The sequence below is a fragment of the Emydura macquarii genome, unplaced genomic scaffold (genome assembly GCF_026122565.2).
Source record: "Emydura macquarii macquarii isolate MOO-44397 ecotype Brisbane River unplaced genomic scaffold, CSIRO-AGI_Emac_v2 contig_2369, whole genome shotgun sequence".
NCBI lineage: Eukaryota > Metazoa > Chordata > Testudines > Chelidae > Emydura > Emydura macquarii.
The window spans coordinates 3,868,739-4,152,681 of record NW_027132506.1 but is presented as its reverse complement, the minus strand read 5'-3'; the positions used below and the strand labels follow the sequence as shown (position 1 = coordinate 4,152,681).

General features: G+C 52.8%; 4 protein-coding genes and 1 long non-coding RNA gene across 7 annotated transcripts; 3 read left to right on the top strand and 2 right to left on the bottom strand.

Moving 5' to 3' along the window:
- Positions 1-76,327: 76,327 nt before the first annotated feature.
- Positions 76,328-96,343, bottom strand: RBM5 (RNA binding motif protein 5). 2 transcript variants are annotated; one of them, XM_067561277.1, is made up of 25 exons: positions 96,254-96,338; positions 95,838-95,915; positions 94,518-94,803; positions 93,589-93,756; positions 91,181-91,250; positions 90,607-90,680; positions 88,036-88,119; positions 86,074-86,134; positions 85,834-85,899; positions 85,213-85,373; positions 84,391-84,488; positions 83,784-83,871; positions 83,448-83,525; positions 83,271-83,343; positions 82,493-82,578; positions 82,218-82,296; positions 81,855-81,946; positions 81,129-81,287; positions 80,486-80,632; positions 80,332-80,403; positions 79,571-79,750; positions 79,256-79,330; positions 78,053-78,150; positions 77,840-77,969; positions 76,328-76,967 (listed from the first exon to the last, which is right to left on the bottom strand). In XM_067561277.1, exons 2-25 carry the CDS (start codon positions 95,852-95,854, stop codon positions 76,842-76,844), a joined length of 2,568 nt encoding a protein of 855 aa, XP_067417378.1. In that variant the 5' UTR covers positions 95,855-95,915; positions 96,254-96,338; the 3' UTR covers positions 76,328-76,841. The 2 variants fall into 2 exon arrangements, with proteins under 2 accessions (XP_067417378.1, XP_067417379.1); XM_067561278.1 differs by lacking the exon at positions 79,256-79,330 and having other exon boundaries at positions 96,254-96,343.
- Positions 96,344-97,014: 671 nt separating this feature from the next.
- LOC137161790 (uncharacterized) lies at positions 97,015-99,353 on the top strand. The gene is made up of 2 exons (XR_010922171.1): positions 97,015-97,330; positions 97,953-99,353. It is a non-coding gene; the product is annotated as an uncharacterized lncRNA (long non-coding RNA).
- Positions 99,354-99,755: 402 nt separating this feature from the next.
- Positions 99,756-209,019, bottom strand: RBM6 (RNA binding motif protein 6). 2 transcript variants are annotated; one of them, XM_067561276.1, is made up of 22 exons: positions 208,922-209,019; positions 196,985-197,096; positions 193,583-194,921; positions 192,815-192,904; positions 191,532-191,601; positions 169,213-169,286; positions 130,390-130,464; positions 128,384-128,444; positions 126,896-126,964; positions 124,814-125,062; positions 123,508-123,668; positions 122,585-122,682; positions 121,933-121,975; positions 112,351-112,411; positions 111,241-111,332; positions 110,252-110,404; positions 108,130-108,219; positions 107,103-107,354; positions 105,590-105,664; positions 103,108-103,205; positions 101,872-102,001; positions 99,756-100,012 (listed from the first exon to the last, which is right to left on the bottom strand). In XM_067561276.1, the coding sequence occupies exons 2-22, from the start codon at positions 197,026-197,028 to the stop codon at positions 99,887-99,889; spliced, it is 3,450 nt and encodes a 1,149-aa protein (XP_067417377.1). In that variant the 5' UTR covers positions 197,029-197,096; positions 208,922-209,019; the 3' UTR covers positions 99,756-99,886. The 2 variants fall into 2 exon arrangements, with proteins under 2 accessions (XP_067417377.1, XP_067417376.1); XM_067561275.1 differs by lacking the exon at positions 208,922-209,019 and having other exon boundaries at positions 196,985-197,276.
- A 1,433-nt stretch (positions 209,020-210,452) lies between these two features.
- Positions 210,453-229,134, top strand: MON1A (MON1 homolog A, secretory trafficking associated). The gene is made up of 6 exons (XM_067561148.1): positions 210,453-210,828; positions 219,474-219,621; positions 221,727-222,194; positions 222,983-223,748; positions 225,267-225,414; positions 227,996-229,134. Exons 2-6 carry the CDS (start codon positions 219,495-219,497, stop codon positions 228,134-228,136), a joined length of 1,650 nt encoding a protein of 549 aa, XP_067417249.1. The 5' UTR covers positions 210,453-210,828; positions 219,474-219,494; the 3' UTR covers positions 228,137-229,134.
- Positions 229,135-238,984: 9,850 nt separating this feature from the next.
- Positions 238,985-268,698, top strand: MST1R (macrophage stimulating 1 receptor). The gene is made up of 20 exons (XM_067561274.1): positions 238,985-240,205; positions 252,678-252,866; positions 253,131-253,256; positions 253,916-254,086; positions 254,905-255,080; positions 257,051-257,228; positions 257,701-257,846; positions 258,175-258,336; positions 258,789-258,882; positions 259,311-259,532; positions 260,033-260,179; positions 260,894-261,044; positions 261,353-261,445; positions 261,793-261,993; positions 262,542-262,622; positions 262,991-263,172; positions 265,327-265,436; positions 266,048-266,213; positions 266,729-266,865; positions 267,637-268,698. The coding sequence occupies exons 1-20, from the start codon at positions 238,985-238,987 to the stop codon at positions 267,866-267,868; spliced, it is 4,185 nt and encodes a 1,394-aa protein (XP_067417375.1). The 3' UTR covers positions 267,869-268,698.
- The last annotated feature ends 15,245 nt before the right edge of the window (positions 268,699-283,943 follow it).

Below are 283,943 nucleotides of genomic sequence, written 5' to 3'. Positions count from 1 at the left end.
ATAGGCAGTATGACGGGGATGGAGGCTTGGACATCCGCCCGCTAGGCGGTGGCTGATGCCGCCAGTTTTGATGCCAGCAAAAGGGAGATATAAATGAGCGGCATTGTCTGAGCCTACGGAAATAACCAAAGCACCAAAGCCCAGCCCGCTGGCCGGGTGAATGGCAGGTGACTCGGAGAGAAGGGCACCAAAGGGACTTAGAAAATTAACTCTCATTCCATCTGATGTAGCTCCCTGGATACTACTGCCTGAGTCCATCTCTTCGGGTCAGAAGAGCATAGGAAATGCCAGACTGGATCAGAACCAAGGTCCATCTCACCTAGTGCCCTGGCGCTGACTGTGACCGGTATCAGATGCTGCAGAGGAAGGTGCATAAACCCCCTAGTCTGTGGGATAATCTGCCCCCCCCAGAAAGTCTCCTCCTAAACCAGAGATTGGTTTAAGTGCTGCTCATCCTCTCAGCAGAAATGACTGGATCTGGTCTGGCGAAGTTTATCTGTAGTTTCTTTCTGACGTGAGAGATGGTCTTAGAGGGGCCAGAAAATCCCCCCCGCCACCATCTCTCCATCAGTCTGGTGGTGGGATGTCAGTCCCAGCCCTCCTTCATCAGAGATAAGGTCTGGACTGGAAGAGCATCAGGGACTCCATTCCTGGACCGCCTTCTCCATGTCAGGCACAGACAGGAGGAGATTGGGGAGGGGGGGGTCTTGGCTTCCAGATGTGCAAAGCAGCAGCAGATGGGCACATCTGCAGATGGGCAACATGTCCAGCCAGGACTAAAGGCCCCTTTACTCACCGTGTGTAGCCAGGCTCAGAGCAGGTCATGATGGCAGAGCTGAGCTTTCAGTAATTCAGGAGGTGACCATCGATTTTGGGGGGTCCGACCTGAGGCCCCTGGGTAGATTTGGCTGCAGGTGAATAACGCATTGTTAATAACTGGCCGTCTTTCCAGGTAGGGACCGCTAGCAAACACCATTTCAAAGGCCCTTCTTTCCCGGCGCCACGACAGGTCTTCATTCGTGTCGGCCATTCGCCCCCAGGCCACGCGTGCCTCACGTCAGGGCTGGCGAGCGAGGCTCACTGACGCAGTATTGTCCTGGCTCCACGGGGCGAGGGGAAGGCGCCACAGCAGCGACTCAACCTGCCTGCCCAAGGAGTCGGCCTTTCTGCCACTCGACGTGTTCCGCGAGACGGTCGTGGCGGGATGTGGCGGGGCAGAGCCACACCGCAAGCGACCGCGGACTGGGATCTGCTTGGCTGGGCCCCGGGCTCCATCTCTGCATGCCGACCGATGCACAGGCTGGAGTTTAAACTGGACTCGATGTCCTCAGCAGCGGCCATCGAGGCAGTGTCATGCCGTCCCTTCCCAGCGCATCTACGTGTGGCCCTTGCAAGCTGCCGTGACATTGATATTTACAAGAATCCTGTTCCCAAAGGGGAAAATAGTTCATTTAAGGGAGAGTTTGGCCAAAAAAAAAAATAAGGATCCTTTGATCCACACCCCCTTCCCCTTCGCCTCAACCTAGATCCCAACTATCCTGGACTTGGGTTAGCAAACCAATGAACCAATGAGCTTTTGCCAAACTAACACCCAACCCTGCCTGCCAAATTAGCACCCGCTCCTGCAAAGAGAGCAGCGTAAGAGCCCTCACTCCATTGGCTTGGGTGGGTGGAGAGAGGGCCACGCCGGCGGATCCGTTTGGACGGCCGGACGACCTCCCCGGGCATCTTCTCAGGACACAGCCAGCGCTTCCTGCTGCTAACCGGGCAGGAAGCACTCCGGGAAAAGGCTGCACGGGTTAGTCACCCCAGCTCACTCCCGCGTCTGATGCCCGTCCCTTGGTCTAAGTGAAATGACCCCGGTTGGCCTGAGTCACATTTGTAGGGGACAGATGACCACGTTGCAAAAGCCACCACTTCAACCCTCCTTCTTCTGGATCCAAGGAATGAAAGGACCGTGGCAGACAAAGCCCCCTCAGGGCCGTACAGGTGTGGGTCAGGGTGGAAGCACAGGGACGCAGCGTGGCAAGGGAGCCTGCACACACCGCTGTTTGTGATGCACTCACTGGGTAAGACACAGAAGGCACCAGTCTCCGGGGCTGTCAGTCCAGGAACAGCAGAGCAGCATGAAACCCGTTAATTTAAAGACAAAACCCCCTTCCTTGCAGCCTTCTCAGCCCCTGTAATTAATCTCACTCAGCATCCCAGATCGACTCCCCCTGCTCCGAGGTAAATTATTCAAGCACATCTCCACCTGTCCAAATAAACCTCCTTCAAAGGCTGCGCTGCGCGCGCTTCCTGCAGCTCAGTGCTGACAGGAGCAGTTTAGCTCTATCAGTATCACCCAGCGATCAGCAGAGTGGGGAGAAATTGGTGGGGAGAAAGTCTTTCCTCCCCCCCCCCCACCATCCAAGCTGCAGTCAGATCAGGTGTTTTCCAGAGATACCAATTCCCCGTGGACACGGACGCCCCGATAACGACTTGCTACAAAGCCTTCGCGTTTCTGTTCCCCAGTGCAATCAGTGGTAGGTCAGCGTTCAATACATTCCACGTGGCTCCTATCAGTCGCTGGCAGGAATTTGTCGGGATTGAAATATTTTACATTTTTTAATTCTGCTTTCTCCAAAAGTGTGTGGGTGGGTGGGTGGCGGGGGGGTGTTTGCGATTGGCAAAGTCAAGATTTCCAAAGGCTCCCAAGACGGGGCATTGGAGAGCACGGTACTTTGGCCGGCTTAATTCTCCCCGGATGTTTTACCAATACCCAGTTAATTAGAGAAGGTAATGAATAATTCTTTTTCATAACGCAGCCTCCTGCAGCAGATTCTGTCGGAGCGAAAAGCACAACGGAGCCGCTCCTATTAGGTTCTCAGCAGAGTTATTTATACATTGGGACATTTTTCAAAGCGCCGCTTTGATGTTCTTCCACCGGCTCGGGAAAAAAGTAGTCCATCCCAAAATAAACTCAAGTAAAAGTAGCAGCACTTCATTATCAGCATTATTCAACCAGGGGGATTCTGAGGCAGGGAAGAGAACAAAAGTCTTCACATTCAGCCCATCAAATCCTCGTCTTTTAAGTGTATTTCAAGTCAGTTCAAAATGAAGATCCTGGGTAGAGAAATGAGAAAAATGCATCACCCTTTAAATGCAGCACTCTCAAAAGAGAATAAGCATCATTATCCCTGGTTTAGAGAGGGAAACTGAGGAACAAAGAGGCCACCCACCCCACCCCTGTTGTCAGCTGTGGCCTCTGATTTGGAGTGACTCCATTTTTAAGGAGGCACGCAAAACCAGCAGCCAGTTTGGGCTAAATGACTTTGCCCACGTCCCACAGTAAGTCAGGAGCAGAGCTGAGATCAGAACGCAGGTTTTTGGGTTCCCCGTCTTCTCCAGGGTCCGATTCTGACCTCGCCACAGCAACATTGCTGGGCTGTCCTTCCCCATGCGTCTCAATAAGTCAGCAACCTCGTGTTATCTCTGAGGCCCGCTGTAGAACAAGACGATACAGCTGGTTCGGAGGAAAAATACCAAAAACACCAATTGCTTTTCTAGGGACTAGTATTTGTTTTTAAAAAATATCTTTTTTTTTTAAGTTTTTGTTGACGTTTCTTTTTTAGGTCTAAAAATCAACCCCCCAATGTTCGGTTTTTGAAAACGGTTTTCAGTTAGAAATCAAAAACCTTGTTGAAAAACCAAACATTTGTAGGGAAAAGTGAAAGCTTCTAAACGAAAAAAGTTTGCTTTTTATTCAAAAGAAACCAACCAAAACAAAACCCAAACCACGTCTCGCAGTCGACACACATTTTCGTTTTGGCCAAAAAGCCGGTTGTCGCCTACTTTCCTTTTGACACAAAGAGCTTTGAGCCGCCCTGGGGGACCCGGCTGGCTGGGATCGTTTGCCCTAGCGCCACGTTAACCTGCTAGAAAGGCCAGCCAGCTATTGGGCCATACAGCTCCAAGGGCCCTGGTGACATCTGGCGTCTCGGCCAGGTTGCATCTGTTTGGGGACAGACTGCCGTGGGGCTCCCGACACTGGCGGTTCTTTAACTCCCTGATGGCCCCCATCGTGGATTCAGGGCCTGGTTTGCATCACGATCTGCCCCTTGATGCTCGCTGGCTCATGTCCAGCCTCCCATGGAGCGCCAGCCCAGAGGTTTGCCCAACCAAGGGGGCTACAGGCACCAGTTCCAAAAAGAACGAGATAAGTTCCTGGCAGATAGGCCCATCAATGGCCAGGAAGACCAGGGATGCAGCCCCGGGCTCTCGGTGTCCCTAAATCTCCGACCGCCAGAAGCCGGGAGGGGAAGATGGGGTGGATCTCTCCACATTGCTTTGTTTTGTTCACGCCCCCACCCTCCCGAAACTCTGTTACTGGCGCTGTAGGAGACAGGACACTGGGCCAGATGGACCCACAATGGTTGCTCTTACGTCCTGAGTAACGAGGTGGGGCCAGCAGACACAGTAGCCCGGCGGTGTGCGTCCAGTGAGTGGTGCCCACCAGCTGGGACATGTGACATCTGTGGGCCGGGCTGCCCAGCACTGTGGGCTGGAGGGTGAGGGGCCGCAGACCATGTGGGAGACCCCTGACTAACGCCTCTTGCTTCCTGCAAGCCTCTGTGTGTGCCGGCCGCTGAGCCGTCCCGCCAGCCATTACCGGGCAGTGCGGGCGAATGGATCCCTGCCCCGGGTGCCATCACAGCCAGACAGCTGTGGCCATCCCGGCTGGTCCCCCTCTGTTCCTGCCTCAATTTCCTTCATCTCAGAGAGAATTTCTCTTCGGTGGGGGTTCCGGCATCCAAGTTTTGGTTAGAGGCCGGTCGCAGCTGGCTGGGAAATCCCTTGGATAGTAAAACCCGGGTCCGAGTTCAGGCCTGGCTCTGCCACAGATACCCTGCATGACCCAGGACAAGTCATGTGACATGGCTGTGCCTCAGTTTCCCCATTTGTAAAATGGCAAAACCAAGCCTTCCTGCATCCGTCTTGGCTATTTCGCTTGTGAGCTCTAGGGCGGGGGCTGCCTCTTGCACTGGGCACGTACAGCACCTGGCGCAACAGGTTCCTGATCTCGGTGGGGTCTCTGGGCACTACAGTATGGCAGATAAATAACATTTCAGGAGCACTTCTCATCCCATGAGATCCCAAAGCCAGGCGTGTACAGTACACATGGCCACAACCTCCCCTGCTGAAACAGCCACCTCTGGGGTGGAGCATGACAGCTACACAGACCCAGGAACTGAAAACGAGGGGGCTGGAGCTCACACTCACCCTGCTACCGGGGGCCCCATCTCGAGCTGTAATGGAGCCAAATCAAAGCGCAGCCCATACGCTTGGGCGGGAGCTTCAGACTCTCTAGCCCTGTGTTTCTCATATGCGGCCACAGTAGCCATATGTGGCCACCAGGGACTTTTCTTGCAGCCACAGACTCCTGGGCCGTGACAGGGGACGGCCAAAGCAGTAGCCCCTCCCTCTCCCAGTAGCTCCTGGGTTGCTGGGGCTGGCAGAAACCTGAGGCACAACGTTGGAAGAGCAGGCCGCTAGTGAGTTCCCCACCAGCCTGGGATGGCAGGGCAGCAGGCTCCGGCCATGGGGCTTCAGTTCCCGTCCCCTGGTCTTTGGGCTCTGCCCCCGCCCTACCCCCCATCCAGGCTTAATTTGCCCCATGGCTTGCCGGGGCTGAGTACGTCTGCTGGGAAAAGCGATGCTGGTATGTTTGTTAATATCGCTCTCCCCAGCAGACTCACTCGCTTTTTGCCGTGATTCGGCCATGCTGATCTGCAGTTATTTGGTGTTTTTCCTAAAGCGAATTAAGGATTTTAGGGCAAAGTGTGAGAGCGGCTACCAGGAAGAATTTGTCCTGAGAATCCCTGCTCGAGCCAGGAACCGCCCAGGCTCTGGAAACTGTCAGTTGTGATTTTTTTCCCCCAACAATCGCAGGGGGGAAGTTTGCAGGGACTGGAGCCGACGTGCGCCCGGGCAATGCCGCCCTCTGCTGGAGGGAAGCCGCACTGCCGTGCCACGTGTCATAGCCCCCATGCTACCCATGGCGCATCAGAGCCTGGGGAAGGCGCCGCAGAAAGCCAGGTACAGCCGCAGTCGGCAGGGTCTAATGGGACAGGCGGTGAAGCCAGGCAGAAGAGGAAAGCGGAACGACCCAGGCTCAGCGGGGACCTCGCTGAGCCGTGCCCCCCAGAGCGTCAGTCCTGGCCCTTGTGTCAGGGTCGGCCACAGGACTGTGGTCCTCTCCTGTGCCTCCCCCACCCGTCTTCCGCCTCATCCCACGGGAGCCTTCCTACACGTGATGGCAGCGCTCTTCCGGCCAGCCCCCTTCTGCTGGAGACGTCCTCTCTCTAGTGCACAGCTGGGCTTCATCTTTACATGCACTCAGGGCTAAATGAGCCCTTTCACCGCCTGGCTGGGGTAGGCATCCCCAGCACAGCCTGTTACCGTGGAAAGGAGCTGGCTGGCTAGGGGGGCAGGATAAAAGGCTATAAAATACTGGCTGGTCTAGAGAAGGGAGCTGGGGGGGGTCCGATCTCCTTGTCTGTGAACACAAGGCCAAGGGGTGAGACCATGAACTGACACGGCGGGAAATTCAAACCTGATCCAAGGAAATATTTTTCCATAGAATGTGGAACTAGCCTGTGGAACCCACTGCCACAGGAAATTGTCGAGGCCAAGAACGTGACACGATTCAAAGAGGACTTGGGCATGGGTGTGGACAACAAGAATGTCCAGAGACAAGGTGAGGCAGGTAATAACTTTTATTGGACCAACATCCATTGGCAAGAGAAATGTGCTTCCGAGCACCACAGAGCACTTCTTCTGCTCTGTAAGCTGGAAAGCGTGTCTCTTTCACCCACAGAAGCTGGCCCAGTAAAAGTGATGACACCACCCCTCTCCCGTTGCTGTAATATCCTGGAACCAGCAGGCTACTACAACACGGCCCACAAGAATATCCAGCGTTATGATGATTACACCCGTTCCGGCAGGAGGATTGACCCTCACCATTCAGGGTTTAAGCCTACCGCTGACTGGGAGAGACCAGATGTGTGGTGTGGCCGTGAGAGCAGATTAGCCCACATCTGCTACTGTGAGGGTCTGACACCTTCCTCTAGCATCTGCGAGAGACGGGATGTCATGCTCGATGGCCCTCATCTCTGAGGCAGTCTGGCAGCTCCTATTTTCTCTCACTTGTCTCCCCCGGGGAAAAGCAAAAGGGATTGCGGGGGGCTGAAACAGGAAATGGAATTTTGCATCATAAAACAAAAAAGAAAGTCCTGAAAATTGTCCAAAATTGATCATTTTTTTTCGCATGTTAGCAGACAATTTCCCTTTGCTCAGCCAACACCGGCAGGGAGCCGGGCACATCAGGTGTCCCCAGAGCGTCCAGCACCTCCCAGTCGCTGCTGGCCATATCCTGACGCGGCCCTGGCACGTGGGCAGGCCTGTTACAGCAGGGCAGGTGCTGCGCCCAGAGCGACGCGGGTCCCATCTACACTACAGCGTAAAGCCAGTGTAAGTGGACTGGGGGCTTCTGAGCCCGGGCTTGAGTGTCCGCTCTGCATCATAACTGTGGGTTTGCAACCCCTGGGTCCAGGTCTTAGCCGTGCTACCGTGCCCACACTGCGCTACTCAACCCCTCTGCCGCGGAGCTGCGGCTTGAGCTGTGTCCACACTGCAAAACGATGGGGCTTGGACCAGTGTCAGCGGGACTCGGACCCCCCTTCCTCCCAGCAGGATCCTAGGCTCCTCCAAGCTCCAGGCCCCACCTCTAGCCAGGGCTCCTACCCTGCTTCCCGCAGCGCCCCCTGTTGGCAGAGGCTGGGCTGGCATAGTTGGGAGCTCCCCCCACAGCGGTCCTGCTGGGAGAGGCTGCTCCATGCACCCCCAGCCCCTGGGACAGCCCCCCAGCGGCAGGCAGGGACGCAGCTGGAGCCCGATGGCCCCCATCCGTGGGGGTGTCACGGGCTCCCCAGGGATGAGTGAGGTCAGGGGACATGATGGCCTCTCCAGCGACATGTGCAGTGGCTCTGAGCCAGCCATGTCTCCTGGAGACACAGGTTCGAGTCCCGGTAGAGAGCTGATACAGGGCTGGGCATCACATGCTGCTCTCCGGGTGCCATCAGAGACCCTCTGCAGAAGCCAAGAACCAACATATGGGGAAGGTTTCCTGAAGTCCCATTTCATAGTAGAGGGGTCAGCTCAAACACTGAGCACCCCCTCTTCCTGCCCAGCTGCAAGAGCAGAGATCCCTCCGGCTGTGCACCAGCCGAGCGGCCCATAGGAGCAAGCAAACCGAAGCGCCCGGCAGAGAAAGCTGCCCCTAGCCTGACCAGCCAGCAGAGTCGTCATCCCCAGCCCCTGGGCCCAGAACCATTCTGTGTCTTGCCCACGCCCGGCCACCCCGCGAATCAGGCCCTCCGGCCACCAGCCCGTTTGCTCATCCCGTGCGGACGGCTCCATTAAGGCCGAGCTGGTGGGATGGTGTTAGGTGGGGGGGGGGCTCCCGGGTGCAGGTGAGAGAGGGGCGTGGAGGGTCCTGGTCCCAGGGCGCAGGGTGTCCCAAAGCGCTGGAGCTGAGGAAATCACGAGACTGGCTTAAAAATCATGAGATGTTATTAAGAACGAAGACACCCGGGTTCTGCTTCGCTGCCTCCGAGGGAGGGCCGGGAATCGGGGCGGCAGGGAAGGGAACTTAACGCAAGAGCCCGGCGCTCCCTGCCTGGGATTGCCACCCGTGAGAGATCAGCAGGTCGCCTGTGGTTAGCGTGACTAAATAAACGCCTCTGTGCCCACGTGGGGGTCACAGCTCCAGCTAAGCCCCTGCTGCAGGCTCCCCAAACTGCCCAGACGTCCGGACCCCCTTCCAGCTCCTCTGCCCCAAACCCTGGTCTCCATAGAATCATAGAATATTAGAGTTGGAAGGGACCTCAGGAGGTATCTAGTCCAACCCCCTGCTCAAAGCAGGACTAACCTCAGCTATATCACCCCAGCCAGGGCTTTGTCAAGCCTCAGCTTAAAAACCTCTAAGGATGGAGATTCCACCACCTCCCTAGGTAACCCATTCCAGTGCTTCACCACCCTCCTAGTAAAAAACTTTTTCCTAATGTCCAACCTAGACCTCCCCAGCTGCAACTTGAGACCGTTGCTCCTTGTTCTGTCATCTGCCACCACCGAGAACAGCCTAGCCCCATCCTCCCTGGAACCCCCTTTCAGGTAGTTAAAGGCTGCTATCAAATCCCCCCTCACTCTTCTCTTCTGCAGACTAAACAAGCCCAGTTCCCTCAGCCTCTCCTCATAAGGCATTTGCTCCAGCCCCCTAATCATTTTTGCTGCCCTCCGCTGGACTCTCTCCAACTTGTCCACATCCTTTTTGTAGTGGGGGGCCCAAAACTGGACACAATATTCTAAATGCGGCCTCACCAACGCCGAATAGAGGGGAATAATCACTTCCCGCGACCCTCTGGCAATGCCCCTCCTAATGCAGCCCAATATGCTATTAGCCTTCTTGACAACCAGGGCACACTGCTGACTCATATCCAGCTTTTTATCCACTGTTACCCCCAGGTCCTTTTCTGCAGAACTGCTGCCCAGCTCGTCGGTCCCCAGTCTATAGCTGTGCATGGGATTCTTCCATCCTAAGTGGAGGACTCTGCACTTTTCTTTGTTGAACCTCATTAGATTTCTTTTGGCCCAATCCTCCAGTTTGTTTAGGTCACTCTGTATCCTATCCCTACCTTGCAGGGTATCTACCACTCCCCCCACCGGCACCGCTGATGTCACTCGTGGGGCCCAGCCCGGGGGCAGGAGGAAGTGAGGCTGATCCGTGGGGCAGGAGTGGGGGGGAAGGTGCTGTGTTCCCCGCCGAGGCAGCAACCCGGCTCAGGCCCAGAGCCGTAAGCTCACCCGCCGAGGCTGGATCCCACGCTGGACGCACGGCCCCCGTCAGAGACAAAACCCCGGCTGCGCCCTCTGCTCTCGGGGGGCTGGGTTTTGCACGGATACCACCTGGCGTGTCCGGCGCTGCAGATCCGGGGAGGTGGGAGCCAGGGATCATTGGCCTGGAAGCCGGGTCACCTCGCCCACCTAGAAGTGATCCAGGCTTCTGCTGCTGGCCTTAGAGGTGTGAGTCAGCGGCCCCCACCCCAGGGCCAGCAGGCAGAATGGTTCCCCCCCCCGGGCTGGCATGGGGGTGACGGCACTTGGGGCTCTCCAGAGCAGCTCGTTGCACTGGGCCCCTGGCACCTCAGCTCCCGGCACCACACCCTGCCACACGCCCTTTTAACGAATTTAACGATCCCTCTAAATCAAGCCGAGCGAGGGGGCTAGTGAATGGGCGGCGCCAGGCCGCCCGTGGGGCGCTTGCTCTCTGAAAAGAGCCAGGCTCCAGCGTGGGGAAAGCTGGCACGGGGGGCCAGTGCCAGCCCCCTGCCGCCCGCTGGCTTTTCTCCACAGACCAGTCGCCGCCCACCTCCGCTGCAGAGACTGAAGCCTGGCGTGAATATCTGACACCCGCCCACGGTGGCCCTTTCGTTCAGGGCTTTGATTGATCGTCCCAGGCTGCGGCTTCCTTCCCCTTTGTCCTGGCCTCCCTTCCCGCCCACGGCACCTGGCAGCTGAGAGCTTCTTTCCATGGGAGGAAAACCTCGTTGCCGGGGATGCCCGCTCCCCGCTGACCCGGGGCGGGGCCCTTTGCGATGGCCAGGCGCCCGCCGGCCAGGGCTCTGGCGAGAAAGCTGACTGCCCTGCAGAACAATGCGGAGGCAGGGGGAGAACTGGTGGCACATCCCAGGCCACACCACCTCCCCACCCGGCAAGGTGGCGTCTCTGTAATGTACAGCGCTGAGCACCCGGGCCCTGCAGGGGACAGCGCGAGGGCAAGCAGCCGGGGGGGAAGCGGGCACCGGGCGTGACCAAAGGAGACCATCGTGTATGTGCAGCTGGAGCTCCCACGATTCCCCCCCTGGTCCGGCTCATGTTCCCTCCAGCTCTGCCTCCCTCCCCCGCCATGACCCATATTTCAGGGCCTCTTCAAGCCAAATGCAGGGCAACGCCCCAGCCCTCCCGGGTTGACCCACAGCCCGGCGGGTGACAAGGGAGATTCGCTCCCTCCTGGCTCAGCTGGCTGAGCCCCATGCACGGAGCAGAGCAAGTGCCCATGCGGGTGGAGATTCCTCCCCATTTGCCATGGCAGTCCCCCCCACCGCCCCCCGATTCTCAGGCCGAGCGCGGCTCTCAGCGTGCAAAGCCCCTGGTGCCAGGATAGGCTGCGTAAAAGCAACAGACACAGAGGGCTGGGCAGGGAGCCCGGTGGTAGGGGCCGAGCCGGGGAAGGGAGGGCTTGCACCAAAGCACTCTGCATTACGGGGCAGATCAGGTGAGTTGGCATAGCTTTCTCCAGGGCCACCGCCACCAAGAATCTGCATGGCACAAAGCCTCCCACGCCCCGGCCTGTGCCTTGGGCACCACATCTCTCTGCCCAGCACTAGTCCCTGCCAGCCGTGGTTCATGCCCTGCTGGGCTGTGGGAACCGAGTTGCTGTTTTCACCCCCATTGCCCACAGAGCAGCTGTGTATGCGGGGGGGTAAGGCGGGGTCTCCTGTGGGCAGCGGCTATACATACATATTACATACATTAGGGGCTATACATTATCAGACCCCGCGCCCATCTGACCCCTCCTGGGCTAAGGTTGCCGACTGCCCCTAAATTTGCAGCACTGGCACCCTATTAACGCAAGAGGAAAACGTAAGCGGCTGTAGAAAGAAATCTATACCCTGGGCTGTAAATTAGCAGCAGTTTAAGCCACCCGCATATTTTTTTTTTAAGCATTCCTGCACGGTGATGCCACAAATCCGTCTGCCTTTGTGGTTTCAATCACGCTGCGAGAGACTCCCCCTCCCCTCCCTTTTAATCAATTGGTTAAAGCAAAAAAGGCTGCATCCCAGGTTCCGGTTGCTGCTTTAAGGCGAGTTACACGCGTGCAATTAGCCGAGTGCTTTAATGGCAGCTGAGTGGACAGGAAAACACAGGGAGAAACCTGCTCCAGAGGGGAACGTGGAGAGTTTGCCCCCGTGATGAGCAGCCTGGGGACGTGTCAACAAAAGGCTGCCAGTTTTTTGGTTTAGTTTTTTTTTAAAAAAGAGCAGGTTGTGGATAATTGTGGAGAGGGGCTGGACGGTCTAACGTGCTGCAGAAACAGACACACCTGGGGTTGCAGGTCCACGAGCCCCCACTTTCGTGGCTACACCAGCTCTTTGCAATGGCAGCTGTCCCCCCTCACTCACTCATACAGAGGCCGACAGCAGCGAGGGAGCAAACAGTCCGCCCTGCTGCCCAAAACGCCACAGCGGGGATCGAACCTGAAAAGCCATCACGAGTCAGCCGCAACGTCCAAGCCCACAGCCGGCCCCCAAATCATTTTGGGGCCCAGCCGCCACTAGAGGGTGACAAAGCAACTTGCGGTGGTGACAGGGGAGGTGTTACACGAACGCCGCCGCTCATCCCTCGAGGCCCAAGAGAAACAGCAGAGCTTCGGTTGGCCCCCGTTTCGTCAGGCCACCTGGTGGTGCCAGGTTCCTCGCCGAGCCCCTGGCCTGTTGCTTTGATCAAAAGCAGGTTCTGCATGAAGAACAGGGACGTTCACCCTCTGGCATGTTTTGGGGGCCCCAGAGCCTCCAAACTATGTAGGGGCCTGACTCTCGCTGATTTCACAGCGGCCTAAATAGCTTTGAAGATCGGGGTCTTAATCAAAACTGCAGGGTGGCAGGGGTGCAAAACGCATGACCTAAACCTGCAAGTATTTTGGGATCTGACTCTGCCAAGCAGAAGCGATGAACTTCTGCCCCGCGTAGCCCAGTTCTCCCGGCCCTTCACGCACCCGGCTTTGGGCTGCCCCACTTTTAAAGCCGCAGCGGCACGCCTCCTAGAGCGTATCGGAGGATCTCGAAGCACGTCGCGGAGTGGCATTCGATTTACAGATGGGGAAACTGAGGCCGAGGACGGGGCACGACCCAAAGCCGCACAATCCCGTGGCCCAATTCCCAGTCACTTTGGGGGCAGAGTTTGGCCCCACTGCCCTGGCTAGGATCCAATCAGGGCCATCTCCTTCTACTTTCCTAAATCCCCCCAGCAGTCAGTCGGGCAGGGGGTTCTCTGGTTAAACAGCTGCTACGTTCCAGGCAGGGTCGCCGGGTCCTCCCCTCACACGCCAGGTACCCGGTTAGATGCTGGGGTCTGCCCGGACACGCCAGCCGGCGCTCACCGCACATGCTCCCGCGGCCCTGCCGCTCCACAATCCGCCCCGGGCCGCACTCGACATTCCTTTCCCATGAAGCGGTGCTCAGCAATTCTACAGCCATCAGCCCCCCCCTCCCCGCCCCCCCACAGGTGACTGGCAGCTTCCCAGGAGGTGGGGGCGTGGAGGGAGCCGTCAAGACACGTCTCCTTGGAAGAAGCAGCGCTGCGAGGAGACGGCGGGAGCAGCCCTGCCTCGGTGTGGGGGCGCGCGGGTGGGATAACTGGCGCCGCCGTGGGGAGAACCGGGCAGGCTGGGGTGCTGCCCCGTGAGGAGAGGCTCTATCGGGGGCGCCGGAACAGGGCGGGCCAGTGGCCACGGGCATAGATTGGGGTCAGTGGCCCCACCCCGGCCCTTCTTCTCCCCCCCCAAGGCCCCACCCTCTTGCCAGGCCAGAAGCCAGAGCCAAGCTGTGATAAGAGCTGCCCCGAGAGCCCGGGCTGCTGTGGGGAACCCCGGACCCTCCACCTGTCCCGGGGGGGCCTGCCCTAAGGGTGGGGACACAGGCCAGGGGATGTTCTTGGGCCCCCTGCTCCCCCTACCCAGGGCAGATGGAGGGTCCAGGGCTCCCCACAACACCCCGGGCTCCCAGCCTGGTCAGGGGGAAGAGGAGGAGAAAGGGGTGGAGTCATGGAGGGGGGAGGGTCACAGAGGGCGTGGCCTCATGGGCCTCCCACTTCTGCCAAGGTTCCAGCACTCCTGCCCCCTGTACCAAGCCTGGGGAGAGATGGGAGCCTTAGAATGGGGCCCACAAGAGCCGGCATGCCAGTGGGTGGTGCCAATGAGAGGGGTGTGTCCTAAGCACCATGAGGGGAGGGGCTTAAGTCCAGGCTGCAGGGAGGTACCTCGTCCCCAGTTCAAGTCCCGCCTCTGCCGGACGAGTGGCTCTTTGAACAGGGCTCTCCCACCGCTCAGATGAGGGCCCCAACGGCTGAGCGAGAGCGTGAGAATCACGCCTTCTCTGGCCCCCTTAACGGGGACGGAAAGTGGAACGGCTCCAGCCAGAGAGACTCGGCTGGGGCAGCGCCGCTTCTGTAGCACACCTCTTAAAAGATGGACGTGCCCCTCCCCAGAGCTGGCTGCATTTCAGTAGTGAAGAAACCCTCCCCTTCCCACCTGAACGCAAAAGCCCCCATTAGCGCAACACCAAGGCTGCACGTTTAAATATTGAAAAGGCCAGGAAACGCACAAGGCAGCCTCCTCCAAGCGACAGACACTGTCTGCATTGCTCATGCTGCATCTGCAGGTGCACATTTGGTGGCCCGGCTACATACGTAATACGAGGGAGCTAACGTTAAGCACCAACAATTGCCTCGTGGCACGCTTAAAATCGCAGCCAGGCAGGATGTTGCAGTCCATTTACCTGGTTTGTTTTAAGGAACACAAATCAGAGCCGTAAACTCACCCAGCCCTGCCGGCTGTCTGGAATCGCGCAGTTCTCTTGGGCGCATCAACCTGCTTAGAAACCGCCGCGTGCAAGCATGCGCCCAGACCCCCCCACCTCGGGGAGCAGGCGGTCTGCCACTGTGGTTTTATGTGCATCGTTATTTACATCCCTCCCTCATTCGCCGGCTGTAAAAGGCACCACTTCCCGAACGTTTCGCTGCCACCCAGAGCGCTCCCCCAGCACGGCACTGGAAAGCTCCCAGCTGGCAGTGGGCGGAGGCGCTGAGCAAGGCAGCCATACAATGAGGGTGATGCCTGGCTGGAGAGCTGAGGCTAGGGGAGGAAAGTGCCATGGTGCAGAGGTTCCAGCCACTGAACGGCCGTTGAAACAAAAACCCAGGACGTTTCAGGGTCTCAAAACCAACTTCCTGGGATGCCAGGATCTCATATGAAAAGAAAATATCAGGACTTTCCCACTAAGACCACTTCAGCCAGCTCCTGCTCTCAGATACTCAGCCAGTCCCCAATGATTTCAACAGGGGCTGCATGCATGTATCCATGGAAAGGATCTGGCTACTATCTAGACTTCCTGGGCAGGACTGATCTCCCAAAGGTTCAGGCAGGGAGATCTGCCATCAGAAGGGGAAAACAGCAAGCACCAAAATGCAGCTAAGAGGTACCCAGGGCTGGCTGCAGAGCAGACAATGCTCATGATCACTCCTCAACCAGGCAAGCTCCGCTCGGATCCAGCCTCAGAGAAACATTAGGCTACTCTTCCATAGTCTGCCTTCTCTGCAGCCCATCCTCAAGATGCAGCCGCCCTCCGAGAGCGCTGAGTGCACACAGCGCCTTGGAGAGTCAGCCCCTCTTCGGCCTGGAGCCAGAGACGTCTCCTTCATTAGTGCAAGAAAAGCCTCGACCGGGTCGAGTGGCCTTTGCCATTTTGAGATCTTGGGCGAACGCTGGTTATCTCTAGACCTGGCAGCATTCCATTTGTATTGCTTTATCCTTTGGAAGAATAATATAACTGTTTAGCTTTACGCTTTGTCTTCAATTTTTATCTATTGAAATGTTAATGGTCCGGCCAAATTAGGAGGTTTAAGCTTTTTAAATCTATTTAAATTTTCAAAATTGGAGGAAATTGGGGGGGGGGGTCAGAAAACAGGGGGGCTCAGAGAATCGTTTAATAGACATAGATGTAACAGTTATAAAGCTTTAACTTTTGATTCACAAATTATCAATATCACGTCAAAATATAAATGTCCTTAAATCAAACTCTAATGCGCTCTCAAGCAGCATTTTCTGTGCTTCGCTTATGGGTACAGTTCAGTTATTGTGGATGGAAACCCTTTGGTTGGATTGTGTGCGCACGCAATGAAATTGACGTGTACCAATAAAAATCTCATCCTTCCAAGCTTCCCCATATCACAGGGTGGCAATCCAGTTGCCTAGGTCTTCCCCAAGGGGGTGCAGACACAAGCTACTAGCTTAGAGAAGGGATGACCTCACTCTGCATATTGTCTCTGTGTAGGACTGCATGGCCGTCTCAGAGGGAGGCCGCGCCCCCCTCACTGTCACATACCTGTGACGGCAATCTGAATGGGGGGTAAGGGGACACGGGCCCATCCGATTCCACCATCTCCCAGCCCAGGGCCCTAGCAGTGGCAGAGGGTCAGCAGGGTCCCCTCTGAACACACTGACGGAGCATCAGGCCACAACACAACCAGACTGCTGTCCGCTTTTCCTGGGCTACTTCCTACCGCCTCACCAGAGGGTACTGGGTTATCGGGGTCGTCATCGGTCTCCCTGGGGTAGATGGCTACTGGCAGCTCCTTGGTGTCCCAGGAGGCAGGCAGCTCCACCCGGGTCTCAATGCTGTAGCCACTGGTGTTCCAGCAGTGGCAGGGAGACATCCTTCTCCTCCAGCAGCTCCAGCCCAAGTGAGCTGCTGCTGGGCTCTCCCTTTATACTTCTTGTCCCGCCCCCTCTGCTTCCAGGCGTGGCTGTTCTGGCTCCGCCCCCCAAGGGGTGGGCAGGGTGCTCTCCCTGTCCATCTCAGAGGGTGGCCACGCCCCTTTGCTACACTGGCTGTGGGACCTCAGGGCAAGGAGAGTGGCCAAAGCCGGTCAGCCCTATAGACCTGTCCTGTGCGCAGATCATGTCCTTCTGCATCCCGCCACGTGGACGTGGCACTTGGGGCATCGTCTACCCAGCCAGTAAAGACCTACAAACTCCAGGAACCTACTCACGCTCTCCACCGCTTCCTGCTGGGTTGTCCCTATACTCCTCCGTGATCCAACTCCCCTCCTGGTCTGTCCCTCAAGATTCTACCTCAGCTCCCTGCTTATTTCTTAAGCTCATCCCGGAGGGGAGGTCTGAGCTGCTGATTCCACGGGTGGAATGAACACCCTGCTCAGAAAGGAGCCGAGCCCAGTCTTGCAACTCATCCCAGCTGACACCTCATCACAGGTGCTTTCTGACTCATCCCAGGATGGCCTAACCGTGCTGGGAAGGAAATAGGGGCCCAGGATTCAGCTTCTCAAGCACACAGGTCTAGCTCCACCCAAATCAAGTGCTGTTCCTGGGGCACGGGGCTCAGCTGTCCGGCAAGGTGGGTCAGGAAGGATCAGGGGCCACTTGGAAGAACAGGTTTGCCCCGAGGTTCCCTTGCTGGCTCTCCACTTAGTGAGTCACCCCCCCAGACTCCATTAGGTGCTGGCTGGTGGCACGCACTGGAAGAACACAGGCCCTTGTTATCTGGGTTAGAGGCTGGGAAAGCCTGACCCAGAGGGAGGGCTAACAGGCCAGGCCTTCCCACCTGCGAGTGTGGACAGAGCGCTGTTCCCGTCATTGCTTTGCTGCGCCTTTCCCAGGCTTTGAGGACACCCAGAGTCCGTAGCGGAGGTGGGAATAAAAGCAAGGTTTGGATGCCAGCCGGGTGCAGTAGCCAGTGGGTCACGCTGCCTCCTTCAGACATTATTCAGCCACAGATTAACCCACCTTCTGCCCCAGAGCAAGATCTGCCTCAGGAGCCCTAGCTGGCATCCCGGCCAGGGCTTACCCCCGCCCTGGCAACCCCAGGTCGGGCCTGGAGAATTGCTTTCAGCCTCTCCTCTCCCAAAGGGCCCTGGGGAAGGATACTGCAGAGCATCCACACATAGACGCGTCACCCTCCACAGGTGTGGGGTGTCCATAGCAGGAATAGCCCCGGTGAGGATGAATAGCCCCGGAGGGGAGGGGGCAGTTCCTCACCTAGGGTGAATCACCACCAGTGGCGCTACCCCAATTTACAGCAGGAGGCAGATTTTCAGGGTCATTGCAGACAAGTGGGTTGGGAGCCTGTGACACAGCCATGATGAGTGCCCCACTGAAGTGCACCTCCATGCCTCAGTTTCCCCTGCTGGACCACAGAGGTTCCCACACACAAGTCATGCCAAACTAGACTGGAACAAAAGGTTGGCGACCCTCTTCCCCTGGTCTCAGGCTCCCCCACCCATGCAAATTGCCCCTGCTAAAGGAAGCACAAGCTGCTGCTTATATAGGCCCCACAGAGAGTCACCTGATCCCTTCAGGCAGGTGTTTCAGCCCAGGTGGTAGAACTACACTACCCAGAATTCCATCATTTAAAGGGCCAAGAGCTGTAACCGATGCACTGGGATCCATGCACGCGCCACAGGCCCCTGCACCCTGGTACCGAACCCAGCTTCCTGCTCCCAGAAGAGTCCCTGGTTTCTAGCCGGGGCCACCAGCAAGTTAACCCTTCGCCTGCCAGTTCAGGTACAGAGAAAACACCTTGGGGAGGCAGAGGCACCAGGGTATAAGCACTGCTGCTCCAGTGTCCCCAGTGCGGGGCAGAGGAGCGTGAGGTATGGGACATGGCACAAGAGGGAGCAGCATGCAGTGGGGGGGGTGGGCAGCATGCAGTGGGGGGGGTGGGCAGCATGCAGTGGGGGGGGTGGGCGTGGTGAACTGGGGCATCTGGTAGGATGGAGTGATGCAGAAACACAATTAGAGTCTAAGAACCGGACCGGTCTGACCCTGCTGGCACATTGCCCGGCCCTCACTGCCCATCTAGAGCCATCTTGCAGCATGCCGGGCACCGCCGGCACCGCGCCGTACCTGGCGCTAGCCCTGCCCCGGATCCCAACGCTCACCTGGCAGGCAGGACACTGGACTAAAGGAGACGCAAGCCAGACACCCGGTATCACGCCTGCGTGCCACCATCCACCGCCCTGCCTCTGATGCCATGCGTGCTTCCCGCACATCCGGGGACAGCCGTGCACACTCGCCGAGCGGTATTCCAAAGGGCGTGCCAACGGCTGGGATGCATTAGCCCATCCCAGGTCCTTCAGCTTTTGCAGACCTCTTCTCCCCCAGCTGGTTTGGGTTTCCTAAAGAGCTTCAGAGCCCTTCCCCGCACCCCAGTAAATTAAACCCAGGTTTATTTTCATGGTAATTCAATTAAAAACCAGATTTTTTCCTCCGACGGGGGAACCTGGGCTGTGCGAGCAACGAAGGATGAAAGGGAAGCTGGGTCCACATTCCACCGCAGCTCTCCAGGAACAGAAGACCTGAGCAGAGCGGCTGTTCAAAGTCAGGAGCTTATCAGCTGCAGGCCCTCAACGTACGCCCAATGTGCTGAGCATCCCAGGAACGACGGGCGCGCCGTTACATGCTCGTACGGGCGGAGAGGAACTCACAGCACGCACGGCCCCGCACGGCCCACGCAGGGGGCAAGCAGAGCTAGCTGGAGAATTTGCGACGAATCGTTTTTGTCATTGAAAACTTCAGGCCCCTTGAAACCAAAACTGGTCAGAAAGGGGGGAAGAGGGGGTCGGTGATTCTCCCGCCTCCAAAAAATGGCAAGAATAAAAGTTTGGAAAGTGCTGAAAGGTTGAACTGTTTCATCTTTACTTTTTTTTTTTTAAATAAAAAAACCTGCTTTTTCTTTCGGGTTCATGGCAACTTTTTGTTTCGAGACTGACGCTGACGAGGCTGACCCAAACGTTTCACCGCGGGTCGGCTTGGCAACAAAATGGTCGGCACTGAAACGAAATGGCTCGTTTGATCCAAAATTTTGATTCGTGAATATCTGCAAGATTTCGACTTCTTGGCCTGACTCAACACAGGGGGGAAGAAATCAGACTCTCAGAAATATTTGCAAGGTGGGACACCTGCGGGGGGTGAGTTTGTTACGGCCCCTCGCTACAGATCCAGGCTCTTTGGTGATGTCTACCCAGGCGCTGGAGCTGGGATTTCTACCTTGGGTGGCCAAGTTGGAATTTACGAAATAGATACGTCCCTTCCCTCAAGCTGTGGCGACTTCTGTGTGCATCTCTGGAATTCCCTGCTCGCCCGTGGTCACGCAAGTCCTGGCTGCCTTCACCTCTGCGTGCCCACTGGCTGGTCTGGATTTCTCCATCCTGTGTGCGCCAGCCAACAACCCCCTAGTGTGCCGAGCGCCCCTCTCCAATTTACCAACCTGCTCGAATTGTGGGCACGGAACTGGAGCCAGGATTCCTGCAGCAGGCGGGGCCCTGAGCCAGGCTGTGGCCTTCCCGGTCCATTGCCGTGCAAAGAAGAATCCCCAGCGACGAGTCCGTTGCAGAACCAGAACCAAGCCCCCAGCTTCGCCCCGGAGCACCTCGCCCGCACAGCCAGGCCCCGCCCCACGGCACCTGCAGACCCCGCCCACCCTGCCGGGCGCTCGCTGGCGTGCAGCTGCCCTGGCGCAGTGGAAAACAGGAGCGGGGCTCAATGCACCTGCTCGGGGGGAGGGGGGGGGGAGAGCCAGGGCAGGCCTGGCCATAGCCAGCACCCCCCAGACGAAGAGGAGGCACTGGTCCTGCAGCGCCTCTCCTGGCGGCTCCCGCACAAGGATTTGGTGGCAGCGGCTGCAGGAAAGTCAGGCTGAGAACCTAGCACTCGACCCCAAAGACAGGGAGGCCCTGGAGAGGGAGCGGGGGCGGGGGGGGGAGCTGTAAGCACTCGGCCGGGAAAACCAGGGGCCCTGCAGTGAGCTCTGGGGGCAGGCTCATTGCCGTGTGGTGGACAAGGGGGCCCAGGAAGTCCTAATGCTAGCCAGCACAGGGGCCAGGCACTGGCCCGGAGGCTGGTATAGGAGGGGGCGTGGTGGGGCTGTTGCTGGGCTGGCTCCTGGCCCATCCCAGGGTCTCTCTCAGCCAGAGGCTGGCGTGGGGGTGGGCAGGAGCTGGGCCTGCCGGCCGCATTAGCCCTGCCACGGCAGCGTGCCAGGAGGCCCTCGGGCTGCCCGCGGCCCTGGGCCTGCCCACGGGCCCTATTTGGAGATTGTTTCCAATGGTTTGCCTGCCCCTCCCCTCCCGGGGGGGTTGACCCCACTTCCCAGGGCAGGGCCAGGGCCCTGGGCACAGGAAAACACACCCCATCTGCGGGACCTGAGGGGTAAATGACACGGTGCAATGCAGCCAGCTCTGCCGGGGCCCCTCAGTCCCGACCCGCAACCCCCTGCTGGCCCAGCCCTGTGCTCCCCGCACACACAGCTTTGGGGGGAGGGGGGCCTTTCACTCCCGGCCCACAGCTCCCCTCTTTGCCTCCCACCCCGCTGTTCTAGTCATTGACTCCTCCAGCGCAAAGAGCCGAGCTAATTTATGGGGCAGAAAAGCAGCCCAGAGGCGCGTTGGGAGCCAGGTCTCCAGCGAGAAGAGCTGCGGGAGCTGCAGTTCCCGGGCTCCCTTCCAAAGGGCTTCTTGATCCTCAGGTATAAATAGAGCCGCCCCCTTCGCAGCTCGGCTCTGCCCTGAATTCCTCACTGCACAGGTCACGCTTACTGCGAATAGCATCTGTCAGCGGGCCAGGGCTGGGGGAGCCAAGCCCCCCCCCCCTCCTAGCCCGGGGAGACACAGCCACATCTGATTGCCACATTGCTCAGGCCGCGTTCCCACGCAGGGAGTCAGGGCAGCGGCACGGAGAGGCTCCGGCTGCGGCCCGTGGGCCAGAGGCTGCCAGAGGAAGGGTCGTTATCCCCCTTTTACAACCCAGGGAGGCTGCAGCAGAGCTGGGGATTGAACCCTGGGCTCCTACGCTACGCCATGCTCAGCACACACACTCTCCCGCCCCCAGGACTCCAGTCACAGCCTGTGGGAGCCTGCCCCAGGATCCGCCTTGTTCCCACCCCTCTGCGGCCAGTGAGACTTTCCCATCCCCAGCACTGTGATCAGGGCCCTGCTCCCATGGGGGGCAGGGAATGAGCGCCAGGAGCCCCGCCCCCTTGGGGATAAGCCACACCCACCCAGTGCTTTCGCCTGCAACATGGGCAGAAGCCAGGGGGCGCTGCAGGCCGGCCTAGAACCAGGGAGGATCCCTCTGGGGTCCCGGGCCTGCACCAAAGCTGCTGTGGATGTGGGCAGCAATTTGCCAGCGAGAACGTCAGGCCAAGGTCCGGACGCGCCCTGGGAAACGGGGCAGAGAGGAACGGCAGAAGCGACAGGTGTTCTAGGATGCTCAGCTCATTGGCCCCTTGGGCACATGCAAACTTGGGGCCCAATCCTGCCCCCGTTGACCCCCCACCCCCCCATGGGAACAAGGTGCAGCCCGGCATTATAGCTGCTGTCAGTCCCGGTTGGAGCTGGGGCAGGAGCGGGTTTCCCGTCCTGTCAGTGTTTCCAGATTCCCCTTGTCCCCAAATGAGACGAAAAGTCAAAAATCTGGAAAATGGCACAAACCGATAAGCCAGGAGAGGGGGGAACGTGGGCTGGGTTGAGCAGAACTTTTTGTTTTGATCATTTCACAAGGTTTTGTTCTGGCTTCAACCTGTTAGCAAAGGAAGTCACCTTGTCCCCGTGTGAATTAATGAACGGTTCAAAGCAGAAAGTCCCGTTGAAGGGGAAAATGACACTTCATTTTTAAAAGGTCAAAAACGAGACGTTCTGACAGTTTCTGCATGTTTCAGATATTGGGAGATTTGTTGAAACTGACTCCTGGCCCCTGAGCCAGCAGCCTGAAGACGTCTCTGTTCAGGCCTGCCTGCAGAGCCATGGGAGAATCCCCATCAGCTGGGAGCAGTACAGGGCCAAAGAGACACAGCCAGCATCCCCATCCCACCCAGCAGAGGGCGTGGCACCCCAGCATGCTAGCCAGTTCATGGCAATGTACATATGGAGAAGCCAGAAGGAGCGCTCTTGGACTCACCTCTCCCATCTGAAGGCTTCCCAGACACCTTCCTATACTCTGAAGTCGTGCAGGACTGTTAGTGGCAGGTCCTCATCTCGCCGGAGAAAACACTGGCTGGGGTAGTCTTTGCTTGACCCCAGCTACTCGGGATTGGGCTTCAGTCCAGGGCTGGGGGAGACCAGTGGGCGAGGGAAGCCCCGGCCACACACTGACAGCGGTGTGCAAATAGGTTCTGCTCTGACAGCGGCTTCTCTCCCACCCCCCTGGGTGCCTCACACACATCAGACAGGCAGGGAACCCCTGAGGGTTTTTCCCATCCTTCAAGGAGTCCCTGTCATCTCAGATCTCCAAGTGCTCTCCTGATCCGGTTCTGTGCTAGATTAGATTATCTGATTATCCACTGTGATTCCATCCATCCATCCATTTGCCTCCTCGCCAGAGTTCAGAACAAATGAAGAGGAGAGAGCAACCAGCCATCCAGCCTCCAGTGGCCCAGCGCTCCCAGTTGCACCCAGCAAGGTGAAGTTGGCACGGTTCTAACCCTTTACTGAGCTCGCCACGGGGGTGTGAAGAGAAGCTGTGACCCTCAGCAGTGTCTTGCCAGCGTCGCACTGCTGCGGCTGGGAAAGAGCTGAGCAGCCGTGGAGACCCCCCACACTGGCCTGCCTGCAGACTCAGGAAGATGACGCTGCATCACTTTGCCGGAGGGAGGCTTTCTCGGTGGCTGCGGCTCTGCGAGGGGGCTCCTGACAGCGAGCATGACGAGAAGCAGCAGGCCTGGGTGTGACGGAGGGGGAGCTGGTGGTAAGTGGGACGAGGAGCTGCCGGCAGGGCCAGGAGGAACAAATCCGGCAGGCGGGGGCAGGACTCGGCCCAGCTGCTGATCAGACAGGCTAGTGCTGCAGGGCCATCACTCATCCACCCTGGTCGCAGAGCCAGGAAGCGACTGGCTCCTTCTTAGCAGGGCTGGAGAAAGACCGGCAACCCAGTGGAAACGGCCTGGCCTGAAAGCCCTGGCTCCGCACCAGCCCCTGACTCCTGGCAATTCTCCTCTCGCCACGTAGACCAGAAATGTTGCTAGAATCACCCTGGATGGAGGGTGGGAGGGGGGACGGCCCGCGGGGCACTCTCTTTCCTCCTCACCGGCCACAAGCAACGGCCCAGGGCCTCATGACCCAGCTGGATCCTTTGCCAAAACCTGGCTCCCAAGTGCCCCGTTGCTATTCCTAGGATCCAGCTTCCACTTAACCTAGGGGGTCCCGCCTGGCCCCAGCTGGAAGGAACTATGGGAAAGGGGAAATCTTTAAATAAAAGAACGGTTCCCTCTGCACCGCCCTAGCCCCACTTTCTGGCTGGAGCACGTGTGCAAGGAGGGAGTGGATCTTGGCTCGGGGGTAGCCCCCCACCCCAGATTACCACACCCCCCCCCCAGCAGTCAGACAGGGCACCTCTGGGAATATGATGGGTCTAAGAGGCTAGCAGAGGGCATGGGGGGATGCTGGCTCTTCCAAGGGGGATGAGAACTGGCCCAGTGTTCCCCCCCTCTGGTCTGGGACACGGCAGCATGCCGGGTGGCTGGGTATGTAATACACTGGTGAGGTGTGGGCCACTAGAAGATAACAGCCTACTACTTCTGACGGAGCTATTCACTTAGCTCTTGTCGGCGAGGCCTGCGCGGCGCTGCTAACAATGTGGGGTGGAGCCGGCTGGAAAACCAGGCTATACTAGGCACACGCAAACTGCCTTTTAAAATTTTCCAGGTCAGCAATATTGGGGACAAATCAAACTTGCGGGAAGCTGGGTTCCCCCCCCACACACGCTTTTTTACTGTTCGCTGCTTCCCCGCTCTGTTGGCAAATAGAAAGCGGAGGAAAACCCCGCCATGCCAACCCCAACATTGCCGAATATTTGGGGGCTTTTCCCCGAAACGTTCCCTTTGGAAAAAATCTCCAAGCACGACCAGCGCTGCCCAAACCGAAATCGCACCGTGCCGCTGTTTGTTTTCATCCAAGCCCGAGTGGCCCCTGAAAACACCGGTTGTCGGAGCATTTCCGATCAAGCCGAGCCCCCTGCGAGGGTGTCCAGTGGGCGTCCAGCTGCTGGGACCCATCCTCACAAGCTCCTTAGAGCACTGAGGAACTAAGGCCCAGAGCACCAAAGGTATTTAGGCACCTAATCGATGGGACCTGGGCACCTAAATATCTTCGAGGATCTGGGCCGTAGAGAGGCAGGCGAAGTCCCGCAGGCAGTGAGGGGCTTGAATCTCGTTCTCCAGAGCCTCTAACTGCAAGACCACGCTTGCTGCATCTGCGAGCGGGCTAAATGCCCCAGCCCTGCGCCAGGGAGAACCCACCCGCGCCTCAGCCACACGTCCCCGCCCCCCCCGGCTCTCTCCCCGTTGCGATCCACAGCTCCGCCAGCATCCCCTGAGCGGCCCACCCAGCAACGGTCTGCCATGGGGCAAGGCTCCCAGCTGTCGTTCAACGCGCCGTCCGTTCCGCCGGGAATCCCCGTTCCCAGCGAGGGCATGGCCCACACCTCGCTCGAACCCCCGGGCTGGAGGCGGCTCCCGCAGCGGGGGCGACCCCGCTGGGACCCTCCGACTCCAACGAATCAGTCTCTGCAACGCTGGTGCCCTGCCAGCCCAGGGGAAGCACCCAGCCCTGGTCGCAGGCTGCATTCCTGCCTAATTACCGTCTGTGCGCAGCCTTTCCCCGCACCACTGGTGGGCGAACACTGCTCTTTTCTTCCTCTCCTTCCCTCCTCCTCCTCGCCCGGCTGACGGGCTTCCAAAGACCAGGGCAGCCAACATCTCGCTGGGGCCAGCGGCCAAGTGGAGCAGATCGGTGTGAACAGGCAATGGGGCGAGAACAACGCCAGGGCAGACGGCATGGAGAGGGGCATGGGGGCCAGGGGAGGGCACAGGGGGCACTTCGGGGGCATGGAGAGGGGGCCAGGGAGGGAAGCGGTCAACTCAGCAGATTGCATCCTCCCACGGCAGGACGGTAATTGGTGTTCCTGGCGGTGGCCTCTTGTAGGCATCTGTAGGCAAGTTGCCAGGGGCTGTGTTGGCTCCCAGGGGCACCTCTCCTGCCCGGTCCCATTAGTGCTAATGAGGCTTGCCTGGGGGCATCAGGGGTCAAGCGGGTCCCAGAGCTGGCCTGTCTGGCAGCCGCGGTGAAGGCTCTGGGCTGGATTTCCTGCCTGCAGCCATTGCTCTGTCTCGCTCATGGACAACGAGCCCTGCCCAGCGGGGCTCTCCCTGGAACATGAACGGGAGGGAGTCGTGCCAGGCCTGCCAGCCTCGCCGTGCATTCATCCTCGCCCCTGGCCCAGCTCCAGCCGCTCACTTGCGGGGCGGGATGGAAAGAACAATGTTGGCTGGAGACCAAGGAAAGCCAGGGCCTTCGGGGAGCGGGGAGGGGCGGGGGGACTCAGGAGTGGGGACGCTCTCCTGGCTGGCAGGGCTGGCCCAGCTGGCACAGGGGGGCACCACGCTGTGGACTTCCCTCATCTCCATATCACTGGGGTCCCTGGCTCTGGACTCACGGCCCTAACAAGGGCTGAATTCCTATGTTCTCAAATCCATGCACTCCAGTGCACCCCCAGACCTCCCCCGTCAAGCTGGCATGGGAGCTGCAGGCCAGCCGCTTCAAAATCACAGGTGGCTGCCGCTCCTCTGGATAAAGGAGATCTCCCTTGACTAGCGCTGTACTAGGTCCCTTCGCTGCTCTGTGAATCGGCCACTAGGGGGCACCAGCATGCCCACTGCCAGAGTCCACCCCGTCTGCAGTTCCAGCGGCGATACAGCGCTGCCCTCCTGTGGCCAAAACAGGAATTTCGGGGCGCCTCCCTCAGGAGATTTCCAGGCAACCCCAGTTGCCAGCCCTCCAGGATTGTCCTGGCGGTTCCAGGAATGAAAGATGAATCTTTCATTCAGATTAAGTCATGTGATGAAGCCTCCAGCAGTACGTCCAGCCACACCCAGCACCCCCCTCCCCCACACACACACACGCTTTTTTTAGGTGCCCACCCACAGAGGACATCTGGCCCCATCGGACTCCACCCTTCCCCTGCACGGGCCTTGGCCAAGGAATTTGGGGGGGGGGCGAGCCTCTGCCCCACCCTGGCAGCCAACCCTGCCCCTCCCCCGATACTCATTAAGGAGGATTGGCCCATCATCTTGGATCCTGATGAATCCCGGCTGCTTTCCCTGCAGCGCCTGGCCCATGTTCGCAGACAGACCTGCTCATGCGACACACTCAGGCCCTGAAAAGCGAGGCTCTATGTGAATGGCAGGGCCTGCTCTGCCCGCCTGTGAAAAGCAGCCGCTTTGGCGTCTCCTGCAGCCCTGGCAACTCTGGGCTGGGACTTCTGCATGGAAACCAGACCGCTGCTTCCTGGGCGCGCCCCCATTTCTGCTTCTGCTCCCTCCCACCTGAAACCAGCCCCCTGCCACAGAACCCCTGTCCTCCGAGGAAGTCAAAGTGCTTCCACAAGACTTCCTTCATCCAGCCTCTTACCCCGGGCCACGGGCACAGCTCATGAAGGCCTTTAAAAGTCCCCCTTGAGAGCCAGTCCATTATCCCCATCTTACTGCTGGGGAAACTGAGGCACCACGTGGGGAAGAGATTTGCCGAGGTCACACAGTGATGCTGGCTCAGCGCATAGATGATGCACGCAACCATCCTTCTGCCTCCTGAGCATCCGGACTCCTGGGTTCTATCTCCCGTCTCAGCCAGTGACGTACAAAGGATCTTGCGTCACTTCCGCTCTCTGTATATTGCCCCCGCTGTAAAAGGGGGCTCAGGCTCTCTGTGCACCATGGGGGGGGCCTCATGGGGCTTCATGACGTGTTGGCTAAAGTGCTTTGAGAGCAGCAGGTGAACGAAGGGCCAAGCAGTTTTCAGACACCCCCACGGGGGGAGCCAGAGGGAACAGGGGCCTGGAAGTGCTACCACAACCCAGCAGAGCGGGAAGATTTACAAGTCGGTCGATCCCATAGGTACAGCGCCCCATCCTGCTGTGGCTCTGCGGCATGTCTGCCAGGCACACGGCGCCAGCGAGGAGCTGTGATTTCCGTGCCATGCTGCGTCAGAGCGCAGGGGGTGACCCAGACTACGCTGCCGCCCGCAGGATGTGCCACGGGGCAGAGGGGTAGTGTTGCCCATGGCTCAGTGACCCTGGGATCATGAGTCTCCTCTGCATCGCTGAGGTGTGAGCTCAAATTTACATGCGGGATTCAAGGCCAGGGCCACTTCCGGCTTGTGCCAGGAGCCTGCCAGCTAATCCTGCCAGGCAGGAGCTGGAAGAAGAGACATAGGCAGTAGCGAGCAGGGCTGGCACCCCTGTGAATTGATGTGCCGCTGTGGGGCTGGGCGCGCTCGCAATGCAGGAGGAGCATTTGGACAGGGTGGCCCGGCTGGCGGGGTGGCCAGTTCGGACAGGGAGATGTGGAGGCAGGAGCTGAGGACCGGGGCCGGAGTGGGGTGCACCCCACGGGATGGGGCAGGCAGTGAGCAGGACCCCGAACACCACGCGCTGCCTTGTCTCCACCCGGGCTGCTCTCATTTCAGGAGTGTCCTGCAGGAGGCTGCAGCCGGGGGGCGCCAGGAAGAGGGAGTGAGGGCCACAGAGCAGCAGCAGAGGGGCCCCGTCTCCCTGGAACTGCCCTGCAGAGCCCCACTGATCTGCCAAGCGCTTCACAGCTCGCACAGCCCTGGCATCCAGCAGGGAGCCCCTGCAGCAATTCCTCCCAGCCCCTGGGGGTGCTGTGGCACCTACCCCAGCCTCAGGCAGCTCTCCTGTTGTAGCCCAGCTGAGAAGGAGCTGGGGGAAGGGGGAGGGGGCGGACACAAGCCTGCAGGGTGGGGCGGACACAAGCCTGGCTCCAGGCTCCCCCTCCCCCAGCTGCACCAGCCACCCCATCACCAGCCTTCCCCTTCACTGCCCAGCCCCCCACACACACACACTGCAGCAGCAGGACACCTGCCTATGGCTCCAGTAGATCTGCCTGGCACATGCTGAGTCTTGGGCAGGGATGGGGTTGGCAGGAATCTTCAGGGCAGTGCCTTGGACATAACGCCACAGCGGCATTACCGGCAGATCCCCCTCGCTCAGCAATGGACTCAGGCTCTCTGCAAACTCAGACAGCATCACTACATCGTCACGCTCAGGCCATCTCTCCCCTGTTTGTCAGTACTGCAGAGCACCAGTGGAAGTCGTCTGGGGCGGGGGGGGGGGAGGGAAGAGTCCCGGCCTCCTTCCCAAGCAGCCAGGACTCTGTTCACAGGTGTGATGTGCTCGACTCCCCTCCTGCAGGGCCTTCACATCAGAGACTGGCATGGGGAACAAATCCATGAACGCAGCCAGCTCGGTCTGCTTCCCCATCCCTTAAACAATAAATTTAGCAACAGGAATATACTAGCACCATGACCAGGATAGTGATTGCAACATGCTCTGGGAGATTAGCGTGGTTACAAAGGTAGAAAACTCAACAATAATGGGGGATTTCAGCTATCAGTCAGCATATTGACTAGGTACATATCAGCTCAGGAAGGGATGTGGAGATAAAATGTCTAGACACATCACATTACATGACTGCTTCTTGGAGAAGCTGCTGCTAGAACCTACAAGGGGAGAGGCGGTTCTTGATTTAGCCCTTGGTGGCGCACAGGATATTTGTCTAAGAGGTGAAGATAGCTGAATCACTCAGTAATAGTGACCATAATGTAATTAAATTTAACATCCTTGTAGGGGGAAAAATGCTAAAGAAACCTACCACAGTAGCATTTAACTTCAAAAATGGGGAACGACACAAAAATGAGGAAGCTAATTAAACAGAAATTAAAAGGAACAGTCACACGGGTAAAATGCCTGCAAACTGCAAGGAGATTATTTAAAAACACCATAATAGAGGCTCAAACTAAATGTATATCCCCAATCAAAAACAAAAAAAATAGGATGACGACCAAAAAAATGCCAGAATGGCTAAAACAGCAGAGTAAAAGAGGTGGTGAGAGGTGGAAAGGCATGCTTTAAATATTGGAAGTCAAATCCTACTGTGGAAAATAGAAAGGAACATTTACCCTTGACTTGCCAGAGTTTAAGTATAATAAGGGAGGCCAAAAAAGAATTTGAAGTGCAACTAAGGACACAAAAAACCAACCATTTTTTTAAAGCACATCAGAAGCAGGAAGTCTGCCAAAGTTGCAGTGGGACCACGGGGCAATCAAAGTGCTAAAGGAGCACTCAAGGAAGACAAGGCCATTGCAGAGAAACTAAATGAATTCTTTGAATCCATCTTCACTGCAGAGGATGTGGGGGAAATCTCCACACCTCAGCCATTCTTTTTAGGTGAGAAATCTGAGGAACTGTCCCAGACTGAGGTGTCAATCGGGGAAGTTTTGGAATAAATTGATAAATTAAATAGTAATAAGTCACCAGGGCCAGATGGTATCCACTCAAGAGCTCCAAAAGGAACTCAGATATGAAATTGCAGAACTACTAACTGTGGTATGTAACCTGTCACTTAAATCAGCTTCTGTATCAGATGACTGGAGAGTAGCTAATATGCCTATTTTTAAAAAAAAAGGCTCCACAGGTGATCTTGGCAATTACAGGCTGGAAAGCATAACTTCAGTACCAGGCAAACTGGTTGAAACATAGTAAAGAACAAAATTATCAGACACAGATAAACGTGGTATGTTGGGGAAAAGTCAACATGACTGTCGTAAAAGAAAAATCATGTCTCACCGATCTATTAGAATTCTTTGAGTGCTTCAACAAGCATCTGGAGAAGCATGATCCAGTCGACTAGTTAAGAATTATTTAGACAAATTAGATGTCTTCAAGTCAGCAGGGCCTGATGGAATATATCCTAGAGTACTTAAGGAATGGGCTGAAGAGATCTCTGAGCCATTAGTGACTATCTGTGAGAACTCTTGCAGGACCGAGAGATACCAGAGGACTGGAAAAGCGCAAATATAATACCTACCTATAAAAGGGGAAGAAGGGCAACCCAGGGAATTATTGACCAGCCAGCTTATCATCGTATCCAGAAAGATAAGGGAGCAAATAATCTAACAATCAATTTGCAAACACCTAAAAGATAATAAAGTAACAGTCAGCACAAATCATGTCAAAACCAACCTAATATCCTTCTTTGACAAGGTAACAAGTCTTGTGACTAGGAGGGAAGCAGTAGTTAGGATATAGCTCTACTTTAGTAAGGCTTTTGATATTGCCTCATATGACAGTCTCATAAGCTAACTAGGGAAATAGAACCTAAACAAGAAGCTACTAGAAGGCAGGTGCAGAACTGGTTGGAAAACTGTACTCACAGAGTAGTTATCAATGGTTCACAGTCAAGCTGGAAGGGCATATTAAGTGGGGTCCTGCAGTGATCAGTTCTGGGTCCGGTTCTGTTCAATATCTTCATCAATGATTTAGATAACAGCAAAGACAGTACACTTATAAAGTTTGCAGATGATACCAAGCTGGGAGGGGTTGCAAGTGCTTTGGAGGACAGGATTAGAATTCAAAATGATCTTGAAAAACTGGAGAAATGGTCTGACGTAAATAGGATGAAACTGAACAAGAACTAATGCAAAGTCCTCCACTTCGGAAGGAATAATCAATTGCACACATACAAAATGGGAAATACAAAGCCTAGGAAGGAGTACTGCGGAAAGGGATCTGGGGTGTCATAGTGGATCACAAACTATATATGAATCAACAGTGTAACGCTGTTGCAAAAAAAGCAGACATCCTTCTGAGAGGTATTAGGAGGAGTGTTGTAAGCAAGACAGAAATAGTAATTCTTCTGCTCTACTCTGTGCTGATAAGGCCGCAGCTGCATCCCACATTTCAGGAAAAAATGTGGCACAAATTGAAGAAAGTCTAAAGAGAGCAACAAAAATGAATAAAGGTCTAGAAAACATGAGCTATGAGGAAAGATTGAAAAAATTGGGTGTGTTTAGACAGAAGAGAAGACTGAAGGGGGACATATCAGTCTTCAAGCATGTGAAAGGTTGTTACGATCAGGAGGGTGATAAATCCATGGACGAGAAGTAATGGCCTTACCGTGCAGCAAGGAGGATTTAGGTGGGACATTAACCTCCTAACTGTCAGGGTGGTTAAGCACTGGAACAAATTACCTAGGATGATTGTGGAATCTCTGGTGACTGGAGATTTTTAAGCCCAAGTTAGACAAACACCTGTCAGGGATGGATGAGATAATGCAGGGCTAGGTATCACTGCAGTGGACTGGACTAGATTACCGACCGAGGTCCCTTTCAGTTTCCAGGATATCGTGTACTTGGACTTTCAGAAAGCCTTTGAGAAGGTCTCTCACCAAAGGCTCTTAAGCAACGGAAGCGGTCATGGGTAAGAGGGAAGGTCCTCTCCTGGATCGGTAACTGGTTAAAAGATAGAAAACAAAGGTTAAGAATAAATGGTCAGTTTTCACACTGGAGAGAGGAAATGAGCAGGGTCCCTCAAGAATCTGGGCTGGCACCCGTGGTGTTCAAAATCTTCATAAATGGTTTGGAAAAAGGGGTAAATAGTGAGGTGACAAAATCGGCAGAGGATACAGAATTACTCAAGATAGTTAAGTGCGAAGCGTTACAAAGGGACCTCACAAAGCTGGGTGGTAGAAAGGGCAGATGAAATGCAATGCACATTGGAAAACAATCCCAACTATGCATAAAAAGTGATGGGGTCAATTAGCTGTTACCACTCAAGGAAGAGATCTTGGAGTCAGTGTGGCTACTGCCCTGAAAACATCCAGTCAATGTTGCAGCCACAGTCAAAACAGCCACCAGAAATGTTAGCAATCATTAAGAAAGGGCTAGCTGCTAAAACAGAAAATATCACCACAATGTCACTCTATAAATCCATGCTAAGCCCACACCTCAAATACTGCATGCAGTGCTGGGCACCTCGTTTCAGAAAAGCTATGTTGGAATTGGAAAAGGTACAAAGAAGGGCAACAAAAATGATTAGGGGGATGGAACAGCTTCCGTCTGCGGAGAGATTAATAAGACTGTGACCGTATGGCTTGGAAAAGAGACGACGAAGGGGGGATGTGACAGAGGTCTATGAAATCTTGACTGGTGCGGAGAAAGTGAATAATTAAGTGTTATTTCTCTCTTCTGATAACACAAGAACCAGGGGTCAGCCAGTGAAATGAATAGGCAGGCAATGAATAGGTATGACCCTCTATGGCTGTCTTGTGTCCCACAAACTTGCATGTAAGTTATGAACTGGTAGACCCAGCTCTGCCTGTACGCTCCAGTCCCAACCCCCGCCTGCCCAGCTGTTCCAGTCCTCGGCTCCCCATCCCCCACTCAGCCCTGCCTGTGCCCCTCACTCCCAGCCCGCAGCCCCCAGCTAACCCAGTCCTGGCCCCCCCGTTAGCAGTCCTGTGGGATGGCTTTGCATCATGGGAACTCAGACAAGATGGGCCGACTCCTTTGGCTGGTGAACTAGGACAGGTTTTGAATGGGCCGACAGGTGGCCCTCGCCCCCTCCATCACGCCTTGTCTGATCTCTGAAGGTAACGGCAACACTGGGAGTGGGGGGGGGGGGGTGCCTGCAGTGACCCACTTTGCATTGCAAGTGGCTCTGTTTTGGCTACCGCACATCCACGTTTGCCCCGCTCATCCTCGCTGGTCCCACCCGAAGACAGACTACGCGGATGCCAGCCCAGGCTTGCAGACAGTGCTGGTTCCTCCGCTGGGGCTATCCGCTGGACCAAGCAGGGAACAACTTCTGAACCAGAGGTGACCAGCGAATGGTGAAAGCTGCCTGGCAGCTTAGCTAAAAGCCGGCTGATGCTCTACCAACCGCAAGGAAACACTCGGTGTGAGCGATCAGCAGGACGGTGCATGGCCCGGGCAGGACGCTTCCTCTGGAAAAGCGTCTCCCTGAGTTAGTGCTGGCTTCCCCAGGTTACCCTCCCTTCTACCTCGTCTTCAGGAGAGATCCCAGGGCGACGCTGGACATCCTGAGGAAAGACGGCCCCGAGGCAGAAGATGTGCCCGACGTGGATGACTGGATCAAGGGTCACCATGAAAATGGCTCTCAGCAGCGCCCAGGAGGTAGCCCGAAGCAGAGGAAGGACGTGTGATCAGACGTCCATGGGGCCTCTCACCAGGTGACCACGTATTGGTACGTGACCCAGAGGACTGTGGGCGTAATAAAATATAGAACAAGTGGGACTCAAGTCCCTATACGGCCGTTGCTCACAGGAACCCAGTTTATACTGTTTGCCCGGAGAAAGGAGGTCGTGGAGGGGCAGTGCGTGGCAACATTGTGCCATTAGCCCAGCCACAGAGCATAGGAGACCCCAGGCACAATGTCAGGAGGAAGTGGGGACAGACAGGAGGACGGCTGTGATCCCCTGGACTAGGTATCTAAGAAAACCAGCTGGGATAGACCCAAACCCTAAGACGACCGATCAGATCCCTCAGATTGACCCTACATTGCCCAAGGACAAGGAAAGAGATGGACCTCGGAGAACAGAAAGGGTGGGAAGGAACTCACCGTAAGGAGCAGGCCGCGGAGCCCCGGGCGGGAGCACTGCTGCCTGGCTTCGAGAGGACGGTTACCGGTTACGTGCGCTGTTCGGCTAAGCGCTACCACGTGGCTGGGAACACGCACACGACGCCCGCTGCCTTTGGGGGCCGCTATGCGCTGCTCACGCGTTTGCAATGTGTCCTGGGGGCTGGAATTCCTTCTGCTCAGGCACAGGACTGGCTGTGCGGGTGCAAACGTCCTTGCTGCTTGCTGAAATTCTGCCGCTGCCATGTACGGGGAGCAGCCGTCCCTAGAGACATGCCCCAGGCCGGGGTGGGGGGAGGGGGGGAGGCCTGGGCCCGGGCCTCTGCTGGAGGGGCCACAGAAGAGCTCCAGGCTGGCCGGGGAGGAAGACAGACAGCTGGCTTCCCCGGTTGGTGACGGGGGCAGGACATCCTGCGTGGGCGTCTAGCCCTCCTCTCACCTTGTTCCAACCCTGCTCTCAATTCCTGAGTCCGGCTCCCGCCCTTGACTCTGACCGGCCTCGCCTCGGTTTCTGGCAGCAGCTTCTCCTCGGGACAGCCCATCCGCCCCCGGCCGGGTGGGGCAGCCAGGCCAGGCCAGGCAGGCAGCCGCGTGGGAAGCGGGGCTGCCGAGTGCTGGCCGGGGGACGGGGGCGTGAACCGGCGGCACGACAGGGCACTGGGGCAGTGTTGAAGCACTAGTGGCGGGGGGAGTGGCTGGGTATGCTGGTCTAGGGAGAGACGGGCTCCTTCCCAATGCAGCAAGCGAGGGCGTCAAGTGCCAGGCCCAGAGGAAGAGGTGGCTGGGCCGGGGACCAGAACCGCAGGTGGCGAACAGCTTCAGTGGCACAGATCCCAAACCATCCTGGGCTGTGCTAGCCTACCAGCCTAGCGGCAGCACCTCCAAGGCCGGGAAGCAGACAACGGACGCGGCCATTCGTTGTAGCTGTGAGGTTTATTGCACGGCTGAGACTGGGACGCGGCCCCTCACCCTGCTGGTTCCTCGCCAGCTGCCGCTGCTTTCGCCCCCGAAGACGCGGTTTCGGTGCAAATCCACTGCGGGAACGTGTGCGCACGAGTGAGGCCGGGATAAAAGGGTGAGACGTGAGTGCAGCGTAGCGTGGCACCCTCGTGCCTGCCCAGAGCTGCCCGTGGAGAGATGGAGGCAAATCGCCGTGGACCCCCCAGGCTCTGTCCTGGTGTGAGGCCGGCTCACAGAGGGGCCAGGTGGGAACCTCCAAGTGGGCAGGTATCAGGGTGAAGTGGATCTGGGGCGGAGGCACTCGGTTAACCGGGGTCCCAGGCCCAGAGAGAAACTGCCCCACCTGGGCGGGACAAGTCGCCCTCTTACAGCGCGGCGTCCCGGGCTGCCCGGGGCAGCGAAACAGACACCCAAGCAGGCATCACTTCAGAGGCGCCAAATCTGAAACCAAATGCATCGCCCAGCTCGACTGTAACCCCGCAAGGAGCCAGGCTTCCCCAGCGGGCATCACGGCTCATTTCCAGGCCAGGGCAGCGGGCACAGACCTTTCTTCCTCATCCCCCAGTCTCTCCCTGCCCCTTTCTGCTCCTTCCCCCCAGCAATCACCACGCCATCCCTCCTCTGCACCCTGCCCCCCAGTCAGGGTTTCCCCTCGGGGCACAGGAAAGGCCTCTGCCCCCAGCACACGCCCCGCCCCACAGAGGTGCCCTCCCTGCTCTGACCCAGGACAGCGGGCACGGGGCGCATGGACATGTGCCGGGTGCATTGACAATGCCCTGGCCCTGGGCCAGAGGGGACCCAGTATCTCCAGCCCCAGCCTGTAGCTTAGAGCGACTGCAGAGCTGTAGCAGCCTGGGTGCGCCGTTGGGTGGGGTGAGGAGCCAGCACCCCAGGCTGGGCCAGGCGAAGGGGCCGGGGCCGCTCGGCTGGCGGTGACGGCCAAACCGATCAGCTGTTAGGGCTTCAGGTAGGAAATAGCCCGGGCTGAATCCCTGCCAAGTGCTCCATTTCCCCCCCATCTCTTTCCGGGCAGATCCGGGCATTATCCTTCCCTGTGTGGGGGAACTGGCGGCATTCTCCCCTGCAGCCGGACCACAGCCCCCTTCCCGCCCGTTCCCCGGGCTAGTTCCCAGAGGCAGAAATTGCTGCCAGATTACCCGGGAGCGTTAACGGGGAGGTTGATGAGTGGAATTCCAGCACACTGGACAGCCGGGGCAGCAGGTCAGGCTGGAGGGGCCTGGGGCCGTGGGTCGGGATTGGGTGGAATCAGCAGAGCCGGGGGGTGTGGAACTGCGGGGGCTGCGGGTTGGGATCAACGCGCACTGGCAGGGCCACGTGAGAGAAGAAAAGTCCCTTTGTGTAAAGGCTACCCATGCCTGGAGAACCTGCCCCTGGGTCTGACACATGGGCCGGGCTGCTACAGCCAGAATCTGGGCTACAATTGCGTCAGGACAGAGGTAAATAAGGGTTTCTCTAGCACAGCACAGCTGCTCACCGACCACAGGACAACTACGCCCTATTTAAAGTCTCCTGGTTGACAAGAGCAGGTCAGAGAACAAAGGGGAGCCCCGCTTGCCCGCTCGATTTTCTTCCGGCTTCTGAATAAATTCACTTTCACAATGCACCCTTGTTCCCTCAGAGCTGGGATTGCAGAGTGTGGTGGTGCAGGTGAGCCGTCGAACATGGGGGGGTAGAAAGAGACTGTGTGAGAAGTCAGGAGACGGCTAGATGTGCATGGGGAAAGAAAGACGGGTCGATCGACCGACTGAGGACAAGAGGATTAGGATCCCAGGGTGAAAAGGCTTTGATGAAGGAGACGCTGTAGCGGTGGGGGCGGCCTGTGTCCTGTGATGAGCATCTCCCTGGCTGTTCCCCACCCCGGCGTGTTGATTTCACTCTGCGTCTCTCCTCAGCAGGGCTGGTCAGAGAAATGTTCTGACAAATCGCTGGCGGCGCCGGTCGGCTCAGCCCAGCCTCTCCCACGCTTTGGAAGGAGGAAGCCGTCAGCTAAACAGAAACCAGAATCTGCAAGTTACTCCGGCGGACTGGCTTGGAGGCAGCGATGGGCCCTGACGTCTTCTGGGGAAGCCTGTGCCCCGACCCGTTGAAGTCTCTAAGGCTGTAACAGACTCGCCAACCTCGGACATGGGGCAGCCAGCGGAGGGGGACAAAACCCCACCCAAGGGGGTTAGCGGGCATCTTGGTCCCTGCAGCTAGACCCCCTGATCTCCTTCTCCTGCCCGAGGGGCTGGCCCGGCGGTGGCTACATGCCCCGGCCTTGCTCACGGCGATCGCCTCGCCACTCGGGAGTGCTGTGAGGGCCGCAGCCCCTCTCACTCAGCAGTGCACCAGGAGTGGGGCAAACAGGCAGGAGGCGCATTTGAAACCAGAAGCGCTAAGCTGCGGTCCTGGCCCCCCGTGGCTGCACCGTTCCGTGGCACCGTTCACAAGAGCAGAGCTGTTAGATGCCCCCCGCCCCGCAGCAGCAAAGAGGCAGGGGTTGCTTCTTCACTCCCTGTCCTAGAGGCCCGAGCAGCTCTGCAGAGTGCTAGCCGCGGCTGCCACGTGCCACCCCAGAGGTGGCTGCATTTCCATGGTGGGTGACAATTGCTGGCATGGTTCACAAAGAGCTTTAGGATCACAGCCATGCCTGGACCACTGGGGGATTCTCCAGCCCTGAGACAAACCCTCGGGCGGCCCCATTTAACCGTTCCTTGGATCTGACCACACAGCTCATTCCTTCCCCTCCAAGTTGGAGGCTGGCCCTGCCCCCAGGGATGCAGGGGGGAGCTGGCTATGTGGCCCACCACCCAAAGTGGACTTTGTTACCGTGGCTGCTGGACCCAGACAGACCCTGTGGTGCTCGCTGGCTCCCGTCCTGTCCTGCCTGGTGTCACCGCAAGGGCTCGCCCTCAGTCGGGGCCGAGGAGTCACTCGTGAGAAGGGGGGCACAGAGTTGTGGAGCGGGCAGCCGGAGTTTGGAGTGGCCGAGGGATTATTTTTTAGGTGCTAAACAACCCGGGGTGGGGCAGGGATTGGCTTCCACCATGGAGGCACGTTGCAGTCAGTCGTTCCAGCAACGAAAAGGTTAATAGTCTCTTTGTCTATGTAAGTCCCACTGAGGCGCATGTGGGTCTGTGTCGCACTCTAGGGGCTGGTCCGTTTAAGAAGAGACGTCTACTACAGCGGGCAGCGAGAGGAGTTCTGCTTTAGATCATGCAATATAGGCTTAACATCCAGGTGACAACCCAGAAAGGCGTGGGGGTCGTTAGAGATGCAAATAGGCTCAGCTTGAGTCTGTGTGAGTGCCTGTGTCCCTCTGAATGGGAAATCAAAAGTAAACCGTGAGAACAGTTAAAAAAAAAAGGGGGGGATGTCTGACATTGTTGCAACTGATGTTCTAGCCAGAACCTGGGTTTAAACTGCCAGAGCTGTGCCAGAGAGCAGCTTGAGACCTCCTGGGGGGGAGCCTGTGGGCTTTGTAGCTGGGTAGATTCCAAGCAGGCAACTCGTAATGCACCAAACACACATCCCAGCCACCCAAACGCTCTCGGCTGGGCTCTACCAGCCCTTGCGTTGTGCACCGCAGTCCCTGAGCGCCCTTTCAAGTGTTCCCCCGTAGGTCCTGGCCCTAGCACTGGGCACCCTCAGAAGTTCCCAGGGTGGCTATGCCCAGCGGGACAGCGCCTACACAGGTTGGTTTGACTCATCTCAGAGTCAGCTCCCGTGTAACATCACAGCACCGAGACAGATTTATAGTGAAAACACGCAGGAGTTTGTCATCCAAGATTCCCGCTGGTGAGCTAGTGAGGAAGGATAGCGAAAACAGAACGGCTCCCCGGAGAACCAAATCCTCCAACACCAGCCTCAGTGATCACTGTTCCTATTTAGCGGCGTAGATCTTCCCCCGCAGAATTCAGGCTGGGGCAGAGCCAGCTGGTGTTCAACCAAACCAGGAACCAAGCAGCCACGAGCACCCTCCCACCCCCCGCTGACTCTTCAAGGGGTTTCCTTAGTGTAGGGTGACCTGATGTCCTGATTTTATAGGGACAGCCCCCATATTCGGGGCTTTTTCTGACATCGGTGCCTATTCCCCCTCCGCCGCTGCTCCTGATTTGTCACACTTGCTATCTGGTCACCCCACACCCACTGCCTTCTCTTTGTATTTCCCCACACTCCTTGTTTTGGCCCCAGCGTGGGGCTGTCCCCTCCTGTCATTCCCTGCCTGGGGTGTTGGCTCTACAGTGTTGTCGCATCCGTGTGTCCACTCTCTGCAAGCCGACGTGCGGGGCGGCACCTACATCTGATCTGCGCCAGGTGAGTTGCCACCCCTTTGTCTAGCAACCCTTCTTTGGCCACCCAGCCCGGGGCCCAGATCTTCAGTGCATACACACAACCGCTTACATGGCATCCGTCTCCAGAGAGCCGGGAGGACGGAAGCATTTATTAAATGCCACAGACGGCCGGCGGCAGAAATCCCCTGACAGCAGGGTATTACGTGCACTGAGTTGATCGGGCCTGCTCCGTGTTTCTGCCCCAGCTGGGGCCCATGGGCCTGCGTGTCACAGGACATGATTCGCAACACGCTGGGGCAAAGCCCGGCCCACAGAAATCCCTTCGCTCCTGGCCTGGTGTGAAATTCATGAAAGAAATAGGGGAGGGTGCGGGGGGGGGGAGGGACGGGCCTTTTGGAGACTTGACATGGTGACAGCTGAAATTGCAGGTAATGGCTGGCATTGAAATGAGTAATCAGGGGGCGATTTCAGAGGCTGTCATCTCCCGCGCCGTCACCCAAATAAACCAACAAAGGCAAGCGGGGAAGAAAAGGCGCTTTCAGGCCCCAGCTGCGCTGTACTTGCCGGCAAAGAACTCGCCACGGCTCGCGCAGGCTGGCACCCGCCTCGCCAGCGGGGCCAAGCTGCAGGGCAGACGCCGAGCTCCCCTGCCTGGCTCTCCGGGGCCACGCCTGCGAGATGGAAAGCGGGTGTGGGAGCGTTTTCCAGGGGGCAGGCAGGCCTGGCCCGCGGCCGAAGGATCGTGCTATGAGTCACGGCCTCGGGGCTGGGCTGGGAAGCCGAGACTCCCTCTGCACTGGGCAGGGGCCGGCGTGGGCGGCAAGCGCTGGGCAGGAGGTTCCGTCCTGCGCCCACCCACGGCGCAGGCCTATGGGGAAGAGGCTGGGAGCGTGGCCACCCAGGCGTGGGCACGGGCCGCAGCCGTGGCCTTGTTAACCCTTAAGCGATCAGCCCTGCATTAGAAAATCCGCCTGGGGCTGGCACACTGCTGGGGCGGCTTTCCCACTGCCAACTGGAGCCCCAGGGCGGCGGGGGAAGCGTGCGGACAGGACACCCACCTAATGCCCACCCCGCTCTAGCCCACTGGCGCGTCCCACTTCGGCCAGCCCAAACTCCTGGAGCTCAGTATTTCTTCAGCCGTCCCAGCACGCATGGGGCAGGCGTCAGCCGCAGGCATGGGGCAGGTCCCCTCCCCCAGGTGAGACAGGGAGGTTGGTGCCTGTGAGTTCACCCTGCCCCTGTTCTGGGGAGAAATACATCTCTCCCTCATCCCCCCACTCCCACCGGGGCCAATTTCTGCTCTGGGTCCCACCGCTGCAAATCTGGAGTGGGTAGAGTGGCTGCAGGTTTACACCAGGGTAAGTGAGAGCAGAATCCAGCGCCGCGGGTGGAGCGGCCCACACCGGCGGCGTGGGCTTCCTTCGGCATCCGTCACCCGGCACTTCCCATTGACCACCACCCCTTCCGCTAGTGCTGTGCCACTGTCATTTCTCCAGCGCTGCCGACGTGCCGGGTGCTGTACACCCCAAAGAGAGACCATCTCCATAGAGCTTGGAATTGCAAAAACAGACCTAGCCTGCGATCTTCTAGGGACCCAGCAAGCTGCCCTATTTTTATTATCTGCTCACTTGATTGTATTCCCACTTACCAGACACATCCCTGAATCGGTCTCTAGCCACGGGCAGCCCTATTTTATCTCCACTTATCTTTTTCGTTCTGTCACTCCCCTTTCATCCAGGGCCTGCCGTTCTGTGGATCACATTCCCAGTTTGCTATTCTAAGACACAGCTCTCAGCCTAGCACCATGCACAAGCCTTTATCGAGCTCGCTGTTCCTCAATGACCAGTCTGTAGACCAGCGCCAGCCCCGAACCCCGTTTAGCAAGGCAACGAGCATCCCTGCTATCAACAAGGTTGAGAAAGCTTGCTCTAGCGAACAGCACACCAGATACTCTGTAAAAACCTCTTGAGGGTAAGGCTTGCGTTCGCAGGGCGTGGGAACAGCTCAGATTCCACAAGCTCAGCATATCACTTGAAGCCACCCAATTTCTAGGACAATAGCCGGATTAGAAGCCATCAGCAGCTATCAGTCCCTTCGCTGCCTGGTTCGGTCTCTTTGGCTCAGGCTACCGGAGCACTGACCCAGAGTCCCTAACATAACCCCGCATAACATCTGAATACATTTGGTATGCACAAACGGAAGAAAGTCCAAACCAGTACTATAGATACTTGGTGCTGAAAACAATTATGAACCATATCTGTTGGGAGAAAGAGTTTAAACAGGAAAATATGAATGATAATTGGGAACGGTTGAAGAACATTTTACTAGATGCCCCCAAAAGCCACAATCCCATAATTGAAAAAGAAGGGTACATTGGTTAAAAAGTTATACTGGCTTACAGAGAAAGTGAAAGCAGCTATTGTATACGTACACAGAGATTATCTATAAAATACATATAATGAATGAAAGATGGGAAATTGACAGTAATCGATATAAATCAGAAGCTAGGAATTGTAGAAAATTGATAAGGGAAGCAGAGGGACATAGAGAAATCAATGGACAAGAGGGGTAAGGACAGTAAGGACTTTTTCAAGTATATCCTAACAATGGTATTGGTCCATTACTAGATGGAAATGGTTGAATCATCAATAACAATGCAGAAAAGGCAGAAGCATTCAATAAACAATTCTAGTCTATATCTGAGGAAAAGCACCAGATGACAGTCACTTCAGAGGACGATGAAACACTTTCTATGCCAACAGTAACTCAGGAGACTACTACTAAAGTGAAGTATTTTTAAATTAGCAGGTTCAGATTACTTGTATTCAGAACTTTTAAAAGAGCTGGCTGAGGAGCCGTCTGGCCAATGAGTGTTGAACTCTGGGAAAGGTCCAGAGGATTGAAGGAAAGCTAAAGTTGTGCCTGTGTTTAAAAAGGATAAATTGGACACCCCGGCCGGTTATAGGCCTGTCAGACACTGACTGTGGGCAAGATGATGGAGCAGCTGACACGGGACTGACTCAATAAAGGATAGTTAACGTTTGACTCACGGCTCTGGTGCCTCTTGCCGACGCGCTGGGGAATCAGCACTCAGCCGGGCAGATGCTCCCTCTCTGCAGCATCTCACCCTCCATGTCTGTGCTGGACCCTCCTTCTCAAGACGCCAGAGAGCCGAGTCACACTCTGTCCATTCCAGCCACTTCCCGCTGCGGCCACTGCAGTCCTACCATCACTCCTACAGCAATTGGGGGGCGGGGTCCACGCCTGCCCCCTACTCTGGATCCCAGCCCAGGGCTCCTGTGCACAGCAGCCTTTCACGGCACTTCCCTGGGCCACGTCCCCACAGCCCCAGCAGCTTTTCCACCCTCGCTTCAGGGCATTCGGCTCTGCTGAGCCCCAGCCAGCCCCGTCCCAGGTGCAGACCATCCTCCCTCTTCAAGCACCTGGGGGTCACTCTCCTGCTCTGCCCTGCAGCTCCCTTTTATACTGGCCTTCTGGGCCCCAATTGGCTGCCACGCCGCCCCTTCCTATTGGCTACCTTTTGCGCAGCCTCGCCAAGGGCCCTCTTAACCCTTTCCTGGACAGTGCCCCGCCACACACCTTCCCCCTCAAGCCTGCAACCCTCGGGCGTAGGGATGCCTCATGCTCTGCGCTACCCAGAGATGGCCTCTGAGGGTCTCTCGCTGCTTCTCAGCATCCTTTCAGCACAGACCCTCCTCCACCTTCTCCTTCACCGTGATCCGCAGCCCTTGCTCTGTAGCTACCACGCTCACTCCCACCCTGTTCTCTTCACAGGTGGGCTTCCTCCTGGGACTTCCTTTCTGTCCCACTTTCCGGGAGAGGCTTCCAGCTCCCCCCTTGGCTGGGGTAGCCTCGCAATGGAGACCATCAAGCGCATGATCCTCTGCACCCCACCTTCCCCTGCTGGTGCCCTCAGGTTCCGGGGCAGGTGAAGGGGGGCCAGAGATTGCTCCACAAGGCCGATAAATTGCAGACTGCGCTCCCACCACGCTTTGCAGCGGCCAGCCCATCAAGAGCAGCCACCGGAGGCATTCACGTGCTCTCCGTTTAATAAGCGTGTTTCCTTGGGGAGAAGGGCAAGAAAACGAAAAGCTCCCCGAGGAAAAGCAGCGTAAGGAAAGCTGCCAACAGAAACAGCGGCCGCGTCCGCAGCCCGGCCGGGGGACGCGCCCGCTAAGGGAAGGCGGGAGCAGCACCTGTGTCAGGAAACGGCTGCGCGCCGTGCCAGCCGAGGCGTTAACAGAGACGTGAGCGAATGGGGGCCTGCAGCTGGGAGACGCTGAACAATGCAGCGAGATACAGGGCCTGGCTTGGAGCAGAGCACAGGCCAACACACGCTACACACACACACCCCGCCTCCACACCCACAGCCCCCACTCGCACACCACGCACGCAACCCTACACGTGCACCCACAACCCAGCTTGCACACAAACGGCTGGACCCCCGCAGGCCCACGTCCCTTGAGCCACGCACGGCGCGCCCCCTCTGCGCGCCACGCCCTTCTCCCACGAGCAGCCAGAGCGGCACACATCCAGCACAGCTCCTGCAGCGTGTCCAGCACGGGCGGGTGAAATCCTGCAAGGCTAGTGCTGGAGAAGCCCTTTAACGGGGGGCCTAGAGGCTGAAATCCCGCCCCCCCCACCCGCTCCCCATTGCTGCATGCAGGCTCTGGAATGCAGGGGCTAAGCCGGGGTGCCCCCTCTACAGTGGCCATGGGGCTGCTTGTGGCTCTCAAGGGCGCCTGGTGCACTGTCTCCTCCCCCGCCCACCAGCGCCTGGAGCAGCGAGGCTGGGGCCAGGAATGCGCAGAGCAGCAGCTGTTCATTCCTGGCGCTGCAGCGCCCCTGCTGGTTGCCCATTGCATTGCAAGGGAGGGAGGAGAGCTGCCCCCTGGCTGGGGTGGGGATGCTCAGTCTCACCCCAAGCGAGTACAGGCCTGAACCAGACCCTTGCACACCCCCACCCCACACCAGAAACTTGAGCTTGGAAAGGGAACCCGCCCCCAGATCAGGCCAGAAGTGTAAACGCTGAAGGCCAAAACCAGCCCCTGGCGCCAATCATCTGGGGAGGTCAGTAAATTGACCAGAGACCTGTGGGGAGAGCAGAGGTTTTTCCATGGGAACTGAGGCTTAGACCCTCAGTTAGGCGCCCAACTCTCCTTGGCATTGAAACCAATGGGAGTTAGACTCGATTCTGCGGGAAGGTTTCCCAGCCGGGAGCCCGGCGCAGAGCAAAGGCAGGAGGGGAAACAAAGGCAGCGATGCTAACATGAGGCTTCCCAGCACTGGGCTGCGGGGGGATCGCCCTCCCTAGTCACGCACAGCCAGAGCAAGCCAAGAGGCGTGCCGAGCCCCGAACCCGGGGAGGGGGGAGGAAGCGTGCTGGAGCAAGCCGAGGAAATGGCCCTTCTCACCGGGCAATAAAGTTCCACCAGAAAAATCCACCTGGTTAATTGCGCTGGCTCAGCGAGCGCGGCCCCGGGGACCCCGGCAGGTGGGTAGCCTTGGCAACCGTGCGTTTCTGGGTCTCTGCGCTCCGGGTGAAGTGGGTGGGAGAGTTGCACGGCCTCCCCTCTGCCCGTGGGGGGGGGGCGGGGGCTGAGGGGAAAAGCAGAGCCAGGGAACCCCAGTGGGAAGGTTTCCATTCGAGGCAGCGCCGGGACAGGAGGGCTGAGATCTCCAGCAGAACGGGGGCCGTGCGCGATACTTGGGGCGTGCGGGTCCTCGTCGAGAGGCAAGGGGAGAGTCGGTGAGGTGCAGCGAGTGTGCCAGGGCTGAGGCCGGTGCATGGGCAGTATGAGCCGCACGGCAGGACGCCTGCGGTGAGTGCAAGGTGCCGACCAGCCACAGAGCCAGGGGATTCCAGGGCGCCAGCTGGGCCCCCGCCCCCCGCGCCTGCAGAAATGGGTTTCTGTGCTCGGCATTATAAAGGGGCGAGATGTAGGCAGAGGGGGCTCACAGTGATCGAGACATTTGGTGGGGGCCAGCTGTGGACAGCACTGTTTATGTTCCAGTAGCCCTGAGAGGCCGGAGCCGAGATCAGGGCCCCCACCGTGCTAGGTGCTGTACAAACATGCAGTGCGAGAGCGTCCCTGCCTTTGAGGAGCTGGGCCCAAGTGACTCACCCATGGTCATCCAGCGAGTCAGTGGCAGGGCTGGGAACAGAACCCAAGTCTCCTGCGGTTCTTCTGAGGGAAATGCCAGCTGGTTCTGCCAAGTCTGCCCCCTTGGCATCCCCCCTGCCACTCATCAGCAACGCTGCAACAGCCTGTGTGACCAACCAGCCTCTCTCTGTCAGCCAGACCCACGCTCCCGGGAAGGAGTTAAATATCCAATCCCTTTGCCTGTAACCCCGAGTCGAGTCGCAAAGTAAGAAACACCTGTTCTCGCCGCGCACGGGGTTTTAATGCATCTGATAAAAAAATATACGAGCTTGCAGGGACTTGAAGGCAAACAGATTTGGCAGCGTTTCTGCCTGTGCGACAGGCTCGGCACCTGGGCCTGGCTCTCCCTCGCAGTACATTCTTGGTTCTCTGCGTCAGGATCTTTACGAGGGGATCAGCATGCGATAAGGTGATTATGATGGCTCTTGGTTAAGCTATAGATATTTCTCTGTGCAGCCCTCCCCCCCGACCCCGGGGTATCTCTGTGCTCTCCAGCACCATCTGCTGACAGTTTTAGAGCATCGCTGAGCCCCCAAGCACTGCTGAATGGGTCTCAAATGTTTAGCGGTGGGTATTGAAAGTATAGTAACCATAGGTACAATTTCTGAAACCATCTAAGTGACTTAGGAGCCTGAGTCCCACTGAAAGTAATTAAGAACTGGGGGTCTCATGGGTTGTTTCCATCAGGAGGAGAAACTGATGTTAATTTACAGAGCATGTTTCCCTGAACACAGCAGGAATCAAACAACAGGAGGCAGTTTCTTTGCTCGTAGTTCCTAGCCTATCTCCAGCCAGCACTCTGCCCAAAAAGCTCCCTCTCGCGTGTTCTCCCAGGGCCAGGTTACCAGTGCTTTTCTTGCTTCTTTCCATCTGCCGCTGCACATTTCTGACACACACAGCTCCCAGCAGCATTTGCACGCTGCCCCCAGCGAAACCCCTCTGCCCACATTGCTCAGCTCCTGACTAGCCTGGCATGTGACCTGCGTGCTGGGCAATGCCTCCTATTGTTTATCTGACACAAAAAGAAGCATAACTGCTTAGCATGATTTATTATTTGTATTGCCGTAGAAACAGGCTGAGATTTTCATTTGGACAGGAGACAGGTCTGGAGCAGAGAGAGATCGGTGAGTCACCAGCATAATAACGGCAGTTGAATTTGTGTCTGCAGGTGAAATTATCCAGAGATAAGGTGTAGAGGGAGAAAAGAAGGGGACCACGAACCCCACCAGAACTCGGGAGATGAGGAGAAGCCTCTGAAGAACATGCTGAAGGAGCAATTAGAGAGGTAGGTCATCCGAGAGTTTGCGAGCGTCATTTCAGTGACATGCAAGGGACAGAAGCTAGTCTCGAAAGGAACTGGAGGAGCTGCAGACCGAGATTGCAGACAATCATTGCTCAGGGAGGCTAGACACAGAGAGAGGGCACCCTACATTTACCCAGAACAAAAGGCCACCAGCTCCAGTGAGACTTGTGACTGCCTCTTCTAGACCAGACGCGCCTGCTGCTAGTCCCCAGCACCCTGGCTATAACGGGACTTTGGGAAATTTTGCCTCTGGAACACTCGCGATTCTAGGACTGTGTGTTGGAAAGTGTTTTCTCACCCCAAATCTGAAAGCGTTTCAGCGAAGTAGCACTATCCCCATTTTACAGCAAGGGGAAACTGAGGCATGGGGGAAGGACCAGCGACATCAGGTGATCACAAAAGACAGAAAACTGTGCAACTGAGAGGGGAAGGGCTTTTAGGCAGACTGTTTGAAACTGTGTTTTTGGTTTGTGTTTATTAATTCCAGTGACCAATGAACACTTGGGAAAAAGGAAGTTTGTAGTAAATACTCGGCGTCCTTCACTTAAACACTGAACCTCTGAGATCTTCCAGCAAAGCCATGGAAGACCAGACTTGATATTCTTGAGATTACTAAGGCAAAAACAAGCCAAAAAAATTCAAAAAGCCCCTATAAAAATATAACATTCAGTCCTTTTATTTTGCACCTTAAATTAAATAGAAAGGCAGGAGCCCAGGTTAGCATCCGCTGCAGGTCACCGCTAACCAAAGACACAGCGTGGCCTGACTACAGGTCTGGGCATCTGGAATCCCAAATTCTAATCCTGGCAGTGGCTGTATGTGTTGTCGGGCGAGTCACTTCAGGCACACCCGGCTTAGCTACCTGATCTGCAGAATGGGGATAACAATGGTAGCAGATCTCAACCTAGCTGAGTGACTCGAACACAGACCCCACGGAGGTAGGGAACAGAGAGGGAAACTGAGGCACAGGACAGTTAGATTTTCAGACACGTACGCGCGTCAGTCGGTCCCCTCTGCACCGGCGCGTATCTCAGCTGCATGTGCGAATGGGCAGCTCGGCCCAGCCAAGGGAGTTTGGCCGTGGGTGTGCCGCCACTGACATGGGGTGTGTAATTCTGAAACTCCGCCTCCCCGTGACACGCTCATGGTCAAACGGCAAGTCTGTGGCAGATCCATGACTAGAAACCAGGCGTTCTGATCCGCAAGCCTGTGTCACGGGCGCAGGAACTTGCCTGGCAGCACTCTCGGAGCTCACGCGGGTTGGGGCGGGCGGGAACTAGTGGATACCTGCAAAAAGTGTCTTGACTGTGAAACGCGTGATGTAAATCCTAGAGATCCTTCCGAGGGCTCGGGGGGACACCGGGCATTGTCAGGCCACGCGTTTCCTGTGTCTCAGCTTGGAGGAGATAAGACCGTTTGATTGTCTGGTTCTGTGCACAGGTGCTGAGAGGAGTTGGTGGTCTGAGATACACCGTAAATCAGACTAGATACTCTGATGGGCCTTTCTGGCCACAAACTCTATGACCGTAAGACAAGAAAACCTGGTTTTATTCAGATCAAATGTCTTCAGCCCTCAGCTGTCCTCTGTGTGTGTGTGTGTGTGTGTGTGTGTGTGTGTGGGGTGTGTGTGGGGGGGGGGGGGGGGCATTCTTGGATTGTGCCAATTGTTTAAAGAACTGCTGGAAAGGCAGAAAGACTTCAGGTCTGATGTGAGTTATTTCATACTTCGCGATCAAGTCCAAAGTGGCGTCTTGCTCCGTGCGGTGTGGGTAGCATCCGCCAGGGCCATCCCTAGATCAAATGGCAGCTAAGTGAGATGTGTCTTCAGCCTCTCACTCCTCCCTTTAGTAAACTTTTGAATACCTTATTTTTTATTGCATTTGTAGCCCATTTCACAACGTCGATGAACGATTTGCATGCGTGATTTATCCCGGTCATACAAGACGGTAAATTTCCACGCGAGGGTCTGTAACTCTGCATTCATTCAGGCCATATGTAAGCAAATCAAAAAAAAAAAAAGTTTCCTCTAAGCATATAGAAACTTTTTAACGTTAAGAATAACTGAAAGATGCTAACGTCAGGAAATTGAACTGTGCACCAGTATTAAATACAGTTGACCAGTATTAAATAGTGTTACAGTAGGGGACAGCACCCCAAGCCCAGTGCCCCACAAGTCCAGCACCCCAGGTGGTCATCTGGGTCATCTGCCCCTAAATCTTCCCCTGACATCCGCATCCCACCACCCTTCCCACTTTCCATGCCACGTGCTGGGCATTCTCCTGGCTTTCTCCGATAGACTCACGGAGCAGCCTGGACCCCTCTAAAACAGTAAGACAAAACCCTACACACCAGCCCCTGGGAAGGGAAGGAGAAAGGGGGTTTGGTGAGCACTGAGGATATCACAGAAGAGTTGGTGGTAGGAAATATCTTGGCTAGAGTGATCATGAGCTGATTCGGTTTAAATTAAACGGAAGGTGAATCAAAACCAAGTCATCAACTGAAGTTTTGTATTTCAAAAGGGAAGATTGCGTGAAAGGAAGGGAATTAACTCAAGAGGTCAACTGGACTGATGGGCTCAAGACTTAAATGTGGAGGAGCCTTCACGTCTCTTTAAATCAGCTGTACAAAAACTGTCTGCAACTTGCATCCCAAGCAAAGGGGGGGAAAAGGGGCAGGGAAAGACTTCAGAACTAGCTGGATGAATAACCACCTGCAAAACAAGCAAGCAGAGAACTTATAGGGTATGGACGAGGGGCTGATCAGCAGAGAAAGCTACGCCATGAGGCTAATAAATGTAAGAATAAACACAAACCCCTGAGTGAGAACTGCTAAAGGTCAAGCTGAATGAGCTCATGCTGAGAAAATTAAAAAGAAAGACATTTTTTAGTTACATACATAAAAAGAGACGAAGGAAGGTTGAGGCTGGGCTGCTCTGCTGGTGGAAATCAGCTGGTGGAAATGCCCACATCTGGGATAGAAGAGCAACGTCAAGCACTTAATGCGTTCAAATTGAGGGAAACTTGATCATTTCCATCCCAGGACACTGGAAAAACTGGCACGTGTGATTGCGAGTCCAATCACAAGGGTTGCTCATCAGTCTATCCGGGAGTCGTACTATATGACTGGAGAACAGTTAATGTCATAGCTTAGGAAGGAAGAATCCCATGCACAGCTACAGACTGGGGACCGACGAGCTAGGCAGCAGCTCTGCAGAAAAGGACCTGGGGGTAACAGTGGATAAAAAGCTGGATATGAGTCAGCAGTGTGCCCTGGTTGTCCAGAAGGCTAATAGCATATTGGGCTGCATTAGGAGGAGCATTGCCAGCAGGTCGCGGGAAGTGATTATTCCCCTCTATTCGGCATTGGTGTGGCCGCATTTAGAATATTGTGTCCAGTTTTGGGCCCCCCACTACAAAAAGGATGTGGACAAGTTGGAGAGAGTCCAGCGGAGGGCAACAAAAATGATTAGGGGGCTGGAGCACAGGACTTATGAGGAGAGGCTGAGGGAACTGCGCTTGTTTAGTCTGCAAAAGAGAAGAATGAGGGGGGATTTGATAGCGGCCTTTAACTACCTGAAAGGGGGTTCCCGGGAGGATGGGGCTAGGCTGTTCTCGGTGGTGGCAGATGACAGAACAAGGAGCAACGGTCTCAAGTTGCAGGGGGGAGGTCTAGGTTGGACATTAGGAAAAAGTTTTTCCCTAGGAGGGTGGTGAAACACTGGAATGGGTTACCTAGGGAGGTGGTGGAGTCTCCATCTTTAGAGGTTTTCAAGCTGAGGCTTGACAAAGCCCTGGCTGGGATGATATAGCTGAGGTTAGTCCTGCTTTGAGCAGGGGGTTGGACTAGATACCTCCTGAGGTCCCTTCCAACTCTAATATTCTATGATTCTGTGATTTAAGAAAGTGGGGGAAAGTGATCGGGGCAATTACAAGCCTGTTAGTCTAACCTCAGTAGCTGCAAGACTTTAGAACAAATTGTGAAGGAAAGGATCATTCAATTCATGGAGATAAATGATAAAGGGAGGTAATACAACAGGGCAGATCCTGCCAGACTAAGCTGATTTCTGTCTTTGAGAAAATAACCGATGTTTTAGGTACGGGAAGTGCAGTAGATGCAACATACTCAGACTTCAGTAAAGCATTTGACACGGTACCACATGGAAAATTATGAGTTGAATTCGGGAAGATAAGGATCAGTACAACCACTGTAAGGTGGATGAGGAACTGGCTAAAGGGGAGAAGGCAATGGGTTGTGCTGAAAGGTGAATTATTGGATGGAAGGAGGTTACTAGCAGAGCTCCTCAAGGATTGGTCTTGGGACCAGTCTCATGTGGTACTTTTTCTTAGTGGCCTTGGCACCACCATGTTAATGAAATCTGGAGCTGGTACAAAGTTGGGATGACTATTGTCGGCCTGACAACAACTTTAAGCCACCAGTGTGATGCGGCTGTGAAAAAGGCAAATGCGATCCTAGGATGTATCAGGTGAGCCATTTCTAGCAAAGACAGAGAAGCATTAATGCCATGTACAAAGTACTGGGAAGAGCCCATGGGGAACACAGTGCGCAATTCTGCTTAGCCACGCTCAACAAAGCAGATGAATTCAAACTGGAACAGGTGCAGAGAAGAGCTGCTGGGCTGATCAGGCCTGTCTTATGAGAAGAGACCGACCAGTTCAGTCTAGCAAAAAGAAGGCTGAGGAGGGGGGAGGTGATCATGCTCTATAAATACATCAGGGGGTAAATGCCAGAGAGGGTGGAGAACTATTTAAGTTGTAGCCTTTAATTAATCTAGCATGCAAAACTACGTAGGTCACTGATACCAGCTTCTTTACTCAGGTGGCTACTTAAGATTCTTATTCAAACTGAGCTTGTGTGACCTCACCAGAGACAAGACGACTTTATTCATTGTACCAGGGTCCCTAACTGCACTTACAGAAAAGGAAGATGACAAGGATGGTGAAAGGACCCCCTGACTGCACCGACTTACAGTCTGATGGAGACCTGTAGCCAGGCGCTGTGGCCTTCCTCGGAGCCTGGGCCCGAGGACGGGTTGCGATGCCCCTGCTGGGCAGAACAGGGCCCTGCAGGCCAAATACCCTGGGAGCAGAGGGGCGGGGCCAGGACAGGAAGGGGCAGTATAAAAGGCCGGCCTAGCAGCTCAGTCAGGGGGAAGCTGCTGTTGTTGGAGAAGGATGTGCCTTTCCCCAGGCTGCAGTCTGGGCCTGCGCAGGGCAAACACCCCGTCGACTGGGGACTCCAATGATGGGGAAGAGCTACCAGAAGCAGCTGACTGGGAGAAACCCCCCGAGGCCGGCCCTGACCTAGAGTTGCTGCCCATCACCAGGGACCTGCCTGATCTGATCTAGAAACCCCCCGAGGCTGGCCCTGATCTAGAGTTGCTGCCCATCACCAGGGACCTGCCTGATCCTGGTGTGCCGGAGGACCCACTGGGACCCTGTGACCTGGAGGAGCTGCCATCCGCTGACGGCCCCGAGGAGTTCCCAGGCCGGCCGCCGGCGAGGGACTGGTGGCATCCCACTGGCTGTCTACCCCAGCGACTCGGAGGAAGGCCCCTGGGTCCAGGTACCCGGGTCAGGCAGGAGGAAGTAGCCCAGGGCAGCTGACTACAGTCCAGCTGAGCTTGTGCTCGCACCAGTGTCAGCGCGTTGTGGCTGGAGCCCCTTTGCCACCACTAGGGCCCTGGACTGGGACGCAGTGGACGTGCGTCCCCCTCCCCTCTTCCCTAGCTGCCCCGGGAGTGTTTGTCTCCTCTGGGCCTGTAGCCGCAGAGGCTAGAGACTCCTTACCAGCCCCGCCCCACCTGGGGGTCGGGGGCTAAAGACTCACAACCCGCCAGCTTCTTGTTTTGCCTTAGAACAAGGCGCTGTGGCCTTCCTCGGAGCCTGGGCCCGAGGAAGGGCCATGACGCCCCTGCTGGGCCGAGTCGCCAGCCTACAAGACCATGGAAGTGAAGGAGGAGACCACAGTAAGTGGAGACCATCGTCAGTGGGAAGTGACAATCCAGTTTGCACCATCCTGTCATCTGTGATGTGCCCAGCTGGGAGTTGGTCCTATACCCTTGTTAATACACTTTCCCCATACGCCCACATGTCTGGTGACCATACTGGGCTGCACCCCAGCACCCCCCCCCTTTCCCTCTGGTCCCAGGGCGGTGTTCTGGGGAACCAAAATTGGGGTTCTGAATGCCAGCGTAAGCAATTTTCCTAGGGACACTGCCCAGTGCTTTCAACGCACAGGTGACATTAGCTCCCCGGTGACGCATCCGGAAAAGCCCCTCGAAATCCATGATTTCAAGCCCAAATGGTTCTTTCGTTATTTATTATGTGCTGCATACTGCAAAAGACCTTCAGAGCCTCATCCAACACGCCGGCTCACGTACGCTACCTGCCAGCCCTCGCTAGGCCAATTTCCAAAAACTTTACAGTGTATTTTCCCCTACTTGCACGATAGCATCTCCGGAAGCAGCTCGGCTGATCCAAGATATGACCGACAACACCAGACACCCCCACCAAGGGTTTACAAGATGAGGTCAGGGGTCAAAGGTCACTAAAGCCAAAGGCCAACGTTGGCCCAGGAGCAAACGGATACACGCTGGCCATGAACAAACTGCGGCTGGGAACGAGCAGGTTTTAACCAGCAGAGGCGTGAGCGACGGGGACGCTGCTCCAGAACGAGTTGTGGGAGCCAGCCTTTTTAATTAGTTTTGCGAGAGAGCTGGACAAAATTTATGAGAGCAATTGTACGCCGGGCTTTGCGTGATGGTGGAAAGCAGGACTCAGCAGCCCTGGGGCTCACTTCTGATTTATGTCCTTAAAAGCTCCTACTCCAGGCGTTCAGCCGCCACCTGCAGGGAGCAGGCAGGGAATTCTCCCTCCCACAAAACCTATTCTGGACTGGCTTTTTATTTCCTCCCTCTGAAGCACCAGGGACAGCCCCGGCTGCAGATGGGACGCGGGACACGCAGTCGCTCTGGTGCGTGGTTTTGGCTCACAAGCTCAGGGTTGAACTGATCACTGAATGTGGGGTCGGGAAGGCATTTTCCCCCACGTCAGATTGGCAGGGTTTTTTTCACCTTCCTGTGCAGCGTGTGGATGCGGGTCACTTGCTAGGATTATCTGAGTAGCGGGGCGCTCCCCGGGGCGCCTCACATCACCGGCCCTTTGCATGAAGCAGACTTGTCCGCACCTGCCGTGGAAACCCACCAGCCCTGCCTTCCAGGCCCCTGCAGGCCTTGTACCCTCTGCACAGCTATCTCGAGACACGCACCAAGCCCCAAGTCCTGGGCACGTGTCCTGCCCGTCCAGCCCCTTCTCCACGGGGCACTCACTGAAGTACCAGGCCGTGCTTTTTGAGACTCAACCTTGTCCCAGGCGCTGCCTGGCTCGTGCAAATGATTTCACAGTCACAAACACACGCCGGGTTGTTTCTCTTACCCCAAGCTGTGTATTTTTTCCCCTCTCACATAGCAATACTCTGCAATCCCGGCTTACAGCCAAGGTTGGCTTCCTGGCAGCCCGCTTCCCAGCCCAGGCTTCCTCCTGAACTGCCCCCGGCTTCTTTTTCCTATTCTCCCCATTTACCTCGTTAGCCCTGTGATTGTCATTCCGGTGCTCGCAACCCCGCACCAGATGGGGCTCCACCAGGCAGTGATCAAGGTGCTGCTGGTCACACATAGAGGCCCCTCCTGTTCCCACACAGGCGAACTTTCTTCTAATGAGTGTCCTCCACTCAGGCTCCATCTCCCCCATTTGCAGCCGAAGTGACTGACTGGGCCCCCCCCCCCGGCCTAATTCATCTCTCTCAGGGCTGGAGTGGGGAGCGCACCCCGTCCTACCATCCAAAGGGTAACCCCCCAGGCGCTGGCTCTGCCTCCAACTCCAGGCTGTCTTAAAGGAAATGGGAGCTCGTTGGCCACATCCAGAAAGTGAAGGAAAGCCCAGAGAGGAATGTGAACTCCGCGAGAACAACCCCTCTGGAACATCGAGCAAAGCTCTGAACTTTGCAGCAGAGTCTCAGGTCAGGGAGATGAAACCCTCCCGCTTTTTGCTTTGCTCCTCTTTTCCCTTCCCCATTCAGGACCCGATTCTGCTCAGACCACGCTTCTCCCGGTGCGGAGCTGGGCTACACAGACATCCCAGGTACGTTCCCGGGTTTTAAAAACAAGGGCAAAGATACACGCTATTAATGAAAGGGCTTTGTGAGGGGCCCTCCCATCCCACAGCTCTCAAAGGGCTGGGTGTGCTTAGCCCAGCTGGAGAGCTGCATAAAACGGCCGCTTTGTCCCCTCACGCCATCGGGAGGCAAGGTGGTCACGCAGACAGCTCCTTGAACGCTGGAAATGGGGGTTCTGTTCCCAGCTCGGCGCCAGCCCTGTTGGGTGACCTTGGGCAAATCACATCCCCCCCCGTGCCTCACTTTCCACATCTGTAAAATGGAGCTAATGATACTGACCTCCTCGGTAAAGTGCTTTGAGATCTACTGATAAGAAGAGTCTGGTATTAGTATTAGTCCAGGATTCCCCGTACTCCAGGCAGGATGCGCCTGTCAGGGCGGATCTCTTCATTTCTATACGAAATACACTTTGTCTTCCTCCTGTGACCCTTCTGCCAGACAGAGCTGGTGGCAGCCAAGGACCGGGTTCTCTATCTAGGGCAGACAGAGAAGCTGAGTGGCAGCAAACTTAGGCTCTGCAGGGTTAAAACTCCAGGTTAAGAAACACTGATCTAGGGGTTCCTGTCAATGATACAACACCAAACTGGCTCGACCCCCACCCAGTCACCTGGGCAATCACACACTGTCCCCTGAGCGCCCCAAAAGGCAATACTTCCCCTCTCGCAAGCACCGAGTCTGAGTGTAGAAAGTACAGCTTTTAATAAAAGGAAGGAAGTCACACAGCACTGGTCTGGGAAAACAGTGCAAACAGAATTCATGAACACGATGAGCCGAACCCACCAGAGTACGTGGGGCGCGTCCTTTGCTTTCCCCTTCTCACTTTCCCCTGCCTGTCATAGTTGCAGTGGCCACCGCCCAGTTGGGGGGGGCTCAGCCAGTCCCCTCCTGCCATCTGCAGGCCCTGACTCCTGCTAGCTCCCACTGCCTGGAGCCCCCCCTCCACCGCTGTCTCCTGCCCCCTCCAGGCCCTGCCGGGTCTCTCCGCGGGCGGTCAGTCCAGGTTTCCCAGTTCCCTTAGTGATTTCAGCTCTTAGTGCATTTCAGCTCATGGTAAAACCTGCTGCTGACACAGGAGCAATGTCCCTGCTTTTAACGAAACAAACGACTCCAAAAGGAATCATTCACTCTATCTGTGAACAGTGGGAGGAGCTAGTCACTCCGTGCGGGAGGGCAGCCCTTTGCCAGGACTAGTGCAGCCTCAGCAGGCAATCCCCCAACTCCTCCATTCTCGCTCTCACAATGCTCGAGTGTCCACACGCTGCCGTGTTGGGCTCTGTTTAGATGAGTGCATTTCTCATCAGACCCGACTAACCACAGATCGGCTGCCGTTTGTTCACACGATCAAAGGACAACATTGCAATAGCCCTGCCGTTAACACAAAACCAGCCAGACTGACCATCACGCGCAGCACCCAGGTGTGCTCATGCAGACACAGTGCGATCATCCTGAGTACTTCATTGTACTCATGCCGCTACGAAGCCCATGCAAATACAGTGCCCCCCTTTCCACTGCCGAGCAGGGGAAGTGCCACTCAGACCTGGCTTACAGTCCCGAAAAGCAAGGCCAGGGGTCTCCAGTATTCTTCCTAGGGCAGATCCTACTTCCATAAAAGAGTGTCTCCGACGCGGGCCTTTTCCCCTCCCATTCGTGATCCCATGACATCCCTGTGGCTGACATGGGCAAGCCCCGTTAGCCATGTGTTCGAGAACATCGGCATTGTAAAAGCATCGGGGGTTGTGTTCTTTCAGCTCTTCATTGCAACCTTCCCCTAGCCCGCCGGCTCCATGCCTCTCACACCCCCTGCTTCCACACACCCCCTCCTGGCTACCTCCCTTCATCGCACCCGGCAGCAACAGTCCCACTGATGGCTCTGGCCCCTGACAGCGGATCCCTCGCCTCCTCCGTAGCAGCAGCTCCTAGTGACAGCTGAGTTTACAGGCCGGGTGGTTCTTCTTTGCCAGGAAGAGCTGGGGTGTCTGTAGATACACTGGGAAGGAGAGAGGGAGAAGCCAGCAGCACGTGACCAGCCAGCTGTCCCCAGAGAGCTCTCCATAGACCCCTGTAGGAGAGGCACAGGGTGAGGCAATCACGCACACCGCGGTGATGGTGGGATCTCCTGACACTCTAGCACCATCCCCGCGCCTGGCTCACACGGCACAGCTTTCGCCACTAACACACCGTGGGGTTTTGCCCTACGTGGATGTTGCACTCCAGACCTGCAGGTCAATTCTTTCAAACTTTGACACATTTCCATGCTTTTTTTCCTTGCAAACATACCCTGATTTGGGCCAGCCGGGGGGTGGAGGGAGAGGGGACGCTCCTTTCACAGCTCAGGAGGAATCCATCAAGAACATTCTTCGTTCCCAGGGAACACAACAAAAATATGTGTTTGTGATTTCGCGTGGATTGTTTCCCATCGCTCATAGGGAGGAATAAAGATTGGATATTTAAATGTACTCAAAAATGGCTCATGATGTCCCATTTGGGACCCTTGCGCTCTACCAATTAATATTAACCAATTCATATTCTTAATTCTTATTAGCCTCATCTAATGACAAGAGAACCTGACAAATCCTCACAGTTCTGGTAAGTGCCCTGCAGCCTGCGTGCCTCTTTCTAGCTTAGCCAGTGAAGACCAAGGCTGCAAAATTGCCCTGGGAATGCCACAGGAGCCTTTCTCCTGGTTTTTTGGTGCTGGTCCGGCGGCTCTGTAGTAAATTCATCTCGGCTACGCCAGCACAATGCTACTGCCTTCAACTTCCATCAGCTTCAACTCCCTGTGACTCTGTGATAATGGAGCAGGGGTCTGAGCAGTTTTCTTTTGCAAAAGTTTCTCGTTTTGTTTGAGAGCTGCTTTAGGAAGCTAGCTCTTCTCCGGCCCAGGGCGAGGGATCAGGCGATGCTCTTCTCCGTGCTAAGCAGAGTTCCACTGAAGTCCATGGGCAAATATCAGCAGCCAGGCTTAGCGTCATGAAATCAGCCCTGACACAACACGATAAGGGGCCTAGCTGACGCACCTAAACTCTCTTCCGACCCAGCGGAGCCTAGGAATGTGTCTGGGATTTGCTCAGAAGCGTTATCGCTCCGAGATCTGTATTTAACAGTCCTCAGTGGATTAACGCTTAATACCTATTCTTCTACCCTTTGACGCCTCAAAAACACTAGTGAAATTTAACCCAGGAAGCACTACTGTGTGTGCGGGTCCAGGAGGCATACGTCTCCCAAGGAAACTACAGAACATAAGAATGGCCATACTGGGTCAGACCAGCAGTGGTCCATCTAGCCCAGTATCCTGTCTCAGACCAGAGCCAGAGCCAGCTGCTGCTGAGGGAGTGAACAGAACAGGGCAATTTCAAGTAATCCATCACCTGTCGGTCAGTCCCAGATTATGGCTTAGGGACACCTGGACCATGAGGTGGCATCTCTGACCCTCTTGGCCAAACAATTGATGGACCCATCCTCCATGCGCTTATCTAATTCTTTTTTTAATCCAGATACATTTTTGGCCTCCATCCCACCCCCTGGCAGGGAGTTCCACAGGCCACCTGTCCTTATAGAAGAACAGAATCCCAGAAGAGGAGAGTTGGAAGGGACCTCAGGAGGTATCTAGTCCAACCCTGCTCAGAGCAGGACTAACCTCAGCTAAATCATCCCAGCCAGGGCTTTGTCAAGCCTGGCCTTAAAAACCTCTAAGGATGGAGATTCCACCACCTCCCTAGGTAACCCATTCCAGTGCTTCACCACCCTCCTAGTGAAAAAGTTTGTCCTAATGTCCAACCTAGACCTCCCCCACTGCAACTTGAGACCATTGCTCCTTGTTCTGTCACCTGCCACCACTGAGAACAGCCTAGCCCCATCCTCCCTGGAACCCACTTTCGGGTAGTTAAAGGCTGCTATCAAATCCCCCCTCAATCTTCTCTTCTCCAGACTAAACAAGCCCAGTTCCCTCAGCCTCTCCTCATAAGTCCTGTGCTCCAGCCCCCTAATCATTTTCATTGCCCTCCACTGGACTCTCTCCAACTTGTCCACATCCTTTTTGTAGTGGGGGGCCCGAAACTGGACACAATACTCCAGATGTGGCCTCACCAATGCCGAATAGAGGGGAATAATCACTTCCCGTGATCTGCTGGCAATGCTCCTACTAATGCAGCCCAATATGCTGTTAGCCTTCTTGGCAACCAGGGCACACTGCTGACATATCCAGCTTCTTGTCCACTGTAACCCCCAGGTCCTTTTCTGCAGAACTGCTGCCTAGCCCGTCGGTCCCCCGTCTATAGCTGTGCTTTGGATTCTTCCGTCCTGAGTGCAGGACTCTGCACTTGTCCTTGTTGAACCTCATCAGATTTCTTTTGGCCCAATCCTCCAATTTGTCTAGGTCCCTCCGTATCCTATTGCTATACAAAGAACCTGAAGTGGTTCTTGGTTTTTTGTTTTGTTTTAATTTCATGACTTATACAGCCAACCTCATGATTTTGGGGGTTGTACTGATGATTTTGGACCACCTGGCCTTGGCCGTGCTGCTATCAGAGACTCCTAAGCACCAGTGAATCCAGCCTGCTGAACGTCAGTCATCGTGTGGCCAGCAAATGTCAGTGCTGGTCTAATAACAAATAATCGCCTGGGTTTCTGTGTGGCTGGGGGGAATGGATCCCAGTCTACGCTGTGAACGATCTGCAAACGTGCTGAGATTTTCAAGATTTAGACTGGATCCTCAAAAGTATTTAGGCACCATGGGAGTTAGGCACCTAAGTACCTGGGGGGATCTGGGCCTTAGATGCTAAACATTTCTTGACATACAGTTGACACGATGAAATTTTAGCCCATGGTTCATATACAAAATGATTGTGTGTGTGTGTGTGTGTGTGTGTGTGTGTGTGGCCGGGGGTGGGGAGAATTGGGGGAGGGGGAGGGAATTGCAGTGGGGGTGAGAGAGAGAGAACAAAGGGGGAAGTGTGGTGACTGCAATCACACAATTGGGTGACTGGAGTCCTTTCACGGTCCCGTTATCTGTGATTATTTGGTGCAGTTTGCTGAGTCGAGCGTGTGAGCAAGAACAGGCGTTTTTCCGACTGGCTGCCTCAGGGCGTCTGGTGCAATTGTTCTCCTGAACTCAGGCTGCGTGTGCTTCTGGTGAACGTTCTTGCAAACAAAATCTTGCTGCCCTGAATGTTCCGGAAGAAAGGGTTTTGTGTTGTTGCCATCGAGGCGAGTCCCTGGGTCTTACAAGAATACACACAAGTACTTTTTGCTGTGTTCAGTGAGTGGTAACAGCTCCATTGTACGCATGGGGAAACTGAGGCGCAGCGTGATCAGGTGACTTGGCCAAGGTCACATAGGAAGCATGTAGCAGAACCAGGAGTGTGACCCAAGTTGAATGGCACTACGTAGGATGGGTGATGCTATTCAGCCTGCATGAGGGCACCAGGATCTAGCTCTGTGTGCAGAGCAGACAGCTGAAAACGTTCTCGTTTGACGTCACAACGTTGTTCTGCAAGTACCAGCTTTTCATCACTGCTCAGAGACCCTGCAGGAGGGCTGTCAGGCTGATGATGCATCATCTCTGGACCCGGGACTCGCTCTTCATGGGAACTAACTGCCAGTCGCCTTCAGAAGAAAGAGCCGAGTCCTCGTGAGGTCTACAAGCTCCAGGAACTTAAGGGCTTCAAGATGGCCCAGTATTTCCTTGTCGATTTCTTTTTTTTTAGTAACATCCTGGGACTCTGGGGAATCCCCAGAAAAGCCTCCGCTCATCTGCAATCCCTTTTGTGGGCAAAATTCCCCGGCCCCTATTGTTAAAGCACTTTGGCTGCTACATCTCTGGAGCCTGCCTTTCTATGGAGACGCACGTGAAGAGCTTCTCGTTTGCAGCTGTTGAAACGCATTAAATGACTGCTCGGCTGAGTTCTCTGGCTAACGCTCCTTCCGCTGGCCACTTAAGCGAACGTCTGACCTAGAACAAGCTCTGCAGATGGTGCCGCCAGGGACCCACACACCTGAAGACAATTCCACACACTAGAAAGTACTTTAATGATTGTGTTCTAGTCTGGGTTTTCCATCTTCCCGTTCTGAGCCCGCCCCGGCTGCGAGCCAGAAAGCGGGTTATGGACGAGGGCAAATGACGAATCAGCAAGTGGGCGAGATGTTATGGGAAGCAAGGGGCAACCTGAGAAGACGTTTCTCATATGGAAAGGAGCTTCTCTTCCATCCAAGGAGAGGCAGAACTTTCCCAGATTTAGGGATTGGAAAATGGGCCTTTGGGATTCTGTTTTGAGCCTGGAAATCCTGCGCCCAATGCCTGAATCGCTCCAGTTCGGCAATATCCTTTGCTCTCTGGCAACAGTCGGCCACCTGAGATGTTCCTCTTCTTTTCAAAAGGACGAACAAGGTGCTGGCGGCTGATCTCTGTTTCCTCTGGCCTTTCGGGACAAGACAGCTATGGAACCATCTCAGCCGCAGTTTGGGGTGAATTTCTCCGAGGCCGCCCTGGGGAAGGCAGCCGACAGCTCTGGTATGACGTGACTTTTTTGGATCCAAAGCTCCATTCCATGGAATGGTTCATCTTGCCTCTTCTAGCAGACAAAGACGGGGAAAAATAAACCGCCTTCGGCCAGGCTTCAATGTGAGCAGTGCAGCGTGAGAGAAAAACCACTGAACCAGCAACATCGCTGTCAGCCACGGCAGACACCAGGAAGCGTTCTCATGTCAAAAGAGTTTGGGATTAAATATTCATTCTGCCCTCCCCGCCCCCCAAGAGGCTTGTTGGCCACGGTCGATCAAATGACTGAGTGTTGTTGTCAGCGTCTCTTTGTGTTATTATGGTCGGGCCAAGGGGTCCCACTCATGGATCAGGCGCCGTTGTGCGAAAGCCTCTGCGGACGACTCACCTTCGTTACCTCTAAATTCTTACCTAGCCCCCACCACTGGAGTATCTGGGCACCCTGCAAATCCTTAACATGTTTATCCCCTCACACCACTGGGAGGTCGGGCAGTGCAGTTTTCCCCACTGTACAGGTGGGGAAACTGAGGCATGCAAGGGCTGGATGGCTTGCTTCAGTGTCACACAGGCAGTCCATATCAGAGCAGGGATTTGAACCCAGGTTTCGAGCTACAGCCTGCACCACGGGTCATCCGAACAAAGAGGCAAGTACTGCCCCAGAGAGTTTACAATTTACTGCTGGGCTTGGCCTCTCGGCCCAGGCAGTTCTGGGTGATGAGCAAGGCCGGGGCCGGAGTTCTGCTTCTCAGGGCCTGCAGGATTTTACTGAGAGAAGCGGAGATCTCGCAAAGGTTCAGGAACGCAAGAGGCAAGCTCACCGCTGCTAGAAATCAGAGATTCACCCCCCAGCCCGCCCGGGGAAACCTGTGTTGGCTTGGCTAGGCCGGACTGGGGGTGATATTGTCATGCTGCACATGCCATGCTCACTGTCTCCAAGACGCTGGGCCCCCGTCTAGGTAACCTCCCTAGGGAACCCATTCCAGCGCTTCCCCACCCTCGGAGGGGAAAAGCTTTTCCTAATATCCAACCTAGACCCTCCCCCCCCCCGCCACACACTGCAACTTGAGACCGTTGCTCCTAGTTCTGTCATCTGCCACCACCGAGAACAGCCTAGCTCCATCCTCCCTGGGCCCCCCTTTCAGGTAGTTAAAGGCCACTATCAAATCCCCCCTCACTCTTCTCTTCTGCAGGCTAAATACATCCAGTTCCCTCAGCCTCTCCTCGTAAGTCTTGTGCTCCAGCCCCCTCATCATTTTCGTTGCCCTCCGCTGGACTCTCTCCAATTTGTCACATCCTTCCTGTAGTGGGGGGCCCAAAACTGGACACAACACTCCAAATGTGCTGGTGCCGAATAGAGGGGAATAATCACTTCCCGCGATCTGCTGGCAATGCTCCTCCTAATGCAGCCCAATATGCTGTTAGCCTTCTTGGCAACCAGGGCACACTGCTGACTCATATCCAGCTTCTTATCCACTGTTACCCCCAGGTCCTTTTCTGCAGAACTGCTGCCTAGCCCGTCGGTCCCCAGTCTGTAGCTGTGCATGGGATTCTTCTGTCCTGAGTGCAGGACTCTGCACTTGTCCTTGTTGAACCTCATCAGATTTCTTTTGGCCCAATCCTCCAGTTTGTCTAGGTCACTCTGTATCCTATCCCTGCCCTCCAGCGTATCTACCACTCCCCCCAGCTTAGTGCAATGGGCTCCCACCACACCCCAGACACTTGGCCCAACACTTAGTGCAGCCTGGTCTCTTCCAAAGGCAAAATGTTGCTTTTCAAGTGCATCCCCTCTTTCAGTGACGGGCAAGTAACGTCCAGAGAGGGGGCAACACCCAGAGAAGCAGGTAAATTATCCCGACCCTCCTACAACTTTTAACAAAGGGTTCCTGGGATCCCCACTCCCTGTCACTGCATGGAAGATGCTACTGGACAAAGGAATAACACAGCAGGGGATAGCCAAGAATTATTACACCAGCTTCAAAAGTGTACCCTTTATTAGCTGTTTTTCAGCTGCCCCCCTCATTCATCGCCACGTGTACCTATTTTAGGCCTTTTGTGGATAACAGAGCACTTCACAATCTCTAGTCCATTGACCCTGTACAGGTGTGGCACAGAACGGTTAAGCAACTTGCCCAAGGTTACTCAGGAAGTCTGTGTCAGAGCAGGGATTTGACACTTTAACCACTGGACCGTCCTTCCTTTTCAAGGGAACATCTAGGTGCACGGGGCAGTAAATACCAACACAATCACAGGTGCTGCTAGCGACAGACTGGATCAAAAACTCCCTCGTTTCCCCCCCCCCCAGACTCGCTGAGGACCGGAGCCAGTAGATCAGCTCTAATCTGGGGTCTCAACCACAGACACAGGGGAAGCAAGCCCAGCGAGCGGGACTCTTACTGGGACAGAGGCACAGAAGCATTGTCAGAGCCACGGCCCAGCGGTGGGCAGGCTACACCACGGCTTTCACCGTTCCTAGCAGTGGGAGAGAAAGGCCCCCCCCTGGATTTTGCAGAAGCACTGGATCCCTTTAATGCATGTTCTAGACTTAAAGATACTAAGGGAGAATTTCCACCCCACCTGGACGTTCTGGGGCTGGTTCCAGATCCTGGGTGTTGCAGAGGTCTTTGTCATGCACTCTGTGGGTTGGAGCGAGTGGTAGAAGCCGCAGGGGTGTGGGGGAGGGAATTTCCTCCTCCTTTTGGGCCTCTGCCATTGCCCTGTCCCACCAAGCCAGCAAGCTGGGACAATATGTCCTTTTCAGGACAGCAAGCGGCAGCGGACGCATACCACGCGGCGGCCTGGATCTCCCCTCGAGGGCTCTGCCGCGGCGTGAAAGGAACCAAACGGTCGTGGCATTTGGAGTCACCCCAGCTCCGCGCTGTCTTCGGGGAACTGGCAGGCTTGGCCCGGAAAAAGGAGGCGGACAAGCCAAAACAAACAGCGGGTTGCAGCGACGAGCCCCAGAAGAGGGAGACGAGCCCCTGGCAGCCCGGCGTCCGTGGGAAACTCGTGCACTTTCCAACCTCGGGGACCGAGGCCTGAGGGCGTCAGCTCCTGCAAGGAGCGCTTCTGGCTCAACGGCCGACCGCCCCTTCCCACCCAGCGTAGCCCATGGCACCAGGCCGCCACGGGGCACATCCCAGCGTGCTATGGCTTCGTCTCCCGTTCTACCAGTGGCTGATCTCCCTCTAGACCTCAGGCAGAGTGGAGCACCCCCCGGGAAGCACTCAGCGCCTCGTCAGCCCAGGACTCTGGTTGCCCACACCCAGCTGGCGTGGCGTGCTCCAGTGGTGGCTGGGCCTGACCCAGGCTGGGATCTCTTAGGTTAGGAATGATTGCGGGGCCCTCCTATGGGCTGTGTTACCCAGACTAGCCGCTTCTGGCTCTGCAATCTGGGAACCAGCAGCCGCAGGTGCAGTCCCCGAGGCGGGTAACCCACCTGGCGGCGCTGGCACCAGGTCTCTTCCCAGCACAGCAGCTTCTCCTCCTTTTGCACTGCAGGTAATTGCACCAAGAGGGAACCCAGCACCTCTGCAAATCAGGGGCCTATTTACTGAGTTTGCCACCAGCTGAACTAAGATTTTAGGCGCTTCCAGTTGAAAACGTTGGCATCTCTGTTCATGTCATGCCTTGGAATTGGCACCAGGCCGGCTGTTGCAGAGGGGTGCTCGGCTTCGTTGATCACGGGCTGGAGGGTGGTTTGGTGCTTCGCGGGGGGGTGGCCCGAGACTCGTGCGCAGCATTCGATTGCTGCCTCTGCTGCAAACTTCCTGGGCGCATCTCTCTGCGTCTCTGGCTCTCATCTGCAAATTGGGGAGAGTAATAATTATTCATTTCGCCCACCCTGCCTTGTCTATTTTGGCTGGAATCTCTGTGGAGAAGGAACCATCTCACGCTGTGTGTTCATACAGCGCCTGGCACAATGGGGCTCTGAACTGGGGTAACAAAGTGCTTTGAGATCCTCAGCTGGAAGTTGCTGGACAGGCAGAGTGTTTTGCTATAGGTGATGCTAGCACATTGTCTCCGAGCTGGCCCCGCACCGGCTGACCACAAGACCAGCCTTCCTCTGATGCTTAAAGACACATCCTTCTGCTCCATCCACCCGCACAGACCCTCACCATGGGCACTAGAGGAGAATCACCATTTGCTCTCAGCCATATAGGGCCCATGACACCCAGCCAAGCAGTTCTGACTCCATCCTGCAGAAGGCAGAGGAGACACACTGACACATGCCAAGAAAGTCACAGCAGCACCTGGCTTCCTTCCCCTTCCTCTCTGTCAGCAGCTGGGTATTATTAAATCCTCCAAACCCAGGCACAGCTCTAACCAGACTGGTACTGAGTAACCATTTGCAGCGGTTAGGTTGTAAATTGCAGGCGCTGCCCCGAGTTAAATGACAGAAGAACTTACAACCCAACTCGATCTACCAAGAGAAAAACCCTCCGAGGTCACTGGCAAAATAGAGCTCCAAAAAATAATATTTTTGGAATGATTTTAGTGGTCATGGTAACACCGTGTAGCTGGGGCTTTACCCCGGTGACATCAGGCGTTGGCTTGGGTTCCTGGAGCCGGAGAAGGGGAAAGTGCAATGGAGCAACGGAATGGCATTTCCCGAAGCCTCCCGCGAATGGCTCCATTGTTTGGCTCTGGCCTGGCGCGCTCTCCAGGAGTGGGGGGCAAACGCAGGACCCGCCCGTCCGTCGGGGGCTGCGCAGGGAGCGTGCTGCTCCAAAACACCCAGCGCTTGTGTCTGGCCACATAAAACAGAGCCCCTGCTCCTGTCTCTCTGCAAGATTGCACTCAGGAAATCAGAATGGATGGAGGTGTCAGAATCCAGCCACGCCGGGGCACGGAGTTTGATCCCAGTTTTGTTACTTAGAGAAAAGCTTAAATTCCGCCCGAAGATGCTCTCCTTTTCCCAAGCAGGGAGCAGGGGCATTGCAGAGCTCCCAGCTACTCCTGTTCCAGCCTCTGCCAGCCAGGGGCGCTGTGGGGAGCAGGGCAGGGGCACGGGCTGTGCAGGGAGCTCCCAGCAGAAGCCGCAATACGCTGGCAAGGCCCGGAGAGGGAAGGTGGGAGCTGCGTGGAGGAATGGAGGCGAGGGAAATCACTGAGCCCTGCTTCTCCGTCTCCCACGAGCGGCTTTGGGGGGCAGGAACTGGATCCTGCCATGCACATGCAGTGCCAGCTGCAGCTCCCAGGCACCAGGGCAATGGAGACTGGAGGGGGCAGAGAAGCGGCCCCAGGGGCCACCAGCCCCAACACCCTTCGCTGGGGACGTGCGGGATGCTCGGCAAAGAACTGGACCCAGTCAGACCCAAGATCGAGACTGCTGCCGGGCCAGGGCGTCCCCTGCACTCCAGCCCAAGGGCAGGCGTTTACATCTCCGGCATGAATCCCAGGGGGGCAGCATTGGGCCCGCCCAGGGGGACAGCGCCAGCTCATCTCTCCTGCCACCCGCAGCGTGTTTCACCCGACATCCCCTCTCCTGCACCGGACTGGGTTTATATAGGGCAGGGAACCAATCAGGAACCAGGAGGCTGCTGCCGCTCAGACCCCTGGAGGTGGGACTTCCTGGGTCTCTGTCCATAACAGGTCATGAGCTGGGTGGCAGCATGGAGTTACCCACTGCCTAGCAGTGTTGTAGGCCTGGGTTCTAGACCGGGGGCCTGGCAGAAACCACCTCCGAGAGCCCCTCTGTGCCCAGCCCCGTGTCAGGAAATATTGCCAATGGCTCGAGCTGGGACACGGGCTGAGTTACTAGAGAATTCTTTCCCGGGGGCCCTGCCGTCAGGAACTAGCTGATCTCTATATTCAGGGTCAGGAAGGCATTTTCCCCAGTTCAGAAGAGCAGAGAGCCTGGGGGTTTTTCACCTTCCTCTGCAGTGTGGGGCATGGGTCACTTGCTGGTTTAAACTAGTGTCCATGGTGGGTTGGTCTGTCCCTTGAAGTCTTTAAATCCTGATTTGAGGATGTCAGTAACTCAGCCAGAGGTTAGGGTCTAGTACAGGAGTGGGGGAAGGGAGAGGTGCGGGGGCTCTGACTTGATGATCAGGATTGTTCCTTCTACCCTTAGCGGCTATGAGTCTGTTACTGGAGTTCTTTGACAGGGTAACCGGCCTCGGCAAGGGGAGAAAGCAGTAGACATGACAGATCTTGATTTTAAGAAGGCTGCTGACACTGTCGCCCGTGAGGTTCTCACAAGCAAAGGAGAGAAATGTGGTCTGGCTGAAATGACTATAAAGTGGTGCACAGCTGGTTGAAAGATCCAACTCAAAGAGGAGTTTCTCAGTGGTTCGCTGTCAGGCTGGAAGGCCATATATAGTGGGGTCCTGTGCGGATCAATCCTGCCCCTGGTACTAGTCAATATTTTCATTTATGACTTGGATAATGAAGTGCGGATTATGCTTATAAAATGTGCAGGTGACCCCACGCTGGGAGGGGTCGCAAACACTTTGGAGGACAGGATTAGCATTCAAAATGACCTGGACAAAGTGGAGAACTGGTCTGAAATCAGCAAGCTGAAATTCAGTGAAGACACGCACAAAGTACTTCAAGGAAAAATCAAATCCTACAAATGGGGAGCAGAAGTTAGTCCTGCTGAGCAGGATCTGGGGGTTAGAGTGGACCACGAATTGAATCTGAGTTCACAATGTGATGCAGCTGCAAAAAAGGCAATAGCATGCGGGGGTGTATTAACAGGAGTGTCGTATGTAAGAGACGGGAGGTATTTGTCCATCTTTACTCTGCACTGGTGATGAAATTAATAGGCAGCAGGTTTAAAACGAAGAAAAGGAAGTATTTCTTCACACAACGCCCAGTCAACCTGTGGAACTCCTTGCCAGAGGATGCTGTGAATGACAAGACTATAACAGGGAGGGGGATCAAAAAAGAACTAGATAAGTTCATGGAGGATAGCTCCATCAACGGCCATTAGCCAGGATGGGCAGGGATGCAACCCCATGACCTCACCTGGAGCACAGCTTCGGGGCGCCGCACGTTAGGGCTGATGTGGACAAACTGGAGAGAGTCCAGAGGAGACCAACACAAACAATCAAAGGTTTAGAAAGCCTGACCTACGGGGAAAGGTAAAAAACTGGGCATGTTTAGTCTTGAGCAAAGAACAGTGAGCAGGGGCTGGGCACTGGGAACCAGGAGCCCTGGGTTGTATCCCCAGCGCCGGCAGGGCGTGGTTAGAGGCGGGAGTTAGGCCTAGCCTCGAATCACCCAGAAGGGCTGGAGCCGGAGTGGGGGGGAGCCGGCCAGCCTCCAAACAGATGCCAGGGCCTGGGGTCGCAGCCCTCAGGATGGAGTTGCTGTGGCCAGAGGGGTCGTGCCTGACAGAGCCGGTGTTGCAGGTGCAGGGGCTGCACCAGGAGTGTGCGTTGAGCCCCAAAGCCGGTCCTAGGCTCTGATGGCTAGAGTGGGGCTATCACATGGCACGGGCAGTGCTGCTTCTGCCCTTCCCCCACCCCACCTGGCTTCCCCTCCGTGCTGAGATGTATGGTCTCGGACAAGCTCAATTCTTCAGTGCCCGGGGCCGAGGGAAGGGACTGGGAACACACGGGGCCAAACCGCTAAGAGGGTCACTGAGTAATAGCAGGCCCAGCACAGAGGCTGGATTAGAGGGAGTATGGTCTAGGAGTTAGAGCAGGGGGCTGGGAGCCAAGACTCCTGGGTTCTGTCCCCAGCTCTGACACTGGCTGGCTGTGGGTCCTGGGGTGAGTCACGCCCACTGGGCCTCAGTTTACCCACCTGTAAACTGGACTAGTGTCACTGCCCCACTAGGCCAAGAGACCACGAGGTGTGGTGCTACCCAGGGCTGGAGCAGACGAGAATGCTGCCATTGCTTCTGACCTGACAGCGCCCCCCCCCAGGAAACCTTCTTGCTAGCATTTCCTCCCCCCAGCGGTGCCCCTCCTGACTGGCAAAGGGCCAGGCCCCGCAGCAAAGTGCTTTGATCGTTTGGGTGACGGTTTCCAACTGGAAGGGAAAGAATTTCCCAGCACGGAGATTCAGCTGGTCAATAAAATGCATTTCCTCGTCTCTCCACCCTCAAAGTCTATCGATCTCCCGCACAAAGAGCCTGCTGGCAAAGGGGATGAATCAGACCTTGAGCCTCCCTCCCTGGCCCCGCTTCCAGAAAGGAAGGGCGGGTCTGGGGGGGACCCAGCTGAAAACAGGCAAAACCCCGCTCCTGGCTGGGTGCTGATGCCCGCCTGGGCTGGGGGAGGTGGGGCAAGCACAGCCCTGGGAGGGCCAGCTGGGAGCCTGCCCCAGCCATGCACCGCATCGCATGGCCCTCAGGCCACTGATCAGGCCTGGCCCAGCTGCCCCAGCTCTGGGGGTTGGCGGGCCTGCCCAGCTGCCCCAGGAGAGCTGGACCGGGGCCTGGGGGCACAACTGGGCTGTGGAGCTGCCGCCCGCGGGGGGGCTGGTTGCAATCCTGCTCTGGCTGATGCTGCCTGTTGGGGCCACAGTGGGCAGAGCCCGGCTCCATACCTGGCATGGCAACAGCAGCGCCAAGGGCTGGGTAGGGCCAGGAGAATGGGTTCCCCCAGGGGGAGGCACGGGGGCAGGGGGCAGAGAAGGGGGTCCCCGCTGCCCAGCCCTGCTCTGCAGCCTCCCAGGAAGGCGAGATCCCCCCCGTGTGGACACGGGAGCTCCTGGCACAAGCTCCCTGCGGGCTGCGATGGCGCTGGGCTGCTGTGATTCACACGCACATGGCAGGAGCATCCTCCCGGCAGGGATCCCAGCCCCGGGGCCGGGCCCAGCCCCCTGCAACCAGGCACTGGTTCCATGGCCAAGCCCCAGAAGGAGGCAAGCAAGGCACGCCCCATATGTCCAGGCCAGCAGAGGGGTGAGGTTTTCCCACACAAAGGGCAACTCCCCACACCCCCGTGTCTGAGAATCCCAGCTCAGCATCCCCAGGCCTGAAGGGCTCCAGCCTGAGAGAGGGGGAAACTGAGGCACCAAGCAGGGATGTACCTTCACGAAGCCACAAAGGGAGCCAGGTACAGAACCCAGGCGTCCAGCTTCCACTCCACTCCACTCCCCTCCTGGAGCGGCTCCCAGGGGATTGGGGGGCACTGCCAGGGGAGGGCCTCACGTCCCAGCCCCTGCACAGCGACCCTGCAGCGAAGTCTCCAGTGCTCAAATTGCACCTGGCATCCACCGCTCAGCTGATCTGAGCAGCCACCCTGACTGCCACCCACGCCCACCCCCAGCCCATGAGGCAGGCCTGGCACCCACCTCGGCACAGCCAGAGCCCGGAGTGGGGTCCAGGCAGAGCAAGGCACCAACACAGCCTCCACCAGCTGCTGTAAGGCGAGAGGCTGCAGCCCTGGGTCCCAGGGCCCAGCTCTGGCCTCATCCCAGGCTGTGATTCAACCCCCAGGGGCAGCGCAGGCAGAGCAACCCCCCACACCTCCGGGATCCAGGCCCTCTCCCCCCATTCCCAGCTCCACAGCAGTCAGGAACATCCAGGGAGCCCCGTGAAACGGCCCTGATCCAAGGCCTTGGCAGGGCCACGTGCTGTGTGCCCTGTGTGGCGGGAGCTTGACGCAGCCCCACAGCCGGCCCCACGGCTGCCCATGGCCAGCGGGCCTCACCCCGACGCCCTGGAGTTGGGAGCTGATCCACGACACCCCTGCTGGGGCCGGAGGGATCACGGCCCAACCGGGAGCTGTGGCTGCTCTCCCCATTTCCACGTCCCCGGCTGGTTTCTGCTGCCTGGTGTTCGTGGCAGCGAGGGAGCCACGTACAGACGACAGAGTCAAAGGCCGGCTCAAACCCGCGTCCTGTAGCCGAGTGTATCAGGTGCATCCCGGCTGGTCACCTACTAAGCCGGCGTGCCCCCTGCCCAGGGCCCTAAAGCCCTCTGCCTGGCCAGCTGGGCGTCGGCTGGGCGGGAGGGGAGCAGGCAGGAGCACAGGGTGCAGCAAAGTCACGCCGGGTGCCAGGGCCAAAACCCAACTCACAGCACCCGCCGAGCCCTGGGCAAGGCAGGGGCAGGCACGGCCGCCATCTAGTGGCCGTCGTGCACCACCACAGCCCCTTCCACACCAGAACCTGAGGTAGGGGTTTACAGTCACACAGCTGCAGCCCAGCTGTGGGACAGCAGAGGTTCCCGCCCCCCCCACTTCCCATATTCTGCCCCAGCGGCATCAGAGATTTTGCAAGGTCTGGGAGGAGCCTCACCCCTGTTCTTGGTGCCTTTTCCCACGTGGGACTCCCCGTTGGCTGGCAGACACGGGGAACGCAAAGGACCAGCCTCAGGGATCAGGGCTCTGCTTGGATCTGCAGCACCGCATACAGGCCGCACCTGCCGGGGGGTAACTGTCCTGAGGACTGGAAGCAGGACCAGCCCCTGGGCAGATCCCTAGATCCCAAGGGCGAAGGGCCCATGGTGATCATCTAGGCTCACCCCTGTGGAGCACAGGCCAGGGACCGGCCCCACAGCAATGCCTGGAGTAGGTCTGTTCGCAAAACAGCCCCGTGTGATTTAAAATGGCCACTGCTGGCAAATCCCCCACACGCCTGGCTAAACGGTTCCCAGGTTAATGACGCTCCTGGTTAAAAATGTGAGCCTCGTTTCCCCATCCAAATGGGTCCAGCATCAACTCCCAGCCACTGGCTGGGGTCAGCTCTGTCTCTGCTAGACAGAAAAGCCCACTGTTAAATATTTGTCCCCCCGTAGGTACTTCCAGATGGCGCTCGTCGCCCCTTCATCTTCTCTTCGATAAGATAAATAGATTGAGCTCCTTACGTCTGCCACTCGCAGGCAGATTTCCAAACCCTTTCGTCTTTCTAATTTATCAACCTCCTCCTTGAACTGGGGAGACCAGAACCAGACCCAGTGCCAAATCCAGCGGTAAAATCACCTCTCTGCTCATACTCGAGATTCCTGTTCATGGGTCACATTTAATCCCGGGTGGGAAGACCAGTGCTCACCTCCGTGGGAGCTGTGATATCCTGGCATTTCCCGCCCCTCCCAGTATTGCTATGGTCAATGCCATTGTTACTGGGCTGCTTCTAACTGCATACAGGAATAAACTACACCAGGCCAGAGCTCCTTTAGCTGGGCAGAGCTGCGTCCACACTAGAGCTTGCATTGCTTTAACTATGCAGGGGCGGGGGGGAAGGAAAATCACACTCAACTGCCATGGACAGCAACAACCAAGGTGTAGACCAGGCCTCAGGAGAGAACACGGCCCAGCAGTGCCTGGGGAACACCCGCGGTGACTGTCCAATCCATAGAACCCAGCCCCCAGAGGAGGGTCCACGGGGAAGGAGCAGAGACGCAAGGGGGAGCTCTGCAAAGGACACAAACGCACAGGTAGGTTTTTACCCCGAGACAGCCGCATGGACACACATGCACTGGCAGTCACCCTCACTACACACTCATTAACACAAACCACCCAGCACTGGCCAGATTTCCCTGTTCCATGCGATTTGTCACTGGCTGACTTGAAAGCTGCCTGAACGTTCTTTCCCACCAGTGATGCTAGGAAAGGTCAAAGTGACCCACTCATCAGCCCAGAAAAGGATCAAATGCAAAGATGCAGCCACTTCTTTAGGACCAAAATACCAATGGCTGCAGAATCCCTGCCGCCCTCCCCCTTCAGCGGCCTCCAATGCATTACAAACATTTGAGAAACGGGAGGCTACAAACAATTTTGAAAGCGGGGCAGAGGGGCAGCAGAAGCTGCAAAGATGGCAGGATAAGAAATGATAGATCTATGCACTTGTCAGCTCGTCACACAGCTGGGGAAACGGGGCAAGCCTCCAGCTCTGCCCACAAGACTAGCTTCACCATCCATATCATCAGGCGAGTCCACTTACACTAGATTGTGTGTGCTTTCAGAATGCACCCACACTCTCCTTTGTTGCAAGCAGTGAACTAGTTAACAATGACACCTATACAGCCAACATTAGGCTTCAGAGTGAACACACAGCAGAGACAAATAAGGGAAGGTCACAGCTCTCATTCCAGGCTGTCTGTAGCCTTCGGCCCACACTGCTGCATTAGCAGTTTTCCACCACCACCTCCGTTCTGGAGCATGGATTGCCAACTGTGCCAGTCACCCACTGCACCCAGCCAGATCTAGGATGAGGGGGAGGCAAACTCAGTGGCAGACCCCTTGTTGAAGCCTGCACTCACCAGGAGCAGGGGGGCTGGAACCTTATTTGCTCATGGAAGATGAGCTGGAGTGGTAACGACTGGGGCTGATGGGACAGGGCTGGGCAAAGGGCAGGAAAGACCCCACCTGCCCACACTCAGGAGAGCATTTCTCCTCCTCCACAGTCACTGGAGCTTCCTTGGACCCAGGGACTCCTTCAAGGCAATGCTCAGGATCCCCCAAGCAGCCTGAGGCCATGGAAGCCTGCACCAAGTGAGATGGGGCCCATTTGCCCTTCCTAGGCCAGGAGCCAGCCATGCCTTTACAACACAGGGTACACCATGCCAGAGGCCCAGCAACCTCTGGAGCTTCACAAGTAGCTGCATCGAGCTCTGCAGCTGGGTGGTGAGTGCCCAGCCCGGGTTGTAGAGGATCAGGGGCGAACTGGAGTGCCCTCCTGGGAGACTCTGCAATGACAGCACCCCACAGCTGTGTGGGCTCAGACTAGAAGGAGGTGATCAAGACAGCAGCAGGGGCTGGGGCCAATCTACCACCACTCCAAAGCTCACTAGCCTCCTTTTTGGTTGGTTTGTTTCAGTGGTGAGGAAGATCTGCAGAAAACAGTCACAGCAAGGTTAGGGGCAGAGTAAGGAGGCCAGAGTGAACTTAGCATCCCCTGCTCACAGCCTTTTACCCCTCTGCAGAGGAAGCAGGGTCCGAAACAGAACCAAGTGCTGTGGGAAGGTACACAGCCTCCGCTGCACAGGTCCGTGGTGAGCAGCAGCAGAGAGCAGGCTCAGAGGAGCAGAACAGGAAGCACAGGGGAGGCCAAGGGCAGAGCAGCAGTCCTAGCTGATGCTATTTCTGGCCTCCCTTCCTTAGTGTCCTAGCTCGGGATCAGGACACAGTCAAGCTGCTGGGAACTGACCTAGCCCACCTCCCCTGGAACAGGGCCCAGGGAGCAGCTGGCAGGTGCAACTTGCCCTGGGGTGAGAGGTAGGGGAAATGATACTCCCAGCTGTGAACCAGTAGAGAAAAGGCCTACACAGCCTGCCAGATCCTGGGAGCAGGTGGACAGAGGGGAGCTGTGGGGTTACCTGCCCAGCTGCTACAGCAGGTGGTGATCAGGCTTAGGGGGGATGCTGTAAAGCTACCCTGGCTCCATCTACACTCCAACAGAGGTGGCGGCATAATCACTCCTTACACTGCACAGGACAACCACCTCCCCCACACCCAGTAGCTATGCCAATACAGCTGCACACAGTGGGGTTTCATGGTATAACCGCTCGCTGTGGGGCGGGGGGGGGGGGGGGGGCAGCAGGTTGGCTCTGTCACCATAGCTTGTTTAAGTGTAACCCAAGCCTTGCTTGACCCATGGCTGAGGAGAAAGGGGCCCAGGTGATTTCAGACAGCAGGGAGGTGGCCCTTGCACACACCAGGCTGTGCCGGACCATTACAGAGGCTACAGGAGCCTGGCAATTCCAGGCTACTGCAGGGGGGCATGAAACAGTCCTCACCTACCCAAACCTGACAGAGCACCACCCTAGCAACCGCCTCCCGTTGACACCCCCGCCCCCAGGAGGCAGTACCTACTCCAGAGTTCAAGCAGGAAGGTTATGTTACAGAACACGACCTCACACCTGACAGCACTCAGCTTTTCAGGCACAGGTTGACATCTGGTTTTCAGGAGGGAACTGAAAAGGATAGCACGTGTACTCCTACTGAAGACAGCAAGCACCTCCCTGGGCAGAGTGACGGCCACAGCAAGGATCAAGACACACCTAACAGGACTGTTGAAGATGTAACCCTGCAAACTATAACTCAGCCAAAAGGGGGAGGGCTAGACAAACTGCAGCAGACCTACAGGATGTGCACTAACTTTGCTCAAGCCAGCGTACTAATAACAGTGTGATGGCAGGGGCTAAGTATGTACACAAGGGTCTCCCAGGGTATTGTTCTCCGGCTGTTACCGTTTTAGCATGCTCACCTGAGCACAGCTAGCAAACACAAGTCTTCCCACATTGGAAATTACACCGCACACGGCAGCGCAGACATCCTAAGCCCAGCCTGCACGGAGTGCAGCAGCTAATCCTTCAGAAGCTGCACACATTGCTTACTGCCCCTGTGCAGAGCAAAACCCATACCACCGCTCCAGCCCTGATCACTTAAAGGAAAGTCAGATTAGCGGTGGGGACTACAGCTAAAAGCTGGAGAAGCAGGAGAGAGGACAGAAGCCGAAGTGTAAGATGAGGCCGCAGGTGACAATACCTATCTCACCCTAAGAGACTGACTGATGGGGAAAGAGCCTGGGAGTGGGGTGGGGGGTTTACTTTGGCCCTAGAGGGTGTGGATATTCTTCACCCACCCCACTGAGAACCAATGACAGGGTCAGTTTTGAGTGTATTTCTTCTGGAAAGGAGCCAAAACTGGCAACAAGAATCAAAATCTTCAAAAAGTCTATACAAAGGTGTATCATACAAAATGTACAGGAAAGTTGTGCCAAAAAAACAAGAGACAATACAACAAAGGAGAGCAGAGACAGTGTCAAACCACAGCTAACACATCCCTCACCTGCTCCGGAGGATTGGAGTGGCATTGAGACTACACACTCTGAACACAAAATACATTATGTTACACTATGTACAAGAATGTATAAAGATGCAGCACCCCCTTTGGTCTGGTCATGAGCTCTCCAGCATGGTGAGGCAATCCAGACAATCCACCATGGAAGCTACATGCTGGAAGGGAAGAAAGCCCAAGGGAATGAAATGGTTAATCCTAACCCATAATCAGAAGATGGCAGTGCCACCAAGGTCACAGAGTTTAACAGTCAGTTCTGGGTAACAGACGAGTCAAGTGCTTTGCTGGTTCGTAAGCCTGGCGGGTGGCAGAGCTTATCATTCCATCTCAGTGAAGCGAGCAAACATGGCTTTCCGCACCGCATCCTTGTAGGAGTCGGCTGTGGAGACACCGTAAGAACTCCCCTTGGCTCCCAAACCAGCTCCTCGCATGCGCACTTGAGCCTGGAAAGGAAACAGGCACTTTAGTACTGAGCAGGCAGCATCCTGCCCTCTGCACCCACTACAGAAATCCCCACGTTGGCTGCCCGAGGGAATCTGCTACACTGGCAAACAAGTACAATTCTTACCAGGTCAACTGTCACCTAGCAGATGTTATGAGAGGAGAGATTTGTTGCTTTCCTATGAGAGCTATTTAAGTCCGTTCAGTAGATTTATTATTACCAGAGCTGTCTCTGGGAGGGGCCCCCAAGTCCACAGATCAAGCAAGAGCTACATGCTTAGCTCTCACGGTCCACACAGCAGACCTGCTGCCAGGAAACATGCCCTAAGAGGGTGAGGGAATGTGCTAGACAGGTCAGCCAAGTGGCTGTTCAAACAAAGCATGGCAGAGCCAGAATGGACGTTAGAACCACCTGCATGGAACTGACGCACCTTGGAGCACAATGGAATAAGCACCTCTGGCCCTTGCCCACTTCCACGTCATCTTCACGTCAAAGAAAACTAGATTCTGCATTACAGTGAATACGGAGTGCAAGCTGTTCTAGCCCTTAACCAACACTCACTGTTGCACTGCATACGTGAGCAAGCATACCTTCCTGTTAAAGCTATACATATGCCACCTGTGCACACGGCTCTGGGACACTTTCAGGAGCCCACTCCCACAATGGTGCAGATATTTGGTGACCGGGAGGGGTGGGGAAAGTGTCACGGCTGGGAGTTCATGCTAGCTCAGACATTAGCTGCAGCACATTCTGCTCCAGTCAGGAAATTCTTCAGGGCATCTAATTGTTGGGGACAGCCTCAACTGTAAGTAGCAAAGCCAAAAGATCTGCTTTCATACAGCCAGTGCCACCTCCCCCCTGCCCCATGCTTACCTCAATGGGAGCTGTGATACCCTGGCATTTCCTTCCCAGTCCTGAACCTTCCCTCCAGCCCATAGCCTGGAGCATTTTGTTGCCAATATTACTATGGTCAATGCCATCTTTAGTGGGCTGCTCATAATTCCTACACAAGAGAACAAACAGTTAGATTAAAGAAAGTTTGTTATGCACTCTAGAAAGTCACTACAGTGCCTGGCAAATACATACACTGTGCCAGCATCAAACACCTTCTTGCGCTTCGGCTCAGGGGGTTCCGGGATGCCATATTTCTCCCGCCGTTCAGCAGCTCTGTCTCTGTATTTCATCTGCAATGAAATATATTCCATAGGAGTGAATGAAAATGGTTGTAAATAGGATGCCAACTCGACCAGAAACCCAAAGTCAAGACTAGACGCTCAGAATACGATGGCTGACGGGGGGTTTGCACAGCTGTGTGTGTACCCAATTCTGGGGAGCTGGGTTATTGTTTAAGCCACCCTCGTCTTTCATAATCTATAATACCAAGTCCAAACATTAGAGACGCTGCTTTCGGAACAGACTGAACATTAACTGAAAAGACTCTGTACACATAAATATCCAGTTTACTCAACTGGGAAGTTTTCCCAGCTGAAAGGTAGGTAGTTGGGAAGATCCACAGAAAGGCACATTACCGATTCCAGACACAAATGGGACTGTATCGTTCTGAAAGGTTTTAATGGCAAATAGAGGATAGGAGCCTCATGTGTTTGATGACTTTGCATTAGCACAGAGGTTCTCCCACATACACTCAACCTGTGACATCCAAACCAATTCTCGCTGTGCATCATGACCAAAACGGAGTTTATGGTCACGCCAATAAAACTGAGGATTGGTTTGGCTTATGTGCTTCCACTTCTCCACTCCCTAGTGCTTACATTATGCCAATTTGACACTTAATCATGGGGAGTACCAGGACAAGCAGGATCAAGGAAACAAGCTCCTCACCACCTCTTGAGCTATGCGTCCCTGGAGCAGAACATGATGGGGCACAGGGAATAATTATATTGGGGTGGGCGTGGGACTAGCAGGGTGATGAGGACACAGAGCTACTCCTATTGAGTCCTGGCAAAATAACCAAAGCCCAGCAGTTGGCTAAGGTCCCCCCCAATACCACCCCCTTCCCAGCCCACATTAAGGTCATACATTAAAAACACTGCTGTACAGCGAAGTGAAAAAGCCACCCTCCCTTCCCCAACAAACAGGAATTATGGGCACCTGAGTATTCACTTCTTATTCGCTGGGAATGTCCCAAGCTTACCACAAGCCAGATGCTTAGGATAAGCCAGCACCTGGTTATCCCCAGCTAGTGCCATGGTACTGGAAGGAAATACCCCATCCATAATCAGTGCACGTTCATCTCTTGAGCACCAGTCTTGCCACATAGCCACTAACCTCTCTCTCGCGCAGTTCCAATGCTTCAAGTTCCTGCTCTGACAGCCTAGATCTCCTGTAGATATCCATGTTTTGCTGTGTCAAAGGAAGGTTTCATAGTACATCATGTTAGGAGGGTGCTCAAGGCCGCCACAGGCTGCTGTTTTAGAACAGTAACACCTCAGTAGTACACCTGACCAGAACAAGCTGGTGCCTTCTGGAAAGCAATATCCCACAGCAACATACAAGCAGTGCCATGGCACCCTGAACTCCACGGTAAAACACAGCAACCAAGCGCACCACACAGATGGCAGCTGCTCATGCAACCATAGTTACCTTGTGCAGGTCAGAGAGTTGCTGGTGTCGAACCAGGGCATCTTTGTTTGGAAACTGCCTCCTACACAGCAGACAGGCCAGCTTCTTCCAGTCAGTCAGCTTCTCTTCCTCATTCTCGATTCTCTCCAGCAGGTCCTCCTCGTTATCACTGTCTCCACTGTAGGCAGCCACCAGGCCACGCTGGAAGGCAGGCAGGGCCACCATTAGCAAAGGGAACATTGCCACAGCAGCATGTGGCAGGATCCTCATGGTTTAAAAAGTGGATCACAGAAATAGGAAACAGCTGAAGAAGTGCATCTCCCTACCCCCAAACTTCCTTATAGAGTAGGGCAACGATTTCACCATTCAAGATCTCATGCCCTCCTCAATGGACACAGCTCTTCAACATCAGGGGCACCATATCTTACAAGTGGGAACGCAGCAGACCTGAAAGAACTAATTATTCCTTCCAGCTAGTCTGCTACAACACTGACTAAAGTGTCTGTAGGTGCTAGGACCATTACCTGGAGCCTTTTATTTCTCTTGCAGAATGGGTGAGATTGGGACCCTCTCACTATGTTCTATCAAGGGGAAATAGCCCACTCCACCATCTATGCCTGAATTACGACCACATTCCTTTGCAGAAAAGACCCCAGGACTTAAGAGCAGAACAGTTTCAGCTGATACCCCCTCACCAAGCCATTTATATAAAAGCTGGCTGCCATACTCCATTATCCAAAGCTGCAGCAGTATGGTAATGGGTTGAACGTGTGCACACTTACTTTGAGTGGATTCTCCTCTTCTCCATTCTTTACCACCTCTGGCATGACCTGCTGTCTCTCAGACAAAGTGCCCTAGGACGAAGAGAAAGGCATGAGCTCTGGGCTCTGCACTGGCCACCCTGCTTTGTAACCACCCTACTCCACGTGACTTTACCTTTTTCTCAAAGAGGGCAAAGCCAGCATCTGCTGCTGCTGATTCCCTCCTCTCTTCCTCCCTGGAGCAGAGTGGCTGGAAGCTATTCTTAAAGTTCTCTTTCTGTTTGTTCAAGCTCTTTGCCCACCGCTCCATGTCTTTAGCAATCTGAAACACAGGCAACAGGGACTAGTTCAGACAACTCACTTTGCACAATGACTCCTGGGATTTTGGATCCAGTCATTCCAACGTCTCTACTCCCCATAGCAAGGTGATTCTCTCACACACGAAATTTCCACTGTGTACAGCATCCCAGAATTACAATTTACCCATTGCCACTTGAAAGCCTTTGAGGTGTCGACTACACAGCTTTAACTCAAGCTACAGTCAAAGCAACAGCTCACAATTACCCTTTTAGCTCCAACACCAGCCCCTGCATACTGCTAGTCAAAAAATTGTAGTGTTCCTGCTATAACCTCTTGGTTTACACAGACCTTTCCAACTCCTCCCCAGTTCGCTACTATGCCTACTCTGAGGTGCAGCTACCTATCCAAATGTCCCCTGCTTCCAAAACACAGTGTTTAAGAGGTTACTTGTGACCATCCACTTCCAGACAGGTTCATGGCTATCCCATCCCAGCTGTGATGTGCTTTTATCTCCTCACCTGCTGAGCTGTTTTGCTCTTGGGTTTCTCTTTCTTCTCCTTCCCTTCTTTGCTAGGTGCGCAAGTTTGCTGGTATGTTATACCCTCTGCAGCAGGCATGTAGGTCTCTTTTTCACCATCCCAGTAAAGATACTGCTGGGTTAGGGAGTTGTAATAATACTGAGAGAGAGAAGTGAAAAATCGGAGTTGTTATCCATCTGAGATGGGCAAAAATGTACAAGGGACAACTGCTACTCCCCAACCAAGAGGAATGTTAGATTCAGATAGTTAGTTCGAGTTGGAACTTTCCACAGAATCCCAAATCTCCACAAAGGGGTCAACCAAGTGAATCCTCTGCTTGCAAGCCCATGCACTCTAACCAGGCAGCATTACAGGAAGAACCTTCTACTCTACTTCACAATTTCTTTTGGGACAAGGAAAGAGGCACCCCAATAAAGCCCAGAGCTAGACAAGTTTAACCAGATTCTGCAGAGCAAGAAGTGTCACCAACAGGATCTATAGTTAGAGGCCTATGCTCGTATGGGCTGTTCAGGGGAGGAAAAAAAGCAATGAGAAAAACTGCTACACTGCAGGGAACACAACAGCCCTGAATCACTGCTGAGAGTGTGTGCCGCATTCACTATTTTACCCCATCCAATCCCATCAGGAATGTCAGTTTCACTCACAGTTGAGGCATGAAACTAACAGACTTAAAAAATGATGATGGGTGGAAGAACTCGCGCTTACCTGGGAGTTAGGATCATAATAGAGCCCTGTTATGGGATCATAATAATATCCTGAAGACTCGTCATACTGGTAGGTGGAGGTGTCAGGGACAGCTGTAAAATCAAGATGTGGCACATGATGATTCTACTTGAATTTTAACAGGCACCTTTCAGTTTCAGTTAAAACAAATGTGATTATTCTAGCAACTCCAAGGATAGAAAAGGATGTAAAGCACTGCCATCTCATAGACATTGCATTCCCCCCAGGGATGGTTTCGCTGCCAACAATGTGCGGAAGAAATGCTAAACCAAAGGTACATATTTATCTACTGCCACCCAATGACAGACACGTTTCTGTCAACAAGAATGGCTCCACTTTGCTTACCATATTTGGTGCCAGGGACCACTCCAGTTGGGGAAGCTGACTGCGCCTGGGTGCTTGTACTAGGCTGTGCCGTTTGAGTCTGGAAAGAATTGAAACCTCATTAAGGATGTCATTGCAGTGTCCATGTAAACGAAGGCCAGCAAACCCAGCCACCAGCAACATATTACTATGGGGAACAGCTGTTCTTGACCTATGTGCTCGATATTCCTTCTCTCAAAAAGAGGAACCCTGCACAGAAAGTCAGTCACAAGGTCACTAAACAGTTCTATATTTACCGGTGAGTCAGGCGAGTTGGGCTGTTGATTATAGAGCTGAGGACTCTGGGATACAACAGCTGCTGTAGTGGTGGTAACCGGAGCACCTGCCAATGCACAGTTTGTTCGTTGGTCAGTGAACTCTTAGAACAGTACCTCACGTCAGAGCTAGAGTAATTCCATTTATTGAAGTGTGTATCAGCTCCCGTGATCACCTCCAACAACTCTCTTGGGCAAGAGCATTCAGAGAATTATGTAATAGCTAATGGGTATAATTCAATCTAAGCAGACTGGGAGCTACTTTCTTTACAGGATGAGATATGAACAGATTCTTTGGGAACAGAAGAGTCAATACAGCAAGGTCAGTACGTGAACGATTTTTCTTGGCGTGAATGTCAAGTGTTTACTATGCTAGAAGGCGGCCACCTTGCCCACACCCAACAGTAATTCCTGGTAAACAACAATTGCCAACATCAAAGATTAGCAGCTCAGGTGTGGCTGAGACACAAATGCAGATCTGACTTCTACAGTGCAGTCCATAGCTGCTCTCCAATTTAAATGAGTTGCAATTAGACAAGACTAGACATCCCTACATGTTCCATCTTGAGCACACCTTGGCAACCCTGGTTTGCTGGAGATCAGACTCCTTTATTCCAAAGGGCAGAATCAGCTGGAACGGCTGAAGCTAATCAATGCTGCTGTGCAGAATGGGGCTCACTTGAGTCTGCAGAGCTTAATACTGCTACACAACTCGCATCTCAAACAAGAGCTACTCTGAAACGTAAAGAAGATATATTACCTGTTATAGTAGCTGCTTCTGTGTCCAACGCTCCAGCTTGACTCTGGTAGTACTGCTGGTAGTCCTGTGAGTACTGTGAAGGGAAGCAAAAGACAAAAGTAAGCAACCAACTGAGCAGACTTTCATTCAGACAATGAATACAACACATTGCAAAAAGCAATAACCAACATTACTGACCTGTGCGTACTGGGTATAGCCATCCTGCCCTGGCTGGAGATAGCTGTAGTCAATGGTGCCTCCTTCTCCGCTCTGAGGCTGCAAATTCCAGGAGATAGTTTTATCAGAGACAAGTCAGTTCCTGTATTTGACAGTTTCTAAAATGTGCTAATACTGTAACCACTACAGGTGACGAGCTTGTTGTCTTGATCATTCCCTTCCCTAGTACTATGCTCTGAATCACTGTTTAGCCAATTCAGGAATGATGAGTTGCCACTAGTGGGACTAAGCATTCTCTGGTTTCATTTTAGCAAGAGTAATGCCCCAGTGTATGGAAGGCCCCTCTCCAAATCCTACCTGGGTAGATGACCACTGAGCTGCAGCGATGGCTGTGCTTGCCACAGAGAAGGCGCTGACCCGGTTACCATCTGGGAGAAGTAAGTCTCTAAAACCAGGAAGATCAAGTCACATGAATGAGCAAGTGATGCTTTTTCTCAGGCAGCCTCCATGCCGGAAATCTCCCTGTATTCCATTGTTGCAAGGAGAAACACTGACCACCTTACATGTGGATCTCTGCCGACACGTACAAACACCCTTTCAAGATGTCACTGCCAGCAAGTGTAGCTCGGCAAGCTTGGAGGGAACTGGGTAGCTACTTCGAGGCTCACTACTTGCAATCCAGAACTACTGAACAGAAGCTATTTTGAGGAAATAATTCTGCATTTCTTAAGCAAACCAGTAGCAGTGGTAATGACAGAGGCTTGGAAATGCAGATGATAATAAGCAGCTGGAGCGGATAACCGTATTTTCCCCTCACATGAAATGATGGAGGACATGCAACAGCAGACATTGGTTAGAAGAGCACAGCTGTTTCCCCAAACAAGATGTTGTACTAACAGCAGAGGCCATGACCACACCTGCAAGTCTAAACAGAGCTAGGGAAAGTCAAGTGCTTAGAACTCACTTTCTGGCACTCTTTGCAAAATCAACACCAATTGTTTTGCCATCAATTTTCAATGGTGGCTGAAGACTTTGTAAAATCTGCAACAGTTGAGATGCATCCTAAAAAGAGAAAACACCTGTCAATACGGTAAAAGCTACCCACTGGAAAGCAACTTATTGTTGAAATGAAGATTCAATGTTCATCCCAATTAAGTATCAAAGTTCCAACCTCCAAGGAAAAGATGGATAAATGACACAACTGCATATGCTATTCGCAAGCAGCTAATACAACAAACATTCCCCACTTCCTTCATATAAGGGAGGATTTTGTGCTCCTGAGAGATGTCGGCACTGATCAAAACCATGGTCTGTGGAGAAGCTTTGAAAGACTCTTAAGATGAATCTTAAGATCTTAAGATTTGTCAATGTACCTTCATCCTGATCTGCAAAACCCTGGCTCTTCAATTCTGCCAAAATGGTCTGTAAAATGAGATCCACAGAGAACTTATCTGAGACTAAACTATCTGTTTTCAATTGACACAATCAGGATTCAAACAGTCTACAGAAATTAGTGCGCACACCCTACCTACCCTCTAATACCAAAAGCTTTTTCCATGTATGTACATGTTTCATTTGACGATCTCTAGATGCTTTGTCACCACCATGAGGAAGATATGGAGAGTGATTAAGTGATGTACTCACTATCACAGTGAATCAGGGCAGACCAGGAAATAGCAGCCGAGGTTCTAGTTCCTCGCTTTAGCCACTAGACCACACTAGCAAAACGTTTCCCACAATGCTTCTTTCATGTTTTTAAAATAAAGTGCATTTTAAAAACCCTCACCATTGCAGAAGACAGCTGCACAAATGCAAAGCCCCTATTCTGCTGCGTCTGCTTGTCTTTGATAAGGCGAATGTTATTGACTGCCAGCGACGCATATGGAGACAGTGCGGTCATGATGGAATCCACTACTGTGTGAGGAGCTATGTTTCGTAGAATGATGGCTGAGGAAAAAAGAGACAAAGGGTTACAACAGTTATATTCACAAAGGCTTCTCACAGTACTTTTTGTTATCGTGAAACCAATGGTTGTTGGAAGGTCCCTCAACATTAGACCCTAAATAGCAGAAAGAAAAGGCTATTTTAAAAGAAAATGTAAGAGAAATCTCTCTCTTATCTGGAAAGAGGGGGAGAAGGGGGCAAGCTTTTTTCTAAAGCTTTATGCTATGTGCAGATAAAAACTGCCCACACACATTAATGCACCTCTCCTATATGTCATGCCTAACGGACATGCGTCATGTAGCACATTGGAGCTCAACAGTCTGCATTAAAAAGGGAACCGAAACTGGGTCCCAAATAGGTAGTATGACAGACACTAGAGAGAATTTTCAGCACTGCTGTATGTCCTGCTAGATCATTCTGTTCAATACATGAAATCAAAGAAAAAGCAGAGAGACTAACTTACTATCACAGTAGTAATCCACAGACTGAACAGCCTCTGCTGATCCAGGTGGGACCTCCTGTTCTGAATCTTGATGGGAAAGAGGAATAAATTGCTGTTAATCATACAGCATGGATCTCTCACTCCAAGTTAAAACAGACTCTTAATGAGCTAGCCTAGGCCCTGTGATCCCATCTAGTTTCCAACTTCGACAGGAAATATTCCACGTAACAAAACTTGCTCAAAAAGCTGAAAGTGACTTACCAAATTTATCTGCTCCACAGCGGAAGCATTTTAACCTTCTCCTGAAGTTGTAAAGGCAGCACTAGGGGACAAAACAATCGTACTGAGATTTGACAGGGCTCATACCCTATCTGGCATGCTATACAGTACATCATATGGACATCTCACATCTTCAGTATGATGCTGTAGTCAGAGACTGAACATGCCAGATTAGATTTAAGATGCATCACAGCTGCTATGCCATAAAGTATTAGAACAAAGGCAGTTAACAGGTGATTCTGCATTGAATTAAATTACTCGAGTATTTGATGGCCTCCGGTCTAGGATCCCAGCCACTGTAAAATACACATGTACGACTACAAGCTCATGACTCCCACCCTAAGCCATCCCTCTTCAGTAGGTCACTATATCCCACTGTCGCTTACTTCCTGATTAACTAGACCGTCTAATCCGCCATGGAATTTAGGCAGCTTGTCGAGCAGCCCCATCTGCACTGCAGATTACAGCATGCATATAGATAAACGAGAGGCAGCAATCACTGGCTGGTACAACCCAGGTCTCCCTGTGGTTAACCTGTATAACTGCCACAGAAAACTGAGAACAATTGTTCTGTAACAGGCGGGAAACAAGTTTACAGAGTGAGGTAAAGCGTCTCTGGAATCAACCCATTTTAACGGTGCTGTGGGTAAACAACGGACAAAGCATTTTGAGTTTCAAAAAAAGACTGCTCCACTGAGCTCCACAGAGATCAGAATAGTTCTTCGGGACATAAACGCGTTGCAACAGAGATCTGAAAATCCAAGTTTCTTCATTAAAAGCTGGCATCTGAGTATAGCCTGCTGAAGGCAGGCATCTTGCTGAGAAACAGCATTGGAGTGGCTTCCGTATGGGTGGGGTCAATTAAGACTGGCCTGCAGGCTAATCTTAAGACTTCCTTATTTACACAAAAGAGTCTCAGGAATTTACATCAGCATCAAAGAATGGAAACAGATTTACTGTAACAACTGCTGCTTAGACATGCCTTTAACAGATCAGCTTACCACCACCAGCCCATCAGATTTAGTTTAGTGACCTATGTTCTAAATACACTCTTTAAATTGCATGTTATTTGCCATGTAACTTGGAACATAAAATAAAGATGGAAGCTTTCTTTAGTGCCACGAAATGCCATGCTGCCAAACGTGTAACCCTGGAGGCTGCTCAACTTCGTCACAGCATCCTGCCTGTGGGCCAGAGATATAGTCACAGTCCCACACTCTTTAAATAGTGTTTTATTAAAATGAGGTACAAGACTGGGAAGCAATATGGACAGGGCAGTCTTTTGTTCTTGCTGGGTCATTTCTCCACCTTGGGCTCAGCAAAGAACATGAGAGTATTTACTACTGAATAGTAATTCAGTACTGGGTTATGGTTGTTATATCCCACATTAACACTGAACATGTACTATAGTGGGGGAATACAGAATTCAGCCAATTAATGCTTAAATTTCACATCAAATGAGGGTCCCATTAGCTCATCTCCTCTATCCTATGCCAATATCCGAAACCCAAAATCCTAATCAAGATTGGGTGCCTTACTGAAGGATACGCTCCAGTTAAGCCACAGGTTACTTGACTCAATGCAAGAATTGCACAATGAAATTCCATGGCCTCTGTTATTGAAGTCACTTTATAAGCAGTCCCTTTAGGCATATTCTCTGAATTGCTGTCCATCTCACTTCAGGTCTCTCTTTGCTGAATGTCTCTCTTTCACTGGATCTATGTTTTATTTGGCTCCAGGCATGAGATGCATTTTAATCTTAACAGCAAGAGTCCTGTGGCACCTTAATCTTTTAATCTTATTTTGTTTTTTAGTATCTTCTGATCTCACAGGTGTTGGCAACATCTGCAAATTTAACAGACCTTTTCCCATATCATTCGCAGTGGTAAATAAAACAGGACCCCAACATTGATTAGAACTCTTTGCAGAAACCATGCACCTTACCTTGTTACAAAGCCAGTCTTCAAATTTAGGCCTGGGGTTGCTGTAGTGCATTGCAATCTGCTTCCCCTGAATCACCAGCTTTTTCTGCAAGAAAAACAAGTTTAGTTATTCCCGTATCGAGGCACGTGTCCATTTTCCCATGGCAGAGCACACTTCGGAGGAATCAGTGCTCCTGAATTAAACGGACAACATATGGGGAGGACGTGGAGGACCAACCACCGCCACCTACGCTCTGCCCATCCAATCCTGCAGAGAGGAGGACGTGGGCAGTAAGAGAATGGGATGTGGAATAAAGGTAAACGGAATCAGGGAGTGTTGATCAAGCTGCCAAATACTAAACGCTGACATGGAACAAGGAAGTGTCTCGAAGGAGACAGAATCCTAAACATGCTGCATTCGGTATCGCCAGATTTTAGGAGTTTCCTGTACCCAAGTATTTCTACTTCTGGTACACCACTGAGCAGCTTTTTAACCGCGTCCTTAGGTGACTGCTTCACTTCTTACCCTACTCCAAACACCTATAGCTTTAAATGATAGCATTTGGATTTTTCCCCCCCTCAAGTGCTTTCTTCAGGATGTATCCCTTTGAAAATACAGTAATTTCTCTCAAAGGGACCCTGCTTAGACTTCTTAGAGGTAGGATTGTAAATGCCACCAACTGAAACATAGCTCAAAATGGATTCCTTTGACTAATGCACCAGTTCATGTGAAAGCCTGTGTAAGAGATTTATGTTCTTCATTCAGACAGGAACTCTCTTCAAAATGAGTAACTAGACTGCGAGTAAAGTTTCTCCAATTGTAAGAAGAGATGATACTGCTTTCCTCAGTGTCCTCTCAGTCAAGAATGTGACATTACAAGGGGGTTGGAAGTTTTAATCTATCCAAGCAGCCAAGGTTCTGAGCTTCGGTCATTTCTGAGCACTATGTACACAGAATGCGTATTCAAAATACGGTCATTCACAGGCTTACAATGTAATAGTTCATTCAGCTGCTTCTTTAAGTGTGGCTGGGGGATGTGTGCTGAGGTAGCATGGGCCAAACCCCAGACATTATTTAACTTAAGAACTTTTTTTTTTTTTTTTTTTAAATGAGGGTTAAGCTTTATTATAGAGGCACTAAAGAAACATCAGGACCAGTCTTTTTAACAGGATCTAACGTGTAGAACATGAACAGGGCTCTCAAATTTTCTGTATTGCGAGATAGGAGAAAGCTAACCTTGCCCTGTGGGCGGAAGGGAAGGTTGGAGGGCCTAGCACTCGCTGGATATGCACACATATGAAACAAAGATGCTGGCATATTTACAATACATCATCTCTTGGTCTAACATTCAGCAGCAGGGCCACTGGGGAGTCTCAACTGTTTTTTTTTCCTATTGCTAGGGTGGCTCTGGTTCTTCCGGAGTGAATTTGGATTGTATCCGTCTCAATACATTATACATTGGCACAGCTTTGTATACATTAAAATGGGTGATTTTTTTAAAAAAAAAGATTTACTCATGTTATTTCTTGCCACCAGTAGTTCTGGTGCATCCACTGCAAGCAATGGACATTATGCCAGGAAAATATGACGAACGTTTTGTGGCTGCAGAAGTGGGCCATGGTATGAAATGCATGACACTAACTCTAGGAGGCAGCATGTTGTGATTTCTGATCAGACACAAGAAATCTCAAACTCCAACATGAATGTAATTTTTAAGTGCTAAAAATAAGGACTATAACATTAACTGTGCCTGCCTTTTAACTTTAATGGTTTTCTAACCACAAAAATAGAGCTCTCATTATTTTGGCTCCCAATGGGAGGAGAGCAATATGATGAATTCTTCTGCGAGAACTGATAACCAATATCAAAATGCAGCAGAACTCAATATTCCCATTAATGGGAAAAGCAACAGGAAAACCTCATAAAACGGAATCCTCTTTTACCAGAAGATCCCTTCTGGGTTTCAGCTCCTATTATTACTCTCTCAGTAAAGAGGTCAGAAATATACATCGCTTTAAGAGATCCGAGCTTCTGGATGCCTTTAGCAGGTCCCATGATTTGAATCAACTGGGATAAGCTGTTCCCCATTAGAGAAGAGGGAGCTAGGTCTATATATCTGTCACCTCACAATCAAATGTCAATGCCTTCATGGCTAGTACCAGTGATGCAGATATTCAATGTTACTCCTGCACTCCTTTTGAAAGGTCTGGTACTTTGTACGGCAACAGTGATGAAGGAAATGTCAGGTGAAAATAAAGGATGTTTCAGAGGACTGGTCTGGGTAAGAGTTTTAAGAGCCAATTAGACCTGTACCCTATAATTAAAATACCAGCACACAATTAAAGCAGTGATTTATGCCTATTTGTTTAACAGGGTTCAGCACAGCCAATTATTTTTTCTCCTAATACTATCCTTTTCTACAGTTACAAATTTTAATATATACAAAGCCTTTATTCTTTTAAGTCACTGTTTTGGAACAAACCACTCCTTCAACCTTTTATTTATTCCTTTTTTCTTTTCTTTTTTTTTTTTTTTAAACTGTACAGACTTGTTCCATTTTCAGGAATATCTAGACTTGGTGAGTGAAGCAACCTGATTGGCTTCCATCCAGCTGGTAGCATCTTGAAAGTGATAAAACTCCACGAAGGCGAAACCACGGCTTACACCTAGAGACAGCATTCAGATATAGACGGGATACTTGTGTTAGTCAGTTCCTTTAAAACAGGTGAATCTCTCTCCAACTGCTTCATTACGTCATGATAAAGCAGCTTTACAAATGCGACGTCAACTGCTGGGATCTGCTTGTTGTTTTGCCATGGCAAGGAACCAAGCTGCCTTAATTGGCTACATTTCGCTTGATTTGAATCCACATTTAAAGATAACCATGCAACAGACTACATAATTGTCAAATGGGTTTATGCTAGTGTTACTTACCGACACCTTTTTAAAAAACAAACAAACAAACAAAAAAAAACCTTGAAGATAGACTTTTTAGAGTGTTCTTCAGCTATCTAAACACTTTCAAAAGGCCACATTCCTTAGCCATGGCAAACCTCTTATTTTGATTTTGTGTGCTTGCAGATCTGGGGTAATTCTGGATGTTCTTTTGGGTCTGGGGGGGGGGGGGGGAGGAAAATGGCACCATAAACCAGATTAGAGAACTCACCTGTCTTTCTCTTCATCAGCCTCACGTCTGCAGGCTGAGGGCCTTCAAAGGATTCAATGAGCTCTCGAATCTGTATGGGAGTTTAGTCATATCAAACAGTTAAAGTTTCAAATTTTGACAATATAAATATAAATAGATCATCCTTTTTCTCACTGAACTAATTTGTAGCCTTCTACCCCAAATACTTACTCTGAATGTGAATCATTGTGCCACATCACAATGTTTGTGAATTTATTCTACATTGAATAGAGAGAAAAGTACCACCTCTGGATAGGAACTAATTTAAGAATAGTAAGCAACACTTAGCTCTGAGTAGCTCTTTACTACACAGCCAGTTCTCACCCTTACTTGTATTTAAGTAGCAGTGCTTAGGAGCTCCAGTCATGAGCCAGGGCCTCATGCTGCTAGGTGCTGTACAAACAAGAACAAGATGACTCTCTCTGCTCCCAGGAGTTTGCAATCCATGATACAACCTAAAGTACTCATCAGCAAAATTGCTAGATCCTTTGCCCCTTTCTCTCAAACTCAGAAAACGGAAGTATTATATAAATACTGATTTTGGCTTCCAGATAGTCTCTTTTCGACCTGTTCTCTCCCCACAGTCTCTCAAGGGGAGGAAAGGGATCTGTGCAGAATAGCAACTTCAAAGAACAAGGCTCACAGGTTAATTAGGCACCATTTCATCAACTGCACTCAACTTGCTTAAAGCTCCAGACATGCCCAACAAGAGATGAAAAGGGAAAACATCAGATTAGTAAGAAGTTCCCCAGAAGGGTGAAGGAAAGGTCACTACTAGCAGAAATATTAGAAAACTGATTAAACGCACATGAAAGAAATTCTGACATGGCACAAAGGGAAGATATGCAACAGCTCGAAAACAGCCCTTACAGTACAGGGAAATCCAAAGGCAGATCTGATCAACACAGCACAAAGCATGGCTGTCTTATAGCTTTGCGAGTCAAATTGACCTTTGGCTGACTACTGTTGACAGTGGTGTCCCTAAGAAAAGCTTTTACGTAGTCTTCATACAGCAACATGCCAAAGAATAATTTAACAAGCAAAGATAGGCGTTGCAACTATCTTCCCTAACCATAAGGGAAAGGCTGCAAATGTATATAGCAGTAGTTGTTGCTTTTGGAAAGTGCAAATGCAAAACAAAATATGACTAACTTGTACAGTAATTAAAAGCCCTATTTACTCTAAAGAGCTGTTCAAATTGAATTCTGATCCTAAATGGCTTCACATTATTCAAAGAAACTATACTACAATCATTTTAGCAGTTAGCAGGCATACAAATCAATATTTAAAGACTGTTGAAGTAATACAGCTCAGCTAACTCCATTTAAATGCCTCAAATCAGTAAGTGATTTTACACACCATTTATGCCTGATACTCAGGATTTCAATAAACCAAAGTTGAATACAAACATTTTCTGAAATTTTCTATAATGAATTGTTTAGATTGGATTTGTGCATACACATGCTTTGTATGAAACAACCATTGTATCATTGGACCAGTGCATGGAAGTCAGAAAATAAACAAAATTTGCTAGTCACTATTTTTCTAGCTAAGTGAAATGCAAAACAATTGCAGAAATAGCAAAAAAAATATCTTGGTTTTAATAATCCAGGGAGACATTACTAGAAAAGACACTTCAGAATTACAGATGTAGTCTGGTTAAAAATCAAATTTGAATCTCTTTGCTTTTGTGGGTTTAGTATTATTTTAATAGGTATTAGAATTAGATTATTTTGGTTATCAGGCCAATCTGACAGGAACGGAAGAGATAAAAGAAAATACTGAAAGCTAACCACTTCCAAAGACTATTGGAATTTGCATGACACTGTAAGGGTTAAGAGTTATCAAGAAATCTAGTTACCACGCCCACTTGTACTCCCTCTGTCAGCATGATGGCAGCCATTTTACAACTCCAACAATGTGCTGACAGATTACACTGATGCAGACATGTCTTAGCAGGCTGAGAGGCTAAATAAATTGATGAAAAACAGCTAACGATATTATGTTTGGTCTCCATCGAAACAGGAAAATAAATCCATATTTGTTCCTGAAAAAATCTATGTCGGTTACCTTTTCCCTCCATTTATGGGAAAGGAAATAAAGAAAAGCAAGCAGAATTAGCATTATAAATAGTTATTTAATGGCATCTTTTCATGCCTTAGCCAGAGATGGCCACTAACCACATGTGAAAGAGGATTATTTTTAGATTGTTCTATTTTAAAGAGGTACATATGGCTTTAACTAAGCCAAAGGCTTATTTAATATAAAACAGCTACTGTTTAAAATCCAAGTTTAATAATGAAAACGTTAACCAGATACATTTTATCTTTTAATATAATAAGTAAATCCAACCTATTTGGTAAGCAAAGCCATTTCCTTTGGATACTTACATCATTTTCTGTAACAGTGATAGGAAGGCCACGCAACATGATGGTCTTGCTTTCTTTCTCATCGTTAATGTCATTCCTGTAGTCGTGCTCTCCATAGTCACCATCAGAATGGTACCCATCTTCTGATTTATCACTATTCCGTCTCTCACGCTCCCTCTCCCTGTCCCTCTGGTGAGTGAATACCCAGATTAGCAAACACGCACACTGCCAACTGAGAGCCCCATGAGACGGCTTTTCACCCATTATGGAAAATGGACTCCTAACAAGACTGGAACAATCTCAGATAGACCTGGAGCTTTAGTTTTCAATCACACAGTAATTCCAAACAAATAGGAAAATAGGTATCTTAAGCACCCAGCAAAGTTCCATTCCTGAGGAGAGTGCATCTTACACTACCAATAAAAACTATACTGGAAACCTCGGAGATGCTCTGAAGTGGTTGTTTAAAACCAGATTTGGTTTCTCTCAATCACCTCATAATGTCATCTCCATAAAAGAGAATCTATCAGTTCTGCCAGGAAATTAAGAATAAGAATGTGTTAATATATTTAGGGTTACAAACTTTAAAGAAATTGGAGCTCAACAATCATTTTTCAGGCCAGTACATTTTATGATTTAACAGTTTGCTAAATGTGTTAGCAATGTTCCTCAGTTTTTGCTTGTTTACAGGGAGGAGGAATTGTGTGGGGTTTTGTTTTTTTTTATTGTCAGCTGTATTGGATTCTTAGCCAAACAGAAAATATCCAACTAAGACAGACACTTAATCAAGTTAACTGTCTATATGACTAGTAATCGCAACGGTAAGACACTTACTTCACCCATCACTAGAGACAAGCAGCAAGATCTATACTATGCTGATCACCATGTTAGCAGAACGCTATTCCAAAATTCATTCAAAGCCTGACTGAATGCAAATGTTTTCCACTTACCTCAGGGCTGTCGTAGTCCCGGCTGTCATAATCCCGGCTGTCATAGTCCCTGCCGTCATAGTCTCTATTATCATAATCTCTATTATCATAATCTCTGCCGTCATAGTCTCTATTATCATAGTCTCTGCCGTCATAGTCCCTGAAGTCGTCATATCTCTCGCTCCTGCGCTCCTCACTGGATCTCTTGTAATCAGAATCCCTCCGCCTGCTTCTGGAGTCACGATCATCCCGATCCTCTCTATCTATGATAGAGCCGTACCTTCCACTCCGTTCAGTCCTACTCACACTGCAAATGGGAGATTTAGTTTAAGGAAAAATTTCTCTCAAGGAAAAGAAGCAATTCAGGGACATGACACGGTTCAGCTTACTTTTAATAACACCGTATCATCTGTGTCCGCTCAGGAAATTCTAGCATTTTCAGTTCAAAATTAGCCAAATATTGATACAACACTGCAAAAAGTGAATCAGCTACCACCCACACCTCCATTTTGTAGCATCATGCCATTCCCTAACACAATGGCCAAATTTGGATAAGAAGCTCTCGTAAAACTGGAGTGTACACGAGTGTACATTTTATGTGGAAGTGCAGTAATGTATATGCTGAAGAATGTATAAGAAAATATATAAGTGGAGACCACTTTTCTAATACAAGGGTTGGTACTATTTTAATTACTCCCTTCACACAGAAGAGCAAGTCAGCCATTTCAAGTATTTTGGTGGCGCTGATTGTTTCTCCAGATCGGTTTTCCGCCAAGCAGCGTGTACACGGATGTGGAGGGTCCAGGCCACCAGCCATTTTGAAGCCATGTGGCAGCCGCTAGGGCCTAAACTATTGTACTGAACAGAGGGCGTTTTCCCTTTTGCGATTCCTAGTGCAACACACGCCACTAATCAACGTATTTGCACATTGATTTGAAACCCCATGACCAGTTCCTTGCACTACTGGAGCAGTCACTGGGCCGCTGTCACCACTAAGCCAGCCCCCGCCGCGAGCACACCGTGTGTGTTCACCCCAGCACCCCGCGTTTTCCGAGCGCCCGGCTGGGCGCCCACAGAGAGGCAGCCAGGGCCCACCCGGTACCGGTTTAACGGGCGTGTCCGTTAACCGGCCTCTCCCCTCCGCCAGGCACCGTTCTCCGGATCGGAACGAAATTCTCGCCCCGAGCGCACCCCCGGGGGGGGGGGGGGGAAGCTGAGCCACCCCGCCCTAGACCAGTGTCAGAGCCAGAGCCGCCCTGCCCTCGGCACCGGCTGGAGACTAAGCGCCGCGCTCCTGCTCTCGCGCCCCTCGCCCGCACGCGCCCGGCGCTCGCTACCTACCGTTTGTCGGAGCCCATGGTGCGGCGGCCCGCGAGGCTCCCTCCCAGTCCCAGCCCGGCGCAGCCACAGACGCTCAGCCTGGGGGACAAGGAGCACGCGTCAGAGACTGCGGCGCGCGCCCGGGGCTGAGGAGTGCGCTCGGCTCGGGGGGGGGGAGGGCTGGGGGCGCGCGGGGGAGTGGAGGGGCGGTAGCGGCAGGTTGGGGACAGGGGGGCGCGCGGGACTACAGGCAGCGGCGCGCGCTAGACGCTGCAGGCTCGGCTCGGCTCAGCCTAGCCCCGGGCGGGGCGGGGCTGCGGGAAACGCGCGGCGCGGGCCCCGGAGGGGGAGGGGTTCGTCCGCCGGGCGGTGACGAGGGGGGTCTCTCGAGGCCGCGGAAGAGGGGCAGCGCCGGGCCGGGGCCAGCCCGCACTCACCGACCCGCGGGCTCCGCCGCCGCCGTTTCTCTGCCGCTCTGTAAAATGGCGCCCAGAGAACTCGCCGTCTCCTGCCCACAATGCACCGCGCCGGCCGCCGGGAAGCTTCCAGCCGCGGCGCGTGCGCAGCCCAGCGCAGGGCAGGCTGGGGGCTGTAGTGCGGGACGGACCCCTCCCCCCTCCGCCGCGGGAGCCCGTCCCAGGGACCCGCCCTTCGCGGCCAGGCCGCCCCGCCCCACTGCGGCGATGCGGTCACGAGGCCCCTCAGGGCTGAGGTGACCAGGCCGGCGCTGCCCCCGGCCGTTAAATAACAGCTCGAGGAGCCTCCCCTCCCCCCCCAAGGCAAGCGCCGGCCTAGCCCGGCCCGTGCGGGACGAGGCCATCAGCCCCCTTCCGCCCCACGGGGCCGGGGGGCACGGCGGGACCCCGCGGGCTGGCACCGGCGCACGGGGCCGTGGTGAAGGGAGCAGCCGGCTCGGGACAGCGGACGTGGGCCTGGCGCAGCCCTGCGGCCTCTTTGCTCCCCGTCCGGCGGGGCCTGGCCCCGAGGCGGCTGGCTGAAGCGCTCTGCCCACAGCTGCCCCGGCAGCCTGCCCCCGGGCCGAGCTGGGCTGCACAAGGCAGCGGCTTTGCCACGGCCCGTGGGGTTGGGCAGGGCCCCGCCGGCAGCGGGCCGAAGCAGAGCCGAGCCAGGGCAGCCCTGCATCCTGGGCTCCTGCCAGCGCCAGCTCTGTATTGGGGGGGGGGGTGGCGGACTGTGCCCCCAGAGATGATCAGCCGTAGGGAAACAGCTGGAAATAATCCTTCTGCCTTCCTGTCCCCCTAGGAGAAACCAGGGTGCTGCTCAGCTTCAGCTGGGAGATCAAACCTGGGATTTACACACAGCACGTGGGGTTCACCCACAGCAACCTGCCTGGAGCTACTCCCCCCTCCCCCCCCCCAACAACCTAGGAAGCCACCCGGAGAACACTGAATACAGCAGATGAGGGGACACTGCAGCAGCTTCCCCAGCCCCTCAGGCTGTGGGTGATCTTGCTGCCATTCGGCTGTGGGGTTTGCAAAGCAAGATCCGTGCTCGTGAGAAGGCCCATCTCCAGCAAACGGACAAGGAGAAATGATGCCAATAGCTCGTCTCAGTGGGGTGTCAGACTCACACTCCGTAATGGATTTTAACCTCAACCCATTTAACAGAGGGAAACAATCACAATATAGGTTAAGAGGCTTGTCCGCAGGCAGGCAGGGATTCAGTGGCTTGGCCAGGAATTGACCCCAGGTCTCAAGTCCCTCCTACCTCTAAAGCAGCCAGCTGTGGCCTGAGCGACTAGGCTTCAGAAGTGGTGGGGGGATAACATCACAACCCCTGACTTTTCAACTGGCATTTGTATCTTACTGAACTGAAAGGGAACAGCCTCACTTTGCTGCCATCACCGCTCCCCTCTCTCTGCCTCTACCACCTTTTCTCCATGTAAATGGCCCAGGTTAAAGTCATCTCATACCAAATGCCAGAGCTGTGTAGCAACAGCAGCATAATGGCATTAAATCCAGCTCTAGCCCATCCCTTCCCTTCCCTTCCATTTATAGACAAGAGACTGCACAGTATTGCCAAGCTTAAGTGTTCCAAAACCATGGGATTAAAAGGAAAAAACCCATGTTTTTTAAGCCACAGTAAATGTTTGGGTTTGTTTTATTTGCTTTTCAGGTGCATTTGTGTCACTTCTCAAGCTTGCCTCTGCAAGAATGAGGGCTAGAAACTCACTCGTAAGAAAATAAAAGCTGAGATTCTCACCTAATCATTGGACTCCAGGAGCTGGGACTTTAATCATCAATATGCAGCTTGCAAAAAATTGAGTTGGTAACATGGCTGTAGAGCGAAATAGTTGTACATCAAATTCAAATCCCCTTTATTCAGGTGTAAGCGGTACAGACTATGATCTTTGGGACAGCCACAGAATTAGCATAAGCCTGAGGGTTTTCCATTGAGAACAGCAGCAGGAAGGCTGGATAGGAAAAGCCTATGTTGATTTCACTGGCGAAGAAGTTAGGGTTGAGCTCTCTGCAAAGCCTTCAGCTCCTCTCCAGCTCACGCTTCTCACAGGACATTTGTGGCCTGCCTGGTCAGCAAGCTGTGCTGCTAAATCCACTGCATGAGGGACACCGCAACAGTGTAATTTCAACGCATGGGCCTAGAACCTAGCACAACTCAAGCAAGGTCACACAGCCAATGCAGGAAAGCTGCAGGCAAAGCAGTGCCCGTTTCCAAGTAACCTCTGTTCCAGGGGCAAGGACAGCACCGTTGGCACTGAAGGGGGTTGTCTTTTGCAGCAGCAGAGCTTGGATATTCCCTCAGGGAGGAAGAGGCTGCGACAAAGCATTAACTTCTTTTATATAACACGTTCTGCTGAGGCCCTGCCTGCGTGACAGCCTCTGAGCAGGAGTTGAATCAGCCAGGGGTGCAGGACGCACTGGACAGCGCTGGGGCCAGTTGGCCTCCACACCACAGCTTTGCTGACGTCACGACTGGGTTCGTGCATCTGGGGATGATGTGGGCAGCTTTCCCATAGTGCCTCAGGAGGGGATAGGGCATCCAGAGGACATGAACAAAGAGCAGCACTGGTGACACATGGGGCAGGGCATTTGGGGACAGCCCCCTGCACGGATTTCAAACTGGTCGCAGGGGTTTGGTTAAGGGGTCCGGTCTAAACTACAAAATAACAGCATGCTACACCAGTCAGAGGACAACCGCGTGGCCGCCTAGGCCACTGAGAGGAGGGACACATGGAGAATAACCACAGTTATTAGCGCTGTTGTCATTGGGGATGGAGGGAGGTCACAAACCATGGCCAGAGCCCACCAATACCAGTGACTGGTTACACACTCCCTGAGTTGTGATGCGGGCGGGGCTGGCAGTGGAAGGCTGAAAGGCTTTTCCGGACAGTTGATAGCCATAGGACATCCCATCCCCAAGACCGAGACTCAAGAGAAGTGGCAGACACGTAGGCTGCCAGCTCTCGGAGCAGGGACCATCTTTTATTCTGTGCAGACACTGGCACAGAGGGGTCCTGGTCCGGCACTGGGCTCCTAGGTGCTATGACACAAATAAGTAGTAATATATGGCTAACAAGACTATCCAGCCAGAACAGTTACTGATTCCGTTCCTCTCAAGCATCTGGTGCTGGCCCCTGGAGAGGCAGGACACTGGGCTCGAATCGTGGCTCTGATCCACTCTGGCAAGTCCTATGTTTTAAGAGGAAAGGAAACTCGCTGCAGGACAGCGACTGCATCTGCAGAGCTGGTGAAAAAATCATTTGTGCAACATCCTGGAAGCATCACCGGGAACAAGGAAGCCTGCCTCAGCCACTCTAGTCCTGCCGCAGTCACCCAAAGGGCAGCGTGAGCCCCAGGACAGATGAGGAGTCGTCAGCTGGAGCAGTCTTGGGACGGTTGCACAGTGAGGTTTGGTTTTAAAGCAGGGCGTTGGGGGGAGGAGATAAGGAAACACCACTGACAAATTTTCTGTTTTATTTAAAAAAAATTTCTAGCAGCAAAACCAGTAACAATTTGAAAACGAAGAGAGAGACCATGACACAGAAAGAGAGACAGAGGGTGGGGTTTTGTGGGATTCCGCTTCATCATTCACTCAAGTTCCTTATAGCGGGCAAACATGACTCTCCTGACAGCATCCCGGTACGTTTCATTGGACTGCCTTTTGCTGGGCTTCCCTTGGGTTCCTAAGCCAGCTCCCTTCTTCTGATCTTCTGCCTGAAAACAACACAGACAGCTCGTTTTAGCAATTCCTCATGTTCTCCGCATCAGCCCGGGGCCAGCGAAACCGCAGGCTACCATGGAGATTGCTTTGGCTTTATTTGACAGCTCGGGTAATGACCTGGAAGAGGGGTTACATGACATACACACACGCGCCCAGAGGATACAGAATTGGGAGGAGTTGCTGATGCCAACATGGACAAAGAAAGCCAGACAGTGAACAATGTAGGAAGAAAGCCTCCAAACCATGGCAGTCAGTGGGGAGGGAGCAATCTGGGAAGCCGCGATGCTAAGAGCATTGGGAGGTGGGGGGAAAAGAGAGCAGACAGAAGCAGTGGCAGTGTGTACTACAGTCAGGGTATGTCTACATTGACGGCGGCAAAGTCGCCGCCGTCAGATCGACCTATCTGGATCGACTGAGCGGTCAGTGAAGACCCGCTCAGTCAATCCAGAAGTCGACTCAGTAAAACCACCCCCTCAAGTGGCATGGCGCAGTGCGAGTTACACAAGCTACTCCTTGTAGCTTGCGTAACTCCTGCCAACTGCTGCTGAATCGCCCAGTAAGTGTAGACCAGGACCCAGTAACGGAGGCAATCAGAGCCAATGTGATCTGAGGATGAAACTGAGCAAAGGAAAACAGGCTGAATATCAGATCTCACAGGGGACAATCTTTCCCGTTAACCTGTGTCTGATCACCACTCTCAGCTGCTCTCTCGTCACATGGGGTTCCCCGTAGGCTCTTCTAGCTTGCTCTGAATCCTGACTTTCTGAACGGTCAGTATTCTAGAGCCAGTAATTGGATTATTCAATCCTACCTGCCTACAGCCACCTAACTAGATCAATGCACAGGGCGGCAGTTGTGTTTCTTTCTAAATGCTAGTTATTTGGATACCAAGGGTCTGATCAATTCAGCCAAGGGATCAAAGTCCTGATCTGAATGAAACCCAAGGCCCTATATTAATATGAAATGGGAGGAGCGGACTTGCCACATTTGAGGCTTCGCTGTGACGCCTTGACAGGACTGTCATGAGTGACGGGTCTCACCAGGGCAACCTCCTGCTGTCCAACTGAGGAACTCTGGTCGCAGGTCAGCCTTCCCAGGGCTAATCTGAGCTGGCCTTTCTACAATGCCTACTTTATCAGCTGCAGGGGTCTCACGGCCAGGGCTGAGTGAACAGCTGGGGACATTTTCTGGCCATATTTGACCCGGAGAGGGAATTGCGTGTTTGCTACCTAGGACAATGCACATGCACGCACAGGTTACATTCCAAGCCGCGGCTCTCGGCTGTGAATTATACTTTGGATAGGAACGTGCACATTTCACAACGTGTGCTCTGTTGGTGAGTTAAATACAACCTCCATTCAGGGAGCAGAAACACCACCATGTGACATGGGACACAGCGCATATATCAAATATTAGCAGCCAACCGATCACATGCTAGTCTAAGGCAAACCATTTCAAAGGAATCCCCCCATTATTTTGAACAACAAACGCACTTTGAGCCTACTTGAACTGTGAGGGGTGAAATGCAGCGACTACATTGTTCATTATGACATACACATTCCACTGTGCTTGTCAAGAAGTGACACGTTACTGGACTCAATGCAGGTGCACCAGTATGAAATTTCAGGGCCTGTGCCATACGGGTCAGACCAAAGGATCTAATGGTCTCTTCTGGCCGTGAACTGTACGAATCTATGAATAGGGGCTGTTTCCTTCTCCTAGAAGCTGTGCACAGTTCTGATCTCACCAGGCAGATTCCTTCCCCCCACCTTTTTTTCAGATGGGCGTGGGAAATGCTACCCAATTCAGGACTGTAGCAATTTGATTTTGAAGGGAAAGGAAGCCGTTTCACCTCTACTGGCGACATCATGCCTTGCTGCTGGCGTCTCAGTCCTGAGCCTTCCTTCCAGCCCATAGCCTGCAACTTGCGGCTTCCTTTGTTATTACTGTCGATTCTTGCTTTACTCACAGGGTTATGGTCACTGCAAAAGAAGCAACTATAAGCATCCGTACACATCGCTTTATTTCCAACGTGGTACTGGGGATTTTCAACACAGAACGGATTGCACCTTGGATAACACAGAAGGCGTTTTGCAAAGAGGCACCCATATTGCATGCATGAAAGCTGCTCTTTGAAGGCTTCTTTTGGGTTCACTATGGTACGTTAGGCATGTATGCCTACTTCAGGCACATTTTGGAAAACATAGCCCCTGAAGTGCAGCTTCAAGATGAGCTGCAGGAGGGTGGGGGGGGGGGGGGGAGTGGGGGTGTCCCCTTAAAAAAAGACTATTTTTTTGTGATACACAAAGGTGGCCTGAAAAGTTTTACGCACCATGTGCAGGGTTTGGTTTTTATACATCAACTTTGGGAATATCAGGAATGGGAAGTTTGGTCCCTCCTGTTTTGCTGGATCTTTCCTTCTGAACACACTGAGCTGGGAGGTATTGGGACTACACTCGCAGATTTGAGCAGAAGGGGAAGAGCTTTTCTTTCAACTGTTGCCATTAGGTGTGTGAACTGACTGTTAGCTTTCAACAGTCGGAACAACAATCTGACAGATGGAGAAATGCCAAGTGTGTCTGACTCAGTTGGAGCAGATGAAAAAACATGACCCTGCTGCTCCTCCCTCTCCCTTTTCTCTCTGTGGTTCCAAACTCCAACCAGGAGGAAAAGGGGAGGCAGAGTCAGCTGGAATGTTAGAGGTGAAACACCCCACAAGGAGCCTGGGCCAGGACACTCACCCGCCCCGGATACCTGGCTCCCATCTTCCTTAAAACTGGGTAGCCAGGCTCCTCCAGCCCCGGCTTTAAATCCCCCCCACACACATCCTGCTCATTTCAAAGGGCCTCACTGTACATTTGGCATCGAGGCCACTGAAAGGTCAGAGAATTAACAAGAGGCTAAAACTCCACTTTGCTTTCCATGTAGAGAACGCAATCAGCTGTCCAACCTTTCACCTCCTCCTCAGCCTGCCCTGCTGGCCTCATCTCCTCCAGCTATGCACAGCCTGACGCGCACAGCAGCTGACGGCACCAGCAGCTTGGAGGAGTCCTGGGTGCCCCGAAGGAGGCGGAAGAGCAGCTGTTACCTCTCAGAGTCCCAGGCGTCCTTCAGTCGTTTTCTCTCTGGCGAGTCCAGGCGCTGGGATCTCTCTCTCCGGTCATTTCCCTTGTCTTTAATCTTCCCCTTTACAGTGGACAGAAAGTTAGTAGAGAAGCTCTGAGTCACCGGGCTGCACAGAGTTCTGGGACGTTGCTCCACCGCCAACCCCCGTCCTCAGCCATTGAACTCCAGGCAGGAGGTTGGTCTAGCTGGGAATCTCACCAGCCAGTCAGTCAGTCCTGAAGTATCACAACCCTTTGCCCTCCTGCAGGACTCCCATCAGAGGAGCTGCAAGCATTGTATCACCACTCGCTTATTTAGCAGCTCCATGGGGCTTAGCACTCTAGGTAATTGAAGTGCTCCCCCCTCACCATAACACAGGGGTGTTGCCAAGTATTTATAAAGACAGAAAACAGTGATCTCCTCCACCCTCCTTCCCTTTCAGCCTGCAGGGGAGGATCCTGATCAGTGAACAAGGTATTATGTTTGGGCAAGTGAGAGGGACGGGATGGTAGAATCCAGCTTTTTCTCAGTAAGTCATTGCATTAAGTTCTCAATGAGGCCCCGTGACCACTCTTGTGGCAGTGAGTTCCACAGTCTAGGTTCCACTCCTGTCGAAATTCACTTTCCCACACTCTCAAGGGCCCCTCTGTCGAGGAGGGAGAAAGGCTCTCAGGTAATCAGGACCAGTCCCAGGGAAGAGAGCTGGAGCTGGACTCCGGGGAGCAGGCACAAAGGGGGTCCTGGAACACACCCACCAGTGGGTTACAGTGGCTCCAGCACACGCCATGTGGCCCAACAAAGCAAACTGACAGGACCGTCCCACTGGGCTTCCCAGGGAACAGCTGGAATAGCTGCTCACTGCGCAGGGAACCATCAACAACCAGCAGCTGGGGATTTAATGCTGCCCGCAGCTCCTCCTCAGTACAACCCCAGTCCGGTCCCTGGGCCTCTTGCGCTAAAACCGCTCGGCAATCTGGGCACAACAGAGCTGGGGCTCTGCTCAACTGCGGACATGTGCGGACAGAGACTGCAGTGCACTGCCGGGGCAGGGTGCAAGTCTAAAAGCAGAGCAGCACGGGGGATGGGCTGCACCGATCAATAACGCTGAGTGCCCCAGAGGTCGGTCCTGGGGCCGGTTTTGTTCAACATCTTTATTAATGATCTGGAGGATGGGGTAGATTGCACCCTCAGCAAGTTTGCGGACGACACTAAGCTGGGGGGAGTGGTAGATACCCTGGAGGGTAGAGATAGGATACAGAGTGACCTAAACAAACTGGAGGATTGGGCCAAAAGAAATCTGATGAGGTTCAACAAAGACAAGGGCAGAGTCCTCCACTTAGGAAGGAAGAATCCCATGCACAGCTATAGACTGGGGACCGACGAGCTGGGCAGCAGCTCTGCAGAAAAGGACCTGGGGGTAACAGTGGATAAAAAGCTGGATATGAGTCAGCAGTGTGCCCTGGTTGTCAAGAAGGCTAATGGCATATTGGGCTGCATTAGGAGGGGCATTGCCAGCAGGTCACGGGAAGTGATTATTCCCCTCTATTCGGCATTGGTGAGGCCGCATTTAGAATATTGTGTCCAGTTTTGGGCCCCTCACTACAAAAAGGATGTGGACAAGTTGGAGAGAGTCCAGCGGAGGGCAACAAAAATGATTAGGGGGCTGGAGCACAGGACTTATGAGGAGAGGCTGAGGGAACTCGGCTTGTTTAGTCTGCAAAAGAGAAGAGTGAGGGGGGATTTGATAGCGGCCTTTAACTACCTGAAAGGGGGCTCCAGGGAAGATGGGGCTAGGCTGTTCTCGGTGGTGGCAGATGACCGAACAAGGAGCAACGGTCTCAAGTTGCAGGGCGGGAGGTCTAAGTTAGACATTAGGAAAAAGTTTTTTACTAGGAGGGTGGTGAAGCACTGGAATGGGTTACCTAGGGAGGTGGTGGAATCTCCATCCTTAGAGGTTTTTAAGCTAAGGCTTGACAAAGCCCTGGTTGGGATGATATAGCTGAGGTTAATCCTGGTTTGAGCAGGGGGTTGGACTAGATACCTCCTGAGGTCCCTGCCAACTCTAATATTCTATGATTCTAGAAGGGGGCCCAGAATGGGAATTGGGGGGGGGGCCGTGGGTCAGGATTGAGCTGTGCTGGCAGAGCTCTGCGTGTTCCTCCCACTCAGACTGCTGGGTGACGGAGCTCTTTGCTATGGTTCAATCCTCTGGCCTGCCTGGCTGCCATGGCCCTGTGTCCGGCCCCCTCACAGCCCGCACCGATAGCCTCTGAACAGCCCAGCCGTACTGAGAGAAAATCAGAGCAGCCGCTGCTCGTGGGTACAGGCTGCACTCCGGGTGCTTGCAACACACACACGGTGGGGGTGAGCGAGCGCGAGGGCTTGGCCGCGGGCTAGTGCAGGATCCTGCTTCTGCAGGGCGACAGATGCACCGTACTGAGCTAAACCTTCCCCCCCATGCCAACCTCTCGCTCTCTCCTCTCCAGATACGCCAGTTCTTGCTCGGATCGTTTGATCTTCCTGTGGATCTCCAGGTTTTGCTGGAAGGAGGGAAGCAGAAGTCGCTGTCAGTGGAGGAGGCAAACAGCCTGTCCCTGATCGAACCTGGATGATCTGATCTTTAATTCGGTGCCCGAACAAACTTAACTTTTGCCCTCCTGCCTGAACTGCATGCATTAATTAGCCAGAGCCTCCCATGCCGCCCAGCATCGCTGCTTTCCCAGCTGGACAGTCAGGGGCCTTTCCTTTCTCTTCCCAGCGGCAGGGCACGGAACCACTGTCACTGCTGCTTAGTCTGTCGCGTCGTGGAGAGCGTGAGAGCGTTCGGCACTCGCTGAAGTGAGCTGGCGGACGCCGTGCAGAATGCAGGCAGCTACTGTCCATGCTTCTGTTTCTCCAACTCCGCCTGCATCCCCCTCTCTGCTCTTCCAGCGCTGCACCCTCCCCGCACCCTGAGCTGTGCCGCCGCATTTCGAAAACGGCAGCTAAGACCCGTGGGAAGTGCTGTTTTATACACAGCGATCTCAGAGGCACGCAGCCAGGAGTCCACGTCGGACAACAGCTGGCTCCCTTCCTCCACCGCACCAGAGAACTAGCTGGTAGCACACCCCAGGCCAGGCTTGATCAATGCTGCTCACCCATATCCCGCTCCACGCTAGCGCCCCTCTTGAGGCTCAGCCAGCAGAGGCAGGTTAGGGCCAGGGGTTCCCAACCTTTTTGGCTCGAGGGCCACAAATATAATTTTTACAACCCTGAAGGGCCAACAGTCTCCCCCAGCAGCCTCCCCTCCTCCCCCACTGCAGCCAGAGGGAAGGAGTTCAGCAAGGAGGATCTCCTGTCCCCCTGGCTGCAGCAGGGGAACCGTGTGCTCCACCTGGTTCCCTAGGCAGCGGCTCCCTTCTGCAGCCAGGGGGACGGGAGATCAGCGCTCCTCTCCCTCTGGCTGCAGCAGGGACCCCAGTGCCTAGGGACCCAGGCAGAGCGCTTTGCCGTGCTCCCTGCTAGGAGGGAAACGCTTATCTCCCATCCCCTTGGCTGCAGCAAGAAGCTAGTGGGAGGGGAGCCATGGGCCACTCGGAAAGACCCCATGGGTTGGGAACCACTGGGTTAGCCAGTCCCCCCCATAGCACTGATGACTTTCTCTGGCTCCTTCGTCCCAGGTGTGAATGCACAGGGCACTACCCAAGAACCAGTGGGTGGGAACGCTACTGTTTAACGTCTCCCCCCAGCATGGCCCCCGGCAGGGGAGGCGGTTTATGCCAGCTGGGTTCTGCCGCCCGTAATACCAGACATCAGCGAGTTCAGAGCATCAAGACGTGCTGTCCGAGATGGAAGGCTCTGAACAGACGGGCCTCGTAGGCCACTGAGCAGTCCGACCAGCCCCCCCCCAACCGCTCCCCCTTCCCTCACAGATCTCGGGCTAGCACAATTGCAGCCCAAAGAGGGGGAGCGGCTGGGCCCCCAAACCTCCCCCCCTACCTTGTGCAAGTTGGAGAGCTGCTGATGCTTGATCAGCACTTCCTTATTGGGGAACTGCCTCCTGCAGAGTAAGCAGGCCAGCTTATTCCAGTCGGTCAGCTTGTGCTCGTCCCGGTCGGCCTCCCGGGGCTGCTCCTCCCGCTGCGCCGGCAGACGGCGGGGCGGCGGCTGCGCCTCCTCTTCCTCCTCCTCGTTGTCGCTGTCTCCTCCGTACTCCCCCAGGAGTCCTATCAGAGGGTTCACCACCTTGGGCTGCAGACAGAGCAACAGAGGAGAGCTCAAGCCTGTCCCGCCACACCAGGCCCTGCCGCCTCAGGTGATTCCTCCCCCCGTCGAAGGTGGTGGCATTTCAGCAGCACGGGCACCCCAGGGAAGGAAGCTGGCAGCCAAGCAATCAAACGTCTCCTGGAAACCGCTCCCCACCCCCCGTTTTCCCAAGACGTGGTGCCCGGCCATTAGCCGCCCAGCCATGCATTTAAGCACAGGGGATTGCCTCTCCCAGTCAGGAGCGGGATGGCTTTTTCCTGCTACAAATATTCCAGTTGCGGGGTCGTTCTCTGGGAACAAGTGCCAGGAAGTTTGGCTTTCCCAAGCCCTTAAACAGAGGGAAGGGTGAGTTAGGTTCCTAGGTGTTGGCTGCAGAACTCTCTTGCCCAGGAATCATGTGCAAAACAAGTCTCGGGTTAGAGAACAAAACAAAAACCCCCCTGGAGGTCCCTGAACGTTCCCTTCTCTGGTCAGTGAGCAGCCGAGCTAGGACTACTCCCCAGGCTGGGTGCAAACCGAGAGCAAGCTAAGAAGATGCCAGGTGCTGAGACAGGAGCCTCCAGCCCCACTCCATCCGACATCTGCACACAGCTAAATAGACAACACTGGGCGGGCAAAGGGTTTGGGGTCTATGTGCAAATGGATGGATCCCCAGAAAGGTCCTGTCTGGTTTCATTTTTCTCCGTTCACAAGCCAAACCGCAACACAGAGAAAGGACCCTGGCTCCTTGCAAACGCTCTGGAGCATCTGAGCATCTTACCGGGGCAGAGCTCTCTTCCTTCTTCGCTGTGGGAGGCAACGGTTTTTTAAAGACGTCTTCCGCAGGGGGCTTCTCCTCTACAAATTCATTCTGAAACATCCACGATAAGGAGTTAAAATGACAGCAGCACAGAGATACATACACATATAGCGCCTGGGAACTCGTTTAACGGGCATCCGTGAGTCAATCTGGCAGTGGTAGGAGAGAAGGGTTTAATGTGGCAGACACGCCCTCTCTGAGGTCAGCAGAGGCTGTCCCCCTGCCCCAGGGGTCGTGTCCTTGGAGTCTGGGGCAGTAGCGGCAGTTCTCCATGCAACTCCTTCCCCAAAGTTTGCTGAGCACTTTCTGCCAGACCAGTCCATTGCAATACTGACAACAGCTGATAAGGAGGGTAGATGTCCCTGCTACAGGCAGGCTGGGGTTCCAGGGGCATGACGAGTAGCATCACCCATTCAGACACCTCCAGCCCCACAGAGGATAGTGCTCCTCAAAACCTCCATGTCCATCTCCCCCCTCTCCCTGGCATTTGCTACAGTAGCTCCCAGTGACCGCAGTCAGGATCAAAGCCCCCGTGCTCAGAGCTTGCCAAACACGCCCTGCCTACACAGGTTTACCTGAGGACGATCAGGGCGGGCAGCTGGTTCCACATTGCAGCTCCCCTCTGGACCCAGAGGTTACTTACTAACTGTTCGTATTGCAATAGCACTTGGGGGCCCAGCCCCGACTTGGGGCCCCGCTGTGCTAGGAGCTGTACAGACACAGTAAAGGGATATCTGCCCCACAGAACTTAAGATCTAAGCTCTGCATGAAGCAACCTGAGCAGCAGTCCCCCCCTCCCTCCAGCCCAGGGCTGCTGCCTGGCTCTCCTGTCTGTGTGTGTTGTCTGGGGGTAGAGGTTGGCTGCTCAGGACATGCGAGAGGTGGAGATGCATTTAGGGGAACGTTGTCCTTATGCACCCCTGGCATTTTGGTGGTAGCTCTGTTATGATGCCCCAGGTGACTTCGGCATTAGAGGCCACTAGTTACAAAGATCCCTGGATCCCCAGCCCTGAAGAGACCATTACAATCATCAAGTCCAACCTCCTGGATAGCACAGGCCAGAGAACGTCCCCACAATAATTCACAGAATCACAGAAGAGGAGGGTTGGAAGGGGCCTCAGGTGAGATCTAGTCCAACCCCCTGCTCAAAGCAGGACCAAGTCCAACTAAATCATCCCAGCCAGGGCTTTGCCAAGCTGGACCTTAAAAACCTCTAATGAATTGAGATTCCACCACCTCCCTAGGTAACCCATTCCAGTGCTTCACCACCCTCCTAGGGAAAAAGTTCTTCCTAATATCCAACCTAGACCCTGCCCCTCAACTGCAACTTGAGACCATTGCTCCTTGTTCTGTCATCTGCCACCACTGAGAACAGCCTAGCTCCATCCTCCCTGGAACCCCCTTTCAGGTAGTTGAAGGCTGCTATCAAATCTCCCCTCACTCTTCTCTTCTGCAGACTAAACAAGCCCAGTTTCCTCAGCCTCTCCTCATAACTCATGTGCTCCAGCCCCCTCATCATTTTCATTGCCCTCTGCTGGATTCTCTCCAATTTGACCACATCCTTTCTGTAGTGGGGGGCCCAAAACAGAACACAATACTCCAGATGTGGCCTCACCAGTGCCGAATAGAGGGGAATAATCACTTCCCTCGATCTGCTGGCAATGCTCCTACTGATGCAGCCCAATATGTCGTTAGCCTTCTTGGCAACAAGGGCACACTATTGACTCAGATCCAGCTTCCTGGAGCAGATCTGTTAGACAAACATCCAGTCTTGATTCAAAAATTGTCAGTGATGGAGAATCCACCACCACCCTTGGGAAATTGTCCCAATGGCTAATTACTCTCACCATTAAACATGTGCATGCTTTATTTCCAGTCCAAATGTGTCTAGCTTCGACTGCCAGCCACGTGGCTCCCATCTAGCCGTGTAGAAAAGGAGGGTAGTCACGACCCCCAGGTGGAAAACCCATGCTCTGGAGTGACTCTCCTGTTCCTAGATCTTCAGCAGAGCCCCTCGCAGACTCTTTCGTCAGCCCCCAGCCCGAAGGCACTTGAGCATTCTGATCACGGAGAGAAGATTTACCTTAGCAGAAGTACTTCTGCCTCTCTCCTTTCTGTCCCTGCTGTCCCTGTTGGAGGACTCCTTCCTTTCGCTTCTCCTCTCCTGGCTTCCATGCCTCCTTCCCCGGTCGTTCGTAGGGGACGATGCTGCTTCTTGGCCCACCGTGACTTGTTTCTGAAACGGAGAGTGTGGAGCAGGCTTAGCAACTGACTGGGTCCCAGCATTAGACTGACAAGATGGAGACAGCAAAGGGAAGAGATTGCAAGGGCAAAGGGACTGAAGGGGAGAGCGGAAGAATGAGACAGAGGGAATGGCACTGTGGACTTGGCTGGGCCGGAGGCAGGGGGGGAGATTCTATGGCACAGCTGGGTCATCTACAAATAACCCCGTCTGCAGCCACAGGACGCTGACAGCTCCCCTCCTGTGGGGAAACTGCCCTCCCATGGGTTGTGACGAACAGCTGTGAATAGCTCTTTCCCAGCAGGGCTGTAGCTAGCACCCTCTGCTCCATGGACACAGCACAGCCGGTAAGGCCAGAAGACGGAGTGAACAAGACAACCAGAGATAAAGCTTGGTTTTCTCTGTCCATCACATATTGGTGGCAGTCACAGGCTTTCAGTCTCCGGTAAGGTCCAGCAAGGCACTCTGCCCATGTATGTCTGCCGAACAAAGGGGACACACAGAGGTGGGGCTCTAGGGGACAGGGAAGAGAACAGGATGGAGCAAAGCACCCTTTAGTGAGTTAACCGAACCGATATGAATCCAGTCAGTTCTCTCCTCCCACCAAGTCAGTACTTTCCTCTCTCCTGGGAAGGCAGAGCTTCTTGAATGTTCAGCAACACTAAGCAGAGGAAAAGACCTGGAAATAAAGCCCAGTCTGTATTCTCATATCCCAGTCCTCGTTCAACTGCATCATCTGACTCCACGTGGGAAAAGTGCTCCTTAGAGGGGAGTTCACATGAGCTGCTATAAAACCAGCTAGCTGGATACCCCTCTGCCCACCCGCTCACCTGTGTCTTGGGGTCGTAGTATAACCCAGCTATAGGGTCATAGTAGTTCCCAGTGTCAGGATCATAGATGAAAGTGGACACATCTGATGGAGCTGAATGGAAAGAGAGAAGAGCCAACATCAGATTTGCCCTAGGAGAAAAACGCCTTTTACAAAATACAGATGTGCGCAAATCCTGAGCAGGGGGAAGGATGACCAGCCCTGGAGATGGACGCCCTCTCTCCACGGAGCACATACACACTGCTCTGCCAAAATCTTCCACTCCTCTAAGGCAGAGAAGATTAATTCATTTTCATGACCTATCCAGCTCTGACATTGCTGGGGGCAGTTAATGCATCTGCCCACTGAGGCCTGGACTGAGACCACCAGCTGTTTTCATTTAAAGGGACCCAGCTGATTTGAAATCTGGTCAGTTTCAAAAGAATGAGTTACAAGTGGTTTTGGGACCTGCCCCTTCCTCTCCTTGACCAGATGTGTGCCTCTACAGTCAGATTTTCCGGTGTTTTTAAGTCTCTCTCCTGTTGCTGCATGAAAGTCGCTCATAAGTAGGAGGGGTGGTTCACTGATCCTACGGGACGCCCATGAAATGGGCTATGCACAGAGTGACGTCAAAAGCCCAAAGCAGACACACCAAGGAATAAGAAGCATGTTTTTTCTCTCTAATCACTGTCAGTTTTGGTGATTTAAGATGTCACGTGTAACGACAGTCAAAGCCACACAGAAGTGCCATTTTTTGGATGCTATCTGTACAACCCAGCCTGTACAACTCCTGTAACTGAAAGAGATTGGGGGGAAATATTTCTGTTTTTTACACTGGTTGATTGACTTTGTTTAGAGTCAGTTTTGCTACTTTCTTTGTACAATCAGTTGGTTTCCCCTGTTTGTGTGGGTCTTTTACACACAACAACAGGGGAGAGAAAAACCACACTAAAACAGGACAATGTGACTATAAACCTGACAAAACTGGCAGGGGAACTGAGGGGTGACAGTAGGACCAGAGCCGACTTTCAGCTCCTAAAAAGTGGACTGATTTCAAGTCGTTAGTGCCCCTTTAAGCCCCCATGAAGAGGAGGAGAATCCACTGTAAAAGAAAGGTAGAGCTTAGCCTTACATTGCGCTCGGCTGCGTCTCTGCGATTCGGCACCTCTCCTGTCCCGCATGCCCCTTTTGCCCTGGAACAAGAGAGTCATTTAGACACAGGTCATAAAAGGAGACTATCCAGATAGCACTATATTGTCTCTCCTCTCTCACATGGGTGCCAATGCTGTGTAAGTAAGTGTGGTGTGGTGTGTTGGCCACCGGTGTTTTTCAGTGTAGGCTGCGTGCGTGTGTCCCTGTGCAGATGCTGTCCCAGCTCTGATTAGGAAACCGAGACGGCTCTCACGATCGAATGAATCGACACGACTATTGATTAGCTGAGCAACGAAGGCACCCAGGCCAGGTTTATTGCGTGTGGCACGATGAGACGTGACCTACAGAGTATCTCTGGGTCAGTTTCGCATAGGCGGCGTTACAATGTCCACGGCCCAACGGTGGGACTTTCCGTTATCCCCTAGACCGGATGACGTTGTTCCCTCTGACACCCTCTTTTATACATTGTTACATACAATTTCGTTCTGCCCCCTTCAACGTAGGTAGCCGCCACCCTCTTGATGTAGTCTAATACCACCTTTTTCCATTAATTGGCTGATTTGGGCAAAACAACTCCATTTATCACCTTTTAGTCATTTCTATTCATCAGAGTGTCATTTTAGGGAGTTAGTTCTCTTTGGTATCTTGGTGCCTCCTGCACCTGCTACATAATTTGCATTTTAGTAATATTTTGGCAATGTATATGCTTGCAGTATCAGCACTTTCCTGTGCCAATTTCAGTTAACTGGTTTTTTCCCCTTATACTCCTGTTCACTCGGCTTTTTCCACTTAGGCTTTAGCCTGTTTTACAGGCCTTATGACTACATTACTTAGGTCTTATACTTACTACATGCAATCTTTTTTGGGACTTACTAATTTCTGCAGAGAGTTTATGGTAGGATATGCAGAAAAAGCAGGACCTTTATATGAGGTACTTAAAAGACCTCAATGGACCTGGACCAAGGAAGCAACAAATGCTTGGGAAAGTTTAAAAAACGGATTAATGGAGGCTCCTACCTTAGCCGCCCCTGATAACGAATTTCCCTTTATGCTGTATCCTAGTGTTAAAAAGTTCTGTATTGTGAGCATGATCACACAGGATTCTGGAGTGGGGGAGAGACCAGTGGCGTATTACGGCCGAGCCTTGACAGCTCCGGAAAGTAAGCTGGGAGCTTGTGAACAAACGGCTCTTGCAGCATACTGGACCCTGCAAAAAGCACAGGCTATTGTAGGGGCAAGTAAGGTGACTGTTAAAAGCCACCATGCCCTAGGAAAACTATTGAGTCAGGAGAATTTGTCTAAAGGCAACGTCAGGGTGGACAAAGCTATTCAATGGATTTTTGCTCTCATGACAGAGAATGTTCAATTAGTTGTCCTGAGAGAGCCTGAAATATCTGTTTGGGGTCTAACCATAAAAGGTCAGGAATATATCTGTGAACCCCAAACAAACTCTAAAGCTCACCCCATTTTTAAAGCAACCCCAATAGACCAAGTGCTGGGAAAAACAATTTGGTTTGTAGATGGAAGCTCATATTATGAAGAAGGTACACGGGTCACAGGCTTTGCCGGAGTTTGTTTGACAGGGAGCATGCAAGCTGTGGACGCCTTCCAATATAAATTGACAAAGAGAGGCACTCAAGCGGCAGAGGTATCAGCAGTTGTTGAGGTATTAAAAAGAATGGAAAACAAACAATCTGAAATAGTGATTGGTACTGACTCGGATTATGTGTATAAAGGTTTATTTGCCATGGTGGGCTACCATGCATTTTGTGGGAACAGATGGATCTGAAATCAAACACAAAGTCCTCTGGCAACAAATGGAGGAGTTGGCAACAAAATCTGAAAAAATCAGAATGGTTAAAATAAAATCACATAAGGGAAAAGGACCATTACAGCGGGGAAATGAACAAGTCGATAAATTGGCTAAAGAGGCAGCAGTAACTGGCACCCTTTGGGAAATTCTGCCCATGGCGATAACTACCCAGGCACAGATGAAACAAGAACAAGTTAAAACCGAAAAATTACAAATGTTACGGGAGATCCAGGGAAAAGATGAGTTAATCCAGCAGTGGATTGTGGAATGCCCTTCCTCTTGGCAAGGAGTTTCTCTTAAAAAAGAAAAGGGCTTGATCATAGCCTAATCTGATAGTGAATGGGTGTTAGTAATACCTCAGCAGTTTAAACATTTTCTGTTAAGGTGGATACATGGTTCTGCTGTGTGTGTGTGTGTGTGTGGGGGGGGGGGGGGCGGGGCGGGGCGGGCACCCAAAATTGGAAGAAGCACTGGAAAGGCTTAAAAAGATAGGCTGGTGGCCAGGAATGAGAGAGGATTTAGATATTCATATCCACCAATGCCTCACTTGTGCCAGACAGGACCCTGCTCGAAGGAAGAGAAGGGGTGAATTAATGCATCAGAGTTTAAAGGGACCCTTCCAACGATTGCAGGTAGATTTTGTAGGACCGTTACCCACTATGTCCAAAAACAATCGATTTCTGTTTGTAATTGTGGATAGTTTTAGTAAATGGGTGGAGGCTTTCCCCACCAAAAAAGAAGACAGTCGCACTGCTGCGAGAATGCTTGTGACTGAAATATTCCCTAGATGGGGCCTCCCGCTTAGCATTGATTCAGATAACGGACCCGCCTTTATTGGAAAGATGTACCGAGAAATGGGAACTTGGGCAGGAATTCCATTACCATTACACATCCCCTACCACCTTCAAGCTGGGGGACAAGTGGAGAGAATGAATAAATCTCTAAAGGTTGAACTGTCTAAGGGTATGTAATGAATTGGGAACAAATTGGGATGTAATAATCCCATGGGTACTTATGAGAATCCGAAGTCACCCAAATCGTATGATAAAATTCAGCCCCTTTGAAATTTTGTTTGGGAGACCAATGTCAGGTTGGGAAAATCTAATGTGCCCAGCAGAGCGGGACACATGACAAGAATTAAGAAAAACTAGCCTTAAGTATTGGCTGGGAACGGTTCAAGGAGATGCCACTGCACAGCAAGCTCTGGAGCAACAGAAAATGGATCAAGCCTTTGATGAGGCTAGTGATCATACACAGTGGCAAACAGGGCAAGCAATAATGGTAAAAATTGAACCACAGCCAAAGAAAACATTTCCCAAAAAAGAATGGCACGGCCCCTGGCCAATTATAGATAAATTGGGACCCTCCATATATCTGGTAGAAATAGAAAAACAACCTCAGTGGAAACATACAATGCAGCTGAAAAAGTATACAAAATAAAAAATACGGGGTTACAATTTTTCTTACAGAAATGCAGCGTAGGGAAATGATAAAAAGTATACTACCGGAAATATCCTCGCTGGTCACATTCCAATTAAAGGATGGAGGTTTGTTGGTTCTAGACCTCCGTACTACATCTGCACCCCTGACCCTCATCCATGTGGCCTGGGCACAGCTACAAAGGTTTGAAATCTGCAAGCCTTACGCAGTCAGACAGTTGGGTGCAAGGGGACAATTTGACTGCGGATTAGGCAGTAAAATTACCATTTGGTGGAATGATAAACATACATCAGTATGGAAATTGGAACAAGGAGGGACGGAACCAGTCTGGGTTATTGGGCCAAAAATTGGCTGGATTAATTTGAAACCCAGTGTTCCCCTGCTTGCCCGATTCCAAATTACCAGACCCTTAATTGAGGCCACAATTTTGGAAATATTGGACAGAAATTATAAACAGGAAGAAATGATGGGTGGAAAAAGACCCAGACAGGAGTGAAAGGGTGAATTGCTGGAAGCACTGCCCTTAGGAATCCGAAGCTTAAAAAGGGAGAAGCAAGTGTTGTGTTTTGTTTTTATAGATTATGAACCCAAACCTGATCTGGATATGGAGATTGCTGCTGCTATCTGATACCAAAAACTTAAACCAAACTCATATCATGGTAAGAAGTTTGTGGACCGAAATTTCCAGTGATCCCCTTGAGACTCTGAATGCAAGAAGTCAAAGTCACCCTGATGGGACTGTTGTAAAACTGGTATGCCAAACAGAAGGAAGACAACAAACAGGACATACCGTCAGGGTTTCACCATTTCTTATAAAGATGGCATGGGGATGGACTGTTGCAGGAATAAGCCAGACTGAACACGTCCATGTGGAGAAGGTGGGGACGAATCGACAAAAAACTGAAAAGACATTAACATTAACCAAAGACACAGAGACGGAGTGTGCTTATTGTTGGAAAGTGGATAAGGTTATTAATTGTGACCAAGTTATTGTTTTTATTGTTCCTTCTAGCATCAGTTCCAATATAAAGAATGTAATATCAGTGGAGAATAAGACCAGGATAATCAGGGACCAAGAACAGGTACTGGAGCGACCACAAGTTCTGTCCAATACCCAACAAGTAATGGAACACCATATAACAGCATGAGAAGGAGAAAATTTGGCCCTGCAATGTAACATTCACCCATACCCTAAAGAAAAAATAGAAGTTTGGATTGATTGGTTTAAAGGTGGGGAAACAGTAATTAGTTACATCAAAGGAGTGGCCAAAACATATGAAGGGTGGTTAAATAGAGTTAACTTTATCAATCTTGAGGATAGATGGAACACCTCTATTTATATAAAGAACGTTCAGTTAAAAGATAAGGGTACCTATACTGGAACGTGGACCCTCTTTCCAGATATTCGAAAATGCATATATCATGTACAGGTATGTGAGGAAACCTGCCCCACCACCACTGCAGCCCCGCCATCAATTACAACCCCTCTGCCAAAAACATCCCCCGCAAAGGAGTGCCCAGATTTACAGCCTTGGTCTACATCAGGAATATTTTTGCATCCTACTATAGAATATATAGTAGAAAATGTCGGTTGGATATACGTACCCCTGAAGTTAAATGTTACTGTATGACCATGCCAAAACAATGCCCTCCACAGTATAAAGAGTGGTTTAATGTAGAATTGGAAATGCAAATACAATTTTGGAAAGGGTCACAAAATCCCTTATAGGAACAGCAAAGGAGAGAGAGGAATTGCAGAAACTATACTGGGAGGCTCAGGTCTTGGCATGTCCATATGGAATTCAGCAGATATTGAAAATCTTAATTTAAAAATAAATAGTATTGTGAGTGGAATAGGAAAGGCAGTTAAAACAGGAGGAGGTATCAGTAGCCTACTGTTGGACCAACATGCAATCACTATTGAGAATATGCATCTTATAGCCCAAGGGTTTGAACGTCTTAATGCAACTATGCTTACAATAATTAATAGCATAGAACAAAATGATGCATCCCTGGCCGTGGCTTGTGTGGCTTATGGAAATCGCATGCTAGAAATAATTCAGCAAAGTCTATTACAACTAAAATTGCAGGAATGGCCACGATTATTAAGTCACACAACCATTCTAAAAAAAAATACAGAAACAAGGAGTGGAGCACGTCAATCCAGTATTTTTACAGTTTGCTAAATTTGACAGAGTACCAACTCGGGATCACGAGGATAGGAAAACCCTGAGCATCATGATGGCCATTCCAAGATGGATGCAGGCCCCAGTCAAGGTATATTACGCCAACAGTGTGAGAACATTGATAACCAATACATATATACAATATTACCCTACTGTAAGATTGGTAACCGACACAGGTATAGAAATTAACCAGGCCTATTGTACCAAACATAATGGCTAGTGGCTCTGTGAATGTTATGCCACAATTGACACCAACACCACCAAAAAAGGCTGGGCCCGATGGATAGAAAAGGAATTGGTTAATGAAGTAGTGCGAATACACGATGTGGTATGTGCTTTGGGGTATTCCAATTTCACTATACATGGGTACTCATGCCCTAGAAAGGAGACAGGATTCTGTGTGCCAATAACCAGCACTATCCAAATTGGAACTCATGCTTTTTGATCCACCAGCAGTGTGAACACTTACTGAAATTGTTCCTCCTCCTGGACATATCCAAAGCTTATTAATTGAAATGTTCCCTCCAATAGAACATTTGAAATTAGATATACATGATTTGGTGGCAAGAAGTAAGGAGTCTCTAATACCAATAGACAATCTCATTCAACAACAGATGGATGAGATAGATAGTGTACAGAGCGCATTACAGACACCTTGGTGGGCAATCCCAGAAGACATGACCCTACACCCAATAGTCAGAACACTCAGTGTATTATTAATGGTAATACAGGGATTAACAATGCTTTGATGGGCATGTATTGCTATATGTGACACCAAACAAGAAGAGCCATCCTCCAAAATCATGTGGAAAGAGGTATGGAACTCGCTATCAACACTGCCATAGCAACATTACCATATCAAATGCAATAAGGTTCATAATCCTATATTATCACATATATCATATATTCTATATATTCACATATATTATAGTATTATATTAAATGCAATAAGGTTTATAAGCTATTGCATACATGATATATTTCATGTATTTATATATATCATATTATATATTAAGTAAACCTATATATCTTTTATATATTTAATCAATATTTTTACTAGAGCTATATTTTATAACACAAAGTATCAGCGTTATAACAACAGTATGAACTATTGAACCCTACTAAACAAAAATGGTCTCAGACCTAACATTCCCAGGCCCACCATAAGGGTCCAAAAACAATTGGGAATAAAATCTGCCCATCAGTCGTACAAGGGAATGTGTAGACTAAGGGACAGATGGGGCATGAATGTATGGATAGCAGCAAAAGAGGTGACCACATAACAGTGTTTAGTCCACTGGGTTACCTTTAAGTCCATGATTATGCTTTTCCAGGACGATGGGTAAACATCCTCCCCATAAAAAGATGAAAAGTGGGGGAATGTAGTAAGTATCAGACCTAAGTAATGTAGTCATAAGGCCTGTAAAATAAGCTAAGGCCTAAGTGGAAAAAGCCGAGTGAACAGGAGTATAAGGGGAAAAAAACAAGTTAACTAAAATTGGCACAGGAAAGTTCTGATACTGCAAGCATATACATTGCCAAAATATTACTAAAATGCAAATTATGTAGCAGGTGCAGGAGGCACCAAGATACCAAAGAGAACTAACTCCCTAAAATGACACTCTGATGAATAAAAATGACTAAAAGGTGATAAATGGAGTTGTTTTGCCCAAATCAGCCAATTAACGGAAAAAGGTGGTATTAGACTACGTCAAGAGGGTGGCAACTACCTACGTTGAAGGGGGCAGAACGAAATTGTATGTAACAATGTATAAAAGAGGGTGTCAGAGGGAACAACGTCATCCGGTCTAGGGGATAACGGAAAGTCCCACCGTTGGGCCGTGGACATTGTAACGCCGCCTATACGAAACTGACCCAGAGATACTCTGTAGGTCACGTCTCATTGTGCCGCATGCAATAAACCTGGCCTGAGTGGCTTCGTTGCTCAGCTAATCCGTGGTCGTGTCGATTCATTCGATCGTGAGAGCCGTCTCGGTTTCCTAATCAGAGCTGGGACAGCATCTGCACAGGGACACACGCACGCAGCCTACACTGATAAACACCGGTGGCCAACACACCGTACCACACTGGTGACCCCGACCACTGATCTGGTAAGTAAACAAGCTGTCCTCTGGAAGGAATCGCGATCTAACATGACAGAAAACCGCAAGCTAGGTAATCCCCTTTTACCCTCCCTTCAGATACACACAGAGTTTGATGAATATTGGACGCACTGGGTAGCAAGTAAAGGTGGTTCATATGAGTTTAAGAAACAGAGTGGGGAAACATGGACAGGAATATGTAGGTCAATGGCTGAGAGCGTTGCCCTAAAAGAGAATAATAAGAGTAAAAAGTGTAGAGTACTCCAAATCATGGCCATGGCGCTGAGATGGTTAAGGCAGCATGCTATTAAAGTATCAGATCTAGCAACAAATACAATGAAAGAGTTAAATCAGATAACTCAAACGGCTGAACATTGGAAAACTCAGGCTCAAGACTCGGAATGTATTTTTCAGCAACCCATGACTTTAGACGTCTGGGGGCATCCCCATTTAGACATCCGAGTCGGGGATAGGCTTGTTAACTTTTTATTGGATACGGGGGCAGGGATTACTATAGTAAAAGACGTACCAAAATTATCCCGTCTTAGAGACAACATGCATACAGGGAATATCGAGAAAATCTCAAAATGATAAAGTTAAAGAACTACTCCTTCAGTTTGGGGGACATGCACGCAGCCTACACTGATAAACACCGGTGGCCAACACACCGTACCACAGGTGACACTCTTTCAGCCACTTCAAATGGAGGAAGAGCAGGCATAGCTTTTCCTCTAATAAGGGGACAGAGGTACTCTCGCAGGGCCTGATCCAAAAGCCCGCTGAAGACCAGAGAAAGACCCATTTCCTTCAGTTGGCTTTGATCAGGGCCTCAGTCCAACATACACTAAGGTCTCCAACCTGTTCTGTACAGAGAGGACACCTCACACCCCACCCTGTACAGAAGAGATCCTACCCCCACTCTGGATTTTCTGTCTCTCTCTTTTTTTTTTTTTTAAAGCTGTTAGGGGTAAGTACTTATCTGAAGTTATGACAGTCAATGAGACAAATATTGATTAACAGACATGAGCCAAGGGAGATTAACTAACTCTGTGAGAGCATTTCAAAGCACAGGTGGCAGCAGCAAGTTCTGCAAGCTTAGCCAATTTCCTGTCTAAAGACAGAGCAGAACAATACAAAAGCTACTAAAGAAGATAGCTGCATTAGTCAGTCTACATGATCACAGTGGTCCCTTCTGGCCTTGGATTCGACAAGGAAGGAAAGTTAGCATGATTACAGTCCTTCTGGAAAGTGGCTTCTCGCAGTGTATTCAGTTCACTTTACATAGGACGGGCTTCAAAATCCGCCCCCGAACCACTTACATTTATAGCACATCTGCTTGCAGCTTAGAAATCACTTTATGCCTCTGATGATCCAACCCACCCATTTGCGTCAGTCTGCGAGCCTACAGTTCTGTACCTTTCCTTATGTCTCTTCTGGATACTACATTTGAAACCAGTTGCCCATGAAGGTACATGGTAGAATGTAGAATGAATGTATTTTGCCTTTGACAGGCTTTTTCTTTGCTAATATCAAAAGCCATGTTTCGCTTTGCAGAATACTGTAGGATAGATATCTCTTGACAAGAGCGAGCCAAGTGGACAGCATTGCGGGAAAGACATAATATCATATGAAACGCCCTATGCCCAACGCATGAGAACTGGCTAACACAAGCCAGGTATTTCACCCCTTCAAGTCTCTGCCCTGAGCTCCCCTGGTTGTACTGTAGGGCAGAGCAGGATGTTACAGACAGAACAGTGCCTGTTGCAGTGCCTACGAGGTACAAGCAGAGTGGAGCAAAACGTAAGTTTCCCTCCTTGTCTGAGTGTTCTGCCTTCAACACCTGGAGGTTTTGGCAGCTCAGGGGAAGCGATCAGGCAAAGGAAAGCCCATTCCCGCTAACAGGCACCCGCAACCCAATTTCCCCCTCAGTGTGCGTGCCATCATAGACGACAGCACAGATGACGACAACCACAACTAGCCTCATTTGCTAGCTGCAGGACGCAGCGCAGGCGCAGACCTACCGGGTTGTAGTAGGGATGGTTGGCCTGCTCCCCGTAGTCATTTCTAGTGAGAGAGAAAGAGAATTTCCAAATTAAAGCCAGTTGAGCTTTTTTTTAACCTCAGCATGTTGGAAAAGGCCGGCAGGGCCACAAAGAAAAAGAGGAAAGTCCTCGCAATCCGAGGGCGAGCAGTCACATTACAGCCACCACCGGCTCTGTGGGGCTGCTCCCTGTCAGATGGGGGGCATGGCAGACCAACTCCAGGGAGTTGCTGATTCAGCAAAGGCTCTGGGCACAAGCAATGTACTGAAGTGGATAACCTCTGCCCTGATGCCCTATGGAAAGCCAAAGCCCCATCTCCTAGCCCCCATGGAATGGCAGTGGGTTAGTGGACACGTACTGTAAAGGCCACTTGACTAGGAGGTTAATCCCACGCAGCCAAAATACTCTGGTCATTTGTTTTTCAGACACCCAAGTCACCTTGTCAAAGTTGGATGACTAAAGTTAGCCCTTAAACCTGTAGATGGGTACTTGAATTACCCATCCAGGCACCTTTGTGCTGATTTGGGTGCTTCTCTTTAGGCATTCAAATACGAAAGCGTGGCCTTACACGGACAGACCAAGGTTTCACAGCCAACTGTCTCTGGGATAGCATTGCCTAGTCTTCTCTCACCTTCTTTTTCCTGTGGCCAGGTTCACAATCACAGTGTGCCCATCAATGCAGATTGGGGGATCCAGGTTCTGCAGAACCTTCACCAACTGCACAGCTTCCTGGGGAAAGAAGGGACAAACTTGCCTTCTTCAGACGGAAACAGAAGCCCGCTTCCAAAATCGAATGAACTCTGAAGTCACTGGGGCTGCTTTGGGGGAGATGTTTGAGGCTGAACCCTGGTGAGGATACAGATCACCCACCACATCCCGTAACAGGCTCCAGAGGTGACTGGACATGAACCAGGTCTTCTAGTTTGGTTCGTGAATTCAGTAAATCCATATCCACTAGGATCTCCAAGCTACTCAGGTGAGTTTTGCTGGGCTAGAGGACTGGCCTCGGCCCTGCATGGGAGGGCGCCAGCCGAAGGATGGTTTGAGGCTGTGCAGCTAGTAGCAGGAGCTTGGAGTACCACCCTGGGACAATAAACCTTACCAGCTCTTTTAAACATTTTTCAAAGACTCTTGGGACGTGTGAAAGGGGGAAGTGACCAGTGCTTTCCCTGAGGGCTACTGTGGCTACTACCCTCTGTGCAAGGCCAGGGCAATAAGAAGGGAGTATTGGAAATGGTTCTGCCTCAGGACAAAAGGCAGATCTCTGCAGCGGGGGCGTAGGCTGATGTGTGAAAGGTTGCATGTTAGAGCTACGAACGCAAGAAATTCACCCAGCTTAACGGTAGCTATGATGGACTAAAGCTTGGACGGTTTGTACTGCAGAGCAAAAGGACAGATGAAGACTGGCCTGAGAAACTACTGCTTCTACTAGTAAGACAAGCCTTTCCACGGTAACTGTATCGTGCACTTGCATGTCTATTATAGTCCTACGTTTCCTCTTGCTATCAGCAAACCTGACTACACAGATGCTGGGGAAGGGTCTGGGTCACTTACAGCGTGAGAGTCCAGTTCAACGAAGCCATAGTTGTCACTCCTCTGGCTTGCCTTTTTCTTAATGATGCTCACACTGGAAGTGGAGAGACGCACAAAGGGCGCTAGAAGGCCCACGATCACTTCCGGCGGGGTGAAGCGAGGAATGCGCTTCAGCATAATGGCTAGGCAGCCCAGGCAGGGTGCGGGAGAGAAGAGAAGACAGAGAACGCGGCATGAAGTCAGCTTCTTAACCACACGGTGAAGGCAAACTAAAAATAAACTTGTCTGAATGCAACTGATGCAGCTGCCTATACATCCATGGTGCTCATTTTCTCCCCTGGGGGTAGGTTTACATGGCTGATGACCCAATCTCCTCCCATTGTCTGTGCCCCTGCTATTCCAGGTCCCATAGAAATCTGAGTCTGCCCCCTCCAGATTTTAGCACCATGCACAAATGCAATGACTGCCGAATTCTGCCAGAGAGCCCCCTGGCAAAGACAAACAAGCAGCAGAGAGGGCAGAAGGACCTGAGGTTTGAGCTGGTCACTGGACCCCCTAGAGGAGACCTGACCCAGGCTATGACTAACAGGAAGCCTCCTGATTTGAGGACACAGACGTGTCCCCATCAGAACAGAAGCAGCTCCATGAAGACCTGACCTGTAGCACGTTGTGGTGGTAACAGCTGAGAGAGGCCCCCTGGGAGGGGAGGCAGGGTGTGGAGGAGGGAGAGCAGGAAGCAGAGCAGACTCTGAGCTGCTGGGCTCTTCACAGACCCTGCGAGAAATGAACCAGCCCAGCTGGCTGCTGCCTCCCTGAGAAAACCGGGGCTTCTGGGGCCACTGGACTCCCTCTCTGTGCTCCTCAGAAGGGGAGAGAGAGAAAACAGAGTCGCCCCAGCAGCACGGACCTCCTTGGGGCAGCAGGTCTGGAGCACAGCACAGAGGCAGGGCTGGGGGGAACCACCAAATGAATGGTATGGGGGTAGCGGTAGCTTGCCCTGAATTAATTTCATTAAGGGCAGCTTGGGCGGCGACCTCTCTCTTTCCCCAAGTTCCCCCTTCCAGGGATGCCCTGAAAAACTCAGGCGGGAGCGCCCTCCCCAAATCCACCAGTAGCTGAGTAAGCCAAGCAGACACCCCCCCCACCCGAACTACCCCTGCCTGCACCAGATCACAAAGCTTCCTGATGCCACGCAGTGAGGAAGCATCCTTCAGACCGGCTGCACAGTGAAAAGCCATTGCACTCCGTCAGCCATGGCCCACCCCTCAGCCAAACACGGGTGCCCTGCACCTCGGCCCTTTGTCCAAAACCCTGAGACTCCACTTACTTTTACTCTCGCCCTCCTGGGGTGCGGCCTGCTCCGCTTCCCTCCTGGAAGCAGGCTCATAGCTCTCCTTCCAGGGGGGGAACCTCTTCTCCTGCGAAGGCCATCGCTCTCTGCCTTCCTCTCTCTTCCTCGGCTCGGATTCCTGAGGCTGGCACTGCTGAGAGGGAGCTGTATGCGGAGGAGGCTGTTTCTGGGCCTTCGGGTGTCCCGATAACTCTTGCTCGGGTTTTTCAAGCTTTGCTTCCGTTACTAGAGAAAAGAAATGGAACGAACCTATTCTCAGTGCTCCCCTCTAGCACACGCTACAAACCTCCTGTTCTCCCCCTGCTGCCTGCCCACTGGCTGGCAAATAGACTGTGTTCTCCTCTGGTTAGCCACGTCGCTGAACGTGTAAGCAAGCTCGGCAGCGAGGAAGGTGACGGCTTCCTCGACGTCAACAGACGAGACGTTATAGCTCGTGTCCTCACAAATGACGATCATCTAACGGCAGCAGAGGCTCCACCGACAGTCCCCATTTTAACCTCAAGCAACAGACAACGAGGATCAACTCCGCACAATCAACAGGACCGAAGGCAGCGGACGAGGGCTAGTTGGCTGATGCTCAGTCCACGTCAACCTGAAGTGAGGCTGGCAGGATAGGGAAAGCAGCCACCCGGTGTGGTGAGAACACCTGTCCCTCTTATTGAGGCTGGATCCTCAGTGTCTGCTGCTTGAGATTTAAATCAGGGCTATCGGTGGACCTCCCCCCCCCACTGCTGTTAGACAATCACTTCGTGTCACTGACCAGGAAGGTTTTTATCAATCCGTGTCTTGCCAAGAAGTTGCCAGTGTTTCTTTCCGATGTGGCTCTTGCTCCCCTGATCGATGCTTTTGTCACCTCAATCTCAACCTACTGTAGTGCGTTCTTCATGGGGCAGGACCTTTCTCTGGACAGTAAAACGAATGCAGACCATGCACCTCGTTTTATAAGTGAACTCTCTCACAGGGGCACGGCACTAGTGCGCCATGATTGGCCCTGGCTGGCCCTGAATGGATTGAGCTTTGAGCTATAAATTCCTAAATGGTTTGGCACCTCTAGGATCACTTCTTTATTCGTGTCTCACTGCCTCATCTGAGGTTGGCAGAGGCGCTAGAGTTGGAGTCCCATAAGTTTAAAGGAAAGGGGCACTGAACTTTAGAGTCCATTTAATAGCATTACCTCTGCCTATTAGACTTGCTGGATGCATCTCCTGGTGCCGCTCAGCTCTGAGAGCCCTCCAGACTGCACTAAACATGGGCTGTGCAGATCCAAGTGCCTCAGTCTTTCCGGGAGCTCGGAGGAGGCAGGGGAGGAAGTGAGAATGTGCAGAGAACCCCAGTTTTCATGGTACATAACGTCTATTCCAAGGCAGTCTCTGCATATGTCCATTTGTGGGAGTCTAGTGAGCCATGCATACCCCAGGAAGATGGCTGAGGATGGGGATTTTGGAATGAGGAGAGCCCTGGGATGCTGAAGCACACGGGGGTTCCCATTCCAGGCCGAGAAGAGGACAGCCAGGACACAGGGGGAAGGTCCCTGAACTTGCAGTTGGCCACGGAAAAGTAGAAACAGAGTTGGCTGCTCCATAGATTCAGTGCCAAGAGAGGTCCTTGTGTGACCCCAACAGCTGCCTGACTCCACAATATTCCCAAAGCCATGCAGCACCTGGGGAACATCCAGCCAGGGAAGCCATCCTGATGCCAACGCACCAGGGACTCTCAGCTGTCAGATGGTTATAACCACATCTGCAGCACAAAGACGGATCTCGTTACACACGGGCTAACCCAACTCCTTATGATACAAACACGTACAGTACAGGTGAGAGAACATTTATTAATTCATCTCAACGCTGCAGCATGTAGCTACCTTCAGAATTCTGGCTACATACCAAGACCCTGTGCATGAGTTGCACAAGAAATTACAGATTACATGGTCAACTGCGGTAACCGTGTGTATGCACGAGCGTTTTCACATGCATTTCTAGAGATGTGGCCCACAGACACCTCTCCCTCCATGACAGAGCACACCCACAGCCCCAGATTGTGTGATGGTGATTCTCTTACCGAAGTCTAGCTCGGCGTGCACGTCCTCTGCCTCGGAACCACTTTTGGGCTCTGTCCCTGGTCTGCTCCCTACAAGAAAAAGGCATAAAAGGAACTATTTCAAGGCCACCAGCCACAAGATATGCACTTCACCCAACAGCTGCTTAGAGAAGAGGACAATCCCACACCTTAAGACTGTGTGTCTTTTTTTTTTTATGCCCTCCATCATTTAAAGAACAGTCATAAAGGGTCATAAAATACATGCATTCTCATGACTGTCAGCTAACCAGATTAGTAAAATGAGGCATACACCCTAATAACTTTCACCGCCTCTGGAGGCTTCTGACCATTTAACTCATTAGTCAGCTGTTTGTATTGCCATTCGATTAAGTTAGCCAAAAAGGCGGAGCTGAAAAGACCAGCAGGCTGAGCTCTGTTTCCATAACCCTGATGGTGGATCCCTCACGTTACAGCAAGAGCGAAAGGAAATCAGGACCTCTATAAGGATGAGGCTGCAGTGAATAAAGAGCTCTGAAGGGAGCTGAAAGCACGGGGGCTAACGTGGGAATGGCAGTTTGTTCTCTGGATCAACAGAACTTCTAACACAAACCGTTGGCCCATGGTCCATAGGCTTGCTCTGCAGGAGATAAAGAACATTCTGAATCTGCTCGTAGAAAAGCAGCAGCACAAAACCTTGCACTGTGGCTGCCTGGGTGTCCAAGAGAAGCAGGTTCTTGGCTGGAGAGTCTGATAAGACAGAGGTGGGAGGGGGAGGAGCTCCAAGGCACTGGCAGAACCCATGGCCACATGCTTTCGGGGTGCCTGTTCTCCAGCTACGCCGATGGTGCAGAGTCTCAGATCTGATTGGACTCAGTGCTGTTGCCAGATTCCTCAGCAACAATGGCCCGTCAGACCTTTGAGCCCTCCTTCGGGTGGGCTTTTGCAATGAGCGGGGGCTAGCTGGGAAGGCCAGACAAAAACTTCAGTTGCTGCAGCCCATCTCCTAAGCGAGGCAGCTAGATGGGAACACATCACACCCACGGTCCACACCCTACGCTGGTGCCCCATGCAATTCTGGGTCTGCTTTAAGGTCCTAGCCCCCATCTTCAATGCCTGCAGCGGCCTAACATGTGTCCCCTGGATCAGCTCTCACTCGGCAGCCATCCCATAGTATTAGGAATGATGGCGGACAATGACACTGAAGGAATGGAGAGGGGAACCAGCAGGTACTAGATGTTTTGGATGAAGGGCCCTGTGCGGTGGAACGCCCTCCTGCTAGAGATTAGGACAGCCCTGTGCTTTGCCTCACAGCCTGGCCACATATCTACCTCCAAAAGGTGGTTGTGGGGCAGGGAAGATTGTCTAAAGTCGGTTGTGACAGTCCTGCTACTAATGCTCTTATATGGTACCTAGACATCCCACTGCGTGGCACAAAGAAACCAGTCAACACAGACATTCGCTCTTTTCACCTATAAAACCCTGTTTGGCACAGTGGCAAAATGTACTCACCATCTCTCGGGAGCTTGCAGTAGGAGCAGGAAGATCTGTATCCCACAGTACACACCTTACACTGCAGTGAAAAACAGGCAGCAGGAGGGAGAGACATTTAAAAGGCAGATGTAACAGCTGTCAGCATGTTCCAAAAGTCACAACCGTTGCTGCACTATGAGAATGCAGCCAGGTCAGTTACGTGAGAGAGTAACACCATGACCTTGTCTACACTACCCATTACTTGGGCATAACGTACGTCACTCGGGTATGAAGAATCCACACCCCCAAGTGACGTAGGTAACACCGACCTAAGCGCTTGTGTAGACAGCGCTATGGCAGCGGGAGAGCTTCTCCCGCCAACGTAGCTACCGCCTCTCGCAGAGGTGGTTTTATTATGCCGACGGGAGAGCTGCAAGGCGGCGTATGCAGACAAGCCCTCAGAGTCTGAAGGAGACAAGATGGGTGACGTTAGCTGGCAGAGGGCTGGAACCAAGGGTGGAAGCTGGGGAGACATGGAGTCCCACAGGACCCCACGCTGGGAATAGCCAGGGGGATTTTCAAGCCACTGAGGAGCACAAATCCCATTTTTATTCATTTGCCCCAGTGGTCGTTACAGCTCCTGGGCAGCTTTTCTAAAACTGGGCCCTCCTCCTAAAAGACAATCCCGGTGAAGCAAGAGCCAACTAGCTCAGTACATTGCAGAGACTCTGTAGATTAGACCTGGCCTAGATTGCCAGCCACCCTGTACCTTCAAAGAATCCAGAGATGCACTTAGTTTTCCTTTTTTCGATTGATTCCTGAGGCAGGGAAGTTAAATCCCCCCCACAACTTACAGTGCAGTTAGACTGGAAAGACACATTTAACAGTATGGAGCCTATGCTGGCAGAGCCCCTCAGTGTAGATGCGGCCTACGCCGACAGGAAAGGTTTTCTGCCCATGCAGGAACATCACCTCCTGAATGACAATCAGCTATGCCAACAGAAGCCCTCCTCCGTCAACATAGCTGTGTGTCCTGTGGCATAGCTACGTTGGTCGGGGCGAGGGGAAGGCCACATCATTGACAGAAACAGCTACACCAACATAGCTTTAAAGGGCAGACCAAGCCTAAGACATGGCTTCTCAGTTTGGGGATGGAGCAAAAACAGGCATCAGCAGGTCTTGCCCTTCCCAGGTTGTCCAAGGGAAAGGGGGTCCCCGCTGGACTGGAGGGTAATCCGGGGGTGTGTGTCCTGGACTGGAACAAGCTGAGACCCTCTGCACTAAAAATCTCTCTGAATGTAGCATTGTGAGCGCCCATATTTATGGGTTCATAAATTCCAGCTCAGTTTTTCCTCCCTTTCTTCCAGCCCTGCAAACTGATCTGAGAGTCATGCCAGGCTCTCTCAGGCTGATGCAAAGGAACAAAGATTCTGCTTCTGGAGACAACTGCATAACTCCCTTCTCATCATCAAATCACCCTCAGACACCTGTGCCACCCCCCTGTCCTAAGTGGAGCATCACAAATGTCAGTGAGGATCAAATTTATCCTCAACTGCGGAACGGAGTTAGCAACCTAACCGACGACACATGAACCAGAGCAGAGCCCAGCTCATTCAGCTGTAGCAGTGTTGACTCTGCTCTGCTAACAGAAGTAAGAACCTATTTTGGCCATGGATGTCAGCAGATCCATGGAATGAGAAGGGGCCATTTTTCCCATGGCACTTCTCAACAGCAGAGCCTTACGTTAGGGAGGAACTTGCTCTAGGCATGACGATGAGAGCTGATAACGAGCAGATGCGGGAGGTGGCGCAGGGGCAGCTACTTACTATTTAGAGTAGGTGCACAGTAACTTAGGCGTATGTCGGAGAATTGGAATTTTCCTGCATTACCAAAAATACACAGGGAGGAAACAATCTTCCCTGAGATGTAGGAAAGGCAGGAACTTCAGTGCTGGCACCGCTTAAGGGGATCTTCCGCCACTGAGCATGCAGTGGGTGGGGGAAAAAAACACGTGAAAGGAATCCTCCCCGTTGCCATGTACTTACGCGTTTGCAGCGCCAAAATTCCGGGCACGGGGTGTACTCAAGGGTCACTTCTTTGCCACCAATCACAAGGGTTCCCTGTTGAGAGAAGGGAGTAAATGACAACGGTGCCAAGCCGACTAGGAAATGCAATGGTGGGAAAGAGGCGAAGAAACCCCCACGATTCCAACCCAATGGGTTTTGTCAGCAAAGGAGGATGGCAAAATACCCCCAAATCAGCCAGCTCAATTACTGAGCCGGAGCTTTACCAAGGAAACGAAAGACGGGAAACAGCCTTTGCCCCTGCCATGGCACTTGAGCTGCACTGCTGTGCCTGATCAGTGCCAGGCAGTGCCAGGGAGAGCTCTGACAGCTCCTCTAAGTGGAAAAGTCAGACTACAATGGGCCCAAGATAAGCCTACATGGGAATCGCTTTGGCTTGCTGAGAAGCTTGCAGGTTGGGAAAGGGGCACTGGCCAAGCTGCTGCACCACAGCCACATTCCTGTCTGCTGGATGGGTTCAGGAGAGGAAACCTCGCTGGTATGGACCCTCGAGAAAGGGAAAACACCACAAGGCAAGAGGAATTCAGTACCTGTGTTTGCCTCTACGTCCTTCCTCAGAGCCTGGCTTTCCCTCCAAGGAAACGTCCCAGCCCACTGGGGGAGGCTGTTGGCTTGGCAGAGGGCATAGCATGCCACCATGTGGAGAAGGCAGGTTTGGGGCTGACTCGGAGCGCTCAGGCCGTGGGAAGACAAGAGCTGAGAGCACTGTGGGAGGGGGTGGAGGGCCCACTATTGAGTCCCTGGTCCAACTCTAGCCCATTCCACAAGAGTTTCCCCTTCGGAGAAAACAGCAGTCTTGGCAGACACTGGGAGCCCGCAGGGTCAACAAGCTTTACTGTGATACAGCTGGGCATGTGGATTTTAAAGGGCAAAATGAAATGGAAGGTGAAAGTCCCAGACATCCACAGTCGTCCAACCAAGGCACAGCCCAGGCTCACGTTGCCAGGGTGTCAGAGCTCACAACGAATCCAAAGACCAGACTTGGCACCCGACGGCGTTTGGCCCTAGAATAGCTGGGGTTAAGTTCCCCTTCTCCCGTGACCTGACTGGGCCAGGCTGTTTGCTCCACACCAGGTGGAGAATGGACAATCTGCAGCCAACACACATGGACACGTGGAGAGAACCTCAGAATTTCTCCCCGTTTCATGCTCTGGCTTTTTGACGAGGAACACTTAGCAGACACGAAAAGCTTCGCTTTGAAAAAAAATCACTTTTCATGGGAAATTTTCTTCCAAATGCAGACTTTCCGCTGGCTCTAGAAGACGCCCGGTAAACCAGAACCCTGGAGACACAGCAATACTTCTACCTCGTCTCCAGTTAGCAGCCGAAAAACGCACCACGCTCTCCGCACACACCCGCACTCAGTGAATGCCCCTTTCTCTACACACGACCCCCGGTAATGCAAAACACGGGCTTCAGTTCACGCGAAACAACTGCACTGCTTCTCACTAATGCTGGTTCAGCAAGTCACTCTGTGATTGGTGCTCAGAAGTTATAGGATTTTCAAGACGCTTCAGACCTTCCAAGGGTCAGGTTCATCTTACACTTCACACTTGCTAATTCCTTATTGTCCTTTTAAGGATATAAATTAGATTCCCCTCCCTTCCCCCCCATTTGATTTTGTTTTTTTGGCTTCTAACTGCTCCTACCTTCAAAACTGCTTCATCTGTGACATCAGAACCCGTTATAGTATGGCCAGCACTACAACAGCAGCAAACATCAAACGAAACTAACGGATCTCAGCAGCAAGCTTGGGAAAGACAAAAGGACTCAGCCCCAAAAACACTATTCCAGAACGAGCACACAACAGGAACCAATGTCATTTGCAAAATCAAGTGCTTGGCTCTGGACCCTCTACCTGTCAACTTTTGCGGTTCAGAGTCTGAAACTGCTGACACTCATGCTCAGGATTTCAAAGATCAGTCTGGATCTCGCACCTGCTGTCCTAGCATGTGCTCACATTTGGAAGCGACACAGCGGCATAGGAGAAACATGCGGGATTTGTCACTCATGCAACAGAATTCAATTAACCCAGCTTGCTTTTCTTTTTCACTTCCTCATTGAAGTGAAGACAATTTTCATATCATTAGAAGGCAGCCGATGCCTAGGGTGACCAGACAGCAAGTGTGAAAAATCAGGACGGGGTGGGCGGGTAAGTGCTTATATAAGAAAAAGCCCCGAATAACGGGACTGGCCTGATTAAATCGGGACATCTGGTCACCCTCCCGATGCCTCACCAGAAAAAACTCCCTGTCTTCTGGCAGCTACTCTCATCATCTCCCCTCAGCGCCAGGCTCACTTCGGTTCCTGATGGGCCCATGGGGGGTTTGCTCCGACCCCAGCAGACACAAATTAACAATGTATCTGCAGTGGGTGGCATCCACCAGCACAAACAGCAGCTCATGCGAAAATGGGTCTTGCTCAAGAGTCATTAATTCCGGAGCTCAGCTGCCAGAGTCCAGTTCTTTAAGATGTTTAGTACTCTGGACTGGATTTTTGTGCAGCACCTGGCACAATGGGGTCCTGGGCCATGACTGGGGCACCTACACACAGCAGCAGTACAGATAGGTAATAAATAATAATCATGAGAATCTATATAATGCCCTCATTACCATAATATATTAGCACACCACCTTCTGAAGTGGATTTATCCTGGGAGGCAGGGCAGTGCTGCTATCTTCACGGCACACACGGGAGCTGAGGCCTGGAGAAAACTAGGTGATGTGGCCAAGGTCACACAGGGAGTCTGTAGCAGGGCAGGAATTGAACTCAGATGTCACCACACTCGCACCCCTAACCATTGGGCCACTCTTCAATGGGTGCAGGCAGCGCAGTGGGAGCTGGGAACAGACCCAAGTTAACTGTGGAGCCCCCAGTGAATCAGCAGCTGGCCCAGGCGGCTAATTAATGTTCTGAGGGATCCCTACTATAGAAATAACAAAGTGCGTTCCTGGAGTTATTTTGCAGTGTTAATGCTCCTACCTCGTACACATCTCTTGCTGTAGAGAATGGGGCAGACTTGCTGAAAAGTAACAAAAGACTGCAGGGTCCCGCTTTAGTGAAGGGGTTTATGTGAAGGAATCAATCAGCCGCTTCACACACGGCCGATCCCTCCTGCAAACACTGTGAGGGATGCACTGGGGAGAGCTGGATAAAACAGAAATGGACCTGCCCCATCAGGCATCTCTTTGCAGGGCAAGCGTGCCACTCTCTCTCGCTTTTCCCTGTAGCCTTTCCCTTTTGAGCTAACTGCTGTCCTCCTCCCACTGAGCCCGTCCCCGCTGGAGCTGCTTCAACAGCCCCACCACCCCCATGCAGAGTGGGTGAGCGTGGCTTTGTTTTACGGAAGCCAAGCTGACATCTGTAGCTCTTGCTGACATCTTGTTGGTGCACCCAGAGCATGGTGCTGTGACCCACAAGCCAGAGAACCTCTTCAGGGGTCCCGTGTGGCACTGAACCTGTGTACCAGAGGAAGCAAGCACCTGAGGCTTTAAGGCAGAGAAGTAAGAATAAATACGGGTAGGAGCAGGGTACGGAAGACAAAGGAAGACGGATGTGTCCTTTAGGCTTGACAGTCCTTAAAAGCAGGCAGAACACTATCATTCTGGGGCCTGTAACACACAATCAGACAGACAGTGGGGCTGCACCACCAGGGAAATATGTCCCGGAAGTCCTGTGCCAGAAGGCAGTGTAGGAGATGGCAAAAGGTGTAGTGTACATCCTCACGAAGGAAGCAGCAGTCCAGTCAGTGCCCAGCAGAACAGGTGTCTAGAGCAGCAGCCTGACAGATCCTCCAATACACACGTTATTGACACCCGAGATCCTGTGAAGGGCAGGGTGGCAATCAATCCGGCTGGGGATCTGCGAAGTCTGGCCAAGTGGCTGCAGCGTTATTGAACACACTTAGACAAGCAACGCAGAGAAAGATCTCGCAAAAGGCGAGCTGTCCAGGCAGCTGCAAAGGACGCCGCCTTGCGATATCTGTCCCCAGCTCTCCCTGTCCCTTCCCTCTAGATTCCTCATTCCCCAGGGCACAACCCACCCACCTAAACCAAAAAGCATGTGAGCTGACTTACTTCGGCCCCCAAACCTATGTATTTCTCCGCCCCAGGGACTCCCACCAGGGAGAGTGCTTAGGTGTTACCCCACTACTAGTCACCATTGAAAAAGGGGAAGTCAATACTCCAGCTATTAAGACCTTCCACCAGACACCACTAGCCTTGTCCTGAACTGGCGTATTCCACCTGCCCATCAGGCACCCACTTCCCAAACCCCACAGCAACCCCTGCAATCGTCACATCAGTTCACACGTCTGAGAGCCATGCACCGTGTGGACAGACGATGGCAGGATCATCAGAAGTCATGCTACCAGCCTCAGCGCCTCGCAGCATCTCCCGTGCCATAAATGATGGATTGTATCACCCAGCTGAGGTGCCTCTGAGCTGTGTCAAACGACCGTGGGCTCTCTGCGTGGCAGCAGCCCGGACCACACAATGAGAGGGGAAGCGGTGTCTGTCCCAGCGTCACCCAACCCCTCTTGACTGAGCTCAACGCCCGTCACCATGCCCAGGTCGTTACCCCCCAAGATGAATGGTAAGGATGTCGGGGGAAGAAGGGGAAGAGTCTGACATTGCAGATCACAGATCTGTGGCATCAGCGGGCCACACGCTGGCCAAAGCAATGAACCCACACTCGACTGACTCAATCTACTGCAAGCCACGCAGAGAAGGTGCAGCCGTCTCGTGCACCTGGGTGCTGTGCTGTGACCCGTAAGCTGTATGCACAGAAGGTGTTGCCGGCTCCACTCAGAGCACAAACATCACTGCAACAGGTGAAAAGACAGGGAAAGAGGGCAGGGGGTTGGTAAGCATGGACAACAGGGGTAATAGAGGTCACAGAACCCCATGCCAATCTCTCCCAGATACAGAACCAGCCACAGATTTGGCCAGATGCAGGCCTGGAAGCAAGCAGAGTCTCAGGATGGAGACTCTCTCAGGCTCAGAAAGCTATGGCCCATGACGTACCTGCCCCAGCCTGGAAGGAAAGAGCCAAAAGCCATCAGGTAAAGAGAGAGGAAAATCAGAGCCTTCCTCACTCTGCAGAGAACTGGGTGAGCAGAGCTGAATCTCCCACGATAGGCCAGCATGTGAGATAAGCCCCACAAGATAAGCAGACATTAACATGGCTGGGAAAACAGCAGCAGCAGCCAAATTCCTCGGGGAGGGGACAGATCTCATTCCAGCTGGATCCTTTGGCTGTCGTGTACAAAACAGCACCACTCTAGGAGGTTCATGCACAATTGGGGAACCACACACCTTGCATTTAGGATACGTCTACACAGCAGCTGTGTACGAGTATGTACTCGGGATTGGGCAGGTTTGTATTTAGGCGGTCAGCCTGAGCCCATGTCACCGGAGCGCTATGTTTAGCGCACTAGCTTTGCTCAAGCTAACGCAGACCTGTCTTCCTGCACTGGGAAGAACGTTTCCAGTAGCAGTGTAGACACACCCTGTCGTAAGGGCCACAGGAGAAATCTGGTAAGCAGTAACATTTAACTGCATGCGGTCCCGTGTCCTAGGAGTGGTAGGCACATGCAGACCATTGTGGATGGTCTCCTCATGACATGTACAAGATTGGAGGGACCTGACTCTCCTCCTGCAGGTGTGCTCTCATTGACTGTGAGTCAAGTCGAGTTCCTATGAACTGAATGTGTGCGAGAATTTCTCATAGCTCCTCAGGAGAACAAGGAGAGCATTCAGGCCTAGGGCTGTCTCGGTCTCATCCTGGGTCTTGCCCCGATCAGCCAGTCCTCCAAGTACGAGAAGACGTAAAGTGTCGGTTTCCTTAGATGTTCCACTGCCATTGCCAGGCACTTTGGTGAACACTCTCAGTTTCATGGAGAGTCTGAAGGGCAGAATCTTGTATTGGTCAATGATTCAGCCCCACGGTAAATCTTAGGTACTTGCTGTGGGCTGGGTTGATAGCGACGTAGAAGTACATATCCTGCAAGTTGAGAGTCATGAGCCAATCTTAAGCCTGTAGAGATGGGATGATGGAGATAAGTGTGACTATCCTGAATTTGAAAATGTGAATGCATTTGTTGAGTCTCATCTGGGCTAGGATAGTTTGAAGACTCTCCCTCTTTCTTCTTTGGATATACCATAAGAAGCCCCTTCCCCTGTGTTCCAGAAGCATCTCCTCCAGGGCTCCTAGTTGGAGCAATGAGCCCACTTCTATTTGTAAAAGGCTCTCACAAGATGGGTCCCTTGGGAGGGATGGGGAAGGAGGGTGGTTAGGGAGAGGAACTGGATGGAATAGCCGCAGGTGATGATCTCAAGCACCCATTTGTTGACGGTGATGTCTGACCATGACTGGTGGAATGAGACAAGGCAGTTTCCAGAAGAACTACTCCTCACTTGAATGGTCTTAGTGCAGTTCCCGACTGAGCTGTCAACATTTGCTGCCATGCGGACAGAACACCGCACGTGGCTGTGGCTGACAAGGACGGACGTCAGCCACTTCTTCTATTGGTTAAGTCCACCTGCCTGTGGCATGATGGCATGTTTTGGCTCTGCTGCTCTTGGCATGTTTTGCAGTATACCAGAGGTGAGTAGATTCCCAGGGACTCGGAGATTCCAAGACCAAAAGGGATAATCTAGTCTGATCTCCTTAATAACACAGGCCAGAGAACTTGCCCAAAGTAATTTCTCAAGCAGATCTTTAAGAAAAACATCCTATCTTGATTTTAAAATGGCTAGTGATGGAGAATCCACCACGAGGCTAATTACCCTCACTGTTAAAAATGTATACCTTATTTCCAGTTTGAATTTGTCTAGCTTCAACTTCCAACTATTGGATCATGTTAGACCTTTCTCGGATAGACCGACAAGCTAATTATCAAATATTTCTTCCCCGTTCAGGTACTTATAGACAGGGATCAAGTCACCCTTTAACCTTCTCTTTATTAAACTAAACAAACTGAGTTTCTTGAGTCTATCACTATACGGCAGGTTTTCTAATCTTTTCATCGCTCTTGTGGCTCTTCTCTGAACCCTCTCCAACGTCCTTCTTGAATTCTGGACACTATTTCAACAGCAGCCACACCCATGCCAAATACAGAGGTAAAATAACCTCAATACTCCTATTTAAGATTCCCGTTTCTGCATCCCAGAATCGCAATAGCCCTTTTGGCCACAGCGTTGCAGTGGGAGCTCACATTCAGCTGATTATCCACCAAGACCCGCACATCTTTTTCAGAGTCACTGCTTCCCAGGATCCCACTATGTACGCATGGCCCACATTCTTTGTTCCTAGATGTATACATTTACATTTAGAACCATCAGTTTGCCTGGGAATCTTTTAGTAAATGTCATGAACTGCTCGTTTTCTCACTAAATACCTCTGACCCTCCAAATGGCAACTCCTTGATTGTGGCTTGCACTCTGTGGGGAATGCCTGAAGCTTGGAACCAGGATGCCCTCCTCATGATCACCACGGTGACCATGGACCTAGTCATGGTGTTAGCTGTGTCCACTGCAACTTGCAGGAACGTCTGTGCCATTAGCTGTCCCTCTTTTAAACTCCTTTCTAGCCTTATGGGGAAGTTTGTTGATGAACAGCACCGCTCTGTCCCATGTTGGAAGGTCATAATTGGCTAGGGGGGCTTGGCAATTGGCCATTTGTAGCTGGACTGATGCCACGGAGTAGGACTTTCTCCCAAATAGGTCCAATTGCTTGGGATCTTTATCTTTGGGTACGCTCTTTGCGGAGTATGATTTCTCTTGGATGGGGGGGACCACAAGAGATTCAGGTTTGGGGTGCCAGTAAAAGTATTCGCACCCAAACGGTGGCACTTGATAACTTAAAATATGTTTTGCTGTTGGTGGTATAGTGGCTGGCACTTGCCATAGAGCTCTGGCTGAGCCCAACAAACCCTCATTTATAAGGATGACAATTTGGGCGGGGCCTGCAGCCAACAGAAGATCAACTCGTTTATGAGACTTCTGAAATACAACTGAAGCCTCAATCGCCAACGTATCTGCGATTCATACCCCGAGTTCTCGAAATGCCCTGAAGTTCTCCAGCACTGGTACTGATGCTGCAGTGACTGCCTTGTCAGGCAATGAAGAGAGGTTTCTAGGGGGTGCCCCCAGGTCTCATTTCTAGTCTCTGTGGTCTTGCCAATGGGAGGGGCTGTCAAGCGGCTCCTTGAGGCTTGCTCAGATGTGCCCTAGAAGGGTGAGTGGCGGCCTGTACCGGTGCTGGTGGCTGACGGACTGCAGGCTGGACCACTGCCAGTCCTGTGGTGTCTGAGTTCCAAAGAACCCCTCTGGTCATCTGGCGGTGCCACTCAGGGACAGCTCGACACCAGCAAGGAGGGACACCTCACCGATAACACGTGTATCTTCTCCACGGACGGTGCCCATGGACGTGGCTCCATAGCTGCTGGGATTGTTGTTGGCACCCTAGGACTCCCTTGGTGCTAACGACGGTTCTGTTGATCATTCCCTCGGTGCCAGAGATGCCACTGGCAGCGGCGCCTTCGTTACTGAGCTCAGTAACGACGGAATCTGGACCTTGATTGGTCCCAGTGCCAAGGTTCGTGCTGGAGGCAGTTCTCTTCTCCGTGCTGACTTCTCTGCTGAAGTCCTGGGCACCACCCTTCTGCCTGACAGTGCACTGGATGGTGCGGGTTTGACAAGAATGGGTGCTCTTGAGCCTGGGTTTTCTGGGTACACCCCCACCTTCCTAGAGGTGGAGCTTAAGTCTTGTATCCTGAGATTTCCTGATACAGGTAGAGAAGGAGAAGCAAACTGAGCATCTGCTTGCAATGGGGGAATCACCCGGGCAAAAAAAAGACACCTGGTGTGCCTGTCTAAGACCTTCACATGACAGGCAGAGCTTGTAGCCCACCATCTTCCACCAGAGTGTGTGTACAGAGGGGTCTGGTCACAGGCTTTTAATCTGGATGAGGATTAAAGCATCCAAAGGGTTAAGGGTTGTTCTGGAATTTTGGGGACGTTTCTGATGACGATAGCCCATGCTGGAGTTGTCAGCAGATAGGACACCACTAGGTTCCATCTGGCTGCCTTGGGTGGTAAGAGGGAACCAACAGAGGGCCAAAGCCACGTCACCATGGGAGCACGAGGAAGGTCAGTGTGCATGAGACACCCTAAGGGACAATGATTGTAAAAAGCACCTAGGCACCTAGCGTGGGATCCACACTGACACACATACACACAGAGAATGAACTTTCTCTTGTGCTTAAGGCATTGGACTTGGACCCAGAGAATCTGGTTGTAGTCCTGGGTCTGACACAGACCTCCTACATGAGTTGGACAAGACTATCATGCACAAGAGGCCTGAATTTAGGTTGCAACCCTAATTCTAGCGTTTCCTAACTTCTGGAGGCTTCACTTTGCAACCTTAACCTTACACAAGGTTTTTTGTGGATAATCCCTAATAATAAAACTGATCTTTTGTGAGCAAGTATGTACTGTTCATTTACTCCAGCAAGTGTTCAGTTTTAATTTTTAATACGGCACTCTACAGAACATTGGGTGCGGTGGGGTATTTAGAAAAAAGCAGCCACGTCTTCATTTTATGAGAACACACTACAGCAAACTACTTTTTAAAATAGTTTGCAGGGAAGCTGGGCAAGTCCATTTTTGTTGGAAGTTTTGGGATTTTTTTTTGAGAAATATTGAATTTACAAATCCGGGAGGTTGTGGACTTGCATCAGGAAGTTGTCTACACCACTGCGAGATTGACAGAAAATACTTTCTCTGGATGGAATGATACAGAGATGGTGGCATATTGTAGTGAAATGAGAATATGAACTAGAGCCAGACAGCTCCTAATCTAAATCCTGGCTCTGCCACTATGGGATAAAAAACTTGCGGCTGGCCCAGGTCAGCTGATGCAAGTTCACGGGGCTGAAAAACTGCTGTGTAGACATTTGAGCTCTGGGATTTCATGATGGGGGAAGATCCCTGAGCCCTAACATCTACACAGCAATTTTTAGTCAGGTGACCCAAGCCAACGACGGCCATGCCATGGGGCTTTTATCCCTGTGTAGATGTATGAGCTTGGATAGGTCACTTCAAGTGGAATTTCCAACTGGGCCTAAGTACTTTTGAAAAATCCCATCTATCACCTCTCCGTATCTTTAAAAATGGAGCTAACCCTACCATAACCGCCCTCACAGTGGCACTGGGATGATGAATGAAGAGCTCTGAAGATGTAAAGCACTAAATGTTATAACATTCGTATTAAGCTACATATGGACTGGTTTATACCACTGGGTCTTCTGTGCCTCCCCTCTATAAACTCACTGTACAGGAAACTCATGACTCTCTCAAACAGGTCATCTCTACCACTCACAGGGTCCCCTATATCCCTACTCACCCTGGGGGGGGGGGGGGTCGCTCCCTAGGCCTTTCCTTCTTGTTCCTAGGTATCACTAATGTCACCCTTCCTGTACACGGAACAATTCCTCACCCCCCATGTTTTCCAGATCCCTCCACGTTTCCACCTTCTGCCCTGCTGAGACCTCAAATCTCCTCTGCTGAGACGCCTAAGGAGACCATTAAATTCCTACAGGTCCCCAACTCTTCTTCTCTGTCACCAGAAGGCATCCTTGTCTTGGACAGGCTTTCAAACTCCCCTTGGTTTTATTGTCACAAGTCCTCCGCCCAGACTACAGCAGCACCTCAAAACATTTTGTTCTGCTGAAGCTCACCGCATGGCACCTCACTGGGAAGGTGGGAAGTGTTTCAGGGAGAGGTAAGGCCAAGGAAGAGGACGGAGGATTCACTATTTCCCACATCAACCTGACTTCTGCCCCATGGCTGAAGCACAAACAGACTGCACAGACCAGCTGTGGAGCTACGCCCCTGGGACATGGAAAGGGAGTAGAAGGGGATTCCCACCCCTCACCCAAACCTCCCTCCAGCGCTAAGACCAGCGACTCGGCTGGGCTCTAGCATAATGACTGGACCCACTGTAGTTAAGATTTAGAAGTTATGGTCATTTGTAACCCCCCGCCCCCTCTCTTCTTTGAAGAATGTCAAATGGTCTCAAGAACAAATAATTTTGAGCAAGAGCTTTCCATGCTTGATCTCAAACCAGCAGTGATTTGGGGTTTTTTTATTTACTTTATAAATTCTGAGTTAAATCAGCTCAGCTGTTTTTGAATCGTTGCAGATGAAGACAGACTTCCCTCGACAAAAAGTTCTTTCGAAGGGTGCCTGATCTTGCACAACTAAAATGTAACTGAAGTAAGACACGTCAAACTTGGTTCTAGGCATCACCAAGGAAGTTAAAACAAGCGAAGTTTGAAGAAAATTAGATCAGGAATATTGAAGTTAGGAAGGTTGCAAGACAGTGTCTCATTCACTTGGAAGCGTATATTAGGCAGCTTGAGACTGCGGAGGGCACAATGAAGCAATTCAGCTTTCCACCTGAATTTTCCATGAAGCAGCAAATTTAAAACTGATCCACGGAAATAATTTTTCAACACAGTGCGCAATTAGCCAATGGATATCACTGAGGGCAAGAGTTTAGCAGGAGTCAAACAAACCCTGGAATATATTTAAGGATTATGAGATCATCCATTAGAAGAGAAAGAATTTTTAAAAGTTAGAAAGGGATAGAAGCCCTCCTGTTTCAAGGTATAAAGCCAATGTCTTACTGAATAGGGCTAGGAGGAAACTTTTCTTATCGGCAGCCTATTCTATAAGTGGCCTACCCTCCTCTGAGACAGCTTGTGTGGCCTGTTGTCAGAGACATGATCTTGGATTAGACGGATGCTGGTCTGATCCCAGGTGGCAATTCCTATGCTTGTTCCCTCTACTTCCTCTCCCCCTCTTTTTCCTTAAAAGGAAAGAGAAATTCAAAGCAAAAGCTACTTAGTGCAATGTTAAGATTGAAGAAATAAAGACAGAAGAGTCAAAAATTTCAGAAGCACTTACTCAATATACTCTTATACTGGGCTCATCACTGAAGTATCTGAGCGCCTCCCAGTAAATGCGTTAAAAATATGATTAATATCTGTCACGCTTGTTCTATTTCCTCTGTCTGTTTTTTGTATTAAATGTATATCTTAATATGACTTCTACTTTCTGTTGTTAACTGTATATCACAGAACATACAGGATATGCAAAACCCACAGGTAGTGTTGCTGCAGGGCCATGAAGACGCCAAAAGAAATCTGATGAGGTTCAACAAGGACAAGTGCACAGTCCTGCACTTAGGATGGAAGAATCCCACACACTGCTACAGACTGGGGACCAACTGGCTAGGCAGCAGTTCTGCAGAAAAGGACCTGGGCGTTTTAGTGGACAAGAAGCTGGATATGAGTCAGCAGTGTGCCCTCATTGCCAAGAATGCTAATGCATATTGGGCTGCATTAGTAGGAGCATTGCCAGCAGATCGCGAGAAGTGATTATTCCCCTCTACTCAGCACTGGTGAGGCCACATTTGGAGTATTGTGTCCAGTTTTGGGCATCCCGACTACAGGAAGGATGTGGACAAACTGGAGAGTCCAGCGGAGGGCAACGAAAATGATTAGGGGGCTGGAGCACATGACTTATGAGGAAAGGCTGAGCGAATTGGGCTTAATTAGTCTACAGAAGAGAAGAATGAGGGGGGATTTGATAGTGGCCTTCAACTACCTGAAAGGGGGTTCCAGGGAGGATGGAGCTAGGCTGTTCTCAGTGGTGGCAGATGACAGAACTAGGAGCAATGGTCTCAAGTTGCAGTGGGGGAGTCTAGGCTGGATATTAGGAAAATATTTTTCACTAGGAGGGGGTGAAGCACTGGAATGGGTTACCTAGGGAGGTGGTGAAATCTCAGTTCATTAGAGGTTTTTAAGTCCTGGCTTGACAAAACTCTGGCTGGGATGGTTTAGTTGGGGTTAGTCCTGCTCTGAGCAGGGAGTTGGACTAGATACCTCCTGAAGTCCCTTCCAATCCTAATCTGCTAGGGTTCTATGAATTCTACAATCAGCTCTACGTAGGCAGATCCTTGGGTCCCATGTGGAGCCCTGGCTCTGCATGGAAACAAGGGCCCACCCTGCTAGGATCTGACTGCAAGATAAGGGCCTACACTTGTAATTCCCGGATTTGTGCATGCTTAATATCTCGGTCTGAACACCATTCGTATACATTTTTGGATGGCTTATTTTGAGTCATTGGGAGTCCAATAGATAAATGGTGAGGCCACGAAACAGAATACATGAAATAGGAACAGCAGCACTGCTGGGAACAAAGGCTCGGCTGTGTCATAGCATAGCACAGGGGTTCTCAACCGATGGTACGCGTACCACTGGTACTTACCGGAGGGCTGGGTGGTACACGCGGTGCTGAATCCGCCGCTGTCGGATGGGCCCTCCCACCCGCCCCTGCGAAACTCTGCCGCCGAAAATGGGGAAACGGCGGAAGGGTTTAGGCGGCGGGCATTGTTTCCGCCACGAAACCCCGCCGCCCGTCTCTCCCTGCCGCCGCGAAACCCCGCTGGAAATCCCTCCCGCCGCCGCCGCGAAACCCCGCCGCAAGTCCCCTCCATTTATTTTCCCCGAGTGGTACTCGGGTCGCGTACAGTCGGGTCAAGTGGTACTTGACCTGACTGTACCTGGCCCGAGTGGTACTCGGGGAAAAAAAGGTTGAGAACCGCTGGCATAGCAGATCCAAGCACCTGAGCCTACAGAGCTTTTCAGTACAGAAAAAAAAAAAATGCATTCTTCATTCTAGGGCCGAGGAAAAAAAATCTGACCTCTGCCTGCTCTCCTTGAAATAAAAAACCCAAAGAGATGTGGCAAAGCGTTTGGGTTGCACTGAAGTTTGGCTGAACTACCATCCCGATATTTGGTTTCAGCCAACGACTGTTAGTTGAAGCCAAGTAGTGAGAGGGACTGCTCCTCCGGGCGGCACCTCCCCACTTCTCAGTGAAGGCTGAGATAACGTTCCCAGAAGTCTGTAACGTTGATCACATACACGACAGGTGGCATGAAGACTGCACTGATATTTGGTGGCTGATCTAAAAAGAAACAGTTCAGGTGTCCATGCAAATTTGATCGGATCTGCCAGCAAACCGCTAAGAGTCAGCCACAAGATGTTTTTGACGTGCCTGTAGGACTTGGCAAGGCAGAATGGGATCGTTTTATAGGGGTTCCAGGAGGTGTTTTCAGACAGGGCCCTGAAGGTTGTGAGAAGCACCTCTTCATCCGCCCCTAGGTTCTAAAGCACACACTCCTGCCGGAATCCATCCTGTTCCCCCATCTGCTCAATGTGTACTTGAAACCGTGATGGAAGACGGAGACACTTTGGAGTTGCACTGTCATCGCAATGCAGGAGTTATTTAACATTATGTTTCCTTTTCATCAAATCCCGATTCTCTAGTCTCTGTGCTCTCCCAAATACCTAACCACGATGAGGTAATGAATGAAAATCATCTAGCTGAGACTCAATCGAGAAAAGACAGAGGATGCTGGTAGGTAGAGGGGAGCACGGAAGAACTGACAGGAGTTGTGACTGTTCCCTCTATTGATGGTGACTCCTGGCTTTTTGGCTCATTGGGTTAAAATCTTGGAGGGTCTTATTGGAGCCATCATGACTCATGCAGCAAGGGTAGTTTGAAGTATCTCTTTTGATTGGCCCAGAGTTTGCAAACTTCCTTCTTCAATGTGAATTTGACCATCTTAACCCCTATCTGCCACTACTAGGCTACTGAAGGCCACCTCGGAAGACACCTGTGAACCTTTAATGAATACAGAAGGGGGGTACTGGCAGGCACATGACAGCAACACTTGGAGCTCTGCTGTGAGTGTGATTCAAGGTGTAGGGTGGTTGTCATCTATAAATCTCTGACTGGCTCGGGACACATCTATCTCAGACACGACCTGTCCCGTGTGCCCCCTCACAGCAGTGATGACTTGGCACAAGGGCCACGTGGAAGAGTATTGAACAGAACACCCTTTGGCTCCAAGATTGCTTCCTCTTGCTATCTATGAGAGACCAAGTCTGGCAGCTTTCCATTGCAAGACATCTTTCATTTGACTTACTGTTTTCAGGGTCAGTGGCAGGGATGGCATTTCTTACAGCAAGTTGTAGGTGGTAATTAAAGGGAAGAATCCTTGTTCTCCTGGGTATGTTTCCATTCCGGAATGGGGCCACAGATTTGACAGCGTAGTTCCCATATACGTGCATACAAATTACTAATGAAAGATGGATACTACTGCATACAAATAATCTCTCAAAAAACCCTCTCCCTATTGTGACATAGTCATGGCTGCTCAGGACCGGTCAGTCAGGGTGGAAATCAGGAACTTTTGCTCCTGAATCCCCTACCACTCCAGGTAGACCTCTGCTCAAATCAAAGAGCAGAAGTAGAGAATTAAACACAAATCGATATATCCAACTGGGGAACATATCTGCATGAACCAAACCCATCTGACATACCACCATACCTCGTTCAGTTCATCTGAGTTTGAGACTCCGAGAAAACCAGAGAACTGAAGAAAGCCACTGCTGGAACCACAGCGAAAAAAGATTTGAATTCCGTAGCAGGCCAGACGGCCGAGAAGAGTGAGCAGTGCACTGAGTGTTAGGAGACCTGGGTTGAAGTCTTGGCTCTGGCACTGGTCTGCTAGTGACCTTGGGCAAGTCACTTGCCTGTTCTGTGGCTCCTTGTAAAATGAGGGTACTGATAACTGACCTTTATAGAGCACTTTGAAATCTACTGACGAAAAGCACTATATAAGATCTAGCTGTTATTAGTGTATGCTCTGGGAAAGCCAAAGCATGAGGCTATTCTGGGATAAAGCAATAAACAGAACAAATGATTAACAACAGAGAACTAGGCAGAGAGTCATCAATACGTTTATGTCAGTAAAATCCACGCTGTACAAAAATCTTCCAGGGAGTCCCTTTGCACATTTCATTTCGATGCTGAGAATGATTCTGACAGAGCGGATTTGGACAGTAGAAGTGAACTAGCAGGTCTTCACAGAACGGCATTTGAGCAGCTCAAAGTGCTCCCTTGCAGAAATAGGGTCTGTTTTTCTTAGTCCTCTCTGACTAATAAGCTGGCTCTTTATTACTTAACAGAACTTAGATACCAATTAAAAATCTCCATTTGCCTTTTTTATTTGTAGCAGTAATACCTCCTTGCTAGCACTCTCTAGTTATGTTTGAAGTACAGAGATCTGTATTTTATTCATTCCCATAAGGAAAGCATCTAAGGGTACAGTAATTGTCTGCAAAAATCAATACCAATTAAAAAACGTTAAAAGAAGGAGGGCAGCACGGCCAAGCACCCTCACAGGAGATCACAGCTCTGTGCTGCAGCGGAGAACACCGGTGAACAATTTGCAAAGTACCTTGAATTTAAAATCTGCGGGGACCGCTTAAAGGAGGGGGGAAAAAAACCAGCTGTGGACTCCAGGTGGTGTGGGCAGCTCCCATCTTGCTCTGTGGCCTCCAAGGAGATTCCGGCACAACCTTCAAGCTTTCTTGCACCAAATGAAGCAAAGCATGCTTAACTTACTGCTGAAAGCCCCCAATTAATTGCGTCCTACCCAGATCTCCAAGACTCCAGCTTCCTTCACCCTGAATATTTTCTGCAAGGTGCTCCCCATTGGCAATACAAAGTTCTAAGCTTTTGCAAAGCTGATAATATGGGGTGCAAGCAGACTGTGCGTTTGTCACCACAGGAGCGGGTCAAAAGATTCCTGCTGCTCAGCTACCACTCACTGTGTGTTGGAGATGTCAGAAGTCTGGCCCGCTCTGAAGGGGACAAGCTCTGTGGTTTGTCAGTGGAGCTGTTTTGGTTAGAGGTGCATTCTGCAGCCAAGAAGCTAGCGGGGCATTTGTTACAGGATGGAGCTGCGAGGGTATTTACTTGTCACTCGTGCGTGTACGCACACACCTGGGAAAGGACATGAATCAGACGTGTTAGGGATGATGTTCTGAGGCTGTCTTCCAATGGGAAGAGAGTTGGGTATATTTATTATTTGCAGGAAGGGGGCATGAGAGAGTCTCTCCATAGTTCTGCCCCTGCCTACATCTCACCATTGCATGCTGTTCTCCTGTCTGGACCTTGCATGCCACCAATGTCATGCTCCCTTCCCACACAAAGATTTCCATTCCTTTTCCGATGCTGCTCCTATGCCTGGAACATCCTCCCTGATCCTATATGTTATACAGAGTCTGGATATGTCTACACTGCCAATGAACTCCCTTGGCTGGCCCATCTCAGCTGACTCGGGCTTGCAGGCTCCCCTGTGAGGGAGGAGGCTCCAGGCCAAACACAAGCCTGAATGTCTACATCCCAATTTTATAGCCCTGATGCCCAAGGCTAGCCATGTGTGTTTAATTTCAATTTCAATCCTTCTCTTTCAAATCCCTCATCGAAGCTCATCTTTTCCTACAACCCCCCAATTACCCTAATTAACCCCATCAAACAATAATCGTACGTAGAGAAAAAAACAGAAATAAAGACTAACACGATGTGACTGTATCCCCTTAAACAAACCTTCCTGTGTATAACAATGCCTTGTTCTGTGTATTTCTCCCTTTGCCTTACCTGTTACTTTCCCTAGTGTTGTGGCTGTTTGCAATCAGTGGGGATCGTATACTCTCTGGGCAGAGATTGTCTCTCCACTCATTATGTAAAGCATCATGAATACCCAGGGCACTAAACAATCACGTTCAATTAAATAAAGATAAATATCAAGTCGGGAAACAAAAGTCGGGATGGAAGGTTTTGAGAGGGTTGAAAGCAAGATTGGAGAGTTCATCTCTTCACATGAACCTCCCAGACAATTCAGCTTATTCATTTGAACGTCCAATCTAGAGATCAAACATCTAAAATAAACAGACTTGCTTTCATTTGAGCATCTGACCCTTGGATTGCACATTCATTCAATTCAGCCTGCCCTGAACTCTGAACTCAATGTAGACGAAAGTTGGACATGGACAGGGGCAGTTAGGGGAGGAGTGCAGCTGAAAGTCTCCTTCTCCAAGTCACTCCTCAAAACTCACCTCTCACTTAAGGCAAAGAAAACAGCCCAGAAAAGAGCAATCTGATGCTGATGAGGCAGTTGGCAAGTTGAGATCGCTGCTCTAGATTGGCTAAGAGTTGCGCCCACCCAATTATTTTTGTAACCCTGCCTCCTCCACCTGCACACCACTGCAGCTCACTTACTTGTCTCATCCACCTATTATAGATGGTGAGCTCTTTGGACTGTCATCCATGTACAGCACCTAGCACAATGGGGCCCTGACATAGTTGACTTCTAAATGCCATCCACCTGGCAGTATTTCAAACCTTAAATGCTCCAGGCCCAGCACAGTATCAGGAGTTCTCTACATTTGAAATGAATGGGAAATTTAACATTAGTACCTTAAAAAAAATAAATTGAGAGGAGGGCTTTAGGGAGAATAAAAGGAAGGCGCAGCTGGCCAAGATGAGCAACAAGTTCCCAAGATGACTCTTCGTCCTCAGATCAGTAAGGAAAATTTTCCACTGGGCGTTCACAATCAGCTATTTTCAAGCACTCGTAATTTCTCCAGTTCTCAACCAAGTGTTATTAGACGAAGGGCAGCACATGGATTAGGGACACGGCCACTTGGCAGTTTCACACAAAGCTGCTTTTCAGTTATTCAGGGCCAAAGAAACCCAGCAAATGTTCTTAAATCATGAAATGCAGAAGGTTTTTCTTTATGTGATGCTTATTTAAAAAACTGGCAAAATGAATGAAACTTAAAAAAACGTTTTTGGGTTTCAAATGAAAGCTGCAAGGATTGTTCTGGAAAGTGGAAAGCAACTGAATATAGCTATGAAATTACTTCCTCTTTTTCTATGTTAATATGGTTTTGGTATAACTGAGTGCCAATCTGATAGCTCTGAGACTGACATTTTCTAGGTGTCCAAGGCAGGGCAAGCTTCTCCCACAACATCCTTCCTGCAACATCACTACCGACACCACGGGTGAGAAGGAAGTTCAGCCTTCATCGACCCTTATTTCTTGGTCTCTCCAATGAGATTGCCAGCTAGTGGCACCTGGACAATTACCCATTGCTAACACAACTGAGACCAACTCATTTCACACAAGCTAAACAGCCATCAGATGACAACAGCTGTCGGTCACTAACATCTAGAGTTGGATTTGAACCAAGAAACTGCTTCCTCAACCACAGCTATTGTAAAATGCCACTTCTACAACTCCACAGTTTCAACTCTAAGTAACTCTGTCTGGTGGTTTATTGAGATACCAGTTGCAGCTCTGTAGTTAAAAGTTTGGTTAAGTTTTGCACTTAAATCAGAGATTCAATATCTTTGTTGTGTGTGAAGAATACAGCATATTTGTCTCAGAATTACCAAATTCACTCTGAGAATAGAATGGATTTTATGATAATTCACACGTGAATTGGTTAATTGATTTAGGAGCTAAAATCCATTTGAAAATGCGTCCTTAAGAAAGTTATCACTTCGTCGGACATTTTATTCCTCCCAAATGATCTTGATAGAATATCACAGACTCGTCAAACTTCCATATAGTTAAAATGCACTGAAATCTTGTGCAGAGACTACCCATGAAGATTTTTTTAGGTTTAATGATAATTTTTTGTCGTTATTTTTCATAAGTGAAAGTTGCTTTTTCAGCAGGGACTGAAGGCTAGGGCTCGAGTTCAGAGAAGTCCATGAAGAATTGACCTCTTTCAGAATGGCTTCCACCTCTGACTGTTCTCAAATGGGATGGAAGCCAAAGGCTACACTTCGCAAAGGTAACTGCATAGAGGGCTGCACCTTCACTCCCACTCGGAGTGAGTGAGTGGCCATTTTGAAAGTCGAGGTCCTTTGAAGAAGATTTCAGGTGCTACCCTCTGCTGAAAGATACATGATTTAAGGTTGACATTACATAGCTTAGAAATATCACATGGTAAACACATCTTCTAAATTTGTTTACTGGTCATGTATGAACTTTAATAAAAAAAGCCCAAGGAAACTCCCAGAGAAAAACTACAATAAGATGAAGATGGAGAGAACATATCAGCAAGTGAGTGCAAAATACAGGACTGGAATGTTGTCATTATCCCAAAACCATGAATTATAAACCCCAGAAAATTCAGAGCTAAAGTTACATTTAAAGGAAGTCCAGACATGTTATGGTTCGGAAAAGAATGGCTACTTACCTGACAGTAAGTAAGTTAGTGGTTTTTCTGGAGGTGTTGTCCACATGGATTCCACTCATGATTCCATTTTTGGTGCACATGCACCCCCATGCAGGCAAGATCAGATTCTTTTGGCCAACAAGTCCATTGGGGCCATGCCTGTGCCGTAGATGTTCTTGCACCCTCCCAGTTGGGGGCATAAAGGGCAGAGTGGAGCCAACCATCCCTCAGTTCCTGTGCCAGTAAAGAACCCCAAAGGAATAGGACTCGGTAGTAGCGGAGGAGGGCGGTTGTGGAATCCATGGAGACAATACAGCTGAAAGATCCAGAGTTACTGTAGGGTAATAAGCCATTCTCTCTGAGAGATTGTCCACATGGATTCCAGCCTTGGTGACTAACGAGCACTTATCTACTTGGAAGTGGGTGGTAGGAGTCCAAGTCCTATTTGGGACACACCTACCAAACCTGGTATCGAATCTGGAAGCCTCTACCATAGACCATGGGTCTTGTAAAGGTGGACCAAGCTCCATGTAAACATTCCTCTACTAGGCAGGAAACATTGCCCGAGTTCTAGTGGAATAAGCTCTAATACGGCTAAGTAAACCTAATGTGACTAACTCAGAACATGTCCGTAGGGACACCCACTCTGACAGTATCTGAGAGAATATTACCTGTATGCAGTGGTGTTGTAGCCACGTTGGACCCTCACCCACCTTGTCTCAGGATATTACCTGACCATTAACACTTTGTGCAAAGGCCACAACAGTCTAGGGGTGTTCCTGAATGGTTTGGTCCATTACCAGCCTGATTGGCTCATCACAACACCGGTTTGACCAGGATGGATTATGGGTTAACTTCTGCCTTTCTCTGCTAATTTGAGACTAAGATTGGATGGTGCCAGGTGACTAATAAAGGTTTATCTTCTCTTCAAAAGGCTGCCCACATCCCAGTAAATACTCACGAAGTGCACCTCATCCTGAAGGGGCACCGTACAAGGAGTCTGGCTTGGCAGGATTCATGCAGGGAACCCGCGAGAGACAGGAATTGCTGGGTGGGTCCTTAGGTCCTGGCACACTGAAGATTTCACCCCCAGAAGACTGGTGATAGGGTGGACATGGACCAGACCCTGTGACTCTGCAACATCACCACTCAGTCATTTCCTTGCTATTGTGGGGGCCTCAGGCATTGGTGCACTTCAGTTGCTCCTATTCTCTTCCTGTGGCACCTATCAAGTCCCCTGCAGGTTGTAACACGTAGGTCTAATTTTGGTTGTTGGGTGGTGACAGTGACCTGTGATAGACAGGAGATCAGACTAGATTACTTGGTGGTTCCTTCTCGCCTTAAAATCTATGACTATGAGGCAGGTTTTCTAATTCTTTAATCACTCTTGTGCCTCTTCTTCTGAACCTTCTCCAGTTTTGCGACATCCCTCTTCAATTGTGGACACCAGAACCAGACGCAGGTTCGCAGCAGCGGTCGCACCAGTGCCAAATACAGAGGTAAAATAACCTCTCTGCTCCTACTCAAGAATCTCATTTATGCATCTGCGGATCGCGTCAGCCCTTTTGGCTCATGTTCAACTTATTATCCAAAAGTCCAGATTGTTTCTGGGCTAGTAAACAGGCCAATATTGCTGAAAGGGGTGATTTCACGGGAGACAGTTGATGCTGAGATGCCCCAACAGAAAATCTCTTGCACTTAGCTTCATAAGTCAGTCTGGTTGAGGATTTCCTGCTTTGCAGCAGGATATTTTCAACTTCAGCTAACAGTTTCTTTTTGGGTGACAACAACCAGCCAGCAAGCAGGCTGTCAGATGTAACGAAGCTGAGTCCTGGTGTAGACTCTGGCTCTTCTGTCAGGCTGTGTTGAGACATGCATTGGATCAAAATACCAGAACCCCAGCCCATATTATCAGCAGCAGCCCTGGGGCTATCATCATCAGTCCTGCATCTTGCCTCGGTTTCCTCAGAACCCTTGATACAATGGGTAATCTGCAGATATGCACGCATTAGTCCCAGTGACCGTGGGATGAGAAAACATCTGTCTGTTCCCTTCAGAAACAGAATATCTGACCTATTCTGATCTGTGGCCAACAGATCTATTTCTAGGAGTCCCCCCACTTGCCAAAGATGTTCGGCAGGACTGAGTCTTTAACAGATCTCTCATGGTTGTCTGACAACTGCCTGCCAAGTGGACCTGCCGAGGTGTTCTGAAAGCTGAGGAAGTGCAGAGTCATTTGGCATGCACCAACTCCAGAGCTGAATGGCCTCTGGACAGAGCAGCAACAATCTTGGTCCTCTTTGTCTGTTGATAAAACGAATAGCCGTGGTGTTGTCTGGCAGACCTTGGGTTGTGGATTCCTGGAGTAGCATGAGGAATGCCTTGTATGCCAAGCAGGTGGCTTTGAATTCTAGGATGTGTAAATGGTGACCATAAACTCTGAGTTTGAAAGCTATCTAGATGAAGTATCCCATTGCTTAGGAAGAATCTACCACCAAAATCTTGGTAGACAGAGGTGTAGAGAAGGTATGTCCTTGCTCACATGAAGAGGATCCTTCTACCAATTTAATGAGAGGACTTCTTGTGGGGCTGTGACCATCATATCCACGTGGTGCCTGCTGGGCAGATGCACTGATTTGCGTGAGACCTAGGCAAAGTTTGGCAAACTGCGTCAGATGAGCACGAGGCCATACGCTGCAGAAGCCTAAGGCACGCTCTTACCGATGTCTTTGGGTGAGCTTAAAGTTGGTTGATGAGATTCACTATTGTTTGGGATCTTTGATGTGGATGGCAAGCTCTCAGCAACCTGGAACCTAATGCTGCTCCTATGACCGCTATGCTTTGCGTTGAAGAGTGGATTTTTCTGCTGACTGTGGGGCCCAATGGGGTAAAGAGCTTTAGAATTATTGAATTGAGTTGGTCACTCTTTGTGGTGATCGTCCCCAGACCAGCCAGTAATCGAGATATGAGTAAACCTGGATTCCTTGTCTCCTTAAGTGGGCTGCTACAACTGCCAAGCACTTGCTGACCACCCTTGGGGCTCTGGAAAGGCCAAATGACAGGACCCTGTAGTGAGATGTTCCTACCAGGAATCGGGGCTATTTCCTGTGGACTGCATGAACGGCTACATGAAAGCAGGCAGGTTGAGAGCCATGAGCCAGTCTTGAGGATTCATTGAAGGGATTATAGAGGTCAGAGTCACCCTCCTGAACTTGAAATTACACAAATTTGTTGAGATATCAAAGGTCCAGAATGAGACACCAACTGGGACAAGAAAATAACTGCAACAAAATCCCCTGCCGTGAGGGTGCTTTCTCCAGTCTTCCAAGTTTGTAGAAGCGAGTCCACTTCTTGTTTTAGTTCATGAGAAGGGTCCCTAAAAAGAGCTGGGGAAGGGATTACGGGGTAGGAAGAGACTGAAATTGGATTAGAATACCCCTGGCTTACAATTTCCAAGACTCACTGGTCTGAGGTGATCCAAGTCCAGGTTCCCCGAAAACAAGAAGAGGTGGTTGCCAAAATCATGGGGGCAAGCGCGGGATTGGAAAGGAAGAGATCCTCCGGAGGTTCTGGCAGGCTCTCAACATTGGTGTCAAACCCGCTGCCTGACAGAAGAGACAGACTGTGCAGCAGTAGAGGAAGAGGATCATCATCACTTGAATCTCTTCTTCTTTCTTGGGGCTCCACAGTCCTTTGAGACCAGTAATAGCACTGGGCAGAAGGATGCTCTCTGAAGGAAGCCTGTGGTCTCACTAGTTTCCTTCTTTGGGCTTTAACAGCTCAGAGAACAGAGAGTTGCCCTACAGTCCTTTAAGGCGTGGAGGGCCTCATCTGTCTTTGATTAAAAAGTTTGTTGCTCTCAAAGGGAATGATTGGACCTCCCTGTAAAATCCCTGAACATGGGAACCAGGAAGATCTTCTCATGGCCACAGCTGCAGACGCAGTATGTGCCACTGTGTTGGATGCATCCAATACAGCCTGTTAGGATGTGCAAGCTATCAGCTGTCCTCAGCTATGATGGTGTTTAGCTTGGTGTTCTTGAGGTAGCCTGTCCACAAAGGGAGATGGTTTGTCCCAGTTAAAATAATTGGCAATATCTGGAGGCTGGCAGATAAGAGACTGAGTCTGAAAAGTCCAGTTTCTTTGGGTCTTTCTCCCTCAGTTGGATTTGGGAGGCCCCTGCTGCTTCAACCTGTCTTGGACTGTACTTACCACTAGGGACCCTAGTGCTAGGTGGGAATAAAATATTCAGATCCCTTGGAAATAACTTTATACCTCCTGTTCGCTCGCTTGGATGTGACCAGAATGGATGCTAGTGTGTGCCACAGGTCTTTTGCAGGTTCTGAGAGTCCCTTTGTTTCTAGGCATGGCAAGGTGCACGATGTCCAGGAGTTTGGGAGGTTTCTCTTGCACCACTTCCAGAGATGCATCTAGACTAGAGTCTCTGCTGTACGCCTGATGAGCTCTTGGAATGCCTTGAAGTCATTAATTGAAGAAAGCATTGAGGGATTCACTGCCTTGTCAGGGAGGAGACTGCAGCAGGGAACAAGTTATTCTTCCCCTTGTAGATGCTGCTCCTAGTCACTTGCTTCCTCTCGCCTTTCCAGGGTTTGAGCCTGCACTAGCTGATCTGGCTGTGCTAGTTTATAATGCCTCTTTGGGGAAGGGATCTGAGCCTAGGGGTGGCCAAAGATGCTGTGGGGGCAAAAACCTAGCTGGCTTCAAGACTGAGCTTGATAAGTTTATGGAGGGGATGGTATGATGGGACCACCTAATCTGGCAATTAACTGATCTTCGACTATTAGCGGTAAATTTGCCCAATGGCCTTTGATGGGATGTTACATGGGGTGGCTTCTGGGTTACTACAGAGAATTCTTTCCGGGTGTCTGGTTGGTGAGTCTGGCCCGCATGCTCTGGGTTTAGCTGATCATCATATTTGGAGTCGGGAAGAAATTTTCCCCCAGGGTAGATTGGCAGAAGCCCTGAAGGTTTTGTGCCTTCCTCTGCAATATGAGGCACGGGGTCACTTGCTGGTGGATTCTCTGTACATTGAAGTCTTTAAACCATGGTTTGAGGACTTCAATAACTCAGTCATAGGTCAGGGATCTATTACAGAAGTGGGTGGGTGAGGTTCTGTGGCCTGCGTTGTGCAGGAGATCAGACTAGATGATCATAATTGTCCCTTCTGACCTTAAAGTCTATGAGCCTATGAATAGAACTAAACCCCTGTGGCATCCAGTAGGGCCAAGGCTCATACGTGTATGGACACTGGAGTGGGACTCTCAGAGTAGGTACCAGAGGGATGTTCCCTGTGGACATTCTCTGCTATGCCTTATAGATTCTACCCCCGACTCTCTCCCTGACTCCCAGTGCGCTAACCAAGGGGCGAAGCCAAGTGTGTAGGAGAGGAGTCCCTGCTGTGCTCTAAGGGGGATGAGAAAAGGAGTACACCTCTTCCGAGGCAGGGGCCGTCCTGTCAGGAGTGCCCTGGCTCTGCTGTGCTCTCCCTAACTGGGCAGGAGGTGAAGGCAATACCAGAGATACTTCATTTGCCTGCTGTACTGACATCTTAGTAGCTAGCCGGTGGGTTGTCAACCATTCAAAGATCGGAGATTCCAGAACCAGGCCCTTGGTATCGGTACAGGAAGTACTGATACACTGGGCACTGAGAACACCGTTATGAGGGATCAGGAACGAGAGACTGCTGTACTGAGAGACCGAGAGGGTACTGCTGGCACTCTGTCAGTCAGTACTGGGGCAGCAGAGGGATTCAAAGCAGCCACCCTGCCACCTGTCAGACTGAGTCTTGTGCCTTGATTCAGTTGATACTAAAGAGGGTGACCTACGCTTGACTCAACCCTGGATTCGAGTTGTCGGAGGCAGTCAAGGCTGGACGGGAAGTGGATGACTGGGACTCCTTGGCTGATTAGACTGGGAGCTCAGGGTGGAATGTGGAGCACTTGTGGATGGGGAAATGACTGGAGAACTGAGGCCTAGCTATGTCCGAGGACACCTGCATAAGGTGCTCCAGGGGGATATTAGGTGGCACACTGTCTCTCTCCTAAACAGAATAGACATCTGGAGCACCCATTGTTGAAGCTTCACAGAAAGGGCAGGTTTTAAAAACCAGGGATTTCATTCCTGCCGTTATGCAAGAGCCCCTGTACAGGGGGATTCTAGCCCAAAGAGCAGAACCTGGCTACAACTAATAGAATGTGTATCCAGCAAGCAACGAGGTGACTGAAGCACCAACACTAAACTAGCACAGTGGGGACAGAACCAGGCAGACATTGCAGGGGTTCTGTCTTGCTGCCATAGGTGGTAAGGAGGACAAGAGGGATGGTTGGACCAACTCCACCCTTTATGCCTTTGGGTGTAGGGCTGCGAGGACATCTAGAGTACAAGCATAGCACCAATGGACACTGCTGGTCAAAAGATTCTGATTTCACGTGCCTGGGACGTGCACCAAGAGAGAAATCAAAAGTGGAATCCACGTGACAATCACAGACTAATGCAGTCAGAGAGCGCAAACAACCTTTACTCTGCCCTACAGTGACACCATTGGTGGAGGGAAAAAGCGTACGGAAGCAAGACCTACCAAATCTGTAAAAATGAGTTTAACCTGGAACTGCAAACATGAAATTGCCTTAATCATAACCACGTTTAGTGCATGGTTACACTGTCACGGTCCTAACCTGGTGTCCACTGTGTGGAGAAATGAAGCTGAAGCATAAAGACTAGCACCCAGTCCGGGACAAGGTTAGCTCTCAGAAACACTCCACTCTCAATAGTGTTAAGTCTAATTCTAACGGTGCTTATCCTTTGTAAAGTGCTTTGAGATCCTTGGATGAAAAGCACTATCTATGTGCTACAGATTTTTTACTATCACCCTCCATCCAGTCAGGCAGTTGGAGGCCATCAGAATGACACCCTGTCCCCAAACTCCAAAATGCCATGAGTTTCTTCACAGAAGTGAGGGTCTCCTCCAGCTTCTCTGAAGATAAAAGAAAGAATCCTCTCTCCTTTTGTACGCAAAGAACATCCGGCAGACAACAACCTTCCCAGAAATCAGATTCCTTGAATCAGGTGTCTAGAGCCCTGCCCCTCACATCTGCATACCTTTGAGAATATTCTTCTGGAAGTGGCATGCTCATCCTCTGGAAGGTAGCGAATGCACTCATTTAATTCAACCACTGAAAGAGAGAGAGACTTGGCCATGGCATCTGGTTGCTACCAATGCAAACATTCAGCATTGACACCTACGAGATGTCACACCGCTGCAATCAAACCAACATGCTACATTTTATCTGTCATTTCACTGTAATATGGTCTCATCTTTGGTCTAGCGCATTACCGAGTTGGGTGAAGTCTGAACCAGAAACCATGAGAAAAGTGGCCAATTATAGGAACAAAAAAGTGTGCACAATTCAGTGATCCCAATCAAGTACATGGTACTTTCTCTCCACCTTCTGTAGGCGGAATTCAACAAGGTGGACCCAAACTTGATTGATATCTTGAGAACAAACTAGACGGAACAAAACAGACAGGAATCAATATATCGTGAAGTGAATCCAAATTCACACACCCATTTCAGTGTCCCTGCGACTCTTAAGAAAAGGAGGTAAGTGCAGCCATAGCTTATATAAAATGACAAGAGATGCAAAGAGGCAGCAGAGAAAATGACCCTACCTTCCTCCATCTCAACTACTGTGTACAAGTTGAAGTTTCTTCAGTCATTGCACTAACCAGCCTTATCTGACCATTCCACATAGTCCTAGTGTTAATATCTCAGGTGTTAGAGGAGGAAAACATTAACACCAAGGAAGCTTAAAAACGAAAAATAAACCTATGTTAAAGTGCTTCCCAAAGCTGAACATCTGATGAGTCTTTCCCACAACATATTGAGGCCTGGTATATTAGTAAATCCTGGAAGAGAGGTAACCTAGAAGGATTTGGTTGCATCACATCGCTCTAAAACTGGTTGGAAAGACACTACAATGCACTTGGTATTGTGCCCGATCGTGGCCCTGGGTGGGCTGGGGCGGATGACGAATGCCGCCTGTCTCACAATGGTAAATCTTGTGCACACCCCTGAGGCAATTGTGGATGGAAGATGGACTCATGGCTGGGAAGGTGTTTATCACCTCCAGATGTCAAGCGGTCATAATGGAAGGAACAGGTTCCAACTTCAGACGTCAGTAGGGAATCTGAGCCATGGCACTGAAGTTTCCTTCATAGTACCTCACACAGTATCCTTTAAGAAATCTTAGTCACATTATTGTCTCACTACTTGCGAGGGCTCATGAGGCTCTCTTGCTGCTTTGGGGACGACTTTCAATGACTAGTGGTAAATATGCCCAACAGCCTGAGATGGGATGTTAGGTGGGTGGGTTCTGAGTTACTATAGAGAATTCTCTCCAGGTGTTTGGCTGGTGAGTCTTGCCCACATGCTCAGGGTTTAGCTGATCGCCATATTTGGGGTCAGGAAGGAATTTTCTCCCAGGACAGATTGGCAGAGGCCTTGGAGGCTTCTCGCCTTCCTCTGTAGCCTGGGGCACAGGTCACTTGCTGGTGGATACTCTGTACCTTAAAGTCTTTAAACCATGATTTGAGGACTTCAGTAACTGAGTCATAGATCAGGGGTCTATTACAGGAGTGGGTGGGTGAGGTTCTGGGGCCTGCGTTGTGCAGGAGGTCAGACTAGACGATCATAATGGCCCCTTCTGACCTTCAAGTCTATGCATCACTTAAGACAGATCGGGCCATGAGTTCCGTTGTTTGTCAGTGAGACTTTACCCAAAAGATTTAGGAGCTTCTTTTGAAAATCTTCCCATTAACTACTCTACACACACGTACAAGTGAAATCTACTAATCTACTCCAAATATTTCTACACAATATGCCAACGGTTCTCAAACTTCATTGCTCCGCGATCCCCTTCTGACAATAAAAATTACTACGACTCCAGATAGGGGGCAGAGCCTGCCGCCCTGGGCTTCAGTCCCGGGCCCCAGCAAGTAATACTGGCCCTAGCGACTCCATTAAAATGGGGTCATGACCTACTTTGGGGTCCCGACCCACAGTTAGAGAACCACTGCTATATGCTATAACTGCTGTGCAGCACTTCGGCGCCAAGGTGATAAGAAATACATAATGGACCTATTTTTATGGTTCCTCACACTCAGTCTATACAAACACCCATAAAAGCAGAAATCAACCAACTGACTGAGTAGAACTGCCCTTTAATTTGTCCTAAGCCAGACCTCTGCCTTAACACAATGCTCCTTCCTTCACAGGAAGGTGCTGCTAACACCCTGTAGGAGCAAAGGACCTGATGGCTACATGGACTGGGTAGTGTTTATATTTCTAAAGGTACACATAAGGCGCATCCTTCACAGTCTTAAGACAAAAATCTTAGCTACAAACTAGCCTGAAGGAACGAGATGTCAAAGGCCACATCACTTAGGAAGGGGCCTTGTATTATGGCGATGGCTGAAACAGGGCTTTTCTTTTCTTTTTTTCCCCCCATCTCAGTTGCTGCGGTGAATCACATCCTACAGATGCTGACAGACCCATAAGAGATGCACAGAGTAGACTTACCTGCGGTATGTGCTGCACGTAATACTCACTGGCAAAGGATTCCACATTGCTTCACTTTGCAACTTTCAAACCACCCAGCCAGTGAATATTGCACAGCGCTGTTATTCAATGGGGCAAACTGGAAGGTTGTGAGCACTGGCGTGCAACCTCACTTCCTCATGCAGGTGCTACAGATGCAGGCTAAGAGAGAAAACTCTTATACACTCAACCTGGCATTCAGCAAAGGCTGACATCAGTCACTGAGCTCCAGGCGAACATAATACTCCGTGAAGTTTGCCAGCACAGGCTGCTGGACAGCCAAAGATCGATGATCTGCAGAACATTTGATGCCCATGAGTAAAGAAGGGATAATTCAGAGCTGCATCATCATTTGTTAATATCAACCAATGAGAAACAATTTTATACAATCCAGTGGCTAAAAGCAGAGCAGCTTCATTGCAGAGAGGGAAGGGTAAGGGGAGGATTTTTATTTTTTTTTTAATTGGAACAATTGTCATGTATTCAGCAACCCAAGCGTGGTAGGTATTGTAAAAGTTAGTGCCCGAAATAGACATTCTGCATCAAGGGGGTTATCCTTGCTGTGTCTTATGCTATCACCAGAACCCAGAGAAGGAGAGACGGAGAACCTTGTAATGTACAAAGGTTTAACAACGCATCTTATCCATCACCCCCCGCCATCCTACTGAAGCCATCCTGTGGGAGAATCCGGTAACAGAGTTCATATGACAGTGAACAGAATCATCAGTCCACTGAGCCTGTCAACATTGCTGGGGATCGAGAGCAGCAGCAGGATTTTGGAGTGAAAGAGGAGGGATGCAGGAAAAGATCAACATGGCTTTGGGGGAGAGGGCGGGAGAAAAAGAAAGGCCCCTCAAAACCAACGAGGGAGGAGACTGAGCAGAGGAGGTAGCTGCACAGATGATCTGGTAGCAGCACATTAGTTTGGAATAAATTGGCTAATTTGGTTCCTTTGCTCCCGGAGCTAGCAGGGCCGCACAGGCCGTTCTTTAGCAGGAGGGTGTGTGCCGCACCTGGCAGAGCAACAACACTGATGGGCTCTCGTCCTTAACTGGAGGAAGAGTCAATGAACTGCACAGCCTTTGGAGGAGGGAGATCCCAGAAGACCTCCCAGGCAATAAGGGAAGACCTCAAATGAAGATTGAAGGAAAGAGACAGAAAGGCTGAGAGTGGGGGAGATGATAGAAGGAAAAGACCCAGAGAAATGTTAAATATTAGGAGAAAAAAGAATCAGTTTCTCACCTGGTCAAAAGCCTTATACAGTGTGATGAATTCCCCTTAGCAGAAAGAAGATCACTCTGGCATACCAAGGTTAAATCACCCCCTTCCGCAGAGGTGAGCACACGCAGCAGTTATGCCAGAATGAGAGTACGGGTATATAGGTATGCATCTGTAGGACACCAACAAGTAGAACTCCACTTCTAGCCAGCAAACAAGACTCAGACACGTGGCAGATCTGTAACATTGCTGAATTAATCGCTTCCCTTTCTCAGGCAATAAAACTCAAATGAGACAGTGATCTCATGTGGCAGTTAACATGGTGAAACACACAGGGGTGAACAAACGGGTGACCCAGCAGTTCAAGACCCACTGAAACGAGGCTGTGAGCCAGCTCATGACAAATGCACAGAAGCAAATTTGAATCAAATACAACAAAAAGAATCAACGATGTTGCTGTTTTACCCAAAGGACCTCTAACCCGATCAACATACAGCCCACTAACAACACCTTTTAATAGCCCACAGACTACTGGGCTACAAACCAGATTACAGCACCATTCTGTGAGCCTCCTAACTTTGTTAGCAAGGTTTGGGAGGAATCACAGTACAGGGACGAGACACCTTCCTCTCACAGCACTCACCAAATGAGAAGCAGCAGTACAGGAGACTCCAAAGTATATGGCCAGAAAGCCTTATAATTTAAAACAGGGGGTTTCTAGTACAGAACACAACAGAGGGAGACTCGCCCTTGCAATATGCAAAGCTGCAAACACCCCATATGCTTAGCACAATCAACAAGAAAAGTAGGGAGCGTTTAATGTAAACCAGAAAATAACACACTTCAGGGTCTTTTTTTATCCCAGGACGCAGCTGTCAGGATATGACTGCGACCTAAATAGGGCCTTCTGCTGCTCTCCTCACCTGAGGGACGGTTGGCGTTTACAGAACACGCTTAGGACCTATAACCTGGGCATACTTACAAAGAGCCCCACCACCAAACACACGACTGCAGAATAGCGCGTAACCTGGGAAGCATTTCCTTTGCTAAGCAAGTGAAGGGCAAGTGACAGGATCCCGCATGCCCAGGAGCAATACTGATCCTAGAGAAGGCATATAAAGAAGTCTCATCTCCCATTACATAAAGAACATTTCTTCAGGTTTACTGACCAACAATAGCCCGCCCCCACCCCCACCCCCTCCCCAATAACATTGCCTGCCAACACCAGACGAAATTCATTTTCAACATTCAGTTCTACGCTGGGTAACAAAGTCCCCCACATGGATTGCAATACGCCCCTTGTCCTGCACACAACGCACCCCCCTCCCCCCAGGACCACCACTCAAGTGGTGCAGATGTTTACGGGCTGAAATTAAACAGCCTGTGCATTGGGGATAATTATAAGTCTGCCCCACTCAACATTGCTGGGGCTGAGACTCATGAGTCATTATTGCAAAATGCCTTCCAGGCCCTGTAAATCCTAGTCCCCCGGCCTCAAAGGGGATAAATGGCAGAAAGCAGCTTGGCAATCTATTGCTCTTCCAACAGCCTCACAGATTCTAACATCTGTGGTGAAGTTCCTGTCGATCGTTACTAGGAGCTACACCCCCATGATGCTCAGCAAGCACTGCAGTGGTATTAGGCCTTGTCTACACTTAAAAAATAAGTCGACCATGGCTGACATCCACGCTGCCCTCCTTGGGTCGGTGGAGTGCATCCTCACCAGAAGCACTTCCACCGACCTAAGGGGCAGTGTGGGGAGCTGAGAGCCCAGTCTCTCAGCTCCATGCCGGGAGCCCACAGGCTCCTGGGATCCCTGTAGGCTGCCCCCCCACTCCCCGCTCCCAGCCGGGAGTCTGGGGAAGCTGCCGGGGACTTCTCCCCTCCCCTTTCCCTGCTGGGAGCTGGGGGAAGCCACTCTGGGCTGGAAGGGGTAGCCATGTCAATTTCATGGCTCAGCCATGTAATTGACAAGCCTGTCCTGGCAGGGAGCAGGTGGAGAAGTACCTGGGCTTCCGGCCCCAGTTTCCAGCCGAGAGCGGAGAACAGCAGCCCATCTTCTCACCCCACTCCTAGCTGGGGTACCCTTTGTCCATTATATGGCTCAGCCTGTTCCAGCTCGCGGCAGACAGCCCCACAGCCCATGTAAGGGGATGCAGTGTCTACATTGACATTGCATCACCAAAAGCCCTCCACCTCTGGTCCAGGTGGTTTTATGTTGCCAAGGGGGTGATTGCAGTGTGTACACCAGCACTGTTTTAAAGCTGACTTTGGTTGACAAAACTCTCTAGTGTAGACCGGGCCAAAGTGAAATGAAAGGATAAAGGAAGGAGGGACACACGAGCAGAAACCCTAGACTCTGATCCGTCATTCTGATCTTGCGGAGGTGGGGTCTGCTCAGAGAAGGCCCCTCGCTGCTCCCCTCTCGTGCATGGCAAGAAGGGGCAGGGGGCATGAGTGCATTAAATAAGCAGAAATGGGAACAGGCAGCTCTTTGGTATCTGCCACATGCACGGCCACATGGGTCTCTGTGCAAAGCGCGAGCAAGTCATGGAACAACCAGTCCAGCATGTGCCCGCAGAACTCCAGCCTTCCCGTCAGTCTGCCCTGTGACTTAACGCCCAACTCCCCCTCCACAACGTCCACACCCCTGCTGCGGGGGCAGGCAGGGGTCAGCCACTGGCAGTAGGGCACATGAACTAACCATGCTGCTAACATTTCTTGGGGTGGGGGACCTGGGAGGAGGTGTTCAGTGGGGCCGGCACTACAAGTTTGGTCACAATCAGTCATTTGCTCCAATTTTCCATTGGCTCTCCTGTCTACATGTTTGACAAGTCACACCCCTTGTCCCACATACACCAACATCAGCCCCCTCTCAAAGCAAGGCAAAGAGGAAAACATCTAGGTAGCGACAGATGCATCTTTTTGCTCTTCCCCTTCCATCCATTTTAAGGAGGGAAGGGAAAGCACGGGGCTAAAAACACTCGCCTCCAAACGCACACTGGATGTCCTGATTTCACTGTTCACTGAATTGGCAGTTCCATGGTAGCGCAGTTCCCTGCTTCATTTCCCTCCAGAAAAGGCTGATCTATTGGTGCCCCAAGAAAAAGTCCCAGGGATTTAAATGGAGCTAGCATTTCTCCTGAAGATGAGAGAGCCCTGCCATGGAGTCGCATTCGCTATAAGGGGCTGCAGGCCCTCAGATAGATCCAACTTCCTCCTGAGAAGCGGTGTCGAAGGAATTTCTTCTTTCATGAGGCTGTTCCTGAAGAAGCCAGAGCCTGGGAGGAACATGCCATGGGGCCCAGCGAGCAGCATTGAGTTTGTGCATGAAGGCGATGAAAGAAGATGGATCTTATATACATAAAGTACCATTCACCTTCCCCCAGGTTACAAAGGATGACGAGGCTTTTTTTTTTGGAAGACGCCACGCAACTCAGCAGCAAAGACCAACACAGATAAGTCCTCCTAAAAATTTCCTGCATCTCACAAAAGAAGGCCAAGATTGCCATGGGAACAGAGAAGTCTCCACCCTCAAAACCCAGCGACGCAGACAACTGACAACCAAACCAACAAGAGCACCAGTTACCAACACTAAAACAGAGGCCGCCAGATGCAGCCCAGGGAGTTCTGCAAAGCAGCTTGCAGCCAACCTTCTCAAACACAGAGCTGCAGGCCCTTGGAGATGCCAGTTTGCAGCCAGCAATTCTCCATCCTGACTTGAGCAAGCAGGCAGGGGTAAGGGCAACTGCAATATTTCCCATTTCACACATATTGGATGTGGCCTTTGAGCTACTGAGCATAGTCTGGCTGCCCCTGGGTTAACGTGATTCTTTTGTGCCATTAACCCCTAAAATGTCACCGTGCAAATTAGAAATGGGGTTGTTTGAATGCCTTTAGCTACAGCTGTGAACACTGGTGGGTGAGTAGATGGCATGAGAGGCATCCTTCCATCAAAAATCAGGGCAGCCCAGGAGAAGAGCAAAGTTTCTTCACCCCAATGCATTCAATAGAAAGCCTCCTCAGAAAACCAAGAACACACACGCGTGCATGCTACATTTACTGAACAGACAAATAGTTGGACGTGGTAAATCTGTGATTGGGAACCTGCAAATATCACAATAAACCAAATGCTGGTTTGAATTCCGTGAAGGGAACAAGGAAAAGGGTTGCCAAATTGTATCCACTCAGGGTCAGCGTAAGCGTCCTGTCTGTATGCAAGACCTTCACTCCTAGCCCGGGAGGAGATGGCAGTTGGAGCGGGGCTGGGGCTCTCCAGGGGAACAGCACGGGGAAGTTATTAGTTCTTGTTCTGTTTCTATTATTGGCTCTGACTGGGGTAGCCAACAGCTTTAGTTATTAGAATATTGTTAAACCACCATCAAGCGCACCAAGCCAACGTGTAAGCACTCTTATTAGAGTCTGTAAAAATTCAAATAAATAAATTCCCAACCTGGTGACGTGACATTTTCTCCCTAACAAGTAGTCGTGGGCTCCACCCTGGTATCGCTGATTAGGACAAAACCCTAAACCACCTTTTTTTTTTTTTTTTTTTTTTTTTTTTTTTTTTTTTTTTTAATTGAAGGCCATTTTCTCTAATTCTGTTGAGAGCCACATACTGGATACTCTGGGGCGGGGGAGCCGCTGATCCAAGTCCCACCCAGGTCAGTGGGAGTCCTTCCACTGCCTTCAGTTGGGTTTGGATCAGCTCATGCTGAAGGAACACAATGTGCCATGCATTAACCACAAACAACTGCTGCAATTACCAGGACACAGTCTAGCTACGGACCTAAGTACAGACCTTGCAGGTGTACCGTCAAGATGGTCACACCTGCTAGATACTCTCCACACACATAGCCTAGACCAGACCCATGCTGCAACCAGGATCATTGCACTAGGGGTCTGGATGTATGTGGCGGGATACACTACCTAGGTGACTGCTGGCCGCCTGTCATGGTTGGGAAGAGAGATGCAAGTGTGTGTCTGGGGCAATGTTGCTAGCACTCCAGAAAGCGAGTGAGCGAGCGTTGGAGGGGGGAAGGGAAGGATAGGTATACCATGCCAAGGAGCAGCCCATGGACTTGCACATACCCATCTAGACCCTCTCACAGGTGTGTGTAGGGTAACTTCCCCGGGATCCCACATGCACCCTACTGGAGGTAGGAACACTACCTGGGTGTCTGCAGATGCCCCATTGCATTGTGAGGGATGGGAACCTTACCTGGCCTTACCCCTCCTATTCAGACAAAAACAGACACCTGCTCCAGCACCTGTGGCTGTCCAGATAGGAAAGTGGAAAGAGCACCCTACCAAGACTGGGTGCCTTCAGGTGCCCGTGACTGTCCCATCAGGGGACATCAGCCATTGCACGTAAGAGAAGCAGAGGAGAGCTGGGCACATTCAGTGGGGGTTGGTCACTGTGACGTTCACTCCAAGTTATGTACAGGTTTCCCCACTGCAGTGTGTTTTAAACAGAAACCTTTATGGCAGCGAAAGCCTGGGTGGCAGCATGGAAGGGATGTCAGGTTTTAGCCTGACCCACCGTGAGTGTCCCATTAAAATGGTAAAAATTCTGGAGCTTCCCTGCAGGCATCCTTTTCGCCCAAAGGTGACCTTATTGGAGACACCAGAGGGGCTGTGGCCACGCCAGCCGACATGCATTCCCATTGGCGTTAAAAATCAGAAGCAACAGGACCATTTCTACAACTTTTAGTGCCACATTCTTGGAAGAAGAACACGCTCATACTCTGCACTGCTATTGTAACTGTAGATGGATGCACTCACGTGACAGAGTTCTCCACTTAGGACGGAAGAATCCCATGCACAACTACAGACTGGGGACCGACGAGCTAGGCAGCAGTTCTGCAGAAAAGGACCTGGGGGTAACAGTGGACAAGAAGCTGGATATGAGTCAGCAACGTGCCCTGGCTGCCAAGGAGGCTAACAGCATATTGGGCTGCATTAGTAGGAGCATTACCAGCAGATTGAGGGAAGTGATTATTCCCCTCTATTTGGCATTGGTGAGGCTGCATTTGGAGTATTGTGTCCAGTTTTGGGCCCCCCACTACAAAAAGGATGTGGACAAGTTGGAGAAAGTCCAGCGGAGGGCAACAAAAATGATTAGAGGGCTGGAGCACAAGACTTATGAGGAGAGGCTGAGGGAAGTAGGCATGTTTAGTCTGCAGAAAAGAAGAATGAGGGGGGATTTGATAGCAGCCTTTAACTACCTGATAGGGGATTCCAGGGAGGATGGAACTAGGCTGTTCTCAGTGGTGGCAGATGACAGAACAAGGAGCAATGGTCTCAAGTTGCAGTGGGGGAGGTCTAGGTTGGATATTAGGGAACAGTTTTTCCCTAGGAGGGTGGTGAAGCACTGGAATGGGTTACCTAGGGAGATGGTGGAATCTCCATCTTTAGAGGTTTTTAAGCTGCGGCTTGACAAAGCCCTGGCTGGGATGATTTAGCTGAAGTTAGTCCTGCTTTGAGCAGGGGGTTGGACTAGATACCTCCTGAGCTCCCTTCCAACTCTAACATTCTATGATCCTATGACACATCTAACAGGTGGGCAGTATGCACATTCATCCTAGCTGCACATCCACACAACTTTAAAATTGTGACTCAGTTTTTAAGCTGTCTGGCTCCCCTCTGGATGAAGCCAGGTAGCCAATGGTATTCCTAAGTATGAGTGGGTTTAGATGATAATTACGGCAACTCTTGCTCACATGCAAAATTGAAAATGGGATGGGAAGACATTCGCCCCAAATGGAGAGGGATCTAGTGGAGGAGTGTTCCAGGGCAGTGTTGAACTGCGAACAGGCAGCTGTCTCCCAGGCAGTCAGTCAGTTCCCTGCAATTTCCAAGGAATGGGTGAATATTGGTAGATTTCAGTTCTTCTCGTCTTCTGTGATTTACAGCCGTTGAGGGTCAGCTGCTTGCATGGTGACCGACAGTCACAGGTTTAAAACAAGCAGATCTGAATTACTGCTGCAGGTTGGGAGCTTATTCCATGTGAGAAAGGCTGAGTATTTCTTTTAAATTTAGAGTTTAGAAACATCTAGGGTAACCAGACGTCCCAATATTAGGGGCTGTGTCTTATATAAGCAACTATGTCCCACCCCCCCAAATAAAAAAAGTGTGCCGATGTTTTACACTTGAAACATTCAGATTTACCAGGTGCAACTGTGTGCAGGCCAGCCCTTGTTTATGCAGCTCCAATTTGCCAAAGGACAACATGAATACAAAAGGAGGCACACATGAGGAATCCCCCCCACCCAGAGGAGCCACATGGAAAAGTGGTGCAGGCAAATAGCATTTGAACTCAGAGCTGCATACCCAAGGCCTCTCCCATAGCTATGCGCGTGTGTGTGTCTAACTCAAAACCCATACATGGGGGACAGATACAATTACTGTGCAGACAGGGCAGAGAGGAGTTTCACGCTAGCAGAGCTCTTTCCAACTGGATTCCACTGGGAGTACAAACCCACCAATGCAACAACCTGTACCTGGAATCTTTTTCATCTCTTAGCCTTTAAACCTAGCCGATCTGCATGTGTGCACAAGTTGAAAGGGCAGAACATTCAGAGCCTCTTCGCTCTTTTGCAGAAGCATCGCAAAGCCTTTCGGTAAGTTTCTGGGAAGACTAGCATTTGAGCGGTAGTGTTGTGTATTAAACAAGAGCGGATCTTCCTTTGAACCATTCCAAAAATCACTGACTCTCCACCCGCCCCCAGCAACACAATATTCTTCTAGCAGCATTCGACCGAAGTGTAAAGCAACCTGGTTGGCTTCCATGCATCCGATGGCCTCTTCCAAGAGTGAAAACTCCACGCAGACATAGCCATAGTCGTGACCTGGGGACAGCATTTAAATACAGACGGGAGTCGTGTTAGTGCCTTGTTATACAGAAAAAGCCACATTTAAACACCCAATTTCCCCTTCCCTCAATCACAAACCCTCCTACCACCACCCCAACGGCTCTGCAAAATAAAACACAGAAAATCAGTGGCTGACATTTGGATGCTGTTCAGCTCTTTGGAGTTGAGCTCCAGTTTCGGTTAGACACAAAGATGCTTGAAGAAACTCATTCCCCCTTCTGAAATGAGACGACTGGGAGGCCCCTTCTTAAAACAGGTAACAGTGTGAGCAACATGCATTTTTAAAGAAGAAAGGCACAGTGACACCGTGAGACAGGCTCAGGTTCATAATAAAGAGGAGGCGCAGACTGCTCTGAAACAAACATTGATTAATCCAGAACAATAACCTTAGTGCAAACCGGGCCAGCATGTACTATTTGTTTCCATGAGTGACTAGCATTGTAACATTCAGGATGTGTCCAGGAGAGAGCTAACCTGCGTCCTGTTAACTTTTGCTCGGAGACTCCTAAAGCAGTTGCTACAAAGTCCTCTGCATTACTAGCAAGGCTGGAAATCCCAATCTTTTCTCGCTTTGGCTTTTAAGCTGAGCCAGTGCATTTCCTAGGCATATTTTGTACATTTAACGAAGAATGGGTGACATGTTCAAAGCAAAAATACATCTTCATAGCACAAGAAATATAAAATGCCAGGACCCCTTTTCTCTCTTCTGAAAAAGCCCTTGCTCGGGTGTGAGGGACCCACCTGATTTTATTTTGCAGTCCAACTGTCTGTGCAGAAATGCATGTCTCACATAAGAAAGTGTATGGTTAATGTTAGTGGGTGCAGAATGAGGCCACTCTAAAAATCATCCTGGGTGTTCAAAGTGATTCCAAGAACTGCTGCTCTGAGGAACAATTTAATAGCACATGAGCAATTTCTATACCCCTCACCCATCCCATCCATCCCCTGCAAGCAGCTCTTTCCGATGGACACGCTTGACCTGGAAGAAGAGCTGCGTGTAAGCTTTGATCCCCTCTTGCTGCTATACTTTGTGGTCGAGTGATCATGGGTTCACAGGTAATGCCCCTCTTTAGGCACCGTCATGGCTGAGTGCTCTAGTTCCCACCCTTCCAACGACATCCTGCTGTGACTTTACCTCCAAACCAGCTATGATTCAAAAGGTCTCATTAAACCCATGAGCGAGTGAGAGGAGAACACGTTGGAGTAAAACAAAGGACATGAACTGCATGACGCATATAGTCCAAAACTCTGCAAAAGCCAATGCGCATCTGTACCATTCATTTCAGTACAGGCACGGTATTCCGTCCTACAGCTCTCAATCTGCTGATCTGCTCCTCAGTCTTCCTCTGGCCTGCGGTAGTCAGAGTGTCAGAGACCCAGCCTCTGGCATGAAGGGCCTCAGGGAATCCACTCCCTTGGTCACCCTGGACTCCCTTAGTTACACCTTTCAGATGACTTGGATCCATTCCTTTCCCTGCAAAGGTATTTATGTCAATGTCACTTCTCAGGGGATATGCCAGTCTTTTATGAGGTGTCCAGAGTGCGCTCGCTAAAGCCATTCAGAATTGTATTTGCTGCACTAAATAGTTTTGGCTCCTGTATTTCTTGTATCACATCTGCAACTTTAAAAGTTCCCTCGAAGGTGAAGCCACAGAGCATAGTTGTCTCCTGACCCAACTGTGCATCTTATTACCCACATTTCACACTCGAGGATTCTCTGCACCTTGTTCTAGCCCAAACCCTGGTTTGCATGCTAACTTTCCTGACTAAACAGCAACCTGAATTCAGCTCCCTTTCCGCCTTGCATGTGAGTTTAAAGGACTAGAGCCTCGTACATTCATATCATTCTCTTCCAAATCTCAATTCTAGTCCGCCAGTCATTAATATGTACTCGAGATTACAGGTGATCCATGATCTGGTGCAAATGCAGTTCAGATAAAAACCGCAGCTTGGGGTTTAATGGAGTGAATGAGATCTAAGCGGACCCAGCAACACTGCAGAAAGGAACCAGAGCCGTGCGCAGTACATAGCGAGCACCTGGAATTGCAGACTTCAGATCAGGCACTAAAACAGACACCCAAGGTCAGAGGAGGAAAAGAAAACAATTAAGATCGATGTTCCTGGAGCACCAATTCTGTTCTGTAGCGCCTCGGTCGCATCAGAGCACCTTCCAGGGGAAAAAGCAAGTTCTTTATTCCCAAGGAAAGGCAGGGTCTTGAAAAGGAGCGTCACGCAGAAGGAGCATTGCTGCCCCTCGCTGGGAAACTACTTTGCATTCAGAGCAGACTCGGGTTTAATTGTTCACTGCACAGCGCTGCGGCTCATGTGGTACATCTATCATCGGGTTCAAATCCAGACCTCCAGAATCGCCCCCTCCCCTTTAAAAAATGGCTGCAAGAATGGCCTTTGCAAGCACTTAAGAGTCCTGATTCAGCCCTTTGGAGAGCATGTTGGAGTTGCCGTAATCATTGAGCCAGGCTTAGGATGCCGGATGTCTAATCTGTATATGTAAATAAAGCATGGTGTGTCTCTACTGACATGGAGCAAGATTGCAGTACATTTGCTTCTTATGTTTTTGCTTCCCTCTTGGCCCAGTCCTGAGAGGCACTTTACACTCGACTTCCTGTGAAGTTAATGGGGTGCTGCAGGTGCTCAGCGCCCCTCAAACTTCAGCCCAACACAACAGATCTGACTGAGATCGGGGGAAGAACGACACACACAGAAGCCCACGCCAGAAATAAAACTGTAAAGAACGCCAGCATTTGGAAGAATGCCTGCTGCAGAGACAAGAGCCATTTAAAACACTCTAAATGGAGAAACTTAAGAGGTAAATTGAGTTGTCAAAAGAGAAGGAATGTAGGAAACACACAAGTGTGCAGTAAAGCGGGGCAGGGCAGGGGGGACGGACCTCAGGCAACTCTGGCAGAATTTTCATTCACCAGCTCTTAGCTCTCCCTCTGGCATCCTTGCAGGATGAAAAAACAACGGGGAACTGAAAAGAACACGGTGCAGCCCTCCCATGTCCACGCTCTGCCCAGAGAAAGCTCGCAGCCAGATGTTCTGTCTACAACAGGCCATAAGAACTGAAGTCACATGTCAGAGGCATTCAGGGTGATTCTCTACAAGTCACCCATGTAACAGTCACAAAAAAGAAGCGAGCAAACAAAGTCTGGAGTGCGGTGTGTCAGACTGCTAACAAAGATCAGCAGGAAACGGGCTGTGACAGATTTGTCTCCGCCCGCCCTCTATAGAATAGGCATGCTCAGTCTTATGAACTGTGCAGAAAAGCATTAGCATCTAGGGAAACTGCCCCTGGCCAAAAGCACAATAAAATCAAACGCTGGCCCATCCTTTCAGACAAAGCCAAGAAGAAAGAGTGCAGTGTGTCCCAGTCAATTTGCATAAACAGCTATAAGCTAGAAACACTGGCTGACAGTGATGCTGGCGGTAACAAAGCTATGGGATTCCTTCCATATCCCCTATAAAGGCACCAATCAATTAGATTTGGCGATCGCCTGACTCTACATTAATTGTAATACCCAGCTGTGAGACCACACTCAAAACGAAAACCCAAGAGTCAGTAGTGGAGACCTTTTCTGACGTGCTAAAATCAGAGAGAACCAACCACAGTGGAACAGCAGCACAATCACAGCAGACCCATGACATAGCCGGCTTGAATGTGAAAAAATTATGTTCACATCCAATAGTTTGTGCTAAGATCACATGATAAAATCCAAAAAGTCTCCTTGATTTGATCTTTCACCCCCAGGCTAAAATGGACGGGGAGGAAGAACTGAAAAAACCCATCTTCGGCCTAGTCAGAAGGGAAGAGGGAGTTCTAAACTGCTATCCTCTAACGGCTCATTTAACTAAGCAGCAGCTCTTTGGTGAGCCAGGCTTTAGTCTCCAGCTAGAGGATTCTTCACAGCACAGACCTGTGCATAGAATCAGGGTTCCTCCTTGCCCGCACAGACCTCAACACATACATACAGGGAAGCCATTCACCCCCATTTTCCCAGCACCGTTCTCTCACGTGAGGATCTGGGCCGAGGCAGAAGGAGGGATCGTTAGTAGGAAGGAAAGGTGCATAGCCTTCATGAAGCCACACTACTAAAATTTCCAGGCACTCACCCTTGCCACCAATCCAGAAACCCATGGAATGGAAAAGCCCCAATGGGGGGGGAGAAGGAAAGCAAACCAGCGAAGGAATCCACATAGCAGGAGTTTGGGATCAGGGAGTTGTGACTAGGGCACAGTCTCGTCCAATCCCCTAGAAATCTTAATTCAAACTTTTAAAGACACTTAAGAACACATCCAGAAAAGTGCAACTGTGCAAGGTCAGGGAAAGTTTGACACTGATTTCCAAGTGACAAATCCTTCTCCTGAATTTGTAACGGTCATTTGGGTAAGAAAACTGCTTGCACAGTCATTTAAGCAGGCCATTAATTTTTTAAATCAGCAAATTTTACTAAGTATGCACATATATACCAGAAAGTACTATTAACTTTAGCCATTAAAATAACTCATCGACATTGTAAAAATACTACTTAACCTTCGTATAGACCACTGAATCCATTCCACCTTTTAGACTTACAGATTGGAGAGATGTTGTTCTGCTCTCAAAAATAAGATGAGTTCCTCAACATCTGGAATGCTAGAAATAAAGAGCTAACACAGTGCACAAGATTGATCCTTTAATCTTCCATTGGGTTATTGGACATTATGGATGAGTTCTTGCATTTGCTGTAATTTGATACCTCCCTGTGTATACTCATTCCTTAAAGTCATATCTATCTAAGAGTGACACGTGAACGCTTCCAGTGCCTATCTGGCAAATCGCTAACTACAGTGTTAAAGACACAATCCTCAAATTTGGTTAGAATTTAGCTTTTGTAACAGTTTATGAGATTTAAGATTCATAAAAATGTTTCCTTTTTCTTTTTTAATTTCAACCACCCAAACTCTTTCAAAACAACTCAAATATTTGAAGAATCTGAAAGTGAAATGGACTATAGTGAGAGTATGAAACTGAATTAGCTGATTTTCTCAGTGTCAAAACTAAAATAGACCAATCAAGACAGGGTATATAGTAAAGAGTAAACTGGAATTTGAAAATGTTTTAGGCTTTAATAACCAAAGACGTTATCTGTAATATAAGTAAGGAAATTTTTCTCAAGTACATTTTAAATTGAGTCTCCCCTTTAACCACCTCAGATTATTTCCTTACATGTGATCTGCAAAGGAAAATCATGCTACTTTGTACTTTAAATCCATTATAAAGAGCGTAGTAGCATGACTGAAGTGAAAAGAGAATTTTTGTGTTTTGGATTTTTTAGCATAAATCATGCTCATTTCCATGATTAGAAAACTGCTTTGATTAACACTGGCACAAAGGCTTAAAAAAAATATAAGTTACTTCTAATCAGAGAAGTAACAAGTGGCGTTTTTCATGAATTTTACCAAAACCCGCTTCATTTTGAAAAACATGGTCAGGTATGACACGCTACCAAAATGCAACACTGCCTCCTCCGTCAGCAGCCTTATTTCCAGAGTTGAGCTAAAGAGCTTCCAAAGTGAAAGCTGCCAATAGCCAAAAGGTACGTCTAGACTAGGAGAAATGGTCAGGTTTAACGTGTTAGCTAACACATTTTAACTAACCCAATTTTGCACCGAGCATAGGCTTGGACAGCAGTTGTTTCAAAATGAGCTGACATTGACCACAACAATATCTACTCTAGGCACTAAAAGCCTCTAACTCCCATTGTCTGGCTATGCTGGAAGGAGGACAGGAGACGCTGGATGTGGTTTAATTAGGCCGCAACTTTATTCTTAAATGTCTGGGAATAGCTAGAAGATAAAAGTGTACAGTGCATGTAATTCCATACTCCTTTCAACATTTACCGAGGGGGCTTCAGTCAGCCCTCCCTCCCTTACCCATCATGGTCCCCAGCCAACCGGCTGCTGGGACTTCACCATACCCCCCTCGAATGAAGGCTAAGGGGGGGCCTATAAAGGAGGAGGAGTTGGCTCCCTGCTGTACCAGTCATAGGAGCCCTGAACCCCGTTTCTGCTCCTTTAAAGAATACCTCCTTTTAAATACTTCAGCAATCCATTTTATCTCATCCCTTTGTCCCTTCCCTAGAGAGTACCTGCACTGGACATCTGCCCATGTTTACATAATAAGCTGCAACATCAGAGTTTAATTCCCAGTCCATGTTCGCCCCAACTAAGGCCCCACAAAACCTGCTGTGGTGAAGGCGAAAAACACTCCACTTCGCCTTGGCCAATCTAGTGGTGAGGGAAAAATTTCTTCCCAGTCCCCCCAAAAAGGAGCGACTAGGGCACTGCCCACAGCAGATCCTGACAATACCCATTATTTCACCACGACCATTTTGCTCCCTCGCTTGCTGCAAAGAAAAGGGGGATTTTCCTGCACTGGCATGGATTTACATAACCTCCCGTCTTCCAGTCACCTGGGGAGCAAAGAGGATGGGTCAGAGTCCCCATGCTGACCTGGTCTGCAGCTGCCGCAGAAAGTCACTCCCTGACTCCCTAGTTGCTAGAGGGGCTCACACCTTTTCCAACAAGCCCGACAACGGCCCCCCACCACTTAATGTGCGGTGAGGTTATTGTCCAGCTGTGGCAGAAGGAGGACAGGAGACACCGGATGTGGTTTAAATAGGCTGCAACTTTATTCAGAAACATCTGGGAGTAGCTGGCAGATAAAAGTGTACAGTGCATGTAATTCCATAATCATTCCAGTATATACCAGGAAGCTTTCTTCAGCCCTCCCCCTTTCCCATCCTGGTCCCCAGCCAATCTGCTGCTGGAACCTCACCACCTCCCCCCCCCCTCCCTCGAATGAGGGTTAAGGGGGGGGCTACACAGGAAGGGGGTTGGCTCCCTGCTGTACCAGTCATAGGAGCCCCACACTCATTTCCACTCCTTTAAATCCTTTACCAATCCGTTTTATCTGATCGCTGTATCCCTTTCCTATGGAGTACCTGCACTGGACATCCGCCACGAGGAGATGCCTGCAATTAGCTTGGCTGACTCCTCTGCACACCTACCTGGGTTCCCAGACATCTCCTAACGCCCTCTTTAATATCAGCCAAAAACGTGTCAGTTCCCAAGTCTGACAGGTGGACCCCATCCTCCCTGAACAATTCTGGCGCCCCGTATGCTATGGCAGGATGTGAAATTACTGACCCCCCCGTGACACTCATGAATTTGGCCACCTCCCTATTCACATACCTCCGAGCCTTGTCGATCCTTGGGGGCTTCATAACTCCCTCCCACACCCTGCGTTGCAACATGTCTGACCACAAAATTCTGACTCCTGGGAAAAGCTCCAGGATCTGCCCCAAGTCCCTCTTGGCTCTGACCATTAAGTCTACCCCTTTGCACATTCCCAAGTCATTCTCCCCAAGGTGAATCACAATTATATCTGGCGCCTGCTCATGGGCCCGCACGCTGTACAGGAGGGGCAGCAACTGGTCCCATAACATGCCCTGCCTCCCATGCCAGCTCAGGACTGCTTCACCATTGAGGCCCAGCTGCGGCCCTCCAGACAAACTGGAAGCCCGCCTATGCGCCCAGTAAACAATATTGTGCCCGCAGATCCACACCACCGGCTGCCTGGCCCGTCTGCCAGCATCTGGAACGAAAACACAGTGGAAAATTAACACTGATTCCCCACATGGGGTCTCACGTACGTTCAGTGCGCTTCAGAATGCCTGAATTGTGCTAGCCCCGAGAACCCAGCTGGGGCACTGCTGATGCTGCCCCGATTTTAAACGAGTGGAGCCAAATTCATGTGCTGGGAACCTCAACACCGCATGGTCCAGGTAAAAGAGGGCTTTTCCTGCACCGGCATGGACCTGTCTAGCACCCCCTCTCTTCCAGTCAACCGAGAGGGGGGGGTGTGAATGGGGTGTCAGCATCCCTGGTCTACAGCTGCAGCAGAAAGTCACTCTGGTGCTCGGAGGGGCGCACGCCTTTTCCAACAAGCCAGACAACAGGCCCCACCGCTTTATCTGCGGCGAGGTCATTTTCAAAACAAGCCAAAGCCCCACTGACTATCAATGGGACTTGAGATTTATTTTCCAAAGTGACTTAGATACCTAGGAGTCTGTGTGCTTTTAAAAATGTCTACCCATCATGTCTTAAAACACAGCTTTTTTTTAAATAGTCTAAATCTCCCCTAAAATTCTCCTTTGGAAATGACAAAACTCAAGTAAAAACCACGCCGGAAATTCCAACACAGGACACACTCCCCTTCAGCATAAGTCACGCAACGTAGAAATTCAGATTCTCAGACAGTTTCTTGGTTTTGGTTGCATCTTCTAAAAGGCTCATTGCCTAGACACTGCTGGTGAAGAAGATACAGAACGCAAACAGATGGCTAAAGCTTAGGTCACAACTTTATTAGCTAAGAAACAGTACTCTCAGCCCAAACCAGCCGGCAACTAATGGCTCAGCCCGGTTCTCAAACACTGATCATCTAAGAAGTGAGGGATTCAGCCCAGTTGCCAAGGTCCTCAACCATCTTGTGAGGATTCAGGGTCCACATAAGGGCTGCTTCCATCTGTACATGATGTGGCAACCCGCACCCGCGCCCTGCTTACCATAGCTGGTCCTGGCCCTGTACTTGAGTTTGGGATCCACAAATCCGCCCCTGCTACAGTAACAACACTGCACTGGACACCTGCCAAAAGTTGCCAATGGGAACGCAGAAAAAAGTCGTCAACCCTCCGCCCCACCCCTGCCCACGCTTCTGGGTGCTAGGAACAAGGTGGAGCAGTTCTCACTGGACCTGCCAATTTGCAGTATGGAAAATGTACACCTCTGTATAGAGCCCCAGACTGCTGCCGGGAGAAGGCAGGGCCTCTCCCCCCATTAGCCAGCCAGGATCTTCAGGTATCAATCTTCTGCTAGTCCAGTCAAAGCCCCGCCCCGATAAACAGGATAGAAAGTGATCCAGACACTGCAAGCGAACAGATTCACAGAGTTCAAGGCCAGAAAGGACCGTTAGATCATCTGACCACCTGTGTCTCTCTCACAGGCCATTAATTTTGCCCAGTTACCCCAGTATTGAGCCCAATAACTTGGGCTGGCTACAGCATGTCCCCCAGAAAGGTATCCAGTCTGGATCTGAAGAATCAAGAGACTGATAATCCTGGTAGTTTGTTCAAATGGACAATTACTCTGACCGTGAAACCGTGCCTTATTTCTAACTGGAATTTGTCAGGCTTCAACTTCCAGCCATTGGTTCTCATTCAGCCTTTTTCTGCTAGAGTCAAGAGCCCTTTTGCACCTGCTAGTTTCTCTCCATGAAGGTGTTTATGCACTAAATCAAGTCACCTCTCGATTGCCTTTTGGACAAGCTGTCAATTTCTCACTGGAAGGCATTTTCTCCAGCCCCTGAATCATTTTGGTGGCTCACTCCTGCATCCTCTCTAATTTTCCGACCACCTTTTTGAAACGTGGACAGCAGATCTGGACGCAGTAACCAGAATCGGTCTCATCAATGCCGTGTATGTGGCAAAATCCCCTTTCTGCTTCTACTCACTGCTCCCGTTTAGACATCCCAGGATGGCATCTGCCCTTTCTGCCAGAACAACGCACTGCGAGCTCATGTTCTGTTACACGTCCACTATGACCCCATAACACTTTCCAGAGTCCCTGCTTCCCCAGCTAGTTGCCCATTCAGTAGGGATAGCCTGCATTCCTTAATCCAGATATATCAGCTTGTATTTGGCTGTAGTAAAGAAGACATAGCACACAAATGTATGGTTAAAGCACAGGCCACAACTTTATTAACTATTAAACAGCGTCACAGGGGTTAAGACACAGCACCCCTGCCCCAAACCTCCAGCACCAACAGTCTCGTGCAGTTCGCAAGTGTCGCTTTCCACAGCGGCTCCCATCCCTGTACCCGGGTTTGGGATCTGGAAGCCAGCCCCTGCTACCAGAAGAATTCCACACTGGCTGCCTGCCGCAGGGCATGTCAGCAATTAGGATGACCTTTTCTCGCTTTCCCCGGCCCCCGCGCGCAGAGTGGAAAGAAAATGCCCAATCCACCCTTTAAGGTCTGCCAGAAATACATCTAAGCCCTCAGCAGACAGCTCCACACCATCATCCCTGTACATGTTAGGGGCCACGTAGCAAATCTCCCGATGGGTGATCACAGAGCCCCCCATTTCCTGGAGGAACTTTGCTACCTCCCGATTCACACCCTTCCTGGCCCTCTCAATTCCAGCGGGTTTGGCGGCTCCTGGCCATATCCGCTTCTGGAGCATCTCGGACCACACCAGCTTAACCTGTGGGAAAAGCTCAGCAATGTGGGGCATGTCCCTTTTTACCTTGAGTACTAAGCTAACACCAGTGGCTGCCACCAGGTCATTTTCACCTAAGTGCACAAGAAGAACCTGCGGTGGGCAAGAGAGAGCTGCCAAAGAACGCAGGAGTGGCATTAGCTGGTCCCACAGCATGCCTTCCCTGCTGTGCCAGAACACACGAATGGCTTCGCCTCCGAAGCCCAACTGGGAACCATCTCGACTGCTGGCAGCCCGCTTGTGGGCCCAATGAATAACACTGTGGCCGATTATCCAAACGTCAGGCCGAGAGGCTCCATCATTCCTTCCTGCAAGGATAACAAAAATACCAACATATTTAACAGGACAAGAAGTTCTTGCCTTCCCTTCCTGAAGACATCCCTATACCAAGGGCGGAGGGTGCAGTCTGACAGCCAACGGCCTGTAGACTGAATCTCCAACACGTGGTCATCTGATGCAGCTGTAGGATCAGCTGCCCGTATTCCAAAAGAATGGGAATCACAGGAACCTAGTTTTCAGCCGAGAAACTTAACCCCCATTTTAGCACCAGAGGGAAATGGAATTTGGCCACCTAAGTCACTTCTCCATGAATAAACTAAAGGCTCCTGCAGGGGTAGCTAGAAAGCATGGAATACACACATCATCACATTCCCTTAGCAAAGTCTGGCATACCCTGCCAGCCCCATCAGTATGGAGTACTGGAGAGTGAGCACCGCAGATCCCAGGGGAGGTCACTCCAGATCAGAGACAGAACTGAACTCTCATTAACAGACACTGGCTACGATCTCACTTCCCCAAGGCACCACAAAAAGGCAGCTATGAGTGACACGTTGAAGAAAACAGCCTTGCAATAGCTAGCACATGCCCTTGGGAAGGCCTGACCCAGGGCAAACAGAAACTGAATCATAATGTGACACCTGGGATCTTCATGATGCCACTCGATCACAACCAACCTTCAAGATGTCTCTGAACTACAAATCCGCTGGCAATAATCAGGGAAGCCTGCAAGCACCACAAGACAAGATCGCCCGCTGTGATGAGATTGTGTGAGGGCAAGGGTGATGTTAGGAATAGATTACTTAGGCAGTGATTTAATTTTAGGGGAAACTCCTGCCTGATCGCGCCCCACAAACTGAGAAAGTGTCAGGCAAGGAAAGTGGAATATCCACCCCTTGAAGGACACTGTGAATATTACCAGGAGCTGACACACTAGGGTGACTGGATCAGCCCCGCTGCCCCTTCCACAATAGCCAGGTAGGGAAGCAGGGGTATCTGCTCTTTTAATGGTGTCCTCACACACTGCTGGGGTGGCAGAGCGGCCACTGCCCTGGGCAGCCATGCCAGTGCTGCCCCAGCTCAGCCTGACTGCCATCTCCCCACCAGCTGAGTCACCGCTGGAGGGTCAGGAGTGTAGTTTGCTTCCTAAGAGCGACACTCCCTTTTCTGAATCTGTGGAAGAGGAAAAGCCCACAACAGACTTTGGTGACACGTACTAGCCGAAGCTCCGGTACGGGTAACGCACAAAAATGGACCTTGGCAACACCTAAAACTCAAATTCTATAAAACCCACTTCAGACACAGCAAATATCTTCAGAGCTATAGATTTTTCTTCCAATCCAAAAGCAGCTGGGATCCAAAGATTACACAAGGACTGTGATATCTGGATCTAGTCTCAGTGGCCTCAGGCCTGATGTCACAAAATCCATGCAGATGAAGAAGAGAGCATTGATGAGGCTGCAGCTAACTTCCAAACTCTATTTGGCAGTTAGGTCCGTGTTGAGTGAGAGCAACTGGCTGCCCAAACCAGAGGGAGCCACACAAACCTCAGCAACAGTTCGTGCCCATCCCTCCAGCAGTCTCAGGATGCCCACTGACCTACGCCATCTTCAATCTGTACCATGGGCCCAACAGTGCTCAGGACTGGAGGGATGGAATGGAAAGCCTAGCCTGAAATTCCCCAGTCACACTCATCCTGAATAGGGTTGGAGATCACCTATTGCACTTGTCCCTTGGATCTGAGGGGAAAAGGATGATGAAGTTCCCCTGCTGTTATTCCAGAACTCAAGGCCACAATCCATAACGAAGGCCCCACTGAGACATCTTGGCACCAGAGCCCAGAATCATTGGCTGTCCAGGAAGCCAAGCAGCACCTCCTTCCAGAGTGATAGGCCCAGCCACAGCCCCAATCTATGCTGCATCCTCCTCTCACTCTTCAGCAAGGCACCAAATGAAATGGAGGCCAGTGACACCTCTGCACGGCCCATGAACCGGCCAACCCAAGCTGTGCGGGATAAACGGGCAGGGGAGAAAGGCCACCACACTGACTTAGCAAAGGGCATCGACAACAAAGATCTAACGGATCACCACATTTTAGAGCCAACTGTGCCACTAAATTTCAGAGAAGATCCTACTCAACATTGCTTCCAGCTCATCTTACTCCTCACCAAGCACATCTGTATTTAATGAGCTGGATAAGAATTCAATTACCATAGCAGTAGACTGAGTGTCCATGTTGTCTGTAATCTACCAAGAACATTTAAGTGCTTAGGCCTAGCGAAAGCTAAACAAATCAAGAGACAAAGACGTCTGTCACTTTAATGTACCTTTGATATAGCAACGCTTCAGATAAATATTTGTACTGATGCAGAGAAACCCTTCAGGCCAATGAGCCACCATAAGCTATTTTATTTTGTTTTTAAAAAAGGGTTTTGCTTTGTTTTTGTTTTTTTTACTTTTTGAAGTGTTGCATTAGTCTTCATGAACAGAAGTTCAGACACTTCCTGCTGTGATGAGGTCCTGCCTGAATATGCATGAATTCAAAACCTATCCAGAACTGTTCAAAACACCAGCGTTACTCAAAGAGATGCACCAGAGTACGTATTTAAGACAATGTAAATGGCAGCAGTGTCTGAGCCACTAAGCTCACTGATTGTGTAACTGAGGAAATAAATTCTGTGCTCCCAATCTTTGCTAAAACATAATACATTATCTGTAAAAAATATATTCTACACAAATTAATTTGTTCCTATTCTCTATGTTAAAGTTTTCTTCCTGCAGATGGTTCAGGTGATGTGATGATACACTAAAGGGTACTTGATAAGCTAAACCAAAAATGAAAAAATTGACACAATCCTAATCACCAGGGTAAAATTCTGAATTTAAGACCTTCCTGGGCCCTGGCCTTTGCAGGTCCTGAAGTCAAATCCCACTGCAGAAAATCAGCTCCTAACATCAATGCGCGGTGACCTCACACTTACCAGGTGACAAACAATAAAATAAACTGGTTAAAAAAAAACCCCATAAAACCATGCAATATTGTGAAAAATATCTAACTATCTTTTACCCAAACCACACCAACTCTAGCAGGGAATCCCTAGTATAACACATACCGAAATGTCAGTAGCTGGCAACTGATGATTCGCAGTGGGATCAGAATTCAGAATCTACAGGGAAAAAAGTTTTCTTATTTTCATTTTATTAGCAGTTGATGTATTCTGGGTTTGTATGAATTTCTCTGCTAAACCTGTGTGCTACAGCAGTCATATGTAAATAAGATCGACTTCTTTAAAAGCATGAAAAGGTGGATGGAAGGGTAGGGGCCAGAAGAGATTGCTTGGCTAGCACAGGTTATAACAGAAACCTTGTCCACAACCCAAAAACCATGATGTCACTCCCAACTCCCTTTTTACTCTCCTCCCCTCCAATTCCATTACCTTTCTGTTCCTTTGCCTTCTTGTCTGATCTCCCCTCATTTTGGGTGAAAGAAAGGTCAATAAAACATAAAAATGTAAATAAACCTGGTCTAATTCCCCACCACTGTAGATTGAGAATACACAAATCACACACTCTTGGCAAGGTAAAAATCTACCACTTTATTAATGATAAAATAAGTTACTGCCCCCTCTGTACTGAAAGGGTAGCCCCATACACACTCAAAATACAACAATAAAACAACAATGCTGCACCAACAGAAAGGCACTGAACCCAAAAGAGATATCAAACTTTTAGAAATGTGAAGGGAAACATTATATATCATACAGATTAGAACAATTTTATCCTTAAACTGAGAGAGGGCATGCAGTCCAAAGAGGCTAGAGGGGTTGAACCCTTCCCCCCTTCACTGAAGAAGCCCCAACCCCATCCATCGTCCTTCAGCCTAGAAGGACTAAAACCATAAAAGCTGCTAAGAACCGGAAAGGGGACAACACTTCTCCTTGCTGTGAAGGGTCACAACCTGAAGACTTGATCACATGGGAGGGGAAAAAAACAATATTGAAAGGTTGTACGTTGCAGCTTTATTAAGGACAAAATATTACAACAGTATATATACAGAATACCCCAGATTCTAATAAAGAGCAGGGACCATCAAAAAAAATCCATAAGAGGGTTGGAAGCTTTTTATGAGGCCAAGTGAGGGAAGACCAGGAGCCCTGAATTAAAATGCTACTAAACATTGTATCATCTCATAAAGTTATCAAGCGATCTATGATATGAAGGGGATTTTTACTAAATCATGTAGGAAAGCAACAAATTCAATAAGAGATGTGAACACAGGCAAAGTGCCGATTCGTGGAGGGGCTATGGAGTTTCAGATTCTGTGCTGAAATGGGTGAGCACAGCTGTGGAACAGAGGCTCAAGTGTCCCAAAAAGCCATGCCTGTGTTTTAGGGACAGCCTTGTCTGCAGCTGCATTTCAGGGTTGTTGTATCAAATGTTCTCTATAGCAGGACTAATCAGTTAGTCAAGTGCCTCTGCACAATCTATCAACAATCCATCGCCTACCTCCCAGACACCTCACTGGGTAAGGATAAGAAGCCAGGGAATGCCTTCTATTGGCAAGAGGCAGCCCACTGCAGCAGACTTGTCAAAAGCCAACTGTCCATCCAGCTGGAAGGACCAACAAGAACCAATGTCCAGGCTGATCAGCAAGGACCGATGCTTTGGTCCTGGTCCACTCTAGCTGGCTACAAACAAGATTCAATTGCTTCTCGTAGGCTGGCATTGAAAATACATTCCCCGATCTCTGACAGGTGAACACCATCCGGGTTGAACAGCTCTGGGGAAGAATACATAATCTGGTCATGCCTTAAAACTGAGATTCCAAACATGCTGCAAAATTTGGAGAGTTCCTTAATAATCATCTTCCTGGACTTCTCTACAACTCCTGGGGGTTTGTCCGTCGCTGGCCACGTCCTAGGCAGTAGAGCGGACCACACAATCTTTGCCTTGGGAAACATTGAACACAACGTTGTAAGGTCATTTTTCATGCTCTTGATTAACCCCAGCCTTGAGTGACGAGCCAAGTCATTTTCCCCTAAGTGTATAATTATCATATCAGGCAAAACGCCCCTGCACACGACAGACTGTATTAGAGATAACAACTCATCCCACAACATGTCCTTCGTGCCCAACCATGATACATGAGCCCTGATGGGGTCTATCCCTAATCGTGCTCCATATGGATGGCACCAACCCCTCTTCCACGGTGAGGTCACCACCGTGTGGCCACAAATCCACACTTCAAGAGGATTAGCCCGAGGGTGTAGAGTCACTCCTGGAAGGAAAGAACAAAAGGCTTCAGTTTAGTATGATCCTGCCCCTCACCTCCCACCACCCACCCAAATAATCCCCACTGCTCAGACCAGCAGCTTGCCTTTGCAATGCTACGTGGGGTATGTGACTTGCAAATATGGGTATTGTGGGGCTGGCAGTGTCAGAGTGGTGATACTTGCAGCCTTCAGGAGATGGTGGGGCAGGAAGGTGCAGCAATGCCTTGTGTGATTTTACCAGCACCAGCAGGCTGCAGTCTAAGGAGGTTGCCATGTCCCCTCAGCTACAAACATGGCTGTTCTGAGGGAGCTGGGATTCGGTTATATTGGAAAGGAGCACCCCAGAGTGAAGGGACAGCAAACCTCCCAGGACATAACAAGCAAGAGCTCTACTTTAATGAAGAGAGGGACCACTCTCTCCCTTAGCATGCACCCTGGATGAGGAAAATGGAGATCTTATGACTCAACATGTGGGGATGCTCAGCCCAAGAAAGAAAAATATATAAAATCCCCACTGACAAGGCGTTAACTACTAGACCTTAAATCATGAGCTCTTACCAAGTTAATACGTCTTACATAGAGAATAAAATTTTAAATTTTACCAGACATCTATTGAAATATTCCTGACACTAACCATCCACTGCTCTGATATACGGGATAGACTGCACCAGGAAGAATCCCCTTTTTAGTTTGCCTAAGGAGCCTACGAATTGAAAGGTAAATGGGATGCCAATGTGGCAGAGCTTAGCCAGAATGAGTGTGAAGTTAAACTCCCTGGGTCAAGTACCAAGAAGAACTGTATTAAACAACTTGTGTAGAATGGAGCCTAGGGCACGGCAGCAGTGCGCTGCACTGTCCACCTGCCAGCCATTTTTGCAGGGCTATGGAAATCAAACACAAATTGGTGTGGTTGATTCCAGGGACGGAAAGCTGCTATGTTAATATTGCTCCCTTGCTGACTGGACTACAGCACGGCACTCAAGGGAAACCAACAAGGCAAAGAGCTGCAATGGCCACTAAAATGAGACGAAGGGGTTAAAGAGGGAAAGGATTCAGCACTTATGAAAAAAGGCAATGGGAAGTGGTCTTTGGTGCCAATGGCACTCGCCAAAACCAAAAATAGTCAAATAAAATAGAACAGCTGCTATTAACAAGCAGCTTTTAAAAGATGTCATGCACACCTTCAGGTAATACCATTCATTTCTACACAGCACTGTTGTTATTGGCAAATACAAATTTCCCATCCTCCACTATTGGACACTAGCACCCAACCAGTCTCTCCTACTACTGGCAGGGATGACACCTCTCTGGTCTCCCCCCTGCTCTGAAGACTGAGGTTGTGCCCCTGGTCCCATGGCAGATGTGCCCCCACCCTCCGGGCTCTGGTGCTCAGTCCTTCCAGTACACGCTCGTCCAGTATTTGCATCACAAATACCTAGGAGCACTTAGCAACACGGGTTGATCACAGCAGTCCCTGTCCTCAGATACTTTTCTGGGATGCCTTTCTTACCTCTAATGCAAATCCTGTCAGCCATTTTTCAATCCCCCCTCCCTGCACCCAAGTCAGTCCTGTATTACTACCCAAGAAAAAGAGGAATTCCCAGCTCTCACTATACAGTGGCCTCAGGAACTTCCCTTCACCCTTACACAAGCTCTCAAAGGAACCATTTACAAGATCTCCTTGATAAACAGGGATTCATTCAAACCCCAAGTCTCCCTGCTTCCCAAAGTTTCTACACAGAAATCATTTAAAATGTGCTTAAATAGGCTGCTGTAGGCCTCACGTCTCCCTCTACCAACACTGCCTCCACCCCAGCTCACCTGATCCCTCCAGCTCCGCTTCATGGGACTCCTCTCTGGGCGCTCCGCTCTCCACCTCGGCCAATGTGTCCATCCTCCGCAAGGGTTTCCCAGCCCTGGAAGAACTCCTCTTGGCTCCCCAGATGCGCTTGTAGAGTAAGCTGGCACATCCTCACAGGTCTACCAGCAACCTCTCCTTGGGGCTCATCTCCCCTAAACAGCTTCCCAACCGTCGGTACCAACCCTAACACGAATCCTGGTTGAAAAATAAACCCTTCCAAGCTTTTTCCACTGCAGAGAGTTTCCAGAGGAACAATTCAGTTGAACAGAAGGCTGAGGATAGTGAGATGTACAGCCCACCTCATGCTCTCATTCATTACTTTGGGTTACTTTCGTATTTGGCAAATATTGGTATAAAGTTTCTTAAAGGAACATGACTCATAACAGGAAGTCTAACGCCCTTTAAAATAAAAACAGCTCCTCACCCTCTGGACAGGGCATACATGCAGTGATCCTGAATGTTCTGTGCACACTGCACACACAAGATCATTTCTCAGTTTTTGTGTGTTATGTTTAAACCCTAATTAGAAAAGGAGAAATAAAGATTGAAGAAAGAGGTTTGCAGGAGCTATGTCTGGGTTTTAAAGTACAAGTAGGTGGAAATGAAGAGATGAGGAGTGTCCATGGGAGATCTCTCGAAGGGCAAAGAACATCAGCTTTAAACTTTTCTGGCAGTGGCAGCATCATGTCGAATTTATAGAAAGTAATACAGGAAGAAGCAAAGCACATGACAAAACGAGACCTATGGCATTTCACATATGATTAAAAGCTCCACCATACACAACAAACAAGGTTAGGAAGTGTCCTTGAAAACCTTGGGCCCTGCTGGGCTACTGGAGATCAAGTTACTCTCAATGGAGAAAAGGGAGCTATTATTCAATAATTACACAACCACTTTGCACGAGGCTACTCATAAGCAATCGTTAGTATCTACCGGGAGTAGCTCAGCTTCCACTCTGACTAGGGATGCACATTTCTCATCAGAACAACAAGAAGGGGTTACAGAGTAAAATGGCTTGTAATTCTTGAAGAAACACTAGACACCATCTCAAGACTCAGCCCTCATGACATTAATTGAGCTGGCCAGACTGAATACACTCCAAAAAAATACAGTCAGAGGCAGAGCCGACAATCTGAACTATTAAGCAATGTACTTGTTTTTGATAACACTATCATACACCATTATGTTGGGGCAAAACAAAAAAACTATATCTGAACAATTTTCTTGGTACCTCTAACATGTACATACACCCATTAGCCCAAAAGTTAGAGGTCCAACTTAAACCACATAAACATATGGAAGCTCTGAGTTAACACTCCACAGAGTAATAAGGTAGAACATATTTGGTCTGAACATTAGATGTTAATCTGTAAATGTCCTTGTTTTTGGGCTTAAAGTCAAATGAACTCATAAAATAGTAGTTAAGCCAGTTCTCTTGATTTGTTTCACCGCTTTTTTTAAACCCAGAGAATTGTTTTACTGTTTGTATGCCTCTCAGGCCAATACTGTCTAAAGGGTAGATAGCTCGTATGCACACCAAAATTATGCACCATTGTGTCAGAAACCGTGTTCCATGCTCAGCGATTCCAGAGATAAAAAGATTTTACCTTTTAATGCACATGCACTGTTTTTAAAAATGCATCTTTGTAAGCCTGTATAAATAAATCAAGCTACTAATCTTAGAGAAAGACTAGCTGCTATACACACATTTTGCCATACAAACTAGTCTTGAAAAAAGTCACACAGCAGGGCTCACTGTGATAACATATGATAAAAAGAGCTTAGCTGTCATTAAATTGCTTTGAACACTATTTATGGGACATTTATTCCCCACTGAGTGTTGTTATTGGCCACTTCCTTTCCCCAACGTCTGTAGTCACCCTTTTCTTCAAGTCTCAGTGCCTCAGAGTCTCAGTTAGACTCGTGAATAATGTTAAAATAATATATAGTTCTTGCAGTGCTGACACAGAATCTGCACTCAGAAAAGTGTACTACCCACTCATAGATGGGCTTAGCACTAGCTCTTTTGAACTATGCTGTCTTTTTTTCATGGAAATAATCAATATAGTTGGTGTGTAGGTGTATTACAGAGATGTTAGCAGTTCCATAATGAAATTTACCGCATGTTGCCGCCTTTGATTTTATGCCTATTTAAGCATTACTGTAGTAGTAGTGTACCAGTCATGACTAGGCCCCTGATTCCAAACAGACTTTTCAGAAAAACTAAACTTTGAGATCAATTTTTCATATATTTTTCTCAGCTCAATTTTTTTTAAGTTAGGTTTATGTAAGCTTTTACCTTTTTAGTTGCCTAATCAAGAAAAGATGTTTTTTCACATTTTTAGAAAGTTATTTTGTTGTCATGGATATACACACAGAAAAGTTACTGATGTGATAAATTACATAATTTCTGAGATTCCTGACTGGTATTTAAATTCTCAGTCATGTTGCAACAACAGATTGTCTTTTACATTACATCTCAAATCTTTGGATTGCTAAAACAATGCACCTGACTAAAGCATGATCATGTGGCCCATGAATAATTCTGCACTATTGCAGACAAGTCAACAGGAACCATGGCTACTGATCAATCACATTAGATGACACAGGGTCAAGCAACAGTTTTAGCCCACATAACGGAAGCTACCTTTTAAAATGTCAACCCTTTCCCTCCACAAAAAAGCATGACTACTGTTTTACAATACCGTTTTACAACAGAAATACATTTCTTACTAAGCTGATGAGGACATGAAAACTAAAACAGAACATCACATATACAGTGTATAGGGGAAATCTGCACTGCTTGGGTTAAAGAATAACCACCAGCGGGCAACAAGGCCTCAGCATGCAGCTTCAGACATTACATCGCACATCTGGAAACCTTTGCAAACTGTGGGGCAATAGCTCTCTACTGAAAGCCTAATGATACATACAAAACGATTGGAGTTGCAAGACTTGTGAAGAGAAGCCCAGACCGGAATTTGCTTTTTACTGAGAAGAAATTACATACTGCTGAGGAAGAATATGAGACAGAACCATGTCTGCAGGTGTACAAATATACAGTGTTGTTGTAGCTATGTTGGTCCTAGGAATTAGAGACACAAGGAGGGTGAGGTTAAAAAAAAAAAATACTACCTCACCCAACTTGTCTCTGTGTACAAATAGAACGCTTGACAATTGCTGTGTTGCACTGTATTCATTTCATAAGCTTGACGATAGCCACGCAGTGTTATATGCAAGGAAGATGGAAGGGAGCAGAGAGGCACTATTCATATCCTCTGTGAATCCCACTTGTTAGGCAAAAGCAGGTGACATCACTATGGGACATTCTTTTGTTCAGGGGACCGTGGAAAGGTTCAGAGCACTCCTTTGACAGCTGCCTAGAACCAAAGATGTAATTAAAGCTTTCACTTTGCGAAATAGCCCTTTGTTCCTGGTTCAATCGTAAATAAGTAATGCACTGACCCCAGGAATTACAGCTATCCAGCAAGTAACCCACACCAGCAATGGAACAATACAATGGCCAGCATGGAAACTTTAGCTTGTTTTGTTTTTTTGTTTTTTTTTTTTAAATAAACATAAGAGTCTCCTTCCTTTCAGTGTTTGTAAAAAGAAAAATTCATTTTGGAGCAGGAGCTGTTCAGTATCATCAGAGCAGGGAGAGATGCTTTCAGATGGTTTCCCATTGTAACCAGATTTTCCCTTCTATTGTAATTCTAACATCATCCCCTAGCATCATTCCTCATTGCCTACCATCGCACTTCCTTGTTTCAAAACCTTTTTTTTCATCTAGAAAGGAACCCTGCAAAGGATTTCCTACCACACAGTCTTGTGAATACAAGTCAGAAGCACAACAAAGTGAACGAGGAAGATGAAAAAAAGCCATCCTTGGACATGAGGAAAGCCATTCTAATCCAGAATCTGGTACTTGTGTATATATATTTTTTAAAAGTTACATTTTGGCTGGTGATTCATATCAAGGATCTACTGCAATAGTTTGGGATTACAAAAACAGCAACATTTGTCAGTGTTGCAAGGTCTCATGAGAAGTCTGTTTGTACAGAATTTGTTCCAGAGGGCAATCACCTTATGGCTGCGACAATAAAAGATTTAACAGGTAACCTCTGTTGGGAACAACCTATGCCTACTGTGCCACACAGGTTTTGCTCCTGAAGGAGTTCAGCAGACAGCTTGGCTGCTTTCTGTCACTCACACATCTAGCCCCATGGCTAGAGTAGAGGTAGTACAGGTGCTCAACCTCTGAAGTACCAAATCTGTGACTGATGCCATCAATCTTGAAGGCGGCAAGAGTATAGACTAGATGACTCACTAGGCATTTTCAGTCCATACTACCTACGATTATGGCATCAAACAATTTAAATAAAAAGGATAAGCGAGCACCAGTCTGATAAAGGACTCTTGAGAACCCCACCCCAACTGTCTGAGACTAGAAACACTGAAAAAATATTCTCACCTGAACTATAATCTTTTAGGCGCAAGTCTTTCACAGGTGTCCCGTCAGGCGCTCGGAAAGCATTGAGAATCTAGAGAGACACACCAAGAGTCCACATCAATTCCAAAGCACACACCAAACCAACATTACTTTGGGAAGACAATATAGCTTCTACTGTACTCTACTTCCTCTCTCTAACACACTCTTATAAGACTTCTACCAATTTTGGACTCCCAACTCCATTATGAAGTGGCATATTCTCCCAGAGTCCATTTCCCATCTGAGAATTGCCTTTTACAGAGAGAAACATTGTAATTACAGCAGAACTCAGGTGCATGGAGATTAGTTATTTAGGTTTTAATGTCCTCTCCATTCAGAATGTTTTCTTCTTAATGTGCTACAATTATTCCTCTGGCCATGTATTACTATTAAAATCAGTGATTGCTAGTCACCTTTGAGATCGTTTGGGCCTTTATTTTTCTCTAATGTCCCACCACCATCTCAGGCCACACTGAGTTCCTCACATGAGTTCTCAGGCATAATTCTCAAGAAATCTGATCATCACAACTCAATTAATGATCTACATGACAGTGCTACATTGCAGCAGGCCTAGTGTCTGGAACTGCCATGAGATACACACTGGGACTGACTAAAGAAGCTTTATGGAACTTTTTCTACCACCTCACTGAGGAAGGCTAGCAACCAGTGTTGGCTTTTTGACTAAGCTCAAATGTAGTAGGAGATGTCTTTTCCATCTCTGGAGGATCCTATTTTAGTACTTCCCAGATATTGACTATGGAGTGGCCTGCAGCTCACTCGGATACGAACTCCCTTCCTGGCTACAAGGTGAATGCAGATGAGGTAATACAGGAATAGAAAGCAGCCTGAAAGAAAGGGAAGTGAAATGCCTTAGGACCACCAGATGGGCTTAAGCTATCAAGCTATTGTGAACTACATTTTCTCAGCTATGAAAGAGCAAGAGTGTCACCTTTAACAACCAGAAGAAAGTAGCAATGTGGTCACCCCTAAACTTGAATTTCCCATGTGGAAAAAAATATGAGCTGTTGTAAATTGCACTCTGCCCACCTCTTGGAAACAAAAGGCCTGAAAATACATTTTAGACCAGCAATTGCTTATATTTTTGGTTTATAAAAAAAAAAAAAAAAAAACTTGCTCTTCTTCCATTATTAAAAATCTCTTCAGTTCTTCAGACCATGCTGGGAACTGCTTGCAACATTTGGACTATTACGTACTTTTGATATAGATTTTGATAAACTTCAGAGGAATTAAAAAACCCCACTTACGTCATCCTTTGTCGCAGTTTCAGGCACTCCTCCTAGCCGAATGAGCTTGCTTGGTTTCACATCTTTGGGGCAGGTCCTGTAATCTTGGTCCTTGAGTTCAGAATCAAATGAGATTTTACAAAGGAGATACACTTGTCCGCACGACACAAAACATAGCAAAAGGAAGCAGGGCACATTTCATAAGCAGAATGGCTCCAACAGCCCTTTACAACAACATGTTTTAAGGATGGACAGCTGTGTGGGCTGGCTGTGGCGTTTCAAGCTTGGAGATGTTTCAAATACACTTAGATTACATGAGGAAGTTGAGTCATGTCAATCTAGTCTCAGTAAATATATGTCTACATGCTATATCATTCAAAGTAATCCTTAGTCACTGCTAAGAAGAGGCCCAAATCCTGGAAAAAACGATGGGCTCTACAATATTTTTAAAGAAACGTGGGACAAACCAACAGTTTTGTTGTGCGCCCCAAAAGCAGGAGATACTTAGAAATTTTTTAAAAAATAGCTTGAATTATTTATTTTGATATTATTTTGGACTAAGTTAAATGTGTGGTGACGAGGGAGGCTTTCATGGAACGGAATGAGATGGGGCAGAAAATGAGAGGATGAGGAGGCAATCAGAGAAGGCAGGTCTAGTGGAATAGAACTGCTATTCCAAGGGTTTGAATGGAAATCTCCTTCACTGTGCCCCCCCTCCTTTTGTCTCCTACTTTTTTTTAAAAAAAGGCTCTACTATGGCTCATTCAGCGTTTTTACAAAGCCACATACCTGAAGATCCTGTCTAGAATCTTTGTTGGGTTTTCCTTCTGAAAAGGACTTGCCATGCTCATAATCAAACAACTGGCTCCCTGGCAGCCGGTGATCTACATCTCTGTACTCCATGTTTCTGTAATCAGTATCTTGTCTTCCGAGGAAATCCAGGCCACCTTCACCCTTTAACACAAGACTAGAATCTGATCTTTGATGTTCAGTACCAGAAAGCTGCTGCTCGTTAGCAAAGGTCTGCGGTGGCTCATCTAGGTCTTGCAGAGGTCCACGGCTATTCTGGAAATCTAGTGAAGACTCAATTTCGTGACCCACTCCAAGAGACTCTTCTTCTCTGGTTCTTGGCTCTGATTGTTGAAACTCTCCTTTCTGGACACCATAGGGAGATCTGTCTATAAGATCAAGTGCAGACTCTTCTCTCTTGTTTGTGCTTAAGGCAGATCGCTCTCTGTCTGCTAACGCTACAGAAGACTGACTACGCCTAAAATCTATAAGATTCTGATCCACAGGGGGCATCTCCCTGTCGGAAAAGTCCACAGAAGGAGCCATGTCTCTGCCCCTAAAATCCTGATCAGATCGGGACTTGTGCCTATTTCTGAAATCTGAAGGTGGTGTTTCCCTGTCCCTAAAGTCCAGATCAGAGGTATTCATGCCCCTGAAGTCCAAATCAGATACATCCCTGTTTCTAAAATCTGAATAGGAATGCTCTCTGCCCCTATAGTGTAACTCAGACATGTCCCTTGCCCTGAAGTCTGAATGGGCTCCATCTCTACCTCTAAAGTCCAGATCAAATGAACCCCTGCTCCTGAAGTCTGACGGGGGGTCATCTCTGCCCCGATAGTCCATAGTATGGGCTTCCCTGTCCCTGTAGCTCATACGGATTGCCTCCCTATTTCTATAATCCATAGATGGAATGTCTCCACCCCTGAAGTCCATAGATGGCCCTTCCCTATCTCCAGAGTACATCTCCCGGCCCCTAAACTCAGAAGAGGGTGGTTCCCGGCCCCTAAACTCAGAAGAGGGTGGTTCCCGGCCCCTGAAGTCCAACTGTGAATCCTCTCTATTCTGAAAGTCAGAAGGTGGGAAGTCTCTGCCCCTGAAATCATGATGACCCTCCCCACCTCTGAAATCACTACGTGGTCCATCTCTAGCTCCATAGGTGAAAGAAGCTTCCTCTCTGTTGCCAAACTGAGGATTGAGAAGGCCTGTGAGCGCCTGGATATCAAAAGGAAGTGATTCTCTGCCAGAGAAGTTGCCAGAGTGTCTTTCTTGAGCAAGACTATCAAGGGAAGGAGGGTATTCCCTGTTCCACCCGGGAGCAAACCTTTCTTCTTGGCTCCCACTGTAGAAATAAAGACAGTATTATTCATAAGGTGCTTAGAGTCTGCAATTTACACAGAAGCATATTCTTCTCTAAACTCTCAGAGTTGTGTAACAGACTAAGATCCTCAGTAGTCATTGACATTTGGCAGTTTAAGATGAAGCAGCATAAGACAGATGTGAAAAACTAAACTTGCGAACTCCCATTTCACCACAATTTCCAGAAGCACTCAACAAGGAAAGCCTGCAATATTAATGGGATAACGATGGTAGCAATCCACATAGCCCTGCACTACACACAGCTGAGGAGCCATGTGAGGTTCCCTGAAGTGGTGCATTTGCTTAAGCATCACTAGTCCTGTTCAGGAGAGATACATTTTTACTTCGGTTCTCTTAGCACTGTTACGAGTGGTTAACTTACTAACCCATGAGGCACTCTTAGAGATGGTGGTTACCTAGTCATCTTCATTAGCATGCTGTAAAACAACAGTTTGTCCTCTTTGCTTGGGTCTTATACTTCAAGATGCTGAGTTCAATAAGAGTTTGGGAGTAACTCAAGGGTTCTGGGGATCAGGTCAAGTGTTCAAATCTGTGTAGCTTGCTAGTGGTGTCATACTACTTTCCCAGCAACGGCACCCAATTTATGCTGCTGAAAGTCGTGGGTATTAATGCTGTCTGCACAGTGAGACCCAGAAAGAGGTTCTCTCTCAAGATGTAGTTTTATAACCAATGGGTTTTAGGGGGATGGAGCAATCTGTCTCATTTTAGCAGAGTCTGACTCCCACACATTTTTAAAAATTTAAAAGATAAACAGAAATAGAACAAGAATCTTCAAAGAACAGTCCCAAATCCAGATAAATTTGCAGACACCTCCTCTTTGGCAATCTTAGCAAATCAAGTTCACAGTAATAGAATCACTCACCCATGGACATGTGAGACGACACATTTGAACTTAGCCAATCAAATCATCTATCGATATATTGAAAGCAGTAATACAAAACAATTATTATAACTTGAATCAAGGGGGAAAAAAGAATGATGCTGATTAATTTTGAACTGGAAAAAACATACCAGTAGAGCACTATTGTGTAGAACCATCCTGAATAATACTAGTTTGAGCATAAAATAAAATCACATACAGCTACTCACATAAAAAGCATTTAAGGGGGGAATGATTTCTTGGCAATCTCTACACTTGTTACTGATTCAAACAGCAGAAGTATTCTCATTACCTCAGAACCTACTGGGGTAAATTTCTGTTGTGAGGAAGTACTCAGCAGATTCATTCTGAGGGACAGAGGCTGGACAAACAAGCAAGTTAGCAAGGATGATGAAAGAAATAAATACTAGTGATTAAACAGTGAAATAGCCTAGCTTCTGGGTCCTCTCCTTTTCTAATCGCAGTATCCTGTTATCAAAATAGGGCCTAAATGACAGCCAGCGGAATGCAAACGTTCCATTGTATAGGTTCTTCACGTTTGAGTGTAAGGACTGTTACAATGATATCCACAAGTGTCCTGCTATTGTGCATTCCACAATCTTAGCTGTAGTCCCTCAGATTTGTCTCTCAAGACTGACAAAGTAGCCGAAATATTCACTATAAATGAGCGACCTTAAAAGCCGTGAAGTTGCAGATACATTTGAAACTAAGAAAGGCACCATGGTCCAAATACGCTCCACATGACATTCTTTAAAAATTCCTTAACAGCCTATAAAGTCAAAGTTAGGTGTGTACTAACTCCTTAGCTAACAATGGCTATATTAAATTTAAGTGTATGTTCAGGCAAAGTGGCAAGGAGGAGAAGTAGAAATGCTGGAAGCAGGTACCTTTGCAGAAGAAATAACTAGCAGGAATTTACAGGAAGCTGGAACATTATGTGCAGCTGGAAAACAGGCAGTTTAAGGGACTGTGAGGAGCTCCACAGTGGCTGTATAGCTCCCTCAAAAATAAAGTTTCACAATAGCAAGATGCACAGTAAGTAATGACAAACAATAAACAGAGAAGGGAGCCCCATAACCCCTGTAACTTTCAACATTTCATGTAACAAGAGCCTTGAAATATAAACTCCAAATTCAAATGCTTACCGGAAAGGGCCAATTCTGTTGGCCGGTCGAGAGTCTCCCCACATCTTTCCCTGTCTGGTGGGCTTCCAAAAATGGATAAATTCCTTCCACAAACAATAACAGACAACAGAACCTGTGGTGGAAATAGCATGACAATAAGCCACTAGACACAGACATAAATCATCTAAAAAAAATATCACCATACCAGTTTACACACAGTTTTGCATATCTGAGATTCAGAAATATAAGCAACATGCTCAAGTGCAAGTATACAGAAATGCAACAATTAAACTCTTTCTTTTACTAAGTTGATAAGTCCCATACTATTCATCTTTTTCTTTTCTTTTTTTTCCAATCAGATTGTCAGAATGGCAGGGAATAGTAATTTAAGATTTGTTTGTCATTAACATCACACTTCTCACCTACTGTTCAGTCTACTTTACCATTCACATTCCAGTTAGAAAAGAGAAAACACTCAAGATCTACAAATCCATAGAGCTGTGGTTAAAAAAAAAAAAAAAAATCAATGTACAACATTAATTTTTTACCCAGGCACAATTTCTGGCAGAAGCTCTTGGCTGGCTATGGAAACATTTCCATTCAAATGGTCTATCATGTTTATTGTGCTACATAGACGCACTTGGATTGGAAACAAATATCCTGCTCACAATTGATTTTATGGGCACAACAACAATGCTCAGTTCTAATCAGAAAGGAATTAACAGCTCACAGGGATAGTCTGCTTTGGATCTCTTTCCAGAGGCTAAGAGAACATCTACAAGTCTAGCCCCCTCCTGTGTTTCATTCCCACTTGTAAGCGTCCTTTTTTGGTCTGATCATCAGTATAACTATGAGAAATATTCATAGTACTAGTAGAAGAAGAAAAGAGTCTGCCAAAAAAACTTTTAGGACTTTTGGAGAAGACCGGGAGAGGCCCTAATATGAGCACCATGAGCATAGATAGCATCTCCCTCATCCCCGACCACAAGACGAGTCTATAAATGCACAGCAGTCTTTTTTTGAGAAATGGACTGGCAAAAGCAAGAAGCCAAGGCCTGGAAAAGAGGAAACGTGACCTACAGAGGCTGTGTTGCAGGCTCCTGACTAATCAAAGGAGGAAGACATAGAACTCTCCAGTGTGAGCGAGGAGCGCTCCACTTTGGATGACAGAAGGGAGAAGAGTTAAAGGAAAGTGAGAGTGCACATGATAATCACTTAAAGATAGGGAAGTCAGATGGTCCTTCTGTAGAGTTATCACAAAATCTGGTGGTAGGGGGCAGAGAGTAGGTGTCCCTCATGGCTGATGACTGACAGCTGCAACGTAAGGGGAGGGCTGCACCTGATTATAGGCCTATTAATGCACAGCAGGTCAGCCTTAATAAGCATGAGATACACTGCATGTGCGGTGTTGAGAAGCAGCATGCTGTCAGCACTGTGTTGGAGGACATGTATGCTGACATACAAGCATGGCTGCTCTTCCCCAGCTTTCACAGGAAAATGCATGAAGCAGCAGGCTAGGTCAGCTGTTTCCCATTCATATCCTGCTTCACTGTTCCTCAACCAAGCAGCATGGGAGCTTCCCTGAGGGTAGTGAGCAAATGCTGACTGTTGGTTATTATATGGCTTCCATCACAATACTATTTGAGATCATCAATGATCAATCAATCAATGAATGATCATCAACATTAATGAACTTATCCTAATATCCCTGTGATGTAGGACAGTACTGCCTGCAATTTACATATAGAGAACTGAAGTGTAGAGAGATTATGTGACTGGCCCAAGAGTGCCCATACGTGACCAAGCCAGGAACTGAACCATGATCTCTGAAGGCCCAGTCTAGCACCCCGACCATAAAACCACTCCCTTTTTTCTCCTCTTTTTTGCCCCATCCACATGAACTGCACCCACTTTAGCTGGCCTTACACTGCATGTGATGTTCTCCAAGAGATTCAGATGAAGCTGATTCTCTTGCCATCAGAAGCAGAAGATGGTGACACAGCCAACCTGCATGTGCCACAGGTCGCATCAGCTCAATTAGCACTGTGTTGCCCTCCAGGCTCCACAATGCAGGGTGCTGCACAGCTCACTCAGATCCAGAAAGACAGTAGCCTTAGTTCAGTTTCTCAGCCTGGCCACTTGAAAGGACCGTGTGACATCTAGAGGCCTTTGACAAAGCCACAAGGCTTAACTAGCATTAGCTGGATCACTGCACTGAAGAAAAGTTCTGTGGTCAAGTTATACAGCCAGGAAAATGACAACATAGCTGCAGCACTGGTGAAAAACACACTGGGCAAACTCAGAGGCAACTACCACCTCAGAAACAAGAGCACTATATTGTAGCGACATATGTGAACCACAGATTTAAAATATCCTGGGTACCTTCCTTCTGCTTAAGGCAGACACCCTATTGAAAGCAAAAACTAAAACATGGACCAAATGCATTCAAGGGGGCCCCATCCTAAACTCTTGCAGCAACATCCCACTGAGACAAAAGGGCAGTAGCAGCAGCTCAGATGGGAAGACCAGATACTGTGGAGCAGTAAATTTGAACACCCCCTCTAATTTCAGTTCCTGGGGAAAACACTGATACTATCCTTAGTGCCTGAGGGAGTGGCTGCTGGTGTAGTAACCCTGACTGGGGAGAGAGCAGCTCAAGCTGGGGAAGGGGTGATTGGAAAAAGCTGAGAGAGAAGACCGAGGGAAGAATCATCTAGCTGCTGAGCTAGCAGATGAACTGGAGCTAGGGCCGTAGGTGAGGTGATTAAAAATAAAAGAACAGAAGAATAAAAGTAGGGGCTGAGAAGTGAGGAGGAGGAAAGAAGGAGAACAGGAAAGGTTTCACGTCAGGAGAAAAAGAAAAAACAGACCTGGGTATGGCAGCAGAAAGTAGAGGGAAATAAAATCTACAGATGCACAGGAGAGAGAACATGAAATGAAAGGAAATTCAACTGGTGACAAAAGTAATTAATCAAAAAAGCTGTGTTAGATGAAAACAGATCCTGACAACAGTAAAACAAGAAGCCCACCCACAAAGGACCTAACGTGTATGAACAGGGAGAATGACTGAACCACTATTGAAGGAAGGCAGTTTAAAGGTGCCTAATGGACAAGTGATGGCCCACTAGGTGAAAAAACTCGCTTGTGGATAAACCTGGTGCAACGATCCAGAGGGGTAGCCGTGTCAGTCTGTATACAGCAAAAACAACGAGAGTCCTGTAGCACTTTAAAGACTGCAGCCCACGAAAGCTTATGCCTGCAGAAATTAAATTTGTTAGTCTTTAAAGTGCTACAGGACTCTCCTTGTTTTTGGTGCAAAGAGGGACAGCAACAGGAACACAGAATCTAAGGAGCACTTCAAGCCAAAAAGAAGAAAAGAACAGGACAGCAAAAGTGGAGCTGGAGTTACACCCAAGAGAGGAAAAGTTGATTGTTCTCTTAAGTAAGACAGTATGTTGTTGAGTAATCTCTTTTGCTCTTACTAACAACAGTGCATTTGGTATGAACTGCACAGCGTAAGGAAGAGTGGCGTGCACAAGCTTGCAAAGGTGAATGTGTTGGTAACCTATATTTTATTATTATAAAGAGTATTTGGCAATGTTCTTTATTATTTATCCTCCTGGTGCAAGTTTTGGGGTTTCCCTTATAAAGTTCTAAAAAATGTAAATGATCCCTTTTGTCTTGGATTGCCACTGCTTCGCCTCACAATTAGCCTCGTCTAGCCAGGTCACTGCACTGGCAAAGACAGCAAAGAAAAACAGTACTACTTGTGACAGTCAGTTGATTTTTTCTCTTTCTAATTTTTGATGCATTGGATTATAAATGCAAAGATGAATCTTTATTTTTTGCACGCAAGCTCTGCAAATGGGTGCATTTTCCAAAGCAGGACTGTGGGCAGACAGTAGCCCTAAGGCCCTATTTACTGTGGACAGCAGCTGACACAGCGTTCCTGCCAGTATTAAAGGGATCTGAAGCTATGGCCCTGCTGGCTGCTCTCCTTCATGCCCTGCAACGCTGAGGGGTACCATCATTCACCTTGTGCCTAGGCTCAACTTCCTCATACTAAAAGGATGCTGATAACAAATGTCTTATCACCTGTAACCGCAAAGAAGTGAGCCTAGAGGCTCACAGGTCTTCTTGCCCTACCTTTCTATCACCTCCTCTAACTCCTGATGTAATCTGGACCTTCTCTTTGTTTTCTTCCTCCCCTCACCTCAATCTTCTCTCTCCTGCTACAGCACCAAATAAAATTCCACAATGGTGTCTACACTACTTTCACCCACAACTATCTTATGTTCCCAAGAAGAGTGGTATAAAAATGCCAAATCAAAATCCAGTTTCTTATTTGGAAAACTGTTTGTTTGTAAAGAAGGTTTTACACTATCTGATAGCTCTACTATAGAAGCAGCAAGAGATGGTGAAACTACTTCCCAATCCCCACCCTCCCCTGTAAACAAAAAAAGCAGTACCCTTGACTATTAATCTGCCCTGCCCATAGCACTGGATGTTGCACAGCTGTTAGATTTGGTGGAGTCCAACTGACATGAAATTGATAAACAGGCACTTGTACTCAAGTATCCGGTTTCACAAGTTTCAGTGAAATATCAGAGGTAGAACCAAGCACCACCAATCCATTCTCGTATGAGCGCCTTTATAAACAGCCCCATGTATTCCACACTTCCACAAGCACTAAAGAACGAAGTTTCAGAATCTCAGTTTTCATGTTAAAAAGCATTTCTAGCCCTTAAAGTTGTGAAGATAATCTTGAAAATGTGACTAGAGGATTACACACTTTGTTGCTTCTGTAGATTGAGCACACTGTACATACCAAGGTCCCCTATTCTCCACCACAGAGGAGTTGTGTATCCCTCACTGCACCCCATTCCTCCTTCTCCACCATTGCAAGGGCTTTGTACGCACCCCCCTCCATTTTCTGTTTGCCACATACCAGGCATGCATCCTTCATGTCCCCCTCACACCTTACCATCTCCCTCCCCATACCAGGGGTTCAGTGTGTCATTCTCCCCACGCCAAGGTCCCCATTTCCCTCCATGCCAGGGGCACTGTATGTGCCCCCAGTACCTCCTCTCTACCACCATTTTCATTTCTTTTGTTTCTGTCAGGGGAGGGGTGGGGGGGACTTTTAAGGATGTCCACATTTTTTAAAACTGTACTAGGAGAATCAGCAGAGCTGATATGGGGAAGTATATTATGCTGCAATGGCTGCCAGCAAGTGGTTCTACAGACAATTACAGAAGTGACTAAAGTAGCTGGGCCTGCTAACCAGAAGCCAGAGGCTTCGTGTGTCCCCCATTCCTTCCTTTCAGTTTTTACCAAAATCAACAGGGTTCTGCCCAATGATGCTTAAAACACTCCCTCTATGTAGTGTTGTAATTGGTCCTAGGACATTAGAGACACAAAGTGGGCAAGGTAATATGTTGTACTGAACCAATTTCTGTTGGGAGAGAGAAGTTTTCGAGCTACACAGAGCTCTTCTTCAGGGCTGGGAAAGGTACTCTGAGTGTCACAGATAAATACAATCTGGAACAGATAGTTCAGTGTAAGTAGTTAGCACATACTCTAAGGTACCATTCAAAAAGGAGGGTTAGTGGGTTACATATTTTTGTAATAAGCCATTAACAGTCCCTTAAACTTTGAAACTGATCTGATGCGTCTTCAAAATTTATCAGAGAAATGCCATCACATTGATTGTTAGACTTCACTTTGCTTGGCCAGTCAAAGCAGTGATACCCTCTTGAGTATGTACAGAGTATGAAACAATAGTTATAAGAGGTGTGAATGTTCCCATTCATCTCAATCAGAGCCCCATAGACTCTGATTCTTGGGCCTTGGCCATGGCTTTTTTTTTTTTTTTTTGGAGATGCCACAAAATTCTATATTTTCGCTTCAGAATGTCCCATTCTGCTGTAGCCAGGGGCTCATCAATGTATTCCCTGTCTCCCTGACGGCAGTAGCCTTTTGGTCTCTAGTGTTTTGCGCAAGGGCAAGTTAACTGGATTACAGTAAGAAGAGCATCCATGGCACCAGGTAGCAAGCAGTTGGGGAGCCAGAGCTGAAGTCCAGTAGGACAACCAGAACCTGGCAAGCTAGGGGACAGCCATGCTGCTGAAACCAGCCCCTCATCCTTGGCATACACAGGGAGGGAGAGGTGGTTCTGAACCAGGCAACCTGCAGGAAATCACAGGAGCCAAGGCTTGGGGAGTGGAGCCTAGCAAAAAATCCTATCCTTAAAAACATCAATGAACTTCACACCAATTAGTATTGTCACCTGTGAGCCATCGCTGTGGATGTGAAGGGGATAGGAAGGCAGGATATTACATAGTAATCAAGCAGATTAATGTTGCTGAGGAATTTAGGGTTGTTGCCTTAGCATTTAGTTTGATTATTCCACAGGGTCCTGATTTATAATGTCTTTAAAAAGAGTAGCTGTCACTCCAAGTACAATGAACATTCAGGAGGTTCCATCTGCATACAACAATTTGGGACTCTTAGTTAAACATAAAAATGATAAACACTATGTTACCTTTATTCTCTTCCCCTCCCCAAAAAGCCACACACACCCCAACTTCTTAACGGAGATGTAGGAAAGGGAACTCTTAAGGGAAGAAGGAAGGATGGATGGCCCTTTTGAGGCCCCAGGAGGGAATCACAAATGGGCCAGTGGAAAAGAGGGAGTCTGTGAATGGACTAAAAGCCACTGACTCTCCCAATGGAGGGGAGGAAAAATGGAGTGCAGGACTGATAGCAACCTGCCGGGGGCATTGCTCCTCATGTTCACTCTCCCTCCTTGCCATTACTGTAAGAATTTCCCCATGTGAACATGAACCAACCATGTGATGCAAATACAAAAAAGGGTACTATTCTGAAGTGGTGTGATGCTTCCTGGGTGTACCATGGGTTGTGAGGCACCTCGCTACCACCTGCCCTTAGCGTGAGGAAGCCTTGCCTCTGTCTGCGAAGGGTCAGCTCCCCAGCTCCACTGGCCAAGACCTGCCCTTCAGATCTCGTAGGCCCAGCTATCACTCTACAGGTTAGCAAAAGATACACCCCCCCATCCCTTGAGTCTTCCATGCATCTCCCTGGAGTGCGCAACCCTTGGTCTGCTGGACAGTAGCAGTATTTACTGATTCACTGCTTCCAAAGAAGCAATACTTCCAGCTTACCAGTTTTACCTTAGATCACTGCTCCACTTAACTCACAGCACCTGATAAACGGCCCTTTGTAGCTCTAAAGCTTGTCTCTCACCTAAGCTAATCCAATAATATATTAACTTCATCTATTACCTTGTCTCTCCTGGATTTCATCATATCAGTCCCCTTACAATCACATGTCCAGTTTGAATCTAAGAGAAGAAATTTACCAGAAGAAACAAACAGTAGTGGGTGCACTGTTTCTGAGTAAAGACAAAGGACTGGTCTGGTGTACCTTGGAGTTCAAAGAGACATACTGAAACCTTTGCCTAGGAGGTTCATCAGGTTGGCAGAGACCCTGAGGTTTTTTTGCCTTCCTCTGCAGCATGTGCATGGGTCACTTGAAGGTTTAAAGTAGTGTAAATGATGGATTCTCTGCAACTTGAAGTCTTTAAATCATGATTTGAGGACTTCAGTAACTCGGTCGGAGGTTCGGGGTCTATTACAGGAGCGGGTGGGTGAGATTCTGTGGCCTGAAATGTGCAGGAGGTCAGACTAGATGATCATGATGGCCTCCTCTGACCTTAAAGTCTATGAGGCAAATTGACAGCATACGTGTCTCATGAAAAAAGGGTCACACCCAGACTGGCTGCAAAGCGCTGTTAGGATTTTGGATGAGCAATTCTCTATTAGACATGAGATTATTTTGTTCATTAAGTCTCGGCTGTAGAATGTATATTTTGATTTTATTTTACATGTAACCTTTTGAATACTTCTATTCACCCTTACTTGAATCTCTGTTTTGTTAAATAAACATATCCTTGATTTCATTATAAACAGAGCTAAGTGCTGTGAGTTAAGTGGAGCGGTGATCTAATGTAAAAATCCTTGGAAGCAGTGAATGAGTAAATACTGCAAGCGTCCAGCAGACCAGGGATTGGACACTCCAGGGAGATGCACCCATGGCCGGTGGAGTTAGGGAGCTGACCCCTGGCAGACAGAAACATGGTTTCCGCACATTAAAGGCAGGTGGTAGCAAGATGCCTCACAACTCTGGGTACTCCCTGGAAAGGTCACAACACCTCTGAATGACATTAGCCTTTTTTGTAATTGCATCACTTGGATGGCTCATGTTCATTTTGTGATTCACTATTGCCCTCTCACCCCCTCCTCCTTTTCTGCAGTAGTACTACCCCAGTTATTTGTAGTTGTGCGTTTGATGTTTTTTCCTCCAAGTGTACTACTTTGCTAGTCTTTATTGAATTTCATCTTGTTGATTTGAGACAAATTCTCCAATTTGTCATGGTCCATCTGAATTCTAATCCTGTCCTCCAAAGTGCTTGCAACTCCTCCCACCTTGGTGTCATCAGCAAATGTTATAAGCCTACTCTCCACTCCATTATCCCAGTCATTCACGAAAATATTGAATAGTATCAAACCAAGGGCAGACCGCTGCAAAATCCTACTAAATTCATCCTCCCAGTCTGACAACGAACCATTGGCAACTGTCCTTTCAGTAGGGTCTTTCAACCTGTTGTGCACCCACCCAGCTTATAATAATTTCATCTAGATCACATTCCCCTAGAACATAATGAGGTTTTGTGTAACAAACCTTATTAAAAAACAAGATATACCACAACAATGGCTTCCCCCCATCCACTAGGCCAGTTACTCTGTCAAAGAAGGAAGTTAAATCTTGTCAAAAACAGATTGGTTCAACATATCTTATTACCCTCTAGATGCTCACAAAATGATTGATAGATAATTTGCTCCAGACTTACTGGATAGCTCTGCTTTCTACCTATATGATACCTCATACAAGTCCACTCAGCCCTACTGCTTGTTCAATCAATCGCTAAGACAAACAGATTTGTTTACATTTATGGGAGATAATGCTGCCCGCTTATTTATAACATCACCTGAAAGTGATAACAGGCATTCACATGGCACTCTTGCTGCCAGCGTTCCAAGGTATTTACATGCCAGATATGCTAAACTCATATGCCCCTTCATGCTTTGACTTGTTGGCTCTAAAGTTTTACATTGTTTTGTTTTTGAGTGCAGTTATGTAAAAAATAATACATCTACATTTGTAAGATGCAGTTGCACTTTCATTATAAATAGATTGCACTACAGTACTTGTATGAGGTGAACTGAAAAATACTATTTCTGTTTATCTTTTTTACAAATATTTGTAATAAAATATTTGCAATATAAAGTGAGCACTGTGCACTTTGTATTCTGTGTTGTAATTGAAATAAATATATTTTAAAATGTAGAAAAACATCAAAAACATTTATAACAAACAATAATAGTATGCCAATTTAAATGTAACCATGCGATCAAAACTGCGATTAATGGCAACTAACGAAAAGCTAGAAATCAGCCTTCACCATCCTCCAACATGGGGCAGAAGCTATACCATCCACATATTACACTCCATTTATGGTCCCCATTTAGAAAATTACTTTGGGCTAAATACCCCACTTTATCCCATTTACTGTCCCAATAGTGCTCAGAGATGATGCTCTCATAATAAGCAACCAGATGTTTTTCCGCAGCCCACCCTTTGTCCAATTTTTTATTTAAAAACAGCAAGCTCTTGGGGATAGAGATTGTCTCTGCATATACATGTCTGTACAGTACCTGGCACAATGGAGCCCTGTTCTTGATCAGGGCCTTGGGATATTACCATAACACAAATGATAAAAACCTTAACTATAGACATCACTTCTGCTCCACCAAAAAGAGTAATAGTCTGACTTGACTATACAGGCCACAGAGCCCAATACAACCTCACAAGACCAGACAGAGATCTCCTTGTACCGTTGACAGAATAAGAGTGTGACTGCAGGTTACACAGCTGTACAGAACAACAGATTTAATTCACATACAAACAAGATGCATGTTTTATTAAACTATTAGCTAGGTTCTTCCAGTAGTAAGGGAAGAAGTATAAAGATTGGTTTGAAATTCTGAGAGAAGTTTCTGAACCAGGTTTTTTCCAAACTACAACCTAGTTTCCTCATTTTCAAATGTCTGTTATACCACCACATTCCAATAAGGTTTTAAATACATATTGTCTGCAAAAAAGCTACATTAAGAGAACGTTACAGCTGCAGTTAGTCACTCAAGAGTCAAAAAATGCAGAATTTACGGATGTACACAGAAGTGTACATAGTGCATATGCATCACGTTGCAGTTTATTCCTGGAGCTACAGAATTAGACTCTCATTCCTCCCCCATATAGAGGATATGCAACTATTGACAATAGGTTTGTACCAACAGCCAATGTCAAATTATGCATTAAATAAACTATTTATTTACTGCTACATTCAGCATCACTCAGGAGAGAAAATATCAGAGTCTTTCAGTCCCAATTCTTTCAGCCCATTAGTTGGCCACCGGAGAGTGCAATTACCTGATCTGTGTACATAATTGCATCGTGTGTCCAAGTTTTTAAAGCAATTGCACATCGAAATTATTTGACCTCATAGGTATTAAAAGTAGACAAGGCTGCTCAGCACATCTACAGGCCATTGTAATGCTGTCTTAACCTAAAACTTAGGTCACATTCAAAAGCCTTTTTTCACACCCATAAAATCCAGAATGAAAACTTAGTTCTGCGGTATTAATCTATTATGGAAGCATATCAAGCAAACTGGAAGCGTAACGATCCAAGACTATGGTTGCATGCCGTTTCAGAAATAATACACAAGTTTTCATATAATCTAAGATACAACCATTACACCTGTATTACCAAGTATTATAAATATGCACATCAGACTGCAGAAACACCCATATTAGAGGATAGCGATTAAATCTTAACAATGCACATGCACAACGGGGAAGCACATTCCAATATGCCTGGCAACAGACACTATGAGCCACCAGGGCCACAATCGAGCCTCACTGCAAGCCCTTTCCCTACTAATACACCCTAAGGTTTTCTTCACTCAACCCTGACAGCCACATAAGGAACTTTAAAAATGATCTGTGCTGTCGACAGGTCCAACACCTCCAGGGCTATGAACTCCCAGAACTGAAACATTCTCAGCTCCATAGCAATTCACCACACAGCTCCCTGGCTGGGAACCGCACACAGGGCAGGGACCCCTTTCAGCCCACCGGAAACCCTGTCATCATCCCACCTCCCCCCAAAGCAGCTGGGATCCCCGATGGCCAGCTGCCTGCCCCCAAATGACGCCTCCCTAGCCAGGATCCTACAGGACCAAACTCCCTGAAGCTGGGCACCCTAATGGCCGACCCCTCAATTCCCACCGTCGCCCAGCCCAGGATCCTGAATCTCACCCCGTCCTCCCCCCAGATTTCCCACCGGCAGACAGGTAGGAAACTCCCCTGAACGAACTGCCCCAGCCCCAGCCAGACCTCCTCAGACAAGAGCCCCTCTCCACGGCCCATCCCCCAGGAGGGGAGCCCTCACCAAGGCACAAGATGCGTATCCTCTCTCCACCCCACTGTGACCCCCAGGGCCCCTGCTCCCCCCACATGCCCAGCGACCCCCGCCTGAAAACCCACATGCCCCCCCCCCGCACAAACTCCCCCCCCCGGGAACCAGCCTCCCCCCCAACACCCCGCCCGGCCCGGCCTGCGCTCCGCGTGCCCTCATCCTGCCGCCGGGCGAGCGCGGCCTGGCCTGGCCTGGCGCCGGGCCCGGGCGCGGCGGCCTGCGCGGGGAGCCGGGAGGGGAGCGGCCCCGCCCGCCCCCGCCTGCCTGGCGGGGGGAACGGAAGGGTCCCGCGGCTCCCGGCCCCGCCGCCCTCGCAACCCCCCGGCGCCCGCTCACCTCAGCCACGGACGGAACCGCCGCCCCGGGCCCGCTCGCTCGCTGCAGCGCCGAGAGGAAACCGGAACTTCCGGGGCGGTGCCGCCCCGCTGCACCCTGGGACATAGAGAGGGACGAGTCCGGCCGGGCGCGCCGCCGCACTACCACTCCCGGCATGCACTGCGCAGCCGCCCGCCGGCTCGGGCGGGGTCCAGGCCGCTCTGAGAGAGGCCCGGGTAGCGGACTACCGTTCCCAGGGTGCTTTGCGGGACACGCTGGGACTCCCGCGTCGGCGAGTCGGGGGCATGCTGGGGGATGTAGTTCTGCGGGGAGGTTTCTTGGCAGCCCTTCCCTGGTAGGGGTAGGGGGAGTTGACAAGGCGGTGCCGTGGGCTCCTGCCTGGATCAGGCGCTGTACACGGTGCCTACAGGACCGAAGAAGCCGTGGGCAGCGCTGGGGGTGGGAAGGAGACCAGGGAACCTACAAGAGGGGCAGAGACTGAGTAGACCAACACTGCTGCTCACAGGGTCTCTGGGGTGGAAGCTGGGTGAGTGGGGGGCCGCTTCCCCTACTAGCTGGTGGCCCAGGGCCTGGAGTTGGGCCAGCAGACTGCCTGAGGGGGCATATGGGTGTGTGTTACCCCCGAAGGGTAACGCTGGCCGTGAGTTTGGCCTGATAGAAAGGGTGGCAGGTATTTTTGCAAAGCCTAGGAAAGCCCCGGCATGGGAAGAGGAAGACAAATGCAGCACTGAGCGCCAAAGAAAAAGGGCAGGAGCGTGATCCTGACAATTGCTGTCTGGCAATAGAATCGCCGTTTACAAAGTCTGCACGCATAAGAATTGCTAGGCTGGCTCCGAGTCAAGATCTGCCCAGTCCAGCATCTTGACTGACGGGGGCCACCAGATGCTGCAGAGAAAGCCTGCGGTAGCAGGGCCCCATTGGGTCTCATCCTGGCCTCTGCTAGAGACTGGCTTAAATCCTGAAGCATGAGGTTTAATTTGCTGTCTTGTTGCCTATGCCCTTGGCTTGGTTAGGTTTCCCTGAAGTTCTGTGCAGTCCACTCTGGCCCGAACCTAAATAACTTTGGGTCCTCAGCAAACTTAACTACCTTACTGCTCCGCTTCTCCAACTCTCTATATAAAGCCATGGCAATTAAGGAGCATGTTTACAGAAAGAACAAACAGTCAGCAGTGACGCCAGAGCTCAGGTGTATCTATCAGACCTTCTCTCTGCGGTTGTGCTCTCTGTCATCAGAAAGAGGCCCCTTGTACTGAACAAAGATTTCTCTCCCTGGAAGCAGAAGCAGAGGCATGTTGTCAGATAGAGGCATAGCCCCTGGGTTTTGTCAGGCCTCTGTGTCGGGTTATGGTTTGCAGCCAGCACCAAAGCTGAGCACAGTGCAATGGAAATAAGGGAGAACATTCACGCCGGCTACTCTGTGCAAAGGGTTTCACAGTAGTAACTTGCGTCAAACTGTGCCGGACAAAGCCCTGGTGACTGCTGCGGCGACCAGTGCTGCACTAGTCCTCAGAGCGGGGGAGAACTAGGCAGCCCAGGTGACTTACGAGGCCTTTTTCGTCCGGCACGCGTCACCGGTGTCCTGGTGGACTACAATCCCCAAGCTGCACTGGGTGTGTGACCCTGGGAAGGGAGTTGGAGGAGAAGCAGCTGTGGACTGCAGTACTTTCCTGGCTGGACTCTGCCGGATGGCCACACAGGGCAGTGTATCAGCGATTACAATGACAGGGCGGCCAGAGGAGGCAGCAGGAGGCAGGCCAGGGGCCCCCCCGGGCCTCCATCCCTCCCCCTTCGTCTAGGCTTTGCAGAAGCAGACACTGCCGTTCCCCTGGCCCCTGCAGCTGGTTCCTGTCAGAGCTGTAACGGGCTTGCGAAGCAGGGCCTCCCGAGCGGGCGGAAGAACCGCAAAGGTTGGTCCCTGTGTGAGTCTCTCTCTCTGTCCGCGCGTGTCCCTGGCATTGCTTTCCAAGGTCCGGCAGCACAGGGGAGCCTGCCCTCTCCAACCTGGGTACCGAGATGCCACCCGCTCAAAGTCCTCCCCGGGGCACAGTGAGTGGGTGCGAGAGGCGCGACTTGTCTCCAGACAAGGAGGGGCTCCTCCTGCCTTGGCGGTGAAGGCAGGGTGAGGATGGGGCAAGGACAGCTGGGGGAAGTCAGACTCCAGCTGTGCTTCAATCTGGTATTACCCTGTCTCGGGGTGTTGGTGGAAGGTGCCAGGCTGGGAGCCCTGGAGATTTAAGAACAAGCACGGTCCCCAGGAGCGTCAGGGCATGCTCCTGTCCCCACCCTCACCCCCAGACCCTCATGCCCTAGTAGCCAATGGGTTTTCAGTGGTGGTGGTCTTGATGCGAACACCTTCCCACATAGTCCATTTTGCACAGGCCACCTAATCACCCTCCAATGGCTGGAGCCCTGTGCGGATACAAATCTGTGGATCCGCATTCGATCCGCAGCCGCAGGAATAAACTTTTACCCGACCGCAATCCGCCCTCCCTCTTTTAAATTTACCCCCATCCCTGTTACTGAGACCCCCAGCCCCCGCCTAACAGCTGATCAGCTGGGCTGCCTACCAGCTGTGACATCAGCTGGGCTGCCTACCAGCTGTGACCATCCAACCGGGATCCGCAAGAAATGGCCCACGGATATAAAGCAGATGTCCCCGGCTTCGCAGGGCTCTACCGATGGGAACTGCGATCACAACCATCTTAGGCCAAAGTCTAGCGGGCAGCCCAAAGGCTCCGTATCCCATTCCCTGTGGCTGACACCAGGGAAATCCCTCTGGCGGGCAGTGGGCCATGAGAATCACCAAGCTGAGCGCAGCAGAGACCTCATCAGCTTCTGCTTTCCAGCTGAGCCTGTCAGAGAAGCCACCATCGCAGCAGCCCCTGGCCCACGGGTTGCTAAGTGAAGCCCCTGCCCAGCTAGGGAACCCCGGCTTCCAGCGCCCAGAGAATCCACACCAGGCTAACAACAAAGAGGTTTGCAGAAAGGGGAAGTGGCAGGGTAGGCTCCAGGTTAGGTCTGCCATAGCTGGAAGCAGCAGCTGTGCAGGAAAAATAATGTGGCCTACACGTACTGCCTGCGTGGGGCAGAAGCCCTGCTGGGCCAGAGCAGGACTGTGTGAGAAGCTTCCTGCGGCGCTGTCCTTTTTAAAACGGAACTAAAAATTCATGGTAACTTAGGTACAAGTGATCGTGACTTGATCGCCTTTATAGTGCGCATGCAGAATAAAGTCCAGACCAATGATATATATATACTTGGTGCTTTAATCGTGCCACTGTCACGAACAAAGCTGAAAACAGGTATGAGCCAAATCAGCTGGAAAGATGAATTTAATCAGAAAAATGTGAATTATAATAGGCAATCGTTTAAGAACACGTTTTAGTAGGTTCCCCAAAAGCCACAATCAAGGAAGAAGGCCTTACTGTTTAAAAAAGCTGACCTGGTTTAGAGGGGAAGTGAAGGCAGCTATAAAAAAACAACCCCAAAACAACAAACTGAGGAAAAAGGAAGTTGATAATAATGAATATAAATCAGAAGTTAGGAATTGTAGAAAACTGATAGGGAAGCCAAGGGATACGAGAAATCTATGGTCAGCAGAATTAAGGGCAATTAATTTTTAAAATATATTAGGCACAAAAAGAATCCTGACAAGGGTCTTAGTCCATTACTAGATGGACACGGAAGAATCCTCAATAATAGTGGGAGAAGTGTTCCATAAATACTTCTGTTCTGTATTTTGGGGGACAGATGATATAGTCTCACCACATAGTGATTTCACTCTTTCCATTTCACTCGTTGCTCTGGAGGATGTTGACTAGCAGCTGTTAAAGTTTGACATTTTTAAATCAGCAGGTCCCGCTTGCATCTCAGAGTTTTAAAAGGGCTAGCTGAGGTGCTCACTGGACCATTAATATTGACTTTTTTAATTTATTTTTTTTTAAGTCTTGGGCACTGGGGAGGTTCAGAAGAATGCAGGAAAGCTCACGTTGCGCCAATATTTAAAATTGACCTGGGTAACTATAGGCCTGTCAGCCTGACATGGATCCTGGACAAGAGAATGGAGGAGTTGATTAATAAGGAATTAAAGGAGGGTAATGTAATTAATGCAAATCAACATGCGTTTATGGAAAATAGATCCTGTCAAATTACCTTGTTGTTTCTTTTTTTGATAAGATTTCAAGTTTGCTTGGCAAAGGTTGATGTAATGTAGTTAGACTTTTCTAAGGCATTTGACTTGGTACCACATGACATTTTGATTTTTTTGTAAATAGAATGATATAAACTGTACATGGTACACATTAAATGGATTAAAAACTGGCTAACTGATAGGTCTCAAAATGTAACTGTAAATAGGGAATCGTCATCTATTGGGTGTGTGTCCATCCAAGATCAGTTCTTGGCCGTACACTATTTAACATTTTTATCAATGACTTGGAAGAAAACAGAATTACTGATAAAGTTTGCCCATGGCCCCAGAATTGGAGGAGTGGCAAATAATGAAGAGGACAGATCACTGATTCAGTGCGATCTAGCTCGCTTGGTAAACTGGTTGCAAGCAAACAATATGTGTTTTAATACAGCTAATTGTACACCTCTAGGAACAAAGTACGTAAGCCATACTTACAGAATGGGGCACTCTATCCTGGGCAGTAGTGACTCTGAAAAAGATGTGGTGATTGTGTTCGATCATCAACTGAACGTGAGTTCCTAGTGCAACAAGCGAATGTAAGCTTGGAATGCGTAAACAGAGGCATCCTGAGTAGGCATCAAGAGGTGATTTTACCTCTGTATTTGGCAGTGGGGTGACTGCTGCTGGAATACTGTGTCCAGTTCTGGTGCCCACAGTTCAAGAAAGATGTTGGTAAATTGGAGAGGGTTTGGAGAAGAGGCATGAGAATGGTTAAAGGATTAAAAAATCTACCTTATAGTGATAGACTCAATCTATTTAGCTTAACAAAGAGAAGGTTCAGGGGTGACTTGATCACAGTCTACAAGTACCTACATGGGGAGCAAATATTTAACAGCGGGGTCATCAATCTAGCAGACAAAGGTCTAACACGATCCAATGGTTGGAAGTTGAAGCTTGACAAATTCAGATGGGTAACATGGCGTACATTTTTAACAGTGAGCATAATTAACCATTGGAACCATTTTTCAAGGCTCGTGGTGGTGTCTCCATCCCTGACCATTTTTAAATCAAGATTGGATGTTTTTCTAAAAGGTCTGCTCTAGGAATTATTGTGGGGCAGTTTCTCTGGTCTGTGCTATCCAGAAGGTCAGACTAGATGATCTCAACGATCCCTTTCCGAATCTTGGAATCTAAAGCCCTTCCAAATGGAAGTTGGTTGATAGGGCCCTTCTGATACTGGTAGCGGCAAATACACACAAACTTGTCCAGCAAGTGCTGCCTTTCTCTTCTTGCATTTGGTTTTGCTGCAGAGAACTCTGAGGCAAGGAGGAAGGGCATATCTGGGCACAGTAATTGAGGGGAAGGACGGAAATTTGTTTATTTAGCTGTTTATTGACCCATAATCAATGCCACCCTCATTAGAGCTGTAACTCATTAAACAGAATGACAGCTGTGAGATGCCTTCAAACAGTCCCAGACCTACTGTCTCAGAAGTACACAGAGCAGCGTGGGGAGGAGGCGAAGGGGCAGGTGATCTGAAAGGGGGGGATACACATGGAGACGTGTCATTTACAAATGGCTGCATTTCAAAAGAGTGGAAAATCAGTTAATCCTTTGGGGCACCCGCCATGGTCTGAGGTCAGCACGTCCCCTGTGACAGCTGATGCCCTCTCCACCCCTTAACGCAGCAGGACGCGTGTAGTTCCTTGCATTACGCTAAGCATTGCGCAAGCCGCTGTTGCAGAAGCAGCACAAGGCTTTTCAGACTGTGTTGACGGACAGGAGATGATGCAAACTGTTGAGACAAATGACTGCGCTCAGAGTCTGCGCTGTGGCAGTGGGCATCACACACACGCCCTTAAAGAAAGACAGCAAAGCTAGAGCCTCAGGTCTAGGCCCAGAACATGTCAATGCATTGCTTTCGGGTCCTGCTTTTGGGTGAGGGAATATCTTTTATTGGATCCACATTTACTGGGGGGAGAGACCAGCTTTCTAGCTACACAGGGCTCTTCTTCAGGACTGGGAAAGGTACTCAGTATCCCAGGTAAATGTAAAGTGGAGCAGGTTGTTTAGCATAAGTAGCTAGTGGGCCCTTGCAGTATGTGTTAACTGCTTGTGTCCGTCCTTAGTGTCATTCCAGCCGAGGCAGGCCTGCCCCTCTGACGTGCATCGCCGTGATCGACGCTCATTGATCCGGGTTCTCTTTCAGCCTCTGCTCTGCAAAGGAGCAGAAAATGAACGAGTCTGAGACCCAGCCTCTGGGGTGTTACGTTCTGCCGTTCAGAACATTAGGGCCCTGTGAAGGCATAAGGGAATAGACACCGTCCAGCTGAGATCAGAGGCTGGCAGTTGGCTGAGCAGCTGGGCTGTTGCATGACCTGGGAAAAGACCTGCCACTTAACTGGCCGATCCTCATAGAAGGAGGAGCAGGAAATGGAAGGGGAGCTGCTGCTGGGAGGGAGGGACTGCTCTAGAGACAGATGAGAAGAAGGGAGCCAGTGGAAAGTCCTGTTATCTGAAGGCTCTGAGGTAAGAGCCAGGGACTCTGAGGGTGATGAACTTACAGGTAGGAGTGAGGAATAGCTGGGGGGAAGATTGATCTGGTTTCTTGAGGAGACTTGCAATAAAACAAATCGAAACCACCTTCCCTGGGCGCTGTGAGAAGGGTCAAGGCAGAATTCCCCCAGGGAGGGCGCTGGCCGGGCAAGAGCAAGCCTAGGTCCGGCCAGATGGGGGCGCGATAAGACAGGCCCCAATCCTTTATGGACCCAAAGTGGCCCCTCGGAAGGTCTTGAGCCAGACCCCTTACGTGTGCGAGCGCCGCTGCTGCACTGCGAATCCTGCGTGTGCAAACGCAAAGCGTGCCGCTGCGCTCGTGCCCTTACCTAATCGCAGCCACGTGTGTGGGGTCCGCGGGCACGCCTGGCGTGTGGCGCCCGCCTCGCTCCGGCGCTTGCACGTGACCCTTTGGCCCTCTGAGCCTCTCTCGCAGCTGGAGTCTGGTCGCCAGACGCCACCGCGCTAGCCCGCCTCGAAACGTTTCGGAGCTCGGTGGCGGGTGAGAATCCTGGAAGATCCCATTGGACCCCAAGGGGGGCCCCAAGTCAGATCCCCGGCAGGGCTCCCCATAGTAATGATGACAAGGGGGGGCTATCTGGGGTGCAGCAGAGCAGGGACAGGCAACTCTAATGGAACCCCCAGGATTCTCCAGTGCATCTTTATTCTGGGCTGGCACCTGAAGACTAGAAAATCCCAGCATGCAGTGCTTCACGCTCCACTCCTGGGGGAGCAGTGCATGCTGGGAGCTGTAGTCTCCTCAGGCAGCACCATGGCGGTGGAGAGATCGGGCTGGGTCTGGCCGTGGGACCCCTGGTCGGCTGCCGTTGAGTCTCACTGGAGGGTTGGATGCTTTGTAGCTTATGTAGGCCACTGAGCTGTCCGCCCAGCCAGCCCGCTCCTCCCCATCCCCCCTTTGGTCACTCCGGACACAGGAATGGGGGAGCCGGCCAGAGTGGGGAGAAGAAATCCACTCCCCCTAGCCCTGAGGTCACTGCCTCAACCCCTGACCAAATGATGATGTGAGTGGAAATCAGACTGTTCCAGATTTCCCGTTTTCCCCCAAGTCAACGGGGCTCTGGCCCAGCGGTGCTGGGAACAGTCCCTGAAATCTTGGCATTGATCAGATGCAATATCCAAGAGAGTTATTGGGTCACAAACAGAGCAGGGACTTGCTTTGCTCCGCCTGTTTAATCAGTGGCACTCCCAGCCCCGCCTATAATTAGAGCAGTCCCATAACGGTTTTACTACTCTTAAGTTACTGATAAACTGGACTCCATGTGAATCTACAGAATAAGACTGCAGGATTTCCACTCTGAAGCCAAGACTGTCTGTTGGATCAGTGTGAAGCGAGGAAACTGTGACAAGCGTAGCTAAGAGCTTTTTGTTCAGAATATCCCCAGGTTCAATTACCCCTGGTGTGCATGGTCTGTTACTGTCCAAACTGTTACGTTTTCAGCCATTATCATTTTGCGAATTGCCATGCCATGAGTCCCAGGCCGTTGTGATATCAGAGGTAACTCAACCAATCACCAACTGTTACTGTACGGCTAATTTGCGTGTACCAATTTTGTCAGTTGCGTGAGGGTGACTTGCACGGATGGCCCGACTGCCATGCCCATGTAGCAGCAATGGGCTTTGGGCTAGGACCCAAAGTGCAAAACTAGAGCTGAGAAAAGCAGAAGTTTTGTCCCAAGTGGAAAAGTTTGTGCCAGATCTTTCAGCCTGTCGCCTGGGGAGCTTAGCGGGCCGGCCAGCCACCAGCCAGACGTGGGGCAGGCAAGGAAGCCAGCCACAAGTGGCTACTGATCTTCCCCAGGAGTTAGGAACCTGGCAGGCTACTATAGAGCTGGAGAGACACAGAACCCGGGCTGCTGAGGAGGGAAAAAATGATTTTGTCGAGTTTTGGTACAATCAGCACATTTCCACAGAACGTTTCGATTTCACCAAATCAGCAGGAGGCCTGGGATCAGTTCTTGGCTCTGCCACTGCTTTGCTGTTCGATCTTGGGCCAGTCACGTCCCTCCCCCATGCCTCAGTTTCCCCGTCAGTAAAAAGGGGGTAATGATACCGCCCTTCTTTGTAAAGCACTTTGAGATCTATCAATGAAAAGTGCTAGATAATAGCTAAGTACCGGTTATTAAACCGAACTGATTGTTCAGTTGTCTAAGTCGCTCCTTCTCTTGTCTCTGTTTTATCAATTTCAAATCCACACGCTCAGTGCAGGGAGAGGTAGATCAGTGCCAGTGCAAAGGGCAGGCTGACATCCCACTCTGGGCAGAGGAGCCAGCGCAAGGATCAGGGTTATAGGGCTCCGGTGGTGGCTAGGCACTCATGGCATAGAAGTGAATTCAACCCAAATCCAGGATAAGAAGTAACAAGGGAACCAGTGAGTTGGCATCGGGGCCTAGAAAGAGAAAAACAATGGACTCCATTAAGCAGGAATGCGGAAGAGAGGAAATCCGGCCAGGATTAGAGCAGCTTTCCTGACGCCTTTCCAGGTGCTCTGTGCACCCGCCACAACCCAGGAGAATTTGGCGGCGAATGCTAATGTGACCGAAGAGTCTCAACTCTGCTCGAGATCTGGGTAGGAAGACTTTGTCTTGAGATCTCAAAGTGCGGTACAAAGACGGTCAGTGGCGTCCTCCCTGTTTTACTACTCTGTAAACTGATGGGGGAAACTGAGATGGGGGAAACTGAGGCATAAGAGGGGGTGATTTGCCCAAGGTCATCCAATGAGCAGAGCCCGGCATATAACCTGCCTCTTCGGAGCCCCCCCACCCCCCAGCACTCAATGCATTAGGCCATGCGGCTCCTGACAGAGCTCAAGCCCCTTCACTAGCCGTGTCTGTAGGTCTTTGGTGGCCACCAAGAGAACAATCAGTAGCTGGGGTGGGATGCTGCTAGTGATGGGCTCTGACAGGCCCAAGAGCAAGGGGAGAAGGGGTGGGCACGGACAGGACTGAGGCATCTGCTGAAGGGCACCTATGTCTTTGGCCTCCTCTGTGTTCCCCCATCACTCCCCAGCTGGTGAGTGGCTGGGGTGGAAGCTGTTTAAGCTAGCAGTGTGGGGAGAGTCAAGCACCGGGGAGCCTGGGGTGGAGTGGGGTGGGGAGAGAGACTCTCACGCCGGAAGGGCTCCGTGCTGCACTCAGATTCCTCCTGCCCCCATGCTCCCACTGGCCCAGAGACGCGCTTGCTCAGGTGTCTGGTCAGGGATGGGGGCAGTCTCGGCCGCCAGCCATGGGGAAGTGACCCAATGACCCACGCTTGACTGACTCCTCGTGCCTGCTCGAGAGTCCTCCAACCGGCTCTCCTGGCCCGACGCAGTCAGTGACGCTCCCAGGCTCGTCCCGAGGTTTCTGCACCCAGTTGGCAGGGCTGCTCAGAGGACATGCCCTTTCCTTGGTCGCCCTCCCTGGGACCCCTACCTGTCTACCGCCGTCCCTTTGGTTGCACGGCTTCCACAGGCCTGAGTAACGTGGAAGTGCTCTCAGCCTGGACGTAGAAGAGATGCCTCTTGTTGGTGTGTCCCACCTGCCATGGATGGGGAACGCAGAGCTGGATCGCGGGCTAGCTTTCACGGCCTGCATGGTCTTGCCCCATGTGCTGCCAGAGACTTGCCCAGCTGTTATCTCACCCTAGTGAGCTCCCAGCCGTGATCAAAGAGAACTGAGATACGCTTACCCGCTAACGCATGCCCCGTTGCTGCTGCCGCTCCGCCCGCCATCCCGGCCACCCCGCCCAGACAGTCCCGAGGAGGTTTCTCCCCTCCCCGCCGATATTGTCGTGGTGCTTTTGTCTGCCCCAGCCAGGGAGCAGCAAAGGCAGCGGGACTGGAGGGCTGACGGTCTGCTTTGTGTGTAGGTCCCTGCCAGCCTCTGAGGAATGGCTGCTGATGTTCACAAGAAGAAAACCTGGGACGTCTCCAACGGGTCCTTGATGCCAGGGGATGGGCAACACGCAGAGCGGTCGGAGAGCCCCACGCCAGGCCTGGCTCAGGGCACGGAACCAGGTAGGGGCAGGGAATTATTGCATACCAGGGAGCCCCGGTCACGCCAGCTGTGTGATTGCTCTGCTGGCCCGGGGAGGCCGAAAACACCTTCCCCTTCCAGGGCTAGCTTAGGAAGGAGCCGGGGGGGAAGTGGCGCCCCTCGCCGAGGTCCCGAGCTGCGACTGGAACGACAGACGGCCGCATTGGTCCAGCAGCAGCGAGGCCGTGAGGGAAGGCCCGTCCCCAGGCTGATCACGTCACGCTATCCCAGTGGATTTGGCTGTCCCGCGCTGACAGAGCTAGCGCCAGGAGTGACTCTGGAGCCAGCCTGGGGAAGGGTCTCCCTCCCGGCCCTGACGCTGCTAAGGGCTCAATCGAGATACTTCATAACCGACCTGCTTTCTCCACCAGGGAGCAGATCAGGAGACGGGGCCAGGCTCTGTAACCGGGACGATCTTTCACTCCGACTGGTGCGGCCCGATGACATGCCCACAACCAACATGGCCACCTCACCTCGCCCTTTGCCATGCCCGCTGGGCAGGGGGCCCGCTAGGACCATGCTGTCTGGGCCCTTGGCAGCCGGTTTAGTCTGCCCGGTCACTCCCTTCCCCGCGCTCCCTGCGGGGGCTGGACAAGGCTCTCCCCACCCACCCCCCGCGCTGGGGCCGGCTCAGCCGGCAAAGCCAGTGGGCGCAGAGGCCAGGGGTTCCCTTGCCCTGTGCCCAGGCCCCTGAGTTACGTGTCTCTAAACCACGGCTCTGCATGGCTTTGGCAGGGTGCCAGCCTCCCCAGCCCGGACTAAAGTCCCCTCCCCAGCTCCAGAGCAGAGATAAGAGGGGCCATAAAACAAGGCGTGGGCCCAGCCTTGTGCTGGGGAGGGGTGTCGCACTGGCTGGAGGCGCTCACGACTGGGCGTGTCGCTCTCAGGGCAGACTGTCAGAAACAGGACTGACGCCCCCAGCTGTTGGTGGGGTCTAGAATCAGATTTCACCAAGCCAGTGACAAATGTGAACTCCTGGATCGCTATCACAGTCTCACCAGGGAGTCACAGACCGTCAATCCCCATAGACTCCCCAGTCTATCCTGCCACCCAGACAAACTGGACTTAGTTTTAAATGGTCACTTACACCAAAAATCACACCTCATCAAGTTGCTGCCAGTCCCAAGAGACCCATCATTACCCCAGATCGATTGGTCCCCTAGATCTTACACCAAAGACGACACCTGTAGCCAATCCTGTAGTAAACTATCACAAGGTTTATTAACTAGGAAAAAGAATCAGAGAGTTATTGACAGGTGAAAGCAGGCTAACATAGCCACACCAATGAGTTACCAGCTAAATCCTTAGAGTGACAGAGTCATGGGGATCTGTCAATTCAAAGTGTCTGCCAGGGCAGACCTAGGAGGCAGCTCCCGGAGATCTCTGGCTTCAGTTTAGAGTCTCTGGCCCTTCAGAGTTCAAACAGCCAAAAAGATGGGAAACTGCCCTGTGGCTTGGTTTTATTTCCTTCATTCCGCTTCGAAGTCCACACGATGAGTTTCCTTGTGTGTAGCATTTCCCAGGTGCGACAGGGCCATTGACCAAGCCTTTGTATTGTGACGTTCCTTGACAGCCCAGCTGATTTGAAAGTCCTTCTGGACCGGTGGGGGGACAGTTCCCATACCGGGGTTCACAAGTTCAGAGCAAACATTTTCAAAGTTACAAAAGGAAAATTGTAAAACATGCCATTGTCTTATATCATGGGGTACAGACATCGCAAGTGAGATTAATACAGGCAGAAATGTAGAACATTTCACAGAGTCTAAACACAAAATACACTCTTATAAGCAAAACTAACATACAGATGACCTGGTCTGGTCTCCAGCTATGAGTTTGTTAGTTCTTAGCTAATGCCTGCATCCTGGACAAGAGCTGGCAGCTGGCCTGCCAGTGCCACAAGGGGTGCCGGGGCTTTGTGTGGTCCTGCAAAGGTAGAGTGGGGTTCTGCTCCATCTGTGGTGGTGTCTCCCAGTGTCTGTCTGTCTCATTTCTCCCCTCTAGCCAGCCGGCTGTCCTAGCTTGTCCTGGAGCAGCTGTCTTGGCCCTGAAGAGGAAAGACTAAAGAATATGGTGTCTTGATTTCCAGGTGCAGGCCAGGAGGGGGCGATGTTTGTTCACACCCGCTCCTACGAGGACTTGACAAGCCCTGAGGATGGAGACGTCGCGTCCAGGAGCCCGGAGGAAGGGCCAGGGGACCAGGCAGAGCAGAGCAGCATGGAACAGATCAGCAAGGACTTCAGCGAGCTGAGCACGCAGCTGACGGGCGTGGCGTTAGACCTGGAGGAGGAGATGAGGGCGAGCCAGGGGGACAAGACGGATCACTTGCCGCAGGTGCCCCGGCGGGACTCAGAGCGGTCGGGAAAGGAGGACGAGGATGTGACCATGGACGCCTGGTGCATGCATCAGAAGCACGTGTTCGTGCTGAGCGAGGCGGGCAAGCCGGTGTATTCCCGCTACGGCTCGGAGGAGGCGCTGTCCAGCACCATGGGGGTGATGATGGCGCTGGTGTCCTTCGTAGAGGCAGAGAAGAATGCCATCCGGTCTATCCATGCAGGTACCATCGCGGGCAGGGGCCACTCGAACACACCTGCTGCCTCGGGGTATTAGCTGGGCCTTAGACACGATGCTCCTCTGACAACCGCAGAGCATCGGCTCGCTGCTGGCCTGGGAGCAGGGCAGGTGCTGGGCCAGGTCTCCCAGCATAGCTGACCCACAGCCGCACACACACATGATTAATTTGCAAGGGCAGTTGCTGCAACTGCATGTGCAAATCAGGCAGTCCCGCCATCTGCGAGTGCTGTGAGTGTGCGTGCAAGCCAGAGGCAGCGCTGGGAGACGGTTCCAGCGGGAGGGCAGAGGAGGAGAGCTGGGGCCCGTGTGTTGGTGTCTCCCCTGAAGAGGCATACGAAAGCCCGTCACGCCTGGCTTGGTCCAGGAGCAATGGGTCACTAGGGGGGCCACCTTCCACGTCCACCCCACTGGAAGGACAGACGTCCTTGCTTCTCAGGCCTGATCTACAGTGAATGTTGTAGGTTGATTAGCTACATAGCGTCGGGTTGTGGAAAATCCACACCGCTGAGCGCCGGAGCGATGATGATCCATCCCCCGGCGTAGACTCAGCTAGGTCAGCGGAAGACCTAGCTACCATCCCTCAGGTAGCTGCACTGATCGGAAAACCCCAGGCATTGGCGTAGGCCACGTCTGCGCCCCGGGGCTGTGCCGGGATAGCTCTGGTGACCTAGCTATGCCGCCGCGTTGCCCATAGCGTAGACGCATTTCCCACCGGCACGCTGATGTGTCCCTCTCTCTCCTCCCGTCGGCGGTCCCTCCCGTGCCGGGCAGACGGCTACAAGGTGGTCTTCGTGCGCCGGAGCCCCCTGGTGCTGGTGGCCGTGGCCCGGACGCGGCAGTCAGAGCAGGAGATCGCCCAGGAGCTGCTCTACATCTACTACCAGATCCTCAGCCTGCTGACCTGGACCCAGCTGAACCGCATCTTCCAGCAGAAGCAGAACTACGACCTGCGCAGGCTGCTGGCAGGCTCCGAGCGTATCACCGACAACTTGCTGGACCTGATGGCTCGGGACCCCAGCTTCCTGATGGGCGCCGCACGCTGCCTGCCCATGGCAGCAGGGCTCAGAGACACGGTGAGTGCCTGCCTCCAGCAGGCCAGGGCCAAAAGCCTGGTGTTCTCCATCCTCCTGTCCAGGAACCAGCTGGTGTCTCTGGTGAGGAGAAAGGACCAGTTCCTGCACCCCATTGACCTGCATTTACTCTTCAACCTCATCAGCTCGTCCTCCTCCTTCCGGGAGGGCGAGGCCTGGACTCCCATCTGCCTGCCCAAATTCAACTCCAGCGGCTTCTTCCACGCCCACATCTCCTACCTGGAGCAGGACACGGACCTGTGCCTGCTCCTGGTCTCCGCCGACCGCGAGGACTTCTTTGCCGTCTCGGACTGCAAACGCCGCTTCCGGGAGCGCCTGGGGAAGCGCGGCGTGTACCACGCCCTGCAGGAGGCGCTGCGAACCCCCTTCTACAGCGTCTCCCAGGTGGGGATCCCGGACCTCAGACACTTCATCTACAAATCCAAGAGCTCAGGGCTCTTCACCAGGTGAGAGTCGAGGCGGGCGTGGTCTCCGTCGCCGAACGCTGAGCCGAGGGGAGCGGGCGCGGCCCCTTGGGGCTGTGTTGTGCCATCGGCGTACAGGGGTAGCTCCCGGCGTCCATGCCAGTCAGTGCCGGCCAGGACCGTCTTCCCTGCCTGATGGGTCCTGGGCTGTCACGAGGCTTATGCCAGGGACTGTACCGTGAATAGACGCCTCCCCCTCTGCGCTGGCTGCTGGGGGAGCAATAGGCCAGCCTGGGTGTCTCAAGATCCCCCAAAGCCGCTGCTTCTGCTTACAGCTGGCCCTGCCGCTAGAGCCGCACGCTACGCCCAGCGGGGCCTGGCCACCTATGGCACAACGGGGCAGGTCAGGGACTCACCAAGCCCCCGATGTGTGTCAGCAGGGTGCAGGGGGCAGGGGGTGTCCCTTCCAGATGTGTCCTGAGCAGCGGGCTGCGGGGGGCGCTCAGTGCAGAGGGGATCCTTGCAGGGTGGCAGCTCCAAGGGGGTACCCCATAGCCCAAGCCAGGGAGCTCTCCAAGCAACGTCCCCACCCTGACGATGACTCATGCCGTGCAGAAGACGCCCCTTGGGGAAGACGCAGAGGCAGTGCCTGCACCAGCCTGGATCTCTCATGTTCCCGCTGCTGCTTTCCCCAGGCAGCTCCCCGCCGGTCACCATGGAAGGCCAGGCCCAGGCAGTTGGGAGCCTTTCTACATGTCCCTGGTGGCATGCTGGGTGGGCGACCGGCCAGCTTCCCGATGAATTGCTCCAGAGCACCCGCTTACGCCTGTCGGCCAGAGCTAGGCTGGGGCCAGCACTCTCCTTGGACAGCAGCGTGGCCTGTGGCTCTGATCTGCAGGGACCCTGGTGGCTGGTCTAGGTACAACGGCGGGGCTTCCAGGGCAGTGCCGACTGGACCTGCTCAGCGCAGAGGAAGGGCACCTTGTGCGCGGCTTGATGACTGGCATGGGTTGGGGTGGGGAGGTCTAGAGACCCTCCATGGCAGATCCCGGCGAAAAGCAAACACATGGAAGGCCTTCGCGGCAGTGATGTAGCAAGGCCTGCATGCTCATTTGCATATTGCATGACCCAGAGCTCTTTGCACCAGAGACATGTAGCAGCAAAGGACACACTCCTTCTCACCTTGCAGGCTAGCTGCTCTTCTCAGCTCCCTCTCCTGGTTCCTGAGCTGGGTCCAAACGTTTCCTTGTGAGGAGCTGGCAGTGACAGGCAGGTGCCGGCTAGCACACAATCTCCATCAGCTGACAGTGACGGGCGCCTGCTGGTGAGCGTGTGATCCGTCAGTGTCACCTGCAAGGAGCTGGCAGACGTGGGTGGGTGCTGCTTAGCATGTCACCTTGATCACAGTCCACCTGCACGGCGCGCTGGGTTCGGTATCTCTGCGTGACCCACGGCGCCTTCCTGGGACCAGTAAGTTCTATTACTGTGCTGTGCGGCGTTTACCCTGGTCAGGTTAGCGATCTGGGGGGCTGGTTAATCAAAGGGCAATTTGTTTTCCAGCCCCGAGATTGAGGCTCCCTACGTCAGCGAGGAGGAGAAGCAGAGGCTGCTGGAGCTGTACCAGTACCTGCACAGCCGGGCCCACAATTCCTCTCGCCCCCTGAAGAACATCTACTTCACAGGCCCCCGTGAAAACCTCCTTGCTTGGGTAAGAGCCACTCGCCCTTCCTTCAGCTGCCCCACATCTAGAAAGAGCGTAATGACCCTGCTTGGGCCTGCCAAGCCTGCGTCACTTGAGCGAAAGGGCTAGTGCTGGCAGCAGTAGTAGACTTTTTTCCTCTTATTAGGAGCAGCCACTAGAGGGGGCAAAGACCCACCTGCTATAGTGCAGGGAGGGGTAACAAGATGAGATAGGAGAGCTAGAATACACTGCAGTGGTCTGGCTAGCATGTGTGTGTACGTTCCACTATCCTCGCCTGGAACCCAGATACCAAGACATTGTCATGATAGGTGCCTGGTAAATACCTGGTAAGAGAGAGAAAATAAGAACTGCTCAGTGTGTGTCATAAGCCCTGTACTGTTTGCTGCTAAGGGGAATCTCCTTTCGTTCAAGTGACAGAGCCCTGGGCTTTTGGTGTACGCAGGCTGATCTGAGTTCCAGCCCTGCCACCATCATGAAGTTCCAAGTGGCCATGGTTTTTGCAGCACAAGGATAATTATCATGTCCCAAAGGCTTCATAGATGAGTCAGCAGTGTGCCCTTGTTGCCAAGCAGGCTAATGGCATATTGGGCTGCATCAGTAGGAGCATTGCCAGCAGATCGAGGGAAGTCATTATTCCCCTCTATTCGGCACTGGTGAGGCCGCATTTGAAGTATTGTGTCCAGTTTTGGGCCCCCCCACTACAGAAAGGATGTGGACAAGTTGGAGAGAATCCAGCGGAGGGCAACAAAAATGATGAGGGGGCTGGAGCACAAGACTTATGAGGAGAGGCTGAGGGAACTGGGTTTATTTAGTCTGCAGAAGAGAAGCGTGAGGGGGGATTTGATAGCAGCCTTCAACTACCTGAAAGGGGATTCCAGGGAGGATGGAGCTAGGCTGTTCTCAGTGGTGGCAGGTGACAGAACAAGGAGCAACGGTCTCAAGTTGCAGTGGGGGAGGTCTAGGCTGGATATTAGGAAAAAAATTTTCACTAGGAGGGTGGTGAAGCACTTAGGGAGGTGATGGAATCTCCATCCTTAGAGGTTTTTAAGCTGTGGCTTGACTAAGGCCTGGCTGGGATGGTTTAGTTGGGGTTGGTCCTGCTCTGAGCAGCAGGTTGGACTAGATCAGTGTTTCTCAGCAACTGGTCCATGGACCGGCACCAGTCCCTGGGATCTCCATGACACAATATAGGAAGCCGGTCCCTGGTATCAAAAAGGTTGAGAAACACTGGACTAGATACCTCCTGAGGTCCCTTCCAACCCTCATCTCTAAGATTCCAAGGCTGAAGGGACCGTTGTGACCATCTAGTCTGCCCCGGAGACTGCCCCCAATACTCCCTGTTTGAACTGGGGCAGATCTTATATAAAAACATTCCATCTGGATTTAAAAATTTTCAGCGAGGGAGAAGCCACCAAGACGCTCAGGAAATTGTTCCGATGGTTAATTACCTTCCCTGTTAAAAATGTACGCCTTTATTTCCAGTCTCAATTTGCCTACCTTCAACTTCCAGCCATTGGACCATGTTAGACCCGCTGGCTGGAAGAGCCCTTTGTTAAATATTTGTTCCCCTTGTAGGTGCTTACAAACTGTGATCAAGTCACCCCTGCACCTTCTTGTTAAGCTAAATCGATTGAGCTGCTCGAGTGTCTCGCTCCGAGGCAGGTTCTCTGACCCTTTAGTCCGTCTCCTGGCTCTTCTCCGAGCCCTCTGCGATTTGTCAACGTCCGTCTTTGCTGCAGTTCTCTCTCGCGGCTCCTCCGAGCGGCGCCGCGTGGAACCGAAAGGCCGTCTCTAGCGGGCGTCCTCGCCCACCGGCCGTGTGATCTTTGAGTCGTGGCACGCTGATGCTGCTGTGTGAACGCATGGGGCAGGTTGCAGCACGCAATGCTCTGCCCTGAGCTGAGACAATTTCCAGCATACAGTGCAGCAGGGCGGCATTTTCACAGGCCTTAACTCCACGGTGGGGTTGAGGGCGGCTGGGAAAATTACCCGCAGGGATCGCGGGCAGCTCCCCGGGACGGAAAGGTTAAATCCATCGGTTGTTTGTACAAAGCCAGGGAGCTCCCGGGGGGAGAGGGATGGCCCTTGCAGTGTTTACATTTTTATAAGCAGAATGGGCAATGTTCATGACTGAAGCGAGCCAACGACCTTCGCTCTCCAGTTCGAGGCGGAGCGGAGGCCTGGCGGTTGGCTTGTGGGTGCAGCTTCTGGCCGAGAACAAGCTGCAGCCCGGCTTTTCTAAGCTGTGCCCACAACCCACCCTCCCCGGTCAGAGAGCACCCTTGGCAGAGCTACTTCAGGAGCGAACAGGGCTGCCCAGTCCCTTTGCAATCGCTAATGCGTGTGTCCTCACAATCCCGCCCCCCCATGCAGCAGAGCAGTGCTACCATCCCCATTGCCCAGATGGGGAAACTGAGGCCAGAGAGACTAAGTGATCTTGGCCAAGGTCTGTAGCAGAGCAAGGAACCCCCATCTTCTAGGTTAGTGCCCTAACCACTGGGCTGTCCTTCTTCTGGCCCCTGTATGGCACCTGGAGGCAGGCTCTGTGCCAGGCACTGACCGGTGTCTGCTCCCACCCCTCCCCCAGGTGACCAATGCCTTCGAACTCTACGTGTGCTACAGCCCGCTGGGGACCAAGGCAGCCGCAGTCGGTGCCGTCAACAAGCTCATGAAGTGGATCCGCAGGGAAGAGGACCGGCTCTTCATCCTGACGCCGCAGACCTACTGATGGGCGCCGCTGGGGGGGCCCCCTGGCTTGTGCCAGCCACACCCAGCGCATTGCCACCGGGCGTTCCCGGCTCCGGTCAGAACGCCCCGGGGGGCAGGCCCCACCTCGCGGGGTGCGTAGGGGAGGAGGGAAGGGGGGTCCTCCGCCCCTGACCAGGACCTGAGGGGAGACCCCTGCTAGCGAGGGGCCGCCCAGCCCGGACACGCTTCCCCGCCACAGCCTCCGTCCAGCCCTTCTACCTCACCTGCCGCTTCTCAGCTCCCCCTACCCCGTCCCGCTTCCCTCCCCTGCTGGGAAGCTCCTCTTCATTCCCGGGGTGAATCCCTCAGCCCCTGGGGGGGTCCCCCATTGCTAGCCGCCTCCATGGGGCTCCTGGGACCCCTTCTTCCTCCTGGGGCACCTCCACTCTTCTCTCCATCCCGAGACTCTCCCCAGAGCACTGAGGTGTCATCTCCACCCCCACCCCCAAGCCCAGCCGCCTACCCCTGGCCTCCTGCTCTCCGAGCCAGGGTCTCGCCCTGTGTACACAGCACCTGCTGCCTCCACCTCCGCCCCAGCCGTCTCCCTGGCCTGGCCCCCCAAGGGACAGGTTCTCGGGGGCAGGCGGACGCACAGGGCGACCTGCCGTGAGCAGGGAGGGTCGTTACCGCCCAGCCGGCTGGCCCACTGGCTCGGTCCCTTTCCCTGCAGCTTTCCCCTGCTCTCGGCGTCTCCATGCCAGCCTCTCCTAGTCAGGCAACCAGCCCCTTCACTGGCCAGTCGGCAGTGTGCAGGGAACCTGGGGGGCAGAGAGCACCCGGGCAGGAAGAACAAACCCTAGACCCCACATTGCCCTGTGTCAGCCTGGTCACCCTGGGGAGGTCAGGACAACTAGATTCCCCAAGCCCAGAACAAGGATTCACCCCCAGGACAGAGGACAAAGGTCCCCCGTTGATCAGTGCCAGCCAAGCCCGGATCACGGGCTGTTTGCCTGTCCCCGGGGCCTACTGGGACATGGGTTTTCGGAGCCATTCAGCAGCTGATCCGTGTTCTTAGCCACTGCGGCACCAGATCTTGGGTGACCAGAGAGCAAGCGTGAAAAATCGGGACAGGGAGCGGGGGATCATAAGCGCCCATATAAGAAAAGGCCCCAAATAAAATCAGGCTATAAAATCAGGACATCCAGTCACCCTAACCGGATCCTATCCGGATGGGGCTGGAGGAGGAAAGCAACAACACTGAATAAAGTGGTGCAGATAAAGGAGCAATGTGTGTTTTTATTGTCTGTGGATGGCCACGTGGGGGCAGCATAGGCTCAGAGCAGGGGAGGGCCGGTGCCAGCGTCTGAATTCGAGGGAGGTTAATGCCCGCTGCCGTTGCGAGCCCCACTTTGACTCTGGTTAACTTGCTCTGAAAGCCAAATGATCTGCGTTGTTGCCCGACCTGCCCAGGGCGTCGCCTGAGCATGCTCGGGACAGCCGGCCGCCCAACTCACCCACCGGGCTTTCCAATGATTCTCAACGGGGGGATTTCCAACGCTACGGCCCAGAACAGGTGTCCCGGGCTGTGTTCAAGTGTCCCCCATGGGAAGCGCAAAGCAGCCCTGAATGTGCCCTTGACCAAAGCGGACTGTGGAATTGTACCCAGCTCGTGCCGGGGTGGGGGAGACACAACCCAGGCAGATTCAGCACCACGGGCTCGTCCGTGGCCCTGCCTGGCTCCTGGGCCCTGCCACAGCTCTGATAATCATAAGGGGAATAAGCCGTAGCAGCACAAGGCCCCTTGATCCCACCCCCTCGGTGTAACGGCAGCGGTAAGATCTCAGCCCCCTGAACAGCCAGTCACAGTGTGGGTAGGGCAGGCCTGGCTGGGCACAGCGGGCGTAGCAGTGAGGCGTGATTAGCAAGCGGCCGTCGCTGAACTGTCAACGTCCGGAGGGACCCGCAGGGAGGGGGAAATCAGGCCCCAGCCCAAAGGGTGAAGGAGGATTTGTCTCCGGCTCGGCCGCGCTTTCTTGCTGCAGGTGCGTGAGTAGGAAAGGAGGCTTGGAAGCGCTCGGATGTGCCTGTTACGTAAACACCGCGCAGGAGACCGTGAGTAGCAGCTGATGGGGAAATCTGAACTCCAGGACCTGCCCAGTGCAGCTATAAACCACGTCCTCCACGGCAGATTTCACAACCCTGCCGATCATTGCTTCATCTCCCCTGAACCTTCGCCTAGAGAACTCAGTGGCCTGGGCTCCCACTCCATGGGAAGCCAGGCCACCCTTCCCCAGCCCAACGGGCTGAGTTAGGATGTGTCGGGGAGCTCTTCGGGAAGGGCAGCCCTCCCGCCGCGTTTCACGGCTCTGTGGCTCTTGGCCACAGGAAGGAGATGAAAAAGAGTGAGTTGAAAGCTGTTAGAAGAGGGGAGAGGGAGAGAAGGAAAGGAGTGAATAAAAGAGGCTCAGAAATGGAGAGCAAGAGAGAAGACGCAGCAAGCAAACCGAGCCCAACATTTCACTTCATTTATTTATGCTCCGGTTTGATGGTAATTACTCGTCTTTGCCTGACCATAAATATTAAATGGGCCATAAATTCCAAGTCATGTTGTGTTAATCTGACATTCAAAATACAGGCAGCATTGCGGAAACAGCTGAGCCATGGGAGCAGGAAGCCTCTCTCGCCATCCTGGGGACTTGATCCACATTTCCAGCATGCCTGAGCACCTCTTGGTCCTCAAGAAATTGATCCTCACGCCCCGTCCTCCCCGTGTACGAGAGCTGTGCTAGGGTAGCAGCCTAGGACGTGGGAGGCCTGGGTTGAGCTCCCTGGCTTCTCGCGTGACCCTGGACAAGCCACTTAGTCTCCCATCAGTGGACATGCTAGTCCTGCCGTGCCTCGCAGGCATGCAGGGGAAATGCATTAAAGGTCCTACAAGATTTCGAGAGGCCAGCTGAGCCAGACAGGACCTCGCGCCAGTCACGTCCCCATGCAATGTCTGGTACCGTCAAAGCCTCTGCACGGGAGAAACTCCATCTTCTGAGGTCTCCCTGTTGTAACAGCATTGAACATCACCGCGGCTGTTGAAGCAACACAGACGATTCCTTTAATTAACTGGAAGTCACGATGGCTGCTCTGACGGCACCATAGATTAAGTGACCTAGTGTCACTGGCGGAGAGGGAGTCCGGTACGGTACTGGGAAGAGCTGCTGGCTATAAGAGCCGGCACGCCTTGTGAGGCCTGTTACAATTGAATTGTGTCATACAATTGCATTGTACAATTACAATGCAATTGAGCCCTTCACTTCCTCTTGGCAAACCATCTGCAAACAGATCCCCAGCTCCGGGGACATCTTCCTACTCAACCTGTTGCCACTGCTAACGTTTTTACAGGCATCCCTGAGCCTGCAGCTTGCCCATGAACTGACCATAGCAACAATTCAGTCGACTGAGCTTTCTTCAGAATTGATCAGGCTTTGTGACCGGTCATGTACATCCAGGACTAGGAGGAAATGGGGTGTGTGTGTGTGTGTGGAAGGAAAAAAAATAGGTTTGGGGGTTTCTTTCCCCTCTCCGTTGTTGGGGTTTTTTTTAACCTTTGCTCTGAAATATTTCCGTGAACTCAACATCGGTGTGAAAAACTTTGAGACTGTGATTTCAATCCACGGAGGAAAGCTTCAATCTCTTCTAAAACGTTAAGAGGTGTAACAGGAACATCCAGGGTTTTGTGCTGTGTGTAAGGAGAAAGCGTGTGCCTCCATGGAAACTAGAACCCAGCCAACTCCATCAGTTTGAACTCACACTGTCACCTTCTGGCCTGTCTGCCAGTGCCTTCTGATTTGGGGTTCAGAGAGTCTCGTTTCTATTTACATGACATTGATTAAAAACTGACTCCTGTTATATTGAAAGAGGATCCTTAGGCCGAAGCAATGCCCCCACGCAAACAGGCACTGAAATCACAAAGAGGGAGTTCACACTGCATCATAGAATCGTATAAGATTAGGGTTAGAAGGGACCTCAGGAGGTCATCTAGTCCAACCCCCTGCTCACACACTGGTGGAGTTCTTGGGTTTTATTCCAGTTTGCAAGTAGCCGAGTCCAGAGTTATGGAACCGGCCTGGAGCCAAGAGCAGAGGGGAAGTGGGCACAAGCTCTGATGATTAGAAAGGAGTGTGGACATGGGTGGAATCAGCTTTCCTTGGATACGGGAGAGGCGAGGGGGTCGAGTTGTTAGAGAGGTTGCTAGCAGGAGAGCACAAAGGGGGCAGAGCTGGGGCTGAGAATCTATATCTTTACCATACAGCACATGCAGCACCCCTCGCAGTAGAAAAGAAACACGACTCAGCTGTGAAGAACGTACAAGGAAATCTCAGAGGCTACCACACAGTGGGGTCCGCAGGCAGATCCTGCTTGAAGCCTGGCCTAATCAGTCAGGGAAGAGGGTGATGATGATACCCACGTGTCTTACCTTTGTGTGTAAAGCAGTGTCACCGACCCTTCTGACTTCATCTCAAGGCTCAGGATAGCTGGTGTTTTGTAAAGCCCCAGCTCCTGGAGTCAGGTGATCACGGGAGACTCTCAGTTTACATTAAAAAATATCCCGCAACTTTCTGGCCCATGTGGGTGTGATGAAAAGCTGAAAAATGTAAACCAAGGTTCAAAACCCAGAAGGCAAATAAACAGAGCCCCAAATGTATTTGTTGGGTTTTAAAATCTCATTATTTTTAAGCCAGTCTCAGGACTGGGGACAGCCTGGTTTTGGAGTACTCACAGACGGCTGTGCTATTAAAGGGATGATTTTTTTTTTTTTTACTAAACTGACTTATTTTTTACAATTCAGCCTCTTGTAGGACATTCCTGGAGTAGCAGGTGTTTTGTGTTGCTGGGCTCCCTCCAAAGCCTGGAAGCAACACCACACCCATCATCCTCAGACGCACCCCTCCGTCTATTCACCATGCAGCACTCTTGCTGCTGCTTTCAGTTCTGCTCTCACGGGTAACGCCCTTTCGCTGGGCTGGGTGAAGGGTTTGTGCCAGAAGCCGCATAGTATAACTGGCAAAGTGCCTTCAAATGCGGAAAGGAAAGTGGGACAAGAGAGAGCCATTTCTTTCCCTCTCTAACCTTTCAGCTCTAATAATCATAAGGGGGGACTTGTTACAGTTGTTGGCACAAGCATTTTCAGATGGAAATGCAATTTCAAAGGTAAAGATCCTTTAAATCAGTTAAGGTGTTTAAATCATCCTAGGTGTTGGCAACTCACTGGCTTCTCTAACTACTCCTCACAAATACCACACCTACTAGGTCCCCCAGTAACTAGCTAGCCAGCAGTTACCGGCCAGTTTTTTAGCCCCTCCATCCCACAGCATACCCAGAATTGCTCAAGTTACAACACTTTGTGTCAGGCTTTTAGAGACCTTGGCATATTGGGGGGTGATCTCTTTTGGAAAGTAGCCCCGTAAGAAATGCTGTTTGCTACAGATCTGTAGAGGGCTTGTGGAGAAGCAAAGCCAACCAGTGCTGCCCGTTCCCAATGTCTTATCATGACTCTGGCAATATTTAGTCCATTTTAAAGCTCCAGCTTCTGGACTCACGTTATTTCACGAGAATCTCAGCTTTAAAAAAAAAAACCCTGTACATTTCTAGCCCTTGCGCTGTCAGAGAAAAGCATGAAAATGAATGGCTCCAAGCCCAGAAGGAGAAGGTAAAGAATTCAACACTGATTATTTTTTAAACTTTTAAGCTAGTCTCATGATTTTGTGGGGCCTGACTCAGGCTTTTCAAAAGCTCCGAGTTGGTGCTACCGTGGCCCCCTGCTGGTCACCACCAGAAATGTTGAGTCGAGAAAGTAAATCTTCTTTCACCAGATGCACATATGGGACTGCCTCCCCCGATCAAGGTTTGCAGAGGCGGTGCCTACAAGTACTCGGGCTCTATCAGTTAGTTTACTGTCCTAAGCACACCCAGGGGGAGACTCACATCTTCCTCTGTGTTTGGACGCCGCTTGGAAGGACGAAGCTGCAGTTTTGATTTGGGCCATTGGATGCTTTCATAATATAAATAATAGCAGATGTGGTCCTCGCAATGGCTCCCTTTGGGGGACCCAGAGTGGAAAAATGTGCCACTGCCAACAGCTGATCAAAGATTTATGAGATGCAAGGTCGTACACTCATAGTTGAATGCATCCCCAATCCAATCTCACAGCACTGCCTGCTTGCAGAATGGACAAGAAGAGAGGAAATTAATTCTAACCACTTCCACCCGCCTCTGGACCACGGCAGAGAAGCGGACAAGCAGGACTGGGTGTAGGCAACGTTGCTATGCTATAACCATTTTTGAGATGCTACGATACCAAGGTGATGGATGAGTCCTGTAGAAAAACCAGGTCAGCCGCGAGGCCAGAGTAGACAGAGCCTCTCAAACAGCACTTTTCATCAGCAAACCTCAAAGCCCTCTACAAAGGGGACCAGGATCATTATCCCCAGCTCACAGATGGGGAAACCGAGGCACAGAGAGGGAAAGTGACTTAGCCAAGGTCACCCAGCAGGCCCGCACAGGTCTGCTGAGTCCCAGTTCTGAGCTCTATCGACTAGGCCATGCTGCCTCCCTACACAGCAATTCTGTTTTAAACCATCCATCAAGGAGGCGAATTGGAGAGAGGGAGGGATATGTTAGTGAGGAACTGAAGGGAATAACAGAAAGGGGGAGGCACAGTGTGGCCCTCACCGCCCAGACAGACCTCTCGACTGCCCTTCGGTTTCAGATTTCTCTTTTGTTTTCGTGCCGTGCGTTTCTAGCTGTTACGGCTTCGAAGGCAACTTTCAAAGCCCGGCGTGGGTGAAGCTGCTACAGCGAGGTGCGCCAGGGTTTGCCGAGAGCCCAAGACAATAGCTGCAGAGGGAACTGCTCCATTCACTTCAATGGGAGCAAAGGCCAAGGATCCTTTAAATGCCAACCTTATTAACCGCTTCCTGGCTCAGCAAAGCACGGAGGAGAGGAAGGATCAGAGGTACAGCTCCCAGCACGATGGGGCTCTGATCCCTGACTAGGGCCGTCGTTCTAAATTAGATGGGATACGCAGGCTCAGAGAACTCACAGTGTTAACGTCAGTTAAACAAGGCTCTGGGGCTGGAATACAGCGCTGTTGGCCTCATGGTGACCACATCACTAAAATATTTGTAACCTTTTGGTCAAGATACAGAAAAAGAAGAAAAATAGTCAAAGGGTTTAAGATGCAAAGGGTTAAGTAAGGCGTCCCTGTTAACAATAGCCCTTACTGCCTTCCTCTGGGCTGCGGAGAGTGTCTAGAAGTTGCTTGGGTGGCGTCAGAGATGGCAAATAACTGTCCTGGGAAAAAGAGAATCAGTGAGTGGAGAGGGGCCGAGCGGTTGTGAGCCTAATCCTATTTCCTGGCAGACAAAACCAGCCAAATGCACACAAACTGGGGAGAGGAAAGAAGAAGATGCCGCTTCCCTCTCTGCTGATGACTTCTTTGCAATCCTGTGGCTGGAGAAGCCTGGCACATGCTCTGAGCAGCCGCCACGAGACCTCGCAAACCTGGACTTTTCAGTCACAGGCTCATCGCAGAATTGCAAAGTACGGTCTTGGCCAGGTCAGCCAGGGTCTTATTAGCCAGCTAGGAACAGGAAGGAGAGGCAATAAAGCAGGGAAGGAAAAGGACGCACCGGGGGGAGCGTACAACAAAGTCTCACATCCCAGGTGCTGTTCACGATTCAGCCAGAGCTGGGGGGATCCTTTGCTCTGGCCTGGGCTAGGATGATGGAAGCCCACTCGGGTCCCGCTGGATCCTGGGCTCTCAAGAGACGGCGGGGGCGCTCGCTCTCTTTGGTTTCCCTGTCTCCCTGCCGGCAGTGGTTCGTTTCCCCCCAAGGTCTTTTTTTGTGTGTGTTAAGAACCCCAAAAGATCGGGAGTGGGAGGGGGGGTGGAATAGCCCGTCCCCTCGCTATTGTAATCCCCAATTACACCTCCTTTCCGACACACCAATCCTGGCCCGTTCATTTTCAGTTGGTTTATCCAACGGGATTTTACCAGAGTCCGTGAGTCACCAGCAGGCCTCTTTGTTTGGGCTAATTCCTGTTCGCACCTGTTCCTGTCCCCATTTCTCGGTAGTGCTTCATTGCCTGGAACCACTTTCCCATGCTGAACGCACAAGGAGAGTAGGTCCCCCAGGCCCCACGGCGCTGCAGACGGCGCTGTTGGTTTGTTCGGTGCCTGACCAGCGTATATGTGTGTTTGCACGCAAGGATCAGTGTGCATGGCACACATTGCGTGTGTTTGTATGTGTGCACACGCATGTATCTGCGAATGTGTGCAGGTGTATATGTGAGCGTGCCCACACTTGTGTGTATTGCGGGTGTGTGTACATGTGGGTGTACAGGGGTGTGTATCTGTCTGTGTGTCTCTACGGGGCATGTGGTACGGGTGTGTGTGTGAGAGAGTATACAGGGCTGTGTGTATGGGTGTGCATCTTTACGGGGGTGTGAGCGTAGGAGTGTGTGTGTGCCCATATGGGATATGACTGTACAGGTGTGTGTCTGTATGTGTGTGTGTAACTGTACAGGATATGAGTGTATGGGTGTTTGTGGGTGTGTGTACACGGTGTGTGTGTGTCTGTATAGGTGTGGCTGTGAGTGTGTCTGTACAGTATGTGTGCCTAAATGTTTGAATGTGCGGATGTGTGTCTGTCTGTCTGGGCTGTGTGTGTGTGTCCGTCCAGGGTGTGAGTGTAGGGGTGTGTGTCTGTCTATCCGGGCTCTGTGTGTTTGTGTCTGTCCGGGCTCTGTGTGTGTGTGTGTGTCTGTCCGGGGGTGACAAGTCCAGCAGGGGCTGGCGGGGCGCCTCCACAGCCTGGCTGCCGAGGGGCTCCGGCCGGCTCGGGGCGCTGGGGGCGGATCCGCTCTCAGGAGCCCGCCCGGCCCCGGCCTGGGGCGGGATCCGGAGCTGCCGGGATCCCGCCGCGCCCCGCCCCGGCCCGCGCTGCCAGACCAGGCAGGTGAGCGAGCGCCCGGCACACGCGGCTGGCCCGGCCCGGCCCGGCGCAGGGGGAGCGGCCGGCGGCTGCGGTGGGTCCCGGCGGGGTCGCGGGGCGTCTATGGGGCTGGCCGGGGGGAGTCCCTGGGGCCGGGCTGGGGCCAGGGAGGGGGCCGGGCAGGGGGCGTCCCTGGGCGGGAGCCTGATCGTGTCTGCCCCGGTGCCAGGCGGAGGGCGGACCCCCAGAGCCCCTGGCCGCTGGGCGGGGCGGAGAGGGGCCCGGGCTGGCGCAGGGAAGGGCCGGGCCAGGCTCCAAGGCCGCGGGGCCGGTCGGCGGGTGCCCATGTGCCGGTGGCAGGGACGATCCGGCCGGTGCCTGGCCCGGGTTCGAGGGGCGGCGAGACTCCACGCGGGGCGCTCGGGACGCAGGGCCGCCTGGCCCGGGGGAGCCGGCAGATAGGACCGGGGTAGGGCTGTCGCCTGTGGGGCACTGGGCCTGCTGGCACTAGGTCCCGGCTTGAAACCTGCCCTGCCCAATCAGTCCCAGCCGCTCCTGTCCTGTGGGGTTTGTGGCACGGAGAGGACCCCCCCACACACACTCTTCCTGCCCCTCTGGAAACCCCACTGGGTTCCCGGTGCCTTTCCCCACCTCCATGCCCAGGTTAGCGTGGGCAGCTGGTGGGGTAGAGGGAGCGACTGGCTCGCCTTATGCACACCCTCCCCACCTCTGCCTTCATCCGGCCTGTCCCGACAGAGCAGAGGCGGTGCCAGGCCCTGCGGGCGCGTTTCGGGTCAGGGGGACCCTGCGGTCACTGCTGCTTGAGGGCGCATTGGAGCATTCTCCAGGGATTTGGAAAACGTGACCCTACGGGCTCCCGGGGACTAGAGCTGTGCCTGGAAAGAAATCAGCCAGAAGCCAAGCCCTGTTCGTTTCCCTTCCTCCAGGCAGGCGCTGGCTCTGAACTCGGGCGGAACCCGTCTCTGGGGACGGGCGGGCGGGCGGTGAGGCAGGTGTTCTGGTAGAGCTGGCGCGGCCTGGGCGTGATTTAGGGCAGGGCGTTTTGCCTCTTGATCTGCTGCCGTTTTTGCTCTGGGGGGAACGAGCGCCTGCCCCAGGCCTCCCTTGTTCGCAGACAGCCTGACGGGCCCTGTTTTGATTGCAGGGTGAGATGGGCCCAGGGCTTCCCTTTGATGCACAGCCACTGGGCTGGTCCCTGTCGCTAGCAGGTGCTTGACCGAGGACATCAGTCTCCCCTCCCGAGCTCTTCCTGTCTCCTTGCCCCATCTCATGGCAGTCCCAGAGCTGGGGTTGGCGCTGGGCTGGAAAGATGTCAATAAAATGGCAGAACAAATCACGCTCCGCGGCTCTGGCTTTCTGCCCGTGAGACGCAAGGGGAATCGGGGGGAAGTGTGCGCCCAGTGCCCGTCTACTCGCAGATCCCAACTGGCGCGGGCCCCACAGCCAGGGATCCAAACTTTGTAGCTGGTTAAAAGCAAGCCAGGCCTTTTCATTCTGTTCCACCTCCGATCTGCTCTGGCCACTGGCGGCATCCAGGGCAGGCCACCCGGGGTGTACCTATGATCGGGACCCCTCGGTGCAAACCCACTTCTTCCCTGAAACGAATGACCGGTGCCGGCGCTCTCTAGGCCCCTCCGCATGCTGGGGGGAGACCCGGTGCCGGCTCTGGGGAGGGAGAGGTGGTTGCGTTCCCAGCAAACATTTCAAGTGACTTGTGCCAGCCCTTCACTGCGGCGACGTAACGGGCTGTGTCTCTCCCTGATATTTCAGTGGTGGCAGGATGGTAGCTCACGCCGGATGGATCCCGGACCCGCTCAGACCTGAGGAGCTCCGGTGACCTTTGGAGCCAAGGATCCTGGTGCAGCGTTTCCTCTCCGAGCATGGGGCTTTCCTGCCTGGTGTGCCTCTCCCTGGGGTTTGTGCTTGCCAGAGTTTCCTGCAGTGCTTGGCAGTGCCCGCGGATTCCCTACAGCGCCACCAGAGACTATGGCGTCCAGTACGAGCTACCCAGCTTTGCCGCCGACGGCCCCATCCAGAACATCGTCGCCTACCGTGACCCGAGCGGAACCGCCGCCCTCTTTGTGGCCGTGCGGAACAAGATCTACGTGCTGAGCCCGGAGCTGGCGAACCCATCTGTCATCGTCACCGGCCCCGTGGGCAGTGCCCGGTGCGAGATCTGTGCCCTGGGCCAGGAGACGGGAGAGGACCTGCGGCCCGAAGACACCGACAACGTGGTTCTGGTGCAGGACCCGACCGAACCGTGGCTGTACAGCTGTGGCACCTCCCAGCATGGGCGGTGTTTCCAGCACGAACTGGAAATCCAAGGTGGGCTGGTTGTGGTCAGTGCCACTCACAGTTTGTATGCAGCTGAAAACAGTCCTGAGGCGTGCCCAGACTGCGTGGCCAGCCCCCTGGGCACAAGGGTGCTGCTGACTGAAATCAGCCGTGTTCCTTACTTCTACATCGCCTCGACCATCAACAGCAGCATAGCCGCCCAGTACAGCCCAAAATCGGTGTCCATCCGGAGGCCGAAGGCCACGCAAGATGGGTTTTCCCCGGATTTCCATTCCCTCACCGTGCTTCCGGAGTTCCAGGACTCCTACCCCATCGACTACGTGTATTCTTTCAGTGACCGGGACTTCGTGTACTTCCTGACCATCCAAAAGGAGAGCCCCGGGTCCCGATCGTACCACACACGGCTGGTGCGGCTGAGCGCCGAAGAGCATGACCTGCGCAAGTACCGCGAGCTGATCTTGGATTGCCGCTTCGAGTCCAAGCGCAGGCGGAAGAGCAGCCTGGGCGGGGAGCACAGGCACGACGTGAATTTCAACGTGCTGCAGGCGGCCCACGCCGCCCGGGCGGGCCTGAACCTGGCCGAGGAAATCAGCGTCAATGACACCGCCCTCGTCCTTTTCGGGGCCTTCGCCGAGAGCGAGGCGGAGAGCTCCGTGCCGCGCAAGTACTCGGCGGTGTGCGCCTTCCCCGTGCACATGATCAACCAGGCCATTGAGGCCGGCATGGCCGCATGCTGTGGCATCGCCCAGCGTGGGCTGCCGCGGGACCTGACGTTTTTCCAGGCCGTCGAGTTATGCCCCCACAACGTGAGTCCCCTGCGAACGGTGCTGGGGGGCGGGGGGACAGCACTTTCTTTCCAGGGGTGTTTCTCTGGGGTGACTCCCCTGCCCCGAGTCATCTTGACCTCACTTACCGAGGCTCAAAGTTTGTTTGGCCCTTTCCCGTTCCATAACCTGTGCTTGCTGGGTTTTTGTGCTTCCAAATTCGAGAGCTGCTGAAATGACCCTGGGCGGCGAGGGCCCCTCCTTCGCGGAGCACCCCGCCGGGGAAGGATCCGTGCTCGCCCGTGGGGTTAGCTGCCACGGCTGCGGCTCCAGGCTCTTTACAGTTCGCTTGTTGCTGAGCAGAGCTGGCCCTCACCTTGCGGGGTGGGACAAGCGTGTCTGTAGTTCATAATACATTCCAGCGGCCTCATTTCCTGTCCCCCAAATCCTAAAACCTTCTCTTCCCACCTCCCTTTCCCTCCAGCCTGTGAGGTTTGGTTGAACTGGTTTTCGACCCCGTTAATTATATATAAACCCTAATGCCACAGTCGCCTCATGCATTAAATGATGGCTTTTTTACTGCTTGGCAGAGCTCCAGCCAGTCAAAGTGCTCTGCTCTGTCTTCTGCTTCCATTTCTTAAGGGGGGTGTGGCCGGCGGCATTGGCCAATGCTGAGGCGGGCACTGCCAGAGCACTGCGCCTGCTCCACGGGCCGCGCAAATCCCCGTGGAGCCTGACAGAGAAACACGAGCTTCTCCCGCCTTTTCCCGGCAGGGAAAGTGAGGCAGGGGGAGGGGCTCATCCAGGATTCCACGGCAAAACCGGCTCACACCCGGGATGAGATCTTGGGCCTTCCTGACTTCCAGCCCCGTGATCTTGCGCTCGAGCCCTGATTGACGGGGGACTGACAGACGGACACAGTTATTGGCGGCGGGGGAGAGGAAAAAGGACCGTGCCGACTTTTTGCTACTCGCTGGCACTTTGGGCTCCGCTAGCCCCCAAACCTGTAGAAAATAACCCCTGGGCAGCGACTGGGCGAAGCGAACCCTGGCAAAGCCCATCCCGCTGTGTGTTAGTGGATGTTACCGTGCTCCTGGCCTTGTGCTCCCGCTGTCTTACCGTGCCTGGCACCGCGGGGTCTCGTTCTCGGCTCGCCCGTGGGCGCTACTGCAAACATGACTAATAACCGGGATAATATGTGGCTAGCCATCTTTGTTATAAGATGTGAGTCTGATCTGATTTGTCCTTTTCCTACTATTAATCAGCTGCTGTTTGCCTTCCCGCCCGCTCCCTGACACTGAGGGTTGTTTGCTTTTCCTCTTTTTTCTTGGCTTTGTTTTCTTCCTGGAGTGGAACAAGTCCGGGCCCCTTCCCGGGAGCCTTTGGCTCTAGGAATTGGGAACATGTCACCTGTTTCCTTTGCAAAGCGCTGCGAGGCGGCTCACTTTGGGGCGGTGGGGTTGCCCAGGCCAGGGTCCCGGTTCTGGGGCCACTTGCGGTTGAACACTGGGCCACGCCGGACAGGAGAACGTGACACCTCGCAGTGCGTGGCTTCGGAAGCTGTGGGAGGTTTCTACTGTGAAATGGGCCCGTAGGTGGCTTGGGAACTGGTGGCGCGGGCTGCGCGGACTGGCCGGCCGAGTTTGCACAAGCAAAGCAAACAGCGCGTTGGCAAGAGGAAGGGATGTTGCTGCCTCAGGAATCCGGCGCCTGCATGCGAGGGATTGTGCAATAATCTTGACTCACTCCTCTTCTCTGTCGCTACATGATCCTCTGGCTGTGGGGCAGATTTCTAGAGCGGCAGGAAGGGGCGGTGGCTGAGAGATGAGCCTGGAAAAGCCTCTGGCCCGGCACACAGGGAGCCATATCTGCCTGGGGGTTAGGAAGAGTTAAGGGCACGGGGAGCTTTGGGAGCTGCTCTGTGTTTCTAGATGCCGGTCTTGTCCGTCCATCCTAGTGGGAACTGGGCAGTGTCCAGCCTTCGAGGGAAATACCAGGGGTCATTTCTGAATGTGGACTTAGCTGCCGTTTGAAGCCAGTCCCTGTGCCCGGGGGGAACCGCAGACCCAGGACTCCCTAACTCAAGCCCGGCCCGATCCACTCGTAAATAACGAGAAGAAACATGCCAGGAGAGACTCCGCCCTGGCCTGGGGGAGCCGGCCCAGCATTGTTCTGGCAGGCTGGGCGTGGTGAGGTCTCCACATGCCGTGGGGGCAGCCAGACAAAGGGTGTTAGGGGCATTCCTTGGGAACGCGCCGCCCCAGGGCATCCACTGCTTTCCTGGCCCTGTGATGGGACCCTCCTTCCACTTCCTGCCGCTTTGCCCCCCTGAATCTGCACGGCACCACCTGTAAAGAGGAGGCTGGTTCCCGTCTGCTCTGTGTTGTTCGAACGAGGGGTGAGCTCCGGTGTTGCCTGGCATTGAGGACCTGGGAACCTCGGCAGATACGCAAGGGCAGAACCGTCCCTAGCGTACGGCAAATCGGGGTGACCGCCCCGGGCCCTGCACTTTTGCGCCAGGACCAGCTGGGACGATTTGCCCCAGGCCCCACACCCGACTAGGGCCGGCCCTGTGCGTGGGGGCGCTAACAGACGGGTTTACCCGTGTCTCTAGTGCCCGGCGGCCTGGCCAGATAGCTGCGTTTCTACATCCCCGTCCTGCGGCTATGGAGGGCCTTGGTGGGCCTTGATCTCGTTCTTCTTCTATGTCCGCGTCCCTGCTCAAGCCCAGCCGCCCCTCCTCCAGCGGGGGCTGCAGGTCAGGGGCGCCCCGGCCGAGCTGAGAGCAGGAAGCAGGCGGCTCCCGTCAACCCCGTGGGACCAGCTCGTCCTTGTCCTGGTCGCTAAATCTCCTCGGCCTCCCGGTTCAGAAACACAGTGATGGTTGAAGAGAGCCGGCGAGCAGCCCCAGCAGCGCTGGGCGCAGGACCTGGCCTCCGTAGGGCCCGGGCCGAGTGCCCGTCGGAGAGCTGGGTGCATGACAGGGGCTGTTGACCAAGGCAAGCCAAGAGGCCAAGGGAAAAAGCCAGTGCCCCAGTGTAGACACGAAATCCTCCCCGGCGGCTCCGGCATGGGTCAGCTCCCAGCCAGCCCCCCTGCTGCGTTTCCCGCTTGGCCCAGATCTTCGCACTCCCCAGCCGCGAGCTTCGCTTTCAGCTTCTGCAAAGGCCCGAGGGGAGAGTCGGTTCCCCGCCGGCTTGTCCCTAGTGGAGACGTTTCTTCAGGGGGAGGGTGGGCCGAGGAGGGTCCGAGCCACTGGACTCAGTGATAGAAGCCGTCTCCTGTCCGGTGCCGGCTGAACAAGGCTCTGACAGACGTGTCCATCGAGGCCAGGCTGGGAGTGGAACAAGTGGTGTGGGGTCAAGGGTCCCGGCGCTCCCACAGGGCATGGGACGGCAAGGGGGCAGCCCGGATGGCGGGCTCCCTACCCAGGAAATCCCTCTCTGGCCTGGCAGCACATACCAGCCCTGGGCGTACAGCATGGCATCGCCGCGCTCTTGCGGCCGCGGCGAGGGTCTTGCTGCCGGCCTGAGCCGCTCGGACAGTGAGACGGGGGATCGGGGGCAGAGCACGAGCCCGGCAGGGGGCCGGCCGCCCGCGACTCACCCGGTGCGGAGGCAGACAGGGTGCGCCGCGGTCTCTGGGGAGCGCCAACCTCCGCCCCTGGGAATCGCCCGGTCGTCCCCTCTGGATGTTCGTACCGCAGGCCTCTCGGCGCATGCACTGGGCAGCTCGTGGCACGGGGAGCCGCGGGGGATTTGGAGCCTCTTGTTTGGGTGTGTTGGCCTTGTCAAGGGCCTCTTCCTAGTGGACAGTGCCAGCTCTGGGGACTTTTCTAGCTTTATGTGTGTGAGGTGCTTCTGATTCTGCGCGGGGGCTGTGATTCAGGGTGCCGATTGCCCTGTTATCTGACCCACGGAGCTGGGCGCTGCGTGACCGCGTCGTGCCATCGGGGCCTCCGAGCCCTGTCTGCGCCTGGCGCCTCCGGCAGCAGGGGAATTTGGGGCTGGGATGGAGGTTGTGTTTGTATGTACGGAAACACGGGTGCAGTGAACGGCATCCCGGGCCTGCCAGGTTTTCTAGCGAGATGCAGACGGGGAGGGCAAGCCCTGAGTTTCAGCCTGCCACTGGCTACACGAAGGGATCTGCAGCGCGGTGTCGCAGCCCGCCTCCGCTCCGTTTTCCCGAAGCTGCACTTGGTCTCCTGTGGCTGCGATCCCCTGAGCGTTAAACGTGCCTGGAGCCTCCCCGTGCTGGTGTGAGGCCTGGTGTTGGGAAATCTCAGGGCTCTCTTGCTGGGCTGGGAATCTATTTTCCAGTCCTTTTAATTTGCAGCAAAAAGCTTCCACGGTTTGGGTTGCGTCGGCCTGTGTCATTTTTCTGTCAGATCCGGGACACTCCACCCCGCGGCTGCTTAACCAGTAAAGTGCCAGCAAAGCTTGTGTCGCCTGGGGCCTGGCTGGGCGGGCAGGCGGGGGGGCGGGTTAAACATGTTTAATGAAGGGTGGAATTCAAAGAGCTGGTCCGTAGTTACCGACTTTGCCAAGCAAAGAGGAGGAAATAACTATGAAATGCAGCAGATGTCCTTCTCGTGCGTCTGGGCTCAGTACAGAACTTGCTTCCTTTTAAGTCCTTTTTCATTTTTTGTTTTGTTTGAAGCAAAAAAAAATCAAATTCTTCTGCGCTAGGGGTGTAGGTCCCTGCGTTGGGCACCCAAGAGAGCCGGTCCACCTGCCTTAAAGATGTGCTTTGTATTTATTATTCACAAGACCCTCCGCTCATCTCAACGGCCTTTCTCTGTCTGCAACGCGAGGGTCTTTGAATTCTGCATTCGCTCGACTCCAGAACGTCCGGGCACTTTCTAGGCGTTAATGGACAGAACCCGTGGATTTAACGCTCGTGGGAAGGAAGGGCAAATGCAGCACCTAGCATAGGGGAAGAATCGGGGACCCAGGGATGTGGGGGTGGGGGAGACACACAGAAACCCTGATGCGGGAGGAGATTGGTGGAACCTAGTATGATAATGCAAGTGACAACAGAATTGGGTATGCATAGACGTAGGGGGGCCCGAGGGAACACTGCTGGTCATCGTGCTAGGCAGTTGTTTTCTGCACTCCAGCTGCCTCATTGATCGAAGGCTGTTTCTGCCGGGCTGTCTTTCCTTTGAGTACAGGCTGCCTCTCGGCTCTGGCCGTGTGCACACTGGGAAAACGCATCCCGTGAGAAAACGTGTCAACTCACATGATAACGGCAGCTCACGTAGATGGGGACGGGTCATTTTAAAAGGTCACTTGGCTGAGGTGGCTGTGGGGTCAATCCTGGCCAGCTAACACATCCTTGTACGGGACTGTCCACACGGAAGGCACCGTCATGGTTAACCTCATGGTAATTCAGACATGTCAGTGGATATGTTTGCTAGCGTAAATCATTTTCCCAGTGTGAACAGAGCCTCTGAGCGGCTCCAGAGGGTGAGAGCCAACCTCAGAGCAGACTGTAGGAATCAGGGCACAAACCCCACACTGGCTGTGAGCTCTGCAACGAGATTTCACCAACCAGTTACCAAGTGGAAACTCCTCCGGCACTGTAACAGCCTCAGCATGGACAGACCGTCCAGACGGTCCCTTGGGCACTCTGGGCCGTCTCACCACCCAAGTGAGCCTGTCTTTGTGACAGATGGGCCCTTACACCAATGTTCACAGGTTACTCCCAAAGGACCAGTCATTTACCTCAGGTCAGTTGCAATTAGATCTCTCCCCAAAGACGAGGCTTGTAGCCCATCCGATAGTAAACTAAATACAGATCTGTTATATAGGAAAAGGAAACGAGAGAGTTATTTGCAAGGTTAAAGCAGGTAAACATAGATACACACAAACGAGGTCCAGTCTTAAGTTTCAAAAAGTAAGAGAAGCTTCTCTGATAAGCAGGTTTTCTCTGTCCTTAGGGCTAACCCAGGCTAAGCACTGGGGATCTCTTGCTTATGCCTGGTCATCATTGCCCTCCAGAGTCCAAGCAGCATAAAGAAAGTGTTCCTCCTCATTCGGCTTTTTAATACCTTTCCCTCTCCCTGCTTTGAGCTGCAAACTCAGCTGACGGGAGGAACTGATTTGCAAGACTCTCCTTCATGGATGGGGGGAGAATGAACAGCAGAATAAACGTGACCCTTTCTGGCGGAGACCAGCATTTCACGCTGGTTAATGCCTCTCTCCCGGCTGGCGAGTTACCCAGTCACAGAAGCTGGCCGTGCAGCTGTTCCGATGTCACCGTACGATATGGGATAGCGATGCTGTAAGTGCGGTGAATGCCGGCAGCAGCTCCCAAGCATCCAATACAGTCTGAACACAGGCTTAAAATCCCCATACCATTCAGTGCTCTGTGGCCAAGCCCCTTCTCGCTCACCATCCCGTGGCCCTGCTCTGTAGGGAGCCCACCCATGGGGCAGCACCTCGGCTGTGGTGATGGAGCCAGGACACCAGGGCGTCGGCGGGGCGATCCCCAGCTCTCGGAGACAGACCCGCGCCGGCTCTGATGGAGCTAGCGTGCTAAAAGTAGCAGGCTGGCCTTCCAAGTCCATCCCAAGGGCCTCTGGTGAGCTCAGACTGGGGCGCCCAGCCTGTTCCAACGCTGGCCCGGCTCTGCCCGCGCTGCTGTTTGCAGAGCCAGGGCGGACGCCAGCGCCGGCGGTGAGCAGCTGAGCCCCGGGGCCTGGATTTACAGCACCACTTGGCTTGTTTCCGAGCCACCGGGAGGGGAGAGCGAGGGGTCGGATTCCGGGGAGCGAGGGCCCCCCCAGAAGGAGGCTGTCCCAGCGTCTCCACTTCACGGGGCGCCTTTGGCTGTACCCCAGTGCGGCTGTTCTCCCGGTGCGACACCCGCTTGCTAACAGCGAGACAGCGTCTGCCATTCCTGGTCTCGTTCGCAGCTGAGCAGGCATGTGGACCTGCGGGCACGCAGCGGGCACCCAGCTCTGGCAGGATCCAGGCCTGGTAAATGCCAGCTCCTCCTTTCCTGTTTCCTGGCACTTACTGGCTCCCTTTCTCTCCCCCGCAGACTTTCTAGTCAGCTACAGATTCCTCCCTGGGCAGAGTGCCGCTCCGCTCCCCCACCCTGCCCACGTGATCGCGAGCCGCGCCTCTGCGCTGATAACAGGCTGCCAGCCGGCAGGTAGCACTCCCGCTCGGACAGGCGCCAAGCAAGCCCAGACCTGGTGGAAGGTGCTGTGGCAATGTGAATGTGTTAGGGGACCCGTCAGTCTCCAGGCTTGGGAAGGCAGTGAAGTGTGTGGGTCGGGGTGTGGACGTGTGTGAGCTGGTCTCCTGGATTCCAGTCCGAGGCCCTGTCACTGCACCGCTCTCTGCCTCGGTTTCCCCTGGGCGGATTGAACGCGGTGCTGTGTATGGCTCTGCCCCTCGGTACCAGGCTCGGGTCGTGACCTCCCAGTGACTCGGCGTGCGCTGGGAAGCGGTTCCTAGGGCGGAGCGATCCGCGCGTGCTTCGCCAGAGGCAGGACGCACGCGGCGGAGGGGGACGGGTCCTCCAATCTGCTTCCTCTCTTGGTCTCGCACGGGCACGGTTCAAAGAGGATCTTTGCTCTAGGGGTGGGGAGGCTAACCGAGGAGGGGGGGAGTGGGGTCTTTCACAGCCGCCTGGGGCGGCTGGAGGGTTGCAGCGTGTCGGCTGGTTCCCCTCTTTCTTTCTGCTTTCCCCGGCTCTGGGCAATGGCTCGCCCCATGGCCGCAGGCGGGAGACGCCGGTGGCTGGGGTGCTGCACCCTGCCCTTTATCCCACGCTGACCCCCCCAGTCCTGCAAAGTGCTGGGGGCAGGTTGGACCCCCTGATTCAGGGTGTGTGGGCCCCAGAAGCCTGGCCTGGGTCTTGAGCCCCAGCCTGGCAGCTCGCATGGGAGCAGGCGCTCTGCTTGGGGGCGGGGAGGAGCGGCAAGGCCTCCGTGTAGGCGTGGGGCACGGCCAGGGGGTTTGTGCACATTCCCAGGCCTGCCGGAGTGGAAAGGTGAGGCCTGAGTCACCCAGCCCCAGGTGCCTGCGTCTGGGGAGAGCCGGGCAGGATTTAAAGGCACAGCTCGCAGCTGGGGAGTTGCCGGGTGGGGAGCCCGAGGCGGGTCGCCAGGGCACGTCCTACGCTCAGCTCTGGTCGGGTGCCAGCCCCGGGGCTTGTGTGGAGCGGCTGAGCCTGGGGGTTGCGGGAACTGATTCTTGCCGCCCTCGGGGGCAGGCAGTGCGGGGCGGCCGCGGCTCTGCCACCCTGCTGCGTGTGGCCGGAGCTGGCAGCAGTTCCCGGTACGAGCCCCCGTTGTCCGTTGCCTATAACTGTGCCAAGCTGTACCCGTTGGGGCTTAAACCCTCCGTGCCCAGCGGCTTCCTCGGCCTGAACCTGGCTGGAAATTCTCAGCCAAAATAGCCCAGTCGTTTCCAAGACTGAGGCCGGGGAAACCTACGCGGCGTTGCCCAGGGGCTGCAGAGAACCATTTCAAGTGGGCCGGGGGGCAGGATCTCCCCCTGCCCCCATGGGACAAACCCAGCCGTCGGCGGCCTCCCTTCCCCTCCTCTCCCGCTGGAGGGACTGGGCCTCTCCCTTTCCAGTCTTTGGCTCACAGAGATGGGGGTCTGGGTCCCCCTGCCATTGTGCCCCAGGGCCTGCCTCCCCATAGGGCTTGTCTACATGGCACCGCAGAGCAGTCTTAACACATCAGCGCAAGCTAGGTACTCTTAGATCGCCCCGGCAGGGTCTCCACGGGGCAGGTAGTGCTCTGCAGCTTGCCCCCCTCTCCGCCCCCCCCGTAGACCGCCCAGAAATCTGCCACCCCAGGAAGCTGGTGACTTTGCTTGTAGCTGGAGCAGCCCCTGTTTACATGCAACAGCTTCCCAGTGGTCGAGGGGGTGGCTCGGGTGCCCCCCCATGGCTTGGCCCATGTTTAAAAATCCCGAGCGACCTTTCGCATGGACAGCTGTAGCGGCCCCACGCTGCGGAGCAGACCCGTGACGCCGTGCGGAGGGGTCGCCCCGGGGCTGGGGCCATGCCTTTTGTTGGCCCTGGGAGACTCCTGCGGAGGGGAGACTTCCTCTGTGTGAGCCGAAGAAGATTTTCCCCCGCACTGAGCATGCACCAGCGCCCCTCAGCTCCCAGGGCTGACCAGTCTGTGCCTCCACCATCCCTCTGAGCCCCGGGCATTGCCTGGGATCGCCGGGAATCGCCCCAGCTGGGCACGGAGACCGAGGGCAGCGAGCCGGGCTCCCAGAGCAGCGAGCTGTTTGAGTCGGATGCAGAGGGGCAAGAGCCCTGGGGGGGGGACTGGGTGAACTGGGACAAAGAGTCAGAGCCTGGGACTGGGATGAGAAACCCGAAGAGTGGAGACGGCGCCTGGGCAGGCAAGGAGCCGGGGGTGGGGAAGAGAAAGGACTGGGACAGCCTGGGGAAAACCGTAGCAGAGTCTGCGCCCACTAGGACACGCTCCCCTCCAGCCCTGGGAATGGAAGCGGGGGTCCTCGCCTCTCGCCGTTCCTCTGCCGCCCCAGCAAAGCGTGTGTCGCATCCCCCTGGGCCAGCAGAGGATGACAACTTACTACTGCTGTCGGTTAGCTCCAGGGGCAGAGGTCTGGGCGGTGCCTCTAGAGGCCCGATTCCTGCTGTGGACGTGTGTGTGTGTGTGTGTCTGTCTGTCAATGTGATGCCACCAGATGGAATTCCCACTTGGCAGCTTGCTTTTGGAAAACCCAGTGACGTCCGACCGGCGGCCCCGCGCGTGTGTGCCTGACGGCACAGCCTCGCCACGCTCGCCTGGGCTAGGGCCACGCAGTGGAGACGGGGCTGCGGGGATGTGCCGGGGCCTGGAGTCCCGCCGTTAGCCCCTCCTGCGGCTGCGCTGCTGGCGCTCGCCCCGGGGGGACGCTGAGAAACGCGCCGTCTTCCAGTCGCGGAGCACAGCTGGCTTCTGTCTGAGCAAGTCCAGATGTGCGGAGAGGAAGTTCCCCCGCCCGGATCCCCAGTACGGAGAATCAGCAGCTGTGAACTTCAGCCCCGGGAGGCTGGGACATGCCGTGAGTTGCCGGGTGTGGAGGGAGCCGAGGTCATGCTGGAGGCGAGGCGGCTGCTGTCTGGGAAGGGGCGCGGCAGGGCTACGGAGAGGCGAGTCCCTTTGCCCCGTGATTTGTGGCTGGCCTGCAGCGCCGTTCTGCGCAGAGCAGAGGGATGGTCTGGAGCATGTCTGCACTGCAGCCGCCCGGCGTAGGCGCGTCCCGTGTCGGCCGAAGGGGTTTTCCCACGGCCACAGTGAATCCAGCTCTCCCAGGCGGCAGCTGGGTCAAGGGAAGGATTCTTCTGTCGACCTCACCCTGTCTACACTGGGGGTCAGGCCAACATAACTGCGGCGCTCAGGGGAGACGTTTTCCCAGCCTGGTGTGATGGAGCCAGCTCAATCTGATTTTGAAGTGCAGGCCAGGCCTGAAGCTGTGAACTGAGCCCTGATCTCGGCTGGACCCCTCGCCCCTTCCCCGGTTTGGTCTCCTGAGAGCTCTGCCCTGGAACCGGTGGGGAAAAAACCTCCCTCGGAGGAGGCTGCCGTGGCCTTTCCGGTCCCGCTTCATCTCCTTTCCACGCCTCTGAATAGACGGTTCCTGCCGTTGTCACGGGGCCCTTCGCCCCAAGCCCCGGCTTTCGGGAGGTGGGAGGGGGGGGGTCATGAATCTGAGCTCTTTCCGGATGTCTGGTCCGTCTCCCAAGAGCACCTGGCGTGAGATCCCGCCCTACGGGCTGGCTCTGTTTACCAACCGGATGGCAAAAGCCACTCGGCCGAGTCAGGGCCGGGCAGAGGCGCCACGTCCTCTGGCCGTAGCTGGAGGGCAGGCCGCCCTCGCCGAGCGGGCTTCCCCTGATGCCGTTCCCCATCATGCGCTGCCCCACTCCTGTTGTAAGCCACGCAGGCGTCTCCGGAGCCCACCGGTGAAGGCGGTGCCTCCGGCCAGAGGGTGACTAGCTAGGAGAGCACTGGAGGAGTCCCCACCCCCAGGGAAGGCCTGCATCAAATCCCACGGACCGGCCCTGTGGGGCCGCCCGTGCCATACATTTGCCCTTCTCCCCCCTCCACGTCCTGGGCTCCGATCGCCCTGACAATGTTCGGTTCCCGGGGCGCAGGGCCCGAAGCAGGAGGGCTCCAGACCGGCACAGTGCGTGCCGGGGGAGCAGCGGGCACGGCGCACCTCCACACCACTTCATTCTGGGCCTCTCGATCCGTGCCTCAGTGTCCCCCGTCGACAGCACTCAGCTCTTCCCGGGCAGGGCTGGATCCTGTACAGTGCCGAGCGCGGGGCTGGAGCAGCGACTCCCCGCTGTGCTGGGGGGGGAGGGGGAAGATGCTTGTGCCAAGCCACGTCCTCACCCTCCGTGCCCCCTCCGGCCATGTCTTGGCCCAGGCCTCTCCTGTCGTCCTCCCCGCCTCCTTCTGACGCTGTTGTGTGTCAGTCCCCTCACCCCCCCGAGTGGTCTGACCTCCCCCCCCCCCGGGCCTGGGAACCGCTGCAGTCAACGCCGGGTGTTTGCCCGTTATCCCAGGAGAGGATCAAAAATGGCCCGGCAGCCAGCTGGCGTCTGTCCGAGCCCCGAGAGCTACCACTTCCCCTGCAGCTGCTGGCTGCACCGCGTCCCTTGCAACGGCGTGTGCTTGGCTGTGCGCCGGTCCCTGCCGCCGGGCTTCCTTCGCTGGCCTGGGCTTTGGTAAAAAGTGGGGCTGGAGATCGGGGGAGTCCCTGCTCCTCGCCCGGCCCAGCGCCCACGCCAAAGGCTGCCCTGACCTGCGGGGGCCACGTTCGGTGCAGATCCGTGGGAGATGTTCTGGGCAAAGCAGTGAACGAGTTCATTCAATGTCGGTCCATTTGCGTTAACCTCCGTTTCCGGTCAGCGCGCCCCTCCTTGGAAGGTGGGATGGCTGGGGGTGGGGAAGGAGGTTGGGGGGCAGAGTTGGGTGTTGCGGGGTGCTGGGAAGTTGGGGGGTGTATCGGGTTAGGAAGTGTTGGGGGTGTATGGGTGGGTGTTGGGGTGATGTGGGGTGTTGAGGTGCTGGGGGCATGGGGGGGTGTAGAGGGGTTGGAGCTGTAGAGCTGGGTGTTGGGGTGCTGGGCGATTGGGGGTGGAGGTGGGGGTGTATGGGTGGTATGGGGAATTGGGGTGTATGGGTGGGTATTGTGGTGCTGGGGGGGTGTATGGGTGGTATAGGGGATTGGGGTGTATGGGCTGGGGCTGGGGGTGTATAGGTGGGAACGTGGGGCTGACTGGGGGCAGGAGGAAGCCAGGCAGCGGGTAGCTAGAAGTGGCTGGGGGCAGCCGTGTTTCCCTTCTCCCCACTCCCACCCTGCAGCTGCTTCTTCCCTGTGGGGGTCCGGGCAAGGGGGCAGGGCGGGGGCAGGGCAGTGGCCCCCCCGTGCTGGGGGAGCCTGGCCGGGTCCACGCGTGACACCGGGCAACCTGGGAGCTCGCGGCCGGCAGCTAACGCTCTGCGGTGCCCCAGGTGAACCTTTCGTCCCCCGTGGTGGACACCAGCTGCTGGAACAAGCCCACCCGGGTCACCACGGGCTCCTACAAGGTGGATCTGTTCAACGGGCGCCTGGCCGGAGTCCTGCTCACCTCCATCTTCGTGACGGCCCTGGGCGATGTGACCGTGGCCCACCTGGGCACGGCGGACGGGCGCATCGTGCAGGTAGGCTCCGTGGTGCCCGGCTCCGTGGTGGGGCCCCGGCTCCATTCCCCGGGGGGGGGGGGCAGCAATGCCAGCCCCTCCGGCAGGGAGCGCTGTGCCCCTGGGGTGCGCCGATGGTTTCAGAACCCACGAGGGGCGTCCGTTCCCGCGGAACTGACGCGGGGCCGGGCAAAATAGGCTGAATCCTTAGGTAGGGAGCCGTGTGCCTCCCACCCCCTGGGGCTCGCTCATGCCCTGAATGCGGCCCTTGCCCCCCCCCCCCAGGTGGTGCTTGAACGATCCAGCTCCTACACGATCACCTTGGCCAATTTCTCCCTGGGTGAGGAGCTGCCGGTGCAGCGAGAGGTCGGCCGGCTGGGGGACTCGCTGTTCTTTGTCACTGGAAACAAGGTGAGATGCCGGTGCTTTTGCTGGGCGGGGGGCTCCTCCTTCGCCCGCTCTCTGCCCTGGCCCGAATGGGATCCGAGCCGGCTTTTCGGCGTGGCACGTGGGCTGGGCAGCGCCACGGCCTCCTGCAGGCCAGTCCCACAACTGCTTTGGACAGCGCCGAGCCGTGTCATTAGCCGTTCGCCCGTGCTCTCTTTGTCCCCACCCCGGAGGCTGTCTGCGTGGGGGGAGATCCTGCCGGCCCCGGCCTGGCGCAATCTCTCCCATGTACTGAACCCCAGCTGTAAAGCCAGTGTGGTGCGATGGGCTGAGCCCTGGCGCCGCCCTCGCCTGTGGTCCCTGGCTGCCCATCCCGAGGCCGGGGTCAGCTGCCAGCACCGATTGCCATGGGGCGTAAGCAGCTGGCGTGGCCTAGGGAAAAGCTGTGCTGGCTGGGGCCGGGGTGCCCAGTTCATCCCAGCCCCTTGCCCACGTGCAGGAGGCAGCTCCCGTGGCTGTGCCCAGAGTCCCTCCGTGCGGGGTCCTGCCAGCCGCGGGAAGCCCCGTCTTGCCTTCCTGGCGCTGGGCGGGGGTGGCGCGTGGAGCTCCCCGTTGGGGGCCGCCCCCGAGATCTCTGCCCGCCCCCGGGCCACGCGCGCTGACGTTCTCCCTCTTCCCCCAAGGTGTCTCAAGTCGACATCACCGGCCCCGGCTGCCGCCACTTCCTGACGTGCCAGCGCTGCCTGCGGGCCGAGCGCTTGATGCGGTGCGGCTGGTGCGGCGGGGCGTGCGCCCGGCGGGAGGACTGCGCGGCCGCCTGGACCCAGGAGAGCTGCCCCCCTGTCCTCACCGACGTAGGCCTCTGAACCGCCCCCGCACCTCTCCCCCCCTCCAACAGCTGCCAGGAGAGCCGGGCCACCGGGCGCCCGTCCATGGCCACCCTTGGACCCGAAACTCACCCGCTGCCGCCCCTCTTCTGAGCAAAGCGCTGCCCTGACCCAGCCGTCCCTTCGTGCTCCCCCCGCCCCTCCTTTCCCAGCTCTCCAGCGCCCTGGGCCTTTTGCACTGAAAGCTCCTTATTGCTGCAGGCACTGAGGGAGATGGCCTCCGTTGCGCTAGGTGCTGTACGAACAACGCAGCCGGCCCCCATGCCAGAGGGCACTCCACCTTCTTAGTAATCTTGAATTATTATGAAGCACTTTGATTGCTGGAGGGCTGAAGGGCTGGCCCAGATTGCCGCCGCCCTTGCGCTAGGTGCTGTACAAACCCGGTGTGACAGACGGCCCCTGCCAGTCTGGGTAGAGCAGACAGATGCAGGGTGGGGGGAGGTGTCGCCCAGGGAGCTGGCAGCAAGGGCTTTAAAAACCTCTCTCTGTTAACATGGGGAAAATGCTTCCTTTTGCCCTCTTCTAAACCCCCGGATTTAGTCAGACACCCCCCAGGGGTCCCTAGGCTGGAGTCCACGGGTCACTTGCTGGCATCTCCTCCTTGTTCTCAACTGCCAAGGGAGGGGGTCTCAGGGGCTCCCTCGGGGCGTCCTGCCGGTGAGGGGCTGGGCAGGGTGCCTGAGCCCTGATCTGCTGTTGGGGATCGGGGCCTGGCGGAGGGGGTGAGGGAAGGCGAGCCGGGAGGGCGGGGATGTGACGCTGCCTTGTCTCTCCTCCCTCCCCAGTTCCACCCCCGGAGTGCCCCCTTGCACGGCCGCACCCGGGTGACGCTCTGCGGGATGGGCTTCCAGTCGCGCCCGCGCTTCACTGCCGCTGTCGGCTCCCCCGCGGCCGGCAGCGCCCAGCGGGTGACGGTGGGGCAGAGGAACTGCACCGTGCTGGCCGAGAGCCTGGACACAAGGTAGGGGGTGGGGAGGATTTCTCCAGGGTTGCTGTCCGGGCTGCCACCGTCTGGGGGGGTGTCTCTGTCTGGGGGGTAAGAGGGGGGCTTCCTTGCTGGCCAGCGGCAGCTCAGAACTCGGGCGGCTTTAGGGGAGAGGCACCCCTTCCCCATCCAGCTTGGGGGGCGCTTGGGGCAGGCCCTCCACCTCCTCCAATTTAGCTAGTGGGGGAGGCAGAGGTGGGGTGGGTCTTGGGTTCCCCAGATCCTCGCCATAGCTTTCCCGGCTGCCCCCCTCCCTGGGAGAGCCGGTCTCTTGCAGTGTGACCCCCCCCCCCCCCTCGGCTCCTGCTCTGTGTCCGCAGCATCTCCCCAGGCAGGGTCCCCGGCCCCCCTCTGGTGCCGGGAGCTGCCGGCTTTCCCGAGCAGAGACGGGCTGGCGGCACAGGAGGAAAGCGGTTCTTTGCTCCTTTAAAGGGTCCGAAGCAGAGCAGCCGGTCCCTGTAACCGGAGCTGGCTCAGCGCCAATAGCAAACCACGTTTAGTAACACAGCGCGAGGTCTGGAGTCAGGTCAGGTCCGGGGGAGAAAGACACGTTGGTCACCCTCAAATGCAAATAAAATACAGAGGCTAAGACGTAACCAGCTACAGCCACCGTGGGCCAAGGGCTTGCAGGAGCGCTGGCCCCTGGGTCTGTGCCGCGACGGCTGCCGGGACGGCTCCTCGCGCCTGACGACGTCCCGAACATCGCGTTTCAGTGTAGACGCGCCGTACCCCGATAGGAGAGCTTTCCCTGTCAACGTAGGCGGTAGCTAGGTTGATGGAAGAACTTTTCCCTGGACCTAGCACTGCATGGCGACAGGTTTTAACTCCGCCGCCCCGGACCCCCGTGGAGTTAGTTTTCTAGTGTAGACCAGGCCTCTGTCTTGTCTCCTCTTGTTCTTCCTTGCCTGGGGACTTCCGTTCCCCTCTGATTCGGGTCTAAATGGGGCTTCCACTGCTTAATTCACTGTAAAGTGCAATGTCACCAGGGATCTGTAACCCAGGGGAGGGTTAATCCGGACATTGACAGTGATATTCACCGTCGGCATGTCAGCTTTCAGAGACCTGCCTCACTCGATACACCTTTCTGCAGAGGTGATATTCTGCCCAATCAGCTGATTCAATTGCTTATCCTGTGAGGTCCAGCCCCTCCCTCCCCTGCTGCTGGCTTGGTTTATCTTGGGTGTAAATGTGCCAGCGTTGTCTCGGCTGGACGCCCGGCTGGCCAGCCATGTGGCCCTTCTCTAGGCCGGAGGGGGCGCATACCCTGCGTTGCAAACCAGCTGAAGAGCAGAGCTGGCCCGCGTGCACCGCCCGTGAGACCTTCCAGGCCCCCTTGTGGGCGTCGAGCCTGGGGACGGTGGGTTAGAGGCAGCGAGCGGGTCAGGCCTGAGAAAGGGAAGTGCTAGCGGATCTCGGTGTCCCGGGGGCCCCAGCCATTCGATGGGGAGTGCGGGACCGTTGAGTCCGGGGCGGGTCCCCCCCATGTGGGTTTCTCCTGAGGGTGACCCTGTTGCTGAGTCAGGAGCTGTGCTGGGGGCGGGGGGCAGAGGACGGGCGCTGTGGCCTGTGATCTCCGGACGGTGGGGCGAGGTGGTTACGAGGGTGGAAAGGCAGGGACTGCTCTGAGGCTGTGGCAGACCTGCCCCCCCCACACCCCCCGTGGCACACACGGTTTAGCTTGACACTCCCCCAGCCCCTCCTTTTCCTTAGGGCCCCGAAGCTCATGGGTCCAGCCGCGGGATGAGGGGAGGCAGCAGCAGAGGCTGGGGTGGGGGGGTGAAGCAAAGCTTTGCTCTGATTAAAATCGCCCTGGGCTCTTTGGGGGCTCGGCTCCCCACCCGTTTACTGTCAAACCCGGTGCGTGGGCAGCTGGGGGCACCGGGGTCCTCTCCGGCTGGGCCGGGGGGGTCGGGGCTGTTCACCAAGCGCTCCCCCGTGTCCTGCAGGCTCCCCGCGGGGTCCCCCTCCAAGGACTTCGTGGACGTGCTGGTGTGCGTGCTGGAGCCCGGGGGCGCCCAGCCGGTGGCGGTGCCCGTCTCCGTCCAGCTCGCCATCACGGAGCAGACGAGGGACCCGCCCTTCCACATCCACGGCTCCTCGTCCCTCAGCGGCTTCGTCTTTGTGGTACGTCCCTTCCCTGGGCCCGCCTAGGAGCGCCACGCCGCTGGAGCCAGCCAGGAGCCCAGGGACGGCAGCCCCCGCGGCAGGGTTGGCAGAGTGCCCTGCCTGCTCTCTGGCCAGCCACTTGTTCCCACGCGGGTTGGGCCCAGTCCTTTGGTCTGCCCAGTTGACCCCCCCCCCCCGACGCGCCCCTGGGCACTAGGTGGGCATTGGTGGCGCCAGCGACCCATCACCATCCCTCCCTGACTGAGCTCCTGGATGGCAGCCGCTGGGCAGCCCTGGCACGTACCCTGGCATCATCCCCGCTGCGGTAGCTATGGGGCTACCCCGCCCGGGCTGCCCGTCCTGTGACAGAGGGGCAAGACCCTCCCTGGGGGGCTCACCCCATCCCCAGGCCATGCTCTATCCACCGGGGGGGGAGGGGGATGATCCAGAGACCTTCCCCACCTGGTAAACGCCCGTTCCCGCCCCGCAGGTGCCCAGCGTCACCGCCATCCACCCGGCGTACGGCCCGCTGGCTGGCGGGACCCAGCTCTCCCTCCGGGGCCGAAACCTGACCGTGGGGAGCAGCTGGAAGGTGACGCTCGGCAAGGCAGACTGCCCCGTGGCGGGGCAGCAGAGGTACGGCGGGCCGGGGGCTGGGCACGGGTCTGTGGCTCGATCCTGCGGGGGCTTTCGGGGGGTGCTGCCGGGTGCCAGGCGATGGCTGCTTCCGCTGCTCAGACGGTTCCCCGGCGGGCTCCGGGTAGCAGGGGCTGGCTGGGGGGTCACATTTACACGTCATCCTCGTGTCTGGCTGCAGGCGGCCCCCCCCCCCATTGCTGGTGAGCGGGAGGCGGGGGAGGCCGTGCCCGCTCTGAGCAAGGGGGGTGTTGTGCGGGGCACCTTCGGGTGGCGTCTGGGCGCCCTGGGGTGGGTTACAGAGCCCATGTCTCTCTGCGGTCCCCAGCCCTGGCGACGGGGTGATCCGCTGCACCAGCCCTGCCGCCGGAGACCTGGGCACTGCCCCGGTGACGCTGTGGATAGACGGGGAGTCGTTCCCCGCCTCGGAGCCCTTCCAGTACCGCCCGGACCCCGTCCTCCGCGCCATCTCCCCCACGTGCACCTACGAGTGAGTTCCCCGGGGCGTTCCCACAAACCCCCCCCACTCCGACCCTTCTGGATCACAGCCCCCAGGTCCCATTCTCCCCCACCAGCCTCTCTGGATCACAGCCCCCCCCAGCTTGCATGATCACCTCCCTCCAGGAGCAATGAAGTGTCCAGTGCTCTGTGCCCGGCAGCCCTGCCCATTTCCCCAGGCTGGGGGCCACCTCCTGAGAACCACGGCGCCCCATCCAGGCTGGGAATGAAGGCAGCCCCTGCTCCCCGATTCCATGGCCAGCCCCAGCCTCCTTCTGCAAGCCCATTGCAGCATGGGGGGGGAGGAGGGCGCAGCTCCCCTTGTGGGCGCCAGAGTCCCCGGGCGGCCTGTCGCGCCAGCAAACCCCATCTGGGAGCTCCCGCAGCATTTCCCAGCCGGGGCTCCCTGGGCGCCGTCCGGCAGTGACCTGTGCCCTCCCGCAGGGGTTCGGCCCTCACCATCCACGGTGCCAACCTGGACTCCGTCTATTACACCCGAGTCCAGTTTGAGGATGCCAGCGTGAAGACGGAGGCCAAGGTGAGCGCGAGGGGCGGGGCGGGGCAGAGGGCGGGCATCTCGGGCCGGGGAGCCGCGGGGTCTGAAACGCTGCTCTGGCCTGGCGCCGGCAGGTTCCGCCCACCTTCGCCCCACTCTGCCAGTGCCCCCCAGTCCCGCCCCGCAGCCCCTGCCATCCCAGCCCTGGGCTCTGCTCGGAGCCGACCCGCAGCCAGTCTGGGGAGGAGACCCAGGCCGTGCCAGTCACAGGGGGGTTGAGCTCTGATCAGCAGGCAGCTGAGATCTCACACACTCATGTCACTGGTCGCGCCGGTCTCCAGTCGTCCCAGGTGGGCGCGTTGACTCGGGGTGGGGCAGACGCCTCGGGGAGCCATTCCGGGGAGCGCTGGGTCCCCTCCTGGGCTCTCTGCTCCCAGGCACGTGCCTTCCAGTGCGCCTTGTCCCCGCAGGTGTGCGCGGGGCCGCGCTCCGCCGAGCGGCTGGTGTGCCAGAGCCCGGCCTACCCCTTCGCTAGCAAGGCGGAGAGCGCCCAGGGCAACCTGACGGTGCTGCTGGACGGCTCCCCCGGGCGCCAGGACTTCCGCCTCCGCTTCTACCCCGCGCCCCAGATCTATCCGCTCCCCGACCACATCTACCGCCTGCCGCCCGGCGAGGACGAGCTCGAGATCCACGTAGGTGGAGGGGCTGGGGAGGTCAGAGGGCCCAGGCTGGACCGGGGCGGGGAGGGGGGTCAGGCTGGGGCTGCGTTGGCGGGTTGGGGGGCCAGGGCGGTGCCAGAGAGAGGGGAAGGGTGTGGTCCAGAGGTGGATAGAGATGTGGGGCTGGGGTGGGGGAAAGGGCTGGCGGATGGGGGGTCCAGGGAGGGGGTGAGGGCCTGGGGTGGGGGAAAGGGTTGGCGGATGGGGGGTGAGGGTCTGGGGTGGGGGGAAGGGCTGGCAGATGGGGGGGAGGGCCTGGGGTGGGGGAAAGGGCTGGCGGATGGGGGGTCCAGGGAGGGGGTGAGGGCCTGGGGTGGGGGAAAGGGTTGGCGGATGGGGGATCCGGGGAGGGGGTGAGGGCCAGCAAGGTGGGGCTGGACAGCCATGGCTGGGCCGGAGGGTCCTGGGGGTGGCCGGGTGGGGCGGGGAGCTCTCGGGGTGGGGGATCCCCGTGACGGCGGCTGTGTGCGCAGCAAATCGGGCTGGACTCGCTGGCGGGCTGCATGCACATCACTGTGACGGTGGCGGGCTGGGACTGCCACCCCACCGTGCTGAAGAACGAGGTGACCTGCCGGATCCCCAGGAACCTGAGCCTCCCCCGGGACGGCGCCCCCGTGCAGGTAGGGCCGGAGCCGGGAGCAGCCCCCGCCTTGCCCAGGGCTCCCAGAAACCTCCCCCCGCCCCGCGGATGGCACAGAGCCCAGAAAGACTGGCCCCTGCCCTCGGAGCTCTCACCCGCAGCCTGCCCCCATCCCCGCCCTTCCCCTTTGGGCGCGCCGGGGTGCCCGGGGCATGGGGTGCTGCTGGTGGTTCTGTCCTCAGTGCCACCGCCTGGGGCTTTCCTGGCCTCCGGAGGGCACCGGGCCCGTGGGGAGCAGCTGTCCTGCTGCCAGCTGGCTGCCGGGCATCGCTCCTGACTCTGCTGCCAGGCGCGCAGTGTGAAGGGCAGGAGAACAGCCCAGGGATCCCTGGGAGACCCCCTGTCAAGAACCGGGCCCCTTTCATGCCAGTCCCTGCTCCGGGGCCTGCTACTCCCTCCGGGGCAGCCCCCCGGTGGCAGATGGTCCCACCCCCGGGCAGCGCCAGCCGTGGGAGCACAGTGTGTTAATGTGTTGGAGGCAGTGTGGCCTAGTGCATAGAGCACCGAACTAGGACTCAGGAGACCTGGGCAAGTCACGGCCGCGCCCTGTGCCTCAGTTTCCCCCTCTGGAAAACAGGGTAACGGCGCTGACCTTGGCTTAGCACTCTGAGCTCGCCGGGCGGGGGATGGCTAGGGGCCCGTTCTCTGCCTGCCGGCTGCCGTGGCATTGACTGCCCGCCCTGCCTTTCCCCAGATCTGTGTGAATGGCGCATGCCAGGACCTGGGCCGGGTGGTGTTCTCCCTGGACCCCATGACGGGCATCATCGTGGGCACCATCGCTACCTTCGCATTGGGCTGCTTCCTGGCGTTCCTGTTCCTGAAATGCAAGCGCAGGAGGAAGATGGGTAATTCCCCGCTCGCCGCAGCACCGTTCCCGCAGGCGCTGACCATTGGGTCACGCTGCCTCTGCTCCTCTCCTGGGCCCCTGCCAGCTGTCCCCCCCAACCACGGGGGAGGCGCCATCTGGCGTTACGGGCACTGGCTGGGCACCACAAATCTGCCTTCCCCGCTGTTCCCGATGCCGTGCCAGTCCTTCCAGGGGCTGGCGCTGAGCTGGGCCGGGCCTCCCGCCCCGGCGTGCAGGCGATGCCCGGAGCTGGCAGGGGAGCTGGTGCCCGGCAGAAGCTGTCAACGGCCTCTTCTTCTTCCGCAGGCACCGAGAATTTGGAGATGCTGGTGAATCCCAACGGGAACGCCCCCAGCGTCGCCCTGTACCCCTCCTCCATGGACTACCGGGAAATGCTGGGTAAGGAGCTGGCATGCCGGAGGGCACCGCCCGCTCTGCCTGCAGCCGGGGGGCCACCATCCTTGCAGCAGATCCCCCCCTCCTCCCGCCGGCCAGGAAAGACCAGCCCAGCTTGGTGCAGCCATGCCCGTGTCAAAGCCGCCCGCTGGCCCTCGCTGGCTGTGGGACCCCCGCCCACCGAAGTCCCCAGGGCTGCGGGGTTGGCTGGCGGGCATTGTTGGGGAGCCCCCTGGTGGTGTTCCCTGGGTGGGACAGCGCCTCCCCCCCTGCGGGGAGCAGACGGCAGGGTTTTGCCGGGGTGCGTCTCTGACGTGCCTCTCTCTGCCCCGGCTCCCGGCCTCCTGCAGCGACTCCCAGCCGGGACTTTGCCAGCAGACGCTTCCGAGATGCCTCCTACTCGGGCAGCAGCGGGGGCTCTGCCGTGCCGCTGGTGCGGATGCCCTCCTGCTGCATCGAAAACCTCCGGCCCGAGCTGCTGGAGGAGGTGAAGGATGTCCTCATCCCGGAGGAGCAGCTCTTGACGCACCGGGACCGGGTCATCGGCAAAGGTGAGCGCTGAGCCGTGGGGGGGGCCCGCCTGGCACCCGCAGCCTGGCACCGGGGGGCGCTGAGCGTGGCTGGGCCCGCCCGGCGTACGCTAACCGGCTGCCCCCTCGCTGGGGCATGGGCTGGCATTCCCTCCGTGCCGCGGCCTCAGCCTAGAGACGCTCTGTGCTAACGGGAGCCCCCGGGCGGCGCCGATCCAGCCCGGCTGGCAGTGCCCAACTCGGCCCCTTCCCCTGGCGCGCCCAGAATAGCCCCGCGGGGGAGACCCTACAGCAGGGCAGGGTCCTGGGGCTCTGCCGAGAGCCAGCCTAGTCCCTTGGCCGTACGCAGTGCCCGTCTAGGCCTCCAACGCCAACCCGGCCCCGACGCCCCTGCTATAGCTGGTGCCCGTCTGAGCCCTGCCACCTTGACACATCCCCCTCCCGTCTGCCATCTTCCAGCCCGTCACCTTGGACTCTGGGCGGGCGCCCGGCCGGCAGCCAAGGGGAGCTGTGAGCATCTCTTGCTGCGTGGCCGCTCTTTCCAAGGCGCCTGTGTTTGTCCCGCCCAGGGCACTTCGGGAGCGTGTACCATGGCACCTACAGAGACCCGGCCAAGAGGGAGATCCACTGCGCCGTCAAGTCCCTGAACAGTGAGTCACCCTCCCTCTGCCCCCTGTCGGGGCACCCGCAAATACCCATCGCCCCCTGGGGTCCTTCTGAGCTCTGCCTGCTTCCTGCGCCCGCCCTCCAGCTCGTGCCAGGGCGTGGGCAAGGAGCAGGAGGCTGTCTGGGCTGTGCCCGTCTCCCTGGGCATCTTCAGGCCTTCCTGCTGCGCGGGGGGGGGGGCCAGGCAGCATGGGCAGGAGAGACAGGGGCGTGCCTGGCCCCTGCTGTGGCCGGGTGTGTCCCACGGCGTGGGCGTAGCCACGGCTCCCCCGTGCCCTCTGCTGCGGGCCCTGCTTGGGCCCGTTCCCCGGGCGCCTGGCCCCAAGCCCTTTGCTGTGCCGCCCCCGCCCAGGGATCACGGACGTGGAGGAGGTGGAGGAGTTCCTGAAGGAGGGCATCCTCATGAAGAGCTTCCATCACGCCCACGTCCTGTCGCTGGTGGGCATCTGCCTGCCCCGCCAGGGGCTGCCCCTGGTCGTGCTGCCCTACATGAAGCACGGCGACCTCCGGCACTTCATCCGCTCCAAGGAACGGGTAAGCGCCGGGCCGGCTGCCCTCCCGGTTCAGGGCCGGGGCAGAGGCTCCTCCGCCCACAGACTGGGGGAGAAGGGGGTGACGGGGAGCTGCGCCCCCCCGAGCCAGGCGTCCGTGCCCCGGGCGGCTCACCGCCGAGCCAGCCCCTTGCTCTCCGCACTGGCACAGAGCGTCGCGGTGGGCGGGGGCCGGCAGACGGGGCCAGGCAGCACCATCAGCCCCATCCAGGCTGACGCTGCTGCAGGGGGTGTGGGACGTTCCTGATCCCAGGGCCCCAGTGGGGACAGAGGGGGGCCCGGGCCGGGGGTTGTGCTGATTGACAAAGGGCAGGAAGGTGAGCTGGGGGCCGATGGATGCCCGGCATGGCACCCCATACTCCTGCCCCCTCTCGCCAGCCGGCCGCCAAGTCCCCTTCGCCCTGCAGAGACCAGGAGTCAGGGCAGGGGGAGCCGGGGGCCGCCCCCCCTCCACCCCACCCTGCAGCCCCCCCGGTTCTCCTCCTCCAACCCAGCCCACCCGCGTCTGCCACTGCCCCTGCATCCCCTCTACAGCCCCCCACAGCAATTCCCCTCCAGCCCCCCCGTGTCTCCACCCCCTCTGCAGCCCCCCCGCCCCAGTTATTCCCTTCCTGGGGCCCCACTAATCTCTGCCCGGGCAACTCCCTGCTGAGTGGCAGCCCAGGCGGGCGCGGGCGAGGCAGAGGGCCGTGCTCTCTGTGATACGACCCGTGCCCAGGGTTGCCAACTGATAATGCCAAGGTCAGGGCAGGCTGCAAAAGGAGAGCGGATTCTCCTCTCGCTGGTGGGTGACACTGAAGCCCGGCTTCCCAACCAGCCACGAACTGCTTCTGATTACCCCTCACTGGATATCAAGAAGCCAGTCCACAAATGCCCACAGCCCCCTTCACTGCATTTCAGCTCTAGGCTCCCAAACCAGCACCAGGTCCAGCAAAGAGGCCAGTTACTAGAACTCTCTGCTCTTTGCTCAAAAGGTTCTCTCTGACCCCAAGGGGTCAGCCACAGCACCAGAGCAATATAAGTTTGGATCTTACCTAAAATACCATGCTGCCAGCCAATCCTTTAGTATCTAAGCTAAAGGTTTATTGTAATAAGAAAGAAATAAACCATGAGAGAAATGTTAAAGGGTTAAAGTAAATCACAGATATACAAATGATTAAAAGTCCATATACTTCAGGTTTCTGGAAGAAATGTGGATTTGCAGGCTTGTGTAGTTCTCTCTGGTTCACATCCAGTATCTGGATGGGTCTAGGTCCTTCGGTTCAGTTGCAAGATGAATTGGTCCAGAGATAGGTGTATGTCTGCAGCTGGACAGGAACAAAGACAAAGATGGATCCTGTGGTTTGATCTTATAAACCCCTCCTCCGGCCATGCGGCCCGTGGGCAGTCACAAGACCCAAAATGGAGTCCATAGTCACATGGGCCAATCCTGGTGAGTCCTCTGGTGTGCCTGGGGTCCATAGTCACATGGGACAGTCCTGATGCTTCATCAGGTAGGCTGCCTGCAATGGAGTCCAGAGTCACGTAAGCAGGTTCTGGTGACTCAGTGGTGATGCTGGCTTCTCCCTCAGGGCCCCTTGCACCTGGGAATGCCTTAATGGGCCATTAAACAGGCCATTGTTCTGCAGCCTTCCTATCTGGGGTGTTGCCCAGGCAGAGCAGTTTGAAATACAGATATCTCAAATACATCTATAACTTCCATTTCACATATCACACATGAACACAAGTATTATTATCTTACTCAGCACATTATAACCTTCCTAACAGTACCTGACACGGCATATCCCACATGGATTATTATGATTCTGCCATACTGATGTCACCCAATATACTAAATGCCCCCCCCACTCAAGCCAGCCCGCATAACACTCTCGTGTGCCCCATGGGTCGGCCCCGGAGACCCTCCGAGGAGCGTTCTAGCCGGGTCTGCCAATGGGCAGCCGAGGTGCCCTGCCCTGCCTGGCGCTGGGGCACGTTGGGGCCAGGGACTGGAAACCCCCCCGCAGCCCCATGCACCCAGCTCAGGCTGCTCTGGGCCGGCCGGCAGCCGTCGGGGCCCTGGAGCCGTGGCAGTGCCCGGGGTGGGGCTGGGGTCGAGGGAAGGGTCTGCCCGTCCCCACCGCTCCTGTCTCCCCAGAACCCGACGGTGAAGGACCTGATCGGCTTCGGGCTGCAGGTGGCGCAGGGCATGGAGTACCTGGCCCACATGAAGTTTGTGCACCGGGACCTGGCTGCGAGGAACTGCATGTGAGTGCGCTGGGCTGGGGGACTGGCAGGGGGAAAGCGGGGGGCAGACTTTGCAGCAGCCTCTTCGCAGTGAGATGCTTTCCAGGCCCCTCAACGGGGCCCTCTGCCCTGGCATGCTGGCCTCGGCGACCCGGGGCACGGCACCTCCTTCCTCTGAGTGCCGCCGGCCGCCTGGGACTGGCTGCTGGGGCAGGTGGCTACCAGGGCCTGGCACGTCCCAGCTGTGCCCGCTGAGACTGGGGTTGGAGGGTACCAGGGCCTGGCACGTCCCAGCTGTGCCCGCTCAGCCTGGGCAGTAGCAGGGTGAGCGTCAAACCAACTGCTCCAGAGGGACGCCTGCGATGGCGCCAATGGGGTCCGTGGCCCAGGACCGGCCACCTGGGGCCAACCCATGCCAGCTGGGAGGGTGGATGCATGACCCCTAGGGACTGCGCTGAGACCTGCCAGCTCGTGTCCCAGTGGCCCCTGACATAGCTTCGGGCCCAGCTGTCTGGGGGACTGGGGAGAAGCCAGGATTGTGGGAGTGGTGCCACCCGCCAAGCTGGCATTGCCCAGGATGCGGGGGCCGGGCCCTTCCCCGCTCTCCATCCAGCCCCGGCCGTGTCTTGCAGGCTGGACGAGACGTTCACGGTGAAGGTGGCGGATTTCGGGCTGGCCCGGGACGTCTTTGACAAGGAATATTACAGCATCCGGCAGCAGCGCCACCCCAAGCTGCCCGTCAAGTGGATGGCGCTCGAGAGCCTGCAGCTCCAGAAATTCACCACCAAGTCGGACGTGGTGAGTGTGGGAGAGCGGGGGGCTGCGAGCGCGGCCAGGGCAACACCCGTCCCCACCCCGTGGCCTGCCATCTCCCCCAAGCTCTGGAAAGTGGGGGCAGAATCCATTCTCCGGGCACCGTGGGCACCAAGGTTTAGTGACCAGCCTGCGGTGTTACAGGCCCCCCGTGGCTCCTGGGGCTTTGGAAGGGGTTAGACCCGTGATCTGCCGCCCCCCTGCTCCCTGGGAAACGGCACTCCTGCGTCGCTGTCGAGCCCCCCACCCTCGCCGTGGGGCATCAGAGCGGAGCCCCCCAAAGGGCCAGCCGGGTGTGGAGCGAGACAGCGTGAAGGATACAGCAGGGACGCGGCCCTCCGGCGGTGGGCTCGAAGCTGATCCCTCGCGGCTAGAGGCCGGGACCCTGTGCTGGTGGGAGAGGCCCCGTGGGGCCGTGTGCGGCTGGCTGGGCGTGCCCGGCCCCTGCTGTGCACGTGGTGCCCCCCGGCCTGGAACAACCCCCATTCTCTCCGGTGCAGTGGTCCTTCGGGGTCCTCCTGTGGGAGCTGCTGACGCGAGGGGCCTCGCCGTACCCCGAGGTGGATCCGTACGACATAACCCCCTACCTGCTGAGCGGCAGGCGGCTGCCGCAGCCCGAGTACTGCCCCGACTCGCTGTGAGTACCGCCCTGGGGTGCGGGGGGCTCACTGGCACCCTCACTGGAACCGCTCGGGGTGCAGCCAGACAGAAGTCCAGGAGTCCAGGGGGGCGGGTCTCTCCCAGGGTCCCTCGCACCAGGGCAGCCGCCTCCCCCTCTCCTGCCTTTGTTTCCCCAGCAAAGAGGTCACCTGACCCGTCCCCTCCCCCACCCCCAACACCTTGCAAGGGGCTGGCCTCCAGCATGGTCTGTGTGGAGGTAGCTCAAGGCAGCCATGCTGCCCTCTAGGGGTCACTCCAAAGATCCCCCACCCCCAACCCAGCACCGAAACACTTGAATAATACATAGGGGAAACTGAGGCACACACACTCTTCATTACGAATATTCCCACTTTGTCACTGGGGTGGCCCAGGGGCCTTTGGAGACGTTCTCCCCACGCAGCCCCGTTCCCTCCTGCGTCCCCCACGTAGCCCAGCTCCCCAGACCCCCCAATCCCAGCCCGGCATCTCAGCATCACCAGCCAGGCCCTAGAGCTCCCTGCCCGTTGTGGGGTGAGGTTGGCGTGGGGGGAAGAGGGGCCCGATGTGTGGGGTGCAGGGGTCTCTGCGGGGAAGGTGGGGGCTCAGGGGGGTGGGGCCAGGAGGGAGCGTGGTTTGGGGAGCAGGGGGCTCGGTGCATGGGGATGTGGGGTGAAGGGGCTCAGCACAGGGGAACTGTGGGGCACATGGGGCTTGGCGGGTGGGGAATCTGGGGGTCCCTGGCTCTGACGGACTCTCTCGTGTGGGGCAGGTACGCCGTGATGCTGAGCTGCTGGGCACCCCGCCCCGAGGAGCGCCCCACCTTCTCCGCCCTGATCGGGGAGCTGGAGTGGATCGTGGCGTCCCTGAAGGGCGAGCACTACATCAACCTGACCCCCACCTATGTCAATATGGGGCCCGGCCCGGCCAGCCCCCCGCCCCACAGCTCCGAGGACGAGCTGGCCTCCAGCGGGGAAGAGAGCGGGGCGTCTGCCACCTGCTAGGGATGCCCTCCGCCCCGCGGGGACACCAGCTACGCAGCCCCACGCCTGCTGGAGCTGGCCGAGGGGACGTCGGTGGACGGGTCCCCATGGAGGCGGGCAGCTTGGCCACGCCCCCAGCGTGTGGGGGGCCGGGGTGAGGCCGGGGGACGGTGCCAGCGCACGGATGGGCTCCCGCTGGTGCAGCCCGTCTGCTCTGGTGGGACAGGAATGCTGAGGACGGTTATTTTTCTACTGATATTTATTGTGTGTGGCAAAGGCACATGGAAACTCTTTTAATACAACGGAAACATCAGAACCAACCCGCTCCGGGCCCGGATAGCAATTTTTCAGCCGTTCTGGGGTGCAGGAAGCTTTGAAATGTTGCCTTTTTGCCCTGGTTTGGTCGGGACTTGTCCAAAAGGGCAGCTGGGAATTCGGCTCCTGCCCGGCGTGGGGGCGACTGGGCCTGGCTCTCCCTCTCTGTCCTCGACAGGGCCCCGGCATGGGGGCGACCCTCCCTCCTAGCACCACACGCAGGGAGCCAGGGCCTCTCGGAGCATCTTGCCCTCCCCACCCGGGGCGGGGCCGTGGCGCTGGCGAGGAGAGGCCGGAAGTCCGGGCATGCTACAGGTGGCGCCTCCTGGATTCTGGAAGGGGCATAGGGGCTGGCACTGGTGGGGCATGCGCCGGTGGTGGAAAGAAGCCAGGCCGGTGTGGGGCAGGGCCCGGGGGGATGCAGGGCACAACCTCCGCACACACGCAGCCCTTCGCCCGGTGGCAACGCGGCGCTGAGCAGAGCAGGGCCCACTGTGCCACAGGCACCCTCCCCTTTCTAGGCCAGGTCCCTCGAATGCCAGAAGAAGCCCCAGGGTGCCCAGGGAGGGACCATTGTTGGCCAAAATCTTGTTTTTGAAATATATGTAAGACCAGAGCCACAAACACGCCCCCCCCCCCCTTCCTACCAAAAGGCACATCAGTCTGAATCAAAAGCAAAAACCTCAAACTGACTCTTACTGTTCTACCCTTTTAAATGTTAATTCAAGTCTGTCTGCACTTTGTATCATTTTCAGATTGTTTGTAAATGTCTGTACTATGTCCACTGGCCAGTTCATCTGTTAATTTTACCTGCTTCCAACATATTTGTAAAAATCCTATTCTAAGTACAAAAGCCACACTGTGCAATGTAATGTATCTGTCTAATTGTGAAAGACACTGTCAAAAATGAAATAAGGTTTGTTCTAAAAATAATATGTAAGTTCTTCAGCTAGGAGTTGGCCCTGAGTGATTGAAGTGTGAATGGCTAAGCAATTGAGTTGGGTGTAGACAAAAAGAGTGATTGAACAATTGGTCTCAGTAAGGGATATCGAAACAGACATGAAGAAGACACCAGCCTCACCTAAAACGCTTGAGGGAAGAAGAAAGAAGCAAAGATGATCAAACAGCCGAAGAGGAGCCCACCCTGATGACTTTGGAGCCAGCCTATTTCAAAGGACAAAATCTGATCAGGCTTGCAAGAATGTGGGTGATTGAGAATCACACCAAGAATGCAGTTGCAGCATGACAATGCAAAACCCATAGACTGACATGGGTCCTTTCCCTATAAAATGGGACAAGAAGATGAAGGCCGGAGGTTCGGGTCTACAACATCACATCAGCCAGGAGTACTGATGCGCATCGGCAGAACCTGGCTCCTCATCCTCATGCTCTAGTCACCTGGCCAGTGACTATCATGAGCACCAAGAGGCTGGTAACTATGACATCTGGAAGATCCCTGTGTATGTTTGTCTGTCTCCCTGTCTGTGTATGCCTGTCAGTCTGTGTGAGTGTGAATGAAAGCATCAATTGAAACATGTGTCTCTGTAATTGTAGTATTGATATAATGTTAATACTGTTTTCCTAGTGTTTACATTATTATTAATGCTATTTCACTAAGTAGAGCACAATATTAATGTTATTACAGTGGTGATACTTTTCTTTTCTTTGATACTATCTACAGAAGTTTCTGTGTTCACAATAAACGTGGCTTGTTGCCTTATCCCCTAATAAGATCCTGTAATATTTGTTATTTGGGTAACACCATGGCAGGGGAACCGTGTCTCAGAGCTCGGGGCTCCCCTCCCGCCTGCCCCCAAACCCTGCAGCCCAGGGCCAGCCAGGCGGGGGGAACCTCTCTAGCGCCTCCTCGCTAAACCCATCGCCTGGCTCCCCCGCCAGCCACGAGACGGGACCCACCTTCCCGCTGTGCTGGGCTGGGGTTGGCTGTGCGCCCCCTACGCCCCCCGGCGCTGTGGGGCTCAGAGAGGGAGCCGGCTTGCCCAGCCCCTCTACCCACCTGCCCTGGGTAATGACGTGTCGCCCGCCTGCTGCCGGCACCAAGCCTCCTGGGCATCCCCCACCTGGCCGTGGTGCTAGCCTGGGGGGGGGTGTCTTGCATGATCTTGCCTCAGCACGCAGCCTCCTCCCTGTCCCGGCACGGTGAGCGCCCGTGCCCTCTTGCCGGCTTCAGTGCCCCCTGCCCCACCCCAGAGCCCCCCCTCTTGGCTTGCTGTGGGGGGTGGGGAAAGGCCTGCCCTGCAGTAACTCCCCAGTGCCCCTGGAGGGCAGTGGCGCTGCAGGATGGAAGGAGCGACTGGCTGCCGGTCATGCCCCACCCAGCCCTGTGCAAGGGGCTGGATCCCTGCTGGAGCGGGGAGGCCTGGGGCCTGGCTGGGGGGGGGGTCTGACCTACATACACTCCAAAGCCTGTATGCAGCTGTTTAGTGACCCCTCCCCGTTCCCAAAGATTACATTGTTTTCTCCACTGATGACTCACCAGGAGACCCAGGGCCAGACCAGAACCCCCCACCCCCGCCATGGGGCAGGCCCTGCCCCCCCCCCATTGCCCTTGGCCAGGGTGCCGTCCCGCAGGCCGTGCCCCCTTGGTGCTATTGCACTGGCTCTCCGGGGTCAGCGCGTGGCCGGCTCTGAGCCCGGGCCAGGCCCTGTCTATCCGCATGGCTCTGGGAAGGGCCGCGGTGGTCCGGGGAGGCAGGGGACGCTCCCTCACTGCACTTTAACTCTGGCTCCTAAGAATAATCAGAGCTTTTGAAAAAAACCGGCGAGCTCAGAGAGAGCTCAGAGCCCCTGGGTGTGGGGAGAGCTAGCAGCCGGCCACAGGGGGCGTCTCCTCCGGAGCCATACAAGGGGTTGCGTAAAAGGGAATCATTGTGCCGCGTTACCCAGTGGAACTCCCTGCCGCACGCTGAGGCCGAGAGCGGCCCAGGCTTGGCGAGCTGGCTGGGTAATGAGCCCATCTGTGGTGGCAAGGGTTGAAGGCTCAGCTGTAGCCAGGATGGCGTCAGGAAGGAAGGTCCCCTGGGGGCAGGTTAGCCCATTGCTGCCCCCCCAGCCAAGCCGCTGCCTCCCTCCACAGCAGCTGGTGCCAGCCCTGGTTGGAGGCGGGCGACGGCCAGGCACATCCTCAGGTGATCCACTCGGGTGCCGCACTGCTCAAAGGCAGGCGAGCTGGGAAAAGACAGCCGGGAAATGGAGCAAGCCCATTCCAGCCTCAACGGCACGTGCCAAGACAGACCCTGCAGGGGGCGCCACTGAGCCGAGCCTCTCCAGTGGGGTGCACGGGGGACCCCAGCGGGGCTAGTGGGTGCGACTGCAGGAGATCGGGGCGGGACCTGGGCTCGTGTCCTCTCCTGCTTCGGGGAGCTGTGCCGGCCCTGGCCGGGTTGCCGGCACCCGTGAACCGCACTCAGCGCTGGAGAGGGTGGGAGCTGCCCGGCTGCCGAGCGAGGCAGGCAGGGCTGTCACCCTGGCGCACCAGGGCTGAGGGGCTGCCGGGATGTGAGCCGCAGAGCCAATAGCCGGCCTGGATAGGCGCACCTGGATAGCCGGGGGTGGAAGCTGGCACCCCCGTGCTCACCCACCCCCTCTAGTGGCTGGGTCACACGGCGGTCGATGAGCCCGCAGCAGCCTTGGCTGGCAGAGCCGGGTCCCTGCCGATGACGACCCGCTGGGTGGTGTTACAAAGGGACATGCGGAGCTCGAGCGAGGGGGCTCCGCCATCCCTGGGGGGGGGGCCCAAGTTCTGTGGGGACTGGGGAATGGTCAGCACGGATGGGGTGGAAGGACCCGACGTGCCAGGATCTCCCTGCAAGCAGCCCGGCTGGGCTCTGCCTGCCGCACCCGTAATGCTGGCATTGCATGTTGGACGGCACCCCCTGGTGGCCAGCCCTATGCAGAGGCTCAGAGACCTTCCACTGCTACCAGCAGAGGGAGCGCTCCCATAGCTCAGGAGGCAGAAAGGCGAATTCAGCGATGGCAGCTCTGGGAAGCATCGGCTCATCTGCACCTGCGCGGGGAGCTGTGGTTATCACTGGCCGCTCGTTGCAGCAGGAATGTTCTGTTGGAGTTTCCCAGGCTCAGCCGGTCTAGATTCCTACGAGGCCCCAATAACGAGATGTGCCTGTGTCCGGATGCTCAGATCAATGGGGAGCTAAAGGAGTCATCTCCTCTGCGCAGTGGCTGTGTTAGTCAGCGGGGCTGGTCCTGCCTGGGGCTGTCAGAGCCACGCCTGGGAGCTCCCCAGAGCCGACGCTGCTGTGGACGAGAGAACTGGAGTCCATCTGGTTTGTGGCACCATAAATGGCCCAGCTCCTCCCAGGATCTCCCTTTGCAAGTTAAGCAGATCAATACTTTTGAGGATCTGGGGCTAAAATCGAAAGATAGGGGCTGAGTCTGCTCCCCGCAACAGCTGTGCCTCCCCGGGAGATGGGTAAGCAGGGGTGGATGCCAGCAGGGGTGGAACCGGGTGCAGAAGTGAGTCCCAGTAGCATGGTGTGAGATGGGCAAAGCCCTGTGTGCTGTGATCGGGACCAGGTCCTGGGATAATCTGCAGCCTTTTTAACAGCACCCATCGAAATCCTGGTCCCTGGACAGATATTATTCATGGCAACAAATCCGCGGTGGCCAGGAAAGTCACAGCTGCCCTCGCACCGCACAGCATGGAGGCAGCTGCGCAGTTCCTCCTGGTCTGAAAGCACAAGCCTCTGTCCCCGGAGCCCAAGATGAATCCCCAGTCTCTGTTGCAGTATGGAGCATAGGACGTGCACCAGCCAGGCACAGTTCTGCACCTCGCCACTAGGGTGCAGGGTGCCGGAGCTAGGGAAGACACGACAAATGGATCTCAGAGGCGGCTGCCTTGGCGTTCAGGGTAGCTGGCCAGGGTGGGAATAGCATCGCAGTGGGCAATGCTTCGAGGAGTTTCTCCCCTCCTCCAGCTTGAAGGAAAATAATTGTTTGCTTGACCAGTTACTTCATTTTAGTTGTTTTAGTGTTCTGCTTTTGGTTGAAATTACCCACCCCCTTCTTCTTTTTTGTTTTGTTTATGGTGCTTATTTTTGCCAAGGTCAGAGAGAAAGATTAACAGGAGAAATGAGGAGTCAGCCTGTAGTCGTTTTTGCTTTTTTTTCAGTCTTGGGAAATAGACCAGACAATTTTGATAGATAAGTTGAAATCTTTTGCCCTTATCTTTTATGTTATGCATATGTTTATAGTTAGAAGATGTAGAAAGTGTAAAGCCAATAGCAATAATAATAATAATTTGAGTGTACCAATAAGCATTAAGAATTTATGCATATGTAATTTCTTTGTTTGTGTTTGTATAAATATGCAAGAGAGCATGCCTTTGGGGTCTCACACTGACCACTTGCTGGGAAGTGTCCGACCTCTGCAGAAATAAAACTTGGAGACTGCCCAAATACCTGCTTAGATCTCTTTTTTATCTGGTGCAGGGTAAACGAACCTCATGTGGAATCTTTTTCCAACAAGCTCAACCCCTAGGGCTTGCCTTTGAGGTGACCGTCCACCTGGCACGAAGGGAAGGTCCCCACGGAAGAAGGCAGAGCTGACTCCAGGGGGCCAGGGCTGTCTGTGATCACCTCGCTAGAGCTGGGCGCATTCCTCCTCCCTGTCTGCCATTGCCATAGGGGCCTCGGATTAATGTTAGCCAAATAACAAATCTGACAGGATCTTTTTCAGGGAGTAAGGCAAAAAGCCACGTTTCTTGGGAATAGAAAAATTTGGTAACTAGTATCAATAATGCAAATACCAGGGACAGGACCAACACTCTACCAATAGCAATATTGTGCTTTACAAATACAGAGCTTCTCGTTAACAAAGCGTACTTCATTGACACGTGTTTCAATGGGTACTTTCATACACACAGACAGACAAACAGACATAGGGGGCTCACAGATGTTATAGTTACCAGCCTCTTGGTGCTCCTGGTAGTCACTGGCCAGGTGACTGCAGCACGAGGGTGAGGAGCCAGGTTCTGCCGATGCGCTCCGGTTCTCCTGGCTGGTTGGTGATGTAGACCTGAACCTCCAGCCTTCATCTTTCTGTCCCATTTTATAGGGAAAAGACCCGATATCAGTCTATGGGTTTTTGCTCTGTCCTGCTGCATCTGCATTTGGTGTGATCCTTAATCACCCACATTGTTGCAAGCCTGATCAGATTTTGTTCTTTGAAGTGGGCTGACTCCAAAGCTATCAGGGTGGACTCCTCTGTGGCCCGTTGAGTGGTAAAAGTTATTATCTTCGCTCCTTTCTTCCTCCCTCCAACGTTTGAGGTGAGGCTGGTGTTTTCTTCATCATGTTTTGCCATCCCTTACGGAGACCAGTTGTTCAGTCACTCTCCCTGTCTACACCCACCTCGGTTGCTCAGCCATTCACACTCCAATCACTCAGTGCCCACTCCTTGCTGAAGGATTCACAGATTATTTTTTTTAAAGCAAACATTATTTCATTTTCGCCAGGGTCTTTCACAATTCGGTCGGTATATTGCATTGCACAGTGTGGCTTCTTATACTTAAAATAGGGTTTTTACAAATATATATTGTGATAGGGCGAAGACAGAAGGCAGCAGAAGAGTGGTCCCCCTATTTGTAAACTAGGGAGGTGGGCGGGCTAACGTTCAAGGCCCCTCCCCCAGCCGAAGGGGAGGAGCTACCGGACCTAGGATACAACTAATTCCGGGGGACAACAAATGTAAAAACAGGAAAAGGGCGTGAGGGTCAGAGGTATAAACGAAGGGAACCGGAAGGGGACACCGAGCAGAGAACCCCGGACAGCGCCCACCGCTCCCGGAAGGTATCCATGGAGCTGGTGGACGCCGCCCAGAAGAACTCTGCCCGGAGACGTGAACGGAGAAGGGAACGGAAATAGGCCCCACAGTCGCAGGGCGCCTCCCCAGCCAACCTCCCCTCCCTGGTATTGTAGATGGTAACTTTGGCCAGGGCCAGGAGGAGGTTGACGAGGAGGTCCCGCGACTTTGTGGGGCCACGGATGGGGTGTGCATAGATAAACAAGTGTGGGGAAAAGTGCAGCCAGAACCTCAGCAGGAGGTTCTGGAGGAGCCGGAAGAGGGGCTGCAGCCTGGCGCACTCCAGGTATGCGTGCGCCAGGGTCGGGGCGGTGGGTCCCTCCCGTGCTCACAGCTCCATGCAGGAGCCGCCAACTGCCCCGGTGGGCAAAAGGGGCAGGTGTCGGGGTGGGGGGTGAACCGCACCAAGTACACACCCGTGCTCACAGCTCCATGCAGGAGCCGCCAACTGATGTCCCCGGTGGGCCGTGGGGTAGCAGAAGAGTGGTGGATGGAAGATATGTGAGCACCAGCATGCTCCGGGCCTTATTCCCTGCTGACTAACTCAGAGCCACTGGGGGCAATTAGGAGCAGCTGAGGCTGATTAAGGTTCAGCCAGGTGCTCCATAAAAGGGCTCCGCCCCAAACTCACAGGGTACAAGCTGGAGGAAGCAGGAGTGCTGTGGACTGAAGAGCAGAGCCCGGGGGTCAAACAGTGAGGAGGAAGGTACCAGCTCTAGAGGCCAGAAAGACTGAAGGAGGGGGAGAATTAGCCCAGGGGAAGAGTGTGCTGGCTGGAAAGCAGTACCAGCAGCACATAGCTGCTTCTCATAGGGCCCCTGGGCTGGGACCCGGAGGAGCGGGTGGGCCCGGGTTCCTACCCCCTCCCCTGGGAAGACGGGGTGATGGGCAACTTCCTGGCCCACTACAAGCAGGAAGGTCTGAGACCCACTGGAGGGAAGCCGGCCACAATATATTGAAAGTGGGTAAAATGAACAGATCAAATGGTCAGTGGATGGTTTTACAAACAATCTGAAACCAAACAGAAGTACACAAAGTACAGGCAGACTTGAATTATTCTGCAGTAAGTGGATATTTTAAAAAAGACAGAAGTGAACATTTCAAAGGGTGGAACAATCCCAGTCAGTTGAGGTTCAGTTTTTGATTCAAGTTACGAAGCACCTCGTGGTAGAAAGAGGGCGGCGGGCGTTTGTGGCTCTGTTGTTCTTTCATGTATTTCATAAAAGCAAGATTGGGCCAGCAATGCCTGCCGGGAGCCGGGGCGGGGAGGTGGGCACCGGGCCACCGTTGGATGGAGATGGGGCGATGTTTGTTCGTGGCTGGGATTTAACGAGCTCCGGGCTACAAGAAACCTCCAGCCGCTGTGCGCCCTGCGAGCCAAGCGCTATCAAGGAGGGCGGCCTTCGCCAGCGCTCAGGACAGGGAACACACACGAGCCTCATTAATTTAATGAGCCCTGAGGCTTAAATGGGTGGCAGGAGGTGGAAAAATGATTTCAGGGCCTCAAGCAAACAACCATTGACCAACCCAAATCCAGCCTGTAAGTGGTCACGCTCCTCTTCTTTCCTGGCCTGCCATGCAGCCTCATAGACTGAGCCTCTGGGCTCCAGCCCTCCACCCCCGTGAGCTCTGGTTGAGTCAAGCGCTTCCTCCCTTCCCTTTACGCTCCCCCCAGCACAGTACAAAGCACAGAGGGAAACTGAGGCACACCTCTAGATGGTAAAAAATTTCACCAAAATTCCCACATCTGTCACGCCAGGGGAAAAAGTGGCTTGACTTGAACATTGCTATTTCAAATGCCCAGCGTTTCTGCCAGGCCCTCTCCCCATTAGCCCCTCCCTCCCCCATCTGATTAGCTGACACTCTTCCAAACAGCCAGCCTTCTGCTGCAGAGATGCCATCTCCTGTGCCTCAGTTTCCCCATCTGTAAAATGGAGAGAATGCTGCTGACCTCCTTGGTAAAGTGCTGTGAGATCAATGGGGGATAAGAGCTAGGGATTGGTGGTATTACTTAATTCAGAGTTACTCATCCCGGGAATGACTGGTTGGAAACAAGGTCCGTGTAAATGGTGCAAAGCCATCGCTATGGGGTGAGGGCTGGCTGAGTGTAATGTGTCTGAGAGACCCTAGGTGCCAGCACAACACACACAATCCGTAAGGCTCAGAGTGAAGCAAAAATCCTTTGAGTGAAAAATGTTCCGGGCTGAAAACTGTTTCGGTGAAAATTGTTGATTTTTTTCTCAGTGGGAAAATTCAAACCGAAACCTTTCCAGTCAAATCGCCACGTCCCTGTGAAACGTGGCACCGACGCGCCAGGGGTGGGTGAGATCGCTGTGGAAATGGGCATTTCGAAAGGTCCGAATGTTTTGCTTTAGTCTTTGTTCATTTGTTTATTAATGGTCGGCGCCCCGCTCCTGGACCAGGCCCGCATTGTGCCAGGCGCTGTACAAACAGAACAAAAAGGTGGCTCTGCCCCATAGCACTTCCCATCGAAGGGATCGGCCCTGGCCACGTCTTTGGTTTGACGTTTCCAAAGAGACTTTTGTTTTGTTTTGGTGAACTCTTCATTCCATGAACATTTTTGACATTTCAACTTGGTGTTTTGTCCTGGGACCATGTGGACATGTTGGCATTTCCCCTGCGTATGGCTCAGAGTGGGCAGAAAATCCCCCTGGGACCTCAGCAGCTTAGCTAGAGGAGCGTGTGTTAGTGCTGTGATCGCTGGCCAGCCTGGCTCCCCAGGAGCACACGTGGGGCCGTGCCCCATCTGTCAGCACAGCCTCCAGTTGGGCAGCTCAGAAATGCTGTCCTCGGAGCACGGGCGATGGCAGGTCCCCAGCACGCTGCCGGCAGGGAGAGGGTCACACAGCTGCTCCCATTCCTGAGAACGGCCACGGTGGCCTGTCCGAACGGGGCCGCAGTGCGACTACGAAGCCGAGCCCTGGCCCCATCCACTGAGGGGCCGTGCTTTTTAGGTGAAAGGAACCAGCCAAGAAAGAACCAACGTCAAGTCTCCAGCGAGAGCCGAGTGCGAGTGACTCGCGCTGGGCGCTGGTGGCCACACATCCTCCTGGCACCCCCACCGCTGCATTTCAGGGCAAAGAGCGGACAGGAGTTGGGGGGGGGGGGGGCGGGGAAGGTCTAGGAAGCCGCTGTGATATCTGCTCTGGGCGCTGGGTGGAAAGAAAAGCCCACACGCCCAGCCCATGTGCTTCTCCCTGGCCTGAAGGCCCCACCTTAAGGAAGTAGCGGGGGGTGGCGTGGTGGGGGTCAGTATCAACAACTTCAGGCTAGCATCAGCTTGGACACCAGTTCTGTGATGTGCCTCTGGGAACCTGGCTGAGACCCCCCCCCCCCCAGCCGTTTCCTGTGGGGCCAGTCACTGCTGAGCCCAGGCAGGATGGGCACCGGGCGGTGGGAAGCTCCCGATCCAGGGATCAGCGGCTGTGGAGGGGCACATTCGCGGAGGACAGCTCTACCCTGCAGGGCTGTTGTGGGCACTTTGCCCCTGCCCCAATCCCTGTCACACAACCAGGGAGCAGCGTGGCGGCTAGCCAGTGACTGAGGGAAGGGTCAGCATCACTGCAAGCTGTGGGGAGCGGCTGATCCAAGCCCCCCGCCCCCTCGGATGAGCGCATCTCTAGGGCTGGCCTATGCAGCTCAGGACAGGGACTGTCTTTGTGTTCTGTGTCTGTACAGCGCCTAGCACAGGGCGGTGCTCGGGGGGTGTAAATAATCGTGCCAAGGCCGGCACAAAGGGACCACAGCAGAACACAGACTCGGGCCTGGAGCCTCCCAGGTTCCAGGGCCAGAGCGTTTTGCAGGCTCTGGAATGAAAGCGACGGGGCCGAGCTCTGCAATACGAGTGCCAGACAAAGCCACGCAACCAGACCCAGGTGGGTTCCAGAATCAAGACTCCAGAACACCGCATGGGCTCTAGAACTCGGAACTGGGCGAGTTCTAGAGCCAGACGAAGACGCACAATGCCACTTGCCGTTGCATGCCCCTGGCGGGATGAGCTCCAGCCTTTAGAGACCAGCGGGAGCCGGTGTAAATCGCAGGCAGTGGAGCGATGCTGATTCATGCCACTGTCACGCCTCGAGGGCTTCCCTTCCTAGCATTTCGAGCACCAAGGCCCAGGCAGCAGGATGGAGACTAACCATAATACTTAGCACTTACCAAGCGCTGTACAAATATTAGCTAATTAAGCCCAGTCCCATGAGGTGTGATGTTCGGCGGCAAAGAGCAAAGCCTGCGCTTTCAGGCTGGCTGGTTTTTAATTTGGATTCACGGGAATGGCAAGAGAAGAACCCATCGAGTGTCTCCGGAGGGAGAGCGCAGTGTGTGTGACTCACGCCAGCCGCTGCAATCTTCAAGGAGCGCACCGGGCCCCATTTCGCTCTTAAAGGTGCAATACACGTACCCTGGCCCATATAATGACAGAGCTGCCACAGTCATATGAGGTGGGCAGGTGGCTTTAACTCCATTGTACAGAAAGGGGAACTGAGGCACAGGGGAGGCCCACATTTGCCAATGCACTAAAAGGAGTTGCCGTGGGTCCGTCAACAATCAGCCCCTGGCAAGGGTCTAAAGATGAGCATTGGAAAATGGAGCTATCCAAACTTCCAGGGCCCTTGCAGAACGTGACACCCATTGTCACTGTGCTGGTCCTGGGTCAGCACCACCAGGACTAGCGCATGGGTGCCCTAGTGTAGACAGTGCACCAGCACGTGGGCCCTGTAAGCAGGCCTGTCAATAGCAGTTGGGGCCCTGGTACATCCCGGCCCCTCCCATTTAACCCCAATTACAGAGTTGTGGGGGTGCCCTGAGCTCGGGGCCCTGGTACAATCGTCCTCCATTTGCCCCTCTCTTTGCTAGCGTCTGCAGAGCTGCCCCGGGGCTGGGGCCATGACGGGAGATGGCGCCGCATTTGCTGGCATGGACCCAGCCCAAGCGACTTTCCGAGAGGTCATTCAAGAGCAGGGGGCCGGAGTGTCGGGGCTCCCAAGCCTGGCCTGACCCCCGCAGCCTGCTGGTTTCATGGCGGCCATTGGGGGACACACTGGGCTCTGCCGGCTCCTTACCCCGTTTCCATCCAGAGCCGCTGGTCCCTGGAGTCATGCCCCCTGCCCCCGCCCGGCTCTGCATGGCTGTTTGTGCCCCCCCTGAGTGCTGAGCGCTTCTCCTGGGTCATTGGCATGTTCCCAGCCAGCTGGCAAAGCACTGGGCCACGGCCCTCCGGACGCTGCCTCCTGGGGCCAGCCGGAGGGGGGCTGCAGCGACGCACGCAGGGCCGGGGCGCCGGGACCGTTGCAGCCTGGACGCTCTGGGCTCTCTCCAGCTCGCATGATTTATTGCCGGGTAGTTTTGCCCCTTCCTTACCCAGCACTGACGAGTCGGCCCCTCCGAAGCGGTGAGCGTGGCTGGCAGGAGCTGCAGTGCATCAATTATTGAGGCCGCGAGCGGGGGCTCTCTGGCAGCCGTGCCATCTATTATACATGCCGGCAGCGCCAGCGGGCAGCGAGGTCCTGACTCACACGGCTGCGTGTGCTGGCTAATTAGCCCCACCGCCTCTCGAGGAGGGGGCCTGCCAGGGACCTGGGGGAGCGAGATCGTGGGGACGGGGCGGGGGCAGAGCGTGAGCGAGTCCTCTTTCTGTAATGCAACATAGCACAGGGCAACTCCTCAGTGACTCGCTGGACTCTGCCTCAGTTTCCCCACACGGGCCGATTCGTCCTCGGTGCCGCTCCCTGCAGGGTGAGTGGTGCAGACTCTTCTCCCACGGTTCAGCATCAACCCTCTCTGCCACAGCCCCTTCCCAAGGGATCCCTCTTCCCACAGCACCGCTCGCAGGGCCACCGCCCGCCCGGCGCTGCTCGCCCGCCCCAGCGGGGCCAGGAACACGGGGCGCTAGCGGAGATCAGCTAAGTCAGCTAACGGAGAGGCTCATTCGAAACCAGCCCTCAGCCCAGTCCAGGAGCTCCCCGTCCCCTTCTCTCCACAGGCTGGGCATCGGTTCCCATCTGCCTGGGCGTCTGATACCAGGCGCCCCGCAACTCTCTCGTCCCAGCTGCTGGCGGTGGCTGCGGAGATCAGCTCGTCTTTCCCAGGCAGAGCCCAAGGGGCTGTCTGTGCGTCCGGCTGGCTATCTTGCAGCTCATTGCCGTAGGATCTTCCATGGAAAATCAACAGCAGCAGAGAAATCGCTGCTGGGTTTCCTGGAGTACCCGGCATTCCTGCCTTTCTGTGGCCAGAGCTGCTGGGCTTAGTGCACGCCGCCCCATCTCCCAGCTGGGCCAGTGCCCTGGGGACCAGGCTTGGCTGGGAGAGTAGCCGGCTGAGACTGCAGGGGTGTCAGCGGGGAGCGCTCTCCTCCACCACAGCAAGCTCCTCTCTTGAAGGCCGCTGCCCTCTGCTTGCTAACCTGGTCCATCACCTCCCAGGCCCCCAGGGCAGCTGGATGCCCAGAGAGCCACGACAGGGGCTGGCGCACCGCCACCGAGTGAATTCAGACCCACAGCCAGCTTCCCCAGTGCAGGCCTCCGGTTCTGGCTGGCTCCGAGCACAGCAACCTGCCCACCCAGCCAGGCAGGACCCTGGCACACTGCCCGGCTGGGGTCGCCGCTGAACCTGGGGGCTCGATGCCACCTTGCCTGCCGCGTCTGCTGCTCACCGCCCTGCATGGGAGGGTGGGACGTTCCACTGCCGCTTGCCTCCCCCGTGCAGGATATTGGGGCTACCCCCTGCCCCAACCGGCCCTTTCTGGGAGAGTTGCAGCAGCATCCATGGCCCTGGCGGGGAGCCCAAGCTGTGTCTGGGAGGAGGTGGAGGCCTGGTGCCTGCGTATCAGAGGCCTACAGTCAGTGCCTGTGCCCCAAAGACCTTTTTTAGGGCCCAGGGTGCCTGAGTCCCCTGGGTCAGGTCATACTATCACAGACCCCTAGGCTGACAAGGGATTGCCAGGATCACCTAGTCGAACCCTCTGCCAAGATGCAGGATTTGTTGTGTCTAAACCATCCAAAGCAGATGGCTGTATAGCCTCCTCGCGAAAACCACCAGTGAAGGGGCTTCCACAACCTCCCTAGGCCGTCCCTTCCATCGTCCTGCTGCTCTTACACGGAGGATGTTTTTCCTGAGATTTAATCTAAATTTGCTGTGCTGTAGTTTGAACCCAGGGCCTCTTGTCCTGCCCTCTGTGGCAAGAGAGAACAACTTTTCTCCATCTTTTTTAAGGCTGCCTTTCAAGTATTTGAAGACCCACTACCATGTACCCCCTTAATCTCCTCCTTTCCAAACTAAACATAGCCAGTTCCTTCAGCCTTTGCTTGTATGGCTTGCCTTCCATCCCTTGGATCAGCTTTGTCGCTCGCCTCTGGAGCCTTTCCAGTTTCTCCACTTCCTTTCTATACATTGGTGACCAAAATTGGACCCAGTACTCCAGCTATGCCCTAACCAGAGCCGAGTACAGCAGTACTATCACCGCCCACGACTTGCACGCTATGCCTCTGTTAATGCAACCCAACATCGCATTTGCTGCTTTTGCCGACTCTTGTTGAGGTTGTGATCCACCACAATGCCCAGATCTGTCTCAGCAGGGCAGCTGCCCAGCCAGTTAGTCCCCATTCTGTGTTTGTGCATTTGGTTTTTCTGCCCTAAGCAGCGCATCTTACATTGGGCTTTGCTGAATTTCATTCTGGTGTCTCTAGCCCAGGTTTCCAATTTCCCAAGATCCCTCTGAATTTTAGCTCTAGCCTCCAGAGTGTTGGCAAGCCCCCAGCTTTGTGTCATCTGCAGCCTTGATCCGTATGTTCTCTGTTCCTACAGCCAGGTCACTAATAACGATATTAAACAACACCGGCCCTAGAACGGATCCCTGTGGAAACCCACTTGAGCCCTCTCTCCAATCCGACCTCATTCCAATCATAGTTCCTCTTTGTTTGCCATTGTTTAGCCAATTATGTATTCACGTAATGCTAGTTCGGCATTTCTCCACTTTACTTCTCAGAAGGTTATGCTATATAACCTCAGAAGGGAAGATATATAAAACTGTTGTGAGACCAGCACTAACATATGGTGCAGAAACGTGGGCGACAATGTTAAAAGAGGAGACTAGGCTGAATGTGAATGAAATGAGGATGCTGCGATGGATTTGTGGTGTAGCAAAGACGGATAAGATAAGGAACAAATACATTCGAGGGACTCTGAAAGTGATAGAGGTAGCAAAAAAGTTGAAGGAGAAGAGATTGAGATGGTCTGGACATGTAATGCGAAGAGATGAGGACCGTGTGACGAGAAGAGTGTTGGAAATGGAGCCCCCTGAACCACGGAAGAGAGAAAGGCCAAAGACCATTGGAAGGATGTGCTGAAAAGAGACATGGAAAGTGTTGGACTTAAGATAGAAGATACACAAGATCGTATCAGAAGGAGAAGGACCATAATGAACCTTTTTGGCGACCCTGCTTAGTGCAGGAAAAGCTGGAAGAAGAAGAAGAAGACTTCTCAGAAGGTTATGTGGGACTGACTGAAGTCCAGCTATATTATGTCTACCGCTTTCCCCCCCATCGACCAAATCAGATTCCCTGTCAAAGAAGGAAATCAAGCTGGTCTGGCAGGATTTGTTCTTGGCAAAGGTCTCTAATGAAAGCCTGCATCAGCCTGGTCAGCACAATCGTGTTTGGAAAATGTTTTCCAACGTATTTCTGGTGTTCTGGCTAGCTGCTGAAAATGACCCTTTCTAGGCCCCGGAGTTAAAGGCAGGTTGTTCACAGGCAGCGTGCCTGGAGACAAACGCCTCCAGACGGGCTGGGAGACACAGGTGGACCAGTGTGTGTTGGGTGTCTCACAGCAGAGGTCTATTAGCAACCTAAGTCGAATGATAATGAGGAGCTTGCAGGGGACTTCTTAAGGAAACTAACAGGAAGATGCAAACAGCAGCGGGGAC

Coding starts and splice junctions, on each gene's coding strand:
- MON1A (XM_067561148.1), top strand. CDS start 219,495: ATGGCTGCTGATGTTCACAAGAAGAAAACCTGGGACGTCTCCAACGGG. Junction 219,622..221,726: donor GGCTCAGGGCACGGAACCAG/GTAGGGGCAGGG, acceptor CTTGATTTCCAG/GTGCAGGCCAGGAGGGGGCG. Junction 223,749..225,266: donor AGCTCAGGGCTCTTCACCAG/GTGAGAGTCGAG, acceptor TTTGTTTTCCAG/CCCCGAGATTGAGGCTCCCT.
- RBM6 (XM_067561275.1), bottom strand. CDS start 197,166: ATGGTGATATTTTTTTTAGATGATTTATGTCTGTGTCTAGTGGCTTAT. Junction 122,683..123,507: donor TTGAACTGGACTCTCACGCT/GTAAGTGACCCA, acceptor TTCTTTCCCCAG/GAAGCTGTGCAGTTGGTGAA. Junction 105,665..107,102: donor AGCTCTCCAACTTGCACAAG/GTAGGGGGGGAG, acceptor CCCTCCTTCCAG/CAAAACCTGGAGATCCACAG.
- RBM5 (XM_067561277.1), bottom strand. Junction 83,526..83,783: donor CTCAGTGGTCATCTACCCAG/GTAGGATTTGGA, acceptor TGGAATTTGCAG/CCTCAGAGCGGAGAAGGAGG. Junction 79,331..79,570: donor AACTCTCTGACCTGCACAAG/GTAACTATGGTT, acceptor CCTTTGACACAG/CAAAACATGGATATCTACAG.
- MST1R (XM_067561274.1), top strand. CDS start 238,985: ATGGGGCTTTCCTGCCTGGTGTGCCTCTCCCTGGGGTTTGTGCTTGCC. Junction 258,883..259,310: donor GCGTGAAGACGGAGGCCAAG/GTGAGCGCGAGG, acceptor TTGTCCCCGCAG/GTGTGCGCGGGGCCGCGCTC. Junction 266,866..267,636: donor GAGTACTGCCCCGACTCGCT/GTGAGTACCGCC, acceptor CGTGTGGGGCAG/GTACGCCGTGATGCTGAGCT.